Consider the following 288358-nt stretch of genomic DNA (forward strand, 5'->3'; position numbering starts at 1 on the left):
TTCTGTCATTAACATTTACTACCATTATTTCCAAAAGATACCCCTGGGGGATATAAAGCCAGGAATACAATGGCATCACATTTAAAATTGCTTTTAGTTGAATGCAGTGCATAGATTTCATGCCCTCATCTCATTATTTCATTTTATAAAAAAGCATGTATTTCCTCAAACATTTTTATTTTCATGGCTTAAATTAGATCTAATTTTAACTTCAACACTTTCTGTCACTGAGTATTCACTTGTTAACTTACTTAAACTATGTCTAGGCATTACACACAGTCAACATTGGTATCTTATCCTGATTAAATAAATAAAAAGTCATATTTCTGAGTAGGTCAGTATGATTATCCTTCATTTTAAATTTCAACAAAAGCATTTAAAGTACAAAGGAAATGTGCTACGGAAATTTTTATATGCACACAGTAAACTGAGCTCTGAAAATCTGAGATTTATTTTATTTTGGGTCATTTATAATAACCTAACACTGTCTCTACTGCCAATCAAAGTGACAATTGCAAATTCTTTCATGAACTTGATCTGAGAAGAAAAGAAATTTCTACAAATGATTTAGTAAAGAGGGAGTAGAGGAAAAAATAAAATTTGTAGAAACTATGTGTTACTGCTCATTATAGTTGCAAAAATTGCTGCTAGGTCCTTAGAGACATGACTGAAATGGTGCCCAGGTACTGGTTGATAATTGGGAAGGATGTGAATTGAGATTAGAAAGGGAAAGTTTAAGGTCCACCATGACAGATAGATGTGAGCTAGAGGGGCATATTTTCTTATCTAGAAACAAACAAATGAACATCAACAACAAAAAACTCACCTGAAGAGAAACTTTAATAGAAAACCTTAAACTTTTGGGAAATTAGTCTCTCTGTTAAACTTCATAAAATGATTTAGGTAAGAGTTTTTGCTTGCCCCAGGGATTAAGAAGGCTATTGGATTTAACTAATGAGATTTCATGAAAATAGATGAATTCAAAGAAGAGTAATTGCTCCAATATTTTTATCCTTTTCAATGATTAGAATCAAATAAATTACCTATCTATATATACATGTCTCTCAGTGTGGTCCTTTAAAAAATTTAGAGCACTAGAAAATTATATGTGAACTGTATGTTCAAAGAAATATATACATTTTTGAAGCATTGTAGCTGGAGCTCAATGAGAAGTGAGTCAATATATGTTAAAGTGGGGAGCAAGAAGGAAAGGGTGAAGGGATGCAAAGATAAGGAGAAATGGCGAGAGAAAATAAAAAGGAGACTATTATACTGGGAGCCCCGAAGTTGCTAATTAATATATTACTGGGTTTTAGATTAAAGTAGGAGCATTAAAACATCCAAAAATATATAAGGAATATGATCAAATATCCATGTACTTACTACGTAGCTCAAGGAAATACTTTGCTAATACAGTTAAATTTCCTTTGCAAATCTTTGCTGTATGCAGCTTATCTCTCCTCATAAGCAACCATTACCTTCACATTGCTATTTAGTATCACCATGAATTTATAGTTTTCTACATATGTGTATATCCCTAAGTTATACATAGTGTTGTTTTGAATACTTAAGTCTTTTTTTTAATCTTTTAGCTTTTTTTAATTTTTTAAAAGATTTTATTTATTTATTTTTTATTTTTAGAGAGGGAAGGGAGGGAGGGAGAGAGAGACAGAGAGAGAGAGAGAGAGAGAAAGAGAGAGAGAGAGAAATATCAATGTGCGATTGCTGGGGGTTATGGCCTACAAACCAGGAATGTACCCTGGCTGGGAATTGAACCTGGGACACTTTGGTTCCCAGCCCGTGCTCAATCCACTGAGCTACACCAGCCAGTGAATACTTAAGTCTTTTTATAATTGGTTTTAATGGACATCTTCATTTTTTATCCAACATTATGTTTCTGAGATTTATCTATATTCATTCTTTTTTCCTACAGTATAACTATACCAACATTTATTTATCTATTCTCATGCTATAGGCATTTGTATAGTTTTTATTTTATTTTTCCACAAACAATGCTGTTTTTACATTCCCTCAAAGTGATTGTACCAACTCCCAATCTCACCAGCAGTATATAAAGATTTCTGAACTTTCTCTACTTTGCCAACATTTGATACTAAGCAACCTTAAAATATTTTGAGAACTCAATTTTTATGAAATAGTATTTTATTGTGATCCTGATACATTTTTATTAATAACCAGTAAATTAGAACATTGCTTTATACATTTATTGGCCTTTCTTTTGAATTTGTTATGCATTATGTTGGTTTCGTATATAGTATATTACATATAAATATACAGGAATACAAAGACATGAGTCATTGGATTTGGGGTCCACTCTAATCCAGTATGATCTCATCTTAACTTAGCTATATCTGCAAAAATTATTTTAAATAAGTTCACATTCTGAGGTTCTGGGTAGACATGAATTTGGGGAGACACTAGTCAACACACCACCATATATCTGGGAAGCCTGGGTAAAGAGTTAAACACAACTTGAAACCTTCCCTCTGGTAAACCAGGTAAAGGACAATAGTAAGTGAGCCCATTCCCTTTTCTTCTTCCTTCTGGATTTGTTGCTTACATGGACTAGGCTGGTTTCTATTCTCCTTTCCACAGAAAACAGGAAATTAATTTGTTTCAAATCTCCTGTTTTGAAGAAAGTGTTGTAGGATTTAGGGCTGTATGTGTAGCCATAAGAAAACGAATTTCTAAGTTAATTTAGAATTGGGATTACTCTGCTATATATAAACCTTAGACTACTCTAACTTTTAAGAAATAGAGTCACAGAAACTAACTGAGCTTTTGGAAACAGTAATATTGGGGGGTTTGATGAGTTTTTCTTTTCCTGATGAATATTTAAAACTGTAGGTGTTGTTTATAAGGAACCATTGTGCTGTGTTGCCATTGATACTTTTCATTACTGTGGTGGAATAAACACATACATTGCCATGAAAGATAGTTTGTATGTCATTTATTTACTTTAATTGTTTCTGGATATAAGAGCAAAGTACAAGAAAATGACTTGGGAACATTTAAGAACTTAAAAAGGTTTTTAAAAAAATAAAGCTTAGGGGCATAGGGGGGAAATCTGGAATTTATGGACATTGAATTATAGATTTGAACATAATACTTCAAAATATCTGTGCTGATTAATATCTTGAATTTTGGAATGTGGTAAAGACAGAAAAAAGTCACAATGGCAGATCAAGAAAATCTCAAAGAAAAATACAGTAAGTTGTTTTGGGTGGGCAAGGCCATAGGTCCTTCAGTAGATGAAGTTAGGCAGTAGCCTTCTTTGAAAGGCAATTGGTAAAGCTGGGAAACACTTTCTACTGCATGAAGCCATGAAAGTGGAGCACAGGGGATCAATGGTTCCCTTGACTTCTTTTGCCCCACTACAGGTTAACATAAAAATACAGAAAGTCTGATCTACTTCAGTGAACTGAGACAAAGTCAGAATATTAGAAAGAACAAAAGAAGGCTCTAAGAGGAACCCAGTCTGAGGAGTGAATGACTGTGGGACTGGTGGGCAGACAGCAGCATGGCTGGCCCTAGGGGGCTGCTGGTGTGGGGCACGGGAAGCGACTGAGTTGGGAACTTATTCAGATCCAGTGTATTCTCTGGAGAAATGGGCAGACATATGAATGGAAAGTGTGGTGTCACTAGAGAGTGTCATATTTCAGGTCCAGGCAGCTTTGTTGGGGTTAGTCTCTGGATAGAAGTGAGGAAAGTGCCTCCTTCTCTTTGACTATGAATCCATGGAGACAGAAAGGTTTAATCTTGGAGGATTGCTGGCATTTTAGGTGGGCTCTCAGAGACTCTAATTATCTGGCTCCACTGTCAGCAATGACAGGCCACTGGGGATAATGGTAGCAGGCTACAAGGCTGGAGGCAAGTGGAGCTACCTGGGGGAGTGTGGGATGCTATCAACTGTGGAGTTCACCTTGAGTGATGCCATTAGAACAAGAAAACTCTGAAAAGGATTGACTTATGGACAGAGTATAGGCTGTTCTGGGAATTGTATGAATATTTATGTGGAGACTGAATTCTGGAAAAAATAGAAATTACCACAAGTAAGGGTTAGTGGCTTCAAGTTACTATAATCTATGCATAACTATAAATGTCTTTTCACTTTGCCCTAGAACTAGTGAGGCAAGAATAGGTTCTCAGCGACAAAACGACCCATACTAAGGCACGGCTGACATGGCTCATAACAGAGATGCTGGAGACAGCCTTCTTGCATTTAAAGTCTGGCTCTAATTTTTATTAGTTTTGTGAATTTAGAAGGTAGATGAATCTCTGTGCCTCATTTTGTTTACCTGCCAAAAGACCATAGTGCCTACCTCATTGGGTTGTCATGAGTTTCAGAGCCTCAAATTATTTGTTAAGTACTTAAAGCTGTGCCTGGCTCATAGTACATGCTATGCATGTATTTAGATAAAAGTCAACCAAGGAAATGGAGGGCAACAAGGAGAGTTATATTTATGTTTCTAGAAAAATAAAAATAACAGAGTGAGAGGCTAAATTTATTAACATTTTTGAGTCACTATTTATTCATTCAATGAAAGTGATTTGACATCTTCTGTATGTCAAAAAAAATGCCTAATTGCAGCTTTAAACCAATAAGCTCCAATAATGAGTGAGCCAATCATAGATGGACACTAGATAGCTGTTGTCTTCCATTATTCAGAAGAATTGCCACTGAACTTCAGCCTGGCTCACAGTACAGGACAGCCTGATGGACAGCCTGAGTAGTTACCACCTAGGTAAAAACATGCAGTCCTTTGGCCTATGGAAGACCAAAGGGTTCTGCCCCAGACTCTCCTTTGGGGGTACATAGAGCATTGCTAGACACTGAGAAGTAGTATTGTAGTGATATTAAAAATTGGTTTTGCCACCAGACAGAAGAAATGCCTGTGTTATTGGGTTGCTGTGAGTATTAAATAAAGAAATGTGTGTACAAAGCCTGATAATAGATACACTGTAGACTCCTGTTATTAGGAAGTTGCACTTAAGTAATTATGCTCTGCTAGTTCTCCAAAAAATTCAGCACCAGTGAAATATACAGCATCATTGACAAGGGCTTTGGGAGTGAAGCAAAGCATAATGGCTCTGCATTTGTGCTCTGGAGACATACTCCTTGTATTCAAATCCAAGATCCTCCACTTATTAGCTGTGTGACCATGGGGAGAATCTACTCTTCAGGTCCATCATCTGTAAGTGGGAATAATAACAGTTTTTGCTCCATAAGTTTGTTGTGAAGATTCAATGATTTAATTAATACATGTGAAACTCACAAAACATTGTCTGGTGCATAGTAAATGATCTTAATAGATATTAAGCACTATTATGAATATAGTAAGAGTGCAACAAAACACTAGAAAAAGAAATAGCATCAGGAAAATTTTCACAGAAGTAACAAGATAGTGACAGATTTGCATTTTTCATACAAGCTCTGATAGGTCATTTCCCCACTGACATCACTACCAATGCCTCCAGTGGGACCAGAGGCAAGAAAAGGCTAAGTAAGGATAAAGATGGCAGCAGTGATGAACACTAAAATGGGAAGCTCATGGAGGATCTCCAGAAGATAAGCTAGTCTGAGTTTAGAGCAGCTAACTCATTTAGAAACCACCCCACCGCTATGGGTCTGAAACCCAGTCTCCTTACCATGGCATATATCGTCTTCATCTGCTTACCTGCCCAATTCACCAAACTCATTTCTCATTCTCTCCACGGCCACCCCTCACTGCACTCCAGCATCTCTTTTCCTCAAATGTCCCAGATTCTGAACTCATTCCAGTCCCAGCCTTTTGCACTTGAAAGTGCCTCTACCTGACATACTCAGCCTCTTGACCCTCCAGGTTGGGTGCTCAGCACTCAGGTCAGGTTTCCTGACCACTTATTTGAAAGTCCCTAGCAGATCCTAGTCACTTTCAACCTTACTATTCTGTTTATTTTTCTTCTTTGTACTTACCTCTGTATAAATTATGTTGTTTCTTTGCTTGCTTGTGTAATAAAAGCATGGGTTTTGTCTCAACCATTTTTCTTCTGTTCCTAGAACAGTGCAAGGCATACAGTAGGAGATCAATAACTATTTGCTATGGATGAAAAATATTCTGACTGCTGAGCAAAAGGGGGCTAGAATTTATAAGTGGAATATCTTTATAGTGGAATATGTTTATAGCCGGTAGCTGAATGGGGCTGACACAATTAGATACCTTCATTTTCAGGCTTTCTTACTTCCAGGTTGAAGATTTCCGCCTTTGTATGAGGTTGTTTCAGTTTATCTAATTAGGTGGATGTGAACCTATAATCCTCCCTGTATAGTTTGGATGGAACTTGGCAGGTTTATCTCCATCCTTTCTTTGCTTTCTGTTCCTATTTTAAAATACAGAAGTTAAGCATTTTTAGCATTTTATTGATGTAGTCTTTTAAATTCATGGATAAAAGATTGGCTATTCAACAAATGATGCTGAGAAAACTAGTTAGCCTTTGGGGGAAAAATATAATGAAAAATCATACCTCACCCAAATCAATTTCAGGTAGAGCAGTGTATGTAATATTTAAAAGTAAAATTTTGACAACAGTTGAAGAAAATAGAAGTGAATATTTTAGAATTTTTGGTAGAGGACAGTTTTCTATGCCTGATGTAAACCAAAATCTATAAAAGAAATAGTTGACAGAGTTGCCTGCAAAGACATTAAACATTTCTGTGAGGAACAATAGGTCCTATAAACAAAATAGGGACATTTGACAAACTGGAAAAATGTGTTTACAAAATAATTTTAATACATTTATATAGTATTATATTTAATATATATTTAATATATATTTATACACACACTTACATGTACATACTTATCAGTTACAATTCATGAAGAGGGCACCCAACCTTCCTAAGGCAGATAGTGCTGGTGATACATTCATTCATCATTTCTCTTCTTTCTCATTTCCTCTTTGCAATGTAGTCAAGTTCCCATTATAGGGGTTGAATTGTCCCCAGAAACATGATCGTGACTCAGTCATGATCAGTGGAATCTGAGATGAGGTCTGTTGGGCCTTCTAGGATCTGCTTTTCCCTCTGATTAGGAGAGGTTCAGAATAATAAATGCCTTTTTTTGTCTAACTAGATATTGTTATGTCTACCTGGGAGCAGCATTTTGCTCCATTCCGAGGATAAGCTAAATTTTCAACCCTAAAGACCAAGGTTGTATGCTAAATAATTCAATTCTATATTTAATTTAAGAAGCAATTACTCATGTCAAAAGTTGGTACATTTTTATGCTTTATTACTTTTTAAAATTTTCCTATTATCTTTATTTTTCCCTATTATCTTTATTTTCTAATCTTGAAGCTTAGGCAGATTACATTTGTCAATAGTCCTTGAAGTTTTTTGTGTTTGTTTTTAAATCATGAATCTGTCAAATATTTGAATTAACTGTCATTCAGAAGTCTCAGCAAATGAGTTCATCTGCTGCAACCTGCTTATAACAGTGCATATAGTTGGAAATCTCAGAATTTTCTAACATCCAAGCCATTAGTATGCAGTGTTTCGGGCATGTGGGATCTCTGCTAACCAGATCAAATGATAAAATAAATACCCATTAGTGTGAAGTGGTATCTCATTGTGGTTTTGATTTGCATCTCTCTGATGGCTAGTGATGCTGAGCATCCTTTCATATGTCTCTATGGAAAACAGTTGGCAATTTCCTTAGAAAACTAAAAATGGAACTGCCTTTTGACCCAGCAATTCCACTGCTGGAATTATACCTTAAGAATCCTGAAACACTAATTCAAAAGAACCTATGCACCCCAATGTTCATAGCAGCACAATTTACAATAAGCAAGTGTTATAAGCAACCTAGGTGCCCATCAGTAAATGAGTGGATCAAAAAACTATGGTACATTTATACACAATGGAATTCTATGTAGCAGAAAGAAAGAAGGAGCTCCTACTCTTTGCGACAACATGGATAGAACTGGAGAGCATTATGCTAAGTGAAGTAAGCCAGGTGGTAAAAGACGAACACCATATGATCTCACCTATAAGTGGAACCTAATCAATAAAACAAATGAGCATGCATAACAGAACCAGAGACACTGAAATAAAAAACATACTGACAGTAACCAGAGTGGTTGGGGAGAGGGATAATGGGAAAAAGAGGGGAAGTTCCATCAAGGAACATATACAAAGGACACATGGACAAAGCCAAAGGAGGTAGGATCCAGAGTGTGAGGTGGGGATGGCTGGAGGGGGGGGGGGTGGAGGGAGGAAAATGGAAACAACTGTACTTGAACAACAATAAAAAATATCCATCATTCTCAACAAAATTGTATTTAACTCTGCACACTTCCACACTTTTGATTCCTGTTTGAATCAGTTAAAGATCCAGTTGTTTGCTTTTTGGCCCACCTATGACTGGATGTTTCATGTTGTCTATAACACTATGCACAACTTTGTCCTCGGGCTGCATTGTTGCACCTTCTAGACCATTCACAATGTCTTCTGGAGTTGCTCCTGTATGTTTGCCAAGCTCCATTTTATCCCCAGCAGCCATCTCAGTGTTCCCTCCACCTACTTGTCTTAACTGATAACTTCCTCCTCCCTTTGGACACACCTCTGCCCTTTTCTGTTTGCTTTATTTCCCCCAACATAACTCATGACTAGGGATTATGCTTTAGTGTCCCCTACATCTGCATTATTACCTCTAGTGCATCACTCTCCCACTCTTGCAAAAAACTCAAATTCTTTTATCTCAAGTCAGTGTATTACAGACTATGTGGCCTAGTTTCCTGTCATAATGATGTGCATATTCAATGCTTACAGAATGAACTATTCAGTGTCCTGGCTTCTCAGTGTTCTGACCTCTTCCACACCAATGGCTTTCCCTTTACTTAAATAATCCACTCTGGTGGTCATTTAACATCATGTCATCACCTCCAATTTCTTTACTTCTAAAATAAGTAACTCAAACCTCATACTCTACCATGACCTCTTATATGTTCAGCTTATTTATTTAACTATTCTTTTTTTCAACAGTTCAATGGCATTTATGTCACTTGTCCATTCATTCCTTTGTCATTTCTTTCCAGGAATACTATTCTGGTGTCATAACCATGTCCCTTCTTCTATCTAGCAACTACCCCATCCAACACATTTTCCACATAAACCCAATAAGATAACTCACTGTTTTCTCTTACTCTAATTAAACAAGTGGCCTGTAGTTATATTGTGTTTGTCTAATATCTTTTTTTTTTCAGCCTTCTTGTTTATCTATGTTCCCAAAGAGAAACAGAAGAGTTAAGGTGGACCCAAAGATTTGGCCTGAATAAAATTTAGGATAGCATTGACATTTCCTGAGATAGAGAAGAGCACTCACAGAGTAGGGGCTGTTTATTTATATGTTTGGCTGTTGTTATTGTTTGTAGTGGTATAAATATCAAGAGTTTTTTTGGGGGAGGGGGATACCTATTAAACACTCAAATGGAAATGTTAGGTAGGCAATTTGTTAGAGGATTATGGGAATTAATGAAGAAGATGGCACTAGGTATACTAATTTAGGAGTCCTTTTATGAAATTATCTATGAAGTGAATATTAATAGAGAAGAGGCTAAAAGACTGAACTCTCAAGCAGGAAAACAATGAGAAGTCTGAATTATAGAAGGTGTCTGGGAAAGGGGAAAAATAAAGAGTGGTTAGCAAGATAAGAGAAAGAACAAGAGTAATAGTGTCCCAGAAGTTCAGAGAACACAAAGTGAGTGACTGTGCCAAAAGGTATTTAGTCAGGTTCAGGCCTGGTTTTCACAGTATGGAGGTCCCTGGACCTCTGCAAGTGCTGTTTCAGGAGAATGGTGGGGGGAATGTCTGGATTAAATAGGTCAAATGCACTTCCGGCAAGATGGAGGAATAGGTGGGCGCACCGTACCTCCTCGCACAACCAAGAACACAGCAACAATAATTTACAACAATGATTTGCAGTCATAATATCAGAACTGTCAGAGGATTTATCTAAATGGAAGACGGACAGCCTAGAAGTTGAAGTAGACCCATACATCCAGACTGGTAGGGGACTACGAGCCGAGCGAGCAGGCGTGGGGCTGGCGCGGGTCGCAGGCGCGCGGAGGTCACGGGAAATTTGGCGCAGAATCGGCGCGACAGCAATCCTGGACGCAGGAGCGAGCGCAGCGGTGTAGCGGTGATCCCTGAGTACGCAAGCGGCGGCTGGGGGAATCAGTGGGGCAGCGACTGGGGATCAGGGCAGAGTTCACAGCCCAGAAGCCCAGGGAAGTGTCTGACTCCAGGAGAACGGAAGGGTCGCCATTGATCCCTCCTGTCCCTGCTCCCGCCCCTGCCCCCACATATAACGTCACAAGCTAGCGACTGGGGCGCCCAGCACCGGTGAACACCTAAGGCTCCGCCCCCCACCGTAACAAGAGCGACCAGACCGGAGAAAAAATAAATAAATAAGTAAAATAATAGGAGAGACGGGGAAAGACGTAAGATATGTTTCCAGCAGAACAGATCAGACCCCCAGGACTCATCCTTTTGAGTGACCAAGAAATAGCTAATCTATCAGATGCACAGTTCAAAACACTGGTGATCAGGAAGCTCACGGAACTGGTGGATTTTGGATCCAAATTACATGAAAAAATGCAGATTACCATAAAAGGGATGCAGGAAGACACACGGAGAAGAGCCAATTGTGAAAGGAAGGAATCTGAATCTCAAAACAACACAGTGGACCAGAAGGAAGATAGAATCAACCAAGCAGGAGAGCATGATGAAATAAGAATTCAAAAAATCGAAGAAAAGCTTAAGACCATCGAGGACACCTTTAAATGTTCCAACATCCGAATTATAGGGGTACCAGAAGGGGAAGACCAACAAGTGGAAAAGTTATTTGAACAAATAATAAAGGAGAACTTCCCCAAACTGGCAAAGGGAACAGTCTTCCAAGAAATCCAAGGAGCGCAGAGAGCCCCAAAGAAGTTGGACCCAAGAAGAAACACACCAAGGCACATCATAATTACATTAGCCAAGGTAAAAACGAAGGAGAGAATCCTAGAAGCAGCAAGAGATAAGGGGACAGTCACCTACAAAGGAGTTCCCATCAGACTGTCAGCTGATTTCTCCAAAGAGACCTTACAGGCAAGAAGGGGCTGGAAAGAAATATTCCAAGTCATGAAAGACAAGGACCTACATCCCAGATTGCTCTATCCAGCAAAGCTCTCATTTAGAATGGAAGAGAAGATAAAGTGCTTTTCAGATAAGGTCAAGTTAAAGGAGTTCATCATCACCAAACCCTTACTTTATGAAATGCTAAAGGGACTTATCTAAGAAAAGAAGATAAAGAAAAGACATGTATAGTAAAAGGACAGCAAACTCACAATTATTAACAACCACACCTAAAGCAAAACCAAAAGAAACTAAGTAAACAACTAGAATAGGAACAGAACCACAGAAATAGAGGGCACAAGGGGGGGCTAGCAGTAGGGGTGGGAGGAGGAGAGAGGGGGAAAAGGTATACAGAATAAGTAGCATAGAATGTAGGTTGAAAATAGATCGGGGGAGGGCAAGAATAGTACGGGAAATGTAGAAGCTAAAGAACTTATAAATATTACATATGGACATGGACTAAAGGGGGGGAAGGTGGGTGGGAGAGGGGGCACAGGGGGGAGGGGAGTGAAGGGGGAAATGGGACAACTGTAATAGCATAATCAATAAAATATATTAAAAAAAAATAGGTCAAATGCAATGAGAGGGGAGAAAGTATCTACATACCATGCATTTCCGCAGAAAAAGAGAAGTGTCTGACTTTGCTCACCAACTGACATTCCTAATGGTAAGATACAGTAGTCTTTCAATAAACATTTCTTGCCAAAATGAATAAAGTGGATACAATCAATGAATAAAGGTCAGTATACAAAAAATTATATAAATATATTCAATTATTTCATGTCAATGATTTGAGTCATATACTTTTAAGTTCTAGTTTTCTTTATATGATAGTTAATAGCAAGTACCTTCATGTTTTATTTTTTGAATTAACATATAGGGAAATTTACTTTTTATTTTGGTTGACAGTTATAAAAATTATAAGACATATGTATTTTTCACCATTATCATGATACAAATACATCATTCCCAAAGGCTGCATAGTAACATCACTTGATAGCCACACCCTCTCTTTATTCCCATTCCATTGGCAACCGCTACTTTGTTCTTCATTACCATAATTTTATCTCTTTAAGAATGCCATATAAATGAAAACATCCAGTGGGTAATTACTTAAGTCTGGCTTCTCTCATTCTGCCTTTCAGAATCATCTGAGTTGTGTGTAAAAATAGTTTGCTCATACTTATGGCTGAGTAGTATTTTATCGTATGGATGTGCAGTGGTTTGGTTATACATTCATCAGTTGAAGGGCATTTAGGTTATTTCCAGATTTTGATTTGCTAATCAGTAGACAGTTTCTTTTGTATAACTTTTATAGTTTTAAGTTTTAAATGGTATCACTAAGAAATACTGATATAAGAAAATATAATTAAAGGAGAGTTATTTTTGCAACTATTTTAAAGTTATAATATGACTTTTTTTTTCTCTTAAAAGAAAGGCTACTTAAAATTTTGTCAGTTTTCAATGTAACTATTACAATTGTGACATAGGCACAAAATGCTCTTAAGGTTAAGATAGTGTTTTAAGACCAATATAGAATGAAAACTATAAATACTCTGCATTATAAATAATATATAAAATATTGTTTCTCTACTTCCCTTCAAAGCCTTTAAGCATTCTTACATGAGTACATATGAAGTTGTTTTCTCATTATATTATATATGGCTTCAAGAATCATGTTTACAGCCCTGAAAACATGGGTTGTTTCTCCATGAATCTTCCATCTTTTAGTAGTTGAGATCTCATATTTGCCTTTTATATACCCCTGAAAGATGCTTAATATAATTTATTTAAATATAAGTAAAATTCAACATATTTTGAAAAGAATCTTTTAAATGTCACAACACTACTGGAGGTAGAATGTTCTTGCGATATAGCAAAATAAAGTGGAAATCAATCATTCATTTAACTAAATATAATAGTATCCTATTGTGAACTTTTTTATGAGCTGACATGGAGACAAATAGGAGGATATACTTAGGATACTCACACTTTCAGAAATGACTAAGGGAGAATCAGAGATGTATACTGTCACTAGAAGACATGGATGAGGAGTAGAGGTGGAGTTCAGATGTTATTATTTAGGCTTTATATATTAAATACGCCTTCATGTATACCCACTAGATCATAAATCTAGGCAAAATGATACACTCACACTCTTTTATGCACAATAGAGATGTATGATGTATAATGGTGGAGATGTATAATGTAGACACAACCAGTGGGGATTAATCAACTGTTCTTACATTCTCTTAAACCAGTTTGAATTGGTGATGGCTTGAAGCCCATTTCCTTATTCTCCATCCATATAATTTAAAGACAAGCCAATCTGTTTTCATGAGGTACATTAATGTATATATAATCCATTTTAATGCATGGCTAAAGCACATCAAGAAAAGCATATTCCACATTCCTGTGTGTGGAATAAAAGCTGCTCAGGGCCACCGTGTCCTCAGGATGTATGTGTGGAGCCACCATTTGTGTTTAATAGACGCTGTGCATGTGCATCACGAAGATAATATTACAGTGGCTGAGAATGTGGAAAGAGCTGTGTATATAATATTAGGGCTCTTCTTGTGGAATAGATATAAAAATGATTGAAATCCTGGTTTAAAAATGTATTCACTTTAACTTTCTTCTTTGGTGGTATTTATAGAAACAGCTTTTATTCTTTTCTGACAGCTTTCCTAACTGAGAAAAAATGATCTCAATATGATGCAATATCACATATGCCTGCCATTGTTCCAAGTACCATTCAAGAGCAAGTAACCGTTTGCTAGAATTTGGAAGAGAGGTCAAAGCAGCCTACCTAAAATTAGTGGCCACTACCTAATTTAAAGTGAGGACAGAATTAAAAGATTCTTTTGTGTGTCTCATGCATATATTGGTGCATGTATGTGTGAAATGATTCTATAGCACATTACAATATGGAACTAAAACAATCAGTGATCTAACTCAAATAAAAATGTTCCATTTTCTAAGCTTTGGTTTGCTCAAATGAAGTGCCTTTGCAAGGTTGTTGGCTTAAAAAAATAAACCACTATATTTCAACCACTTCTTAAATTTCCTCTTTCTGGTATAAGAGAAAATAACTTTTTTTCTAAAAACATCCTAATAAATTAGTGATTGTTTAAAATAGAGAGATTTAAAAAAATTTGACTTATCTTCCATAGTTATCATTAAGCTCACTGTGACCAGGCATAGTGGCCAACACTACTGCCCCAGATCCTCACATTTGAATTCAATAAGCACTCATTGTTTCAAGTTAACCTGTATTCCCAATAGACCACTTCCTTAAATGTGATCCCTATACAAAATGAGGGTTTTCTCTCTTTTTTCTCTAAGGAGGTCGTGGGTGGGCCAAGGCTGGGAGACCTTATAAGCCATAATGTTCTGGTGCTGAAGTGCTTATTGGATGGCTCCTAGCACTCACCCGCGGTGTGACCTTTCAGAAACCATGTCTTTAGAGACTCCATGCATTTTGTTAGAAGCTGTACTTTTAAATTCAAATAAATTCATACTTGCTTTTACTGGCGATTGTGTCTTTGTGTTTTATTCTATACCCAGTTCAAGGTAATTAAATTTTTAAAATTTAATTTTCTTTCTCAAATACCACACGTGCTGTTTTGATTATGTTGTTGTGAAGGAATAGTGTTTCTCAAAAGTCAGTCTTATTGTTATTTAAATCTATTTAAATTTTGCATGCCCTTTTACTTATGTTGGAGCTGTTTTTAGTCAATCCTAAATAAGTGACCTTGTCCACTAATATTTTAATAATTTTTGAGGTAATTTATCCTGAATATTTTATTCTCATGTATACACAATTGCCTTCAGTTTCTTCTTATTATCTTGGAATTTTACATGTCCATCAAAAATAAGCTGAATTCTCAGTGTAAAAAAATAAAAACAGATTTGCATCAGTTTCAGATCTATTTATTCTTCCCATGGTTGATCTCATCCAATTTTGTTTACCCTTTAAACAAACAAACAAACAAACACCTTTCTTTCTCTCTGATAAGTTCTCCTTTTCATCTTGTTTTTATTTCTTCTTCATTACAAATTATTTATTTTCCTTTGTGAATATTAATAGACTCAGCTAATTGTTTCTTGTCTTGGAATATGTAGGCTCATTCAATTTCTGTATCTCTTACTTTTACAGATTTTCCCAGAAGGTGGCACTAAAGCACTATAAAAAGATCAGGTCACAACTCATTTTTAAAACATCATCTGGAAAAAAGAAATCTGGTGGGTCATGAGGTTGTTACATGTAAAGAAGGCATGTTTGCAAACACAGAACATTTTGCACTTGAAAAACACTCACACATTTAAACTACTACCAATAATTTAGCCAAACCTCCTCTTTACAAAAGAAATCAATAGGTTATAGATATAATAGGAGTTTGTATAAATGCATTTGCTTCTGTTGGGGAGAATTAGTTGAGACAATCTTTGTTTTCAAAGAGTTTGCTAAATGTATAAAATCTTATGTTAAATCTGTATAAAATTAGAATTAAAACTGTACTTATCAGTATCCATATGGTTATGTTCTCATTTAGACACAAAGGGATTGGGGCGCATACCTGAACACCTATTACTGTTAATGGAAATTATATGTGTAAATCCCCAAGTCCTAATACATAGAGATGAAAATCTCCACAAGGATTTTAAAATCTGTATTTGTATTGCTTTTGGTTATGAATAAACTAAAAGTGTAGTAGTTCTTGAATCTTTAAACTTAGTAGGGATATTTTGCACCTGAAACAACAGACCTTGTAGTGTTATTTATTCCAGTTAAACGTTCAGTTTCAGTGTGATGATCAGTTCAGAGCCAAAAACTAGAGAGGTTTCTCAGATTGCCAACCCTGAATTCTGGAACTTAGCCATCCCCAGAGCTACCACAGCTGTTCCCATAGTAGCAGAGGTTGCTCCTGGGTCTAGCTTCCAAGAAGCAATATCTTCCTTTCCATGCCAGTTCAAGCACATTAAAAACAGCGGAGCTTCCTGCTCCCTCCCAACCCTTATCTCTGCAGCTTCTTCTGTCTCACCCACCAAGACTGCTCAGTGTCCCTGGTACTTGCTGCTCCTGGGCTCCTTGGAATACCGTCTGGATTTGAAGCTGGTCCTAGTGACCCTGAACAAGTAGGTTCTTTCCAGAATGCCCCAGGCCCAGGCAGTGAGGGGTAAATGTCAGCTGTGCTGCAGCAACCAGCTCTTCCTGGCTGACACTTCTGGTTTGACACTTAACTAGGAACGTGAAGAGAGGGTTTCGACAACTGAGAGATCTCCTGCCCTACAGACCTAGAAGGTTCTTATGCCAAAAAAGAAACCTTTCCATGGAGGAATGCAAGCAGCCAGCCAGTCTTTTTCTCAGCTTACTGTCTTTCCCAGCTCTGCTTTTCTGCGCATAGATGACTAATAAGTATGATCACTTCAAGAAACTGTGTGGTCTCCATCCAGCTGCATTCTCTGCCTCCCTCAGTCCCAAAGGCTTTCTGGCCTCAGTTAAAAGTCCTTTTGTTCTGGAGACTATACTTCCAGTAGCCAGAGACTTCAGTTTCCTGTCAGTGGATAAGTTGATTAGGCAATATTCATTGAGTACCGATGATGTGGCTAGAGTGTTTTTTTATGCTGATTATATCATGGATGGAGCAAAGGATTTTCATTCTTTTTCAATTTTCTCAACTCTTGATTCTAACTGGTTTTGAAGTAAAGTAGCCTTTTATTTCTTTTCCTTCCGCGTTAGCTTTGCCTACCCTTTCTGTGTGTGCTTGCTGTATTTGCCAAGGTGATAGCTGTCATGTATGCATCGGCCTTCCGTATTTAATGAGCAGGTTTTAAAAGGCCTAATTGGAGACAGTGTATACTGTAGATAGGTAATTCCCTCTGGTTTTAGGAAAAGATGAAAAAGAACCTTTTATGTTAGTCTGAAACTTCACCCTCCTCTATACCTTGTGGGTTTTTAATTCCTAAAGTAAAAGAAAATGTTTGATTTTCTTTTCTTTTCCATTTCATGCTCAAGACAGAATGGAGAACTGCGACGATAGTGCTATGTGTTTAATAACGACTTGCTTCACTGATAGAGCAAATTGGTTGTTGACAATGGCTGACTGCAACTGACACTGCCTAATAAGGGAAAGAGGCACTTTATTGATTATAAGACAAAAGTACCCAAACTGGGTTTTTTCTCTTTAAATTTTATCGACTATAAAACGGAGGCCTTGCACCTTTAAATTTGAATTTAGTCTTATTTTACAATTACTCGTTCTATCACTCTGTTCCTGCTCTCTAACAGGGTATGCACATTTATTCACAAGAAAAAAAGTATTACTTGTTAGCAGGTATGTTGTTTTGGAATATTTACACATACCCACATGCAGAGAAAAAATTCAAAGCAAGAGATAAATATACTCTGATTTTTAAGGGCATTCTGAGGTCATTGCTAGAATTCTTTTATTTGAAATCATTTTCTCCAAGTTGAATATAACAATAATTCTTTAGCACAGGAGACTCAATCCATATGTCATTTACCATATTTAAATCCTTAATCATCTAACACCAATTCCAAAACAGTGTACTTAGTAGCTTGCAGCTTCTGGTCACTATTCAATGAGAAGTGACAGGCAGTGAAATCAGAAAAGCTTATTGGCAAGTAGGTAACAGATGTCAAAGAAAGCCTGCATGACTCACAAACAGCAAGCATTTATAAATTATCTATTAAAAATATTTCAAAGCACTGTGCGAGGCAATGGAGGCAGTGACCGAAATAATCATTCTCAAAAATCGTCACGGTTCCCAAGAGACTCAGGGTCTGGCAAGGCAGGTTGATACAGAGGAAGCTACAGCAGTGAGTAACTGTCATAATCTGAGTGATTCTTAATGTCACATACCTGCTAAGCACCTAATATACACCATCTTGCTAATCTTCACAACCACCTTATAAAATATATATTATTTCCATTTTACCAACGAGACAATTAATGCTCAGAGCGATTATGTTACATGGCTAAAGTGTACCTTATTAAGTGACAAAGATATCATTTGAACCCCGTATTGTCAGGCTCCTGAGACTGAGGCCTTTCTCCACACCATATGAATGCAAATGATCAAGTGAGACTTTCTGCCAGGAACAGTGAGGTGAGCAGGTAAGACTTCACAGAGAAGGCATCTCTTGGGGCTGAGGAACACATTTGCTTGGCATATTTTATTAGCTAATTAAAAAAAGAAGTATTGGAGCGTTGCTAGGTAGTTTATATTTTATTCCATTTCAAGTTGGGAAACACCTTGCTTCAAAGCTTTGTTTTTGTATATATTCTTTTTGGGGTGGATCACATTGTAGGCAATTTGGAAAAAATGTTTATAGTTATACAGGCTGAGAATCTGGTTCTTCCCCAACACATATTTTATAGCATAGCTAAAACACAGCCACAATATAGTCCTGCTGTTCGTGGAGCAAAGCTTGATTCTGGGACGTATAAACAAGAGTGTAACTATAAGAACGGGTGTTAATCCTCTTACACTCCCTAGCGTTTGTGAAGCCTTTATAAGTGCCTCATGTTTAAAAGTGACCAAAGCAATTAAAATAGATAATGTGGAACTTGGAGAGAATCCAGAGGAGAGAATCAGGAATGATAGAAAGATTGCTCAGCCTGCCTCTTGTAAGAAAGAAACACATGTGCGAGGTATCCCAGCGGGAAAGGGACAACCCCAGAGGGCTGGGCCCACAAGAGTTTTATTAATGAAAATGCCTGCAGTTCTTTGCACAGTTCTGGGTACATGGCAGCACCTCAGTCCATACATAATGAATTGAATCAAGGGCCTTATAATGTAGTAGGGATGAAATAAAAGAAGGGCTGGCTGTAACACAAGGAACAAAAGATAAGTGATATAATACATGTACAATAAAAGAGGGAAGAAAGTGATTCATTCTGATTGGATTATTATTGAAGGCTTCGCAGAGGAGTGTAGTATTTGAGATAGGATTTGGACTCTGAGGAACTTTTACAGGATCAAGAGAGAAAGGACATTCCTGGATATAGAGTCAGTCTATGTAAAGACAGAATGATAGGAGAGTTTATGCTGTATTGATGGAATGCAGGGTGGTAGAGATACAATGTAAAGTTTATGGAAGAAAGTGAAACAGAGAAAACAACACCAGAAATGAAGTTGATCTCAAGCTCCAAAAGACTTGACTGTCATGGTAAAAATTTTGAACTTCATTCTTTAGGCAGTGGAGACAGTGAGAGCTAACATTTATTGAACTATGGTAATATCAATTTATATAGTGAGTAAATATGCAATTTATAAGCATTATCTTCCCTAATCCTTAATACTATGCTGAAGCTTAGAGAGTTTAAGTAATATTCCCAAAGTTACATATCCAGCTAATTGCATATCTGTCTGAATCTAAATCAGTCGAATTCCAAAGCCAGTGCTATTAACTATTATACTAAGCTGCCTTTTTTTATCAAAAGCTTCTGGGGGAGGTGTATGATTAGGATCACATATCAGTTTGAAGAATGCATTAAAGATACAAGATACTGGAAGTAATAAAACCACTAGGATTATTGCAACAGTCCAAGCAAAATATCACTTAAAGTATAGATATAGAAATGAAAATAGGGCCTCAATAGGAAAATAATGTCAAAGGTAATATAACAAGAACTCAAATAGTTAGAATTTCGAGGTAGTTGTCCTTAGTGCTATTACTCAAATAATTCCACTTCTTTCTCTTTCCATATGCATTGGAAGCACTTTCCATCCTCCTCTGGTTGGGAGGAGTCATGCACTTAATTTCAGACAATAAATTATACAGGAAAGTAAAGTATGTTAATTTCTTGCCTGAGTATTTCATCACCAGTTTAGGACCTCCAGAGCTCTCTTTTCCTCTGTGGTTATGACGTGCAATCCCTGACCAGACGACTTCTATTTCAGCTTGGTTCCTGAGTGGTGGAGGAGCAGAAAGCCTGTTGACCCAAGAGAGGCATAATCTATGAATGACAAAGAAGTCTTTGTTGTTGTAAACCACTGAAATTGTAGGTTTATTTCTAACAGCAAAAAGCTAGCCTGTCTTGATTAATACAGCAGATGCAGAAACTAGCTAAGATTTATTGAGCACCTACTATGTGATGTGCACTATTTAAGAATTATTTAGTTATCAAAATGAACCAATTGAGTAGATAGCACTATTATTCCTATATATTTAGGTGAGAATCTGAGAGGTATAGTTGTTAAGAAAGTGTGGCTAAAAGTTAGGATTTGAATCTAGGCAATTTCTATCTAGCTACCGCATTTTTGTCACCAAAAATATACTTTTATCATGTTTCCTTTTCAGGATGACCAGAATAATGGTTATACATTAATTGAAGGAGAGGGAGTAGGTTCCTTGAATATGTGCTGAGAATGATTGCATGTAGAATGTTTTTTAGATAGAGTTGATAATTTTGGAACCAGAACACTCATCAATTTTATATAAATATAACACTTGAGAGAAGAGTCAAAGCTAATGTAGTAGGCTGAATAATGTCCCACCCCCAAAGATGTCCATATATTGATTCCCAGAATCTCTGAATATATCATGTTATATAACAAAGGATTTTGCAAGTGTGAGAGGCTTTCCTGGGTTTTCTGAGTGTGCTCAGAGTAATCACAAATGTCTCTGTAAGGGGAGGAAAGAAGGAGATCTGATGGAAGGGAGAAGAGAGCTTTGAGTCACAGACAAACTGGATGATTCTAGGCTGCCAGCTTTCAAGATAGAAGAAGGGACCATGAGCCAAGGAAAGCAGGTAGATTATAGAATTTGAAAAAAGTAAGAAAACAAATTCCTCCCCAGACTCTATAGAAGGAATGCAGCTCTGTTGGCACATTTGGGACTTCTGACTGTAGAACTGTAAGATGTTAAATAACTGTAAATTTGTAGATTTGGAAATCAATCTAAAGTGGCTTAATAGTTGATGCTGGGGAGGTTGTCCAGAGAGGAAATGTAAAGTTAAATGAGAAGGGTTAAATTCTGAAACGAGGGCAATTCTAAATTATCTTTAAGAGGTCATAAGGTAAGAGGAAATAGCCAACAACAATACATAAAGTGGGAAAGCAAGCTTTCTTAACAACACATCTCAAATCTTTACCTAAATATAGAGTATTTATTATGTTCAGGTGCTGTTCTGTAGACTTTATGTATAAATTAATTTATTTAATACTCAGCATCAAATCTCTGAGAATAATACTATTTTTATCCTCATCGTGTAGATGAGGGAAACTAATTTATGGAAAGATATCTTACACAACATCACACAATTAATGAATAGCATAGCCAGATTCAAGCCCTAGTAACTTGGCTTCAAAGTCTGTCTTTACATTTCCATTCTCTCACTTTAGGACTCTGCTCAAATATTACCACCGTGAAGGCCTGACCATCTTTTCTAAAACAACACCCATGGTACTTTCTATCTCTTTTCCATGCTCTATTTTCTTCTAAACATTTTATCAGTAATTGGCATTATATTACATATGTACATATTAGTATTCTCTACAGTTTTGTATTCTCTACAGTTGTGTGAGTGCTACAAGAACAGAGACTTACCTGTTTGATGAACTATCTGGTACATAGACACATTCAAATATTGGTTGGACAAACTGAATACATTGTGTGCTATATGCCACACACTATTCTAGATACTTGGAAAGATCCTTGCTTTCATGCAATTCACATTAGATGAGGTGGAAGAAAACAAGCAAGTATCCTAATATAAAAGTACTTCTTTTAGCATGTTTGAAGGTGATAAATTTTATGAAATGGGAAGGAAATAGAGCAGGTGAAAAGGAGATCATGAATGTTCTCAAGTTATGCAGTTGCTGGATCCAAATGAAAACTTGAAGGTGAGGCATGAACCATGTAGATATGGGAGAGGGAGTGAAAGCATTTCGGGCAGAGAATACAACTAGTGTAAAGGCACTATGGCTGGGGCTTGGCTGGAGAGTTGCTGCAGGTGTGGCTGAGTGGAGTGAACAGGAGGTCAGGAAGGAGGTTGGGTGAAGGAGGTCAGAGGCTGACGAGAAGGAAAGGGGCCAGCTGACTAAGAGGCTTGAGGCTCATTGTCAGTATTTGGTATTTGAACTGAGAAGTGACATGATTTTACTGGATGAATAATTATAAAAAAGGGGAAACTATATCATAGTAGCTCCACTAAAAAAAATCCTTGGAATGATTGAAAGGCTCTGCTTTGGGTTTGTACCTATTTTTGAACAAATGTTATGACCATGACCAGGAACCTAGGTAGCAAAGTTAGCTCAAAGTCAGACAGTTGCCTACTTCTTAAAAAAAAGAACAAAAACAAAAACCTCACTGTGGATAGAAAGGTGAGTTTATGAGAAGGTAGTGATTTAGTTTTGTAATATTTAGTTACACTGGAAGAAAAGAAACAGTGTCCTGAAAGTCAGAGTGGGATCCCTGATACGGCTCAAATCAGTAAATTTTAGCAGGGAAATAACCTGGCAAACAGTAAATTCTAATTCAATTGCAATGCTCTTTTATCCTTTTTTTGTTTATTGGGAAACATTGTTTGCACTTATGGCACCAACTTTAGATTATCTTCCATTAAACTCACTGTTCCAGGCACTGAGGACATAAAATTAATTGACCAAGACATGCCCTTAAGAAGCTCCTTCTCTATCTAGTGGGACATAATATAAACAAATCACATTAATATGATGTGCTCCTTGACATAATGGAGGATGCACTATCTGCTTTGGGGACGCGCTGGATGGAGAACTTAGCTCATTGTTTTTACAAATCAGACTTTTGCAAAGCATTGTCCATGGACTGACTATATCAGAATTGTATTTCTGGGCTCCATTGTAGACCTACTGAGTCAGAACCTCTAGGGATAAGGCTTACTAATCTGCTTTTCTAACAAGGCTCCTAACAACTCCTACCTACACTAAAATTTGAGAAAGACTGCCAATACACACACACACAGACACACACACACACACACACACACACACCCCTACTCCTGCCTGCTCCAGTGCTGCTTGGCAATGGTGCTGAGCACAAAACCAGCTGCAACCAGCTGGTTTATAGCTCAGCAGAGTCACAGGGGAATTTGCAAGGTAGTCACTCTGCCAAAAGGAGCACAGATCTGAAAATTTGAAATTGAAAGTAGGACAGCAAAGAACCCCAAATTATGCTTCAAATTTTAGGGCAATGTTTTGGTATTTAGAACCTAAATATTGCTGTGGATGATATGCTTTGTTATATTTTAATTGTCTATTATGATTTAATTATTTTTTTTACATGAGGCTTTTTAGAAAGCCATTTTTTGATCATTGGTAAGCCAACTGTAGTTTTTTCAGGGTCAAAGAGACATAGTTATTCAAGTTAACCCTATTGCCTAACTGGGGTGGGTGGTTCGAGAAATACATTCTTTGTATTATTTTTTTTTTAAAGAGAGAGAAAAAAAGAAAGGAAGAATGAAAGAAAATCCCTCCCTCTTTATAAAGTTTTGTACACAGGCATTACTTATTTCCTACAAAGAATTTATCCATTTATCAGTGGAAGTCAGTCAGGGGGCAGCTCAGTAATTCAGCCCTTCCAGTCTGGTTTCTTAGGGTCACACATTCATGTTTCTTTATTCTTATGCTCATACTATTACCACAGTCTATATCCACATGTTCCCCAATCAATACATTTCTAGAAGTTCTCTTTGCCTTTTTTTCGTGTCCCCAAGATTCTGCAATACTGCCTGATAAAAATTCCTAAAGCATCTCTGTTGTAGTGCTAGTGAGTGAGTCTCCTTGAACTAAAGAACAGTCTTGCTCTGACTACCTTACATACAAGAAGTTATTGGAAATTATTGTCTACTGTCTGCAGCTGTCTTATGGCCTATGTGGTTTCTTAATATGTTTCTATCTATAAAGGTCTTCTTTTTACCTCTTGTTTTTCCAATGAACAGTTCTTTATGCACTCAGTCTGATTGGTTTAATTAATAATTATCATTAGTCATATTGGGTAGATCCTTTATTTATCCTTAGGTACCCACAGCAGGTACCCACTCTGATTCAGTTTGTCCACTCAGTGCAAAGAACTATCTATCTTTGCCTCCTGAGCAAGAGTCTGTAGGTGAGAATACCTGTAACTTTACAGCTCAGAACTTAAAATGACTCTCAGTTATGGCCATAAACATGTTTAAACTTTCTCTCCCTGAATTTTACTTTCCATAATAACATGGCCCTTCCTTAAATTTTCAACTTTACAGCTGACTACTCTCCAATGTCTGCTCAATGCCTTAATTAGACCAGTTTTCTTTCCATTGCTTTCATGCACTGTACGTGTTCCCACCTCTAAAATCTTGCCCGTAATGCTTATTCCACCACGGTGATGAACCTTATTCATTTCCCACTGTTGACACCTTACTCATGTAGCCAGACCTCACTCATCCTGCAGGAATCAGGTTTTACTACCTATACACAGCTTCTGCAAGGATTTTGTCTCATATTTTGCCTCCTTTTTTCATCCTTTTTGAGTAATATAAGTACCATCTTATTATCTATACCTTATTATCCACGTTCTTTATTTAGTTTTGTGTGTGTGTGTGTGTGTGTGTAATGCTTTACTCTCTGATTGGTTTCTGTGAGTCATATTGGCTCAGCACTGTGCTCTGTGGGCATCAGGACCATATTTGGTAGTGCCTGTGGGAATAGTGCCCAGTTTAGTCAAGACATGTCGTCAGTGCTCAGACAACCATTGTATAGACAATGTGAAACAGAGGATCAATTGTTAAACAGGAAATTCCCCAAATCATTGCTGCAAGGTTGATGATCAGTAATACTTGCCCAAAAAATATCATGTAAGTAGTCAACAGGAAACATTTTCAGTATGCATCCCCATTAATGAATCTTTCTTTTTTACTAAACAAAAAAATATATTTTTTTGTTGCCAGTGTAAAATGATTCAGTTTTCTGAGTGAAGGTTGGAATTTCAGAGAGCTTCTGAATGCTTAATGACTTTTCTGATCAAAATTATGGGAATATTATAAAAGGTATTATGCTAAGTGAAGTAAGTCAGAGAAAGACAAATACCATATGATTTCACTTATCTATGGAATCTAAAAAACAAAATGAACAAACAAACAAAATGGAAACAGAGTCATAGACACAAAGAATAAACTGATGGTTGCCAGAGGGGAGAGGTTTGAGGGCTGGGTGAAAAATATGAAGGAATTAAGAAGTACAATTTGGTAGCTACAAAATAGCCATGAAGATGTAAAGTACAGTATAGGTAATATGTAAGGACTTTCTGTGGTGGCTGGTGGGTATTGGACTTTTGGGGGGATCCTTTCATAAAATATGTGGTTATCTGACCTTGTTTCTGTACACCTAACACTAATATAAAATGATAAGGAGTAGCATCTGAAATTGAAAAAATAAAATTAAAATTTTTATAAAGAGAGAAAAAAGAATTAAGGTAAAATAGAAAGATTTGTAAGCTGGGATGAGGACAGGGTCCTCAGTCATTTTTAATGGGCAGGCAACCCAACTCTCTGATGACTCAATACCCCCCGAGACCATTTTGCCAAACATTTTTGCCAAAACCCACTGAAAGATGGGCATTTTCAATGTATAGGTTTTTAATTTTTATTTGACATTTGAAATTAGGCATAAAAGTATTACATACTTAAAAGTGGAGCCACTGATTTATACAACTCCAGGATGCCCCAGTCACATTTTATTCTGTAGAGTTGGCATCCAGGGGACCAGTCCCACGGTAAGCATTGCAAATGTCATCTGAGAGTTGTATAATGCAGTGGATACTGATATAAACATTGAAAAAAATACAGTCTTTTAAAAGTTAATAATATTTCTCAATCCCAATCATCCTTATTCCTTTATAATTACTATATTATCAATTTGGTTAATATTGCTTCAAATAAAAGGATAATTTGAATCCTTCTACAAACTTTCTCCTTATTCATTTAAATGCATGCAAACCTATATACCTAAACAAGTATTTTAAAATCAAATCATATTGCACATTTTGTTCTCCACTTGCTATTGCTTTTAATAATTTCTAAATAACACATTGGCCAAAGAAGAAATCCCAATTAATGGAATTTAACAGATATTAGTAGAGACAGTCAGATACATTTTATTAAAAAGGTAAGATCCTAATTTTCAGGTCTTAAAGTTAGGGAAGGATATTAATTAATGGAGAGATATGTAAGGTAAAACCCAGGTATAGAGTTCAGTGATTGGCACCTACTTGGGAGTACAGAAAAAAATTAACTCCCTACTTGGAGTACAGAATGAAATATATGAAAGACAACAAAGATGAGTTTCAAAATTGGGTAATTTATAAAGGTCTTAAATGTTCCACAAAGAAGTTTACTTTTATTTTTAATACGGACTAATAAGTGGGTTTAAAATATTTTTTATTTGAAAGTTTTATACTAAATATTGTGAGAAAAATTATTGTTGTAACCTTGTTCAAAAGTACTTAGAGTGGGGAGTAAGAGAAGAAACAAAACTAATAATCTTATCATGCAGCGGCGGGAAAGTCTAGTAGAAAACATGAGGAGCATTGAGTACAATTAGAAATGATAGAAGAAAATAGAATAATTTTATGTTTGTAATTAGAGCTTAATCATAAATTTTGGCTTCCTATAGATGATTAATCTCCATAATAATCCTAGAACATCACTACAGTTGGTAGTGAGGGGCAGCTGGGAAAATCTGTTTATTTTGAGGGAATTTCAAGTGTTAGTGCTTAGTATAGAGATGTAGTTTTAAAAAATAACAGTGGAAACAAAGATGTTTTCACTTGACACACTTGTGATCTTAAGTTTTTTCACACTTGTCAATTATAGTTCTCAAACCAGACTAACAGACTGTGTTGTACTTCATGTAGTGTGCTTTTGGTTCAGGGCTTTGGAATCTGTCACTGGCTGCGGGCTTCAGAGTAAGTAACATTCTTTGAACTAAGTTCTAACAATGGTTAACTATTAGTTGACCACTTTTGTTGACTTTGTAGAAGAATCAGATGAATAAATAGATGTGAATGTGCTTTCACACACTTTCAAATGATATACAGTTAAAAGATTCTTAAAATGAAACTATATAGTTATTTTAGGACTCACAAGAATAGATTAGACTATTTCAGTCATAGCAAAGGAGTACATGTAGAGATAAAGCCTCAGAGATGTATATAAACTGTACTGGTGTCTTGGATTCTGTGTAGGACTATTGAGAGGGGTGGTTAAAGCTAAACTGAAAACTGGGGAACATTGTCGAATATTACATCAGACTCAACACATTATGAGCAGCCAGATATTGATCTGTAGGTAATAACACATAGGTGTAGACCATGTTGAGTGCAAAGGTGAGAAATGAGGAATCAAAGATCAGTCAGAGGACCAGAATAAGATAGACTGGAGGAGAGGAGTTGAACACGTAGCATTAGGGATCAGCAAGAGAATTAGAAACAGTGGTATAACCAGTTTGCTCTTCCCACAGTCCTCTGCGTGGGGCTTTCTCTGCAAGGGTTTAATGGAGGCATCTGTACACATGATTATTATGATCTGTATCCTTTTCATTCTTTCAATTCTCAAAATTGCTACACTTGATACTTTGAATAATAGAGTCCTTGTCTGCACCTTAAACTTAGACTATGAGAGCTAAGGGATAAAAAGGGTCGTTGTCCTAGGTGGCTCAGGCTCAGCATGATCAACAGCACCATGGAACACAAAGGCAGGTGACATCGCGGGCACCATATATAAAGCCTCTGCTTTGTATCATGAATCCCAAATGTAGCTACTGTAGTTTCCTTTTGTCCTTCTGAAATCCCTCAGAAGTTGTTTTACCACCTTGCCTCTCTTCTTTGTATTGTTTATTCTATGAGCTTGAATCTTCACCCCGCTTTTGACTCTAAAAAATGTCCATGTTTTTTGCCCACAGTGTCCACAGTCAGTTTACCTTTGCTCTATTCAAGCATTTAAATTTGGTTCCCAATGTCAGGGTCAACACCTTAAACAGATTAGTCAGTTATGGCGATTACATATACTGCAGGTAGATGTTAATGTGGTCAGTTATATTGCAGGTCAAATATTGAGGTTATCTCCTGTTTTAATATATTGTTTGAGTGATGGAGCAGAATATTATCATTACTGAGTAATGTTGTATATTTAAAAGTAAACAGAGATTGGATGGTGAATACACCTTACAAATAAAAAAATGCAAACCATCTTTTCCACTTGCAAATATTTTTCAGGTTCTGGTGTGAATGTTCAATTACAAGATAAAATTTTTAAAAGTTAATTGAATTGTTAAAATAATCTTTTCTAATTTAGAATGAAAATCCTAGATTTACAGAAAACTAAAACAGCACAGAGTTTCGATATATCCCAAACACAGTGTATTTGTCACAATGAATAAATACTGATACATTATTATCATGTAAAGTCCATATTTGTTCAGCTTTCCTTAGTTTTTATTTAATGTCCTTTTTCTGGCCTTGAATCCCATCAGTGACACCATGCTACGTTTAGTTGCTGTCTTCTTAGGCTCTCTTGACTGTGGAAGTTTTCGGGTTTTCCGTGTTTTCAATGGCTTTGCCAGTTTTGAGGAGCCCTGGCTGGGAGTCCTGTACAATGTACTTCAGTTGGAATGTGTATATGGTTTTATCATTATTAGTGTGGGATTGTGGGCTTTGAGGAGAGATCACGCAGGTAAACTGCCATTCTTATTATATCAAGACCAAAGTCAAACAGTGTGTGTCACTGCACATGTTGACTTAGATTGCCTGGCTGAGGCAGTGTTTTCATGTTTCTTCAGTGTCATGTTCCTCTTTTATTCTTATTGTTCATAGTGTGACCTAGGAAAGAAGTCACTATGCACAGTCCACAGTTAATGGGTGAAAATTTAAGATCTGCTTCCCAGAATGGTGATATTTATATGAATTATTCAGAACTCCACTGCATGGGAGATTTGTCCACTCTCCTGCATTTATTATTAGCCATTTATTTATACTAGTATGTACTCGTGGATATTTATTTATACTTTGGACTATGATCTGATACTTTATTATTAAGTTAATGAACTTTATTTTTTAGAGAAGTTTCAGCTTCATAGAAATATTGAGGGGAATATGCAGAAAGTCCCCAGATACCCTCTGCCCCTATGCATGCACAGCCTGTCCCACTAACATCACACACCCAGGGTAGTACCCATGCTACCATCAATGAAACTGCATTGATATGTGATTATCACCCAAGTACACACTTTTCATTAGAGTTCACTTTTGGTGTTGTACATTTCATGAGCTTTGACAAATATATTCCATACAACATGTATCCACCATTATTGTATCATAGAATGATTTCACTGACCTCAAAATTCCTTTCGTTCTGCCTATTTATTCCTCCCTCTTCCAAGTCCTTGGCAACTACTGATCTTTTTACTGCCTTCAGAGTTTTTCCTTTTCCAGACATCATGTAGTTGGAATCAAACAGTATATAGCCTCCATTTATTTTCATGGCTTGGTAGCTCATTTGTCTTTGGTGATGAATAGTATTTTATTGTTTGGATGTACCACAGTTTATTTAGCCATTCACCTGCCCTGCTGAGGAACATCTTAATTGTTTCCAGGTTTTGGCAAGTATGAATGAAGTTGCTATAAACATCTGTTTATAACTCTTTTTATGTAGGCATAAATTTTCAGCTCTTTTGGGTAAATGGCACGGAGAGGGACCGCTTGATTGCATGATAAGACTATGTTTTGTTTTGTAAGAAACCGTCAAGCTGTCTGATCATGCAGCTGTCCCATTCTGTGTTCTCACCAGCAATGAACGAGAACTGCTGTTGCTGCGCATCTCCATCAGCCCCTGGTGTCGTCACTGTTCCGGACTCAGCCATTCTAGTGTTGCTATCTTGTTTTTATTTTAATTTGCATTTCCCTAATGACTTATGAAGTACAGCATCTTTTTATAAGTTTATTTACCATATGTATATCTTTTTTCTGTGAAGTGTCTAGTTCATTTGCCCATTTTTTAATATCGGGTTGTTAATTTTCTTATTGTTGAATTTTAAGAGTTCTTTCTATATGTTGAAAAACAGTCCTTTATCAAATATGTGTTTTGCAAATGCTTTCTCCCAGTACATGGCTTGTCTTTATATTCTCTTGCCAGTGTATTTCACAGAGGAGAATTTTAAAATTTTAATGAAGCCCAACTTATCAATTATTTCTTTCATGGCATATGTCTCTGGTATTGTACTAAAAAGTCATTGCTATATCCATAATACCCTAGATTTTCTCCTGTGTTATCTTCCAGGAGTGCTATAGTTTAGTGTTTCATATTTATCTCTGTGTTCCATTTTGAAACAGTTTTTGTGAAGGCTGTAAGGTCTTTGTGTACATTAGTTTTTCTTCTGCATGTGGATGTACAGTTCTTCCAATAGTTTATCAAAGATCAGTCATATTCCAGGTTTGGTCATTGGGAACTTCTTCTATCAGCCTAGTGTTCCCTTTGACATATTCCTAATATTTTAAAATAATTTTTAAATATTACCATTACCTTACTTTTTTACCTTAACCATTTACCATTACCTTAAATATGGCCATTACCTTACTTTTTTGTCACTCATCTTGTATATTTCCTGCTCCATCCTAGAAAGGCCATTTCTCTAAGGAATCCTAGCTGCTTTTATTAATGATGGTATTTAAAATCAAGATATGTGTATTAGATGTATTCATTGTTTTTGGGCCATCATTGTTTCAGGATTTCTCAGATGAGAGCTTAAATAGATACATATCCACCAACTCATGTACATACACCTGTGCATGTGAACACACACATGTTTCTATAGTAACTATCTCTATATATGTTAAGCTAATCTATAATTATATAGAATTTAAGTATCATGGTCGAGAATGTTAATATATGTGGTCCTGACAATATTTACCAGTGTGGAAAAACACACAGTTTAAGATTTTTACAGACCTTTTTTCTTCTTTTCTATCAGAAAGTTGGTTGTAAGTTTTCATATGTTTCAATATTTTGTAACATAAACTTCTGAATTAAAAAATTGTTAACTTTTTTCTTCAGACATCTCAGTTGTAGAAGTTTTTCTACATTACTACATGCTAGACTCTATAGGATGTTGTTTATCTCTAACATAGTAGGAAAGAGAAAAATCCCACACATGGTCTTTTCCTCATGGATATAGTCTTTGAAAAAGACAGCAGTTCTTTAAAGTTAGCTATCACTCCTAGCTTATAAAAGAATATTTTTGTGTCTTTTTTTCAGTGATTGGGTTAGTATACAAAGGTAAGAACTCCTCTTTGGTTTTTATCAGCTTACAAATAGTTTTTGAATGTTGGCTCTTGAAAACAAATTAAATTAAAACCAAAAATAGCTGTCTGTGTTCCTTTCAAGCATATTAGTTTGTGTAGTGCCACCAAAAGCAGACACCACTTACTTTGAGATTTAGCATATTAGAGATACAGTGCTAATGGAAGCTGACTAATTTTTTGGTGGTGGTTATTTTCCCCTTAAAAACAAGAAGCATAATATATGGCCAAGGCACATGATGATGTGTGCCGTGCTCACTAGTTGTATTGCTTGGGTGGTTTCAGAGAAACACACTTTTTGAACATAGGATTTTTTACTCCTCCCCTATTATCTCAAGCTACCCCTGCTGGGTCTAAAGGGTGATTATGTCCGATTCAGTAGTCTGTAACACTCTCATCTCACTTGGAAGTGTTGCATACAAATCATCCATTAAAGTGTAGACTAGAAGATATCATTGAATGCTATTTTAAGATTCGGTAGATGCCTTTTCAATTTTGTGTAGCTTCAGGGGAGGCATCCCAGCAAACTGCATTCACTTGAAGTTCCTTTCATTTCCTCACTAATTCAGATATCCATTTTCTCTTAAACACGACTTCATCAATTTCTTTTCTTTTTGGTACACTGTCACCATGAAGCAGGGGCCCAAGAGTTCTTTAATATCATGGGTAGCACCCAATTATTTTTGAAGTAGTCATTTTTTTGCCTTGAAAAAGTGCCACAACCAGATCTGGGCTAGATAAAGTCTAGTCATACTGTAGTACAATCTGTTTTACGTCACATTTAGCTTTTTGACTCAGGTTGTCATGGAAAGAGAAAATATGACATTGATTTCACTAACTATATCAGAACTTTGAAATATATTCTTTAGGTTTATAAACTAGTTTCTCTCTTTTTTATAATATTAAACATGTTTTATATTTTTTCTAGTCAGGATTCTATGTGGAAGTATTATTCTGGAACCACTGCATAGCCTTAAAATGTTTGAGCATCCATGCACATATTTACTAAGTATTAGTCAATTCACATCAGTTTAGAACAAATTACATTATTATTAGTCTTATGATGATTAGATTTAGAATCATAATTATATAAAGAGTAATACACAATATTTTCTATGCTATTTTGTTAAAAGAAAATGTGTTCATTTAAATTTTAGAGTTATAGTTCTTTTTTGAAAACTGAATAATTTGTAAGTACGTTCTAAACTTGAAACTGTTTAGAAAGTAATCAAGTGAGTGAAAGAAGAGTATTTGTACATTTTTACACTGACTTTTGATTTTATACTCATAACATTGAATCCAGAATTAAGATCAATTTATTTGCAAAAGTCGTCTTGCTTGATATTTGTCTGTATATTGACCAGGTATTTATCTGTATATTGACCAGGGAGAATTTTACTAAACTATTTCCACTGTGCTCCATACTGAACTGTAGGCTTTCCATCATCCAATCATTTGTTATGTTCTCTGGAAAAGAATTCCTTGCTTTGTCTCTGAATAATGCTATAGTCTTCCAGTGTTGTTGTTTTTACAAGAGAAAGCCAGCTATTTTCCTGGATTGATTGAATGCAAAGGGATATTATTTCATATGTAACAGGCACTAGGCTTAGAGTTTATTCTCAAATAGAATATCACTCAACATTTTCAAACTACTCAACTGATGGAGTCAATAATTATAGATGTGTGGCAGTAGCAGGATGTAATACTCTGTATTGTATCACATCAGAACTCCCCAATGTATGATCTGTGAGGTGTCTCAGATCTTAATTGGTTTACTTAAGGTGGTGAGAAAGTATTCCAAGTTTAGAAAGGAATCTTAAACTAATATCAACATTTCAAACTGTGTGTTTTTTAAAATGGCAGTAATTCTCAAATTTTTTTCTCTATTAAAAGAATTGATAGGCTCACTCAGAGTTAGTGTGGTGAGTGAAGCAGTGAATATAGGTAAACTAGGCAGAGTTTCTCACAAATTTTTTACTTATGGAATGCCTTTATTACTTCACTTTTTCAAATGGACCCCTATTATCAATAATCAGACTACTGGTGTCAGCATATGAGGATATGGTATGAGAAACCCTGATATAGGCATGAATTTTTAAATCTATCTCTGGATTAAGATATGATAAAAATAGTTACCTAGGATATACAATTTGAGACTTTTATGGCCTTTATTGTTTTTGCTAAATTGTTCTTTGGTGTGATTTCATTGGCTTATACTCATGGACACTTCAGGAAACTGTCCTATGAAGTTCATTGCTTTGTCTATTGTAAGAATGTTATTATGACATGGATATTGACAAGAACAGAAAACTGTGACAAGTTGTCTTTTCCCCAAATAACCTCAATAATATTTCCCTTTTCCATATGCTCTTATGCAATGTGACCACGTCATTTCTTCATTAATAGGTTGTTCTATTTCTTCAACCCTTTAAATCTTGGTGGGTTTTGTGACTGGCTGCTTTGGCAGAAGTAAACACTATGGCTCTAGAGGTTAGGTGGTAAGAAGCCTTTCGATCTCTCTGGGGGCCTCTTGAAATGCTTGGCCCTGCAATGCTCCCTCAAGGAGCCCAGGATCTATGCTGCGTGAATCCCAAATGGCATGGAGAGACCAGGAATGGGTGCTCACCAGCAGCACACACCAAGATGGTACTGGACAACCACTTCAGAAGGCTGCACCCCCCGTGAACTTCTGACCTGAGCTGCCTGAGAAACCCTAAATGATGGTTACCCTACTGAGCTCCAATCAACCAACAAAGATGTGTTTATTACAAATTTATTTGTAATAATTTGTAATTTATTGTTTATTACAAACAATAATAAATCACTTCTTTAAGGCACCAGGTTTTGGAGTGGTGTTGCCTCACAGCAATACCTAACAAGTCCTAACATGAATGAGTGAAGCACTCATGTTTTACTAAAGCTTTTATCTCCATTTCATGACTATACCTTTGTTTTTACTTTGACTCAATTCTCATATGTGCTTCACATTTTTACTATCTAGTTAATACTTTATCTATCATTTTCAAGGGCCTTAAATTCATTTTGTAAGAAGTTTAAATGTGCATAATTCTTTGTGTATAAAATTCATATCATATCCAAGTAAAAAATTGTATATTATCCACCTACTTTTTCTTAATTTTATAAAGAAAATGGAGGGATTCCAGAAACTATGATTCATTTCTGGTCCCAAGAAAATAGAGATTTGGTGAGCAAGAAGGAGCTTCTATTCTGCTTCCCCAACTAATGAAAATAAAAGTGTTCTGCTCTGTATTTAAGCTATGTATACAAATCTACCTGGGGGGAAAAAGAACACAATCCTAAACATGTCCTATACTTTAGCACATAGAATAATAAACTACATTTTTAATCTCTGAGGCATTCTTTATGAGAATGATGAAGTATGCAAGTGAGTGTGACAAATATAACAAAATATCTGAATCTCTAAATTAGCAACTAATAGTATTCTTAGCTCATTTATCTCAGAAATTAGCAATATCTAGCTAACTATATATGGAAACCAGAAATTATCTTTATATAAAGCCATTTTATTGTTCAGGAAACAATGCGGAACATTTCAGAACCATAAATAATGGGTAAAACCAAATGTATTCTCCATAAGAGCAATAGGCATTTATTAAAAAATATTATTTTCTACTGAAGAGCCCCGTGTTATTTTTTCTCAGTATTATAATAGTGCATTTGCTTTTGTGTTTAGAGAAGTAAAGACTGGGTTTTAAAGCAGCATGGTTTCTGTATTTTACATTTGGCAAAGAGCCAATGAAACAACCACAAAGTGTCCTGAACACAGAGTGTGAAGCACTTAAATAATGCCAATGTAAATTTCTTCCTCATTTAGAAGAATATAGGTAAAGCCGAGAATTCCATTTTAAATTTGCTTATATGCACTTTTTAAAGAAGAGATTATATTTTTCACGTTCATGTAAGTGCTAATAGTACTTATATTTAAATAAACTATATTGATGCACCTTTGTAGAGGAAAGCTATTTTAGTCAAGTTGCAGGACATCATCCCTGCAGGAACAAATGTTTTACATGCACAGAACAGTGCGGGGCCTGGGGGCACTCTCTGCAAAGAACATGTCAGGGACGTTGAACATTTGAAGTTCTCTCTGACATCTCACCAGCTTCACAATGGATGGCAGTGAGATTTGAATTAGAGGTTTTTGACTGGGGCAGGGCGAAGGTTGGGAAAGTAGATTGGGAAGTGGTAGAAAATAAACCCACAATTTAACTTCATCATTACTGATAGTGATTTTTACTATGTCTTTGCTTATATCAGAAATGATCTGCTGATAAATCAATAATGTGGAAATTCCTCCCTCTATACCAGGGGTGTCTAAGGGTCCCTGGCTTGTTAGGAACCTGGCCATAAGGGAAGCTAGCTTGAGCTCTGCCTCCTGTCCCTCCTCCACCTGAACTCCTCCTTCTACCCCTCCACCCACACCCCTGCCCCATCATCTGTGGTAAAACTGGTCCCTGGTGCCAGTAAGTTTGGGGACCAATGGTCTATAATACAAATTTATGTCTATTTTTTATTAGTTAGGTAAAATTCAAATAGTGAATGCGAGCACACACCTAGAACAGTTGTTGGCACCTAGTAGGCAACAACAATCAATAGCTTCTAACCCAGGTCACAATAATAATAGCCAATACTTCAATGTCAATTGCTATGTGCTCAGTAAGCATTGTACTAATTTTCTTCTATTCATGAAGTGATTTAGTTTGCACAGCATTATGAGCTAGCTACTGCTGTTATCATATTTAGATGAGAAACTGAGGCACAGGGCCATAACATGCCAGAGATTATATACCTCACTAGAGGTAAAAATGGAATTTTAGCCCAGGCAATCTGACTGCAGAATCTATGCAGTATCTGCAAGAGCCACTGCCTCCCTGAAAGCAAAGCTCTAGTATGTGAGAGGTGGCCATTTATTTACATCTTCCTTTAGGAGAATCTGAGAAATTGACTAGAGGGGGAAATGAAGTTGGGGAGCATTTAGGTGGTTATGCAGAGGAGTTGGCAGCATTTGAAGAAAAGAGAGGCAATGTTGTTTTGAATAATTACTTTCCTCACTCAGACACATAAGGTCTTGCAGAAAAGCCTCCTGCATTAGACTAAGTGAAAGATGTAGTTGTCATGATTGCCAAGTGGGCTTAAGTGACAGAATGAATGACCTCACTGAAGCCAGGATGCACAGAAAACCAGGGGAATTTTAGGGTAACTGAACAATATTTGCAGTGGTGGCAGCACATGGTTCTTTCTTAACAGCAGGAAGCAGTAACAGTGCTTTTTGAGGCTCTGTTCTTAGCACCTAAAACTTTCAAAGGATAATTAACCCCCCTGCATACTGGAGGTTCTTCTAGATACACTTCTGATACATTAAGGAAAAAGAAAGAAAATAACCATTTTCAGGTTGAGCAGCCTGGCCCTTGGGTGCTGATACATGGCAAATTGCAGCCCAATAGGAAATTAAACCACATATCTTAAGGACACATTTGCAAGAAACCTATTATTTTTTCCCTTATCTTTGTGCATACATTGTAATATACTTTGAATATTTTATTATTTATAATGCCTCAAAGTGGGGGGTCAGAATTAGAATCATGGTACACTGGTACCGGAAGAGATCCATTGCAGCTAAACTAACCCTTTCATTTTATATGAATGATAATTGCCATGCAAACCTATGATGCATAACATCTGAATGAATTAGCAAGTAAATGTTCTGTACTTTCAAACTTCCTATTGATTTTAATGCTTGCTCAAGCCTTCAATCTAGCGTGAATAATTCAAACCCTTTGACTTAAATGGAAATGCTCAAGGAGCTTTGTGGTTCTCTAATCCATATATGGCTTTCACTGAATACTGACCAGAGGTAACAAGCCAATCTATATCAATGAAAGGGATCTGGTGTTTTGGCTTATCAGCAGGATCACCCCCATCCATCACAGGGGGAAAAAACCTGTTGGCATTTGCTATTTTCAACAATGAAACCAAACCACTTTGCATGAAGAACATTATTTATGAAAGCTATAGAAATTTTTCAAATGTGTTATTAAATTAATTCAGATTGCATACCAGCTGTGCGATTTATGGTCCATCCTCAATATGGAATATTATTCAGTCACTAAAAAGAATGAATGAGCTATACCTGTGAGCTTCCAAGTGAGAAAAGCAGATAACAGATGTTTTTATAATGTGATCTCATATTAATGATTTGAATATGATGATATGAACAGGAAGAAAAATGTGGAAGAATATATACCATGTAGTTAAAACAAATTGCCTGCTTGATGAGGTGGGTAGGAGTTGAGGGACAGAAATAAATGTGCAGGAAAAGTGCAGCTAAGCAAAAAGAAAAGAAGAAAAAAAACCTTCAGCATAAAGCATATGAAATGTACTTATTTCAAATTGAGTATGTCATGCTTCCTTTATCTCCAACAGACATAATTGCAAATGGGAATATTGTCCTTATGCTAAATGAGTTTATAGCCAGGGAACAGTGGAACATGCATTGAACTTAGAAGCAGAAAACCTGGGTAGGAATCTGGTCACTTTACCTTCCTATCTGAGAGTCTGAACAAATTTCTCAGAGTCACATGGGGGAGCAGAAAAGCTGGGGCTTCCAGTCTGAGTACTAACTTTGCAATTTCCTAGCTGTGTGACACTGAGCACTTTTCACATGAAGAATGAAGATAGAATTGCATATGCTACCACGAACATTGAATGAGATCTGTGTTAACTATCAGGAAGACCTCTTTTTAAAATGCCATCTCTAAGTTATTTTTCTCATATCTGTAATCTAAAACCTACAAGTTTTAAGTTTGAACACTGCACGGTGACTTCATAATTGTTGTTATTTTGTAAGTGCTATACTTACAGTGACTGGGGGACTTAATGAACATCCAATTGATCAGAGAGGCTTCAGAGACAAAGGTCTTGAATGACAGGTAGAATTTGCATGGGGGAAGACATTCTAGGTAGAAGAAAATCTGAACAACGGATACTCTTTCTGGATCCATACTTGATCCATAATTCATGCTTTCCTCAAGATTTCATGTTGGAGAAATTAGAGAATAATATTGATAATTAGAAAAGGCTCATATTTTGTAAGGCATTGAAGCTGGGTACAGTGAGTTAGATTGACTATATAGAAAATTAAGAATGCAGAGTTATTGTTTAATTTTGGGGAGTTAGCATTAAATTAAAAAAGATTGATGCAATATCATCAATTCAGTATTTTTGTTGATTTTGTCTAGCATGCAGATTGTAGAGTATTTGTTTATAGACTTTCTTATACTTTTTCTAATTATTATATTCTATGTAAACATTTTTTACTAACCAGAGTGTAGTCAGTCAGCCAAGAGATGTTTTTATTGGGAAATTATATTGTCTTTAGTTAATAACAAGTTTCATATAGTCAGAGAATTAATTTTATGCTCTTTGGTGTCCATTTATGTCATCATTTGAGGCCAACTTTAATATATTGAGCTCTTTGATTTAACCTCTTGAGATCCGATAGCCCTCCATGCACCCCATTTGTTCATGAGGAAGAGTATGTAAAGATATATTTACCAATGAATTTGTGATGTATTCTATGAACTGAGGAGACCGAGTCTCGAATCCTGATATTTACTCTACTCACTCTCAAATGAGGAAGTGGTCCATGAGGAATAACAGCCAAAGAGATAATGAGACAGTACTTTATTGAGAGTTTGGCAAGCTCCTTACAAATCCCTAAAGAAGTTCTTTCCTGGAAAACTGAGTTGAAGCTGTAGTACGTGTTCAAGGTAGCTTAATTCTTCTGCCTGCTCCACTTCACCCTTTTGAGATTGCTGGGCCATCTCTTTCCACCTAACTGCATGGCAGTTAGAGGCAAGAACAGAAGGCTGTACTTGAGAAAGTCGGTTCACCAAATGGACTCCCATTATGAAATATGTAAAGTGAAAGAGCAAAATACAGACTGTTCAGAGGGTTCATACCCTCTTATCACATCAGTCATGTGGTCACCAGGCAGCAGAAGGCAGTGATACTGTGCCTGAGAAGGTGCCTGCCTTTAAGGAAGAACAAAACTTGGTAAAGGGAATGTCCTGAGCTCAGGCTAAATGATTGCAATACAACATGATAAATGTTAAAATAGGTAAGTTCTAGATGGACCTATGACACAAAGGCAGAAGAGATTAATTCTTTGTGAGAATCAAGGAAGGTTTTGTAAAGGCACATTACGAATGAGTAGATGTTTGTCAGATAACAGCAAGTAAAAAATTCCAAAAACAAGGAAATAAGTAAACCATTGTAAGTTTGGGAAAAAAGAAACAGTTTGGTATGATTGAAGAAATTTGATAGGGAAAAGTGAAAACCAGGGAGGCAAGCTGACATGAGAAGGACTGAAATCTGCTATGGAAAATAGGCTTTATCTTCTGACAGCCTACCTGTTCTGCTTCCCTCTTTTACCTACAAGGAATTCTGTGATTACATTGAGAATCAGATAACCCACGATAACCTTCCCCTGTTGAGGTGAGCTGATTAGCAATCTTAATTTCTCCTCTCAGCGCAACCTAAAATAGTCATATGTTGTAAAGATTAGGGTGTGGGAATTTTGGAGGGCCATTATTCTGCCTACCACACTGAATTTTGTATACAGTGATTAAACAGATTACTTCCCAATATGACATTCCTATAACACTGCCCTATAATGACAATGACAATAGTAGGTCATAGGTTTACTTTATGAGATAAAAAATACAGTAAAAAGTTATTATCATAAATTCTCTGAAAATGCATAAGCCATACTGGCAGGTAGGACAGTTTTCTTGAGAAAACAACTCAGCAAAGCAGTAGCAGGATTCATTTAGATAACATTTTATTTGTTAAAGAAAGATTTGACAGACTGTATTTCAATAGCCGGAGAAATTAAAATCACGACATTTAGTGTATTGGCATACTTTTACAGGTGGGTACAGAACAATGACATATTTTTGAAGTCTAGTCACTGCTTCTTCATTTTAATGAGACGATCTGAAGATAGATAGAAGCCCCACATTTAAGCAGATATGCTTTAATGGATTTCGGGAAACTGTCAGAAAGTAGATCCACTGTGAGAATCTCTACAGTGCTTAGTGATTTCTTTGTTATAAATAACACTTTTTAAGTGTGTACTTTTCTGAACAGAAAATATAGCAATTCACTTTATGAATACTTCCATATTTACAATGCCCTTTTAAAAATAGTAAGTTAAAAGGGAACATTATAATGTGAATTACAATATTTCTAAAATTACAAAAATAAAAAACTCGTACTAGTATGATGAGACACGATATTTTTCACTACACCGAAAGGCTATAGAGTAGAATACTTTGGCTCTATTTACAGGCATGAACAACATTTACAGACATGAACACTATTACATTTTGACACATTTATGCATTACTGATTAGGCAATTGCAGTCACAATCTGTGAAATAAGTATAGCAATAGCATATACTTCATTTCAATGTTAACCTAAAAATAGAGAAGAAACATTTGTTTTTTCTTTTGTGAAGTTGTGTGATTTTTAGAATATCAGAAAAGAAAATGGATATAACACATATAGGTCCAGGTTATTTTAGTAGAAATTTACGTTCAGAACCATTCACAAAATGGTAAGATGTGTTCATTCAATTCTTTATTTTATCCCTATAATTTTTCATCTAGTTTGCAAAAAATACAGGGTTACTCAAAATATGGTCTATTGTTATAACAGCCATTCCCTTTCTACTGTTTTATATGCTGCTCCTTCATTCTCTTATGTTCCACTTTCTGTAACGGAGCTCATTACCAAGGTGATGGGGGACTAGTTTCAAAGGCAACATGAGTCACACGATATCAAGCCAGTGGTTTCCTCGAGGACATTCATCTGTTTTTGTGCTAGAAAGAAAATCTTTCCTTGGGTGCAGTGATATCACTCCTGAAAAACCAATTACTTTTAAAATGTCTGCAATACTATTTTTGACATAACTAAGTCATAGAGGGAAGCATACTATAGCTATACAGTACATACTTTTACCTTGTATTAGATAAAGTTCCTACACTGTAAACAGAAAAACTGATTTAAAATATGATTATCTAGTAATAATAATTGGACAATTCGAGTAATTTTTGTACACTGGCCATCTACCACCTGGCATTTATAATTTTGTGTGGTAGTAATTATCCAGGTTCCCTCTGTTTACCGTAAACACCCAAAACAGCAAGGGACATTTTTGAACAATCTGTAATATTCTTCTTGGATCTAAAACAAAAAGAAAAGGGAAGAGAGAAATATTAAATATAATTGCAGCAATAATATCAAGTTCTTTTCAAATCACATTAAATTGCTATATTTGTTTTTTTAACTACTAAGGCCTCTGATTTCGAGAAAAGGCTCAAGTGAATATAAGCTATATTTATATTCCTAATAGCAAGTTTTTTAAAAGCATATTTTCCTAAGAACAGCTAGGTGTTCTGATTATGTTGATACTAAAATGTACTGCATTTAGGCAATAAAGATTCAAGTCATGAATCTATGAGAATTTTTATCAATTTGGTAACTGATGCTACATGAAGATACTATAGAGTTGACCAAAATAATGAATTGCTTACCTTTCTGGACAAAACACACAGGAATAAGAAAATGAACATCCCCTGGAAGGCATTGCTGATGGTGAAGAGGTAAGCTGTCACAACCGAGGCGTGCACAACATGGAGAACCCCAAAGATCCAGGTGGTGCCCAGGAGGAACAGAAGAGCCAGGGCTCCTCTGGCGCAAGACCTAGAACACATTTGAAATATTCCAGAATGTTACACATACTCAGCACATCCCCACATTTCTCAGATTATGTGGGAAATGAGTTTTGGGTATAACCAAGAAATCTTCTGCAAAGACCAACAACAACTTTGAAACTGACGAACTCTGCACAGTCAGGTGGGGCTGCCCTTAAGGTTAGCTGCTGCACTGTGGCAGAGATGGGTTTCCAAAATCAAGGCAGCACTATTAAAATGTACTATTTTTCAAGGAATTTTCTTAATCTTAACAAAGTTTTTATCTGATGTACTGCAGTGTATATGCTTTGATTTAAAATCTAATGTTGCAGTAATTCCCAAAGGTAAGACATATATCTGTTAGGAAATATTGTCTTTAAGAAACCTTGAGAAGTATAACATGTGAACTGTGGTCAGCATGTATGTCTGACATCAAAGAGAACTTTGGTTTTTTTTTTGTTTGTTTTTTTCAGGTTTAGTAGAGAAGAAAGAGTGGGATATAAAACTAGATTTTTGTTTTGCTTGTGCAATTCTGTTACCTCCCAATAAATTCATGTCAAAATACTGATTTCTTAAAAATTAAAAAATAATACATGCACATACTCTTACCTATTTTCAGTTTATTTTGTGTGACTTTGGTAAAGCTATTCAGTTCTGCTCCCTGAGGATACCACCTTAAGGATGAGGCAACTACTGATTGTTTTTTCATTCATTTTTAGTGTAAACATTCTTTAATGCAGAAGATGGTTTAGCCCTGTACTTCAGAAAATGAGTCATTCGTAACTTTATTAAAACCAGCACACTGCATGAAACTATGAATGGTGAGAAGTAAAAGAAAGTAATTAAGCAAACATTTGCTAAATTCTAACTATAGACCTTGTGCAAGGTATTGAAACTACCAGAGTGCTTCCAAGTAACCCAGCATCAGTGTGTCTAATGCTCCTTATAGTACTTTCAGTTTTTCCTAAACAAACTGTTTTCAAGGTCTCAGTAAATTTGTTCTAAAGACAGGGCATTAAAGGAAAAATCATGGTAGCAAGCAAACTAAGAAACACAAGAAAGAAACATAGTTATGGAACTTTGAGAAATGTTTTGCAAAAGAAAATCACTAAGGCCCACTTTTGCTTAAAATGGTCATCATTTCTTCTTTCAAAGAGGACTATGCTTAAAAAGATTGTTTTACTCACCATTTGATCTGTGGTGATTGTAGGCTTATTAAATATACTAAATAGCACTTAACAATGACTATTTTAATAATGCAAGAAGAAAGTATAAAAATCATTAAAATTGTCTTTTTAAAATTTACTGATACTTTAAGTTACTAAAGCTTTTAATTTCTAAAGAAAGGAGGCATAAGAAACATTTACCTTATGTTTTCATAGCAACTAACTTCTGGCTTCAACCCTGCAGTGTGACGAAAAACTTTGTATATGATAAATCCGAAAGCCAAGAGATTAACCTGGGAAAATAAACTCATTTCAAACAAGAGATAGTTTTTATAGTAGATGATATACATAGAAATAAACAAATAGTAAAGATTTCAAATTAACAGAAACAAGAAAATGATGGCATTTTTATGTATATTTCAAAGCACAAACACTCTGGTACAGTTAGGAAAACAAATCTGTGGTTTATCTTTACAGTATTACTCAATGTTTTGGGTACAACTGGTAATTAATTCAATTTGGCAGATTGTATTAAGCAACCTCTTTAAGAGAATTCTTCAGATTTAATGATCACAACAATAGATTGATATCACCTGCTGCCAATACTATGATCAATATACATATTAAAATAAATTTTGGTTTTAAAATTTTCCAAACACTTGAGAAATCAAATTTTTGTGCTCTAAATGTGTTTCATTTCTTAAAGGAAAAGTGTTAGTGATAATTCTGTCATTCCTTTAAAAATTTAAACTGGAATGGAAAATTTAAAAAGAAAAAACTCAAAACACCCTCAATTTCTATTGCTAGAAAAATTTTGAGTGTACTTTCTTTTATATAGTTCATCTAGCTATCTCTCCTAATATTTATCCTCCTATCCTCCTATATTTATCTCTCCTATTTATATTTATATAAATCTCCTAGATTTAACTATAGAAACTTTAAAATATTTTTTTATTTAAAAATTATTTTATTGTTGTTCAATTACAATTGTCTGCATTTATCCCCCACCACTCCCCTCTCACCGCAGCCATCCCCTCCTCCCTCTCCTGATTCCAAGCCCCCTTGGTTTTGTCCATGTGTCCTTTATAGTTGTTCCTGAAAACCTTTCCCCCTTTTCCCCCATTATTCCTTCCCATCTCCCCTCTGGTTACTGTCAGATTGTTCTTAATTTCAGTGTCTCTGGTTATATTTTGCTAAGTGAAATAAGTCAGGTGGTGAGGGACAAATACCATGTGATCTCACCTTTAACTGGAACCTAATCAACATAACAAACAAGCAAGTAAAATATAGCCAGAAACTTTAAAATATGAATCAATTAAATAAATGTTTATTTGAAAGAGTATGTATACTTTATTGATAAATATTTATCATTATAATATCTATATTTTCTAATATGGGCTAAAAAGAATACACAGAAGTTGCACTTTTTTTTAATCAGCTGAGAATATGCTTAATGATTTTAGAGAGAGGAGACTGGAGTGAGAGAAACATTGACCTCAGAGAGAAACATCAATCAGCTGACAGAGAAACACTGACCAGCTGCCTCTCTTACAATGCCCTGACTGAACCCACAACCTAAGTATGTGCCCTGACTAGGAATCAAACCTGCAACTTTTCGGCTTATGGGACTATGCTCCAACCAACTGAGCTGCACTGGTCAGTGCAGAATTTACACCCATTTTATAGTGATTGTAAGAAAAGTTTCTGCTTCTTTTCTTTCCTTTTTCTATATTTTTGGAAACCTGCAAATCATATTTAAGTGTCAGAAGACTAACTGAGGGGAGAGAAGAGGGAATTTCAGGGGGGAATGGGTAGGGATTACAAGAACAAATTTGGAGGACACATGGACAAAAACTAGGGGTGGGGGGTAATGGGGGGAAGGGGGGAGGGTTGGGTGGATGGGCTGGAATGGGAGTAGGGGGGAGAAAATTGTACTTGAACAATGATTGAAATAAAAAAAAATAAAAAAAATAAAAAATGTTAAAAAAAAAGACTAACAGAGTTATATTTTAAATGAATATCTATATTAATATGAGCATACTAATAATTTAAATATTAATGTAGAAATAATTTGTATATTAATCCTTTACTGAATGTATTTTATTAATCTAAACAGATACTCAAAAGCTATTTTGTAATAACAATAGCAAATTGCAATATTTATATTTTCAGCAAATTCTTATACTAGTATTTCAAAAGCTCATAGTTACAGAAAGATTCTGTTCTATATTTTAAGGAATTTTATATAGTTTCTCAAAATAAATTTAATAATGACTACTTTAAAAAGTGGTATAAAGTAATGGGTCAGATAATTTTATGCTGTTACTTCTCCATGGAGAAGTCCTTGAGAGGAAACATAAGGGTTCAATCCCTTCTTCCCTCTTCCAAGTATTTATTTCTTCTAATTGTATGATTAATTAATTCTAATTATCTTAATGCTTCCATACAAAGAAAAATCTTTAGCAATTGCAGAGAGCAGATACAGTATATTTAAATTTATTTAGTTAACAGTTCCACCTTATATGCTCAAAGAACTAACGAAGTGACAATTTAATATTTAATTTTACAAAAAGTCTTTACGACTTATGAAAAAGGAGGCATAGTATTTTCTAGGTTTCTATAGCTATTGCTTCTTTAAATAAATTTGGAAACAGCCACTGTATTTAGTTTTATAAAGATACCCATTACTTAAATAATAAAATGTGTTAAAAATTGGTTAGTATAAATAATATACTCAAAACATTATTGGCTTGAAAATCTTCAAATAATTTTTATAAGGTGTTTGTGTTGAACTTGTTATCACAACAAAGGAAGAGTTACAAGATAAAACAACCTTAAATGATAATTGTTCTTTGATGTATCATTCATCTACATAAGTAACTTATAATACTTATTAAATAAAGTTTCTGAAAATTCTGCTTTTGACAAAATAGATTTGAAAAGTAGTTACTCATATCTACTTGGTTTGGTTTCTTGGAAGTGCATACACGTTGTCGACATGCTCTTCTATGTCACGTGGTAAAACAGTGATGGGTAGAAATGGAACATTCCCTGTGGGTTATCCTGTTCCAAAAAGTACTTTGTTTTTGTATGAAAGGGAAACTTGTACATATTTATACAAACCAAGTGCTGCTGGACAACTAAGAGACTAATTCCTATTCTATAAACTCATTTTTCCAATTGTAAGAGAAAACAGATTAAACATTTTTATCAATAAGTGTTATGGTTTTATGTAATGAAAATAATCACATGTTGATTAAGTTATCCATGATCATTGATAATAAAAATATATGGAACTTATAATTTGCATTTATAAAGGGTCTATTAGGTGGCTGGTACAGTGGTTAGGCTGGTACATATTAATGAACACAGCATACATCGTCATTTGTTTTCATAAACTTACTAAGAAGATGGATAGTAAACAAATAACCATACAAATACTTATAAAGTTACAAATTGTGATAAATGGTAGTAAGTCACATATTTAGACTATCAGGAGAGACAAAATGGGGGTTGACTAAAAGAAAGGATTGGAAGTACTTCTCTTAAGATTTAGCATCTAAGCCAATACCTGATAAATTATAATGCATTAGCAGATCAACAAAGGGAGAAAGGCACTCTATTAAGGAAAATGGCACAGAAAAAAGTCATGAGGTGCTTGGTGTATAGTAAACATAGGGAAGAGTAGCATGATGTGAAGCAGGGGAGGTAGACAGAGATAGGACTCATTTTATCTTCAATGCAAAGGGTTTCTATTTATTCTTTCAGTCAGCAATCAGGAAAAGTACTATAGGTCTTTCCTCAAGGAACTTACAGTATAATGGAGAACATGACAAGTCCATAGGAAAGTACAATACTATTCAATAAGTGCCATGCAGTTATTTGCATAGTAAAGTAAAATAATAAAGGTGAAAAAAGGCTAGCATATGATTTCTAAGCCAATCTTAAATGACCGGAATCGAATAATGGCAACCCAGTGAAAATAAATGACTACTCTGGATCTTGGTCATTGGACCTACCTATGTATACTGATTTCCTAAGTGACTAGATCTTATAACTCAAAATACTATTCTTAGGTCCTATCTGACCTCTCCACTTGGAAATCTAATAGGCATCCTGAATTAAAAGTGTCAAAACCCTAACTTCTGGTCAAGATGAAGGCATAGATAGACACACTTCACCTCTTCTTACAACCACAGGCAAAATTATAACTGTATCTTAGAACAAATAACAATCAGAACTGTCGGAAAATCGAGCTGTGTGGAAGTCCAACAACCAAGAATTGAAAGACACCACATTCATCCAAATGGGTAGAAGGGGCAGAATCGAAGAGACAGACGGAGAGACACAGAGATGTGGTATAGTGTGGAGAGGCAGTGGTAGTGGCGGTGGTGGTGGAACTAGTGGTCCCACAATCACGTGCGGCGATAAAAATCAGGATGGATACCCTGGGAGCAGTGATCCTAGCCCCAGACCAGACTGCACAGCCTAGGATTCCAGTGCTGGGAAGACAGCTCTCCATAACTTCTGACTATAAAAATCAGTGGGGGTTCAGGAGGTGGAAGAAACTGCCAGATTTTCAGGAGAGTCTGTTTTAAGGGCCTGCATGGGCTTAGAAAAAATGCAAAGTCACCCACTCAGGAATCACCATCAGGGCAACAGTTAGAAGGGTGCCAGTCCCATATGGGAAGTGAGTAAGGTGACTGGAAATGGGGCAAGTGCTGGGCAAACCTCCAGAAGCCAGGCAGCAGCACTGTCCCATCTCTGAGCCCACCCACACACACAGCCACAAAGTAGTGAAGTGGGTGCCCTACCCTGGCAATTACCTAAGGTTCCACCCTACCCAATTTATGGGTGCCTTTTCTGAGACAGGGAGTCAAAACAGCTCTACCCAATACACAGAACAAACACAGGGAGGCTGCTGAATTGAGAAGACAAAGAAATATGGCCCAAATGAAGGAACAGAACAAAACCCCAGACAAACAACTGAATGAAACAGAGATAGCCAACCTAGCAGATGCGGAGTTCAAAACACTGGTGATCAGGGTGCTCAAAGAACTCCTTGAGTATGGCAACAAGATAAAGGAAGAAATGAAGGTTACACTAAGTGAAATAAAGAAAAAGCTACAGGGAACCAACAGTGGAGAGGATGAAGCCAAGAGTCATATAAAAATTGGAACACAAGGAAGGAAAAACAATTCAGTTAGAACAGCAGGAAGAAAAAAAATTCAAAAAAAAAAATGACAATAGGCTTAGGACTCTCTGGGACAAGTTTAAATGTACCAACATCTGAATCAAAGGGATGCCAGAAGAAGAAGAGGAAGAATAAGAAATTGAAAACTTACTTGAAAAAATAATGAAAGAAAGCTATTCTAGTTTGGCAAAGGAAATAGACATGCAAGACCAGGAAGCACAGAGAATCTCAAACAACTTGGACCCAAAGAGGACCAAGACACATCATAATTAAAATGCCAGAGGTTAAAGATAAAGAGACAATCTTAAAAGCAGCAAGAGACAAGGAGACAGTTACCTACAAAGGAGTTCTCATAACACTCTCAGCTGATTTCTCAAAAGAAACCTTGCAGGCTAGAAGGAACTCGCAAGAAGTATTCAAAATGATGAAAAGCAAGGACCTACAACCTAGATTATGCTATCCAGCAAAACTATCATTTAGAATGGAAGGGCAGATAAAGTGTTTCCCAGACATGGTAAAGCTAAAGGAGTTCATCATCACCAAGCCATTATTACATGAAATGTTAAAGGGACTTATTTAAGAAAAAGAAGATCAATACTATGAACATTAAAAGGGCAGCAAATTCACAACTACCAACTAAATCTGAAAAAAACAAACTAAGCAAACAACTAGAACAGGAAAAGCATCATAGTTACGGAGATCATTTGAAGGGTTATCAGCTGGGAGGGGGATAAGGAGAATGGAGGAAAAGGTACAGGGATTAAGCATAATTAGTAGGTACAAAACAGACAGGGGGATATGAAGAACAGTACAGGAAATGGAGAAGCCAAGAGCTTATATGCACAACCCATAGATATAAATAAACTAAGGTGGGGATTGCTGGAGGGAAGGGGATACAGGGAAGAAGGGTACAAAGGGGGAAATACTGAGACAATTGTAATAGTACAATTAATAGAAGATACTTTAAAAATATGTTAAAACCCAAATTACCATTCTGCCTTCAAAGAACATATTTTTGCTGTAGTTTTGCATATCTGAAAATAAAAAGTTATCCTTCTTGCAGATCAGGCATATTTGTCAGCAAACCCTTCACCTCTACCTTCAAAATATATTTAGAATAGCTTTACCACTCACAGTCTTTACAACTCCTATTCTATGCTTCCCCTGGGCTATTAGAAAAGCCTCTTAATCAGTCTTCCTTCTTCTGACTTGGTTTCCTGCAATCCATTCTCATTACAGCAGTCAGATGGGTATCTTTAAAATGTAAGTCACCCTGGCTGGCATAGCTCAGTGGATTGAGCTCAGGCTGCGAACCAAAGCATCACAGGTTCAATTCCCAGTCAGGGCGCAGGCCTGGGTTTTAGGCCACAGCCCCCAGCAACCACACATTGATGTTTCTCTCTCTTTCTCTTTCTGCCTCCCTTCCCTCTCTAAAAATAAATACATTAATTAATTAAAAAAATGTAAGTCAGATCATTTCTCTGTTCAGAACCCTCCAGTGGCTTCCTACCTCACAGAACTGAAGATCTCACAATGGCCTCTATGGTCTGAAATGATGTACATCTTCCTTCACACCTTGCTCTGTTCTCTGATCACTTCATTCTGCTCACATTGGATTCCCTGCCCTCCCTCCCTGACACCAGGCTTCCCTGGAGGGTGATTGTACTCGCTGGACCCTCAGATATTCCCACAGCTCATTCCCTTACCACCTGGGCATAAATGCTGCTTGCCCACATAGCGCCTCCCAGTGTACTTTTATGAAAATCTAAACCCAAATGATAAACAGGCCTAGACAAATTCCATGGAAATGTGGAGAATGGTAGTATTTTTTCTAATGTTGAACAATGCAGATCTATATGCCAATGTGTTCTTCCCTTGCCTTCATCACTGGAAAACTGGCAAAGACTTTCCTTTTCTAACAGTGAGTAAGGTTCCTCTGAGCCTTCTTCTAGGCCTCAGCCTCGGGCTTCAGTGTCCATCCTTGCAGAGTGCGGTTTTAGCAAGAGCCTTGCTAAATCAGTTTAGAGAGAATCCTCCTATTTTTAATATTTAATCAAATTCCTCACCTCCCAGCCTTGCTATTTGATCATCCTGGCCTATCTTTCAGGAAGAATCTTGTTAAAGTAAGTAGAGCAAGAACTCCCACTAACCTTGATGTCTCCTCTTAGTAATTTTCCATCTACCAACCTCCAACTACCCACTCCCAACCCCAACACACAGGCTGTCCCTTGAAGAATCTATATTCCCCAGAAGTTTTTATTGTAGTCAAAGCTGAACTGAATCTCTCTCTCCTATTGTCACAGTATTGACACCCACCACAGAGTCCTGGGTAAAGTCCTCCTCACCATTTTAACAAATGTCAGAGTTTTTTCTTTAAAAAAGCTCAGAGCCAAATTTAACATCAAGTTATAACATTCAGTAAATTTGGAGATAGTTGAAAAAAATCTACATTTGTTTCTTTTACACTGCCTGTCATCTCTCTCTATCCATAAATATATAAGCTAGTTTACATCCCTTTTCTAATAGAGTAAAAAAAAAGACTGTAAGGAAAAAATTAATATCACCCAAATGCACATGATCGTACTTACTTAGAGGTGGAAATTAAGTTGAAATTGCATTTTGCATGGTATGGAATAGTATCTTTTGGGAGGGAATAGTTTATGAAGTAAGTATGAATGGACTGAGATAAAAACAAAAACTCAAAACAAAATTATTTAGAATTAAAAAGTATTTCTGATAATAAAAATAGTTCACAAATATTAAATAATGTCAAGTAATGGCAAGCTAGAGAAATATCTTCAATTTAGGTTAAATAGTTGGAAATTTACAATTAGCACTGTGCTTACAGGCAATGGTTACATTATTGATACATCAATGATAACTGACTTGAATGTGTAATTTTTTAAAATATTGGAAAATCATTAGCATTAACCTTAAGAAAATGGTGCCTTTAAAATTACTCACACTTTTGCTCATTGTGTTTACCTACATGTGTTGGTTTTATTAATTATGATTCCCTCATTATTTATCTCTAGATGTTAGTGCCACAAAAGCACAGGAGCTAATTAATGACTTGGAAATGAACAAAGTCATTCATAATCATTTTTGTCTCAATTTTTGAAAAAGACTTTTAGCTTGTTAACTAGGAGTCTATAAACTTTTCTAGGAATAAACAAGACAAGGGCATTAGATGACAAACAAGAAGTATGAATTCATTGCTGCACTTTTGAATACAGAGGAGAATAAAAATAACTGAACAAAAGTCATTCAATGTCACGAAAACTTAACCCTTGAGAAAAAGTAGTATTTTAAATTTAAAATCATTTCCCTTGCTTCATCTTAAGGGATATTTACCTATACAGAGATTTGTTCCTTAACTTCAGTGACATATATCATTACTTTAAAGTTCGGCATGCAGGTTCTGGTGTTTGACAGTGTGTGGTACAAATTCTTAAGTGCCTTTTTAAAAAAAAAAACAAAAAATCTTAAATAGATGAGCTGGTGACAATGTAGGAGCTAATTCTGAAAGATTTAAACCTACAGGTACATTCAAGGCAAGGGCTTCACATTCAGGCTTCAAAACGAAGCGGCCCAATCAGTCATTTCTCTTTTCTTAGTCTTTTCCTCAATAATTGATGAAGTCATCTATATGCTGATGTCAGATCTCACTGGGAAAAATGAGGAAAGTTCTCTTACAGCACTTTGAGACCCAGGCGTTAATTTTTTATGTGTATCAAACCAAATCTGGTTCATTTCAGAATGTGTCATGATCACAACTACTATGTCTCTTTAAGTAGTTTTACTGCGTTTGAATGAACTGGCCGAGGATAGATCTACTTCTGTGGAGGACGAGAGGTGGGTTTTTTCTGGCCTACTGAGAGACCATGATAAAACATCAACTCATCTCATGCCTCCACCCCTGCAGAGATAACTAAGTAGTTTTCAAATTAAACTTTAAAATAAAATGAAATAATCTTTTAATTTAAAAAAAATTGTCTGCTAGCTAGATTGGAATCAAGTAGTTGGAGTTTTGTCTTCTGTCTTACTTAAAAATTATTTCCCAATTAAAGTCATCTCAGTAAATGCTTAGTATGGTGCTAATCACATAACATTGGAGTATGTGATAAGCAGAATAATGTCTCCCCCCACAATTTTCACACTTTAATGTCTAGAACTTGTGAGTATAGCAAAAGGAATTTTGCAGATAAATTTAAGGTTGTGGATTTTAAGATAAAAAAGTTATTCTGCATTATCCTATTAGGCCCAATATAAACCTGTGAGCCCTTAGAGGAAGGCAGACGAGATTTAGTGAGATGTAGCATAAAAGATGGCAGAAGAGATGAGCCAGAAGTGGAGGGCAGAGACAATTGAAGACAAAATGGGCCATGAGTCAGGAAATGTGGGAGACCTCTACAAATTGAGACTGACCCCTATCCAATAGTCAGCAAGGGAATCAATTGCATGAAACTGAATTTGGCAAATGACCAGAATATGCATGAAAATAAAATTTCCTTCTGCCACCTGAATGGCTGATGCTTTGATTTTACTCAAATGAGACTGCAAGCAGAGGAACCAGCTGAGCTCCACTGTAGCCAGACTTCTGCTCTACAGAATTGTGAGCTAATAGATTTGGGTTATTTGTGTTACAAACAACTAAGTTTGTAGTATTTAATAACAGTAATAGAAAACTAATACAGGTTTAACATATGTGTGAAATACCCTATAATTATAGTGTTTCCTATTTTTTAAATAAAAATGTAAGATTCTTTAAATAAATACTAATTTATCAATAACTCATTTATTATTAATGTTCTTGATATTTGGTAAGTAGTCAATTTTATAAAACACTTCTTTATTATTTGTGGATTCTGCTTCTAGGTTTCTTAAAATAAAAAGACCCAGACAAATTATAATTAGTAAATGACTTCCTTCCCAGGAAGTCATAAATGCAGCTCGTACTTTCAAGCCATCTGTTAATGTTCTTCTCAATAATACATACCTTTTAAGGCCCTTCTCAGAGGGTTGTCAGGTTAGTAAATAAAAATGCATGATGCCCAGTCAAACTGAATTTCAGGTAAACAACAAATTATCTGAGGACACTGGCTTCTTAGTAGAAAATCCCAAGGATGTCACCTTCACCAGGTAGGCTGATCCATAACTATCTGAAAAGAGCTCTCAAAGGCAGAAAGGGCAAGTTTTCAGATGTGGGAACTGTTGTGGAGTGCATGTGTATGTGCTGAGCCTGATCAAATGAAAGTACATATAGCAGGTGAAATCACCTCTAAAAGGTTTGAGTAAGGAATACACCCAGGTTTGACAGAACTCCTCCTCCTTGGTGTGCATGGTGAAGATGTGCCAAGAAGCGATGGCTGGGCTGGCACTTGCTAAAAGCTTTTGTTAATTGAGCAATAATTATAAATACAATTTTTAAGGATTCAATGTGAAATTGTATCAGTATAAATTTAGTGGAAAAATAACAGAAGCTATAATGCTACGGTATTTGTTCTCTTGTCAGAACTGTAGAGCAGAATACTGTTTTTCACTGTGGATATCTACATGACACTATTAGGAAATATTTCTCTCCTAACATCACAAGCCTCATCTTGTTAACATTCCCTACACTCAGGGTTTAGCAGCCTTGGGAACATCTGCAGAGCTAAGAGACACTCTTCTGCTCAGATTATTAACACCAGGCTCAGGGGACAGTAGACAACAAACAAATGGGAGTGAAGTGTACAACTTTCCATAATTATATGAAAAAAATATGTTAAGAGTAATCTATAACATGGAAACATGTGAAATAATCTGAAAATGTAAATCTATTTAAGTAGGTTCTAAATATCATAAGAGAAGACTAACCTTCATAGATTACTCTGGGATATTAACAGTGTTTATGATACTTCACTAATATCTTGAGGCTTATACTTTAGAAGACAACAGTGTACTTCTACCAGACATCGATTGCTGGGTTATACACTGGCTGGATAGTGGTTCTGGAATAAAATAGTGTTTTCTACATGCCAGACTCTATTGCAAGTCTCCTGTATTTTATTAATTCATTTAATCCTCACACCAACTTTATGAGGTAAATATTCCTCTTAACATTATCATGATCAATATATTTATTTAACATTTATGATAGCAGAGTCATAGAGAGATGAAATAACTTGCCCGAGGTGACACGGTTAGGAAATAGCCAAGCCAAGATCACACCTAGTAGACAAGGTCTAGAGTTTACAAAACTAAGAAGTTTACAGAACTACCAAACTAAAAATGAAGGGCCAAGAAAGAGAAGTTAAATTGACATCTAAATTTTCAAAAATTTGTTTATACATTTATATTAACTGCTAACAGTTACTTCATTGTAGACATGGTTAAAAGTAAAAGAACAAAACATTAATGAGTAATGATATGGTTAGTTATTGGCACTAGTGTCCCTTGAACTTGGTGAGGAAGGCCTCGTGGACACCGAACAGGAGTTAGTATGTTATGCCAGCGACCTCAGTGGAGGCACCTGTCCTTACTGTTTTCTGTGGTCAAAGGGTCTAGGAAGGTGGCAGTTCTTCCTGTGCTAGCGAACAATAGCATTCTGTCCCTTAGATTTTGGATTTGGTTACTGGATCCATGTTAGTAGTCTCTAAAGTGCAATGCCAAAGTTATCTATTGGGGCACAGGAAGAATATGTTAAACATTCCACTGATATTTTTCTAAGGAAAACATTAAGGTTTACTACTTAAAGATGACACCATACTCTGGCTTTTAACATGGCAATTAGAGTCACATATGTGATACAAGCCAAAAAGAAGACCCAAGATGCCTCCAAGTGCACTGTGGCTTAAAATTAATGCTGACAAAGAGTATTCAAACAGAAAATGACAGAACTGACATTTTTTCCTAGTCCTAGAGTAAGTTATTTGCTATCCAAGCTACAAGTCCATGCAAAGCAGCCAGGTTAAAATCCATGAAGATCTGATCAGATTTAATAACATGTTATTTAAAAAATTCAAATTATTAAGTGAGTTACTTGAAATATACATTTAGATAAACTTTCAGTCATATTTAAAGGCATATATTTAAAGTAAATGTGTAATTTTTCTAAAGTCTATAACACATATTTCAAAATCTCTTTTAATGTTTTCTACTTAATGGTGAGACCTTAAAAAGTCATGTACCATTGGAGAAAGTTATGTTACTCATGATGAAGTTAACTGAAATAATACATGGAAAATATTCTGGCACAAATGTAAATGCATTCTCTTTATAAGTTTAAATATATAAATCTATGAATAAGTGTATATTTATGTAATTAAAATTAATATTTAAAATTAAATTAAATTTATATTTACATAAGTTTATATGGCAAAAGGGAAGGGGGGCTGGAGGAGGAGGGCAAAGGAGTTGAAATGGGGACATCTGCAATGGTATCAGCGATAAATATAGAGGAAAAAATACTTTTTCAATAACACTATTGGAAAGTGCAATTAGGAAGCCTTCCTGAAGATGTGAATAAACGAGTATCAGAATGGAGCAGTCGATGTGGTATCTGCTACACATCACACCAAAATACAGACTTAGTGTATTTTTGTGAGGTTGCAGCTCTGATAACCATTAGGTATTAAAATAAACTGAACTTAGGGCTAGACTTTGGTATTGCTATATTAAAAGCATAATCAGTATTTTGTTAAAAAATAAAATACTAATATTTTAATGAGGGCTATATTGAACATATTTGAATATTGTCACTACATCTTTTCTTTTAGAGTATATTTTTGAATCTTATAACACACATCATATACAGAGGGGGCAAAAGTAGGTTTATAGTCATTCATATGGAAAATAATAACTAATAATAATACAAAAATAATATCTGTGTTCACATACTGATAAATAGTAACACAAGAATAAAATCTGTGTACTCACAACTGTAAACCTACTTTTGTCCTACTCTGTATAATGAATGTATGATGTAATGTGTACGCAATATTAGTAAACAAGTAAATGTATATTATTATTAAAGATGAAATCATACATTTTTTGAGGTATATAACTTTTACTGATGGGCTCTTTAGTCAAAAAAACTTTGGAGACCATTGTCTTACATGATTTGAAAGTTTCAAAAAGGCAACAGATGTATCTTCAAAACAAAGATAAAATTAAACTTTGGAACCACACTTCCTGGGTTCAAATTCCAGCTCTGACTCTTACTATTTGGGTGATTTGTGTAATTTCTTGTATTTCACTTTCCTTATCTGTAACATATGGATAATATTAGTCCTTATCTCATAGGGTTTTTGGTATATTAAATTACATAATTAATGTAAAGTGCTTAGACTAGTGCTCAATATATGTTTTCAACAAACATCACTAATGATTAGTATATTCATAGAAAAAAATGTTCTTCCAAATTGTCTCAAATATTTGAAGTGCTGAACTATACATATATATATATACAAGTATATATAAAACATGTTTGACAATTGGATAAAAATTACTTTGTTATAGCCTCATTGGACTTGTAAAGAACACTTTAAAATATCAGAACTTCTCTCTTTCAGTCTTCATTTTAGATAATCTGTTCTCAATAGAAACATATTGTCCAAATATGTCTGGAACATTCCTCTAAAATAACATCAGCAAAATAAATACTTATATAGACATAATGCAACAATAGGTCAAGTATTTATCATTCATGTAAACCATTTTTCATTGTTGTTGAAACTCCTCTAGGGTAGAACTGAAATTTCCAGGTCAAAAAATCTGGCTGTCTTCAAAATTTTATAGCAAAGGAAGAAGTAATTTTATATCAAAGGGCAATCCATAGAAAAAATTACCAGATACCAAAATGTAAAAAACATTTTTAATGAATCCAATATATTATACTGGGATATTTCATGGAAGAAATAGTTATCTTTTCTTATTTACTCTAGAACAGGGATCAGTAAAATTTTTCTGAAAAGGGCCAGTTAGTAAATACTTTAGGTTTCATTATCCTAAACCATATGGTCTCTATAACACTACTCAACTCTGACATCCCATTAAAGCAGCCTTAGACAATAAGCAAACAAATAATGTGACTGCGTCTCAATAAAACTTTATTTACAAAACAAGTTGTGGCCACTGCTGACTCCTGTTCTAGAACCCAAGATCCATAAAGGTAGAACTTTTTCTATTTTATTTACTGATGTATTCCCAAGGCCTTCAACAACATCTGCTGTATAAAAAATGTTCAGTATGTATTTACTGAATGAGTAAAAGGATGCAAGATGTTATACCCAAACCCTAGGTATACTTAATGGTCTATGTAAAAGGGCATTCAATCATTAATTTGCTTAATTTTTAAAAATTATACATGCATATAATTTATTTCAGACAGTATGTTCTCAACACAAAATAGAATATCTTTTTCTACTTTCAGGACTTTCCTCTAAAATAATGTCAGCAGAATAAATACTTAAATAGTTATACTCAGTGACCATTCCAACTTTCACATGTGTTCAAATATGAAAGATAATCAGCAATATCTCATCTCTCCTTCCAGACTCTATCCCATCCAATATGGTGTAAGCACCACCTTGCATTCAAATATATAAATGGCCTCACATCTTCCCACATCTGAGGTAAAAGCTAAATAATTTATCTATTTTGTTATGGCTAAAATCCCAATCTAATATTTAGTCATAGGCATTAAAATATTTATAGTTCATATTTTAAAGTGCTTCCACTAGGAATATTTTAATAGTTGATTTTTCATCAGCTATTATTTAGAATAGTATTTAAAAGAAGAATTTACAGAATAAAAACAGTATAAAAAGGTGGAGAGAACTAGAAATATATATTAAGTGAAGGATAAAATGACCTTCATGGATGTAAGTGAATGTCATAGGCTTAATTTTATAGTTGTTTTTAACTCTAGATGGTTATAAGTCATAGAAAAGGAGCAAATGTGAAGGAGAAAAACTGTATGTGAGGAGTATTTATAGCAATTGTTTAATTTAATGTAATAATGAATACTCAGACATAAAATCTCTCTTGATAACATATAAGCCATGAAAAATGTTCCTTGTATATATATATGTTGTACAAAATGAACTAGTTTTATTCAAATACATAAAATATTTGACTTAATCAGAAACTAAGGTAAACATTGCACAAATTTAAATTGTATCTAAAGTTACTACCAATTTTAAAGGTGAAAATACAAGAAGAGGCATGATTGTTTCCTAAATTATTAAAATTTTTCTCCTTTTTGACTTTAAAAGGATGCTTTTATTCTTTAATTTTCATTTCTTTTTAAAAATATAGCTGTGTGTTTAGAGCTGGCACCACTATCTTCATGTGCATATTGGAAATCCAGAGCAGGGGAAGAGCCCAGGGTGCTTTTATTCCCCCAACAGTACTGCTTTGGAAAACCTCTGCCATTATTTGACCAGGACCTTATTTTATTTGGTTAAACATAAAATGCAAATTAAATTCCTAGTGAAAGCTTGCCATAGATAAACAGATGGATAGATAGATAGATAGAGCAGTCATTCCTAAGGAGAAAAGAGATAAGTAAAAGTGATAGGCTATACTGAATGCTTCACATGTTCTCTCTCCTGTGAAGTCTTTAGGAAATAATCTAATTTTCATATCATAGTTTCTTACCTTAAAATTCCTTTTGGGGAAAGGAATTGACACTTTTGACTAACTGCTATGCTTGTATCATTTATTTATTCACCCAACAATATCACTTTCATCATCACTGCCTGATAAATCTTAAGGATAGTATAGTGCGATAAATTCCACAAGGTTTGCTCTCATAGCACTTACAGTCTCCTGGATCAGACAGCTATGAATCAATTATTAATCAGTGATTGACACTGACACATGTCATTTTACACTGAGGAAAGTATTCCAAAGGAAAATAATGGGCTTCTATGAAGGCAAAATGATATTATAGAATCATGAGCCAGCCTCAGGAAGTGTTTGAACTGATATCTGAACTCAAACAGGAGTTAACTGAATAAAAGGGATTGATAGAGAGATGACACAGGGAGGATGTTAGTGCAGAGGTGCTGAGGTGGGAAAGTACACACAACCTTTCAGAAGCTGTGAAGCAACCAATATGATTAAGATGTAAATGTCCATGGGAAGGTCTTGTGAGATGAAGCTGAGTAGTAGTATGGAGGGGCCAGAACATGAGCTGCCTCCAAAGTAGAGTGTCTACTTTACCCTTGTTTGCCAGAGCTGGTATTTCTCAAGTCTGTTGCCTACTGTTCTGTTTAAGTTAGCATTTATCTGAGGGTTTTGGTTTTTTTTTTTCACTTTTTTACATCACAGGTGGCAAACACAAGGCCCAAGGGCCTAATCCGAACTTCCACCTTGGGCACCTTGTTTCTACCCAGTGGTAGTACTGAACTCTCCCTTAACTGTTAAGGAGTAGTTACATTTATACCGCCCTAAAATTGCATTTGGCCCTTTGAAGGCAACTGATGTGGCCCCCTGTGATAATGGGTTTTACACCCTGGTTTACATCATATTAAGATAAGCTCAGATAGGTTTACTAAGCTCTACTTCCACATTCTGCTATGTCTCCTCGGTTACTGTGTGCTAGTTACATGTGCAGAAAAAATTCTCACTTTCACATGTGTTGAAATATGCAAAACCATCAGCAATATCTCACCTCTGTTCCCTGACCCTCTCCACAAGCAGGAACAACCACCTCCCTCATGTTTCAGGGAGCAGTGGAAGAAAGGCTCCAAAGAGTTGTCATTACCAGGTACATGATGCTCTATTCTAAGTAATTTTTACTTTGTAGATAAGAATTACTTTGAAAATAGATTTTTGAATAAAGATTTTTTATAGGTCCACCAATATAATGAAATCAGTTTCATGTACTTTTTAAAAATTATTGTTCTATTACAGTTGTCCCCATTCCCTCCATTACACTCCCCCTGCCCTGCCCACCCCCACCTCTCACATTCAACCCCCACATTGTCTTTGTCCATGATTCCTTTATACATGTTCCTTGATGACCCTTCCCTTTCTTTCCTCTGTTATCTCCCTCATGTACTTTTGTCACCAATTTTAACTCAAAAATTCCAAATTTTGATAATCAATAGATGAATATCACTTTTATCATAAGATTTTTAAATGGTTTTAAACTTGACCCCAAGAGCAATGTAAAGTCAAGAAAGATGTAACACAGGGGTGAAGAAAAATTCAAATTTGCTTTTCTAAAATATTAACTCAAGTTTACTAACATATTTCTTCAAGTTGCTTACACATGGCACCTTGGTATACTTTTTGAGATCAAAAAAGTTCTCCATTTATCTCCCCTTAGTTACTAATGCAGCCTTATCTGGGACTTTAATACTTGATAAAGTTTTGACATATTCTGAAATATTAAAAATGTTGTACCTATTTTTCCCAGTTTTTTCTTTTCATTCTAGCTGTACTTTGTACTTTTAGTTTTATCTAATAGTACCTATATGAATAGGTTAGTATGAATTAAAGAAAATCATAAAGCTTTTTCAAGGAATCCAAAACAACACATTTTTTTCCTAAAGAAAATAAATCTGTTAATTAGAAGTATAAGATTAAGGACAATTTAAATGGATGAAGCTTTTAATGTACCTTCTGACTTTTTTTAATGATAAAAATGAAAAAAAGGAATTTGAACAATTAGATGTCACACAGGGCACTGGAAATTATTTAACGATTAAGAGACAGTAAACATCCAACATAAGTACTACATATATTGATCTATATAGTCAGGATTTTAGGTAGGGTGTTTTGGTTAGTTGTGGATACTCATGACAAATATTTAGATAAAGCATTACAAAATTGGGAGGGAAGAAAAATTGAGAGTAGACACGATTTCCTTCCTTTTCAACAAATGGAAAGTAATTTATTCTGACATATTCACTAAGTAATATGAAGAACCGAAAGTTTATAAATAGTTTTTTAGGTCTGCAATTGCCAGGTCTCTCCAAACTCACCCTGAACCGACTGTGGAACTCAGTAGACAGGAGCGAGCTTTTCACGGACCTAACAGAAACCTACTCACTTCAATCTCCTGTGTGGGGACAGACGAAAGCCCTGTGGTGGTGAACAGTGCAGAGCATGAATTTGAAAAGCATTGAGTTCGCCTCCACCTGTTAATAGCTGGGTGTTCCTGAGTAAATTGCTTAAGCATGTTAAGCCTTAATTTCCACTTACTTAAAATAAAGACAAAATGGTGGCTTCTACCAAAATGAGTGTGAATTAAGCTCTAATGACTAAAGGCTGTGCCCTAATATAAAACAACTTGGGCTTTCTTTTTGATCTCATACCATCAAGGGGCATATTTTTTTCATCAGAAGGAATTTTAAATCTTCCTTTCTTGGGAAGCCCTGAAACTAGACACAATGTTTTCACATGAGAAACAGAAATCAAGACGGAGCCACACAGATAGTCCATTCTCTCAAAATTATTTACTTGTATTTTGCAGAGAATACTGAAGGGGTAGAAGGATATAATGCTTACTTATAGGAAAGGTTAAATATTTTCATGGATATAGAACATGAGCTTTGCAAATGCTAATAAATTCTGATTCAAAGAAGGACTTACTCTTCTTGCAGATCAGCTTGGGCAAGGACACTTATATTCAGAGGATGATCAGAAGTATAAGAATTATCGAATGGGTACTGTGCTCTTGACCAAGTTTAATGATTTTTATAAAATTTTAAGGAGTAGAAGCTTGAAGGTTTTATCTGTTAGCTACAAAAGAGCACACATAATTTGCTTAAGTATAACCAGTCCATCTCAAATAACTGGTACAGTTTTTTAAAAAGCTATAGATAGCAGAATCCCCAATGGTATACATAAATACACTAAGTCAAGATTACAGTCACTAGATCTAGTGAAAGTCTTGTAAAACATTATCTCTTACTAAATAAATTACTATTTTTGGTTTGATATACTACTGAAGTTTGTGAGGATTAACTGAGATGTTAAAGGGTTTTGTAAAGATTAGAAGACTTACACAAAAATAAAGTGAAGAACAATTTTAATGACTGTCTTGCTCTACTAACATCCATAGTTACTCTAAACTTCACCTTGGCCAATTATTTCTACTTAGGTTTGAGAAACCCAAGGAATTTTTTTCAGGTTATTTTGGGATCTCTAATTTCTATGCAGGTATTTGATTTTTATGATTTTTTTTAGTATGATTCCCAAGGAAATTATCTGTGAAGGTATATCCAGTAAGAATATAATTCTAATGTATATAAATATATTGAAAACTACAAATGCATTATTTATATAAAGATGTTTTTAAAGTTCATTTTTTGTTTTTCAATTTCTAGCTACCTATTGTTTTGAGAAGGTCAGAATAATATGAAGAAAGTAGCTAAATGTTATAGGTACTGAAATGCTTATTAATACATAATAATGGAGGAAAGGTTAGAATATTAAAGCACCTTGAACCAGAGGTTGTATCTAACAAATACGATAATATTAAACTAAAACATGTAATTAAAATGTTGATGCTGTTATCCACAACATTTAAAATTTAGAATGGGTGATCTTTCCAAAATAGCTTCAATGGGGTCATCTAAAAGACACTGCCCAAACCATAATTTTAATTCATTTTAAAATAATTATTCCACATAAAGCATGCTGCAAAATGAACTTTTATATAAGACTTAATATCAAAGTCTAAACTGGTGGTTCCCAATGAGTAGAAAAGGGGATATTGTTCCCTGTAGAACATTTGGTTGTGTCTGTAGGCATTTTTGGTTGTCATACATAGGTGATAGTAGTGGTGCTACTGGCATTTGGTGAGTAGAAGGCAGAGATGCTGCTAAACTCCCTCTAGTGCACAGGGCAGCTACCACAACAAAAATTTGGTTTGGAAATTTGGCCAGTGGTGCCACTGTTGCAGAACTCTGGTCTATCATAGTCTTTCCTTTGGGTTTATACATTCTAATTTAGTTATTTATATACCCCACTAGATAATATTTAGTGTTGGCAAAAATGTCAGAAAAAAGACATTCACATATATCATTAGTGAAAGTATCAATGGAAGTAAATGTTTTGGAGGCAATTTGTAAATTTAAAAATATATAACCATATATATATATGGTTATATTGGAACCAGAATTCTCTATTTAGTTTTATGTGCAATAAGAAAATACTGAAAACAAATTAGATGTTATCAATAAGGAAGTGGTTAAATAAATTAGAGCACAGTCATAATTAGCAACCATACAAATGGTAAAATTGGATATTCTAACAAGGAAAAATGAACATGAGATAGTACAGATTATAAGCAACTCATGTTGTTTGAATTTATAAACAAAATTCTTTCTCAAATATGTATGTGTGTGTGTGTGTCTTGAAGGATTAGAGTAACCACTAATTGAAAGAGTAGTTAGTCATAGAGAATATGATTATGGGTGAAATGTTCATCTTTTTACTTTACATATCTTGTGATATTTTCATTTCTTTCAATCTTGGAAAATTTGTAAAATTAAAAAATGTAATAAGAAAGCAAAATAATAAATAGATATAGGTGTGGTCCATCTTTTAAGGGTTATGTGAGGAATTAATTTTGAGTAGGTTTTACCATGTATTTCCTGGTGAAAGGGAATTCAGAGACTGTAGTCATGGAAAGAACAACTCAGCGAGGCAACTACAAAAAAACTGACTGGAATTTTGGGCAGACCTGAAAAGAGTGGGTAAGAGTAGCAATACAGAGATACTCAATTATAAGAGTTGTAATTTAAATTTAAATGAAGGTTCACTTTGTTTTAATGCAAATGCCTTATTTGGATATAGTTTAATTACTATTTGTTTCAATCAAGGAACTCTATTCTTCGATACCGAATGTGTTTATGGAAAACTTCAAGTTCTACTTAAAAGTTAAATTATTTTCAAAAACTTTTTTACATTTTTGTACTTGAACCTAATCACTTGCATAGTTTTATAGTTGAAAGAATTCAGCATTAAAGATTAAGAAAATCGAAGAAAGAAATAAATTTTGGGAATTATCTTCAGTTTGCAGCTTGCTTCACAAAGATTTAGAAGCCTTTCCTCATCGAGTTCAATCTCTGGAAAGCATGGCCAGGACTTTTCATGTATAGTTACAACCTGCACATTCTAAATGTAGTGATTTGTAGATGGGGTCGTTGGGGTCACTGGTTCCTGCTTCAGAATTCTGATTTTTATTGTTAATGAGTCAACACCTGAGGAAGTACTTTAATTTGATCAATGCAGGAAATGTTGGTGCTCAAATTCCTAATCACTCACACTTATCAGGATAAATTAAAAGCTTGAATATTAATTTCAAGCAACATAGCCAAGGGTAGAAAAAGCTACCAGTGCTGAACTAATTCAGTTTTTACTCATTTCCATATTGTTTTAAAGGAATTTTACATTATAATCCCAAACCAGACATGCCCCAGGGCTCCATTCATAAAAACAAGCAAGTATCATTTACAGAACCTAGTCCTTACCCTGTAGAAGCTTAGTTACAAACCTGGAAAGGTTTTTTAGTGACTTGTGTATTAATTAACGATAGGATTTTGCACAAAGTGGTAGGATTATTGATTGAAAAAGCCCAAGGAAAAGTCCAACAGCAAGTATTCTTACGAGGATAAAGTTCTTAAAGAAGTTTTTTTTTTGTGGAGAAAAAAGGCTGGAAATAGGTAAGGTTCAGCTGGATTACTGAGAATTTTATATACCTGCCATACTATGGCATTTGGTGTACAGGCAAAGAAAGTATCACCATTGGGATTAAGAAGGCAGAGCATAGATTCAATTTTATGAATGTGAGTCCAGCTCAGGTACTTACTAATTGTTGGGTACGATGTGTAATCACTCTATATCTTGAGTTCTCCAAATTCAAAATAAAATATATTGCATATTCCTGCATGGTGCACACAGCAATTTTGAATTGTCTAGATGATTAAATTAAATGTGCTAACACATGGAGAATGTATAGATTAATGCCAGAAATATACTAAGACTTTAACATTCTTGTTATTCTTTTTTTAAAGATTTTATTTATTTATTTTTAGAGAAGGGAATGGAGGGAGAAAGAGAGGGAGAGAAACACTACATCAATGTGTGGTTGCCTCTTGTGCGTCCCCCACTGGGAACCTGACCCACAACACATACCTATGCCCTGACTGGGAATCGAACCAGTGACCCTTTGGTTCATGTCTGACACTCAATCCACTGAGCCACACTAGCCAGGGCACATTCTTTTTATTGTTATTAATGGTTCCCATTATCTGAGCTGAGTTTATTACAGATAGATTAAAATGAAATGGGAGAGAATGGCAGCAGAAAGACAGATTAGAAGGCAACTGCAAAAGAGGCAAGGTAAAAGGAAGAGGTGGTCTTTAGAGTAAGGCAGAGAGTTTTAAGTTCTAATATCAGTGTTATCTGTAGACTTAGAATCTTGGGCCAATGACATAACATTTTGAATCAAATCCTATTTTTTGTTGACTATAAAGTGGGATAATAATGCCAGTGACTAAAGCAGTTACTGCTCAAGAAACCATAAATTATTTAAAATTCTATTATTATTAATGCTATAATTGTATCCAAGGATAAGAATGGTTTGACTATGAAAGTAGAGAAGAAATGGGTACATTTATGGAGGCAAAACTTTGATAAATGATGACATCTAGACTAAGGAGTGATGAATCTATAAAAATGAATTTTGAATATTTTAATAATACATATGATACTGATTTTGTTATTTTTGGTACTGCCTTTACTTACAATGACTACTGTTTTGTTTTTGCCATTTATTTTCATTTAAAGAGAAATCTAGCAAGCCTACAAGCAGCTTGGCAGATACTTAAGTCCACATCTAGAATCCAGTGCATCTGAAGCAGAGTCTGCTTCTTGCTCCACCCACAAAGAAGTTCCTCTGTCTGAAGGAAGATTTGTTATATGGTTACCATTTCCTATATTAATCTCTCCCACATTTCATCAGTATCACTTGCATTTTATTATACATTATTTTTGTCATTTGTTTTGTCTTGTTTTCTCCTCACTAATGCTGTAGTAGATATGAGATAATTTATATATTTTCATTTATTTATTTTTTGCTTTGCTTTGCCATCACTTCCACACCTCCCAATTAACATGGAAACTTACTGATAGGGCTTAATCACAGAATGATGATTTCCAATTCAGTAGAACTGTGTGGATGAGTGTGGAGATAGCATAGTTGGTTCTGGGATATTGTTTCTCCATTGACAAAGCTCAACTCCTCTGTTTTTGGGGGCTAGAAGGGTGTGGTCACCTTTTGGTAACGGAGGAAGCTTTATGGCATCACTCTGCAATTAGTTTGGTTCTTACTACTGCTGGTAATCTTGGCTTATGTGATGACTTCCACTTAGATAGTATATATGTTTATCTTGATGTTTATAGTTTTTTCTTTTCACCTTGGCCTGTTCTAATCTTCAGAGAAGGGTGGCCATGTCAACAATTAACCTTACCTCTGTTCAGCCGATTCTCTTAGTTGTGCATAATTTCACTTGCCCTGGCAATCTTCCCTCCACTTCTCTAAATTTTCTGTGCTTATAGAGTAGCTAATAGCTCTGTGTGTTCTCCCATCATTTTATTTTGAGGCAGGCTATATAATAATCCTATCCTTCCCTGCTGTGAAGGGAAACTCCAGTAAACATTCAACTTGCAAGAAACTCCAAACAAATACAGGCCTAGTCTTTGTATTCACTTTTGGTCCAATGTCAAGGGACATATGTCAAGCTCTCATACACACCATGTTCATTGTGAAAATTCCACAGCCACACTAGCATTCACTGTGGGATCAGACTGATCATTTTACTCTACTGTTTCTGATTCTATTTTCTACAGACCTTTAGAGTGCTCCCCACAACTTGTCTTTAGGAGAAAGGGGATCACCTACCTTTTTCCTTATAGGTAGAGTCAAGTTTTTCATGGAGGGTGCTATACTCTCCCAAAGGCCAAGGACTCCTAACTCTGAGCCACTAGCCCCTAGGGCCTCCTTTCCGATTTTCTTACTGGGTAGGTAGTCCTACTGTCTCTTTGTAAGACCCATGTGAAGTGTTAGGCCAAACCCGATGGTGGCTCTTTCTCAAATGTTTGGTACTCAAGATTTCTTTAATTTAATTTTTGAACTAGATACTATTTTGGGACAATGAGAAAAATTTTCAACTAACTTTGTATTATAAAGCAGAATAATAGAAGTACTACTATTACTAATAAATATGAAAAAGTAAATGAAAAAGGAGAATGAAAAGAAGCAAGCATTAGGACAGAAATTCAGAAATAACTACAGTAAATAAATTCACTTCAATTCAATAATTATATGAGAAATTTCTGCAGTTTTTAAAGACTAAAAATGCTGAAAAGTTTTAAAGTAAAACTGAGGTGCCTCCTACATTTCTTAAGTAGCCTGACCTTATCAGGTTAAAAGGAATAAATATCACACTGAAACTGTATGAAAGATAAATTTGTTCAATTCCAGACTAGGACAGTGTGAAGTTGTTCATTTTGGCTTCTAAGGAAGTTTGTAAGACTCGTTTTTACATAAGCCCATCTAAAGCCTATGGACATTACTATATAACAACACAAAGTTATATTTTCTCTACATAAGCAAAAGTTAAAAAAAATCAGGGAACACTTTCCCTTCTTTACATCACATAAATACACTCCTATTTTCCTTGTTTCCAGTATAATTTCTAGCTATCTACTTTTCATCTAAAGTATAAAAATCATCGATCCACACAACTTTCAGTTGTATGAAATGATATCAGCAACAGTCCAGTCTGTGGAAAGTCATCCAGTAAAATTAGAGTATGTACAAAGTGTCTTCACACTAAATACTCATATCAGGGCAACATATGAAAATATGTGAATCAGATGCTATTCAGTCTATTCTCATGTAGGCTGAACATTTTGGAACTATATATAATAAACTAACTTTGAAATAATTTTAGCTAAGAGCTAGTCAATGGTTTTCTTTTTTTAAAAGATTTTATTTATTTATTTTTTAGAGAGGGAAGGGAAGGGAGGGAGAAAGAGAGAGAGAAACATCAATGTACAGTGGCTGGGGGCCATGGCCTGCAACCCAGGCATGTGCCCTGACTGGGAATCGAACCTGTGACACTTTGACTTGCAGCCCACGCTGAATCCACTGAGCTATGTCAGCCAGGGTAGTCAATGGTTTTCTTGTGTTACTGGATTTGTTGTGAAAATTATAAATAATTTTATGTGGCAAAGAAATATATAGTCTTGAATGTAGTTTATTTCACCTACATCATTGAAAAGTAAATCTTGATGAAAATTCTCTGATTTGTATTTCAGCTCTTCCTCCATTAAGTAGCTTCCTCATAACCATAAAAAAATTGGAACGGAGTGACAGAAAAATAATAATTAATAAGAAGATATCCAGTTTATGGTCAAAACATATGGGACAAAGTTGTTCAAAGTATTGTCGTATCTCCTCCACTGATAAGTCATTCCATTCTAAAGCCCTGTCAGAACTCCCAGATTCACTGACGGACTGCTATATTTGGAATGGCTTTGAAAACTTACAGCCCTCAAAGTACTCCTAAGACATATAAACATGTCTTTATTTAGAATGTAACATATAACACCTGCCATAATCGTAGATTTGAAACCACTTTCAATAAGAATTGAAAGGTCCTCTTCCTAGATGAAATAACACTACATGAGTTGTCTGCTCAGGAGAAATAGTGAGTTCTTGTCTCAGATGCCACAATGTAATATAAATGCACTTTAATGATAACAGGGCACACAGGACAGTAAACTATGAAAAAGACAGTCTAATCTTCAAAGGTCACTGATCATCAATAAAATATTAAATAACAAAAACATCTGAAATGCCAGATTATCAAAGTTTGGAACACTCTAGGTATTGTGGTATGCTGAAACACTACTGATAAGTAGAAAATGCTTTTTCATATTATGCAGAAATACATCCTGTCATAGGAATGGTAAATGAACTATAATAGTTTGGAACCTGAAATGTATAGATATAGTTTTTCCCTGGTCAGTGTGGCTCAGTTGGTTGGGTCATCCTGCAAATTGAAAGGTTGCCAGTTTGATTCTTAGTCAGGACACATGCCTGGGTTGTGGGTTTGGTCCCTGGTCGGGATGGGTGCAAGAGGCAACAGATAGATGTTTCTCTCTCACATCAATGATTCTCTCTCCCTCTCATTCTCCCTCCCTTCCCTCTCTCTAGAATAAATACAAGAAAAAAAACTTTAAAAGATGCATTTATATTTTTCTCAATAGTGACAGAATATATTTAAATGTTAATAAATAGTATACTGTAAAGTTCTCATTTACCCCCTCAGAATAATGCCTAATGGCTGAGACTTTTAAACACCTTTTATCACTTTTTTGAATTCTAGCAACAACTTTAAATATACGTACAAGAATGATTAGACAAGCTGGTCCTATAAAACTCCAAATAAAGTTGTTTTCTGTGCTAAGCCAACATCTGAAAAGTAAATAATAGATAAAAAACTATAAATGTGAATGTATGTACTTTAACACAACAAAATTTTCAGTGATATACAAAGCATGTTCAAAATTACATTTCAAATACTTTAAGATCATCTTAACTTACACTTTGGTGGTGCCATAATATCTATATCCTAATGATGCTGAAAATCCAACGACCACAGCTGGGCTGAGATAGCCAAAGATATAAAAATTCTTGTGCAAAAACCCCTTGTTGTAGATGACTCCCACAACAATGAGATAGAGGTGGATGCCTTCAATGCACATCCACGCAAAGGCAGCTAAAAAGAAGTAATGCAGCAGGCCAGCAGTGATTGAACAGAAGAGCTAGAAGTAAATGAATGAAAGACACATAAAAAATGTTTGCTTTAACATTATCATAACATAAAATCTTGACTTTCTTTATAAATCATGCCACTTCATATAAAACTTGACCACATTAAAATATTCCTGTCAAGTGTCAGTTTTTTAAGATGTGCCATTTTCAGCTGATTTGAAAGAACTGTGATTCATCAGTGTAAAACATTTCCCAATCCTGTGATAGAACTAAGTAACTGTTCTTGTCCAGAGAATTTTGTTTTATACATTTATAAGTAAAATGACAAATTATGGATTTACATATAAACCATGATATCTTAGGGAATATATTATGATTTAAGCTAATTCTGTTTTGGAGATGCCTCACTCAGTTTTGTTCATACTCAATAAAAATTATTGCTAATACTACATAAGCAAAACATAGTATCTTGATTAAGTGTCTAACATAAAACAGACAAATAATATATTTTTAAAAATATCCACTGAAGAAATTACTTTATGTTATAAGATTACCAGGTAAATTTGAGATGATTTAAGTTAAATAGTATTTATTAGTATTTACTTTACATTTATAATTGGAGTTAGGCTTATAAGAAATAACAGAAAAAAAGTAGTTACACATTTCTGTATTAATAGAACTAACGTGATCTATTACTGAGAGATAACATAATGCATACTTACATGCCTATTGTGTTTATCAAACAGTATAATTCAAGCATAATGAGATTACGATAGATAAAATATGGTGGGAAGTACTATATAAGGTTGGGAACAGATATCATTGGTGATTACAATTTGGGAACCAATTTTGGAGGACCCGAGATTTGAAATATGGCTTGAAAATGGGAAAAATTTGCTAAGTGAAATAGAATTTAAAGTAAGCACTTTATAAGGAGTAGTTCTGTGGTGAGAATGATGGTGGAATAAGACTGAAGGAGGAAATAGGCATTAAGAATAGTGGTAGACATATAAAATTGAGAGGTGTTTGTCTAATGTATACTGTTTAAAATAGAAGTGTAGTGGCATCTATTTCAGAAGAAAACCTTGAGAGCTGATGGTTAGTTTCAATACTTGAAAGATTTAAAAAACAATGGAGATGCGGAGGCAATTTAACGTTGTGGGCCATGGCCAGCACTTCTGCAGTCTCCAGTGCTAGAAGGGCCGAAGGCCTAGGCCTCCAGCTACTGCACTGGGAAAGCCATTGCCATGCTGTTTGTTTCTCCCAGCTGACCTGCCAATGACCCAGCATGGAAAGCTTTCTTTCTTTCTTTTTTTTCAAAATCTTTATTGTATTTTTCCTATTACCATTCATCCCTTTATATCTTCTTCCACCACTGTTCACCAACCTCCTCTCTCCCCACAATCACCACACTGTTGTCCATGCGCATGGATCCTTTTTCTTTGCCGAACGATCCCTTGACCCCCTAACCTCCTCTCAACACAGCCGACCTGGAGAACATTATGCTAAGTGAAATAAGCCAGTCAGAGAAAGACAAATACCGTATGATCTCACTCATATGTGGAATCTAATGAACAACTGAACTAATAAGCAAAATAGAGAGAGAGTCATAGATAGAGAGCAGGCTGACAGGCTTTGTAAGATGTTCCTGTTATCTGAGAGACCGAGGACTCCTTTGTCATGTGACTCTGGCTTAAGATCTCATAGAACTCCTTGACAACTATGCTGAACTTCCTTTAGAACTGCCCTGTGGGGTAAAATGCTTCCGTCCACTTGTCCTTCCTTTCTTCTCTCCTTCACTCATGTTCAGACCTGTGTCATGGTCTGATGACTTTCCAGGTCTCTCCTCATTTTCTCTCATAGTCATTTCACCTAATAAAAGTATTACATGTTTAAGTCCATTTTAGTGTCTGCTTCTAGGAGGACCCAGACTAAACACAATATGGAGAACTATTTGGTAAGGCCTTCAATGAATAATGCCAAAAAATGGTAGTTATTACAGTGTAGTTATTAAGTAGAGTCAATTTTTCATGTTTCATCCTATGAAGACTCTGGCTGCTTTCATGTTCCTTCCCAGTGTTAAGAGAAACTTTATTTCCACCCCTCTCTCCCTCTTCCTTTGTTTAATGTCCATTTAAATGAAATCAAAACAAAAATTACTTTTTTTATTTTGTTGCAAAGTTTCCATGTGTCCCAATAATGAGGGATATTTTGGTTAATGGAATTGATAAGTACACCGCTCAGATATATTAGCAACATCAAAATAAGAAAAGACATAATGTTTGCTCCATTAAACTGCTAATTACAATTCATGTTTCTATGATATTTGCACTTCAGAAAGTAAAAATTTAGAACATAAAAATAGAGAGTAAGGGAGATCTACGTACCTTATTAGAATTCGTATTGATCCCAACAAGAAAAACAAGTTCAGCAAGGAATAAGTTACAGCAGAGGTTTTTGTGAATTGTTGTCCTGGTGCTTTGAATTTCGCTGAAGAACCAGAAGGTAAAAATGCATATGGCCAGGCAGATCAGTGAAATAATTATTCCTAGTTGAGTGATTCTTGTAAGAATATTATAATCTTTAATACCCTAAGGGAAAATAATAATAAAGCTGCTCAGAGAATAACTCAGTAACTTGTCAAAGGAACTACAACATAAAATGAACTTTCATATTTGGTGAAACATTAATCAAAATGTCCATAAAATGTAAAAATACAAATGTGCATTTAGATGATTTTTGAAAATGCTCAATATTCAGAGATATGTGATATAAATCATGTAACACTTGAACAGTTCTGTAATTAGTGATTTTTTTCCTAGGCACAGTATATATATTAGTATATAGTTTAATACTGTTATCATCACCAGTTTCATGGTATTAGAATAGTAATTCATTATTATAATGGAAAATGGTTAATTAAAACAGATTCATCAGTGGTAAGATCAAATCTTATTTCTATGCAGCAATTCATCTAAAACACATTAACAAATGTATTAGAAATGTTGAATATATAGTATAGGTGAGAGGTTTTTGAAATGAGAAAGATTGGTTTTATTCTAACTAGATGAGTGTTTATATTTTATATAAAGAACAGAGGCTTCTTTACTTACTTAATATATAGGAAAAAACCATCTTTATGACTGATATTATGGTTAGCCTGATTTATCTCTGTGTGAGTGTGTATATATACATGTGTATGAAAATTAAACTATAACTTAATTAAGATTGCTATGCAGAGGTATAAAATAAGGTATTACATAATATAAAAGCAAGATATTACCAATGTAAAATACATATTCTGAAGCTATTTACCTTAGGGTGATTTTTCATGTTTAAAAATCTTATGAGATTCTACATTATTAAAATATGATATTAGTTATGAATGTGCTAATGCTTATTGATCAGATGTCAGGTATTTTTAACTAAGTTTTTATTGGTAAAAAATAAACTTCATATACAAAGCCAAGACCCTTAATATACAAGTAGTTTTTAAAAGCACCACTAGAAACAGAGTCAATGGATGGATACTTAACACAATCTACCACATATTACAGTCTAGATAAGTTCTAGACTAAAAATAACTAAAATCTAGTCTAGATTTGTCATAGAAGACAGGGAAGAAAAGCAAAGACTGAAAAAAGATACAGTTCCATCAATTAATGAAATATGCTATCTATGTTAGCAGCTAGAAATGAGTGTCCCAGAGGGGAAATAAAGGCAGGGCCCTCGCCATTAGAATCTAACAAAGAACTTAACACAGGAGACTAGAAACAAAACGGAGACACCTCTCACCAATTAACTCAGCAGTCCTGAGCTTGATTTGATAAGACTGCCAGGTCTCCGAGCATTGCAAGCAAAAATAGTGTAGGAGAAAGGGACTGTGACTGTGCTGAGAAGAAGCGGTGGGGTTCTGTAAGCTTCTGTAACAATCCCACTAAGATTGTCAAGTATCTTGAATATTACAAGCAGGAATAGTACAGGAAAGGGGATTAGTCCTTGAGATTCTATGTTTGCAAAGGGAACTTTTATAACAATTCAGTAAGACAAAGAGCCTTTACTAACTGAGAAAGAAAGCCTTTGTAGGTGTATGTTATTTTAAAGGGGGAGAAGGAGAGGAACCTAGAAGCCAGCTGAGTTATATAACCGCCAAACCCCAGTAGTTGGCGTACTTAGATTATAGCTAAGTACCCACTCATAACCTTTTTCAAGTGTTAGAACAAACTAACTTCCTAACAAACTTCCTAACAACTTTCTTTCCTATGTGGGTTATTTAAACTTGTTGGGTGCCTGCTTTGCAGCTCATTGCTTGTATGTATATTTCACAAATAAACTCACTATCTCATTTCCACTCTACATTTTTGTCTCTCACTTGAATTATTCTCTTGCAGAAAGACAAGAACCAAGGCGGAGGAGAAAGACCTCCTGACTTGGGTCTCTCTCTCTCTCCAACCATAATATTTATACCCCAAAGAACATATAAAAATTAATTATTCTCTTGAATGACATAGAAAGAACACATGTAGATTTATAAATATGAAGTAGAAAATTGCCTTACAATGGAAGTTCCAGAAGACATCAAAATGGCAAAGTGTGTCAGGTGATTACAGGTGCATGAGGTGTGGGTCTCATTTGTGAACATTAGCTCACAGCCCTCTGAAGACCAGCTTCCATTCATGGTATCAGGGGAGTAGTTCCAAAATGCACAGTGACTCCTATACTTCTCTGTGGTCTGAAAAAGAGAGATTTTACTGATGGGAAAGAGAGAAAAAGTTACACATGTGGTATTACTTTGTCATATTTATAATACTATTTCCAATATAATTATATGCCTAAAAAGTAAAGCATAAAATCAATGCTAACAAATGAATGCTGCTGTTATATGAAAGAGTTGAAAATATTGCAACAAGGCTATATTTTATCAATGCTGTGTCACAAAATTGTTGTGAAAATTATTTATTGTCAAATATGATCATATATGTATCAGAGCAGTGCATGATACTCATAGTTATATGAAATTTATGCAGTAAGTGTTTATTGAGTATATACTAAATATTAGTTTAATCTGGGTACTAAAAATGCAATGCTAAACAGAACAAAAGAAGTGTTTGTATTTTTAACTATACATTCTCAGGTAGAGATGAGCAATTATTAAAGAAAAATAAAGTAGAGAAAGAGGATAGAAAGCATGGAGTTTCATCGGAATGGGACTTTCCCAGGAAAGTCTAAGTGAGTATCTCAAGGAGGTGAGAGTGTGAGCTCTGGAGACTTGGGAACAGCAGGTTCCAGAAAGTTGGAATAGAAAATGGAAAAGCTATGAGGTGAACCTGGACAAGGATCTTCCAGAAACATCTAGAAACAAGTGTAGCCAGAACACAGTTAATGAGATGAAGAGCAGTGAAGACAAGAACAGAGACAGGCAGGGGCTGATCACACGGAGTACAAGATGATTGTTCAATAAATAGTAGTTCTCTTTATTATATTTATACTAAACAATCATAACAAAATACCTCATGTACTGTAAGTTTTAATAAGAATTTATTCATACAATGATGAATATCCTACTTTTGTATCTTATAGAAATAAAAATTATTTATAATTATATACAGTTTACAGTATAAGTAGGTGCTTTCTCACCTGCTTTGTTTAATTTTATTCTCAAAAGAGCCTTATGAGGTAGGTATGTTAAGAGGCTCAGAGATGTTGAGATGTACACAAGACAACCATTAGTAAGTAGAATAACACAGAATCAAACACAAAGTTTCAGAAATATTAACAAAAATATTAGTCAAGTATCAAATATCTGATAAGTTTCTTGTGAGAAGCCAGAAATTCTCAGTCAAAAAGATAAAGCATCTTCCCTCAGGATGATAAAAACCCAGATGATTTCAACAAAATCACTACTGCTTTAATGAGTTCTATGCTAAATCCAACACGTGGGTCAACAACAGTTGGAGCACTGGGGGAGACAAACTGAATTTGAGTGAGTGAGTGAGTGTGGGAAGATGGTGATTGAGCTATGACTGGGTAGATGACAGGAAGTTTTATCCAAAGAGGTCAAGCTATGTGAATAATATTGCCTCTGCATCTAATTTCTCCGAAACATACAGGAAAATTATCAACCATGCTCTGTGGGAAACCAGATAAGCCAGAAAAAAAAATGGTGGGACTCAAGAACTGGGAAACCACAGTCAGCTGTGAGTGAGGGTGCCATTCAGAAAACAGGTTAAGTGAGAGTCTCTCCACACACTGAGTTCCCATCTGCACTCACCATATTCTCTTCATTCTCCTAATCCTTGCGAAAAGCTTCTGTCTTTAGGCATGACACTAACAGAATTTCTTCTGTCAAACTCATAGGCCCAGAGAAATGACTATTGGGTAGTGATGTTCAGGAAAGAGTATCAACCTGCCTGATGATGGCTCTCCAGTGCAGCACACCATGGCCACAGGCACCTGAGCATGTGGGCATCTCTCAAATGCCTCATTCTTAGATATGAGTGCAGAGTCTCGAACCACGAGAACTCCAAGGACAAGCTCTAACACGGAAGACAGACAGCAAAGAAAATAAGCCAAACAAGGGAAATCAGGAGCAACACAATATAGAAAGGAGAAAAAATTATTTTCAAGTATAGAAATAATATCTGAGAGAAAGAAAGAGATACTGTACCATTAAATAGAAGCACAGCAAAAATCATAAGGTTTTCAGTGGTAAGTATAAAAGTTGAAATAAAAATGTTAACAGGAAAAAAATTAAATATGGAAAATATATTTTTTAAAAAATAAACACTTTAGTGGCTTGGCTGGGAAGTCTAAGACTTAAATAATAAAAGTAACAGGACAACAGAATGGAGACACTGGAGAAAAGAAATTACCAAAGATGTAATATTAGAAAATTCCCTGGAAAGACTTACATATGCCTAATACAATTCATGAAGAAAGATCCATACCTGGATTTATCTTAGATCAGAGCTCTGAGAATTAAAATACAATCCCAAAAGCTTCAGAGAGAGAAAAAGAGGCTGACCACACATAAAAGGCTTCGCATTTTAAGTAAAATATTAATCTCAATGAGCTTCTCTAGGTTAACTTAAAAGTGAGAAGACAATTGAGCAAGGTCTAGAAAAATCTGGATTGACTTTTTTTTAATTAATAATTGTACATCATGGAATTTATCTAAGTGTAAGGATAATCTACCTCAAAAAGTTGACCTTCCTTATACCTCTTCTCAAGAACTACTGAAAAATATGTGGAAATAAAGTAAGGAAAAGGAAACACCAGCTCAAGGAAACCTTGAATCTGACACAGGAGACAGGTGAGCAGCATGTCTCAAATGATGGTGAAAGTCATGTCCAAGCCAAAGAGTAAAGCATTCATATAGGACTAAGTTTTCAGAGGCCTGGGAAGAATGTCCCTAGGACAACAAATTAGCTAATAGTTTATGTATTTCAGTTTTTTGAAGATATACAGAAAGTTCGGGTACAAATTAACAATAGATAAATAGAAATCTAAGCCAACTAAATTAAAGGAATGTACTAACACCAGGAAAATGGTTCAGCTTCATGATTCAGTTGTGAATAATACAAATTAAATATAATAATATGCATGTTGAAAAGTGATTTAACCTAAAATTTGATGTAAGCTTGGGAGTATGGATAGTTGTGAAAGTGTATGTATCACAGGAAAAGATGTGTGCAGGAAAACGAAATATGAATTTCTCACAGGTGGAAGTCAATTGAATATGCCTATTTTACAAGCTTAATATATAAATAACTCACATGACTCCACTCCAGGAAGACTAACAACCCAATGAAAAAAATGGGCAAAGTTTCTGAACAGACACTTATCCAAGGAGGACAAACACAGGGCCCAGAGACATATGAAAGGATGCTCGGAATCACTAGCCATCAGAGGGATACAAAATAAAAACATAATGAGATACTACTTCACACTGGTGAGAATGGCCATCATAAACAAATCAACAAACAAGCGTTGGGGAGGATGTGGAGAAAAGGGAACCCTAGTGCACTGTTGGTGGGAATGCAGACTGGTACAGCTGCTATGGAAAACAGTATGGAATTTCCTCAGAAAATAAAAAATGGAACTGCTTTTGCCCTGGCAATTCCATTGCTGGGATTATACCCTAAGAATCCTGAAACACCAATTCAAAAGAATCTCTGCATCCCAACATTCATAGCAGCACAATTTACAATAGCCAAGTGCTGGAAACAACGTAAGTGCCCATCAGTAAATGAATGGATCAAAAATCTATGGTACATTTACACAATGAAATATTAGGAAGCAGAAAGGAAAAAAGAGCTCCTACCTTTCACAACATCATGGATGGATCTGGAGAGCATTATGCTAAGTGAAATAAGCCAGGCAGTGAAAGACAAATACCATGTGATCTCACCTATAAGTGGAATCTAATCACCAACACAAACAAGCAAGCAAAATATAACCAGAGACATTGAAATAAAGAACAAACAGACAGTAACCAGAGGGTAGGGGAGAGGAGATAATGGGGGGAAAAAGGGGAAGCATTGTCAGGAACGTGTATAAAAGACACATGGACAAAGCCAAAAGGAGGTAGGATCAGGGGTTGGAGGTGGGGATGGTTGGGGTGGAGAGGTCTGGTGGGGGGAAATGGAGACAACTGTACTTGAACAACAATAAAAAAAAAGAAAAAAGAAAAAACAGAGGTGCTTTGAGTTTGGGTGAAGGAGATACAGTATTAATGAGAATATGGTTCTTTTTGTATAGTAAGCCAGAAATGTGAGCCTATTTCTTGGTGGAGACACTGGCACTAATGTGGAGATATCCAGGAAAGATCAGATAATAAATGAAGCATAGGGATGGGTTTCAGAGCACAGCATTGGGCAGGGCATCATTACAGCGGCTGAAAGCATGGATTCTGGAGGAAGACTTTCTGGTAATAAAACCCTGTTTTACCAGTTGGTTACTGAGGCAAGTTACCTAATCTCTCAGAGTCTCAGTTTTCTTATCTGTACATTGAGGATAATACTACCGTATTTTCAGACCATAAGACACACCTAGGTTTTAGAGGAGGAAAATAGGAAAAAAATTTTGAAGCAAAAATGTGGTAAAATATTTAATAACATAAGTAACATAATATTTTACCAATGTAAATGTAAACAGAACTCAACAGCAGCATTAACAACCACTATTCCTCCCAAATTTGGGGGGGTGCGTCTTATAGTCCGAAAATACAGTATATCCTTCATAGGTCTCTTGTGAAATTAAATGAATTCTTTAAAAAGTAAATAACAGCCCTGGCTGGCGTAGCTCAGTGGATTGAGCGCGGACTGGGAACCAAAGTGTCCCAGGTTCGATTCCCAGCCAGGGTACATTCCTGGGTTGTAGGCCATAACCCCCAGCAACTGCACATTGATGTCTGTCTGTCTGTCTGTCTGTCTCTCTCTCTCTCTGCCCCTCCCTCCCTTCCCTCTCTAAAAATAAATTTAAAAAATCTTAAAAAAAAAAGTAAATAACTTAGAACAAGGCTTGATCCCATGTAAACATTACTAAAGTACTGGTTGTCATTATTATTATTATTATTAACAATATTATTATGACAACTGTTAATATTCCCCTGGGGTGATAGAGACATCTATACTAATTGGTAAAGTTGTAAATAAGTTAGCAGAGAATCAGAAAACTGGTGTTATATATGAGATAACTTCTATTTTCTTAGAAAAAATAGGATCCAAGTTTTATTTTGAGAGAGAGGAAACCATGGATTAGCTAGATGTGTTGTCATAGGAAAGTGATGAAATTTCACAGTGATCATTACTTCAAATGGGAAAAAGATTTGACCAGAGAGGCAGATAGGACAATAAAAAATTTCCACTAGTTATAATAAAGAATTTTGGTTTAATATGTGATTTGTTTTCTTGCTGTGTCAAACAGATTGAAGTAAGTTGTCCTTGACATCTCTTTACTTGCCAAACATTCAACCAACAAATACTAGGAAAACCATCAGAGTATGTAAAATAGCCGTTTGGTTTCTAGTGTCAAACAAGTCATTTTCATTTAGCATCTGAAAATAAGTTTAGTTTCCATTCTTACAACATTTCACACCTTCTATTTCTCTCAACAGAATGCTTCCAATGTTTAGATTTGAGCTATTTTCCTGCACTTCTCTACATTTAGTTTCTCTCTACATTAGGTGTTATTATTTATAGTGACACATTTGTATAGTGGGTAATCATATATGTCATTTTAGTTCCCTCTCTCCCCCATAAGTGTGTCAATGTAATTGGCCAGCTGCAAGATTCTCCAAATGGAGCATCATGTCCAGGGCTGAAATTCTACTAAAAGCCCAAGAAAACATTAACTGTAAAAAAGCAGCAAACACTATGACTGAGTTTCCCTATTCATTTTTAAATATATAAAAAGTAAAATACTTGGTTATTGCTAATCATTTTTTATTGCATTATTTTAATGAGTATGAGTTTGAAAAAAGATTTAGAATAACAATAAAAGAGTGAAATGGTCTCAGCTAATTTCATTATGAAATATTATAACTTCCCTGTGATTGTGTTTTAATCAGCACCAAATCTGTACAAACATTATTTTAAGTGACAGTTACCAACCAAACACCGCCTTAATTACACTGGTAACATTTACTTATTTGACACTGATACATTTTTATAACTCATTCTGTAAAGGTACAAAGATTTCCAAAATGAACAATGTATGTACTTAAAAATAAAACTAAAATGTAGCTTCATTTTAGAGAATCAAATACTAAATTCTTTAGTATTTGTTAGATAGTTTAAACAATATTGAACAAATAAAAATATTTTATAGAAAATTAGTTGTAGCCACTTTATTTTTTTATGTTGAATCTGTTTTTTTTTTAAACTCAAGAACTCATATATAGTTAGCAACATAACAAAGATGTCCACTTTTCTTAATATTTCACAATCCTAACCAATAGTCACCAGAAAAACAACTTACCTTTATGTGGCTTAAGGTAAATGTTATTTTTTCAAGTTCATACAATGTAGGTGGATTTGAGCTAATTGAGACTGAAATTATTGAAGAGATGACTCTTTTATCTTCTTCAGAATTATCATAACTTTGAGGTTCCAATAAGATGGTGTCAGATGATGAGAACAAGGGACCAATGCTCTTATAATATAAAAATGCAACTGCAACACTGCCTATAAATCAAATAAGTGTACTTGGTGAAATTTTAGAACAAAATATTTTTAAGCTCTTAAAATAATCATAATTGAACAGACTAAATTTTTACTCTCAAGGAGTCACACCCAGGTACTTATTTTTAAGATCCAACCTTAAGGAAAACAAAGTTTCTCCCCCTGCTTTCTTGAGATCTGATATTATCACTGTCCCTTTCAAATGTCAGAGTTCACTTGCATGATCAATACATGTAACAACACTACCATACACTCAGATAGGATCTCTTTGAGATATTACATGACAATTTCATCATTCATCACTATAAGTACCCTTAATGTTTCTTTAACTTCTAAACACTACTCGAATCTTTGAAAATATGACAGTTTAACAAGTTTTTTGACTTTGCCCCTAAATAATTTATGTGTTCTTCATTAATTAGAATATGATGTTATAGGGTAAGAGCCATGAGTTCAGTGACAGGAAGACTTAGTTACTTTTGCTTTGTTTAGTTGCCATCTGTTTCTTATTTTTGCATAAACACTAATGAGAATAAATAGAGAGGATGCTATTGATGGATTAGAAAAAATAGTTCACATTAGTGATGTGGAAAATTTTTTGAAAAGATATTCTTCTGTGATTGAATGCACAACATGCTTTTTGATCATAAAGACAACATATCTTTTTATTAAATGATGATTATGAGAACTTACATGTATTATTGCATATATTTTCCTTTGCATTTATGAACACCCATATATTCTTTAGAAAAATATAATCATGCTGTTCCTAGGTAATATATTTTAAACTATATGAAGAGAACAATCACAATTATTCTACTATCAGCAGAGATTTGCACTAAGAGCATTGCACTGAGAGAGGAGATAAATGGTTAAATTAAAATAGCAGCTGCTAGCTTGCTTGTGACAGGGAAAAGCTGGCCTGACTGTTTTCTTTGTCAGTTCCCTCCCTCCTGGTGCTGGTTCTGTACTATCTGCTGATATGCATAGTGACAAATCTTTTAAATTCTGTGTGAGTTTAATAATGATACTATGCAGCTTTTAACTAATGCATACATTTATTAATGGATATTGTCAATAAATGAATAATAAATGAGGGAATTAAGTTAGATAATCATTAAGTTACCTGCTAGTCTAGCATTCTGTGTTTCCATTTCCTAAGAAATCTCGCTGTTAGTTGAAGACTATGAAATGACAAGTGGAAAAAAACTCCAAGCCTAAACAATAACTTTCTGTCTTTTTGAATATTATCTCTGTCTACCTTACAGACTCACAAATTCAGTCTCACAATGAAAAATACAAGGGTTACTGAAGAAGAAATATTAAAAACTCTTTGCAAATTGCAACATCCATTGACTGCTGCAAACCAAGTAGTAAAGCTACATATTTTTTGTATGTTTTCATTAGAATCTGAAAAATCAGATTACAAAGTTTGGAGGTAAGACAAAAAACGTGTAGAGATTATCAACTAAAATTCCCCAGGTATTTATACCTTAGTAATACTCAAGTACAAATTTAGAAAATCTGTATATAAGTATCAAACAATTTTCTATAGGAAACCAAGCATATTATATGTTAATACAATACAATCAAGTGCATAATAAATATTTATTGCAAATTAATGTCATTGTATGTAAGATTGTCAGTGTCCTACCGTGTGAATCATCTGGAGCTTTTCTCTTTGGAAATATCTTGATATAATCTCCATCCACATCCATATGGGGATGAATATGTTTCATGTGATGTGAATCAAAAAAGAATGCTCTGAGAGCTGAAACAAAACCACAAAAATTATAAATTCCCTGAAATTACTTTAATCAATGTATTTATTGAGTTAGACACAACTTTATCCACCGCTATTTTATCTTAACTTTTTATTTATGGCAGGTAGAATAAACCTATTCTGAACATGTTTAGAAATTATAACTTATATAATAAAAACTGGTTCAAGTTTAATTATTTTTATTTTATTATAATACTCATTGTTTATATTTATCTTTATTAAATTAAATAAAAGAGAAAACATATATGAACACAAGGAGGCTATATAGCATAATTACCAAAACAAAGAGTAAGAACTATAATATCTTAGAGGATAATACCTATAATTACTATATGGAGAGGGATTGAATTTAGTTCTTATAGGATAATTTCCTTATCTGGTGTATTTTCGTCTTTTTCATGCAGGAATCCCATGGAAATGTATGCTCCTATATGTTAGTCACAATGTTTGCTACTTTAATTTTGAGTAAGTAGTGAACCTTGATAAGATATTTTTTGCTGTGTATCTACTGTTGCATAGCAGTATGCTACCCAGAAAATACAAGAGATATATAAATGAGTATTTCAGAAAATTTGCTTTTGTTTCTTCTGAACAACTTGATCAGCAACTTCAATTTGATCCAAGATTCTTAGTGTTTTAAGTATAAGATTGTATGAAGCAGGAAACATTCTAATCTACTATATTGATTGCTTTATATTACCAAAAGGCAAAGGGTTCCTAAAGGGAAATTTAAATATACTACATCCAGAAAATCTGTCAGTCGCTATCACTGGTCAAGGTAGATCCTAACAAGTCATGAGATGGCTAACTCAGAATGGAAAGGTGGAGCAATTAAATGATCTGCAGTTTAGGAATAGGAAAAGGTGGAGACTGCAGGAACAAGGTGGCGCTCATGTATGCATCCTTTACTCATGCCACTCCTGTAGTATGCATAACCTTTCATTTCTACATGATTAAAACAGCTGCCTTTTTAACCAACAGTATTTTAAATACTCCCCATCCCTTTGGAGAATGGAGTGTTTAGAAAATAGTATTGTTTTGAAATTGACCTTCATTTCTTACCTACATCACTTGAATTGGTATCAAACTGAGTGGTCTTGTGGAAGTTCTTAGAAATACTTAAGGTAGCTTGTTCAGCTGCATGCATCAATTTTGTAAGATGAATTCTTCTACGAGTCGCAGGTAACTTGTCCCAGACTATAAATGTATCTTTTTGAATAAAATTATTCACAGTTTTTACAAATTCCTGTTGGAAAAAAGTATATCCTTTATACATGTTGGAATCTTTCATTAATCACAGACGTAAGGGGAATTTTGAAGCTCAATAACATTGAGTTAAAGTTTAACATACTTACAGCAAGAGTTGAATTAGAAATGGTGTCCTTGTCTGAGTTAGTGCTATTGATGACTCCCAGTAATGGTGATGATTTTGCTAATATTTCTATATATGTAATTATAGCCATTGGGGAAAGATCTTTCACAGAATTTTTATAGACTTCTTGTAGTAAAGCCACAGGTTGGTCTATGTGTCCAATCTGACCAAAAATGAGTTCAGAGAAATGAAAACAGTTTAGAGTACTGCTGGATCCTTTTAAGAATAAAGGTTGTATGTTAAATTTTTTCCAAGTTTGGCTTTTGTCTTAATAAGCCAATAACATTAATAAGATGAAACCATAACACGGAGTACTAAAACCCCAAATTACATACCAAAGCTTAGCAAATAATTTAAAAAGCATAGACATTACTTCAGAAAAGGAAAAGCATGTTTGAATTGATAATTTAAAAAATAGCTTTAAATCAACAAAACAAAGAAACAAGCAAAATATAACCAAAGATACAGAAATAGAGAACAGGCCGACAGTGTTCAGAGGGGAGAGGGGAGGGAATTTCAGGAGAAAAGGGGAAGGGTTTACAGGAACAAGTATAAAGGACATACGGACAAAAACTAGGGGAGGGTGAAAATAGGAGGGAGGTGGGGAGGGCTGGGTGGGTGGTCTGGGATGGGAGTAAAAGATAGAAAATTGTATTTGAACAACAATTAAAATAAAATTAAAAAAAGACAAAATAGCTTTTAAAGGTATACTAATTATAACTTAAATTGAATTAGCTTTTAATCAACCAGAGAAATTTCTTTACAATGTGGTAAAATGGCAATTGCTTTAGCTGATTGTTAATTAGTTCTGTTGAGATTCACACTTTCAATCACATGACAATAGTTTTATAGGTGCCCTACTTTTTATTTACTCTTCGAAATGTTTACTATAGAGAATGAAATTTAGATTCATTCAACTGTGGCTCTTTAAAATGTGGGAATGGGACCGAGATCAAAGTGTGGTTTGGATATTTTATTCATCTACTTTATATATTAAAAGGAATTTTCTTGTATATTGAACAGTGATAAGTAGCATAAGTTAATTATGTGTAAGTCTTCCTCAAAACTTTGGGGATTTTCAAATTAATCCTATCTATGACTCAAATAAATTACTTAGATCTTTGTATGTAAATAGTTTCTACTCTTCATGATAATTAACTGCTTGTTACACTTTTTAAAATGTGACATTGAAAAAAGTTAACTAAATCAAACTATCAAAGTAAAATAATTTTAGTTTAACTAGTCCATTTACCTTTCTTAAAACTTTATCAATATTTGCAGCACTACAGACATTATCTAAATGGCAGTCTGAATTCACATTTTCTGCAGAAGAAGAAAACAGATCATATAGTAAGTTTTAAAAATATTTTTCCTAAGGTGATTATTGATTCCAATGATTTTGTTACTTATTTAAACATTAAAAACACATTTTAAAAAAAATAAAAACACATTCTTAATATGAATTGTATTTTCATTCTTTATTCAAATAAAATTTAATTTTTCATTGTTCATTATTTTAAGAATTTTATTCATTATAAAAGTTATTCATTAAATACACAATTATAGAAAATGGAAAAATATGAGTATGTTAACTACATCAAACATATAGTCTACATCTTCTGTTAAGAAAACAATACTTTTTTACAAGATTTTATTTATTTATTTTTACAGAAAGGGAAAGGGAGGGAGAAAGAGAGAAACATTAATGTGTGGTTGCCTTTCACACTCCTCCCACTGGGGACCTGGCCTGCAACTCAGGCATATGCTTTGACTGGGAATCGAACCAGCAGCCCTTTGGTTCTCAGTTTGCCACTCAATCTACTGAGCCATACCAGCCGGGGGGATTTTTCTAATTTCATTTTATAGACAATAAAGGAATACTGGGACATTTCTTGGGGGCGTAGCTCTTTGACACTTCACCACCGTGAAGTACATATTTTACATAGTTGTTTGATAATTTACCTTGGCAGTAAGTGCCATCAGTAGGCATGAATTGTGCTTTTCCTGTGGATGTCTGATAACCTTCCTTGCAGGAGCAGCTGAACCCACCATCCACATTTAAACATACTGCATGATCACCACAGGCAGCTGATTCACTGCACTCATCTATATCTGGAAATATTAGAAAAAGTGACTTTTTAATTTAGTACTCATATAGATGTTATATTACTGATAATATTACTAAGTACAGTAAGTGATTTCATAACAAATTTTATAAGAATGCAAGAAAATATATCATTTGGAAAAATGACAGAGCTAACTTAGCTTCATATATTTGTTTGACGCTAATTGGTTTGATCTATTTTGACAGTGGTGGATTGAAAGGGTTATTCATGGGTCAAACTCTTGAATTGTTTTCTGAATAGCATGATTCATCAACAAAGACATTAAAGTAATTTTTGCCATTGACTATGTAATATTTAGTCCTAATCTAATAAAAACCCAATTTGTAAAATGATTTGTTTTTTAGTATGAAACATAATTAATTATAGTAACTTAGCTTAGATAAATCTGAAGGGTAAAAACGAATAGCCCAGTTTCTTTCCAAAGCTTCATTTTTGTAGGTAAGTTAACCTAAAAATTAAGATTGAGCAGAATGTGTGATTCAATCCCCTTAAAAATTTACCCCAATTTTTGCTTTCATTCATGTTATTATATTATATAATGATTCTTAAAACACACCTGACATAGATAAAGTAACAAATTGTATGGAATTAAGTCTTAGATTTTTCAGTAGCTATATATCAAAGCAACAATAAAAATAATAGGTTTTAAGCTCACATAATTTATGTTCTTAATTTAAAGTTTTACATACTATAGTGAAATATATCTTAAAGTAATAAATACAGTATAAATACTCTGCCATTAGGCAGAATTCCAAAGGGAATGATTCCAAGAAACTGAAGTCCAGTTTGTTACCTTAAACTAATGCAAAGATTTTTTGTTTCCAGACTGGCTCTGATATCTTAGAGCTACTCTATACTAGATAAATGAATAAATCTGTACTCTTAAGTATACAATTTTATTTTTAAAAATGAAGTGGTACAATGCTGTTTGTCATAAAAAGGAAAGTAATCAAAGTTAATTAAAATGTCACCTAGTTAGTGATCTTAAAGGTACTGATACTAATTTTTTAATTTAAAAATGCAATAAAGACACATAAAAATATTAAAACTCACACCACACAAAATTGAAACTGACAATAAATGTCTTGCCAGGTTCTTGAAGACATTTCTCTTAGCTAGAAAAGTGATGATACTAGATTTAAGAAGACAATTAACAGTGTGGGATAAAAGGTAGAAAATCCCCTGTTCTTCTGCCAAGTCTATACATTTGTGATCTGTGCTGCCCAGAAATCTGAGTATGTTACTTTTGAAGAAACAGAACTGTTGCTCTAGCATCTTCACCCCCTTCCTCTCATTTTTATACATGAAATGATAGAAACATGAGGTTCAGAAACTGTCACTCCAAAAAAAAAGAAAGTAGTGTATAAGTAATAATAGCAGATTAACTCTTAAAATATGGAGAACCACCAGAGAAAGCATCCAAGGTTGAGCCAAAGAAAAGAACCCAGGTAGGAGTGCAGACTAGGGTTATTATTTTTCATGAAATCAATGGAGTGAGAAAAAAAGTATGAGAACGCAAAAGATGAGTCCTTTTTGATGTAAAGCTGAAGAAGTAACAAGACTGTAACCAATGGGGAAATACCCCAAAGAAAGGGTAAACACATCCATGAACAGAAAAATTTCTTTCATGGATACAAAAGCTTTGTTTTTGAATGCCCGTGTTTCATATCTCTAGGTACATTCTACAGCTTAACAGACATGTTTTTTTTTTCTCAATTTCAAAATCATTTTAAAGGTGCAACATTTCTTGGGAATGTCGTCTCACACCCAGTCTCTGAGCAACACACAAATCTTGCTCTGTAAACTCAATTTCCATCTTTCCTCTTGTACTGTGGACACATGTGTATACAATCTTGGTGCTCATAACTGACTGGGTTTCAGCTTTCCCCTCCGCCTTCTCTTCACCCTGCAGTGGTTATGTTGGGATCTCCGTTCTAGTTCAAGCCCTCTCTACTCACTAAGCTAGTTGGTATCCCAGAATGTCATCTTTGGACCAAGGAGGGTATTTCAACTTCTGAATTCACCAGTTGACAAGATGGTAATCTGTCAACTTTATCAGGTAGTATTCTGAGAGGCTAGTATTAAAGATTAGCATTATGTAAACTTTTATATTCTGACTCTAAATGTTATAAAAGAATATAAATATCTGACCAATGTTTCTTTAAACCTTAATCATCTCATCGAAATAATGCTTTCCAAACTGTTTATTCTTTTCTTATTTATATTTTTTCCCATTACTTTTGTAAAATGTGGATGTGAAGCTTGTTGAATTTGATATCCTTTTCACTCAGGGTCTGAGTAGTCAAGTTTACTGAGTTTAACCTAATAACCAGTGTGACTAGCACAGCTGGCTGTGCGGCAGGGGAGTCAAAGAATGTCTGCTAGTCTCAGCTTATCATTCTATATGCCCCTTTGCTACCCAGTAAAACAGAGAAAATTATAAAATATTGATAGAATATCCCATACCCAACTGGGGTGAACCTGGATTAGCTAAAACAAATGTGACTGCCATTTGACAGCAAGATCCACACTAACTTCCCTTCCAATTGCAGTGCTTAGTTGGTTTGGAGTTAATAAAACAACTCTGGATGCCCCCTAACTTTATATTATTCATTAATTTGGGGGTTCTGGGTAATGCTATAAAAATACTTTTTAATGCCAAAGAGTTCTTTTTCATAACACATGAGGAAATGTGTGCGACACTAATTGGAGTACTGCTTAAGATGCAGTAGGAACCTGATATTGTAACTAGGAATTGGGCCCAGTGATTTTGTTTATACTATGCTTTTTCTTAATAGCAGGAGCCCTGTGAATGTGTGGGTTTGAGGAAAACAGATTGATAATGAGTGTCTCAGGTTTCTATGTCTTGGAACTTCCCAAAGCTGTGAAAGAGAGAAAAATAATCCCCCCACCCTTCTTAATGAAGGCAAAGTAGCTACAGTGTAATTATTTCAGTGGAGCTAGAATTGACATACCCTATTTAAGAATTGATCCACTTTTTCCACTACGACTCTAACTCTCGGCTTAATTATGCTAACTTGATTTCTCTAAATGTAGAAACATCATAAAAATCATTTGCTTGTTTTGCACATCAAAAATTTCACTTGCTGCTTTTTCATTAATAAGTTTTTACTGGTTTTCATATCTACAAAGAGCCAACCCAGAAGAATATTATCAGAATTTTCTTTCAAAACATGATCATATGATTGATTCTTACAATTTTCATCAATAGCTGAATTTTCAAAAGTTGTTTAACTCACAGACTTGAAAGAAAAGAGAAAATGTTTAATTATTGGAAGTAATTTGCAGATACAAAATTGTATGTTAATATTATTCAAAGCCAGGGGAAAAATCTGAAACTATGAGAGTTCCCAGGGAAACAAGATAAAAAAGATTACAAGCAGTAAACACAACTCTTAAGCCCAGTGGGAAACATGAAGGCATTCTTGAGTTCTGCTCATGTGGTGATGGGACAGTCACTTTACTGTTGAATGCCATTTGAGAAACAGAAGTCTGGAACTAGGTCTCTGTGAAGTGGGGCATCTGAGGTTTTGTTTCACTGTGATTCCAAGAAGAAAATTATTCATGATGCTAAATCTTACTTGAAGCCTTCTGTGACAAAATGATGTTATCTGTGTTAAATTGTATTTGAATAGAGATTAAAGGTAAAGAATTTCACTTGAGTCATTTCTTGACCTGACCTGGAGTTTTTCATTATCTATTTATAAAGATTCTTAATGACTATAACTATGAGACACGTCAACTTTAAGTATCAGCTAAACATTCAAGAGCAATACATGACAGGGTGATGCACTGATGTTTAAAGAGAATAGAATTATGGTACTCTGTTCCAGTTCCCTGAGGATCATCACAGAGTGCAACAGAAATTACTACAAGTCTAGAAAAAATAAATAGCTACTCTGCTTCTCAAAAAGGCTTAATCCTTAAGGACAACAAAATTGGTGAGAAATAACAATTTTCCAGAGAATGAGTTTTTCACAGAATAATCCATCAAACAAAACAGGTAGAAACTGAAGGACTCCGTATTGGATGCTGAATTTTAATATAGTTATTGTGTTCACTGATTACTTAAAATAGCTAAAAAGGGAATTAGCAAGAAATTAGGGCCATTCTCAATAATAAAGGAACATTGGGAGAAAGAATTCTAAATTACAAATGTATTGCACCCCCATAAAATGTTGGCATTAAATCATCTTTGTGTGTGTGTTTTCTCTGTATCTGTGATTTAGGTTTTCTCTAATATAGGAATTCTGTACTTGTAAGGAACACAGAGAAATATGGCTCTTTGTGAATTGAGGCATATTAGAAGTAAACATAATCAGATAAAATGCAAGGTATCTTCTAGAGACAAGGAGGAATGGAGAGCACAATTAAAACTGCATCAAATTCTAGGGATTAAGATGTTGCAGTTAGATTTTTTTTTCCACTTACTGGGACCTTTCTAGTAAATCTTACACAGCTACACAATTAGAACTTAACTACCAAAGGTAAGATACTCACATTAACATAATATTATAAGAAGACTAGTAATAAGTATATATAGGCTTAAGAAAAACCAAGAGCGAGGTACTGTAAGAACTTCATGTTTATCCTTTGTCCTTAACTGTAAATCTATATTCTGATAAAAATGTTTGCTGCAAACACTAAAAATAAAATTATTATTTAACCAAATAGTATTATCCTTTCATAGCTTATAGCTTTTATGCCCCTACAAAATTTGATCCATGGAATTTGCATGATTCAGATCCATGTGTGAGGTTTTAATGCCCACCCGCTTCAGTCTCCTGTGGAAATAACAATGGCTTTTTAGATGCAAGGCTGTGATCTAATGCTCCCTTTATCCTAAATGAATGGGGAGTGGTCGTGCACTTCCCCGTTGGCTATAAAATGAGTAGAATAAAATCTTTCCTGTTTACATAGCAGAGTAAATGGTATGAACCACAGGTACATGATAATTTCTTTGATACAGACATTTCACTGATAAATTTTCTTTGAACGTTATCTGCTGGCTCATCATGTTGTTAATAATAACATTGCCAGATTTCTGCTCAGTTCACTGATGAGCATCTCACTAGGGACCTAATTAAAGGCCTTAGTGTGATCTAGATTGACTAAGACCTCTCTCTTTTTTATCTAACTATGTAAAGGAGAAGCAGTATATTATTTCTTTTTATTTTATTTTTTTAATTTTAATTGTTGTTCACATACAGTTTTTTGCCTTTTGCCCCCATCCCAGCACCCCCCCCAGCCCTCCCTACCTCCCTCCCATTTCTGATCATGTTCCATAGAAAGTCCTGAGTTCTAGTCCCATATCTACCCCTGGCTATATGGTTCAACTCTTAGGTCTCAGCTCATCTATTAATCTTATAGATAATTATTAATCATAATTGATTGTACTAGTTGTTGATAAACTGGACTATTATTTTAGAAATCACAAGTAAAATGATTTATGATTTATTTTCAAAAGTGAAGTCTTTTACTTCTGAGAATTTGCTTCTGAAAATTGTTCACCATTTGAAATTTCTAATCTTTTCATCTCAGAATATAATCCAAACTCTATAGGATCTGATAAACCAAATGGATGACCACATTACAATAGAAGGACATTTAAAAACATCTAGATTCTCTCTTCATATTCAGTTTATTTCACTTAAGGATTGAATTGAAATTACTATCCATCCCAGAGGATATTTAAACAAAAATATTGTTGTTTAATTGCAAATGTTTCCCCCATGACTTTCCCCTGTCTTACCCACATCCCCAACTCCTAAAGGGTATTTTAGTGAAACTGAAATGATTTTCTAAATAGGATTCTAGTGTTCAGAAAACCTTAATGCATATCTTAAGTGTGACTAACTTTTTGAAGGAAGAAGGAAAGTGCTAGTACAATTCTTTTATAAGTAATTCCTATCTAAACATATCAAAGAAAATATGGAACTCATTTTAGCATGTGTAGTTGTGAAAGCATCAATATCTTGTGTTGCAAATCATAATTTTCTTAAATTAGTATTTTAAAGTTTAAATATTTCTTCTATTGTTGGTCATCATGGTTCATGGATTTTGTTTTGTAAACTATTTGATTTTTCTCAAAAAAATCTTTTTCTTATATCCTGGGATAAATATTTCATAGAAACTGATTAGACAACATTGGAGAAATGAAGGAATTAGTGAAGTTTCTGAAAGCATTTAAGATATAGGGTATAATCAAGGACTGGTAGAATTTGGTTTAAATATTATTTAACCTATGGGGGCAATAAGCATTAAGAGGTAGGTCCAGATTTCAAGTGAGATGGGTGACTTACCGATGCAGATGGTCCCATCATTAGTGATAAATCTGTCTTGGTTACTGCTGGATCTGAAGCCACGTTCACACATACAATAGTAACTCCCCTCTGTGTTAGTGCAGTTGGCATTTTCACCACAGGCCTGGGTTAAGTTTCCACATTCATTATCATCTGCAGAAATATAAATTAAAAACATTATTTTTGTATCACTTACATGAGTGTTAGTATTTTCCATCAGTATTTGGGAATTTTGGCTGTTGAATAGTTTAAAGCAATATTATGTTTTTCCCTAAGTTAATGCTTTTCTTAGGGAAAGCATTAAAGAATTCACATTCTATACTTGTTTTATTCTTGTTTATAATGTAAACATTTCTTTGTAGTTGCAAAACAAAATAGAATCCTTTACTTCAAAATCAGTGAATATAGTTGTTGAATCTATAATGAAATATTTTTCACATTTTATATGTAGTTTTATTATGTCAATTTGTGAATTTATAATGCTCACTATAATCAGTCAAAAGCATTGCATAAGTTAAAAATGAAAAACTGGAAATTACAAATTAATATGCTCCAATTATATACATTTATTTTTATCACTTTTTCCCTCCACGGATTTTGAATTGGCTCTACAACCCTTCACTTATTCACTAATGCATTAATTCATTACTATATGCATTATATTTTCCTAGAGAAGAGTACACAAACACACAAAAATTATATCATGGCCCATGGTCCTTACTCTTAGATTTTTTTTTGATTAATGCTTTTCTTTTTAAAAATTTTTATTAGATTTATTAGGGTGATAGTCATCAATAAAATTATGTAGGTTTTAATTCTACAATTCAAGAATACATCGACTATATATCTCATTGTATATTTACCAGTCAAAATCAAATCTCCTTCTGTCACCATATATTTGGCCCATTTTCCTCTTTACTACTTCCACACCTCTTCCCTCTGGCAACCACCACACTATTCTCGGTGTCTATGGGTTTTTATTTATTTGTGTGTTTTGTTTGTTCACTTGTTCCTTTTGGTTTTATATCCCACATTTGAATGAAATTATAGTTCACGGTGGGCAAGACACGGAATCAACCAAAGTGTCCCTTAATCGATGATTGGATAAAGAAGATGTGGTACATATACACAATGGAATACCTCTCAGTGAGAAGAAAAGATGAAATACTGTCAGCTGTGACAACACTTAGATTCTTATAATTTGTCAGAAAATACATAGGTTCATAAACCCTTTATAAAATCAGAAAGCAGGTTTATATTATTTGTCGAATAAGTAGAAATCAAGTGCTGCTCAGAAGTGATCATGATGGGCTGGAGGAGAAAGATAATATTTTCAGGTGACATTATATCCTGTTGTGGGTTGAATTGTATCTCCCCCAAGGTATGTTTATGTCCTGATCCCATGTCTGTGAATGCAACTTTGTTTCCAAATAGGACCTTTGCAGATGTAATCAAGTTACCACACAGTCATAGTAGATTAGCTGGGCCCCAATCCAATACTGGTGTCTTTATAATATGCAGGCAATTTGGATGCAGAGACACAGAGAAGGCAGCTACATGCAGACAGAGGCAGAGTTTGAAGTGATGCAGTTGAAAGTCAGGGAATGACATGTAGAGCTGGCAACCAGTAGAAGACAGTAAGAGAGAGGTAGGATTCTTCCCCAGACCCATCAAAGGAAGCATGACTCTTTCAATAATTTGATTTCAGACTTGTAGCCTCTAGAGCTGTGAGAAAATACATTTGTGTTGTTTTGAGCCACCAAGCTAGTTTCTAGGGAAGCCCTGGAAAACTAACTGATCCAAACTGGTCAATCTAGGATTGGTAAGTATTGTTTAGACAGAGAGACAGAAGGTCAATAAAGTAAAAAATATTGGGCAAAGCTGCAAGCGTAAGGGTGACTGAATCATTTCTGAAGGCAGAGGGAAGCCTAATTGAGGAGTAGACAGAGAAATTATAGGGAAATAGGTATAAAAACAAATCAAGCTTGAAAAATGTCCTGCATTTCTATTCTCCATTTTGATCAAACCCAGTTTAATTTAATTTTAAAGAATGAATTATATAATATTGAATACATACACAGGCTATTGCACATATATTATGGGAACTAAGGGTAGAGATTTTTTCATGTTTTATAAATATTAATCTGACAGTAGAAGATTATTTAATGTTGTAGTCAGAAGCTGGTGTTCAGGTTGATGGCGTGCGTCCTCCTCAGTGTTTCAGGGTCCCAGACTTGTTTCATCCAATGGCTCCACCACCCCACAGGGCCTGCACGTTGTCTGCATTCATCCAGGTGGGCATTTAGGATGAAACAGAGCATCTGAGAACAAGGTCTTTGCCTACAAATGACACCCAACACATTCTGTTCACCAGAATTTATTCAAATGGCTGCACCTAACTACAAGGCAGGCTGACAGTTGTAGTCCAGCTGTGTGCCCAGGAGAAAGAAGGAGATTTGGAACAGCCAGAAGTCTCTGACATGCTTTTTTCACAAGTATAGTGATACTTGTATAATGAAACCAGATACATATAGTAGTACTGAAAAAATGACCACATGTAAGAAAATCTATTATAAATTAATTTATTGGCACACAAAAAGAAGATAACAGTATACTTTTAAAACTATTATAATTTCCTTAATCAATAGATATCATTTTAATTAGGCATATCTATTGCATTAATAACTTTTACTCTTCCCTTGGCCAACTGTTTATTTTGTATGCTATGTTTATTTGTTTTGATACTTTGGTATTGTGCCTTTAAAGGGTAACAAAAGAACTACAGCACTGTCTCTGCTTTCTAGAACCTGGGCATCGACAGGCAGTTGAAGACTTAATGTAAAGAAGAGCAGGACGTCTGGATGTGGTAAAAGAAGACTGAAAGGGTAAATAATGGACTCATTCATTTTACTCGAGTGGGGAAAGAGGTCAGAAAAGATTACACTGAGTCTTGAAAGATGAGTTTTTCTTACATTACATTTTTATATTATTCTGCTTTGATATAATTTTACGTGTTATGAAAGAGTTAAAAGATGTCATGAACAGAAAAAGAAATAATATATTTGATGTATTTTTGCCTCTATCTGACCATAGGGCAGTTTCATAACTTGTGGCTTCCATGGAAACTCCTTTCAGACATGAGCGACATGGTGACCAGCATTCAAGTTTCCTGATGGACCAGGCACCATGCTAAGAACTTCATCACATACATGACCTGACTTGTATCTTTAATCCTCATATAAATCCTATGAGATATACATTATCTTCGTTTTACAAATAAGAAAATTGAAACATAAAAAGTTGGATTTCCTTGCTTCAAGGAACACAGCTAATAAGTGGCAAAATTGGGTTCAAGCCTAGGGTATTGTGAATGTCAAAGTGATCTTATTTTTCATATATACTACACTGTTAAAAGGGTTTATAGTAGTAATCACTATCATCTGTTGAGTGTTTATTATATGGTACTCATTGTGATCAGAAGGTTACTGTAAAATGGAAAATATGTTGTGCTTACCTCAAATGGTTGTCAAGAGGATTAAAAGAGTCGATGTGCAGATGATGCTTAGATGTGTACTTAGCATGTAGTAAGTGCTATACACAGGTATCCGATATCATTTAAAATACTATTATTGCTGTATAAGTACAAGAAATCAGCTCTTATTAAACCTTATTTAAGATTTTTAACAGCTATCTGATTTTTAGTGTGTAATGTAAAGTCCTTCATAAGAAAATGAGACTTATCTCTTCTTTATGTAGACATGAGCTTCCAAAGCCTGGGAATCAGTTTAAGTCACTCATCTTTATATATATGTAATAATAGAGATATTTGTAAAAATTTACAATGTAAGATCTCAAAGTGCTCAGGGATTCCATTAGCATGGGTAGGATATTTCAATATAAAATACAAAAACATCAAATGAGTTTCCTCATAGTTCAGTTTAAAAAGTTCCCATAATTTAATATTCCTCATCTACCTACTGTAATTTTTGAAAGAATGATGAAAGGAGACAAAGAAAATAAAAATAATTTGTAATGTTATTATAATAATCTTTTGAGTCATCTCCATTTTAAAGTTAATTCAGATGATGCAGAATATCTACTTTTGTGTATGACTTAGACAGTACCATTATAAGAACATTTTTGTAGGAATTATTTTATGTTATTAAAAGTTATACAAAACAATGAAATGATGGTATTTCATTTTATGTCATGCAAAAAAAATACAATTTACTTCACAAAAGTTCTCTGGAAAGACTATCAAATATTTAAGACCTGTCCCTGACTCTTTTGTATCAATGAGATCCAAAGCTCAACGAATGTAAAGTCTTCATTATTATGAGATTTTACATGTTCAGTTCAGATCTGTCTTATGGTAAGACCAGTAGGACCCTATGTTAGACTGCCTTCCTAGCCTGGAGCTGGCCTGTCCCTAAACCAAAGGAACCAAGCATCACCTGGAGTGTCTTTTGCTCTGAGCTCACACCCAAATCTCTACTTTTGGCATACTAGTATCTCAGTTGCTTAGAAAAACCAGCTGAAATGAAAAACTAGTCAGCCCATGAGAAGCAAGACAATTATCTCCAATGGTCTTGCAGCAATGGTAGGCCTGGCCTCACACCTAAGATAATTTTTGTTTGTCTCTTTGTTGGGTATCAGGCCTCTTTTTACCTTGCCACAGGCACACTCGGACGTTTTGAGTTCTAATCTCTTGTACCCTTGAAAATTCTAATTTCCAGCATGTGGCCTGATTTATTATTCTTGGGTGAAAAGAAATAACAGAGCAATAGAAGAGTTTTGAGCTCCCCCTAGAGGCCACATACGTGGAGACATATGAACAAAGATTGAGTTCTCAAAACCTTGTGCAGGCCAGGCAGGTATTAATTAACGTTTGATTCCTCCAGGTGCCAGAAAATAGAACGCTGGTGTGACTTGTGGTACTGGGAAGTTCTTGCTTCTTCTAAAGAATTTAAACTTAAAAAAATTTAAAAAGCATATTTAAAATACTTAGCTAAGATTTAACATTTGTCTAGGCATTTGTCACTCCTGAGATAAGACACTTGGAGGTTGGAGGAATGGAGTAAAATTGCTGAAAATATAATAATAATGAAGTAAGATCAATTGTGATTGACCTTATATAAAATGCTGATGTTAATACTTTATTAACATAAGTATATTTAAATATTAATTTGTCCATTCTGTATACAGAAATATATCACGCCATTAGTCCCAATCTTTTTGGCACTAGGGACCGGTTTTTCCATGGACTGGCGGGGTTGGAGGGACAGGAAATGGAGCTCAGGTGAGTTTCACTTGCCCCCATTCATCTCCTGCTCTGGATTTTGTGCAAGGTGGAGCTGGGGGAGCGGAGACTAGAAGCGGAGTTCAGGAGAGCTTCGGTTGGGGCCCAGCTGGTTCCTAACAGGCGACAGACCAGTACTGGTCCGTGGCAGGGGGTTGGGGACCTGTGTTAATCATGCAACTCTGTATAACTCTGTATGCATATATTCTCAGCAAGCAAACATATATGCCTATGCATGCATAGTCCACAAATTGAACACAAGCATTTAAATCTCAAGTTAAATAAAAATATTTCACCCACATTAGTTTTGATTCAATTATTCAGTTACTTAAATATTTATGGAGTTTCCCAGTTCCCAGATGTGAATTTGTCTATAATGGGAAATAAGTAAAAATTAATCAAAAAGTCAGAATCAGTACCCTGCTGTCAGAGGTCACATTTTAAAGCAAGTTAACACAGGAGCATATAATTGAGGTTTTATTAAAATAAAAAGTTTCCATTTTTATCTCAAAATTTGCCCGCCTTCACAGCATACTGGGAAAAGTTTATATTAACTTTAAAAGGATTGTGCTCTCAGATCAGTTATTGGTAATACAGAGAATGATGAAGATTTTATCCCCTGTGGTCTATAGCTGTAAAAATGGTATGCAAAAATACAGTGGGAAGGACTCAGTAGGTCTTCAGTATTGGCCAGAGTCCAAGAAAATGAGCCACTTTACATCACCTGATTGTGTTACTAAAACAAATTATTATGCCGGTATGTTATTTGAAATCCAACACATTTTTATGTCTTGAGCAACATATTAATAGGCAAAAAATAATAAAAGATTGACAATGACTTTTGTGTGCTTCTCTCTATTGTATGGTTTTGAGCATCTGACCTCTTAGTTTCCTTATCAAGAATTTGGAAATAAAAATATTTTGTTAACTACCTTCCAATTTTCTGCAGTGAATATATAATATGAGTGTATTCTCTAACGGTCAGGCTCAAATCTTGTTCCATAAAATACCACTTACCTGGAAGTAACTCAAAGTAATATATAAATTTGAATTATTTAAATTGCCTTACACTTTCCAGTGTCCAGCTTCATAATAATTAATTTTCAAGGAGATAGTTTCTTTGGTTGGGGGTAATATAGGAAAATAGAAGCACAGTTCTTTTGTGCTATTATTTCCACTGTTAAAATCAATTTGTCAATAATACTACCAAATCTCCTATCTTTACATTTAGTCCTTCCTATGGGATTATAAAATAAATATTTAGATTAGGATACCACTAGAACAATTCATTGATACATTTAAAATGGAAATAAATTTTTAAAATTTATCAAAATCAGTTAATAAATATTTGACATTTCTTCAGAAAAATTCTTTCTGGGTTATATCTAAACACTGAGCTGAGGATGGCAAAATCAAAAGCATGTACAGGGTAACAGGATCTATGGCTACTGGAGAAGATGGACAAAGATCCAAATTATTAGAATGTGGTATGTGTAATGAATAAAAAAGTCTTTTATTAGAACAGTGGTAACTCATAAAAGAGAATGGTTACCTCAACAAATTTTCAGGATAAAGGGGTGCAGGTGATGTACAGAAAAGGTTTAGAAGAGGAAGAAATACTTGAACCAGGCAGTGAAGTATAGTATAAGAAGTTAGACAAAAAAAGGGGGTTCCCAATAATCCATTCACACAAAGGAAAAATTTGACCAAAATGCTTGGAAGCCTGCAGGAGCAACATACTTTAGAGAACTTTATTGTTGAACACTGGGTATGAGGGTAAAGATTATAAGAATCTGAGCATAGGCATGGTCTAAACTGGGAAAACACTCGCTAAGTTTAGGACTATATTCATTGGATAATAGATGACCATCATCAAGTTGCATATAGTGAATAAGTCAGATGTGGTCTGAATTTCAAAACAGTTTTTGAAATATAAGGAAAAGTAGCTAAGACCCAGGTAGACCTGGTAGAACACTGTAAGCCCCAAAGAACTAGACAGCAGGGTGGACTATATTTCAGAAATACTTAGTTGTTAATTATCAGTGATCTGGCGAGACAAAGGAAAGTGGGTATGATTAAACTAAACTGGGCATGAATTGAAAATTGTGTCATCTAGCTAATGGCCACATGTGAATTTTCATAATATTATTTTTACTTTTATGTGTTTGAAAGTTTTCATAATAAAATATTTTTTAAAATATCAGTGGTGATTAGAGACTAATTAGATAGGAGTTACTTGGAGAGGGAGGAAGCAAGGACGACTTCCAGTTTCTGGCCAGTGGGTAAATTGATCCACTGATGGCAGTGAGAAGAAGCAGAAGAGGAACCTTCTGGGCTGAGAGAGTGAGTTCACTTTTGAGCATGGAAAATTTGAGGTGACTATAGGACATTTAGATAGAATGATCAACTGTTGGATAGTCGACCTTATTCCATAAATTGTTTAAGCACAAGGTGGAGCTCAAGACTCCCTTCTTTTCTTTGAGAGGAAGCATCAGAATCAAGAGCCTGGCATTTACTAGGCTCCCCTGCAAGGAGCAAGCCTGTTGTCTTCCTTTGCAGTTCTCTCTGCATGGACCCTCTCCACCTGCTCTGATCTCAGTAGTATAAATGAGCTTTGCCATAGACATCACTGCATCTTTGCCCCACCCCCCCCGCCTTTTTTTTTTTTTTTTTTGGTTACTTGGGTTTGCCTGTTCCTACCAACTGAGTGATAACATCCAGAGTTTAGAATGTGAGAATAAAGAAAAAGAAGCAAGGAAGCCCCTTAATATGTTTCATTTGTTTGTTTTCAGTGTTGGCCAGAAAAATTCTTGGAGTTCCACACAGTTCAGTCCAGTTTACTGCAAAACCACACAGGGGGTTAAACTAATAAAAGATGCATATGCCAGAAATAACTTTCTCATTATAGGGTGCCAAAATCTGCTTGAGTATAGCAAGTAGACTGCAAGATTGTATAAATAATGAAGGTTACCAATTTGAGCACTTATGAGATTGTAAATGCTTTAGTTAATATATCTATTGTTATCATCATAACCTGCATGTTCTTTTTCATAAGAACAGCTGTAAACCCACTTTTGCCAACCTCTGTACAGTATTTTTGGGCAGCTTGAATCTACTTTTGGTGGTTGGTTACTCAGTTATTGTGGGCCTATATTAAAAACTGGGTCAGTATGATTTATACCCCATAATCATAAAAAGAGAGAAAACATTTTTTTCAAGCATTCTGCTAGAGGGCTCATTTTATTTTATTTTCTACAATAACAAGATGATTGATGTTGTTCCATTTTACTTAAGAGGAAACTAATGCTCAGATAGGTTAAATCATGCCAGTTTAGAGAGAGATTATATAGGACACAGTTTTTACAGGTAAGACTGCCTGGCTCCAGCCCTGGCTGGTGTGGGTCAAGTGGTTGGAGCATCATCTTCTCCTAGACCAAAAGGTTGTGGGTTCTACTCTAGTCAGGACACATATCAACATCGTGGGGTCGATCCCTAGCTGGGGTGCATACAAGAGGGCAACCAATCAATGTTTCTCTGTCACATTGATGCCTGTCTGTCTATCTGTCTCTCTCTCCCCCAAACCTCTTCCTTTCTCTCTAAAAAGCAATGAAAAAAAATCTTTCGGTGAGCATAAAAAAATAAAAGAAAAATAAAAGACTGCCTGGCTCCAAAGACAAAGATACATCTTTGCATTGTAGAGTTAGATGTACATCATCATAGAGTATGATTCTAAAGAAAGCACAAGTTGTGAGCATCTAATTCTCAAACTCAAGAGTAATATCGAGTGCCTTAGTAATGAAATATTTTTGGCAAGCCATGTAATTATATTACTTCCTGTATAATAAATTAGAATTTTACTGGTTTTATAAGACACTAATATTTCAGAATCTGAATAAGATTTTAGTTTGTATTCATTTTTTCAGCATATGGACCACAGATGGGTAAAGTAAAAAGAAAAAATAGTTTTTTTTTCTTTTCTTAGCACTTGAGATAGTATTGATGGTGCTCAAATTAATTGTAACAACTTGAAAGCTAAGGAACTTTAACTGCAGCATCATTCTTCCACACATTTTCCCTCTGGACATGATTCCAATATTGCTCCGTAAATTTGAACACTAAAATGACTATAACAATTATGTGATTCCTTGTGAAATGGACCTTGCATGTCAAAGGTGGAGCCAGGCAGACACTTTTTTCCCTCCCTTTCTACTCAGGGAAGCCTGCTGGGCTCATTTGTTTTCAGTAGCAGTTGCAATTCTCTTCTCATACCCAGTACTCTAATGCACTTAGAAAACTCATCATTATGAGCCTCCTCAATTGTGGACTTTCCATGGCTTACATTTTTTGGAGGAATATCAAGCTAAACATATAGGGCAGAAAGTAGAAAAGGTCAGATGAAGGAAAAGGAAAAAAAAGAGAACTTCAATGAAACTAGAACACGTTCTGTCAGTCAAGAAAAGTAACGGAGTTATTGTTTCCTCACTGGAACTGTAACCACCACCCTCTATATAAGACAAAGAAAGAGACCAAAGGGAACACATAGCATTATGTGCTCTCCCCATCCCGGAATTTCTTCAGCACCTGAATCTTTAAGTACAGTCCAGACTATGAGTATGATATACACATAAGCCACCTCACCATGTCCACATACTTACATATGCAAGGTTACTGATTAAGAAGACATAAAAAATCCAATATTGATAAATACTTTCTACTTTCTCATTGTTGCTTATAAAATACACAATATAACTCCATGTTTCCCATGACCATAGAATTAATAAATCCAACTTAGTAAAGGGAAAATCAGACACAACAAATACAAAATGTTAGAATTCTCATGGTAAATAAAGCAGAATTACACAAGAATAAAGTGTTTATGCCGGGTATTTTTTTAAATTTATAAGTGAAAATGTGTTTTTTAAACTGTTCGAAGCAACAAGTATTATTTCAATGGTTTTTTTTTTAGATAAAAAATTTGTCTTCAACTACGGATAAGATATTGCAAAGGATGTATAAGTCTGGGAAGGTGGGGATAAAGCATGTACAGAAATGTCTCTGTTGCTATTTTTGCATTTACTTATTTTCTGAGAGAAATGTAGCACTGAAAAAAAAGTTTCCATTTTATATTACTTTTTTTGGTCCTTTCTTTGTCAGAACTATTAAAGCACACATTTTAGAGCAAAGAATTAAACTGAACATAAATAGAGTAGGCAAATAGAAGAAAAAGAAACCACTTCATATCTCTAAACACTGGAAACCACTTTTCTTGTTCACTGGATACAGAGGGCAGGAGAAAATTTCTCATACATTTGATTCAAATTATAAGTCAATGATCCTGAAATATTTTCATTCCATTTTATCTATCAACTGTATTGGTACAGATGAATAATACAGTCTTTCTGGTACTTAAGTGATGGTTATGAAATAGTTTTTGAAAAAAGTTTTATTGATTTTTGTTTCTAATCATTAAAGTAACTCATATTCAAGGGGAGAATCAAGTCAAAGATTGAGAAAAAACCTTAGAAGATCTCAGTTGCAAAAATAGCTGCCAGTTTACAAAGGAAAAAATTTGTTAGAATAGTATCAGATTCTCACTAACATGATTGAGAGTATTTGCGTGTGTAAATCATTGAGATAAAATGCCCATGATTCTATAATTCCCTAACCAGATAAAGAACTATTACACTCATCAGGGATAAAGACATTTGTAGAAATATGTGGATTCAGAGAGTGGCTCACCCATACTCTCTCTGTAAATATAATATTCAAGACAGTGTTCTAATCAAATAATAATAAATTTATGAAACAGACCTCCATATGAGCAAACTGGGTGAAGAGGTTCTGGGCAGTAAACCCTGCAGTACACAGATTCTGTTCAACGGAATGGAATTGTGACTATGTGATTATGAATGTATAATACAAGAATGTATAATTACATCTGTTTACGTATGGACATAGTAGGGTTCATAAGGTTCATATTCTTGGTAGGGGTGAGAACAGAGTAAAGTAGGCAAGTAAAGCACACTCTAAACAGGGAGTGTAACAACCTGATTTTAGTAAAGTACCAAAATGTGGATTAGATTTTGAATATCAAGAAAGAGAAATGAGCCCTGGCTGGCGTAGCTCAGTGGATTGAGCGCGGGCTGGGAACCAAAGTGTCCCAGGTTCAATTCCCAGCCAGGGTACATTCCTGGGTTGCAGGCCATAACCCCCAGCAACCGCACATTGATGTTTCTCTCTCTCTCTCTTTCTCCCTCCCTTCCCTCTCTAAAAAAAATAAATGAATAAAGAAAGAGAAATGGACTGAAAATTTACAACTAAATTTTCAAAAAAAGGGAAAGGAATAAAAAGTAAAGTGACAAAATCAAAACCGAGACAAAAACGAAACTATAAAAATAAAATATCTAATATGAAATAATTTTGGTGGGATAAAAATATCAATCACTAATTCAAAAGAACCTATGCACCTCAATGTTCATAGCAGCACAATTTACAATAGCCAAGTACTAGAAGCAACCTAAGTTCTCACCAGTAAATGGATGGGTAAACAAACTATGATACATTTACACAATGAATACTATGCAGCTGAAAGAAAGAAGGAGCTCCTACCCTTCATAACAGCATGGATGGAACTGAAGAGCATTATGCTAAGTGAAATAAGCCAGGCGGTGAAAGACAAATACTATATGATCTCACTGGTAAGTGAAAACTAATCAACAAAACAAACAAGCAAACAAAATATAACCAGAGATATTGACAGTTACCAGAGGGGAGGCAGGAGAGGGATAATGGGGGAAAATAGGGGAAGTTCTATGAAGGAACATGTATAAAGGACCCATGCATAAACACAAAGGGGGTAGGTTCGATGGTGGGAGGCAGCAATGGGTGGGGCAGGGGGTCATTGGGGAGAGAAAATGGAGACAACTGTACTTGAACAGCAATAAAAAAATCAAATATATCAACTGTTACACTAAAAGGAAAAGACCCATAGTTCCTCATTATAAGACACAATTTACTAGATTACAAATGAAATTCAGCTGTACTTTGTTAATAATAAACCTAAAAGTTTAAATTAAAGCAAGCTTGAAAATAAATCAATGGACAAAGAAAACAGAGATAGCACATTTAATATAAAAGTACGGGGTGAGGCAAAAGTAGGTTTACAGTTGTGAGTACAGAAAACAGAATTTATTCTTGTATTATTTACTAATGTTTGTATTATTTTCCATATGAACGGTAAACCTACTTTTATCCCACCCTGTATATACCTACATCACTGCCAGCCTGATTTAAATATTAATGAGACCTTGTTTCCTTCATTTAAGGGGCCATAAATTTTGACACATCATCAATGTAATACAATTTTTTGAAAAAAAAAACGGTATCCAATTTATATTTACTGAAAGTTTAAATATATACCCATGTAATTACATAGTACTTTCTTTATGGTACAGTAAAATTGACTATAGTCCTTCTTCACATTATATTCTAATATTACTTGGAATTAACTTTGGCATCTAACAGTACATAGTATACCATGATATGTCACTTTCCATACTCGTGATTATAACTTTGACCTTTGTACTTATTACATTTGGATGTGCAAATGTTACTGAAACACAAAACTATCAGAGTTTGTCAGCATTTTCTCTTAATCTTAACTGGGATTTTGCTTCTTTCCTTTTTGTTGCATTGTGTAACACTGAAAATTCACATAACTTTCCCAGCACTCAGCTTTAAGCTCTGACAGATAGATAGCTCCTCCCTGAGTGACAGTCTTTCCTGATGCCTGCATTTGTTATGCCAACTTCACGTAGCATTGCAAATCTTCCCATTTTCCAGAGGTAAAATTGGGTTAATATCTGTGCAAGAAATGGCAACATAGTCACAAGTTATTTCTCTATCATCCAACAATTTCATCTTGATATCAGACTGATTAATATTGAAAAACAGTATTTGTGTAATATTCAAATTGGTTATTTTATTTTTGTAAGGCAAGAGTCTACCACCCATTTTTCAACTCCCTATTTTGTTTGCACTTCCATTATGCTAAATTAGGTAGCCCCACTATTTTTGTTTGTGATACATAATTAAGAACAGCACTCTTTATGACAATGAATTAAATTAGGTATCAACAACAAAAAAAGTTAACAAAAGTTCTGGATTCCAATTATTCAATATTCTAGAAAAATGAAGAACTGCTAAATATGCATAGAATACAGAGGGCATCAAAATCATAATGGAAATTTTATAGCCTTTGGAAAATAGAAGTGAATATAGTCACAAAAGAAACGAGAGATACCTCATTGCTCTGTAAATAATTTTCCATCCTTACTAATAAACAAAAAAAAAAATGAAAATAGCAAGTGCAAAGCCAATTGTCATCTATAAAATCTATAAAAGGTATTTAAAAACTACCACCTTTTTTTAGAGCTAGAGATTTGCTGTTATTTTGTGGTTAATAAGTAGTCACATTGGTTATGACACTATCCCACACTGCATTCCACCACTTGCCAGCAAAAACAGTTTTTAACGAGAGTGAGGCATAGGGCAGAAAGAGCAAAGACACAAGGATATCTTCCTTAACATCTCACTCCATTCCTGCCTCGTCCCTGGCCCTGGGACATGCGTTTCTCCCACGGAAAGTGTCAGGGCAGTGTCTAGACTGGTGGGCCACCTGGCCTCATGACCTCTTTTTTTTTTCAATAGCAATTAACAGAAGTCATGAAATTCAACTTGTATTTCCTTTGTAGTTTACTGGTCTGGACTCATTTTATGTTACTCTAACATTTTAATTTCCTGTAACTATATAAAATGGTCATATCCTTTTTCTTAGGATCTCCTTTCTATGTAATAAGTTGAAGGTTCAGAGATCTGGTAAAAGTTATGTAGAAGAACATTCACTGAAGTAATATAATGGTAAGAATAAACAAGAGCCTCAATATCCAAGGACAATTTTTAAAATTATCTGGTAATTTACAGCCATTCAAAATAACATTTTGAAGAATATTGGCTAACTTCAGGCAATTTCCATAGTTTAATACATGAAATATCCTGAAAGCACAAAGATGAATTCTACCTCTCATTGTTTACTAATTGGTTGAAATATCTCTGGCATCTTTTAGAAAAGATGCTTAGTTAGAGGCATATCTTGTTTCCTTTATTAAAGTGTTTTATTAAAAATATTGGGAAAAAGTAACTTTATGGATGAGTAAAAAGAACTGTATTTACAGCAAAATTGCACCAAAAGATTGAAAATGATATGTGAATCAAATGCTAATGAAACATAAACAGTTTTGACAATGTTACAATCAAGAACAGATAAAATTCATAGTTATACAGTGGAAAAGATTACACTTTTGATATTGATAAAATATACACTTTGTCTCTTTCTAACTCTTGCTAATGTCCCTTTTCAGCAAAGAGCCAGCCTGTTAGAAGCTTCTGCAGGCATCGATATCATTTGAGCGTATCTTCCTATGAACTATTTCTGTGAAATAGAAATGTAGCCTTACTAAAATGCATCTGCTTGCAGCATGATTTTTAAAAAAAACTATGAAATTTTGCAAAAGCAATTCAGATGTTTTTTGAAGTGTATCTGTATCAATGGCAGTTTATAGTTTTATACATTTATGTGGTAAATAATATCTAGTATTTTAAATTATCACTCAAATACCATAATAAACATTTAAGCATATTTCTGATAACCACAAGCCTTTGAAATACACCATAACTCTGACAATAAACATGATTACTTGCTCTTGATACCATAATTACAGCCCCTATGCTGTAATTCACTATGTGACCTAACATAATTAGTGTGACCTAACATAATTATCCTATATCCTAGACCATATAAATTTCATAGTCAACTGTGATTTGAATGAGGAATTAGAAAATTTGAGATATTATGCAAACTCTTCCATTTTATTGTGCATTTCCCAGAGTAAGTTTTTGCAAACCTTTTTTCAAGTCAAGTATAGTGAAAAGGGTTTTCCATACTCATGTATGGATATATTAATAAATAAATGGAAACTTTAAAAAAATACCCTCTATAATGTACTGTGCTCTGATATTTTGAATTCTATCTTATTTCATATCTTATATGTTTTAAAATGCTAGCCATGATCTACTACATTAACTGCATAGCCTCCTAATGGGTCATGAACTACAGTTTGAACAAGCACAGGTGGCTCAAGTCACTTGATTCTGTTTAGTCTAAGGTCCATCATCTAAGACACCATTTGTTGATGACCTACTGTATACTAGAGGCCAAACCACCATTTTTACCAGGAATTACAACCCTGAAGCAGACATTGGGGTTACATGTATGGCCTTGGTGTCCTTCATATGGGACCATTGTACTTATTAGATAAATGTGCCATCTCTGGGTGGACACAGCTTTCTAGGCACAGGAATAGGTAAGCAGTCTTGCATCATGGTACAAGCCCTGGAGAGCACAGCATGGGCTGGATTCCAGACTATACTGTAATTGAGATCTAATGCATCCATAACATCCCTCAGTTAGCAGCTCTTTGTCCTGCTTGGATGTAACATTTACTCTCTGTGTTCACCTGGGGACACTTCTACATTTTTTCCCTTTATCTCTCACTGAATTTTAATTCAATACCTACTTGATATTCTCACTTTGCTCTCCCAACATGTCCTTATATTAAATATGTTGTTTTAATGTTTTACCATATGCTTCAATGGTGACAACCATTTCTCTTTCCTCAAGTTCTTTTCATCCACACCATTATTTTTCACAAATCCTCCTGCAGACCCAATGGATATATCTTTGATTTCTTTCTCTCCCATCTTCTCCATTCAAGCATAAGCTTTATCTTGATTATGTCAGAATGACATCTTTTTCTTTAGATATTTTTCATCAAACATATCAATCTTCAAAAATCAGTGAAATTTCATCTGTACTTTAATTTATATACATATGTGTATATATATGGGTGTATACATAATACATGATTTTTATTGAAAGAAAATAATAAAGAAATTAAACTTCATGATTTTCCCATCATCTTATAAGATATCTTTTCAATATAAAACATATCTCACCACATACAAAATAAAGTACAATAATTGTGAGGCCATAGTTAAATCAATGGCAACATGAAACTAATCAAGAAGCACATTTTAATTAATACAAAAAAAGGGTGCCAACATTCTTGAGAAAAATGGCCATATAAAATTACTTTTTCCTAAGAAAACTTGATATGCAAAACTATGGTGTTCATAAAAGCATATTTTCTTTCACATTTTACTATTTTTAGAGTTTTTTCCCCATATTTTAAGTTACTGATACAAATCTGTCCTTCTTTTTAAATTCTGAGATTCTCAACAAAGAACTGATATTTGTATTTTTAGATATGTGTTTATACCTGGCACATAGTAGATGTACAATAAGTGCTTGTTCATTGAGAAGCCCACAATATTGAGTCTTCATGCTGGTGCCCACATGAGTATGTCATACACCTTCATGGACAAACTGTTTAAAACTTGGTACAGGATTTGAAAGAGGTATAAATCATACTAGTGTTCCTTCTGCAGTACAGAGTGTATGCTACTCAATAGGAAATTCATACTCCATATTTCCTTTGCTCCTTTGTACCTGCCTGATTTCCCTACCTGATCCTAAACTCCTCTGAGCTCAGAAAGGAGCTAAGGAGACCCTGCTTGTTAGGCATGTTCTCACTCCCATGCTGCTGCCAAGATAATTTTTCTCTTCCTTTTGAGGTCTTTTTTTTATTGTTGTTCAAGTACAGTTGTCTCTATTTTCTCCCCACCACTCCCCTCCACCCCACCCATCCCCACCTCTTACCCTTGATCCTACCTCCTTTGGTTTTGTCCATTGGTCCTTTATACATGTTACTTGACTAGACCCTTCCCCTTCTTTCCCTCATTATCCCCCTCCCAGCTCACCTCTGGTTACTATCAGTTTTTTTTTATTTCGCTGTCTCTGGTTATATTTTGCTTGCTTGTTTGTTTTGGTGGTTAGATTCCACTTAAAGGTGAGATCATATGGTATTTGTCTTTCACCACCTGGCTTATCTCACTTATAAGACTCTCCAATTCCATCTATGCTGTCCCAAAGGTTAGGAGCTCCTTCCTTCTTTCTGCTGCGTAGCATTCCATCGTGTAAATGTAACATTCTGATCCACTCATTTACTGATGGGCACTTAAGTTGCTTCTAGCACTTGGCTATTGTAAATTGTGCTGCTATGAACATGGGGTGCATAGGTTCTTTTGAATTGGTGCTTCAAGATTTTTGGGGTGTAATCCCAGCAATGGAATTGCCAGGTCAAAGGACAGTTCATGTTCTGTTTTGTGAGGAAATTCCACACTGTTTTCCATAGTGGCTGCACCAGTCTGCATTTCCACCGATACTGCACTAGGGTTCCCTTTTCTCCACAACCTCACCAGCACTTGTTTTTGATTTGTTTATGATGGCCATTCTCACTGGTATGAAGCAGTATCTCATTGTAGTTTTATTTTGCATCCCTCTGATGGCTAGTGATACTGAGCATCCTTTCATATGTCTCTGGGCCCTGTGTGTGTCCTCCTTTGAGAAGTGTCTGCTCAAGTCTTTTGCCCATTTTTTAATTGCGTTGTTTGTCTTCCTGGAATGGAGTCATGTGAGTTCTTTATATATTTTGGAGGTCAAACCCTTGTCTGAGGTATCATTTGAAAATACATTTTCCCACATGTTTGAAATGAAAAGGGAACCTTTTGAGGTATTTTTAGTGAGATGGAAACCTCTGATTTGATGTACATATTGGAGGTCTATGTTGGGACTGTGGAAAATGAATCTTTTATTACTAGTTTTTATACTAGCAGGATTAAATATGAAATTTGTTTATATTTCTTTTTTTGCTTTCATTTATTTTTATTTATTTTTTTAAATATATTTTATTGATTATGCTATTACAGTTGTCCCATTTCCCCCCTTCTCTCCCCTCCACCCTGTACCCCCCTCCCACCCACATTTCCCCCCTTTAGTTCATGTACATGTGTCAAACTTATGAGTTCTTTAGTTTCTACATTTCCCGTACTATTCTTGCCCTCCCCCTATCTATTTTCAACCTACATTCTATGCTACTTATTCTCTATACCTTTTCCCCCTCTCTCCTCCTCCCACCCCCCTGCTGCTAACCCTCCATGTGCCCTCCATTTCTGTGGTTCTGTTCCTGTTCTAATTGTTTACTTAGTTTCTTTTGGTTTTGCTTTAGGTGTGGTTGTTAATATTTGTGAGTTTGCTGTCCTTTTACAATACATGTCTTTTCTTTCTCTTCTTTTCTTAGATAAGTCCCTTTAGCATTTCATAAAATAAGGGCTTGGTGATGATGAACTCCTTTAACTTGACCTTATCTGAGAAGCACTTTATCTGCCCTTCCATTCTAAATGAGAGCTTTGCTGGATAGAGCAATCTGGGATGTAGGTCCTTGCCTTTCATGACTTGGAATATTTCTTTCCAGCCCCTTCTTGCCTGTAAGGTCTCTTTGGAGAAATCAGCTGACAGTCTGATAGGAACTCCTTTGTAGGTTACTGTCCCCTTATCTCTTGCTGCTTCTAGGATTCTCTCCTTCGTTTTTACCTTGGCTAATGTAATTACGATGTGCCTTGGTGTGTTTCTTCTTGGGTCCAACTTCTTTGGGGCTCTCTGAGCTTCTTGGATTTCTTGGAAGACTGTTCCCTTTGCCAGAATGGGGAAGTTCTCCTTTATTATTTGTTCAAATATGTGCTCAATCTGTTGCTTTTCCCCTTCCGATTCTGGTACCCTTATAATTTGGATATTGGAACGTTTAAAGGTGTCTTGGATGCTCTTAATCTTTTCCTCAATTTTTTGAATTCTTATTTCATCATGCTTTCCTGCTTGGTTGATTCTATCTTCCTTCTGGTCCACTGTATTGTTTTGAGACTCATATTCCTTCCTTTCACTATTGGCTCTCCTCCGCATATCTTCCTGCATCTCTTTTATGGTAACCTACATCCTTTCATCTAAATTGCGTCCAAAATCAACCAGTTCCGTGAGCTTTCTGATCACCAGTGTTTTGAACTGCGCATCTGATAGATTGGCTAATTCTTGGTTGCTCAAAAGGATGAGTCCTGGGGGACTGATCTGCTCTGTTGAAAACATATTTTTTCCCCTATCTCTCTCTTTTTTTTTTTTTTTCCGGTACGGATGCTCTTGTTACAGCGGGGGGCGGAGCCTTAGGTGTTCACCGGGGCTGGGCACCCCAGTCGCTAGATAGTGATGTTATATGTGGGGGTGGGGCAGGAGCAGGAGCAGGGCGGGAGAAAACAATGGCGATAGTTCCGTTCTCCTGGACTCAGACCCTTGTCTGGGCTTCCAGGCTGCGAGTTCCGCCCAGGTCCACAATCACTGCCCCTCTGGGTCTGCCAGCCGCAGCTTGCGTACTCAGGGATCACCGCTGTGTTCTTGTGCCCCGGCTGGCTGTTGCGCCGATTTCGCGCCAAACTTTCCCCGACCTCCGTGCGCCGCCGACCTGAGCCAGCCCTGCGCCCGCCGGGCTGGTCTTGTCCTACCAGTCCGGATGAACGCGTCTACTTCAACTTCTTGGCTGCCCGACTTCCATTCAGGTAAATCCTCTGCCGGGTCTGGGTGTTATTCTGATAGTAAATTATTGTTGTAAATTATTGTTTTTCTAATCTTGGTTGTATGAGGAAGTACAGTGCGTCCACCTATTCCTCCATCTTGCCGGAAATCAAAATTTGTTTATATTTCATTAAAAATCTACTTTTATCCCAAAACATACCACAAAACTATTATTCTACCATTTATGTCTGGCTACTCTCAAAACATCAGACACTTGAGTGTTTTATGTGATTTCTTAGTAAAAAAGATAAAAATAAATTTATACATAATAAAATCAAGGCTCCAAGAAATAATTAGAGCACATAAAGAACACTGTTTTATGGGGCATATAATAAACATATGGTCATTTCTTCGATTTGTAGAAGAGTTCATTGATTTAAAAAGTGTTGCTATTCAAAAAAGTCTGATGATTTATAGCTATTTGAATAAAAAATGATACTATGTGTATTCAGATATCACATTGCCAGCCCTAAAATAATTGCCTTAAGGGTCAGATAAAAATTGCTTTCCTCCATCAGTTTTGTAGTCTTACACTACCAGCTGGGTACACTGGGCTGTGTGAAGATGATTTAGCTACTAGTACAGTCTCTGGGAAAAGACATGATGCCTTATTTTCTGGACCAGTGGTCTGACCCAATATGAGATGGTTAAACTGATTATATAACTTGAGCTATGAATACTTAAGAGTAAAGGAAATGGATTCAAAATCTTTGTCACACTTAAAAATGAAAGTTCAAGATCAGACTGATCCTGATATTACTGTGTAATATTCATTTCTTTGGCACTCTACTGCTTTTCTAGCTCAGAGTACGCAGTTACTGAATGTTTTTTATGCTTAATAATATCTTTTATGACAAGCTACTTAAATCTTAGAGGTATCTCACATTTATTTCAGACACTATTTCTGATCAAAGTGCAAAGCAGAAAAGGTTGCAACAATAACCTTAGAATTAAGTTGTTTACATCCCAGATATGATGTGAAAGGAAGTGAAAACAGCAAGGACATTCCAGGCAGTTTGGGTTAGGCTGCACTCGTACTATCTACTTAAAATGTTTTCATGTTTATTTTCCCCCTAGCACTATTGTTAGCAATGTCATTTCAAAATAAAATTCTTCCATTTAAGTTTTTTTTTTTCTAAAATGTTTTATCCATCATAGTAAAACTGTGCTCTCTCATGGGGTAACTGCAAATTGGGATGCCAAAAGGGCATCTACATATCTTCATCCTTCTTATCTCCACACTGGGCAAGGATGACAGCCAATTTATTAGTTGAGATATTATTAAACTCATCAAATAAAATACCGTTTTCTGCTTCTGTGATGTTTTCTGTTACAGTATCAAAGTAGTTTCTCTCAAAGCCCATTTAAAGATGCCTGCAATCACAGTTAGTTATGCCTAATTAAGCCTTTGTTGTGCAGGCTTATCGAAAATAGCAACTTTTTGGTTACTGCCAAATGACTCATACTTCCTATTTGGAAGAGGAAAGATGTATAATCTGAATACAATTCTGCTTATCGGTGTGTTAGAAAGTACGGAGTCTTTAAGTTAGGAAGGTAAATCCCATTCTGGAATTACTTACAACCAGTTTTCTTGTTGTTATTTTTACTTCAGCGAAGTCACTTAGTTTTATTTTGCATCTGTTTTCTCACCTACAAAATGGTGACATTAGTACTGCATCTTTCTAAATTTCTGTAGAATTGTCTTCAGTAATAAATGAGACAGTGATTGTAAATTAACTTGAATAAAGCTGTGAAGCTATTTTATTTTTAGTATTTTAATCTTTAAAAATAGGAATTTGCCTAACTCATAATACAGAAATCTAGTTAATGCTTACAGTTATTTAGTCCAGAGTTCTTATAAAATGCAAATGAATATTTTAGGGGAGTCTTTTTTAATGTAAAAGTTAAATTGTTTGATTTTTTTAATTTTCAAAGTAATCTTACTTAAAAAAGAAAAACCTATAATCTATACAGTATTTTGTTATAAGAATAAAATTTGAGTAAAAAAATTAGTTGATGATTTTAATTTAACTGTTCAAGAAGGAGAGATATTTGGAGAGATATTTGGAGGAGTACTCTTCGTACTTGCTTGTTTATAGCAGGCAAACCTTTCAGGCTAACTTAAAATAAACAATAGAGAACCATGCTGCATTTCAGCTTTTACAGTATTCCTGAAGACACCCAGACAATAAAGTGTTTATTTAAGAAAAATGGAATATCTCCTTATCTCATAATCCAATAATTTTATAGCAAACAATAAAATGATATACCAAGAACAAATATAAGTAGAATCTCTTAAATAAGCTATTCCAAAGACCAATATCTGGTGAACAAGAGACCAGAAATATTAAAACTATGGTACCCACTTCCACCTATCTCTAATAAAAAAAACACTAATCACTAATATTGATTGAGCACTTACTATGTACTAGGCAGTTACATTTAACTGTTCCTTAAATGTTAGAATAATCCTTTGAAATAATATTGCCAGCATTTTACAGATGAAAATATTGAAAGCCCAGAGATGTTAAGCAGCACACGGGAGGACATAGCATTAGAGCGTGAGAGCTAGGTTTTTAATCTGACAGCTGAACTGACCCTCGAAAACATTAGCCAATAGTTTAACAGTGTTGATAGCAAAGGGTCAAAAACAAAAAACAATGAAGCTGTTGTTTGGAATCTTGGTTGAAAAGAGCCATCGTGAATGAGACTAGGAAGAAACACAGACTGAAGAGTCCCATAGCACATGTTTTGAATCTTATGTGACTTGTCTAAATTTTAATTCTTTCCATCAGCAGAATAAAGTTAATGATGCCCATTGTAGGGTTACTGTGAAAATTAAAAATCCATTAAAGATGGAAGGGAATGATGAAGAGGCAGAGAACAGCGGATTTTTAGTGAATTGAAAGTAGTCTGCATAATATAGTAGTAGATAATTTCATTACACATTTTGAAAACCATAGAACGTACACCACCGAAGTTAACCTAGTGTAAACTATGGACCTGGAGTGATAATGATGTGTTCAGTAGGTTTATCACTTGCAACAAATGTACCACTTTCGTAGAGATGTTGAAAATGGAGAAGCCTGTGCAAATGTGAGGTTTGGGGTGTGGGGAGCATCTCTGTGCCTTCTTCTCAAATTACTATACACCTAAAACTGCTCTTAAAATGAGACTGAAAAAATTAAATATCCCCAGCTAATACTTGGCACACTGGAGGTGCAGTACAAATACTATAAATAAAGCAAGCTACTTTTTCAATAAATAAGTAGGAAAGTAAATAGTTATCTTTAATCCACTGCTCAGGTTATGGAATTCAACCACTGTTCATGCAAAGCATGCATTTATCACTACACCTTATCATCATGATGAACAAGTCTGACTGGGGTTTATGTGAGTATAACTGCTTAGGTCTAGTATTTACAGTCAAATCTCTATTAAGACAGCAATAGAAACACGTTGCCGCATGATTTTAAGATCAGAATTAGATTTCATTGAATATGTTACTAACATAAGTTTTCTAGTGTAGCATTATTTAGAACAAATAGAAATTACAAACACATTAAAAAGAATAAAATCGAAAACATGAGGAACTTATGTAGAAAAAATAGCTTCACCCCTATAGCAAACATTTATGATTTAAGGACTGTATGCATTCACCACTAATACAGTGATAGGAGTTCATTGAATTAGAAAAGTAACATACTGAGAAATAAAATTTATTATTTGAAAGATGAGGACTATGTTGTCTATTTGGTTTCACAAAGTGATCTGTTCATTAGCAAAACATTCTCAAATTCCATGACACGTTTCTGTTTTCTGATTAAATTTTCAAATCATCGGATTTTGCACACAGGTCATGGTCAATGTACACCTGGGCGTGTTTCTCACACGAATATGCTTTGTGTCCCAGTGTAACTCTATCTGCTGTTGCCTCCTCTCCCTTCTGCACCAAAAGTGCGGGGTGTCTGACTGAGGAATAAGATTGCCAGTGGCCCTGCTCCCACCAGGGGTAGGCTGGTCCGCTATGAACATCAGACTGAACTCAGATGCAAAGCACTTATTTCTGTGGTTTTAATGGAAACCAGATTGGTGACACACTTAGGTTGTTAACATTTGCAATTTCTCTCAAACACTAAGTTTTCTTCATTTTATACCTTTGTTTTACTTCCAGATTTAGTCTCTTTTCTTTCCTTATGAGCTAGTTTTAAAACATTTTTAAAAACAAGTTATTAATTTTGGTTCAGATTTGAGAATCAAACCAAGAACTCCTTTCATCACCTAATTCATATAACCATTTCAAGTGAGTTCCTTCTTGCACTGTGTAACAGAACAAGTATCTAGCAACTTCCTTTAGTTCTAAATAAATAAAAGATTCTGGCTGTCCTGCATAACAATTAAAAATAATATTTTTAAAACTTTTACATAAATATACATGGTTTTAAAGGATATTCTTATGACTATGTTTAAAGTTTCAAATAGGGGCTATTTTATGAGCAAGTTCGGTATATTGAAAACATAATTTTAATAAAATGTAACATGAATTTCTTCTAAGTGATATGAGATATATCAAATATAAAAATAGTTAAATGTCAATAGAAATAAGTAAAAAAGGAAGTCTATTCATACAATTTTAGTTTAAACACATAAACACATTTTTCAACAATTTTCACTATCTAAAATCTTGATGATAAATTGCCCTGCTGGCAATTTTGCTTCACTTATAAAATTTGCTAAAATACCCATTAGTACTAATGGGAATTTGTTCCATATTTTCTTTTATATATCCATTTATATTCTATAAATCCCCTTTTTAACAACTAAGGAGACTTGACTAATTGAATAAACAAGTTAAGGTTATAGAAACCTAGAAAAAGTTTTGCGTAGTTAATCATGAGCCTTACCTTGAATTTAATTATTTAATTGTTGAGAATATATTGATAATAATCTTTAGATAAAAACATACTATCACTTCTTAATCCATATACTGAAGAGCACACCGACCCCTCCTTCTGGCACCCACCCTGGCAGTCACAGCCGCAGTTACCCTCTGCTCGTGGGGCTGTCTGCCCTACTCTTCCCCCAGATACACGCATAAACAACATGTTTATTATTTTGCAGTTTGCCTTTACTCTAAAATCTCCTACTTTTGGGGTAACTATTCTGATTTTTCAATTATTATTTAATAATTACCTACAGAATTTGGGGGGAAATTGGAAAAAAATCACAACCTTGCGATTTGTCTCCCTATGGATACAGGTGAATTTTAGACCATAAAATTGAGGACACGCCTATGGATGCAGGTGAATTTCAGTTCCATGAACTATTTTCTTCCAGGCATTTGGGCAACCCAACTGTGCCATTTTGCTTGAAAAAAATTGATAGTCTCTTTAAAAAACATGACTTTCAAATCCTATGTGGTTAAAAAAAATAAAAGGATGAAAATGCATCCAGTGGTGCTTTTCACTTTCAAACAATGTTATACCCAAGGAAACATTCTTGGTCACTGTATGAATTTGTGATTGCTGTGAGGACAAATAACTACACACTTGGTGGCTATAAACAGCACACATTTATTTTCCTACAGTTTTAGAGGTGGAGTCTGAAATTGGCCTCACTGGGCTCAGTGTGTTGCTGTGGCTCAGTTCCCTTCGGGAATCTCAAGGGGAGACTCCATTATCCTGTCTTTTCTGGCTTCTGAAGCTGCCAGCATCCCTTGGCTCATGGCCTCCCTTCCATTATCAAAGCCAGAAATGACACTGCCTTACACTGACATTTCTGCCTTCTCCTTCATATATTTGAGGACACTTGTGAGGTCACATTGGGCCCACTGAGCTAATCTAGGATAACTGCCCTACTTCAAGGCAGTGATTTTCAACTAGTGAGCTGCAGCACAGTGCTGTGCTACAAACATTTTCGAACATGAGATACCTGACTATTTAGTGAGGGGCACTGACCTCTTTTCCTTTAGACTGTCAAATAAAAAAATGACAGCAGCCAACACAACAATCAGTGTCTGGTATGAATGAATACAAATTGTGCTAATATTTTTGTCAGATTGGCAAAATTGTATTATCAGTGTGCCGCAGAACTTTAGTAATTAGTTTATGTGTGCTATGAGATTAAAAACATAAAAATCACTGACCTAGTCTATAGTGATAGAATTTCAAGCCTGGTTTGGGAGTGGGGACAATATTGACTAAAGTAGATTATATAGATATTTTGGGAGGTGATGTTTTACATGTTGATTTTGGCATTAGTTATATGGTATTATAAATTTATAGAAAAGCCATCAAATGTATTTAAAATGAGTGAATATTATTTTATGGAAATTACGCCAATATAAATAAAGTATATTTTTTAAAATGCATAAGGCTAAATATTCTTAAGAGACTTCTGGAGACTAGAAAATAAGGTGGGGTCTGTTTGTTAGTAGAGACCAATTTTACATTGCAGTAAGACCACATGGTGCTGATGCAAGGATACAAAAAGGGACCTATAAAATAGAATAGAGAACCTAGCAACCCTCTTCTGGGCATCCTCAAAAAATTTGAGAACATTTATTCATAAAGATATATGTACTCCTAAGTTCACTGCAGCACTACTTATGGTGCCTAAGATGTGGAAACACCCAAAGTGTCCTTGATAGATGATTGAATAAAGATGTGGCATGAATATACAATGGAATACTACTCATCCATAAGAAAGGAAGCAATACTCTCATTTGCCATGACATGGATGGATCTTGAGATTATTATGTAAGCGAAATAAGTCAGATGAAAGTAGTCAATAACCATATACTATCACTCATATGAGGCATATAAAACTGAAAACAACAAATGAACAAATAAGACAAACAAAAACTCATGGGTACAGACAACAGTACGGTGATTACCAGAGGGAAAAAGAGGTGGTGGTACAAAATGGTAGAGAGGTCAAGTATATGGTGATGAAAGGAGATTTGGCTTTGGGTAGTAAACACACAATGCAATATACAGATGGTATATCATAGAATTGTACGTTTGAAACCTATGACTTGATTAATCAGTCTCACTACAACAAATATAATAAAAACATAGACTAGAGAACCCAGAAACAGATCCATGTTCAAATGTGTGTATGTAGTAGTAGTGGTAAGAACAGTAGTAGTACATGTGTGTATTGGTGAGTAGTTTGGAGGATAGGTACTATATTTCATCTAGCACTTAGAAACTAGCTATAGATTATTTATGCAAGTAAGTACAATAACTTTCACCTAGAATTTATTAGCAAAGTCTAACATGATTAAAATACCAGACAGCCACCATTATCATGTATTTGTGGTAGCAAATACTAGCAAATAAATATAGGTCACAGGACCGGAAAAGAATTTCATCGAATAAACAAAAAATTCACAAATAATCTTTATGATTTAATAACAAAATTAATCCTCCCCACAAAATTTTGCAGGCATTTAATTTCCGTAACCATTCCATCTTCTGTTGTATCTCCTCATTTACCTTGTCTGTGTGAAAAAGCTTTAGAGGTCAGCTTCTTTGACATCCATAACAGGACTTCCATTTAGCTCTTGGATCCTAAATCATGAATCAAATCACCAGTTCTCTTCTAGTTCAAAAGTACCCACTGGTATCTATATTCCTGGCTGTAACCTCTGTGTCTATTATCAAGTCCCAGATTTCTGGAGCTTGTAGGATTCTTGGGGGAATTTTATTGCCCTCTGCAAAGGATGGACTTAGATTATATATTGGTATAACTGATCATTTTACCCACACAACTATTTTTGTGTTAAAATGCATTACCTACCCTATCGCTGGCACTGTAAAAGTGAAAGGCACTGTCTTTGCTCACAAGAACATGGAAGATAAAAAGCTATGATTTTCAAGTAGAAAATTGCCTGTAATAATCAATGCTTCAATTCCTCTCCTGTGTAATTCCTCAGGCTATTGTTGCAAGATATTTCTGTTTTTATTATCATCTTTTTCTCATAATGTTACTCTTCAGCGTGTGTGATCTATATTTCCCTTTGTGAAGAATTCCCTAAGAAATCTTACTGTATTTTACAAATATGCACAAGAGCAGGTGCTAAAATCTGTGTTTTACATGTGTTGTTTCAATTGATCCTTAAAAAAATTCCTGAGGGTTAGATTTTATTAGTTCTACCCCAGCAGTTAAGAATTAGATAAACAGAGATTGACTTTTTTTTTTACAAAGCTGGAAATATTGGCATTAGGATTAAAATTTAAAATTAATCTAATGTCAAAGACTTTATCCATTTTTCCTCTCTTCTAATATTTATAATATAGTATTATATAGTAGAATATGTATAGTATAATATAGTATAGATACTAAATTTTAAATAATGTTGATATTCTATATTTTAATATTTCGTACTATCAATACTTATCATTGGTTACTAGAAGTAGCAATTTTTTACAATCAGTTATGAATTAAATTTAATAACACATTTCCAAATGTGCCCAACTTAAACTTTAAAAATATTAATCTTCTCTAGACCTGCATAATTATTTTATGCAGGGTCTAGCCTTCCTAAGAAAGTAAAAACAAACTTTTATAATAATTTGTAAATGGGTAACCTGACTCTCAAATATAAACATTGTTCACACAGTCTTGAGAGTTATAGCCCCACACCTACATGTCATTGTATACTTTCACCTTTTAAAAAGTCTTTATTTTAAAAAATTAACTTCAAATCCCATGTATTTCAGTCCATCTCGCATAGCTTGATACTGAAATTCTTTCATGATCCAACCCTTAGATACATCTCTCTTCTCACCCCTCCCTTGCAGCCAACATTTCAGAACTATGAAGTACATAAAGATTTTCAAAAAACTCACGTCTCTCATTTCTGGAACCATGCTGCTTTTGACATTATTTTTTTAACTTCATTTTAATGAAAACTACTAATGTTTCAGCACAAGTTCCAATTTCATCTTTTTTTCCAGCAGCCTTCCTAATTTCTCATCTGCACGTGGGCATGAGAACACACGCACCAGCTGGAAGGCGTTCCCTGCTCCTTTGTGCTATCTCTTCTCATCGTGGTTATTCACACTGAGTTCCAACACTTTTTATTTACTATAAGACATTTTCACTTGGTCTTTCTTCTGAAGACTAAGGGCATTGTCTTTAATTCTTTCTGGACCTTAATACCTTTTCATGTAAGAACAGACATAATAAATATTCAGTTAAAGGAACAGGCTTCTTACAACATAATATTGTTTCCAATAGACATCTATAAATCAAGTCCATTTGAATACCTCATGGAAAAAATGTTGACTTCTATAATTAAGAGAGTTTTACTTAATATTCTTAAAACACAAAATTTTACAGCCACTGAGGAGTTAAAGTTTTATTTATAAAGTCATAAAATTTAGCAGAAGTCTTTAGCAATTAGTTTCCAGTTGAGAGTGCTAAACTATAGCCTAACGGAATTTATGAATGGTTGTGAAGAAATATTTTGTTTCTTTACAGGATTACAAGGCTGGAAATAAACTACAAAGGTCACTTAGTTCATTGCTCAAGTTTAAATACTCTCAGAGAAATGAGAAGGTATATTATTTCTAAAAACCTTCAGGAAAGTAGATATGTAGCAACTTCTCTCTGTACTCATTCCAGTAGTTAACACCTTTCACCCTACAAATTTCTCCCTAAATGTAACCTAAATTTCTATCGCTACAGGTTAAACCATTTCCTTTTGTACCATCACAGTTTAAGCCTGAGAAGAGCACATTAATCTCTTCTGTGTGGGCAGCTTGTACAGTGTAGTTATTACTGGAGCCCTGAGTACTTCTTTTATATTAAGTTTAATCGTCATTTTCCAAGTTTCTATTACTCTTTGCGACACCTCTTGGAATTCTTGCCAAAGGCACCAGCTACTCTCTACAATGGCATTCTAATTTTCACTCCTGTCCCTCAATAAGCTGTCCTACGAAACACAGTCATATTATCATGCAAACTACAAATAGTACAAAATAAGTTATTGAAAAAATGAATAATTAATATGAAATGACTAATAGAGCAAGGATCAGGTGAAGAACAAAGCTGTGGTTATATCATGTCCATTCCCCTTATGGTGTATCAGATTATTCTGTGTCAATTTATTGCACCACTGACTTATGTGTAAAAACTAAATTGTAACAATTTATTTTTACCCATAAAATGGTTACAGTAAAAACACCTACCTCAGAAGATTGATAAGAATAATATGATTCAATGAAAAGGTTTATTTCATTGAATAGTGGTCAGCAAATGTTAGTTATTGTTAGTAGTGTTTGTAGTAGTATTGATGACCAATTACTCTCCTTAAACATATTAACCATATTATATAACTTCAATTCTCAGAAAAGCTTTAAAATGACTAGAGATATGGTTTTACAGAAACAGAAGTGTATTTAATATCCTGGGTTTCCTCAGTTTTATAAAAGTGGCAGCTAAGCACCATTTCATTTTATGTTCCATACGTATTATAATTCATTTATTCATTTTTACTTTTTACTTTTTACTTCTATTTTTAGTTTTCTTTGCAATTTGCCCCACCTATCTATTTCACTTTCTTTGAGTCCAACTCTTAGGACTTTCTAAGAAATATGATGCTATAACATTCTTCTTTGAGCTTTACATAATTTTCATGTTTATATTGTTATATTAAAGACTGTTTTCTGACATCCTGAACTTAACCTTGAGAACTTTATAACTTGTAAATGCCACTTATTTCCCACATTTGCAAATACCATTCCAAAACATGTGTGGCGTTTTTGTTAGAGACAGACAACCCCTGTCAGTAACATTCGCCCATGAAAGGTAGGCCAAAAGCTGACATCCATACGGCCTTACGATCAAGGCACAAGTGGCGACATTTGAGGAATGAAAACAAACAAACAGATTCTAAGTCATGAAAGGTGCTTTGACTTTTAGTAAAAAAAATTTCAAAGTGACTTAAACCATAAGACAATTACCTCACAAAAGAACAAAGCATGTCAGTTGAGTAACTATAGGGGCGATTAGTAGCACAGCTGTGTCATCAAGGTTATTTCCACTTTCTGCAAAAGAAGGTTAATGTACAAGACAGATATAAAAAATGACCTAACATGTAGTATATATAAAAGATGAGGTGGCAAATAAAAATAAGTTTAGGAGACATGAAGCCTAGAGAGATAAAACACTCAACTGGAATTCCAATTGGAGTAAAAGGAGAGTCATTGTTTTATGAACTAAAATAAATCTTTTATAGAATTGAAGAGAAGAGTGTTTAAATTTAGGAAAAATCAGTTGCAAGCAAGAAAATAACTATCAGCTGAAGCCTGAGCACATCACAATGAAATGCATAGATCTTATAAACATTATTTTGGACATATTTGGACAAAGTGAGGAGGTGACCATTTCCAAGCCAAGAGGAGTCCTCACCAGAACCCAAAGCTGCTGGTATCTGGCCTCAAGTTTCTTGCCTACAGAACCGTGAATAAAGAAATTTTTGTTTTTAAAGCCACTCAGTCTACAATATTTTGTTATGACAACCCAAGCTGATATACACCAAGATAGAGAAAAGATAGATGATGGCAGGCTTTTTAAACAGTGACACCTAGAAAATAACATACCATGCACCTTCACAAATTTTAGGGAAAATTCAGAATGTTATATTAAATTAAAGGAGAACAAAAAATACAGAAATATTCAGATAAACAAACATTGCAAAATTTACTGCCAATAGTGAACTTCAGGGCAAAGGATATTGAACACAGAAGAAGGAATGGTAAACACGAGGAAGTGGTGAGAAAGAAATGGATAAACAACAATGTAAATCTAAACCAACCTTACTGTATAAGCAGTAGATTCAAAGAACAGTAGAGTAGTGGTTCAGAACATGCTTTTCTGGAGTTAGCATGCCTGTGTTTTAAATCCCATTCAGTCACTAGCTAGTTGTATGATCCCTGGCAACATGTCAGTTTCCATATTTGAGGGATAGGTATTATGAGGATTATGAGTTAACACAAGCCAAGATCTTAAAATAGTTCCTGCCATAAAGTAAATACACTATATCTCTTACTATTTCTATTAAAATTGTTACTATTACTTTGAAATAGTAATGACTAATTTGAGAGACAAAAAATGCCAAAATGAAATACTGGACAATAATACCAAGTTAGATAAAAGATGGGTGACCAGTGCTGAAATATTTAAATTCCTATATTATGAGTGGTATGTGGAGATAATGATTGTCTCTGGCTTGTTTAGTTAATTATGCAAGCTAAAAATTAAGGACACTATCAAAGGAAAAGAACCAGAAAGGAAAAATATCTACTAGGACACAGGTAGGGTACATTTTGAATGTAGCCATCTAGGTAGAAAAGCATGTTCTATATAAGAAGTAAAAGACAGGCTAGCCTGAATCTCTGGTATGACAGTCAGTGCCAGAACCCACAACATGCGGTGCATGAAGTTCTAATGAGAAGACAACTTGACTTAAAAACAGTATGTCCAGAAAAGGTTTCAAATATGAAAGAAGCTGTCAGACATTTTCAAATATAGTGGAACACAGAGAACACAATGGTCAGAAATCCTTCTTTAAAAAGAAAACAGATTCAAGGATGTAATTTAACTAATTAGAAAAGATATTTTTAATCCCTAAAAATGAAGAATCAATATTGAAAATTGCTCAACCAAAGTATTAAAATGTTTAAAAACATAAAATCAAGACTAAGCTTCTATGAGAATTGAGAAAGAAGAAGATATCAATAGTATAAGCCTTGACAAAGTGAAAGAATATAAGCAACAAAACCAGGTAAAAAGAGAAAAGAAGGGAGAAGAAAGTGATACTATATAGTTGATTCATATTTTGTAGCAGCAGGCAACCAGTACTGTCTGAAATTAAAACAACTGGTAAAAAATTATCTCAGCACTCTAATACATAATCTCATATATACATAATATATATGAGATATACTTATATAATATATAATAATCTATATAATCTCTGTTATATAATAAGATATAATAGATAATATATATTACCTCAGCACTCTAATATATATATATTAGAAAAAATATATATATATATATTCTGTCCAGAGGTATCCAGCCATGTAATATGAGAAATGGAGACATTTACTGAAGAAAAGATAAAAGAAACATTGTACATAGGACAATGACACCTCAGTCCCCTTCAAAGTAGGCACTTTGGGACCTCACACAATTCTTCCAATTATCATCAGCTACTCTGTTGTATTTTTCTGAATCTCATTAACAGAGTGAAATCTCTTTCCTTTCAAAGGTGATTTTAGTTTTGGGAAAATCCAGAAGTTGCAGGGCACCAAATCTGGGCTGTAGAGGGGCTGAGTCCCCTGGGTGGTTTGAAGTTTCACCAAAAAACTTTGCATGAGATGTGATGCATGAGTGGGCACATTATCCTGATGAAGCTGCCAATCAACAGTTTCCCATACCTGCACCCTTCTGAATCATCCCAATAGTTTCAACAGAGGAATGTTCAAGCTTAACACAAAATTTGTGCAGATTTGTTGCTCTACTCACTCAGTCATTTTAAATGCAATGTGCACACTCAACAGCATCTACTGTCCCCACTGACTAGGACAGTGAAGTCATAATTGTTCACACATGTGCACTCTAGTCCACTCTCCTTGGCTGCCAGGTTACATCAATGTCCTGCAAACTGTTCTCCTTATATTAACAATGGCTGGAATTTTTCTGAACAGATCAATTGATCTCTCTCTCTCTCTCTCTCTCTCTCTCTCTCTCTCTCTCTCTCTATATATATATATATATATATTTATTTATTTATTTGTGGTGGGAAAATGTGTATATATACACAGGGTTCTTTTAAAATTCATTTCTCTAGTGATTAAAAATGAAAATCTGAAACCACCAATTCTTTCAGGTTCATTTCAGTTTCTTTTTTTGTTAACTTCTAGTAAAATGAGAGTGAACATCTTTCAGTATATAGCATATCATGCATTTTGTTGTAATAGTATTTTCTTTTTCTTCTGTTAACTTTTAGTACAGTGAGAGTGGGCACCTTTCATTAAAATAATAATTCAACTGTTATAATTATTTATCTATCAGTCATCTATTTATCATTTCCCTGATCTATAGTATCCTTTAATTGGGGTCCATAGAAAGATCCTCAGGAAATTGTTCATTAATCACATAAAAGTTGGCCTGGGGGGCTGGTAGAGATTTGAGTGATATTTTGCTTTTTTTCTTTCTATCATTTAAACAACTTAAGTTTTTATAATGCATATATATCACTTTTATAAAAACAAAAAATGTAATTCTAAAATAGTTGTATACAAAAGAATAGAGTTAATTTCTTAGTTGATGAATTTAGGTTAGCAACAGGACCTTAATTTTGACTTTTGGATGTTTCCTTCAATGGTAACTTCAGGTTGCTTGAGAGCTGTTATGTAATGTCTCATTTCCTGTCTAAATAAAGATGAAAGACAAAATTGCATGTAAAAGTATCCTCTTAGATGGTGGAAAATGAGTGTCTAAACTTAAGCAACATATAAAATATAACTAATTTGTAAGCCTTCTATACCAGAACTATGACTAATTGTCTTTCTGGGAATAAAATCTGCAATAAAATATAAATTTTCTTTTAAATAGCAGTATGCATTATTTTTCTTCTTTCATTCAAACTCTCAAAAAGTGGATATGAAATAATATTTTGCAACAAATAGAACTGAAATCCAAGTGAAAACTATGTTTCTACTCAAATTCAAATATTTTCAAAATTGTTGACTCATCATAACTAAAAGCAGCTGGTGTCCTATGCAACATGACTGTAAACAATCTAAGTTAATGTCTCAAAAGATTATCAAAATAGAAAAAAATGTATCTTGAAAAAGAGGCTGGAATCTAAAAATGAATTTGACCATACGGGAGGTGTTTTGTAGCAACATGATGCTTTGAAAGCACTTCCATCTCCACACATGTGTCGTGGAACAAAAATAGATAAATCATGGCACGTTGATATCATTTTAAAGGGATATTTTGGAAGGAGCTGTCAGTGCTATTTTTAACAGTAAATTTTCAATCACAGATGACTTTTTCTCTACCACCAAGAACATTAGTTAAAAGTAGCTGCAAATCTCGATGTCTAAATCAATTACTAACAGAAAGTACAATAATTGCAATTTTCATGCATGACTTCAGACAGTCACACAGTATACAGATGACAATCTAGCACGGTATACGTATCAAAGAGAACCTCATCAGTTCCAGTAGTTTCCAAATCACATGGAGAAGATGCACCCCAAAGTACATGCAAAATTAGATATATAGGAAAAAGCGTTAACATTCCTCTGTTTACTGATACATTTTCCTTTTTACATCTCCATTCTGGGATGTTTCATAATGTAGACTTGTATAAATATAAGTAAATATATTTGTATATATTATGTTTAGACTAAGAAATCTAATTATAGCATTAATTCAGGATCAAAAATTTTTACCATCATTAATTAGAATGGGATTAATCCCATGCTAATTCTAAATATTCAGTAGTTACTGCTCAGTACATTGTTCCGAGAAAATTCTAAGGCAGCGTCCAGCCAGTGTTGGTAAGGGCTACTCTTATGAATTGAGTATTTGTGACCCACCCCCCAGATTTCTGTGTTGAAACGGTAATCCCCAATGTGATGGTATTTGGAGGCTGGGCCTTTGAGAGATAATCAGGTCCTTAAGGTAGAGACCTCATTAATGAGATTAATGTCCTTTTAAGTAGATGAAGAGACCACAGTGTCCTGTGAAGATACAAAGAAGGGCCATCTGTAAACCAGGAAGAGTGTTCTCACCAGACACCTATTCTGCCTGCACCTTGATCTTGGACTTTCTAGTCCAGAACTGTGTGACATAAGTGTTTGTTTACACGACACAGTCTACAGTATTTGCTATAGCAGCCCAAGCTCAGTAACTAAGAATTCATCGTGGTTACCTATGGGTAAGGACAGGTAGTTTGGCATCATTGGAACCATCATCTGGGATCCTGTACTATGTGCTAGCAAATACTGCTTGGTTGTTTTATGTGGAGAATTTCTTTGTTGCTATCTTCCCTTTTCAATATTGCAGACTACTGTAATTTTCCTAGGAGGGCAATATTTAGTCCCTGTTTATTTTTGAAACAGTACATGAAGGTGCTCTAGCTGCCAAACCTGAATGTGTGCTTATCTGTAAGACAGAATCTTCTGCTCTAAACCCTCAAGGGTGGTCCTTTGCCAGTGCTTGAGAGCCCATCCATTTTGTCTTTATCGAACCTACACATCCTTCTAGTCTTTTCTGTCTCATTTTCTACTCTTTTTCTACTCAATTCTTCCTAACAGCCTTTACATTTGGTCAGCTTCCTCATGGGCTTTTCTATTTACCTTCATAGCCATATTACGTAAAATGATTTCTTTGCCTCTCAGACACTACTTGGCCCATTCTAGGTTAGATTCAGTCACTGAAACTTTACCAAAGTAGTTCTTGCTAATGTCACCATTGATTTCTATATTAAAAGAGTTACTGGGTGTTTTGCGATTCTCCCTGAGCCTTTCAGTAGCATTTGAAACAGGAAATGCTCCCTTTCTCTTGATACACCCATTCTTTTACCTTTAATGACAACACACAAGGTCTCCCTGCTTTTAAGTCCACATCCCTAAATCTCCTATGCCTACTTTATTTTGTCTACTGATTAGAGATTGGCATCTCTTAGGACTTGAACTTTATTCCCCTCTATTTTCATTATATGATCTCCTATGTGGCCCCTATAGGAAATTGTACTTGCTTACATGGTTTCCATTAATGCCAACATTCTGGACTTCAAAAATTTTCTGCTTACAAAAGTCTTTTCTAAGTTTCAGACCAGTGTGTGCAATTGTCTCTTATGCATATCATCAACAAGTCAGGAATATCCTGTCCAAAACAGAAATAATCATCTTTCTTCATATGTATTTTCTCATCAAATGCATAGGCATTTGCCTAATTGTTCTTACTACAAACCCAACAGACATTCTTCTTATTTTTCTGCTTTTCAGTTGGAATATCCAATTCATCATCCTCACCCATAGATCTCTACATTTTACATATTATTCTTGTCTGTTTTCCTCCATCCTTCTGGTCACTAATGTTCGTGAAGCCAAAATTCTCTCTTCCTGACCAATCCAACAAAACAGCCTCCACCTGATGAGCCTGAATTCACCTTTATCGGCCTCTAATTCAGTTCCTTTGCGGAAGAAAATTTGATATTCAGAATGCAAATATCTGAAACTAGAATCCAGTTTTTCTATAAAAAACATCATGACCCTATATAATATGACCACTGACCAACTTTTTAGACATGTTCTACAAGTGCATTACTTTACTAACTAGACTTCAACTTATTTTGGGTTTTGGAATTTGCATTTCTTCAGCATTCTTTAGCACTTTTATAAGTACATGTTATGATCATTTTACCTCTCATTTCTATCCTTAAGAACATGCTGCATCAAACTAATTCCCAGCTCAACCCTCAGCTTAACTGTTGTTTCCTTAAGATGCTTCCATGACCACTCAGACCACTTAAATAATTCATTCATAAATTGTATTTTCAATGTTGTTCTCTCCTTCTAGAATCCATGAGGGCCACGTATGCCTGTTTATAGCTTTATACTTATTTCTACAAAATGCCTAATATATCATAGGTGCTCAAAAAGTATTTTCTGAGTGAATGAACTCATTAATGAACAGTTAGACAAAAGAACTTCCAATTGATTCAACTTGACTGCTCTATTTTAAAAAAGTGACCTGCAATAATTATAAAATTATATAAGAAGGAATTATTTCTCATATCACCCAAACATATCTTTAAATGTCAACTACATTTACGTGTCAACAATTTGGAATATTGATAAATTATAATTGACAAATTGCAAACTGTATTAGAATTTATAATTTAAAAACCTTTAAAGTGAAGATCTTCAGTCATAACCTAATGCTTTCCTACCATATTACATAAAGAAAATGATACAAAACAAATGTTGCTATAAGGAAGGTCTGAAAAATTTATTTGAGGATTTTCCCTAAAAGTTAACTTGATCATCAGCTCCTTAATAATAATGTTGAAATGAGAAGTTCAAAAATGTTAAAGTGTGGTAAAGTCCAAGCTAGGTGAACCTGATAGGATTTTCCACCACTGGCCAAATGCTAAGAGGTCTGTTTTGAATTTTTAAGAATAAATTGAATTTAGTTTCAGAAGGGTTCCTTTTCATTTTAATCAATTGAATTTTTATTTAGCCTTTCTACTTTTCGTTTATTGGAAAGGTTTCCAAGAAATTACAGAGAATTCAAAAGCAAGGAGTAAATATTTGATCATATTGAGTTGATATAAAGCATAACTCAGACATATTGTTAAACTAAAGAAAGGTGTCTTGAAATATTTTTATTCAAATCTAACATTATTCATGATAAGATAGTACACTGATAAATACTTGAACAGCCACGGAACAGCAGAATCATGATAGGGTAATTCCAAGTATCCCTCTCAACTGGTTCCCATCAATGAACACCTGTCATTTCTCCCAAGCACTGAAAATCCTGATAAGTACTTTTCATGAGGTTATTCTCTATGTCTATGGTTTCTCTCAGTGTTTAAAAATATACCTGGAGATTATACTGAGAGGTAGGACACTAAATTTCTATCTTTGAAACAAAGTTGTGCAAAATAGTCAACCCTTCTCCTTTGGAAAATTATGTTATCTTTTTCTCAGAATAATATTATGAAAAGTAAATCTTATTATATATAATGATAGTATATGTAGTGATGCTATTACATATGATATATACACATAAACATGCATCTGTAAATATGTATTTCTCTATTCACAGAAGCGTATGCCAAAGTATTATACAAGTCCTTTTTTGAAATTGCATAATAATAATGAAAAGAAACTTCATATATAGAAATATCTATCACCTATCCATTTCTTTTTGTGTCTGTCTTTGTACACTTCAAAATAGCAAATTTCAGTGACAGACTTGTTTAGCCAAACAAAAATATGTAGAATTTTATAATACAGAGTTTTTTTTCAAAGTTTCATGTAAATCCTATTGTTTACAAGCAATAAAATTCTTATGAATATTATTGTGCTTGTTGATAAATTATGATAAATATTCATAATAAATAAAAAATATTTTCTGGTATCTATTTCTACAAAGTGCCTAATATATTATAGGTGCCCAACAAGTATTTTTTTGAGATTTTTGTTGTAAAATCTGTTTCTAGTTTAAATTCAGTCTTACATGATGCTGACCAGGTGATAGGTACAAAGGAAATGTAAAGAACTCACTCTTTAAAGAAAGCTTACTAATAAGTAAATGATTTAATTCACTTTTTTTCTTTCAGACACGGTCAGCCTAAAATTTATGTTAAAATTAATAAACTGTTAACAAATAGGGAATCATATGCCCTTATTCTAGGTATATACTGAAGTGCACATAAGTGTTGCCATTTGTAGAGCTTTGAGAAAGCAGAAGTGCATCTGGTTATTCTATGTGTAACATTAACCTCAGAACCTACATGTCTAGATTGTCTGGTTTCTGGATGGTTTGGAAAAGTAAAAACAGAATGAACTTACCAAAACCAATTTGGCAGGAAGTGATTGACAGATTTATTTAACAACAGTTATTTATTGAAACCTTTCTATATGGCTAGTATCATAACTAAGTGCTTTAATTTGCATCATCTGCTGTAATCCTCAAAAATATTTTGATGTTGATAAAACTATCTATATCCAAATATGTAGAAAATGGTCCAAATATGACAGTTAGTAAATGGCAGAACCAGGATTTGATCCCAAAGGTGACTTACTTAAAGACTCTGCTTCTATTATGCCTCCCACAACAAACTGGAATTCTACTTTTGATAAGTATTGGTTGAAATAGTCAATAGTGTCTGAATCTAAAAGGCTGAGGCTCAGATTTTAATAGTGGGTTTCCCTCATGATACTTCATCTTCTGAAACCAACTTTGAAATAAACAATAACTATTTTGTTTTTGTCTCTATTTTTAAGTGTGTTTGATATCCTAGTTTTGACTACTTATTATACTTAAAATTTTTATTTTAAATTCTTCTAAGTATACCATATTTCTATTACATTTTAAAATGTTATAAAGACAATTACTTTTGAATTAAAAATGAATTGATCTACAAATATTAGGACATTAGCAATGTATGAATCACCAGAATCTTTTATTAAAACTATTGCCAATAATTCATAAGACTTGGAGTTTGCTTCCTCAACATAATAATGAAATTTGACTATGGGTTATAAACTAAAGCCTTGCTTACATTCAGATGAACTCTTTACATATTTATTCTTAAAGCAACCATCTGATTTTTTTTCAAAGGATAAGTATAAAGTGATTATTGGATCTAAAACAACAATTAATGTTCCTGCTAAAATTTTTCTGACACATTCGTCTGCTAATAAACTGAAATTTCAAGTCCAAAGCACATTAAAAAAACACATTTTTCCCCACATGAAATTCCGTTGTGGAACTGCTGCAATGAACATAACATTAGTTGAACAAACATAACACTATAATCAAGCATCTGCTTGCCTTCCTGCTTTGCATATACAACAGAGATTTGTTGTACTTTCTTTAGTATTCTCAATAGAGTTTTGTGTTTACAAAGGTCCAGAAATTATCTTTAGAACTTATTCTCCATATGGTACCAGGAAACCTGGCACAACAACCTTTCTAACACAAAGGATTATACAACTCTCTTATTTCAAAATTAAAAAAAAAACGCCACAAATGCAAAACTTTCAATCAAGTGTTAGAACCACCTAACATTCTGTGCAATCTCATCAAAATTGAATTGTCTATAACATGTTGACTTTAATTATAAAAAATGCACCGAAAACAGCACATTCCTTCCCAATTTAAGTTGTAAATGTTAAACATGCCTTCAATTATGCATTTCATAACTAAATTCTATAAGGCTTGGGATGTTCTTATTCAGCAGAAGTCCAATCTCATGGTCACTAAATAAACATTTCCCGAATTTCGGTTCTGATGCTATATATTTATAAGAGAGAAATGAAGTGGAGATATCCACTTGGCAGGATAATTATTATACATTGAGATAACTGATCTGGTTTGTCAAGACCAAAGAAGCTTAAGGAAATTATATATTTTGTCTTTGGGACAATTTTACTAATTTTACCACTGGTTTTAACTCTCCTCTGCAGTCCTTCTTTTTCTGTATAAACGCAACCTGTTAAGCTAACATGTAAGATGTACAGAGAACACAGACAACTTAACTACCTTCATTCTGTTGTAACTTAAAAACTACATCCTAGAATGTACTGAATGATTTAAATAACAAACTTTATATGTAAATGAGCTCATGTGCACATCTTCTTCTTTTTACTTTATAAATATAACCTTTAAATATTAGAAAATAGAAAGTATTATATTAATCTATAAGTAAATCGCTGAAATAAATTAAAGGCCTCCACTGTCAATATAGTGAGCCAACTAAATGTAATAATATAATGTCAATTACATTAAATAAAATACACTGGTTATACAGTAGAAAGAGATTATTTAGACCCCACAGTACCAAAAAGTAGTTTCCTTTCTTATAGTGGTAACGAAATGATTGACCTATGAGTTTCATGTGAGGGAATGATAGGCTTCCCAATGTGTTCAGTTCCTTAAATCTAGCCAACACATATTGCCAGATATTTCAATTAATGTGTAGCAAGGCCACAAAATCAATTTCTTATCAGCCAAAAACACTCATACAGTAAATTTTATTTTCAAACTATAACTTTTAAATTAAATCTGTGAACCTGAAAAATATAGCATAGAAATTCGGTCATTGGATTTTTTCCTGATAGCATTTTCACCAATGGCATGAGGCTTTGTATGCTATATATAGCTTACAATGTTTGCTTAGATTCTAATCTTCCTAGAAAACATCATTATTTTTTTCCATACCAAATAAGAGACCAAAGTGTTAATTTCCTTATTAAAATAAGTACAAGGTTTCAATAATTCTGACATTCTATATTCCTGCAATTTATTTGGGAACTTTTAAATACTTATAAAGAGAATTCATAAACCTATATACTAATCCTGATTTCTTGGTAATATAAGTATCTGAACATGAAATTGTGGGAAATATTGTGTTAATATGGAGAATAACATTACCTTGCAAAGGAACTTGGCAGGAATTAAGCTTGCCTTACCAATGACACATAAGATAATCACATTTTTAATGAAAACTCTTCGATTTGAGCATTAACTATCATTATCTATTACATTCACGTGAAGCTCTTTTTCTGTGTTCCAATTTCTTTAAACATATTTGTTTCTTCTAATATCCTTGTTTTCACCCTACTCACAACTGCACAAGAGATTACAGTAACATAAGGACTGGTACCTTTTGTTTTAGTGGCAATGAATCAAAATAGTTAAAACAGCTGAACTGTTTCAATAATCTTGCCTTGATGTTTTGATACTCAGAAAGTCAGAATTTTCATGCCAGACAAATATGCTTTGTTCTATGTTTTTCAACATTCCAAATGTTTGATGCATTTATACAAATTCTGTATAACACACACTATACAGTGGTATTTCCTCATACAGCTGACTAACAAATGATAAAAATATGTTGTAAATTCAGAACTTTGGGAACAGTTTGATGGTTGACAAATACAATACATAAAATCATATCTCAAAAAGACAGGAAGAAGAAATTATCTGAAATAATACATTAAAGGTTTTAAAACCATTTTCCCTACATTCCCCTAAACATGTTATCTTTTTGATGATTTCAGCACAGCTAAATGGAGTGAAAAGAATTTGTCCTAGAGCAAGGGAGTGAATAACTTTTGGGTAGAGTTAAAACACATTTTAAAACATTAAACAAAATACCCTTAAAAATTCTAAGCATAATATTTTTAAATCCTCACCAAGGATATGTTTATTTTAGAGAGAGGATGAGAGAGGAGAGAGAGAAATATAGCATCAATGTGAGAGAGAAACATTAATCAGTTGCCTCCCATACATGCCCTGATTGAGAATTAATCCCACAACCTAGGTATGTGCCCTGATCAGGGATCAAACACACAACCTTTTGGCGTAATGTATCATGCTGACACTCCAACCAACTGAGCCACCAGGCCAGGCCGAGATTTTGAATTTTCTTTTTTATTTATGTAGCATTTCTCCAGTTTGTTTTATGACAGAAGCTTTTTCCCCCTCCAACATAAGCATTTTCCAGTACTGCATGGAATCTTTCTTCCAATTACACATTTTTAGAAATGTTGTAGATTTTCCCCTGTGCATGTTAAATTAGTGATATTAGCAACCATGGTTTTCCAAATTTATTTGATGATGAAACCCTTTTCCATCTGTATGGTAAGAGGGGTGCTCAGTGAAATGCACTTCGGTAACCACTCTTCTACAGAATTTTGAGAGATCACACAGCTTAACCTAAGATTTCAATAATCCGCAGGGGCATTCAGGCATGAAGACAACAGAAAGACTTCCCTGATGCCAGAACTTAGGATGCATGCCATGTGTGACTCTGCTTTTCATGGGGGAAAATGCTCAGATGTACTTTCAGCAAGCAGGAAAGAACCAAAACAAGCAAAATCATAGTACACAAAAATCAGTATGGAAAATTTGTTGTAATAAAAGACTTAGAAGTGAATGAGAAAAACCTATTAGACACTACACCAGAAATGACACCCTTCCCTGCCTTCTCCCTGCCCCAGGAGGCTATCCCCACAGACCACACTCACTCCCAGGCTCCCTGGTGGAGTTCTGGGCAGGAGACTGAAGGCCGGAAGGACAGAAAAGTTGGTGTACCCTTCCTGCTCCCTCCCTGCATCAGTGCCCTCTCTCAGGCAGTGGCAGTGTCCTTAAACTTGGCTCTCACGTGGACCTATTCTCCAAGGTTCCAGCTCTCTCTGGGCTCCAGTCACATTGGTTTCTCCCTTGTCCCTGCAGGAAAGGATAATGGCTCCCGGTTATGCCTCCCCATCACCCTTCAAATTATCCGCACTTCTATAAGTAGACCTTTACTATAGACTCTTTACTTAACAAAACCCTTTGGTGGATGAAGACAATATTTTCTTTATAATCTTTATATCTGGAAGTATCAAAATTCCAATGAATAATTTCAAGTTATAGAGAGTAAACATATTTTGTTTCTTCCCAATTCATTCACATGATCATTTATTAATTGAGAGATATATAAAAAACAAATTTTGTTTCAATAACAATATTCACTTTGTGTGTATTAATTCAAAAAAGATGAAACCCCATTTTAAATAGGTAACTGAACATTATATACAGCTTCATGTAAATTGTACTTAAAAAGGTCAGTTCATTAGAAGGAGTGAAAGACAGATATTTTCAATAACACATGGACTAATTTTTTCATTAGAAACTGTCAAAATATTTAGAAATAAAAATATTTTTCTAAGTGCCAATATTTTCACACTTCCTAGGATTTTTACAAAAAGGCATATTTGATACATAAGATGCACAAGTAAATAGTATAGTCAGCACGGCTCTGAGACTTTGAAGATTATGGCTAGAGTGCAACAAAAACAGAAGGCCATCATCAAAAGCATTAGCGGCAATATTGAAACTGATCCTGACTTCAGACATACCATTTCCTAACTCATGAAAATGTTCCAAAGAGGAATAGTTAGGTTAATGAGACTTCAGTCTTGCATAATAGACCACTGAAAATAAGGTAGAAAAAGAGATAGTTTGGAGAAAACCATTATGATGCTAACTGGTCATTCATGCAAATTTTCCATCTGTCTATAATGGATACACTTTATTTACAACAAAATATTTGGGATGGGATCATACTGAAGGTAAACTTGCTGCATTAGCCTTTGACAATGTATAACACTGAATCAAATCTGAGTGCTGATACACCCAAGCAGGTATATCATCCACAATGTATTAATAAAATCAGAATAGGCAAGGTAAAATAAGAATGGGGTACCAACCAATCAGGATAACCACTCAAAAACAATCCATGAGCCCTGGCTGGCGTAGCTCAGTGGATTGAGCACGGGCTGCGAACCAAAGTGTCGCAGGTTCGATTTCCAGCCAGGGTACATGCCTGGGTTGCAGGCCATGACCCCCAGCAACCGCACATTGATGTTTCTCTCTCTCTCTCTATCTCCCTCCCTTCCCTCTCTAAAAATAAATAAATAAAATATATAAAAAAACAATCCATGGTATTTACATTATTGGACCTCCAAAACTTTGGTAGGTCCCAAGGATATAATGGATAAGAATCTGTCACTGTCCTCAAACAGTAATCATTGATAGGATTCCCCAGGCACTACTAGAAAGCAGGCAGACCCCATCAAAACTTACTCCAAAAAATTAAAGGGAATTATGAAAAAAACAAACCTCCTTTCTTAATAGATAGAAATCAGAAAGGCCTTAGACAATGGTATGTGTATTGGATCTTAGACAATAAGCCTTGGCTTATACTTCTAACATTGAAAGTGCTCAATTTCTCCTCTGAACACACATTCTTGATTATCCTGGTTCATTTATTGTGTCTGACAAAGAAGTTTGCTGCCTGGAACTATATGTAATTTTCAGAATGAAGAAATTTAGCTACAGATTTCTACGGGAACCGTTCCTCCGATCAATTCCCCTCTCCATCTTTGGCTCATCATGCACTCATCAACAAATAATCATCCAAGTCCTTTCAGAATTGCAACATGAAGAGAAATTCCATGTTGTAGCATTTTGTTCCAGATGTTAGTTAAATGGTAATTATAAAATCACACAAATCGCAATCTTCCTCCCCCCAAATAGCTATGTATAGCATCCTATTTAAAAGGGGTACTCTCAATCACATGTAAGGGACTAAACCTCCCCGAGAACATGTGTAAAAATATCAAGGTTTTTATAGCCTTCTGGTTTGTTTTTAATAGTTCAAGTGTCTCAGATATAGTAGTACTTCTCGTGCTGATCATATTCTATTTAACACCTTATTTTCAGCACTATAATTCAGGAGGGTTCACTGATGATTGGTCCAGAAATTCCTTCCAAAGGAGGAAGCCACCAGAGAAAACATGGAAAAAAGGTTTCATTGATGTGTCAGTCCCTACTGATTTGTAGCATCGGCCAGGAGAAGAATGTTGAGGTCACATCCTGGCTCAGCAGGGAAGAATATCATGATGCACTATGGTCTTCACTAGGAGGAGGGAAGCAGGACTAAATGAAAACATTGTCTGCATTGGCCATGTCAGCTCCAGAGGTCAGAGTCCGAAAGAACAGAGTACATTGGAAAGTACTGAGTTTAGAGGCAAGAGACCAACATTCACATGTTTCACGTTCATGTTTCAAATTAAGCCCCAAGTCCAGGCTAGTTACCCCCAAAAAATAGATGAACGAGAAGTTGATTATTATCTCACAATAGCAGAATGAGAGATTTTAAAGCTAAGAGAGACATTAATAATGGTCCTAGTCCAATAAGCTCATTTTACTGAGAAACTGAGGCTCAAATATTATTTGGGATTTACTATGAGAATCCCAGTTTAAAGGTCCAGAATACAGATAACAAACTTGGAGACTTTGCCACAGTAAAATTAGGATTTATTATCAGAGATTCTAGTTTCTAGGGCATAACACACTAGGGAGGTTTTCAGTTAGAACGCAGTGTCTCAGGTACGGGGAGAGAAGGATATAAAGGAGGGGATCCAATAATGGGAAGCTGGGGGGTAACACTTTGCTCTAGAAATTATTTTATTTTTGAGATGGTGAGGTTGTATCACAGGATTTCTAAAATGTAACCCCTTTCCTTAAGCTAAATAGGTCTCGAGAAAGGGATTAAATGAAGTAGATGAAAGTAGATGAATACAGAAATGAAGGCTCAAAAGATTCATAGAAACTCTTTTTGTAGTGATTTTTTCAGCTGCTTGGCATATATTCACTCCTGACAGTAACAGTGACCCAAATGTCCTTTTGAAAAACACTTTCTCTCACTCTCTCCTATGATTCGAGCCTAGGTTTTGACCTAGGCTCCAGGAATGGATCAATCTGTACGCTCCACTGGAATACACAAATAAAAACGACAGGTTATGAAATCAACTGTATTCCTTTCTTATAGCAAGATATCAGTAGGTATTCCTTAAACATAAGCTAAGAATTAAGGCTCAAACATTTTGTAGAAGACAGGTGGGCATTAAAGTGCTCTTTTAATTGAAGGCTCATGTTTCTTTTAAGCTTTGAGAAATTGTTTTCTGTTGTTGTTTTTTTTTTTTTACTTTCTCTGCCCTTCATAAGACTTCCATTTGATGGATATTAGCTTCTCTATGTCTGGTTCTCTGTTTTTCAGTTTTGTTCACTTATTTTTCATCTTTGCTTCTTGTTTAGGCAATTCTATGGCTATTATATTTTAGCCCTTTTATTGTACATTGTCACCTCAATTTGAGAGTAACATTTATCAGATGATAAACACATTTCATTGCAGGAGAAAAATCTATTAGCTTTGTTTGGTAGGAATGATCAAAAGCATTAGCGAGTGGGCGGCTCCGTCTATTGAGCACACCTGTGCCTTTCCCACTCCCCACAGGTATGTTTTCCTTGCCTCTCCCTTTTTCCTAAGCCCCAAGGGACCTTCTTTTGCTTCTGTAACTTGTTTCCTGGGCCCTTTTCTGCTGAAGCTGCTTCTGCTACCTCTGTGACTTTCTAAATAAACTTTATCCCATAGTTTAAGGGGGAAAAGTATTAGCAAATGAAGTCATAACATCAGTTGGGTAAAACAAACAACATAAGGAGAAGACTAGATAATTACAATATTGCAACTACAAAAGTTGTGCATCAAAAAACAAAACAAAGTTCTAGTTCAATCAAATGGGGAAGAATTTCTTCAAAAACAACGTGCTAGTCCTGGTTACTACATTCAGGCTCCGTCTCATTTAATGGCATTACAGTGTGAAAAATTATACACAAATCATGTAATTAAGGTCAGAAAACACATTGTCTACCATATTTCACCTTTGAGATAAAACAGGAGAGGAATTTGGAAGAGATCTGGACCCAGGTTAAAAAAAATCACAAAGGAGTGAAAGCAGATTATTGTAAAATGGAGTATTAAATTCCCTTGTTTAGTTCAAGAATATTTGGACTAAAGTGTCCTGGTGTACCTTCCATGAATGTGTAAAAATTACTTGTTCTTTGTAACTTCCCTGTTTATGTGTGAGTTATCCCGGTAGGAGGGGAATCCCCAAATGGAGACTTCTGTTGGTGTTTAAGCACTAGTTTGTTTACTGGCAATTTATCAGGCTACTGTCTTGATGACTCTTGCTACAAAAGGAGAGGAGCAGAGGACAGAGGAGGTACCAGGAATTGAGCAACCCAGATGTTTTAGGGATTATCAAAGAAGAGAGTATGTTTTGTGGCATGTTAGTTCTTTTGTATATAGAAGACTATTCTATTTTTTTTGTTTGGATGAAAAATTTTCCAGAATCCCTGTAAGGGTAATTGGACTTTTTCTCTCAACCTCTGTTTTCCTCCTAGAGTATCATTTTCCAGGCCATTGTTTTATTTATTCATCTTTGTGTTTGTATTATTGGCTTTTCTCCAATGATTAGTTATCCTTAAGTGACTCATGTGTTTATAATTAAATAACAATGTTGATTATTACAGGTATTTGACCAAGGTTTTGCCTGCCAACCGTTACAACCTCTTTAGTGCAAGACAATTCAGATTTTCCTGTATGCATGGGTGGCGCACAGCAATTTCCAGACATCATTCCAAATGGCATACATAGGTGGGGAGTGTGAAGAAAGGTGGCATTAATTTTCATACTCAAGAAGTCCCTCCAAGCAGATGACATTTCCTTTAGGAGTATTTTCTTGGCTTTAACTAGAAGCAAACACCAGTGGCAAATGGGTAGCCTGATCTGTGTGGCCTTTGGAAAACAATGTCTCAACTGATCACCTAGATTTCCGTGCCCTCTGGGAAGGGAACAGGATATCATCACCACAAGGAGAAGCCGCCATTCTCACTGCAGCCTTCTCTGTGTACTGTGAGATGCTCCCTCCTGTGGCAACAGATGCTGCTTTGAGAAATTCTCTCAGTTTACAGACTCTTCATGGCCCCACTCTGATTTCACTGACCTTATTGTCAGTACCCGATTAAGAAACTGAAACTCATAAATAGTTTTAACTTTCCTGAGCTTATTTCTACAGTATCAGAAATATGCACACAATATATATATTTTTTCATTGTATCAATTGTTTTCATAATGTATTAGGAAAAAAAGAGATCGAGATGGGAGGGGTAGAACGAAAATAATTCATTTTTATCTCAGCAAGATTCAGTTTCCTTATTTATAGACATCCCTCATGTTATAGAATAAAGATCATATTAGGTAATTGTTTGAATGTGATTTCTCTGGGAAAATTATTTGATCTATAAATTGCAGATAATACTAGCCCTTATTGCAGAGACTTATTATAAGTATTAAATTCATAAATTCATGTAAAGTGCTTAGAATAGAGTCTAGCCCACAAAAAGCACTAAAATTAACATTAATATACTTAATACTATTACTCTGTTTTGTGAATGTTATAAATCTGAAAGTTACTTATTTGAGCATAAAGAGACTAAATAAGGAAGAAGAGAAACAATGAGAAAATGGATAATCATAAGACTGGCTCATTTGCTTCTAAAACAACCAGGTAAGCTGCTTGGTGGTATCGAAGGTATAATTTCCATTATTCCTTTGCTCTTTCTGTCAGGATTTTTCTTGAGTATTAAAATGTGTGAAAATTCCACATGTAGAGCACAATTTTCATTTAATTTAAATATTCTAGCCGCTCCTAAAGAAATTGCTGAGCAGAAAATATAAGATGGTACAACTGCCATGTTAATTTCACATGCAAAATGAAAACTAAGTCTAGAAAAATGACCTCCAATTTTTATGATTGATACTTTATCATCTGCAGTGCACATAATGAGTTAATGTTTTAGCCTAAAGTAAAAAAGAAAAGATATACTTCACTTGAAAAAAAGTCAGTACTCTGACAATGTCAAATCTGATGGTAAGTCTTATTTAGAGTTGATTTGACACAGAATTTTGAGTAACTCTTTTTGATTGTTGAAATCCAGACTCAGAAGCTATGTGTTTATTTTTGTTATTTTGGTTGAATTTTCTGTGCTATTAATTATTTGATGTTACTTCTCCGATTCTCAATATGCAATGAATCTACTTGGATAATACTAATTTAAAATAATTAAAAATGTATGAAACTTCTGACCAAAGAAATATTTTCTTGATGTTTCATCATTGATTTTTTGGCAAAATCCAATGTTAAATGTTCATATTAACCTTTCATCAGTATCTCAAGAAATTTCTTAGTTTGTATCTCATTAACTCTCATAATTGTTTTGTGAGATAAATGTGAAACATAAATGACTTAGAAAAATGACTCCTGAAACTTAGTCTGCAAGAACGACGTTGTCAAGTCAGATCAGAGACATTCCTAGTTTTAAAACTGTGAAGGTGATGAGCAAAAGTCAAATGACACAGGTCTTTTTTAATTCTCCTTTTAAAAATAAAATATTAGCTTAAAGGAAGTTTTATCATCACTTAATGTTTTATTTTTTCCTTTTGTATATGTTGAAGGAATTTGTAATTTTATGGAGTGGCTGTTTTTGAGGAAGTTCTACTTAATTATTCCATTAGATTTTGTTCTCTCTATTGTGTAACCTTCTTGTCAACAGATTAAAAAGGTCATATTTCTATTACAAGGAAAAGGATCTCTGAAATTGGCAAAGGTGTTTTATTTATTTGGATAAAGTTCACAGAAATCATGCATCCTGAAACATAAGGTTAATTTAGACAATGATTTCTTAATAAGTCACGCTTTTCCACTCAGCACAAGAAATCCAAGGAAATACACACCTCTCTTTAAACAAATTGGACACACAACGATGTAGAAGCACATCAAAGTAATTATTTCTTTTAAGTTTGTCTTAGTATTTCTCTATCTAAAAGTTCCCCTGGTGTATGTAAAAATACATTTGTTCTACAAAGAACATGTGCTTTCTCAAAATTTTAAATATCACATATGAAGGAAGATGCATATGTAATGATATTGAGATATGTATTTCCAATACTTCAAATATTCTTTAAATATTACTTAAAAATCAGGACCTATGTCATTTTGAGGATTGGAATAAGAGCAAAACAGAAAAGAAAGGAAGGAAGAAAGAAAAAGGAAGGAAGGAAGGAAGGAAGGAAGGGAGGAAGGAAGGAAGGAAGGAAGGAAGGAAGGAAGGAAGGAAGGAAGGGAAGGGAGGAAAGGACCAACTATAAAAGAAAAGAAAATTCTGACCCAGGTTGCTGCTGCTCAACCCTCTCCTCCCAAATTCTATGCCACAAAAATACAGTAAACATGAAAGGACAAAGAGAGTTACACATGAAATACCAGGAAAGCTGACAGTGACTGGTGAGAAATGAAAACAAATATTCAAAAGATGGTCATTTCAAATTTTTTGACAAGATTTAGAAGATGTTGTGAAAAACAGCTTTTCAAGAGGGACTTGATCCAGGCACTTTTGTCCCACTCTACATTCTGGGTGGGCAACTTCAAAGAGTTATATATAGATACAATTTAAGGTAATTTATGAACCTCGACTTTTCTTGGTTTTTTGTTCCAAACTCTTTCACTTATGAAATAGGCTAACTTTGGTAATCAGACTATTTAATTTGCTAGGACATGACAAAACTAAGTTGAAACACCATCTTTTTTTGGTAAAAGAAATACACTGTTGTTATTTTGAGTAATTAGGGTATTATTTTTCTAAATTTTCAAAACTATAATAGATTTTCACCATGAAATGGACAGAATAAATATTCCAATTGTTAAAGTATGTAAATGATGTTGCCTCTTTCTCACTCATTTTTTAGAAGGCAATTATGATTTTTTTCTCATATAAGAAAATGTTTGGTCTGTTTCCCAAAATGCACTGATACGTTTTTATGACATTTTTTAAAACTGTAATGGTTGTTTTGTAAGATATTTGCATTAGTAACTGTGTGATATGTTTCTGAATAAGTTGGTATATACTTAGAACCTAATTCAACAATAAACTAGGTTCATGTTTGTTACTTTTAAAAGCTAAAGATATTAAATATGTTTGGGGGTGTGGATTCATGAAGAACAGTGCTTATAGGATGAAAGCACTTGTCTTTAAACAAATAAAAGAATGTGTGCATCCAAGTGAGAAGTAACAATTTGAAAGTCAATACATTTAATCCAGTTATCTTACTATTGTAAACAAGATATTATAAATAATATCAAGACATTTCAAAAGTGTTAATAGTATCTTTGTTGTATGTTATTCATGCAGCATATTTCACTTCAGATTACTTTATAATCACATACCATTTTCTGAAAATCACTTTGACAATTAATTGTCCATACTACCCATCAGATTTGGCTAAAAGTTCCTTTTAACTGTTTCTGAAAATTAAAAATTAAATCTACTCTCAAAAATCTCTCTGAGATTGGGGATAGGAAACAATTATATATGTAATTCATTATATAACTTTATATATTATCTACTTTAAATTATATAATAACATAATGTTATGTAGCATACATCATATATAATATGGCACATCTATATAATATACAGCATTTATTATATACCATATACTGTATAGTACATGTAGCATACCATCATATATATAATATAGTATATAACATATAATATCAATAGCATAATACATATAATACATATTATATGTAATTATGTATAGTTATACAATATATATGTAATTATAATTTATATATGTAAAACATAAAGTTGGGTTTGGATAAAATTTTGAGTACCGCTTATACTTATTTGAGTGAGAAATGAGAGCTACTCACCAGCACATATGATTCTGGCATGCTCATTTTCAAAAGTCATTCACATACATGATGTGACTACACCTTACAAAAGTCAAAGGTGTATATATCATTTTATCCATCATATGGGTGTAAAATATTATATGTAAATATGAAATATGATGGAAATATGATGCAAAGAATTAGAGTTATTTTTCTGTTCACATTTCTGTTTGGAGAATTATCCCTTTATTAAATATTTAAAGCTGCAGCTATTATTTGTAGCACATTGTTTAGATAGCATATCGAATTATGGTAACTGGTGTGTATATACATGACATAGCACACAGACACACATCTCGTAGGCTTTGCATCCATTCTGATGACTGTTGGTTTGCCCATTTTGATGAGCAATCTCTTTATTACTAAAGAACCAGCTTCTGTGGAAACAATTACATGTCCTCAACACTTCTGTTTTAGCCCAGGCAGAATCATGCTAGTGGATTATTTTAATTAATATTTCTCCCCCATTCTGAACCCACAGGCACTTTCTTCCTTTTACTCTTAGATAGCTGTTGTGCCATTATTGTCTCTACCTCTAACAGTGTCATACTGTTCTCTAGTCCATTAGAATATTCTTCCTGTTGAATTTTACAAGCATATATATGGTTACTACATAGTAACAAAAAACCACTTTTTAAATGTAGAGTATGTTTCCCTGAGTGTGGGCACCAAGACTTCATTATTTTCTGTAAAATACTTGTGATGTTGTTTGTAATAGGCATGTCCCAAGCTAAGAGAAAACTTTTTATACATACATAAAAGCTGGCAAACACATCTTTTTTGGCCCTTTCTGTCCTTACCTGGGACAATTGTTTTTTCCCTCCACATTCTGATTCCATGAAACTTCCAAGACTGTAACCTCACTTAATCAGTTTATATGAGAATAAGGATACTGTCTCTTCCACCTATTCTCACTCTCAAAGAGCACTGTACTCAATCCTTCCCATGCTCCAGCTTCTCACTTCTCCTTGCTCAGTTTATTCCAATTCAAGCAATTTCATGTTTTAGATGTACACATTCTTTTTTTAATTAATTAATTTATTTATTTTTTATTATTGTTCAAGTACAGTTGTCTCTATTTTCATCCCACCCCACCCATCCCTGCCTCCTAACCTTGATCCTACCTCCATTGTCCATATGTCCTTTATAGATGTTCCTTGACAGCCCTTATTCTATTTTACCCCATTATCTCTCTCTTCCCTCCCCTCTGGTTGCTGTCAGTTTGTTTTTCATTTCAGTGTTTCTGGTTATATTTTGCTTGCTTGTCTGTTTTGTTGATTGGGTTTCACCTATAGATGAGATAATATTGTATTTGTCTTTCACCCCCTGGCTTATTTCACTTAGCGTAATGCTCTCCAGTTCCATCCACAAAAGGAAAAGTTGGAAGGGTTGAAAGAATGTCTGTACATCTATATTTTTTCAACCCTTCCAACTTTTCCTTTCAACACTTTCTTAATTACCTGGGATAAAAGGAATCAATTTCAAAAGTTTTTAAACATACCCCAAAATTTCTACACACACTTCTCCATCTTGTGTCTTATCCTCATGTATCAACATAAAGATGAGAGCGTAAATAAATTACCACCAATACTTCAATGAAGTTGTTAACAAAAATGAATACCCATTAAAATGATACAGTTCTACCAAGTTGGTTTAAAAACCTGTATTATAAAATTCTGTCAGGTGACTAGTAATATTTTGACACTCTTGGTAATCTGGAAAAGACTGAGATCCTTGTGTTTGGGGCTTAGCTCCACCACTGTAGGCTGAGGCAATGCAAAACTCACTCCCTCTGAGTCCTGCTTCTCTCACGTGGGAAGCAGGTAGCAGCAGCTTGCAGCAGAAAAAGGACAGCCAGTCATATGGGTGTTTTTAAAGAAAACCAGCATCTGTACTTTTTATTTCAGAGAGTTGGTATAAAAAAATAAAAATATATTTGATACAAGTGACATGAAATATAATGGACTATACAAAGTAATATTGATTTTATAGGTTGAGAGAAAAACAGCCTTTTGTGGATTGACTGACCTTTGCCAAACCATTCTTACTCTACCTCAGGGTCATCTTCTTAATACACACAATTTATCATGTGACTCAGCTACTTACTACCTGTCAATGACTCTTCTTCGTTAACAGAATAAAGTTGGTACTCTTGATAGCCTCATAATTCCCACTGACCCCTCAATTAATACACCCTGTGATACATATCCAGCAAGAAATACTTGGAACTCCTTAAGTCATACCACACATGTTCAACTTCTAGGCCTTTGCTAAATCTGATTCCTTCTGCCTGCTTTTCTTTTGACACTGTCAATCTTGATAAATCCTATTTATTCTTATTCTCAGCTTAAGTGTTATCACTATTTAAAAAGCTTTCCTAAAGTTGTTTGCACATCTCAAATGTACTTCTATTTATAGCTTTTATAACATTGTGTCAATCATAAATACAGTTTGATAACTGTCCCCAGATACTAGAAATCAATGCTAATTTCTTATTTATTATTTTAACCCAAGGGCATAACAGTATATATTAAGTAGAGGCCTTATGGTCAGTCATGATAAGTAAGAGTACAGGCTCTGGAATCAGACAGTCTTGGTTTCCAATCTTGGCTTCATCACTTATTCTTTGTACTACTTCAGATGTTCACTTAACCTCTCTAAGACTCTATTTCCTTGCAGACAAAGTGGGAGTAATTCTAGATAAAAGTGCTGTGATAATTAATATCTTGGACTAGGTGCACAGAGATATTAGCTGTCCTAATGATGATGGTAATAGTCCTAATGATGATGGTAATAATCACAATGATGAGGATGATGAGGGTACTCAATAAATATTTGTTTAGTAAAAAGATGATTAATGAAATCAATTCACTACTAATAAAAATTGTTTTTGTGGAAACAAATTCTAAATGATTTGTTCTGAACCAACTCTTGGAACATAGTACATTTAGTGAGAAATGGTTATTGCCATATTTATTTGGCAGGTCTCTGAGGGAGCTGATTTTATGAAGATAATGAAGATGATAGTAATGATGACAAAAAGAAAACAACTTTTATTCCTCTAGCAGTAGGCATCCTCTGTAATGAATGTCCTGATCAATTATTTCTTATTGATTTAATACTAACCTTAAAGAAAGATAGGAAAAGTAAGGAACCTCTCTGGGGAACTAAAAAATCAATAAAAGTTGAAAATACAATATTTTAAGTTTAATTCAATTCTAAAAAGTCATATTTAATATACTTACTGAAAAAACATCAAAAATCTAACAGTAAATTAATAAAATGTGAAAATGATGAAAATCAATGTTTGAACAGCTTTAAGGGGGCATCATAAACTTCTGCTAGTGAATATCAGAACAAGTGAATATATAACTTCCTATAAATGAAAATGGATTTAAGTTAAAAAGAAGAGGATTTAAGTTAAAAAGGGAGAGATTTAAGTTATAAAGAACTTGAAAAAATATTTCAATTACAAACTGTGTTTTTTGTGAAAAGAAATTTCAGGCTAAAGGGTCCTGAAGCATTTTTTCCAGTGGAAAACATTTTCTGCCTTTCAGCTGGCTATTGACTTAGGCAGCAAGAGAAAAGATGTGTTTTTAACCAAAATCATTAAATACATGATAAAAGCTGTTTCACTGCTAAAGATATAATTGGGAAAATTATTGATGTTAATGATGGCAATCACAACAGTTGAGAAATACCCAACAAAAAACAACCCTACTTACGAAGTGCCATGGGACAATTTGTAATGATTAGCAGAGAAGCACGCTAATATGTTTAATGCAATATTTTGAAGGTCACTCAGCTTTCAGCTTGCCATAATGCCATTCAATTACATATACAATAAAAATCCAAGATTACTTGCGGAAAAAATTTTGTAGTGCTTGTCGAACAGTATATTACTAACTCTGGCTGTGTGTATAAGCAGAAAGGACTGATTTAATGCAACATTAAGCAACTGTAGCTTTGTTCTACTTTTTTATTTTTGTTCTACATTTTTTAAACATTACACTAATTATAATGAGATGTGGTCTTACAACCTATTGCATATTTAATCTTTCTAAAGAGCTTATCTAATTGATTCACAAGATACAACTTATCTATACTATTAGCAAAAACACATGATATATATACATATATATATATAATCAGTGTATAATATCCTGGCTTAATTAGAAAATGTCCATGTTATCTTAAATACATTGAAGAATAAAAAAACACACGAGTTCAAATGGCATTTGAAATTTCCATTTAATTATATTTTAAAACTAATTTATATGACTTGAATGTTTTTTCTTTTCTTCTCTTCTACACAGAATGTTGTTCTACTAACCAAGTTTAAACTAGATTCTTTTAAAAAGGAAAATCGGATAAAGATTGAGTGATGTTGAAGAAAGGGGGAATGGTGGTGGTGGTGGTGTTGAAGGCCACAGACAGGAAATCACTTAAATTTGATTATCAGATGGTGTTATGTTCACCAAGTCAATGGCTAAATTGCACCCTAGAAAGACTTTTTCTAGCATTCTTGTTCTGGGCCCTAGCCTAAAGTTCTATAAGTAAGATCTACGTTCCCACAAAAGAGTGCATTTTCAAAATCCTCCCCTCTCTCTCAGCCCCCAAGGTATGCAACAGTGAACCTCAAATATCTTAATATTATTCTCAAATTTAGTAATCATGTACTAAAGAAAGCATCTAAGCACAACATTTAGCAGTGGAGCCTGGATGCCCTGAACTCTTGGTTCTTTGTGATTCTGCTCTTTGCAACTTGGTTTTTCAGCTTAAGTTCAAGGGCAGTCTTTAATATTCATAAAAAAAGACAAATAGAATCATCAAAACTACATCATCAAGGCCTTGACCAGGTAGAACTGTTGGTTAGAACGTTGTCCTGATACTCAAAAGTTGTGGGTTTGATCCCCAGTCAGGGCACATAGAAGCAACCAATGAATGTATAAATAAGTGGAACAAGAAATAGATGTCTCTTGCTCTCTCTCTTACCCAGATCAGTATACACACACACACACACACACACACACACACACATTCAAGCATAGTTTTCACATGGGAAATTCAAACTTATTATTTAATTAACTGAGCTTTTTTATCAATATAATGGAATCAAACAGTATAATGTAAAACAACTAAATTTCTGGACAAGAAAAGAACAATCACATTAAAATTTAATCTTACAATAAAAATCCAAGAGAAATAATAAAGATTGTTTACCTTCACAAATTGTGATGCCATTTCCTGAAAATCCCATGTTGCAGTAACAGGCTTCAACTCCATTCCGTATTTCACATTTTGCATTTGCAAGACAAAGTGTCTTGGTGCAATTTTGAGAGTAAGAAGAATTCAACAAAGTGGAAAAACCCACTAAAGAAAATAGAAAAATACATCTTTTCAGAAAGAAAAAGTTTCCCCACTGCTGAGTCAGATCACAGTAAATACAAATAGATTTATTTCTTTTTATGTAGATTACAAGAATTTTCCAAGGGGTCATTTAGTTACAAACATCGGAAAATCAAGTGGCAAAAAGGCACTATTGAGTCTCAATGTTTATCAGGTAAATTTCAACAAAGTCAAAATGTAACAATCCAGCTTTACAAAGAAAACAGCATTCCTAGTTCATTGGGCCATAGTATCACCCCTTATCCAGAAGTGAAATACTTTCAAAGGTAATTGATGATTGTAAAGCAATATTCCACTCTAGGAATGATTTAGTGCTGGAATCACAGTAAATTAAGTCTTTTAAAATTCAAATCTGTGTTATTTTAAGATGAAAAGCAGCACATCATAACAACCAGAAGGACAAATGCAATTACAATTTTTTTGTGTGTTTTTAAATTCTGCCTTTTCTATGAAAAATTGTTTTATATTTTCTCCCATTAGGGGAAATCAAAATAAAACTCAACATACTGGTTAAAGATTCATCTTCCAGAAATGGAACAGCACACAAACATGAACAATAAAATGCAGCAAGACCTATTTCAGAGTCATTAAAAACAAAGTTGGAAATGTGGGCTTTTTGGAAAAAATAAGGAAAAGGAAAGGACTTTTTTTTATTGTTATCTAAGGTGTTCTCAAGACAAGCCCTCCTGGGAATGAACAGTCATGGACCATGCAAGGTCTCTGAATATTTATAATCATCTCTGATAAATAGTCCTTACTAGTAACAAGAGATTCTTAAACATTTGCTTCTAAATCCCACCTAGCACAGGGCTGTATATACTGTCTAAACCATAATTAATTTACCTTCAAGGTGTGATTTATTTTCTTTCTGCATAGCATCATCAAAATGGTATTTTAAAAGAACCCAAAGTCTGGGCTGGCAGTCCTTTTATAATGCCAAGAAACCTCCCACAAGTGTTAATGGTTTGGATTTTCTCAAATTTCTTGAGTAGGGGAGGACTCAGAAGAAAGGTCAAAGTCTGAGACTTTGGGGATTCAGGGCATTTTGTCAGCAGGAAAAAAAAGGTGACAGTCCCTAGGCCCTGAATATCGAACTCTGTAGAGTTGAAAGGCCAAGGAGAAAAACATCCTGAGAAGCTGCGTCAAAGCTCCTTGGAGACTTGGCGATTTGCACTTGGCGAGTGAGTGAGTTCCACCTTGGAAAAATCCCATTCCCTGCAAGTAATCAGCTCCCCAAAAACTTCGGTGACCAGGAGCTCTGGGCACTCACCTAGGAGCAGGAGGAGTTTCATTGGCGGCGGCGCGGTGCTGGCAAGGCGGGAGTGGAACTAGGTGTTCGACGGTGTCCGGGGGACGCGACGCGGCCTGGCGGGTTTGGGAGAGTCTGGGCTCCGTCCCCAGTGACGCGCAGGCTTCCTCCGGACACTTTCCGGTCTCTTTTGTGTGAGTGTGTGTGTCAAGCCCTGAGTCTGCCTGCCACGTCCGGCCCTGACCCCTTCCCCCACGCTGACCTGACTTATTCCCTGTCTCTTGGCTGTCATGGTCAGCACTTTTGCAGACCCTATTCCGGATCATTTTGCCCCTAGGTGCAGTGACCAGAGAGCCCTCACCCCAACCCAAGGCCTGTGATCAACAACCAAAGCGGTTTGGAGACCCATGCAGTGTTCACCTGAGAAAGCATCCAGAACTGAACAGGTCTTAGGTGTCCTTTTTACAGCCTAAGTTTCAGGATACTGCATTATTTTATCCACTAATGAATTTCCGTAAAAACTGTGGGCTAAGAAGAAGTCAGGAGCCCTGACTCCAAACAGTGGGGCACTCATTGCCAGTATTCAGTCCTCACCTTGTGGAGGCTCAGGGTTCCAGAGTATAAAATAAGGATATCCTCAGACATGCCTAGAGATTAGGATTGTACCCAAAATGGCTGGGTAAAACAAGCAGAAAAGCCAACTTTCAAGAATTAAAAGGCTTTGGCATTACAAAATGTTGTTTTTTCATTTTCAATTAAAATTTACATTAACTTGCGTCTCCCACCCCCAGAACAAATCTTCCTTTTGTGTATCACTATATATCACATAGAAACTGATGATTCAGATGGAAACATTGATTCTAGCTTAAAAATTTAAAATAACTGGCAGATAAGGCTAATTTATAATGACAGAAAGCAGATCAGTGGTTGCCCCAGCTTGGGGTGGGAAGTGGGGATTGACTAAAAGAGGCAGAATGGAAAATTTGAGGTGAGTGAAAATATTCTACATTTTTTAAAAGATTTAATTTATTTTTAGAGAGAGGGAAAGAGAAGGAGAGAGAGAAGGGGACATCAATTGGTTGCTTCTTGAATACCCCCAGCCGGGGACCTGACCTGCAACCCCAGGCATATGGCCTGACCTGGAATTGAACTGGGGACCCTATGCTCTGTAGTTCATCCCACTGAGCCACATGGGTCAGGGCTGAAATATTCAACATCTTGATTGGAATGGAGGTTGCATGTATGTGTGAATTTATCTGAAATCATTGAACTCTAGTGTTAAAATCGGTGCATTGGAAGTAGGTTATACCTCAGTAAAATTTATTTAAAGAAAAGAAATGACTATTTTTGTCATCAAAATAAGTCATTTTACCTTTAAATTACTTGGCACCCATCTGTCATATTTCATATGCATTCTGTTTAGTTTAACAAACATATACTGATAATCTATTTTGTATAGTGTGTACCCTCACAAAGATGAACAAGACACGGCCCTTGGGATCCAAAAAGGGTATAAACTAGCCAGGCAGCAACTAAAACTAGTTACAATAACAGAACTTATAATGAGATAAATACTTATGTACAGACACATTTTCTCAGCTCTTTATTGTGTTTTTCTATACCCATTCTAGCTTTTTTCAATTCCTGCAACAAGCTCTGAAAGTGGTTCGCAGTAGATAAGGAAAATGAGGAACAGAAATGGGCTGTGACTTGCTCAGAGTCACACAGTTAGCCTAAAAGAGTGGCTTTAATTCAAACCCAGGTTATTTGCCCCCGTTTTGGTGCTCAGTCACTTACTATGTTCCTTCTACAGCTCACCCTCAGGGGGGTGCTGCAAAAATGAGAAGTCTACTTATTGCTATTCAGAGGGTCTGAAAGGTGATATAAAGGCCCCAAACGACACACACACACACACACACACACACACACAGGTATGGATTTTATTCTGCCAATAATTGGTTTCCTTTTAGTAATTTTCTATTTAAAAAATACTTGGACAGTGATTCAGTGAAAAAACTCTGGCAGGAATCTGAAGGAGGGATGTTAAGGAGACATCAAAGACAAGGAAGTCAGAATAGTCTAGGAAATAGACTAAAAATTCCTGAACAAGGGTAGAAATATTTGGATGGGGAGATAGTGACAGATTATAGAAAGGATTAGATAAAGACTAATTAGATAAATTGATGTCAGGTTGCCTTACTAAGGTTAAGGGATCTGTTTGAGACAGAGTATGGGGGTTTTCTAGTTGTGTGAGTAGAAGATAGTCCGAGCCATTCACAAAAATACAAAAGATAGATCAGGAGTAGCTTTGAAGGGAAAAAAAAGTAATGTAATGTAATGTAATGTAATGTACCCAGTTTTAAAATATAAAATTCAAGGTGTTCTAGTATCTTGATTTCATTTATATGAAGCTAATTTTTCCAAAGTCAGTGAATAAAGTCATTATTCGAAGGGCACAAATATAGAAATATATTATTTTCTGAGACTCCTATAAACTGAAACATAATATGTATAGTTAAAATCTTTATTTTAAAATAGTTTACACATCAGTCACAAATTCTTACTTTTTATTTTTATCCTAAAGATAACAGAAGTAGAAAATTAAAAACTATTATTCTCTATAATTGCTTAAAAATTAGCAGTTAAAATTCAATTTTTTTAAAAAAAATTCAAACTTCGTTTTTGCATGTGTGTAATTAAAAAGCAAAAGTTTATCCATATATTTTTATCAAGAAAATACAAGATAGCACATAGGCCAGCCTGAGTGTTTAGTGATGCTTATAGTTTTAAGACTGTTCTTTATAAAAATTAAAATTAATTAAAAACATACTACTTATAGAAGATTACCTTTTCAGGAATAGGTATTAAGATAATAACTGTATAATTCTGGATCCTTGTTTTTATATAAAAGAAACATTTAAAATTTTCAATTTCTACAAATATTTCAATTACAAGTGAAAAATCATATTTTTAAAAAGTATTCTCAAAGATTATATAATGGCAAGTTTAAACTTTATTAATAATATTCACTTGTGTAGCACTGAGACATGTCTGACTTTTGAATTTTAAACTAAGTATAACACATGGAAATGAAGTCATTTTAAGCTGCCCACCCAATTGTAGTTTTAATACACTATTATGAACACTCATCCTGTAAGGTGAGATCTTATCAAATCCATGATTAGTTCTATCTTGGGTCTGTCTATCAGATGCCAAATTAGACAGGATTTCCTTGAAAGGTTCCTGGTCAGGTTGTAGTTTGTTATGGAAAGTATTCACTGTGAAGACCTGGGTTTAGCTCTAGTTTTAATTTTGAATAATTCTTTAACCTCTTTGGGGACCATTTCACCTGCTGTAACATGAAAATAACAGTTCCTGCCTGCCTTACTACGTCACAATGGACTACTAAATTTATTAATATACATGTCAGATCTATGGGGTATTCCATCTCTTTCATATTCAACACATCTAAGTATAAAGACCTGTTCAACTGATATCAAGATGGTCTCCAAAGATGTATTTAGGTTTCCGCAGAGACTGACACAGAAACACATGCTGTGTCTGGACCCCCTTCAGGACCTTGCCTGTGAGAGTGTCTAATTCCTCACCTGAGAGCTAATAATAAGATTGGATTCTAAGTGTTCAGCCAGCTCTGTTACTATACCTCTAAATAGTGTTACTACTCACAAGTCATTTGACTTTTCTCAACTTATGGAAACTTTGTCACCAATTTTTTACTTTAAGTAGTTACTCATTCATGTTGTTCCTATTCCAATAGCACCATCAATAGTATTACAATTTTTCCACCACAGGTTAATTTTAGTCAAACATAGCATTAATGCTATGCATTTGGCAAAAGAGTTATAAAAAGGTAAAAAAGGGAAGTTGAGTTATATGTAAGGTTGGGAAAAGTAATCTGATTGCAACATATTCAATGTTGAAATCAAAGAAAACTTTATTAAAGTAGATCAGCCCCCACTGCCCCATGTAAGGGAATTGCCACCAATGGGTAAAGACCGAGGTTGCACAAGGGAATTGTTTGTCAATGGTTCTGAACCTGGTCTCTTAGAACTGGAAAGTAATAAACAAAAAACAAAAACCATAGCTTTTATTTTTCCTCCATGACACCTCACTGTGCCTCCAGAATGATAGGCATGTAATAAAAATTTATCAAAAATTTACATCTTTATTTTGGGAGATTAACAGGATATTGTATGTCTCAGAGGTCTTTTAAGTTTCAAGATACATTTTATGTTAATAGGATATAGAAAATATCAGTCTTTTACACTTAATTTTTTAAAAAGCCAGATGTACACTTAGTTATTTGTAAAGTCATTCATGGTTCCCAGACAATGGAGAATTGTTTTTTTCTTTTTCTTCTCAGTGTTAAGCTTATGATTTAAAATAATCAGTATAAAGATGCTATAATTTTCAGACCGGCTATCTAGAAATTTGTGTCTCTCTAATCTATATTGAGCCTATTTAATGTCTGTCAACATTTACATCAAATATAATGCTTTTTTTTACTGTTGATGCTATCACAGATGTCCCCCATTTTCCCTCCTCTTGCCCCCAGCCACCCAGTCCCCATCTGGCCCCAGCCTTCTCCACATCATTGTCTGTGTCTATGGTCTATGCATATATGCACATATCTGAGATCTGTCAGTCTGTACCCTGTATCTAAGCCTCTGGTCCTATCTTGTTCCTCAGTTTATTTTTTAAAATTAGATTCCACATATAAGTGAGATCTATGGTATTTGTCTTTCTGACTGGCTTATTTTGCTTAACATTTCTACTTAGGCACTTTTAACAACTTCATACTCTAATTAAAAAAACACTTAGTATTTAAAAATCATTTAAAATTGAGCTTTCAGAACTATGAAAAGAAACACTTGACTAGCTTTTATGCTACTAATTTTTTCAGTAAAAGGGGGTACAAAAAGCATCTGGTAATTTTCAAAGTTGACTGGAAGGGAGGAGATTTGAGTTCCTTCCCAGTCTGGTCATTCAATTGTTTTGTGACCTTAAGAAAACCCACTAAATCTTTCCATTATTCTGTTTAACATTTGCAAATGTTCCTGTTTTATATGATTTTGTTTCTCCTATGGATTCTGTTCATAAAGATTTATAAATTAGCATCCACACAGGAACTGATATTTTTGATCCAGGCATTGATTTTTGAAAAAAAGCATGTGCATTATGCTAATGTTTGCATTGTAACTGACTTCTAAATTATTTTATTAATATATTTCCTTTTGTTTGGACAATTTCCATGTTACAAAAATATTAAACTGACCTCATCTTTCTAAAGGGTAGCACTTTTAAAATATAAACCATGCTAAAGTCACCTTTTATTTAATATTGTTAAACTTTTTTGCTATGCTTTTAACAGGTTGGGGTATTGATTTATTCATAGTTAATTACTCTTCTTGAGTTGTCTGAAATAGTATCCTGAGAGGTTACAGAACCCATCAGGATGTACAAGTAATTTAAATAGTTTCTTTAGCTATATTATATTCATGTACTTTTGCGTTCTGTAATCCCTAGTTTATTTTACCTTCTTACAATTTCCACAATTGATGGATTTCTCTTTAGAAAAATTAAATATTGTAAGTATATGCTGTCAGCATAGTTTAGTTGCTTGTTCTTCATAATCATTACTATTACTAATATGCTTATTGAAAATAGAAGTTTCTGGTTCAGCTCTCCAGAACACATTACTAACTTCATCTCACTTAGAGAATATGTCCTCTTATTCTTTTTTTAATAAAGACTTTATTTACTTATTTTTTAGAGAGAAGGGAAGGGAGAGAGAAAGAGAGGGAGAGAAACATCAATGTGTGGTTGCCTCATATGTGCCCCCCCACTGGGGGCCTGGCCCAAAATCCAGGCATGTGCCCTGACTGGGAACTGAACCAGTCAGCCTTTGGTTTGCAGGCCAGCACTCAGTCCACTGAACCACACCAGCCAGGGCTATCCTTTTATTCTAACTCTTTAATTTCTATTTTGCCACAAGCCTTTAATCTCAGTCAAGATTTAATTTTTTCATTATAATCTGTTTTATTAATATCCTTCAGTGAGAAGTAATTGGCTTAAAGATAGAAGGCTATTTGGAAGTGTAAATAGAACACATTAGCTTATAATCATTTGTAGTTTATCTCATTTTAAAAAAATTATGAAAGGTGGACATCAGGCCATGAGTTTTCTCTATGTCTTCATCTATAACCACAAATGGTATGAACAGTGCTGTTTCCAAACAATTGCTAATATAATTTTGCCAACACAGAAATAAACAGCTTTAAAGAGAACCATGTTTTCTTCTAAAAGTCATGGTGACATAAAGGCATCATGTGCAATAACTTATAAATTAACATTTTAAACCAAAGGCTAAAATATAGAATTAAGTTTTCATATGTCATAAAAAGTATTTAAAAAACCAGTTGTATTAGTTTGTCATCCAAAGTTCTTAAACATTGATTTTGCAAATTTTAATTATACCAAATACTACTATTTTTAGTGACATAGTATAATGTTATTTTTTAAATCCATTAGTAAAAACAGGTATTTTTGTCATATCAAATAAGTAAAACACATTTGTTTTATTTGATCACTTACAAGAAAGTGATTGAAATCTGGAATAATGATCAATTTCGATAATTCTAAGAACATGTCTTTCTATGAGTGGAATTCTATAGAGAGAAAAGGTATTTCAAATGATGTGTTTTGTGAGTGAATCTTAGCTGTAAAATGTAAACAAAATATTTAAGGTGTGAAGAGTAATGGTATAGAAAAACTCTATTTTATTTTTGTGACAAATGAGATTGCTGGTGCAAGAACATAGGAAGCATGAAGAGTTGTTTGTTGTGGTTGTTTTTTATTAGTTGATATTCAGGTATCTACTAAACTATACTTACTTTTTAAGTATATTTTCTAATAATATACTTATGTTTAAAATAAAAAGAAATCTAAATTATAATTATAACAATGTTGGGTATATGTGAAATTGTTTACCTGTGAAAGATAAAAGTTGCAGTTAAATTATTTTCAGCATAGTTGGCATTTAATCCTGAGGTTGAGATACTAAAATTTTTTTAAAAATTTGTCTTATTAAATTATAAGGTAAAAATAAAATTCTAACATAAGTAGTTAATATTTATAGTAATTTAGGCACATACTCTTCTTAAAAAATTGGGCTGCTGATTAAACCTTTCATAAGTAGTTTTTATTTGATTTCTACTAGATTATTGTTTACTATTGGCCATAATTTTTTTAAGTTTTCTTCATTTTTTAAAAATAATTTCAGTATTCTGTTATTAGCAATGTATCTTCTAAATATGTCCCTTATTGCCACTATATTTGTGAAAATATACTATTTTTATTTATACTTGTAAAAAAGTACTTTTGAAAACTTTATAATAATGTATATTACTTCAAAATCTTAATCCTCTGTTGACTTTCTTCTTTTTGTTTTGGAAGGCTGAAATTAATCATATGTATTGTTATACTTTCAGTACTATGATTGTTAAGGTTGTCTGTATAAATTTTAATTGACATCTTATTTCCAGTGTTCTGTGTTCCATTACCACAACATTTGAGAGGGTCCAAATAATTATTGTCTTAGAATTTGTCCTATAAATATACTAATTGTCTTCCACTTCTTACTATCCTTTTCAATAGAATGGCTAAATCTCATCTTTTCTTTTTCTTGTTTTTTTTTTCCCCCTCTAAAGAACTTACAAGGCTGTCAACAAAATGGATTGATTTTGTACTTCTGTCATTATAAAATGTTTGAACCCAGCAACATTTACCCTCGAATTAAAAGTATACCTAATAATTTCACAGTGCAAAAAAGTTACTGAGAGATAACATGCCAAAAGAATTCATCATTTTATTAGACTCTTTAATGATAACTTCCTGGTTCATGTTGAGGGCAGGTATGTATATAGTAAAATAACTTGTGCAGATATAATTTTTAATGTATATTATCTAACTCTCAACATAATCATCTGTTTATTAGAGTAACAAGTTTACTTTAGCACTGAGTTATTTCCAAATATTATTATCCAAAAAAGCAATATTCTGCATAACTTATCTAATAGTTACCTAAGACATTAGAACAATAGAATATAAAATATTTGTATGTACCCTGTTTTATTTGGAGAATTTTGCTTTAGTTCATATTCATCACTGCTATGATCACTTCCTCAGTGGCTTCCAGTGACTGTATTTGCCTGAGGGAGGTCAAACTTCTTTATCTTCTGAAGCCAAAAGCAGTGCTTTATCTACCTGGCCTGGTTTCTCTATCAGAACAGGAAACACGGCACTGTCTCTGCTTGGCCTTACAGTGCTTCCTCGAGCTTCGAACCAGTTGAAATGACCTGTATTCTACAAAGAATTATTTAAACATTGATGATTAATGGAAATGATGCCAATTAGGTGATTGGAATTAGATTGCAAGAAATAAAATCAATTAAAAAAGCAGCACAGAATCTTGATTCTTGATTCCATCTAATGAATAATTCCTAAAGACAAAGGCTCTTAGCATTATTCCAGTAAAGCCCATTCACTATTCCCCTTGGTAGTCATAAAAGTTTGATCTTTCATGAGAAAACACAATGATAGGTTAGTAAAACTACATATGGGTGACTTTCTTTTTATTTAAAGAACAAAGCAAATAATTCAAGTTTTAATATATTTCTCAAAGTTGCTTTCAGAAGTGGCATCAGATATTCTCTATGAGTCATTAATTCTTTAGCCAACTTACTGAGTGTCTACTTCATGGCATGCTCTATATGACAGTCTGGAGACTGAAAACTACAGTACAACAAAATGGTCTTAGGGTCTGACACTGTGTTTCCTGGACAATGAGCCAGCTGGAAATTGGAGATGCCCCTCTACTTTCTTCAGTGGGGGTGGCGGTGCCAAACCTGACTTACCCTGGTAGCCCAAAGTACCTGGGTACTTTCCCAGACAACTCTTGTTAATAGCTGGCTTCAAAATTCAGACCTCCTGGGTCCCCAATTAACTGAAAATTTCCTCCTCTGCAAATGACAAGATTGATCTCCTACTCATCCCACCATCAGGGAAACCAGGCCCTCTCCACTGAAAGGCACATCTGTACTTCATGGGCAAGAGAGAGGCCCCAGCAGCAGCCTTCCCCTGGGGATTATGGGAAGACTGGAGGGCCTCTGCCTTCTCTTCTATTGCTGACCTTGGGCTTGAAAATGTATCTGGATAGATGCTTTACTAGACATACCTTGAGGGTTTGAAGTCCAGTGAATGGGTCTCAGCCCTCTGTTCTCCCTTCTTACTGCAAAAGCCTAAAAAGGCTTTTTTTTTCCAGAAGGTAGCAGGCTCCTGGGAGTCAAAAATTTTGGCTTTATATTCCAGCTGCTTAAAATCAGTTTTGACTATAAGGACCTTGTGAGGTTATGTCTTCCTGTGGGTGATTAGCGTACAAAAGATAACTTCCTCCTGATGGAAAGAGACTCCCTAATTCAAGCTATTTTGGGAATTCCAGAATGAATCCTCAGGGTAACTTTCAGGCAGTCATGTTCCTTGTACCATAAAGTTGACATTGCATGTTTTTGATGTCAGTAATTCGAGAGTTAAGCAACAATAAACAAAAAAATCAATACAAAGAAGTAATTGTTAATAATGCTGCAAAGAATATAGCCTGCTATGAGGGCGTGGCAGGGATTGCTGGATGCTTCCCTAACAAACACTCTTTTCCATCTTTCATAATAGTGGTACCCTGTACTTGAAGATGGGAACTTGGCTTACAAAAATAAAAATTACATTTTCTAGTTTGCCTTGTAGTTGGGACTGCTACGACCAAGTTCTTGCCTTGGAGGTGTAAGCACAAACCTTTGGTTTCACTTTTGGAAACCTCCTTTAAATAGACTAATTGTTTCTCCCTGTTTTTCCATCCTGCTACTTGTAACATGGTGAGAAAAATTAGAACTTCAACAGTTATTTTGGTCTAGGAGAAAGAGCCACAGCCTCCTTTCGTGAGGTGATAAACCAGTGTTGCTTCCCAGAATGGACAGAATGGGTTGCCTCTAATTTTCTTTAATGTAAAAATATATACATACAATACATACATACATGCATACATAACCTCTAGTCTTGTTTCAGCCATTGTTACTTGGAGACTTACTCTTAACCACAGGTAAACCTAATCCTAACTGGTGATGTTTTCCAAACAACCAATGATATAGCTTTGAGAGAGCCGGAGTCATGGACAAAGTTGTGAGACACAGGACAAAGCCATGCCTACTATGGCAATCTGCAAATGGACTCTTTGTACCAACATAATGCCTTGCCCCAATTTTTCTTGACTTTGAGTAGGTAATGAGCAGAGACTGTCAGCAAAGGAAGGCAGAAGCTTAGGAAGGAAGGAAGAACATTAAGATAAGACAGGGCTACCACATGGCTCTAGACCTCAGTTTAGGAGATTAAATACACATATACACATATTCACATATGAATATATATATATATATATATATATATATATATGAGGGGGAACCCCTAAGAACAGAAATTAATTATAAAAAATTGTGTATTTATTCTTACATGTCTAAATTTCAGTCACCTTCAAAGTGCTCTTCATTTGATGCAATACACCTATTGAGACGTTATTGCCACTCCTCAAGCAGTTTTTAAACTTGTTGATTTGGATACATTTTAGTGCTTCTGCCATTTGTTTTATGTGCACGTGCGTGTGCCTGTTTGACCTCTTTCACATTGGCAAAATGTTTTCTTTTGAAGGCTTTTTTCATCTGGGGAAACAAAAAATGTTGCACAGGGCCAGATCAGGTGAGTAGGGAAGGTGGGATGCAAGGGTCATGCCATTTTTGGTCGAAAACACCTGAGCACTCAATGGTGTGGGCAGGTGTGCTCGCAAATTGCTCACCATGAAATGTGCGAATGCACTGAAAGAGTCTTCCAAAAAATTCGCTGAAGCCAAACTCAGCCTCTCAAAATAACACCAGGTAACACACTGACACAGCTATGTTCCTAGAACACTCACCCTGTGTGAGAAGCCTGTCCTGCAAAGGGCCCACACTCAAAAAGATAATTTTGTTTTGGGAGGGTGTTCCCTAGTATGTGTATGTGTATATATATATGTACAGCAGGTCCTTGAATAATATCATTTTATTCAATGTCCTTTTGTTATAACACTGATGAGGAAAAAATCAACTTTGGCCAGGGCCACTGTGTGTATGTGGTGTGTGTGTGTTCTCTCCATGCCTCTGTGGATTTTCTCTGGGACTTTGCTTTTTTTCCCACATCCCAGTAATGTGCACCTGAGGTGAATTGGCATGTCTACCTTGTCCCTGTCTGTGTGCGTGTGGGTGTGTGTGAGTGTGTCTTGCAATGAAGAGGGTCCTGTCCAGGGTGGGGCCCACCTGGCAACCTGAACTACCTGGACAGGCTGTGCCCACCTGTGACCCTGAACTGGAATAAAGGTTGGAAAAAATTATCTTTCTTGTTTTTATTCATCTTTCTTAAATGCATGTATAGCTCACATTGGCCTAGAGTAAAACTGATTTTGTTATATGTTGTATTGCTTAAAGTCAGTTTCCAAGAACTTATCAATTAATTGACATAAATAAGAGTTAAGTTCCTATGGAATATTTCTGGTTACCAAAACATCATCAGATTTCTACATTTCTAATATATACACAGACTGGCACAAATAACACCCTTTTTTATTACAAACTTCTTTATTATAAAATCATAAGTGTATAATTCTGTAACATTACAATATCATACTCAAGCACACTATATGACATTTTAGGTGAAATACTCAATTAAAACTATAAATATTACACCCACATTATTATCTTACCAACTACCTTCAAGCAGGCATTACTTCTGCTGGACCCTGTGTATACATGTATACTTTGATATAGGAGCAGGTATGGTAAATTTTTGAAACTTAACTTTTCTTCAAACTAAGTACAATAGAATATCAAAATTAGAATCTTTACTTTTTTCACTTATTTTGTTACTCCAGGGGTTAAAACAAAATTAGGGCATTGAAGGGTTTTCTCAAAATTTATTATGAGATAATAGCTTTTATGTTGAGTGTCTGTCCAAAGTCTTTGAGCATATTGAACTTATTATAATAGATTCTCAAGTTGTAAATTAAGTTAAAGAGATCATCCTTGATTAAAATATAAAGCTACACAAAAGTACCTCTCTGTGGCAAGTCCAAATCCAAGTGATTTAACCACTCATGACTCCATCCTCTGAGTGCTTTGCTTAGTATATTAAAAATAACGACAAAATTCCAAGATTTCAAAGAAATCCATAAGTACTTCATTCAATCAAAGGGTTACTGAAACATTTCTAAATAATTAATATGGTGACTTTTATAGATTTTGATGATAGTCATTAAAAATAAGATAGTATTTATCAGCATAACATAAAAAAACATTCTAACATGCTGGAAGTTAGAGTGGGAATTTTTTATTAATTTATAGCTATGACACAGTGTTTATGTAACATAATCCGAGACTTTGAGTTAAGTAAATATGGCTTATTGATAAAGTCTTTTGGTTTCTAAGTAGTTGATATGTTAAGTGAAATATTTAGAGGTAATAACTTTATTAGTAAAATTGTCAGTTCTAGTTTTACTTTTAAATGTGATTATTAGATAACATTAGCTTACTGATATTGATGGATTTTCATACGAGTAAAAAGAAGATAATATTTTCATCTTTACAAAAAGTCTCTGTAGTTTAATACATGAATTTTGGCAATGTATCAAAATTTATTTTGTATAACCATAAATAAACCTTTTAAAAGCAATTTATATTATCTTAGAATGTTATGGTATTGATAAGATTGATAAAAAATAAATTTAGGAAGAAATGAAGAAAAATTTAATGTACATTTTTCAGTTATAAATAAAATAGAGATTCAATATAATGGTCTATTAATGAACAAAAAAGGAATAGTCTAAAAGTCTTTTCACATCTTGAGTGCACATCAGTGATGAGAAAAACCATTTGCTTTGTGATTTATAATTGTTTATAGAATTTAATTTCTTTGTTCTCTGTGCTCCTTTGACTTTATCTGTTTTGACTCTTCATCAGTGATGTATTTATGTAGAATGCCCCACATTAGACAGTAAGTTTCCTCAAAGACAAGCCCTGTCTTGTGCAGTTATTAATACATAATTTTTAGTCATATTATATGTTTACTCATTGCTGGCCATTGTAAGAATGTCATGTGGGTATATTTAGAACAATAATGCCTGAGAATGCCTTGAGATTTCCAGTCAAGATGGCAGCATAGGTAAACATAGCTTGCCTCCTTGCACAACCACATCAAAATTACAACTAAACTATAGAACAACCACCACACAGAACCATCAGAGATCCAGTGGAATGGAAGTATCACAACTACGGATTAAAGAAACCACATCTATCCAGACTGGTAGGAGGGATGGAGGCTCAGAAAAGGATGGTCCCTCATCCATGTGTGGTGGAAAAATTTGGGAAGGATATCTTGGGAGTTAGGAGTCCCAGCCCCACACCAGGCCCCCTCAGCCCAGGGTTCCAGTCCCAAGAAGATAAGTCCCCATATCTTCTGGATGTAAAAACTAGAGGGGAATGAGTCAGTGGAAGAAACTTCTAGAGTCACAAGATGTTCCTCTTAAAGGACCCACACACAGACTTACTCAGATTCATTCCCTTTGAGATCCAGCACCAGAGTAGCAGCTTGAAAAGCACCAGTGACATACAACGAGAAACTGAAGTGTCTGGCATCAAGGCAAGAGCTGGGGGACAGCTTTCTCCCAGACAGAAAAGTAAGCAGAGGCCATCAGTCCTTTCCTGAACCTTCCCCACACAGATCAGCAGGCAGGTGCCATACTTCAGACTTGGCTAAACCTGTTTCCCCATTCTGGATATTGACCCTCTGAGATGCCATCTCACCTAATTTATAGGCCACCCAAGCTGTTAACAGTGACTTTTCTATATGGATGCCTGGTCTTGACTCATGCGTCTCATGCTTCACAGCTTCTTAAGTCCTCTCCAGCAAGAAACAGCTAGCCTCAGTGTACCTGGAGCCCCCATACCTCTGGCTAAGTGGCCCCAGGCCCTGCACTAACAGTAGCCAGTCTAGATTCACAACTTGACTTTGCCTGGGAATCTCCAAGCCCAGCACAACTAGCAACAATCTCAGATTGCTTTGTAGCTCAGGTAGGGTGGCTCAGGGCAGAACACAGGTGGGGGAAGACTTTGGCTTGTGCCAATGGGAAACCCCAAAGCCTGCATACCCAGTGTACAGCTACAGACCACATTGGAACACCACCACCTGCTCCTGCATAACTGATGGGCAGAGGGTAGAGGTTGGTGGTCAGTGGTCACAGCCAGTCCTTGCAACTGACTGGCCTGGGTAAATACCTCTTATTGACTTGCCAACAGCAACCAGGAATTTACTACAAGAAGAGGGTATACTCAGACCACACACAAAAGGTATACCTTGAGTACCCAGCTTGGGTGATAGGGGAGGCTGTGCCCCTGGACCCTATAGGACAACTACTACATTAGGCCATGCTACCAAGACACGGAGTCATATCAGCTCTACCCACTACATAGAATCAAACACAGGGAGGCTGCCAAAATGAGGAGACAAAGAAACATAGCCCAGATAAAAGAACAGATCAAAACTCTAGAAGAAGAACTAAACAAAGTGGGGATAAGCAATCTATCAGATGCAGAGTTAAAAACACTGGTTATAAGGATGCTCAAGGAACTTAGTAAGGGCCTCAACAGTATAAAAAAGATCCAATCAGAACCAAAGGATACACTAATTGGAATAGAGAACAATATACAGAAAAAATAACAGTAGAGTGAATGAAGCCAAGAATCAAATCAATGATTTGGAACATAAGGAAGCAAAAAACAATCAATCAGAACAACACAGAGAGAAAGGAGTCAAAAACAAAATAAGGATCATGTTCCAACATTCACATCACAGGGGTGCCAGAAAGAGAAGAAAAAGAGCAAGAAATTAGAAATCTATGAAAAATATAATGAAAGAAAACTCCCTTAATTTGGTGAAGGAAATAGACATGCAAGTCCAAGAAGCGCAGAGTCCTAAATAAGATGGATGCAAAAAGGCCCACTCCAAGACACATCTTACTTAAAATGCCAAAGGTTAAAGAAAGAATCTTTAGGTTAAAGATAAAGAAAGAATCTTAAATGCTCTAAGAGAAAAGCAGTTAGTTACCTACAGGGGAGTTCCCAAAAAACTGTCAGCTGATTTCTCAAAAGAAATTTTGCAGGTTAGGGGGGATTGGCAAGAAATAGTCAAAGTCATAAAAACAGGGACCTACAGCCAAGATTGCTCTACCCAGAAAAAATGTCACTTAGAATGAAAGGGCAGAAAAAGAGATTCCCAGACAAGAAAAATCTCAAGAAGTTCACACCACCAAACCATTATTATATGAAAAGTTAAAGGGACTTATTTAAGAAAAAGAAGATCAAAGCTATGACAATAAAATGGCAATAAATGCACATCCATCAACAATTGCATCTAAAAAAACCAAACTAAACAAAAAACAACAAACAAACAAACAAACAAACAAACAAAAAGCCCTGGCTGGTGTGGCTCAATGGACTGAGTGCCGGCCTGCAAACCAAAGATTTGCCAGTTCCATTCCCAGTCAGGGCACGTGCCTGGGTTGTGAGCCAGGTCCCTAGTGCAGGGCACCTAAGAGGCAACCACACATTGATGCTTTTCTCCCACTCTGTCTTTCTCCCTTCCCCCCTTTCTGAAAATAAATTAATTTAAAAAATTAAAAAAACTAAACAACCACTAAGAATGGAGACAGAGTCAGAGATACCAAGCATGTTTTGATGGTTGCCAGATAGAAAGCAGTTGTGGGGGAATAGGTGAAGCAGTGAAGGGATTAAGAAGTACAAATTGGTAGTCACAGAATAGCCATGGGGATGTAGAGTACAGTACAGAAAACAGAGTACCCAAAAAACTTATATGCATGACCCATGGACATGAACAATGGTGTGGGGATTGCCTGAGGGGGTGCGGGGTGCTGGGTTGAAGAGGCAAAGGGTGAAAAATTGGGACAACTGTAATATCAATAAAATATAATTTTAAAAAAGAATGCCTTGACAAAAGTGGTCTTATAATGCAAATTCTACTAAGTTGTTAGTTGATTAATCAATTAAACAAACAAAACAAAATCAAACACTTAAACTGATTTAAAGTACATATTTTCAGCACTTATTGTATCCATTGCTTTAAAAGTATTATCATCTTTTGACTCAGTAGTTCACATTCTTTACATATAACATTAAAAATAACAAAAGCATCCCTAATTTTAACAAGTTTTATGCACAAAATTAATTAAAGCCACTTTAATCATGGCAATCAAGTGTTGAAAACAATTTAAGAGCTCAACAAACAGGATATAATTAAGGAAACTACACCACAACTAGTCAATGTTAACTGATCATATAAAATTAGGGATCGAGCCCACAACCTCGGTATGTGCCCTGACTCTGGATCGAACCTGCAACCTTTTGTGTACAGGACAATACTCCAACTAACTGAACTACCCAGCCATGGCTCAGCAAACTTTTAAATGTTATTTATAGAGACTATTTAATGACATGGAAAATTAGTATAGCATCATTTTAAGTAATGAACAGAAAAAACAAATTGCATATACAACATTATTAATACTAATAACTACTATGTAGTAAATATTTGTTATTTTCCAGCTACTATAAAGCATTTGCTATATATAAATTTACATACAATTTGAGGTAACTATAAGCTAAATGTGTATTACCATTTAAAAAATGAAGATCTGAGGCTTAACAATAATAAAATGTGTCCAATATCATCTATTGGTTAGTGGCAATGTCTGGCTCCCATTTCATAGCCCGCGGTTTCACCTGTCTCATCGGGGTTTAAAATTGGTTTGCCCACAACCCATAATAAAAGGTTTTTTAGCACTGCAAACTCAGCATGTGAACAAACACACATGTAACTGTCTATATAGATGCATAACTTTAAAGAGCACTATATAGTAACTTACTCATCCTTTTTAGCTTGTGTCCTAACAATTTAGTGCCTCATTCTGACAGAGTAGATCCACCTCTTCCTGTCAGAGCAACAGGAAAACAAACTTCCTCTTTCCAGGAGCAGTCTCTAGAGGTAGCCAGATATCTTGGCCAGTTTGTCAGAAAAACATCTGAATGTCAATTGTTGAAAAATCAGAGTTATTGTTTTGCACAAAAGTGACCTGGTATTGTAATAGATAAGACTAAACTCCTTTACTTATCTAGAGGTTTATTTTCTGACTAACAACCTAGCTGACTCACATGGATATCAGTGTTCAAATCAAACAAGTTACAGGAAGCAAGTTGCTTGATGGATAGAGGTCAAAAACGAATAGATTTGGAGTTGCAAACTAAGGAAATTCCTGGCCCTAACCTTAAGTCCTCTTACTATACGGCTCCCATAGAGGCAAACCCTGGCTGAGTTTTATATGTTTACAATAAAACATTTGTTCCTTCATGTCTCTAATATTTATTGAGCACTTAAGTGCAATGCACTATGCTAGGTAATGGAGATGTAACAGTAAACAAGATGAAGCCTTATGAACCTTATCGTCTGTGTTGTTTTCACTTGCTGTATTTAAACTATATCCCTAACACTTAGAACTACTTACTTGGATATGCCATTTGAATGTCTAAACATTTTCCAAAATTAAACTTCCTTTCTTCTTCTCTACCACCCTAAACATCTGTAACTGTGTCTACTTCCACATTTAAGTTAAGGATAATTTCATTGTGTCTGCTACTTAAGACCCAAGCCTTGGAATCAGTGTTGAATAGCTGTGGCTTCCTGAATCATCCAAATAGTTTCTGTGGAGGAATGTTTAAGCTCAATGAAAAATTTGATGCAGATTTGTTGTTCTAGTCACTTAGTCATTTTGAATGCAATGGCCACACAGTACACATGCTCAGCCATCAGCATCTATCACCCCCCCACTGACTGGTACAGTGAAGTCATCATTGTTCATGCATGTGCATTCCAGTCCACTCTCCTGGGATGCCAGGTTATATTTATGTTACAGAAACAGTTCTCGTTTTATTAACAATGGTTAGACTTTTTCCAGACAGACTTCATATATTAAGTATACAGAAATATAAATTGGATATACTGTAGGAAATTAAACATGTTAGTTGCCTTGATGGAGCAGTTGGTCATGCATTTCTTCGTATTAGGGACCAAGACACTTTCTAAAGGAACACCTATCCTAAGAGCACAGGGCATGAGGCAGAAAAATGTGTGTCATCACCAAAGTTATGGGAAAATCCACAAGACGACTCTCATTTCTCCAGATTTCAGGGGTTTTCTATATTACACTATCAGCAAAACATAAAATGCACCTTGGAATATATAATACCATTTGGAAGGCCTATACATATAATGTGAAATTTTAATGGATTTTTTAAGTAGAATATTTAAAGAAGTAAGGAAATACCGGCTTGTCATTTTTGTACAAACTAATCTATATATTCAATTAAATTGAAAACTGAATCTGAATAGTTTTGAAAAACAAAATATAATTGTCTCAACTTTGTTTGGACAAGCATAGGCAGGCAGCAAGTAAAAAGCCTGACAATATCAGGTGTTGGTTTGGATGTAGATCAAGTGCAATTTTATATTTTGCTATATTCACTTAGGGGAAAAAACTAATAGCTACCCCTGGGCAATTCTGTTGCTAGACATATAATCAGAAAAACTGTTGCACATGAGCCCTGAGAGACAAATACAAACATGTTCATAGCAGCTCTGGCTGGTGTGACTCAGTTGGTTGGAACATTGTCCAGTAAACTGGAAGGTAGCAGGTTTACTTCCTGATCAGGGCACATGTCTAGGTTGTGGGATCAGTCCCCAGTCAAGGTGTGTGTAAGAGGCAACAGATCAAGATCAATGTTTCTCTCTTCTCTCTCACATTGATGTTGTTCTCCCGCCTTTCCCCTTTCTCTAAAATCAATGAATATGTCCTCTGGTGAGGATAAAAACAAAAAATATTCACTATTGTTCTGTTTGTAATACCAAGCACAAAAAACCCACAAAGAATAGAAACAACCTTTCTGAATACAGGAAGGAGAACTGATAAATAACTGAAGTATATTCATGTAATGAAATATTTTTCAGTAATGAAAATAAATGAAACAAAAATTAAAACAAATGGTTAAGTCTTAGAAACATAACAAGGAGAGAGGAAAAACAAGTCATAGAAGCTGACATAAAGTATTATGACATTTTTATGAATCTCAAAAACAAATTTATTTATTATTCAGGGATAGATATAAGCATGCTAAAACCATAAAAATCAAGGGAATCATATTTAAAAAATTGAAGGTAGAGGGACACTTCTGGGAGAGAGACAAAAAGAAAAGACACAGGAGTTGTAGACAGTGTGTACTGTGGTATTTAGTTTAATATTAACACAAAAAATAATTAATGAAATATAAACAAAATAATGCAGTTGTGAGTGAATAATGCTTGCTATAAATGAAAGAGGACTAAATTTAGAACTATTAAAATTAGGACAGCATGGATGGAACTGGAGAGCATTAAGCTAAGTGAAATAAGCCAAGTGGTGAAAGACAAATACCATATGATCTCACCTTTAACTGGAACATAATGCAACAAAAGAAAAAAAAACAAGCAAAATATAACCAGAGACATAGAAATTAAGAACAATTTGACAGTAACCAGAGGGGAGTTGGGAGGGGGTAATGAGGGGCAGGGTTTTCAGGAACTACAATGAGGGACACATGGACAAAACCTGGGGGGGGGAGGATGGGAGCAAGGAGGGGAGGCGGCTTTTGCTGGGATAGGGGGAGTGGCTGGGGGAAAATGCAGACAACTGAATAACAATAAAATAATTATTAAAAAAATTATATTGTGTGACTCTTTTTCTATACTGTTTACCCTGTCTTTAAAACTCTTAAAGCATTTGTCATAGCTATATCAACACATCAGGCAGCCAGTAAATTAAATGATGGAAATTATGACATTTATGCTTATATAAGTTCTATTGTGTCCCTTAGTGTGATCTGTAGACAATTTCACTTAACTACCCTAGTGAGGTTGAATTGCCATGAGTCTGTATCTCAGTTGGTGTAAATATAAATTCCTGATTAATTCCACATACAAAATAACGTTTTTTAGTTCAATAAATTTCACATGGCCTTTCATTAGCATCCATATAGTCTTTATGTACATTTAAGATTTACAGTGTACCTTATAAATATTAATTTATTGCTCCTTATAAAATTTTAAGAGAAAATATTAATATTGCTATCCTAACATAACTTTTAAAATATGCACTTTTCTAAGAGTATGATTGGAAGGAAATTAGTGATCAGCTGTTATAGAATTGTCTTTAGGTATTTTAAAAATATTTATTAATCTTTGCAAATTCTTAGTCTGTACTCAGTGAGAAATAAAGCAGCTTTAACATATCTTCAAAAGAAAATTTGATGTGATTTTATGATGAGGAAATTTAGAAACACTATCATAGATTATTTCAACACTCAAAACACTGAAACAATGATCTCTATAGCAAAGAGGTGCCACACTCTGTGGCTAATTACTGACATGTTCTCTCTAGGAGCTATTCATAATACCTAGTAGCTAAGAACACCTGCATTCAGAAAGCCTGGGTATGAACTTTCCTTTTGCTTCTTACAAGTCCTGTCATTTGACCAACTGAGTCTTGGTTTTTATCAAAGAGTGTAAAGACTATATCAGCTTCACAATTTTGCTTTAAGCATTAAATGAGATAATACATACTAGACACAATTCTTGCTTTTCTTAATTTTCAATACTGGCAGCAATTTGTAATCATTATTTCATAATAAACCTGCAAATTCTATTGTGGAATACTTCTAATTTTCAACCCAGTTGACAGTAGGTTTGATTAATAAGGAACCAAATTCCTTATCAGATTTTAGGTCAAAAATTGTGCTCATGGCCAGAGTTAGACAAAATTATGAAGTAAGCAAATAGATCTCATTCTAACTTTACTTCCACTTTTGTCATTCCTTTGGTTCATACCCTTGACTACATCCCCTGTTTCCAGCCTCTCCCAAATAACAACTACCTTTTCCTACATCCAATTCACTACATCATTACATCGTGTAATATGTGCATACTATGCATTATTATATTAGATAATAATAACCGAGCCTATGTAAGAATATTTAAGCTTTTATATTAAGCCATAAGGGAGAGAATCATTTAAGGTGAAATTTGGGATTAAATAGATCAGTAGAAGATAGATTCTCACTTCAAGTTACATGTTCTCTCTCTTGCTTTGGTGGAGTTAAATTGTGTTGATGGTGAAGTAATTTATAGATTAATATATAAGACATAATACATATATAATGCATTATATATAATATATATCTCAAAGTATGTCTGGAAAAAATCCAGCATTGTTAATATAATGAGAATGGTTTGCACAAATCGATGTAACCTGGCAACCAAGGAGAGTGGACTAGAATGTGCATGTGTGAACAATGATGATTTCACTGTACTAGTCAGTGGAGGCAGTAAACGCCACTGAGTGAGCATGTGCACTGTGTGGTTGTAACATTCAAAATGACTGAATGAGTAGAGAAACAAACCTGCATCCTATTTTTCATTAAGCTTGAACATTGCTGTGCAGAAACTATTCAGATCATTCAGAAGGCTTTCAGGAACAATGCAATTAATGCAACACAAATAAAAGTGTTGCACAAATGCTTCAAAGATGGAGAAGAATCTGTTGAAAATAATCCATGTTCTAGAAGCCCTGCAATAAACAAAGCACCTGAAAATGTTGAACATGTACAGGATGCAATCAACAAAGATTGGTGTCTGACACTGTGGGAACTTGAAGCTGATTTGGGGATTCCAGAAATTACTGTGTCCAAGATTTTAAAGCAGGGTCTTGGCATGACACGTGTTGTGGCAAAATTCATTCTGTGGCTTCTGCTACCAGGGCAGAAGCAACATTGTGCTGCAGTTACTAATGACTTGATTCAAACAGCTACCAATGAACCAGACTTTCTCAAGAAAACTTTCTCAGACTTTCTCATAACCAGAGATGAATCATGGGTCTATGGCTATGATCCAGAAATGGAGGCCCAGTCATTCCAATGAAAGTTGCCTGGTTCTCCATGACTGAAGATGGCACGACAAAGTTGCAGTAAGATAGAAACCATGTTAACCGTATTTTTTGATTGGGAAGGTGTTGTCTATCATGAGTATTCCTCACCAGGCCAAATGATTAATAAGAAGTACTACCTCAATGTTCTTCATAGGTTCAGAGATGCAATATGGTGAAAATGGCTACAGCTATGGGCAACCGGTGATTGGCAGCTTCATCATGACAATGTTCCTGTTCATGCATCACGTCTGGTGCAGAGTTTTTGGCAAAACATCAAATCAACTAGGTGACTCAGGCCCCTCCAGCCCAGGTTTGGTGCCCTGTAACTTCTGTTTTTTTTTCCCCAAAACTAAAATCACTTTTGAAAAGGAAGAGATTTCAGACAATAAATGAGATTCAGGAAAATACAATGGGGCAGTTGATGGCTATTCCAACGAAGAATTTTGCAGAGTTTTGAACAGTGGAAGAGATGCTGGAAGAACTATATCCCAAGGTGCCTACTTTGAAGGGGACAGAGGTGTCACTGTTCTATGTACCATGTTTTTTGTATCTTATATCTTCAATAAATATCTCTATTTTTCATAGCACATGGCTCGGTACTTTCTGGACAGACTTTATACATGCATATATGTACATGTATCTACATATAAACATATATGTATATTTGACTTTTTGAATTCTCTTGACAAGTTAGTAAAGCTAAGTTATTGTGCTTGCAAGTGCATAATATAACAGAATAAGCTGTGTTCAGTTTAATCAACCTCTCCCAATTATTCTTTCTTATTTCTTCTTACAGTGGTAACAAAACTGTGGCAGCTGTTAGCATTGTATCTTCTCACAGTAACACCCAAAGGCTGGAAGAGGAAATGTCTGTCTTCGCATGGCCATTTCTAAATTTTTCTTAAACTTTCTAGAAGCCCACTGCCTACAGATTATCCCACATGTTGTCCAGTATCACTTCTTGCAGCCATTCCTGAGTTGATGACTGCTCAGAAGAAAGGAAGCATCCTGACTGGCTAGACTCATACCTCCAGCTTGCGCAGGGGCTGAGCTGGCTTCCACTATGGGAATGCTTTTCTGTTTCACCACCCTCTGGTCTCCAGATCACCTGCTCTGGGCAACATTCAGGATCTCTCACACACAGAGGCCCTTTGGTCATGTTTCTCTGATAGCATATTAAACATACTCCTATTACATCATGTCTACACAGTACTTACATTAAATATTAACTCTCTTGTCAATAAAGTGTGATCTCCAAAGGGTCTGGACTGTGTCTTCCTCATGTTTGTACCCTCAATCCTGGCAGAGGAGGTTCTTCATATCTGAAGAAGTGAGTAAGAAAGTGAGGATGGAATGCTTTCCCCCACTTCAAAGCATATTTTTATTCTGGAACTTTGTCATTTTTCAGTATTTATTATACATATTTATCTCTGGAGCTTTCCTTGGACACACCTGCCCTTAAAGTAAGTCTTCCTGATTGCCAGTGGCTATTAATAAGAATAATGAAACAAAACCATATAGAATGAATAAAAAATTCTTTGCTATTTAAGCATTTGGATTTTAAATTATACTTGCATTAGTTTCTAAAATGTTATAGCAGAAACAATGAATTGTAATCTGATTCAGGCAGTGGGAAGAATTAAAACTTCCCACAAAATCAACCAACCAGTCCTCCAAAATGCGCAGTGAAAAATGCAAGCAACCACTGGCTAAATCAGGGTTAAACTTCTCTCCCCTCTGACTTACCTGAAGTATTCTGACAACTGTGTATTTTTTATTTCTTCACTTTTTTAAGTGATGCAGTTTAATTTCAAAATATAAAATCAATAATGAAAATGCTACTACTTTTGTAGTCATAATTTCAAATTTGCTAACTTTCTTTGTGATATATTCTGTAGTTCAAGCACTTCTTCTTAAATCATGATCTAGTTAATGATAAACTGTGATGATAAAAGTGCTTCATCTGGTGGAAAGAAGTGACTATTCATTTCATTAATGCAGCCCATATCTGTCATTTTCAATTCAAAATACTTAGTTACAGCACAGAATATAAAACTTACAGAGTAAGTCTATGAAATATGTTTTTACTTAAGACTCACTATCTATGATGTAACTTGAAATAGTGAACTGATTAGATCAGACTTTTTTCCATTTCTGTCACCACTAAAAAATAGCACACTACTATAGAAATGTCAACTTTTATAGTGCCTGAAAAAATGAACACTATTTCCAGGATTTATTCTAAAGTCCGATTGTGAGGGTGGGGACTGATTTCCATGTCCTCATTCATACACAGTGAAGTAATTCTCTGGGTTTGATAAGCACTACCTATTTTCTACTTTAAAAAAAAAGTGCAATTGCAGTAGAAAAAACAACTGTCAGGGGAAATTTAGGTGATGCCCTGTTAATTCAAATAATTTAAAACAGAGTTATTATATAAAGAAAGGAAACATTTTAACTGTTGAAGTCTACAGTATATAGCGTGGTGCTCATAAATAATATGCATTTAGATATACTTTTATTGAGTGAATGTTGAGAACTAGGTGACACAATTCACAAAGGAAAATTTTGTTTATCATATTAAAAGAAATTTTGGCAGAAAAAATCCAAGAGAGATCTCTGTTAATGAAGTACACTCTCATTCAATATTTCTATCAAGTGAAACAGCCACAGAAAATGATCTAAATATGTCCTGTGAACATAGAAACAGATGACCAGTAAATCATCTTAAATATTATCAGTAAAGCACACATTTGAATTACATAATTTATGGATACTTAAATATTACAATTTAAAACAGAATCATTTGGAAAATTATTTAAGCTGGCTATGACTAAATCAATTGAAATATATGTAAAATGAAACATACATGTAAGGATACTTTGATTTTAAGCATCCCACTAGGTAATTCCTATTTAGGCAAGATTCTACCCAGTCACAAGTTTGATTGGCTATTATGTACCTCATCATCATGAGGTACATAATAATAACCCTGTATGTATGTATGTATAACCCATTTTATATATATTTATAGAAATAATTGTGGTAATATATAGACTACTGCTTTTGAAAATGGTATATTAAAACTTGTATGATGTGTCATTTTAGGAAGAAAAAACAGTAACTATTAATCATATATGATAAAAATTTAACCAAAAAACAAAAGAAATTGAAGAACTTTTTTGAAACAAATTTTTACATATTATCATTAATTATAAATCACATCCAAAAATATAGGTGATGATACTCTGAAGCCCTATCAATAAAGAAGTATTATTTATTGCATGTTTATTTCATCTTTTAACAACCTACTTTTTATATATTTATGCTACATTTAAAAAAGGTTAATACTGGATAGTACTATATTTACATGTATATATGTAGGTGGCAGGATAGTAAAAAGAAAAGAAGTAATGAATGTTGAGAATCTAATGATAGAATTTGGGAGGCAACTGATGTACTATAGAGGTTTGATGACACTTCACAGCCTGGGAAGTGTTTGTGAAGCGGTGTCAGGAAGCCGCAAATCTTCCTGAAATTGTATGCAAATCTAACCACATGTGCTGACCTATGTGTTTGTGAAGAGAGCCTGCAGAATTGTCATGATATTATCATAGAAACAGTGGTTCATTTTAACTTTAAAACAGCCACATGTTATCAATCCTTTATAAAATGTGGAAACATTATTTTATGGATTTTATACTGGATTTAAACGTGGATTTATATTTAAATATTGTTTCCAATATTTAGTATGTGTTAGAATGTTTAATACATTTTAAATAATTGGATTTAGTACAAAATAAATAAATCTTCATAGAATTATGTAGGTTGCAAAAATATGTGATCATGTAAATTGACTGAAGCACATCTAATAGCAGGTTTGGCAATTGATAGCTAAAAAGATATTTAATAGAAATTTGTATGGTAGAATTTTATTTTTATTTCTGTTTAGTTATCAAAAATACATGATAGACAGTATAAAATAAGAACAGCTGAAATGAATTTCCACATGAGTTAAGCCATATTCCCTCTTCTCAGTGAGTTCTTAGGAAGTCCAGAATCCATTCCTGTGAATATGGCTGGTATCTGCAGAATCTGTGAATTACTTCATTCTGCCACTGACAAACTGCTTAGTATGTTGGGATGCAAGGCGAGGGAAGGCACGTTTGTTTATTAGGGCCTCAGGGTTACTTTTCCTCCTCACTTTTCCCCTCTCCTCCCCTCCCTTACTTTCCTCTCTCCTTTCATTTCCCTTTCCCTTCCCTGACTCCTTCCAAGCCTTCTTCCCACCCTTTTAGTTCAAAAGGTTACAATGCTCTAAAAAGTAATTATCATAATTTATTTTCATAAATTTAAAAAACGTAGATATTAAAATGTAATAAATATGTTGAGGGTTAGCAGACAATTTCAGTTTACTAAAATGAAGAATATAGTCCACTCAAGAATAAGTTTTAAAGTTGCACTAGAAAATTCATTTATTCTTTTGCAAATCAAAACTAATCTTTTCTCAGTCTATATGCTAATAGTCTTTTAGCACTTTATATACTGTTACTTCCCATCACTCAACCAAACAAGAAATAAAATAAATAAGTAACAAGTTTTCACAAACTTTCTAAGCCGAGTTTACTGAAAGAAGTAAATATATTTTATTGTGTATTAATTTGTGGTACCCATTCAGCTACCTGCAATTTATATCAATGCATTAGTTCTCCCCAGGAAATCAATACTAGGCATGAAAGAAAATTTTCAAGTGTTAGTATTCAAATGTCTTTGACAGATCACTCTATCACTGTATTTCAAATTTTATGAATGACATCAAAACTGATGGCAATGATATAATATGGACCTTTAGAAATAGATCTGTAGATCAAGTTTCTAAAATATTTTTACATGGTATCTTAAAGCAATCTCAAGAAATTATTCTTTTGAAACAAAAATATCAATACATCTAAAAGCAATCGGCATTAATAGCATATGTACATATCTATTAAGTAAATTAGTTGGCTTTAAAATAAAATAGGAAAATGATAAAACTTGATTTTAATCAACTCTAGAGGTTATATGGTTAGAATATGACTTATTTATTCAAATTTGGACTCAGAGAAAAATGAATACTTTTAAGTATAATAATTGTACTTTTCCATTCTGATATACTGTTTGAAATGCAAACACACAACTTTCTAAGGAGAAGTGTCTAAAATCTAAAAACTTAAATAATCCTTTTCCCACTTCTTGTTAAAATATTTAACAAAAGATAGACAAATCGAGTTATTATTCTGGTTTTTAGGTACTAATATGTGGAATAAAATATTTTAATATTTTTATATTTTAATCTCTTAACTCATAAACATTTTATTTTTAATAGAAGTCAGAATGCTTTCTGATCAATGATTCCTTTAAAAATTTTTGAGAGAATGTTTCATAAGAACTCTGAAAACTTTCATTCCCTTGGAATGGAAAGAATCTGGACTGCAACCCCAGATGGGCCTGTTACAGGTCTCTCATGGTGCCTCTGCTGTCCACTCAGCATTGGTGCGTGGGAGAGTAGTCATGTCTGCCCTGGCTTCCTGATCCCTATATACATATTTTTTTTCTTTTGGAGGTGGGTGTGGATCAATTGAGATAGTAGATATGAAATAATATTTGAATCAAAAAGTCTATTTTACCATCAGTATTGGTAAGAACGAGCTATAAAAGTATTAACTTCCAATTCTGACCATTAACAAGGAAATTTACTGCTGGACAGATATCTGGGGAACCTGTAATGCAACTCGTATATTTTACAGACCAAGAGAAATAGGATCCTAGATTTGCTGAGTGACTAGATCTCAAAACTCCTGACCTACTCCAATGTTCCCTCACTCCATCATGATGCATCAACTTGTATATTAATTCATTACTTTATTTATTATTAACAGATTTCCATTAATATTCAATTCTCTGATAAATCTAGGCATTTTACCTGGTTTATGCAGGGTAATTGAACCTTCAAAAACCCATTAAGATTGAATGAATATATATCTGGTTAAATTGGCTACAAATATTAATCATCATCAGCACAGTAATCCATTATAGTGTTATAAAGCTTTGACAATGTACTTTATATATATAATTTGGTCAATCAGCAAAAATAGTACAAGATATAAATTTCATTGCATTTTAGAATATTATGCTTTGTCAAAAATCCTTCATCCCAGAAAATTTTTTTATGTTAAATTTATGGTCTTCAAAAATGTTATAAATTAGAAGCTGTGTAAGTCCAAATAAATTAATTTAACATGTTGTTTTAAAATGCGGAAACATTATTTTATAGGTACACTCTAATCTAATTAAAGTATGGCTCATTCCTGCCCAGAATCAAGTAGCATCTTGTCCATGTTAATTTCTTAGAAGCTGTTCTTAATTCCTACTGTTTCCCAGTTTCATCATGCCATGTTGGCCCTTTAGGTCAGCATTATGGATAGTTTCTTTAAAAATGTTCACATATGTAATATGGAATGAAGATATTCTTTGGAGCCCCCAGAGATTTAATTTTTAGAAAAGCCTGGGATTTCAATACTTTCCACTTTTATTTTTTATTACATCTAATAATATCTGAGCAAATAGTTTGGTTATATTTTTCTACTGTTGTACTTGAATCAGATTTTATACAGTGTTGGCTTTAGAGCAAGTGGAGTGACATTAGAATGTTATTGGTTATTCTCATGATTTATGAGGAAAATTGAAAAATTCTGCTGCCCATGTTAAGAAACACACCATTTGTGGTTTTCTGCTACAAGAAATCATTTTGACTGTGTAATAAGAGATACACAGTTGTTTTTGTCCATCCATGTGGAAAAAGCCGAACAAATGACAGGTGTGGCACTAATATTCACAGCATTTGAATCATAAATGCTTTACTTTTGAGTGGCAATCAAGTTATGTTGCTAGAAGTGTCGTTCTGAAATGATGAATTCTGAATCATTGATTCTCTATTACATTCTTTCCTTTCAACCTAAAGGTTTTGAATGTGAATAAGAATGTGTTCAAATTTCTTATCAAGGCATTAAGTTTTACACACGGTTTTCTGAGGCTAATTTATTATTAAAGTTTAAAATGATGGTAAAATAATTTTGTTGTTGCAGTCAAGTAAAAATAAAATCCTAGCAGTATAACCTAATAACATCACATTATATTTCATTGTTTTGCTCTACAGCAAATATGTTTTGGGGTTGTGGATTAATAATTGCTTAATTAAGTTTTTTAAAAATAAAAACAAAACCAAAATAACTATCGTTCTTTATAAAAACTGCCTTTTTAATAATTTTATGAGTTTGATCACTACTTTAATCACTTCATAAAAATATTTCATAGGGGACACTTTTAAAATTATTTGGATATAATAACTTTGTAAGAAACTATTCAATATGTACCTACTGGATGAACCAGATATGCTTATAATAATGATTAAGAGGTTTACTATAGTTGATTTTCAGAGTGTGCATAGTGAAAACAAAATACATTTTTATCAGATGAGTACAGTATAGATTGGAATTTTATTTTGTTTTTATAATACAACTTACTATCAGCTACTAAAAGAGAAGAAAGTATTAATATTTTATGTGAAATTGAGGAGTTCTTTATTAAGACACTAGTTGGACTCAAAATTTCTATACTTTTAGAAGAAACCAATACGATATTTTTTTGTAGAGATGAAATAAAATCTCTACAAAAAGTTGCATATGGCAGTGTCTTAAAAGGGAAAGTCTTGTTTTGGATATGTTTCTAAAAAGGAGTCACAGCTTGTATGTAAGTCTCTTCAGACACAGCTAAGAATATCTTTAGAAATAGATCATTCTTACAGTTCTGAGAAAGCGCTGTTATTAGTTCTTTGGGAGAGGTACCACCCCAATTCTAAATAGAATTAAATTTGTCGAAATATTCTTGTAGAGAACACACATACACACAATTTAAAGAACTTTAAATGCATATGTTAAGGGAAAAACATTGCTGGGTATTACAAAAACTCATGATAATTTTTTTTTCTGAAATGGTCTAGAAAGATGAAAACAATCTGAAAATTTTAAAACATTGTGAGAAACAGCAGAGACAATGTTAAAAAAGTTTAAATTTTATAGCAAGAACAAATAACAGATGGTATAATTTACTATATAATTCTAATAACTTAGGTTTATACATTCCCTTATCATTTTGAATGCCTTGTTTCTAAATGTGGGGTCTCATGGCAGTATTGTAAAGCATCCTGTTTTGGATGAAGGAACTGAAAATGTAACTAAGGGTTAAGATGGAACTCCAACCTAAATCAGAGCTGTCTTTTTTTCCCTCATGGTACACTCTGTCACACACGCACTATTTCATTTCAGTTTTGCTTTCAAGTTCTTTTCACGGACAATAAGCACCAGGAGCGGCCCCAGGTCCAGCAGGCCACTGTAAATGGGGCACACCTGTGCTTGATGTCAAGGTCCTGATCTATAAAGGAGAGGACTGGCATTCGAGTTCTTCTTTAGACACTCCTCATTGTGCTGCCTAAGATATGCAAATGATTTTTAAACTTGAAGGCATAGAACATACATGATGAGGGGTATAATAGATACAATGTGGAGAAAAGATTCTGAAATCTCCTCCAGGGGTTTATGTAAAACTTAAGGAGTCTTGGTCTTGAAGAACCACACTGATCAAGCTTAAAAAAATAAGAGTGGCATAAAATTTCATGAAAACACTTGGAAAACGAGGGTTGCAAAACACTGAGGACAAGTGTTAAAATGAGATTAAAAAAACTCTTTAAAATGAAATAAAATAAAAAAGAGATTTAGAAAACTCTAAATTGTTTGATTCTGAGAAAAATTGTTGGAGAAGTTAATGGTGTGTGAGCATTTAGTAAAGAAGACAGTGATAACCAGGGGCGAGCATGGATCCTTCACCAGCAAGCTGTGTTAAATTAACATTTAAAAAAATTACAATGCAAGACTGGTAGATTGGTTTATGTGTGTCTGTTACTATCGAATAAGTTTCTTGATAGTCTTGTGGTCAAGACGAAGAAATCAGTGCAGGCTAGATTATACACAGAGTAGGTGGGTTTTTAGGAGAATAAACAACCCTAAAGAGTGTTTCCTGACAGTTTAAATTAGACTAGTAAGTGATCTCTAATGATTGTCCGCATGCTATGTATGATGATTAACCATTTTTTAGTGTATATTTTATATATTACTTAGAGATCTGCTTGGAATATTGCTATTATGTCTTTCAAAAATTGGGGCTTCTGTTAGACTTTCTGTTTAATTAAAAGTATTCTTTTAAAATGTTAAAATCAATATTTTATCTTTAAAATAACCAATAAATTGTGCTGCCTACCTCATTGCTTCCACTATGGCTCGGTGTCACCACACAAAGTGAGAACTCTGAGAGACCTTTGCTTAGTGTTGCTGAATATTTCTTTGTTATAAATGTGTTGTCACTAACCGTGCCTTCAGTTTGGTAGTAAATTTACTGCCCCCATCACAAGCAAACAAATAAAATATTCTATTTGAGTATAATTTCCCTTTCTTTCTCAACAAAATACATTTTTTCAACAAATAATTTTATTTTATTTTAGGAGCCTTTTCAAATGGAGTCATATTTTACATATTTTAATTACTTAGCTGAAAACTTAACATTTGGACTTGTAGAAGAGATGCAGCATACAGCAGACTATCGGGAGTGTTTCAGGAGAGTAGCAGAGCGTACAGATGTATCCAAAACCAAAAAAATTTTCAACCAGACCAAGAATTTCTGTCTTGCAACACTGTACCTTAGATTGGAAACTTTATTTCTCGCAAAGCCAGTGTATATTACTTTTAAGGATATTTGTATGAATGTTTCATTGATATATCTTATAGGGAAAATTCAATAGCTACATTAGTAATGTTAAACTCATGTAAATGTTTCATTTTCTATACTATATTGTCATTGGTGGTATGGAATCAAAACAGCAATAATCCATAGCAAAAACAGACATTTAAAATATTTAAAATGTAATAAATAACAATTAATGAGACGAATTAATAAAATAAAATGTGAAGTTCATTGGTTTAGCAAAACTTGTCCAATCCAATGATTTAAATCTAACATCAATTTTGTCATGTTGATTAACTTGAATTCTTAACACAATAAATATGTTTTTTCAGAACTGCTCTTAATGTACAGATGTATAAAAGTATAAAACTAGTATTATTTTATTTTAGATGAAAAGATTTCAGCCAGGCTATGCATGTTTTGTGTAGCTTGAGTTTTCTCAAACACGAACTTGATAACCATCTGCTATTTCAATATTAGGGTTTGCCAACACAGCACCTCAACATTAGCCTGGATTTTATTACCGTATCTTTTGTTGCATAACCTTCTATTTTAAGTTGCTGATCAAAATTAATGTGGTTCTTCTACCCAATGGCATTTATTTTGGTTATAAGATTAGAAATGTAAATTTGCAATAAAAGAGGAAAATAAGAAGCTGGTTTTAATGAATATTTTACACATGACTAATTAACAGAATCCCCTACAGGAATTTGGAAGTAATAAGAAATTGACTCAAAATAAATTAAAAATTAATAAAGGAGTCTCCAAACAACTTTGTTTACGAACATTTAACAGTTGCTTTCTTAGTTATGAATATTTCAAGCTGTTTTGTTATTCAGCATGCATTATTCTTGTAAAGTTCATAATTCTAGAGGTGATTAGACAAAAAGGGAGTACCACACAAAACAAAATGTCTTAGAATGATAAAAACCCACCTTGGGAAAACTTGCTAATGTAAAAATAATGGCTTAATATTCATGTTTTTTGTCTAATGTAGGGGAGGAAAGTTTTTTCCTACCTTTCTAGGTTTTTTGCCTGGCTTAATAATCAAGTTGATATAAGCCAAGTTAACAGGAGCAAAACAAATTTAATCATGTATGTGTGCCCCCCCCAAAATCTTGCAATTGAAGCTTCTATTCTATCTTGAGGTAAGGCATGAGAGAGAGACCCTGAGCTTCAAAAGGGAGGAGAGTAATTCCAATAGAGATATGAAGAGCAGGTGTTTGTAACTAGATGTTTGACCTGGCATACAAGTAGGTCATTCAGCTAAAAGATATTTCTGGTAATAGTTCTCTTTCTGAGCCAGGCCCTCTATCTAAATTCTTTTAGGTAATTAAGGGAGAAGTAAAAGTTCTTTGAGATTCTGCTGAGTTTTCAGTGCCTTCAGCTCAAAATAATCCACATACCAAAGTGGCACATTTGGGGAGGCTTGTCCTGAACCCCCTCACTATGATATGCAGGTGAAAAAACTTCATTAGCATATCAGCAACACATAAATAAAATTTGTAACAGCATTAATAAAATTTGCTTTAAGAATCTAAATGGTGCCCTGGCCAGTGTGACTCATTTGGTTAGAGCATCATCCCATAAACCGAAAGGTTGCTGGTTTGATTCCCTGTCAGAACACATACCTGACGTGCAGGTTCAATTGATGTTTCTCTCTCACATAGATGTGTCTCTCCTTCTCTCTCTCTCTCTCCTCTCTAAAAGCTATGACAAAAAAATGTCCTCATGTGAGGATAAAACAAAATCTAAATGGTTATAGTTGAATCATTTAAATAATGGTATTAAATTTGTTTCAGATATTCATTTTTACTTTAAAAAACAGTGATGACTCAACCAGAGACATGGAAATAAAGAACAAACTGACGGTGACCAGAGGGGAGGGGTGAGGGAGATAACAGGGGAGAAAATAAGAAGGGGCAAGTCAAGGAACATGTAAAAAGGATCTATGGGCAAAGATAATGGGGGGTGGGATTGAATGTGGGAGGTGACTGGTAGACAGGGCAGGGGAGAGTAATGAGGGGAAATGGGGAAGACTGTAATGAAACAACAATGAAAAACAGTAATGAACAAGAATATATTTAACTATCAACTTTGTATTATCTATACTAACAGGCATTTTGATTTTTTCATTTATGGAGAAGTTTTTAATATCGAGAGAAACTTAGCCTTTATTAATAGATATATAAAAAGCCTTGAAACTCTGGAACTGTTATTTTATCTGTCATTAGTATCACTTTAATCTTTTTCTTTCCTTCATATAGAGAAGGAGAAGAGTGAATGTCACGGGGAAGGGAAATAATGATTTGCCTGGACTCCCAAGCAAACAACAAGCAACAAACACTTAAACTCAGTCAAAGCTAAATTTATTTTTAAAGATGAAAGTTAAAGATAACTGTTGATTCTAGACTGAGCAGGGTCTGAAAATAATTCGTGGGTGTAAACTTCATTCTTTTAACTGTTTCAGGGAGTCAGTGCACCAGTTGGCAAGTTATTTCTTCCTGAGTATTTGAATGATACTCTGGTGCCCTGGAGAATTAATGATTCCTTTCAGTTACCCGTCTATTAGGCACTCTCGTGAAAGAATACTCCAAACAGAGGCTCTGGAGTTGGGATATCCAGACTTTAAGTTTAATACCATTTCTAAGGTGGTTCTGTAATTCTGAGTAAGTTATTTAAGTAATAGTAAGTCAGCTCCTTCAGTCCTCTCACTGGAAAAGCAATTGCTTGGATAATTAAAATAATATCCTTCAATAACTATTGTGTAGTAATGAGAATATAAAAAAGGATTACATCAGTTTTCTATGACTTTCCTGTAAAGAAACTATTGAAGAATTCCCTAGGAACCAATGGAAACTGCTTTGTATTTATTATCTTGAGATTTCCTTTTCAAGTGATGAGAATTGGGTAAATGGCTTTTAGCAGTCTCAAGCGAACTGAAAACAAGTAGAACAAGTAATGATTTTTCCTTTGCTTCCAACAGTATCAAAGGCCAGGGAGTACAAAAGTGGCTATTTTCTGGGCAGCCTGCTTTTGGGAAAGACCAATTTACCGATAGGTGCTGCATATGCAGAAACTTTCTCACTCTGCCTACAGGTGCTTATATTCTGAAAGAGTATAATTGAGTTTTCAGCTACATTTATTTAAAATAGAGTCTTTTTTAAAGTACTTGAACATTTTCCAACTAAACTATTTATTATGTACGTACTACATTTAGCAGATATTTACATGCCTATTTCACTTTAAAGCTAAATAAGAAAGTAGTCTAGTTGTCTTAATTTACATATAACAAGTCGCCATTTATGAAATGCTGCATTTTAAAAATAAAATGATTAGATATTATAAAACCAATAATTATACTCTTTCATTCATTTTGAATATTATAAAACTTGAATAAACGGCTTTCTTAGTCTGAAATATTTATGCATATGATATCTAGTAAAGTTTTTAGCATATAGTACTTGTTCAAAATTATGTTGCTTCCTACATTTTTGTTATTGGTGGGAGTTTGTGGGTTGTAAAGCAGTAAGAATTATTAGCTCTACAGAAAAAAAAAACAGTGTTGGACTTTAAGCATTAGAATTTTTTCAAATCAAAACAAAGTCATGATTGAGGAAATCCTAGCAATCTCTGATTCTATACGGTAATCCTTTGGAACAAAAATTTAAATGATCATTGGTACAATCAACTGAAAATAGTGAAGACATTTTCTGTGACAATTTAAGACAAAAAGCATTTGTTTAACAAGTTTGGATTACATAAACCAAAGTTGCTATTTACTTGCATTTCAATTAGCTCAATATTTATAACACATATAAGGGCCCAAAGAGTTTTCTAGATTGTGGGCATGCAGGAGTGAAAAACACAGATACGGCTTTTTCTTTCCTGAAGCTCTTTGCTAGCAAGAGTGACGTAGGACGTTATATACTTAAAAAATAAACAAGTAAATCAATGAATAAGGGCAGCAAAGAATATATATGACAAAAGATATGTATGAAAGTTTGACAGATTTTTCTAGTTGTCTGTTCACTAGCCATTCTTTATTGCCAACAGAATATCACTGTTGTTCAAAGTGGCAAGTATTTTGCATATTTACACATTCTTTGCAGCTAATGATGGTCATGTGACAGAGTTCTGAATAATAAAATATAGGAAGACTTCTGAAATTGCTGGCACACTTGAAGTTTCCTTATTCAGATGTGTCCCCTTCTTTGCCATTTACTTTTTCTCCTTGGCTGGAATGTATAAGTGGTGACTGATGCAAGAAAAGCCATACGGTTATCATGTAAAAAGACAGGATGATGCCCTGAGTTCATTTCATCAATTGCCTATGTATTTCTTATGAATGAGAAAAATAAAGTCCCAATTCATTTAAGCTACTCTTTGAGTTTTCTGTTAATTGTAGATCAATATAATTTTTCCCTTACACAGGAATTATTGGGAATAATTAATATATACTGGATAATTAGGGAAGGTGTTTCTGATATGTTAATATAACAAGAAGTAGCATGAACATGAATGTATAGAGAAAAAGGCATTTTAGGCTTTTAACCCAGAATAAGATCATGTGTTAGTCATGAGTTTGACCAGTGTGGTTAAAGTGTCATAAACTAAGGAGAGAATCTCTGTGACTATGAGGATGTGAACACTAAGTGCTTTGATAAAGATTGGGTTTGAGAAGAAGGTATGTAAAGCAGAGATGTGGAAGGGATAACAAATAGCAAAAAAGAGTGCTTATATCTTCAGAGAAATGCTGCTAAATGTGGGTAACTGGGCCACAGATTGGAGTCTGATCTTTACCACCTGTGTACACAAATGTATTATCAATTACTCTTCTACTTATGAGTTGGTAATGTGTTTCTCTAATGTAAGCAAGCAGAAGGTATTTGATTTATTGCCTTTCTTCTAGTAGAGACCAAGTACATTCTTCCCATTTCAAAGTGGCTGATATACCAGGAATCTTATTTTAAGAAGTACATTATATTTATCCCCATTCATAAATACAATAAATCTAATGTCTAAATTTTAAAAATAAAGGTCAGTATCTGAAATCTCATGATGGAATCTAGAGGTCTACACAAAACTGTATTGATGTAGCTGCATTATAAGTGCTGTAATCTCAGATTTAACTGATTACACTTTACACTCATGTGACTGTGTTCTTACAAAACTGAATTCTTTACCTCCAAAAAAGCATAAATCAAGGGAAAAACAAACATTGGGTTCTGGAAAGAATACTCAATTTTATGTCAAAAACTCTAGGTCTGCTGATGTGGAAGAACTGGCAAACTGCTGCTGAGAGGGTCTGGGTATTACAACAGTTAGCATAATCTCATTAAAATTTTGGAGCCATAAAACAAAATATAATCATCCAGATATCTGGACTTTAAAACAAGCCATTGCATGTGTTCCTAATGGAAGTGTTTGCAAAAGTTGGTTGAATTACTAAATCTTGTAATTATTTATGTACCATAATTATTAATTGGTATTTAAGTTCAAATACATATTCTTTTTGAAATTAAACAGTATCTATTAATTCTCACTTTTAATATAAAAGTCTTCTCCTTTTCCTCCTGAAGTAAAGCTGTTAAAAACCCTTTACAAAATGATTTATAAATGCAATTTGTTTTCAAATAAAAGTACAGTGGTACAATGATACAAAATTATTATCACTAAAGCTTTTAATTAAAACCTAAAATGTGCGTGTAACTGTTAAAGAAATTAAAATTTCCAGAGCCTTAAAGAGAAAAGCTATTTGTTAAGGGGTCCCGAAGCAATTGTGCTTTTGAAGATAAGGCCTAAACAACTTCAGTGTAGCGTTTTTTATTCTATTCAGGTTTCGAATCTTTTCTTTCATAGAAATGTTCTCTGTCCTTTGTGTGGGAAAGCACGGAGGCTGTATAAGCCTGGACGGGAGGACCATGCGCCGAAACTTCGGAAACAAAAAGTGTTCAGATGAAAATGTTCAGTTGCCCCAGAAACTCTGGCGCTGGTTCCAAGAAGACATGATTTCTTTTAAAGAATCTTAAGGGATTTATCTTGAGGGATTTCATGCATTAAACTGTAGTATAAGAGGAACAGTTTTGTACAGACTCATCAGGGGTGCAGTATAACCAGCAGTATTAATAGGGACTTTATGCTATAAGAACCGGCAGGTAGTAGATGAACAGCTGGGGAACAGTTTGACTCACAGATGCTTCCACGTTGGTGGAAGGCCTGTGGTGAAATTCATGGATGTTTTACAAATAGCAAATCCATTGCCAATCCAGCTGTGCATTCTCAAGCTGCAGATAGTAGTGGAGGGTTTTTCTGCCAAGTGCCCCAGAACCAAAAAAGAATTGCTTGTATAACATAGAGCCCTTACTGGATAATAATTCTTCCTCAAAAATCAAATCTTTCATCTGTCAATATTGAAAGCCAAGGTTCTTATTTAACACTACAGTGAACTGGCAAACTACCTGGGATGCAAATGGGAACATTTTTTTTCACTTAACTTCTGCCTACCCTCCATATTTATCAAGGATTGGCTCTTGAATATTTAAATACGCAGTGAGCCCCAGTCATCTCTAGCCTCCTCCCTTGGCAATTTGTTAAGGCTTAGGGTCTCACTATAGATTATCTTCACTGAATAAAGCTGTGGAAATGTAGACTATGCCACTTAAGTGAGTCCAGCAAAAAATAACCAAGCAGTATGAAAACCATTATGATGTTAAGGTTCTGGCGGCAATTCTGAATTATTCATTATCCTTCCCCCGTTTACCCAGTCAACATATGGTGCTGTCTGAGTGTTTCTTTTATTGAAAACTGGAAAATTCTACTATAATACAGGTTGGCTTTTGTTTTTAATCTTTTAAAAGTATCTATGCTAATTTTTAAAAATATGCTCAGTTCGTAATCAGAAGTTTAAGATATCTCATTGTTATTTTTCTTTAAAAATCTTTGGATGACTTCTTCCTTGTGAAGGCAACAAAAAGATATTAGGGATCAGGATAAGATGGGTTTTGCAAAATGTCCTTAATTTTAAAAGAAGATGGTAAAGCATACTAATGCTTGTGTTTATTTTCATAAAGCATATTAAAATGTGACAAAATTATGAAGATGATAATGGTGTTTAAATGTCTTGAATAATTCTAAGAGCACATCTTATTGTTTCCTGCAGTTGAACTTGCAAACAATTGATTCCTGTTCAAAAGATTTATTCTTTAGCTGGATTAATTGGTGAACGTAATTACGTGTATCCAGGAAGGCAATTCAATCACTGACTTAAGTGACTGTAAGTAAAGTGACTTACTTGACTTGGGGTTAATTTGTAGACAGCTCTAGAGCTGCATACCTTTAAGAAGTTACTGAAGGTGACAAAATAAAAAATAACAGCTTTAGCTCTGTACATGGCTGAAATTGAACAAAACAGAAATAAGAGGCCATTGCCATCCCCAGGTAGACTTGGCTTGATCCATGTCAATGTGCTTTGGGTTTTTGTGTCACCACTGGAGGCTATTTTTATGCAAGCAGAATACAGGAAGCCTACGAACCTAAAACAGATGAGTAGAATGATTTTCCCAGAAGCAAGTGTTTATGATTGGCTGTACCTAGCAAGTAATTATGCATTACCACTTTAAAATGCCAGTGTTTTGTTGATAAAGATTGTGTGTCTGTGTATATATGTGTGTATATATATATAATTTGTATATATGCATAATTTGTATATATACATATACACACACACATAATTTGTGTCTTGTCACTTTGTAATTATTCCCATTTTGCAGTTGAGGACATTGTGGTCTAGAAGAGGTAAGTGGTTACCAAATGGTGGTGATGTGAATTATTTGCAGCCAATTCACAGAGGGACCCACTTAAGCTAGCTTGTCCTTCTTAGGAATAGAAATAAGAAAATTACGATGGAGCCATTATAATGATCCCAGCTAGACCTAATGGGAACTTGAGCAAAGCGTGGGTTGCAGAAGACAAGTAAAATAGTGCAGGGGTAAAAATGGCAAGTTTGGGTGACTGTTAGGAGTGGAATTAAGGATGAAAATGACTCTGACAGTTTGAAATGGTTGAGAACCTCCCCTAAATGTGTCACTTTGTCATGTGGGCTATTTTGCACTAATGGCACTCAAAATCCAGCAGGTTCAAGAAAAACTTTTATTTTTCCCTAACTACCTAAAAGAATTTAGATGTTGGGTCTGGCCCAGAAATGAAGCTATTATCAGAAATGACTTACCTGAATGTCCTACTTGTATGGCAGGGCAGACATCTCATTACCAAACAACTGCTCTTCTTAATTCCTTGTGAACTGTCCTCCTCCCTTGTGAAGCCCCAGAACCTACCCCATTTCTTAGTTCAGGAGGGCTTGTAAGCCTAAAGTGTCTGACTTGGCCTTGAGTCTCATATTCAGAGGGCTCTCTCTCATATATATAATTATATATAGTTAATATACAATCAAACATAATTATACATAATTATATATAAAATTATATATAATTAATATATATAATTAAATTGGTTTTCCTCCTGTTAATCTGTCTATGTTAGTTTAATTATTAAACTAACCAAAGACCTCAAAGGGTAGAAGTAAATTTTTTTTCTGGCCAACAATTTCAAGTCATTGCTCATGTAATAAAAATGTAACAAAATTTTTGTAATTAACTGTTCATTCTGAGATGAATTTAGACTTACAGAGGAGTTGCAAAAATAGTACAGTTTCTGTATTCCCTTCACCTTACATGTAACATCTTACATAACCATGGAGCAATTATCAAAATTGAGAAATTTATGTTGTTGCAGTACTAACTAAACTATACAATTAAAATTGTACATAAGAGATACTCAATTTCATTTAATTATTTGAATAAGTATGTCTCTGTTCCCATTTATTATTATTTTTTTTGCTTTTAAATAAAACATTAAGGAATGCTTAACAAACTTTAGACATAAGATATGTTTGCTATTGATTGAATCTTAGCGAAGAATACTTCATTTAAAATATTAGAAGCCAAGGAGAGGATGTCATAGTGATTGTTTTTGTGTTTTTCTCTATAATTTAATGTATTCCAGATTATTACATTTGATTGCCTGTGAACAATGTTGGATATTGTGACCTAATTTCCATTCAACTCTAGTCCATCTTTTCCAAAGTTTGAAAGTTAGTTTAAAAGATTTATTTCAAACTTCTGTTTCCAGCCAAGGCAGAGTAACAGCGACCAGGTTTCTGCCTGGATTAAGCCAAAACTGGATAAGAATATAAAAAATATTGGTAAATCAAAGCACTGTACTCCAGGGGAAGGGGCACTGATCCTGCACCTTTACTCGCTGCCCACAGAAACCAATTCCAGTATAGGCAGGCAGAGCAGGGAGGTGATCTTCCATCACTTGCCTGGCAGATGCAGGTGGTATTAACATCTCTCAGCCAGGATTGTGTCAGTGGGGGCCAGTGGCTGCTAGCCTGCATGCCACACCCAGAAACAAATAGATTAAAGGAGGCAGTGCAGATATGGCTGATCATCACTAGAATTCACATCCCCCTCTTTCATGTTAGTTGAGGAGATACACTTTTACCCCACCTGGCATTAATAAAATGAAACAAGGCAGTGAAAGTAAATACTAATAAGTACTTCATTTTCTCCCCACTTTGGTAACAATGAAGCCCAGTTGGTGTGGGGCTGAATTTCCATATCCACCAGGTAGCAACGTGACTGAGAAAAGCGATTTGAAGCAGACTTAGCTGCATTCCTGTTCTGCACACAACTCCCCTATCCCAGCATGGGTTTCAGATTTAGTGGGTTGCTGAGCATGCACCCCAGAAGACACAGGGAGGTAGAGCAGGCAGGTTAATTGACACTCTGCTTGCCCCACCTTCCTTTGCCTGGAGTCTGGGGGGCCCAGTGAAGAGTTGAGCTTCTGCCTCCCAAATGCAGCAATAAAGCAATATGGGCTTGAGCTCTTCACTTCCCACCTTCTCAGTGGAAAGCTGATCTTACCCCTCAGCTGAGAGTTAATGAGGTGGTGAGAATAGGTGCCCTATTTTTAATAGGAAACTGTCAGCAGGGTCAAGGGAAGCTCACCTTTCATCCCAGCTGTTTGCAATGAAGCTGTGTGAGCCAGAACCCCCTGGGGTGCTGTAGTGTCAGCAGGGCACGATGGAAAGGTGAACACACGCATCTAACTGTCCTAGCATTACACCTCACTGGGGACTGCCTACTTGAAAAAGTTAAATAAGATTGAGAATTTCATAGTATAAAGTCAAAGATATTTAGAATACAGTAAAAATTATTCCTCATACTAAGAACTGGGAAAATTACAAAATGAGAAAATGTAATCAACAGACAACAACATTGAGAGGATTCAGACATTGATGTTACCCAATCAGATTTTTAAGGCAGCATTAAAAAAATGCTTCAACAATTACAAATTCTTTTGAGCAAATAACAAATTCAATATATCATACAAGAAATAGAAGTTATAAAAACATGCCAAAAAGGAATTATAGAACTGAAAAATCCAGTAACTGAAAAATGTCGCTACATGGGTTCAATATGAGAAGGAAGATGAGAGGGGGTTGGAGCCAGTGAATGTTCGTTCAGACAGGTCAATAGAATGTACGCAGGATGAATAACAGAAAGAAAATAGACTGGAAAAAATGGAACCTGTGGGACAATAAGAAAAGAGATAACATTCATGTTATTGTAGACCCAGAAGAGAAGAGAGTTGTTGAAGTGTTTCAAAAACTACTTGAAGTGACAATAGCAGAAAACTTTTCAAATTTGAGGATAGATATAAACTTAAAGTTTTAAAAGGCTAAGCAAACACTGACATTTGTCTGCTAGAATAAAGTATGCATGTATATTATAATACCTGGAGCAACCACTAAGAAAACTTCAAAAGTGACATATTCTAATACTTTATAAATAAATCAAGATATAATACTAAGAAATGTTCAAATTACCTACAGAAAGCAAAGGAAAGACAAAAAAAGAAATGGGAAACAAATAGAAAGCAATAAAATGGAGGTAGATGTGGGTATAAAGGGGAGACAGGACCGGCCCTTTTAGTGATGGAAATATTATGTAGCTTGACTGTATGCATGTCAGTATCTTGACTGCGATACTGTTCTATAGTTTTGTGAGATGTTATCATTGGAAAATATGAGTATGCAGCATCTCTCTGTATGATTTCTTAAAATTGCATTGAATTAGTAATTTCAAAAAAATTAATGAAAAAATACACAACTGTAGTGAGGTAACACTATATACCCATTAGAATGGCTAAAGTTTTAAAAAGTGATCATGTCAAATGCTGGCAATGATTTGAAGTAACCAGAAATCTCACAGTGCTGGTCAGAATGTAAACTTATGCAACCGCGTTGGGAAATGGTTTGTTCATTTCCTAAAAACATTTAACCATACACCTGCCATACTACCTAGCCACCCCATACCTACTTATTTACTCAAGTACACAACCATGTGAAGGTTTTTTCAAGAACATTTATAGCAGTTTCGTTGTTATAAAACTCAGAGCCACCTAGACGTCCTTCAACAGGTAAAAGGATAGACATATTTTGGGATATTCACACAATGGAATATTTCTTAGCAGTAAAGGAATGAACTAACAATATATGACATAAAATAGATGAATCAAAACATTTAAGTAAGTGAATAAAAAGAGTATGTATTGCATGATACCATTTATATAAAACCTTAGAAAATGCAAAACAGTCTGTAGTGACAAAGAACAGATTAATATTGCCTGGGGAAGGGGAGGAGCAGGATATAAGGAAGAGGTATTATAACAAAGGAGCATGGAGAAACTTTGGTGGTGAAGATATTGATAAATATGTTCACTATCTTGATTGTGCTGGTGGCTTCTCAGGGGCACATCGAATGGACCAAAAGTAAGCTTACAGTTGTTCACATGGAAAATGATATAATAATTAATAGGTAATAATACAAGAACAAACTCTATGTTTCATATACTCATAACCATAAACCTACTTTTGCCCCACCTTATGTGTCAAAAATTTTAAATTATAAATTTAAGTATTTTTACCTTATTTTAAATTTACCTCAATAAACTGTTTAAAAATTCCTGCAAATTCCTTGCTTTGAGTAATCTCCCTACTTATGAATAAAAAAACAGGGTGGGGAGGGGGAAAGAAAGAAATATGAACAGGTTATATGTCATTATCTTCAGTGCAGAGTTGAGGAACTTGGACTAATTCTGCAGGGGAAAACTGCATACCAATGTTTCAAAGGCCACAAGAAATGCTCTCAGATGAGAAACCAGAATTCCTCATCCTCTTTCTGTCTACCACAATGAGTTTTATACTCTGAGCTCAAGATGACATATCTGTAACATTAAAATATAAAGACATTAATTTTACATTATGTTACCATTTATGATGCTACTGAGTATATTACATTAAAAGATAAACTCACAACATCTAAAACATTGTATCTAAACAAAAACATGACTTTAGTTGGAGCCACATGTTATTTCCTGATAATTAAAATATTACCTAACCATGACTGAAAACATAAACAACAATTAAATATTTAGAACTATTATGATTTCAGAGTCTGACGGGACAACGCTTACATTTTCTGAGGATTTTCCATATGCTAGCTGTTGGCTAGACACTTTATGTACACTATTTTATTTGACCCACACAGATCTGAGGTATGTTTTATACCTCAGACTTTATAGAGCCAAGAACAAGACAGATTAAGAAATTCAGTCAAGTTAATTGAAGCTAGACAATTTTTGAGGCATTTTTTTCACAATTTATCTATACAGCCAATAGATTTCTATCATATCAATAGTTTTTTGTTATGCATATACTGTAAATAAATATTTCATAGAATATATATTCCACAGTCAATTTAAATATTTATTTTGCAATAATATATGTGACTTTTCTTAATTTAACCTGCAAAAATTAATTAAGGGAAAACATTAAAATGAAGTCAGGAAGCCAGAAGGGAGCTCTCATACAGTACCACTCAATGTCAATTATAGGAATGATTATCAGTTGCAGTCCCCAACAGCAGAAACATCAACAGGAAAAAATCATCAATTATAGACTACAAGAAAAGATGCATGTACATTGTGTTTTCTACAAGAAATCCATTACCCCAGAAACTCATCCAATGAGAAATCATCATCTCCATGAATTTTCACCTTTCTCCAATGGACTTTTGTTCAGAACAACCCATCCATACTTCCTCCTTTTCCCCCACAAAATAATATGTCTTTCCTTTGTTATTTTGGATTTGCCTATTGCTTTTGCTATATAGCTTGCTTGGCGGGAACTACAATTTTTTACTATACTTAAATAAACCCATTTTTTACTGGTACAATTTTCACCTATTTTATTTTTAAGGTCAACAAACAACATTTAATACATACTCAAAGTTATTTAACCATCTCACATAAAGTGAAGTAATGGGTTCAATAGTAATTTTGGCCATAAGATACATGAAAACATTGAAAAGGCCACAGAGGTTGAGCTAAAAAAAAAAAAACCCATGTCTTCCTTTTACATTTTAAACATTTAACTTTATAAATCCCCAAAATATAGAGAATAAATAGAAAATCATGCAGATGAAAGCATGCATCAAACTCTGACCGACTCTCTCCTTCCTCTGTCTCTCTTTCTCTTTCTCTCTCTCTCTCACACACACACAGAGATATGATGGGAAAGAAGAGAAAACCAATTCCTTGAAATCATCACATGATTTTTGTGAAAGAATGAGAGGTCAGGGTTTGTGCCTCTCACACACCACAGCTCAATTCTGTGGAGATTCCTTTGAGGTTCCCTTAATGCAGGAAAACACTCCTTTGGTTGGAATATTGTCTTTGTAGTTATAAAAAAGTAGGAAATACCCCAAAATCATTTTTAAAGCTTTTACAGCTTTTATCTCAAAGGTCAACAATTTATACCTACAAAAGTATAGCACTGGGGAGCTGTGTGTTTTTACAGTTCCCATAGGCTTTATGGTACCATTAGAAAGATTTTATTACAAATATTTCATTATGAAATCAAAACAAAACCAAAACCCTCAGTGGGTTCCTGTGATGCCTGGATTTTCTCTCAGATTGAAATGGGAACAAGAGTGATGTAGTGAATACCAAATGAAACTGCAAATAATGGAAAATTGCATTCTTTCTAACAAATATGAATTTTGAAATTACTCTAACCAAATCTGATCTTTCTATTTCAGTATTAGTTGTCAATGAATACACAATACCAAACTTTTATATTTGATTATGGGTTGCTGTGGAAGTATAAAACTCTAGAGAACAGAAGAAGGCATGAGAATGAATAAGAAGAATGTTCCTAGAGGAATTGACAGATGATTCTTAAAAATAGGTATGAATAGCTACATTCCCAAAGGAAGAACAGTAATCCAAGTGGGAGGGGAAAGCACACAAAATGTCAGTTATCTGTAGGGACTTGGAGGTGCGATAAGGAGTGGAGGGGTGGATGAATGTGGGGGATAGGTAAGGACAACAGGAAACGTGTGGCATGATATTTTGAAGATAGTTAAATTATTCATTGAAAGTCTTTCAGCAGAAAATTAACTTGACTAGCTGTGTGTTTGGAAAAAAATTTTTTTGATGCACAGATTGGAGACAAAGAGGACAAACACGTTCTGAAAATATCTCATGACAGATTGAGTGTTGGGTTTTGTAAAAGGAGAGGAGAAAAAGAGTTTAAGAAGCAGAATCCACACCACTTGATGACTAAGAAAGAGCAGAGGGGGAGAAGCAGGCAGTGAAGGAGACTTCCTTGGGTGATAAATTAAATAGATAATCACTGCTTAGATAGAAACAAATTCTCAAGAAGTTTTTGGGGAGATATTAAGGAACGGAGTCTTGGCATTTTGAGATTTCTGTGCCTGTGTGAATATAAGAAAATGTCTGGTAGATACAGGATACCACTTATGGTATCATAAGAAATGGGATAAAAATGTGAAAATAAGAACAACAAAACAAAGCAGACATACTCTTGCTTTTGTAGACTCTTCCTATTTATGGGAAAAATAGAGAAAACAGTTGCAAAAATTGGTATGAATTAGAGCCATGTTAGTGTTGCATTGGGTGGTAGAGTGTGTGCAGAAAGTTTCTGTGAGGTGTATTTAACCCAGCCTGAAGCATGCATAGGGTCTCAGAACTCTTTACAGTAAGAGTTATACTTAAATTGGTCTTGGAGTTGAGTGGAAGTTGGCAACGTCAGGAGGGATGTGGGTCTACATTGCATGTAGCAGAAGAGTAGCAGAATGTTTGTTATGTGTGCAAAATAAAGATGGAGAGGCTAGTTATCGTGGCCTTATAGAAACATGGACTAAGTTCTGTGAGCTATAGAAAAACTGGGAGGGATTTTAAAATGGAAGTGACCTGCTCTTGAGATCTAGATCTCTAATATATATTAATTAACAGTTCAAACTCATAAGTAAATGGGTAGGATTAGGTTGTTAGAAGATATTTTCATGAGAGTAGGGTGAAATTCTCTTTTTTTATTTCAGAAAGTAACAACATTATCTAAATTGCCTTGAGATGGACTGTTATGAGATGATATCCATCCAATGAAGCAATAATAAATGAATTATCAACATAAATATTATTATTAATAACTGTAAGTATTAATAGTAATATCTAGTATTTATTAAATATTAAAATTATGTTAAATCTTAGTTTTACTATTTAATGGTGATGAGTTACTTAGCTAAATTGTTTAACCTATAAAATTTAGTTATTTTTATTTTCAAAATGGGTATATTAAAAGCAGGTTTGCCATATGGTTGTATGAAGTTAAATGCTATATAAAAAAAACACAAAGAGTGCTTAGAAAATGGCCTGTTAACACTGGAAGTGCTCTGGATATGTTAACTGTTATTATTTTTAACATGTATTTATCCCTCAGAAAAGTTGACAGACTCATGTAATATCACTGTAATGAAAACTAGTTTATCAGGTCACTTTCCCTATCATGGTGAAATGGGAAGCAGAGTCTCAAATATGGCTGAGGATGAAAAGACATTCAACATTTATTTCCTGTGCTGTCACACAGTCGGGTCGATGTAGTTACACCCAGTTCACTGTTGCACTGACACCCAACAGGCATGGTGAGCCTACATGTGGAAAGAGTACACACACAACATGGACTCAAGGTTACCACCTGGTACTCTACAGCCATGTCCTTACCTTTTATTCCAGGAAATACCCTTATTAATACTGTAGATAGTCAATGAGGTAGGGGTAGTTTTAACATTTGTTTAACCTGTAAAAAGACAGAAAGGCTTAAGAGGACTAGAGTGCATTGAGTATATCCATACAACCTATAGTTGATCATATGATATTGTTAAATGTTTAACCTAGACAACGATCTCTCAAGATAAAAATTATCATCACCAATAGCTACTTCTGATGTGTCAGTGTCTCAGAAAGGAAGAAAAGACTTTCCCAAGGTCACACCATTATAATTGCTAAATATTAGATTTTAATCTGGTTTCTAAGACCTCCTAGAGATGTACACAGGCATACCAAGCTGTTCAGTTGGGATTTCTGTTGGTCCCCATCCTGCTTGTCTAGTTTACTTTTCTGACCACAGTACCACATATCCGACACTATCTTGATTGTTAATCGCTCCCATGGTAGCACTACCACAAGAATGTGTATGTGAATGCGTGAGGGGGGACTAAAGTTCAAAAGTTTGTAGATATTTCAATAAAATATTCTGTAATTATACCAATTAAAAAGTTTCTCATCCATTTCCCAAACCAGAAACTTGTCACTAACTTGCCTTGACTCAAAACCTAATTGACTTTTGTCTCTTTTCAGTCTCACTGTCAAGCACCTCCCCTGTTCCCCAGTTCCCAAAACGTTTACCAACAGGGCATTAAGCCTTGATTTTTCCTTTTTCCCCCCCAGAATACTGAAGTCACACCCACTGTGGCTTTAAAAGTTTCATTTCCAGAAGGAATGTGTCACTTTCTCTTTGAGGCATGTATAAAGCATTGAACTTTTCCTGCCCTGATTCTTGGTAATTCTTTCAAAACTGTAGGGAAGAAGCATGAAGATGTTGACCACACTAATAATGTATACTTCCAATCCTTCTATCCCCACTTTAACCTTTTTTTTCCTCCAATATAAGAAAACATAAAGAAGTGATAGTGGCCTTGTTATAGGGACAAGTTTTAAGTGGCTCTATTTTACATTTTAAAGAGTTAATTATGTAAAATATCAAAGGTAGTCTTTTGTGCACATTTACAAGAGATTCTGATACCTGATATTTGAATAGCAGTTTGAAATGTAGAGATACTTTTCACATCTATCCCCAAATGGGTACTTTGTCCATTATTATCTCCAGTTGACCTTAATACCAAGGTTTAAAACAGCAGAAGGATGCCATGATTGAACTTCTGGTAAGCAATGGGGAGGGGTCAAGACCCAGGACTACTGCCTTCAGGTTAGGTGGTGTTTCTCCCACATAACATGGACCCAGCTTGTGTTGGAGAAAGTAGATTGCTGCAAATTTTTAAATGACATAAGTTGTAAAAGTATCTAGCATGGGCTTTACTTGGGAAGAGTTTAGTACATGAGATTTTAATCCCATCTTTGTGAGACTTCTTATTTAAACAGTGAGCTCAGCGTTGCTTGAATGTTGTTAGAAAACTGATGCTAACCAATGAGTCATAAGTTGGACACAATATTTTAAATGTTAAAAAGATTATCAAGAGCAAAGTCTGAAAAGAAAGAGTGTAATCCCTCAACACAAATTTAGAGCACTGCTAGTAGTACAACAGTAGAGAAAAAAGAGGAAAGGGAAAGGAGAAAGATGGCAGGGAGACAGGAAGTGGCTAGGAAAATCTGTGGAATGGCGTAGAGTGGGGAGAGTGATCTCTCAGCTGAATCCTTGGTAATGGGTGGACACGGTAGACACTCAACATTCTAGCAGATGAGAGGAGTAAGATTGAGGACATGAGTGCTGGAGGGCACATGGGCACTCAGGAAGTAGTATAGAGCCATTGTGAAGATGCTTGATCCATGCTTACTTTGTTCCTGTTATATACAGTAACCCACCATAGCTCCATGGATAATAAGGCTTCATTATTATAAATAATTCCTTATCCCTACTTGCATATCTTCTTAGATAGTTTTGTATATCTTCTAAGATAGTGACCTTGTCAGTGAAACTAATTCTATATCGATCTAAATAAAGATCTAAATAGGAGTATTGATCTAAATAGGAGTATTTTCAGATTTTCAGCAGTCATTGAGTACTGGAGATTTCATCTGTTATTCTATTAATTCATTGCTACCCAACCTTTCCCTTCCAAGAGAATTTCTAAACACTGAAACTGTGGAATAATGAACATCAATGGAATTCAGAATGAGAGATACAATGGTCATATGCATACTTTCTGCTAACTGCATTTCAGCATATTTAAAATGCTTCTATTTATTCTGTCTACTTAACCAGATATATTCACATGGGTCCTAGAAAGGCTGTAGCTAAAAGAACACCTAGATTTGGACTCTGCTATTAATAAAATATATCAAGAATATCCCAGAAAGACTCACATTACAGAAGTGTAAAATGTAGGTTTTTCTAATACAATGACCTAATATGTTCCTATTACAAGTCTTCCTATTATTTAAACAGCTGAACTCCCAGCTTTAAGATCCTTTAAAAGTTAATAGTGAAGTTTCAGTGAGACTTTTAAGTCCATATGTGTTTTAATGGATGTTTTAATTAAAGCATTTTATACTTGTTCCTATATATGTCTAGAATTATATGTTTATAACTATCCATGTAAGTTAATTATTGTAAATCTTTATGTTAACTTTGATTGAACTAGTGTTGTATTTCACTTTTGTTATTTTTCAGGATGTCTGTAATGTTTTCAGTTGTATACTACACAATATTTTCACAGCTTTCTAAGATCACATAAAGAGTCTTCTCAAACACTTTGAGGAAAGAGACTTGCCAAAATCATTTTAAATAAAATGCTCATGTCCCTCCTTTTTCTTTTATGGACTTGTGCTTTCCTTTTGGCTTGAAGGAGAAAAAATGAATCTATTTTTAAAATGTTTCAACCATTTTATCTGAGTTTCTGTACAAATATTTATTCGGTATCTACTGCATATAAAGCTATGTTTTCATATTTTATTACTTTAACAAGAGTTGTTTTAGACTAAGGACAGTTTTTATATTTCTAAAATAGTTTTTAGAAACAGATTTAGTTACCATATATAATTATACTACTAAAAGTGTATGGGAAATTTGCAAGTACTTCTTATTTTCTTTCTCCCTTCCTCTCTTCTTTCCTTCCTTTTCTTCCTTTCCTTCTTTTCTTTCTGCTCTCTTCCTTACTTCTCCCTTTCTTTTCTCCTTTTCTTTCTCCAGCCATTCCTTCCTTCCTTCTTAGCCTAACATAACAGTTAACAAAATTAACACTATATTTTAAGGTGAAATTATTAATATATTTGGAGATGAAATCAGGCACTTAATGGCAGCATCTCTGATTCAACCTTCAGAAAATTTGAACCCTACTATCACCATAGTATAATACATAAGATGATAGAGTTCTAGCATCAAGGCTTGTAAAATAATATATATTTTAATAAGATCAGACTATGAATTCTGATTATGATGCTCATTATCAAATAGATTTCATAAGTGATGATCTGATGTTAATATAATCTTTGAACTCATGAATTGGAAAAGTGGTAAAAATCATTTTCAAGTATTTTAGCTACATATAAGAAAGTAATGTAAGTATATCTAATCAGTTACTGAAATTGTGTGAAATGTTTTAACATTTGTATCAAATATGAATTAAGTCTTTTTAACAATCTTTCCTATAGGAAAAAAAAAACAAAAGCTGTGACGATGGAGAGAGTGAAACCTGTTCATTGTATGTTGAAAAAACTTAACATACCTATACAACCCCTTAGAGTATGAAGAAGTGAAAAAGTATTAATGTGTTCAAACTACCTTAAGTGAGCTTGAAATATAGTGATTAATATTGAAATTATGATATAATTGAAACCAGAGATGCATCTAGTTGAATTTAACATTGGGTAGAAGAAATTTTTTACAAAGAACACCCAAGACTTCTTAAAACAAAAATAATAACTATAATTCTACAGAGAGCATCAGGCTCTGGGCTCCATTTCCTGAGAAGCAGAGTGTGCCAAGGGAAAGGAGTCATTGGAGCGGGCTGGAAGATGTTGATGAAGAAGGTGCTGACATAAACCTTATCAGCTTCTCAGGATTGTTTGCCCTGTTTTTCTGGTTCCTTCCTCAGGAAGCCGAGGTGTGCATGGCTGCCTTTTAGAGGAATGAATCATCACCAAACTCTGCTGTGACATGGTAGGAAAGGAGTCTTTGTCAGGAAACCTGGGGTACTTTATCACATTTCTGCATGTATATGGCTGGTAAGCACAGTTGATTTGGATCAACACATACCGAGGGAGAGGTCAGGGGTTTGATCCATGTGTATGTCAATTACCTGTTTTTTTTTTTCTGTATAGTGATCCCAGAATGTGTTAGCCAGGTGTCTTGCACATATAAATCACTCTTGAGTGAATGGGCAAGTTTATATGTATATGTAGAACCAAATATGTCTCTTTGTCCTGGAGAAACAACTCAAGCATATTGTTATCACTTTGGCAGCAGTAATTTCATTTGTTAGGTAAACCTGATCAGATTCTTTAGAAAATTATTTTTTCAGATGGAAATTTCATTTTTATTATATTGTATTGTTTATTCTATTACAGTTGTCCCCATTTATCCCCCTTTGCCCACCTCCACCCAGCCCCACCACTCACACAATCCCCACACCATTGTCCATGCTTTGGGTGTATATATGTTGTTTGCTACTCTCTTCACCTTCTTTTATCTAATGATCCCCTCCCATGTCTCCTCTGACAGCTGCCAGTCTGTTCCATGTTCCTAAGTCTCTGTTTCTATTTTGTTCATTAGTTTATTTTGTTCACTAGATTGCACATAGTGAGATCACATGGCATTTGTCTTTCACTGGCTGACTTAGTTCACTTAGCATGTATTCTCCAGGTCCATCCATGTTGTCATAAGAGGTAAGAGTTCCTTCTTTTGTACTGCTGTCTAGTATCACATTATGTAAGTGTATTATGTTCTCATTTACTGATGGGCATTTAGCATTTTGCAGATCTTGGCTATTGTTAATAATGGTGCTATGAACATGTGGTTTCATAAATTCTTTTGAATTGGTGTTTCAGGATTCTTAGGGTATATTCCCAGCAGTGGAATAGCTGGCTCAAAAGGCAGTTCCATTTTCAGTTTTTTGAGGAAATTCCATATTGTTTCTACAGTGTCTGCACTAGTCTGCATCACCTCCAAAAGTGTTTTAGGGTTCCCTTTTCTCCACATCCTCACTGGAATTTGTTATTTTTTGGTTTATTGATGGTAGCCATTCTGGCAATCATGAGGGGATATTTCATTATGGTTTTAATTGGCATGTCTCTGATGATTAGTGACATTGAACATTTTTCATATGTCAATTGACCATCTGTATGCCCTCTTTGGAGAAGTGTCTACTCAGGTTCTTTGCCCATTTTTTAATTGGATAGTCTCCCCTTCTGGTGTTGAGTCATATAAGTTCTTTATATATTTTGCAAATTAACACCTTATTAGATGGATCCTTGGCAAATGTGTTCCCCATATAGTGGGTTTCATTTTCATTTTGATGATGGATTTTTTTTAGCTGAGAAGAAACTTTATAATTTGATGTAGTCTCATTTTTAATTTTTCCTTTATTTCCTTTGCCCTAGGAGATATATCATGAATGTTTCTACATGAGATATCTGAAATTTTATTACCTATGTTTTCTCCTAAGATTTTTATGGTTTTGTGACTTAAGTTTAAGTCTTTTATCCATTTTCAGTTTATTCTTGTGTGTGGTATAAGTTGGTTGTCTAATTCCACTTTTTTTGCATGTACCAGCCCTGTTTTTCTAACACCATTTATTGAAGAGGCTGTCTTTACTCCATTGTAAGCTCTTACTTCCTTTGTCAAATATTAATTGATGTAAAGATATGGGCTTTTTCTTGGTTTTCTGTTCTTTTCCATTGATCTATATGGCTGTTCTTATGCCAGAACCAGAGTGTTTTGATTACAGTGACATTACATTATAGTTTGATATCAGGTATTGTGATACCTCCAACTTTGTTCTTCTTTCTCAAGATTGCTGAGCCTATTTGGGGTCTTTTTTTGTTTCATATAAATTTTTCAAATATTCGTTCTATATCTGTGAAATATGTCATTGGTATTTTAATAGGAATAGCATGAATCTATAGATTGCTTTGGGTAGTATGGACATTTTAATCATGGTAATTCCCCCTGTTCATGAACACAATATGTGCTTCCACTTATTTGTATCTTCTTCAATTTATTTCTTCAGTGTCCTATCAAATTCTGATTACAGATTTTTTATCTCCTTCGTTAAATTTATTCTTTGGTACCTTATTTTTTTCTTGCAATAGTAAATGGGATTGTTTTCTTAATTTCCCTTTCTGATAGTTCATTATTGGTGTATAAAAATGCCATCAATTTCTGAGCATTAATTTTTTTATCCTGTTACTTCATTAAAGTGATTTATTGGGTCTAGTAGATTTTGGTGGAGTCTTTAGGGTTTTTTATGTACACTCTCATGTAGTCTGTGAATAATGACAGTTTTACGTCCTCCTTTCCAATTTGGATGCCTTTTATTTCTCTTCTTGCCTGATTACTGTGGCTAGGACTCCCAGTACTATGTTGAATTAAGAATGGTGAAAGTGGACATCCTGTCTTTTTTCCTGGTCTTAAGGGGAATGCTTTTAGTTTTTGTCCATTGAGTATGATGTTGACTGTAGGTTTTTCATATATGGTTTTTATTATGTTGAGGTATGATTCCACTATTTCCAATTTCATGAGAGTTTTTACCATAAATGGGTGCTGAATTTTCTCAAGTGCTTTTTCTGTATTTATTGATATGATCATATGATTTTATCTTTCATTTTGTTTATGTGATGTACCACATTTTTAATTTGCAAACTTTGTACCAATCTTGCATCCCAAAGATAAATCCCACTTTATCATGGTATGATCATTTTAATGTATTGCTTGATCTGATTTGATAATATTTTATTGAGTATTTTGGCATCTATATTCATCAGTGATATTGGCTTATTATTTTCTTTTACCATTGTGTCTTTATCTGGTTTTGAAATTAGGATAACACTGACCTTGTAAAAAGTGCTTGACAGTCTTCACTCCTCTTGAATGTTTTGGAATTGTTTAAGAAGGAGAGGTGTTAGTCCTTCTTTTAATAGTTGGTAAAATGCACCTATGTAACCATCAAGTCCAAGACCTTTGTTTAGTTGGAGCATTTTGATTATTACTTCAATTTCATTAGTTGCTATCAGACCATTCAGGTTTTCTGATTCCTCCTGATACAGTATTAGAAGATTATATATTTTTACAGAGGACCCAGAGACATATGAAAAGATGCACAGCTTCAGTAACCATCAGAGAGATGCAAATTAAAACCACAATGAGATACTACTTTACACCAGTGAGAATGACCATCATAAACAATCAACAAACAACAAGTGTTGGAAAGGATGTGGAGAAAAGGGAACCCTGGTGTACTATTGGTGGGAATGCAGATTGGTGCAGCCACTGTGGAAAACTATGGAATTTCCTCAGAAAACTAAAAATGGAACTGCCTTTTTACCCAAAATTCCCCTGCTGGGATTATATCCTAAGGACCCTGAAACACCAATCCAAAAGAACCTATGCACCCCAATGTTCATAGCAGCACAAGTTATAATAGCCAAGTGCTGGAAGCAACCTAAGTGCCCATCGGTAAATGAATGGATCAAAAAGCTATGGTACATTTACACAATGGAATTCTATGCAGCAGAGAGAAAGAAGGAGCTCCTACCCTTTGTGACAGTATGGATGGAACTGGAGAGCATTATGCTAAGTGAAATAAGCCAGAGGATGAGGGACAAATACCATATGATCTCACCTTTAACTGGAACCTAATCAACAAAACAAACAAGCAAGCAAAATATAATCAGAGGCACTGAAATTAAGAACAATCTGACAGTAACCAGAGAGGAGGTGGGAGGGGATAATGGAGAGGAAGAAAGGAAGGGATTTCAGGAACAATTATAAAGGACTCGTGAACAAAACCAAGGGGGTGTGAAAGCAGGGAGGGAGGTGGGGATGGCTGGTGTGTGTGTTGGGAGGAAGTAAATGCAGACAACTGTACTTGAGCAACAATAAAATAATTAAAAAATATTTTAAAATTTTTAGTAGAAAAGTCAGTCTCTGTTAAGAAAATTACTCAACAAATGTTAGAAAGTTTCAAGAAAAAAAGATTACATATTTCTACAAATGTATCCATTTTCCCTAAGGTGTTCAATTTCTTGGTATATGATTGTTCATAGTATTTTATTACAATCTTATGTATTTCTGTGATATCAGTTCTTACTTCTTCTTTTTCATTTTTTATTTTGTTTTTTTGAGTCCTCTCTTGTTTCCTTGATGGGTCAGGCTAAAGATCTGTTGGTCTTGTTTCTCCTTTCAAAGAACCAGCTCCTGGTTTCATTAATCTTTTGATTTTATGTTTTTAGTCTCTATGTCATTTATTTCCACTCTGATCTTTATTATATCCTGTCTTTTACTCACTCTGATCTTTGTTTGTTGTTACTTTTCTAGTTCTTTTAGGTGTAGGCTTTGGAATTATCATTTTCAATAAAATAAATATTCTTAAAATCATGTTGTTAAACTTGCTTTCAAAATCGTGGTTTGTGATCTTAATCTCATTGGAATTACAATAATAACTAATATTTGCTTTACATAAACTGCTCCTTTAATTAGATAAAATTACAGCAGTAAATGGTAAAATAATAGCCTGCAAAAGTACAGAATACCATTAGAAATGATTCAGACACTCTTTCCAGAATTGTAATATTGGTTAAATTCCATTACTGAAACATACTAAAATGTTGGTTTTATTTCAATTGAGATTATATAGTAGAAACATCTTGTGTAAATAATGCTTGTTTTTTCCTTTGGGATATTACTGGTACTTCAATCTTAATCTACATCTTTATGTAAAATGGCCTCATTTCTCAAATCTAGGAGAAGCCACAGGATTTATACCTGGCCAATAAAATTTAACTTGTGACTTCTTTTGAGAATTATTAGAAAACAGAAACTTTCCTCTGCCTTGATTACTTAGGTAGAAGGATATATTTTGGGAACTGTCAGGGCAGCTGGAAAGAGAGGATCTACCTGAAAAGAAAGCTACATGAAGAAAAGTAGAACTGTGGAGTTGGGGTGGCAGTGGGGTAGTGCAAAAATAAAAACAGAACAGAGTCCTGATGTCTTTTGAGCCTCCAGATATACCCATACCTGAAAGTAAAGTTTCAGTCTTGAGTTTTATGAAATTAATCAATCCTACTCCTTTTTTTATACTTGAATCTGTGTGATTGCTTTCTTTAATTTGCAAACTTAAATGGATAGTTAGTAGAAATAAGAATAAGATATTTTTATTAATCTAACAAATATTTATGGAATACTTATCTTGATATTTAATCACTCAACTCTAATTATTATAGAATCTCATAGAATAATATTTTCTTATGTATGATGTAAATTATGGCAATGTTTGTTCAGAAAAAGGAACAAAATTTTGTATTCATTTAAATAACATAACAGTAATGTTTCCAAGCAAAATGAAAATGCAGATTCATTTTTCCTCCAGTTCTCACAATAATACGTATGCCATTTTTGTTTCAAAGACCCTAAATATGCTAACAAATTCAATAAGGTATTTTAAAATTGAAATGTAAAATTATACAATAAGTATTGAAGCAATGAGGCTGGAGAGCTGAGTGCTTTTTTAAAAAATGTCCTTTTGTATCTTTGAATTTGCCACATCATCCAAACTTGAAAGAAGCAGCAAAACTCAGTGTGCTCCATCAAATGGAATGTAACATCCATTGCATGCATATTACATACAAGGGGTGACCCCAAAAAGACTGGAATTTATTTATAAAATGTGTATTTATTCTTACATATTTAAACTTCAGTCACCCTCAATGTACTCTCCATTTGATGCACTATACTTTTTGAAAGATTTTTTCCACTGCTCAAAAAAAATTTGAACTCATGGATTTTGATGGCTTTTAGCGCTTCTGCCATTTTTTGTTTCACCCCTTCCACACAGGCATATTTCCCTTTGAGGACTTTTTCATCAATGGAAATATGAAGAAAAAGTTACTTGGGGCATGATAGGGTGGATAGGAAGGGTAGGGCATGAGGATCATGTTGTGTTGGGTCAAAAACTTCTGAACACTCAGTGCTGTATGGGCAGGTGTGCTCAAAAGTGACCCACCCTGAAATGGGCAAATGCATTGAAAGAGTCTTTAATAAAATTTCATTGAAGTCTAATGCAGCCCCTTACAACAATACCAACTAGTACACTGATACAGATGGGCTCCTAGAACACTCACCTAGTGGAGGAAGTCTGTACTACTACTACTTCCAAAAGATAATGCTGGTGTTTTGGGGGTCCCCCCCTTGTGTCATTACCGGTACTTTCATATTCTATTGATGTCTCTATCTGGCACAAACTGGTAGGACGTTTCATAGAGTCATAGGTCACACTATAGAAAATGACACTTTTATTTAAGAAATAAATAATGTAATATCTTTGGTATTTCCAATTTTACACTAGATCATTATCTGTAAATTATAATTGGTTAATAATATTGAAGATATTAGAATAAAATAGCAAAATTACCTTAAATTTGAGTAGAAAATACAACTATTTCCTCTATGAGGCATTATTATCCAAATAACTGTTAAGAAATATTAAGATTCAATATAGTTCCCCCCTCCTTTTTTTACACTATAGTCATGGCATGTAAAGTACAGCATAGGGAATATAGTCAATAATATTGTAGTAACTATGTATGGTATTAGGTGGGTAATAGACTTATTGGAGGATCACGTAGTAAATTATATACATGTCTAACAGAAAATCTATACACTTGAAATTAATGTAAATAATATTAAATGTCAGCTATAATACAAATATTTTTTAAAAGAGAAAAATTGTAAACAGAAAAAAATATATCAAATTTGTTATGAAAACCACAAGTTTTTGAGATGAGGTGCAGAGCAAAAGGGTAAATGGCTAGAATAAAACTCAGAATTGAATGCACTTTTGATACTGCTTTTACATTGTTATTCTTTCCTTATTGCATTATTTCAAATTTCTTTTGAAACTTTCCCTGTCAACATAAATAGTAATGCAGAAGGTTCTCTTGTGTGGCTCCTTGTGACGTGAGTGGTGTCTTAACTCATGTTACTTTTTCCTCTGGGTCAGTTGACACCTTTATTTCCTATCTGACAAACAAATGGCAACTCTAGAACAGGACGACTGAGATCAAACTCAAACACCCTAAATGGCTGGGTTTCTATTTCCCTCTTACAAAAGACAAAACTACATGACCTGTTCCTTTCTTCCTGTCTGACCCCGTTGCTTTATACATTTACAGTGACATGCTTCTTCTTTTTCAATTGTACTTTTTGGCATTACTATTTAACACCTTTATACCTCCCCCACTGGGATCACCACACTGTTATTCATATCCATGAGTCCTTAGTTCTTTCTGCTCTATCCCTCCACCCCCTAACCTCCCGCCCTTAGCCATAGCTGTCATCCTGCACTCTATGTATGAGTCTGTCTCTATTTTGCTGTTAGTTCAGTTTGTTCATTAGATTCTACATATGAGTGAAATATGGTATTTGTCTTTCTCTGACTGTCTTATTTCACTTAGCATAATATCCTCTAGGTCCATTCATGCTGTTGCAAAAGGAAGGATTTTGTTCTTTTTTAAGGCCGAGTAGCATTCCAGTGTGTAAATGTCCCATAGTTGTGTTAACAGCTCACCTACTGATGACACAGGGGTGCTTATGTTATTTCAAATTAGAGTTCATCAGGTATATTCTCAAAAGTGGGATCACTATGTCAAAAGGCAGATGCATTTTTAATTATTTTTGGTATCTTCATACTGCTTTCCACAGTTGTTGTGCCAGTCTGCATCCTACCAACAGTGTACAAGTGTTCGCCTTTCTCCACATCCTCACCAGCACTTGTTATTTGTTGATTTATTGATGATAGCCATTCTGAGAGGTGTGAGATGGTACATTGTTGTGGTTTTAATTTATAATTTTCTGATGACTAGTGATGTTGAACATCTTTTCATATGTCTATTGGCCATCCATATGTTATCTTTGGAGAAGTGTCTGTTCAAGTCTTTTGCCCATTTTTAAATTGTGCTGTTTTTTATCGTGTGTGTAGAGTTTTGAAAGTTTTTTATAAATTTTGAATATCAACCCCTTATCAGATATATCGGCGAATATGTTCTCCCATTCTGTGTGTTATCTTTTTTTGTTTTGTTGATGGTTTCCTTTGCTCTGCAAAAACTTTTTAGTTTAATGTAGGTCCATTTGTTTATATTTTCTTTTGTTTCCCTTGCCCAAGGAGATATATCAGATAAAATATGCTATCAGTAATGTCTGAGATTTTACTGCTTATGTTTACTTCTAGGATTTTTATGGTTTCAGGTCTAACATTTAAGTCTTTAATCCATTTTGAATTTATTCTTTTGTGTAGTGTAAGAAGGTGGTCTAGTTTCATTTTTCTGCAAGAATCTGTCCAGTTTTCCCAACACTGCTTATCGAAACAACTATCTTTAGCTCATTGTATGTGCTTGCTTGGTCTGTCAGATATTAATTGACTATAAATTTATGGGTTTATTTCTGGAGTCTCTATTCTATTCCATTGATCTATGTGTCTGTTTTTATGCCAATATCAGGCTGTTTTGATTACTATGGTCTTGTAGTATAATTAGGGAGCATGATTCCCCTGACTTTGTTCTTCTTTCTCAAGATTGCTGTTGCTGTGCAGAGCCTCTTATACTTCCACATAATTTTTTGAAGTATTTGTTCTAGTTCTGTGAAATATATCATTGGAATCTTGGTAGGAATTGCATTGAATCTATAGATTGCTTTGGGTAGTATAGACATTTTAATAATGTTTATCTTTCCAATCTATGAACATGGTATGTGTTTCCACTTATTTATATCTTCCTCAATCTCTTCTGTGTCTTGTAGTTTTCTGAGTACAAGTTTTTTACAACCTTGGTTAGGTTTATTCCCAAGTATTTTATTCTTTTGAAAGCAATTGTGAATGGGATTGTTTTCTTAATTTCTCTTTCTGTAAGTTCATTATTGGCATGTAAGAATGCAACTGATTTCTGGTTATTAATTTTATATCCTGCTACTTTGCTGAATTCATTTATCAGTTCTAGTAGTTTCTTAGTGGACACTTTGGGGTTCTCTATGTACACTATCATATCTTCTAAAAACAATGACAGCTTTACTTCTTCCTTTCCAATGTAGATGCATTTTTTTTTTCTTATCTGATTGCTATGGCTAGGACTTCTAGGATGTTGAATAAGAGAGGTGTTAGCAGACATCCTTGTCTTGTTCCTGATCTTAAGGGGAAAGCTTGTAGTTTTTGCACATTGAGTATAATGTTGGCAGTGAGTTTGTCATATATGGCCTTTATTATGTTTTGGTATGTTCCCTCTATTCCAACTTTGCTGAGTTTTTATCATAAATCCCTGTTGGATTTAATCAAGTGTTTTCTATGCATCTATTGATATGATCGTGTGGTTTTTATACTTCATTTTGTTTATGTGGTATACCACATTTATTGGTTTGTAAATGTTGTGCCAACTCTGCATTACTGGAATCAACTCCACTTGATCATTGTGTATGATCTTTTGGATGTATTCCTTTATTTGATTTGCTAATATATTATTGAGTATTTTTCCATCAATGTTCATTAGGGATATTGGCTCATACATTTTTTCCTCTGTAGTGTTTTTATCTGGCTTTGGAATTAGGATAATGTTGGCCTCGTAAAATGAGCTTGGGAATGTTTCTTCATCTTGAATTTTCTGAAATAGTTTGAGGAGAGGCATTAGTTCTTCCCACAGTGTTTGGTAAAATTCACCTGTGAAGCTGTCCACTCAAGGGCATTATTTGTTGGGAGTTTTTTGATTACTGCTTTATTTTCATATGAGGTATAATCTATCTATTCAGATTCTGATTCTTCCTGATTTAGTTTTGGAAGAATGTGTGTTTCTAGAAATTTATCCATTTTGTCCATGTTGTCCAATTTGGTGGTATATAGTTGTTCATAATTACTTACAACTCTTTGTGTTTCTTTGGTGTCTGTTGTTATTTCTCTTCTTTCATTTCTGATTTTATTTATGGGTCTTCTCTTTTTTTATCTTGATGAGTATGGTTAAAGGTTCATCAATATTGTTTATCTTTTGAAAGAATCATTTCTTGGATTCACTGGTCTCTTGCGTCATATCTTTTTAGACTCTAGTTTGTTTCTGCTTTGAGCTTTATTATTTCCTTCTTTATACTTACTTTGTGTTTTGCTGGTTTTCAAGTTCCTTTAAGTGTAAAGTTGATTGTTAATTTGAGTTTTTTCTTTTTTCTTTTTGATAAGCCTGTAATGCTATGAATTTTCCTCTAAGGATTGTTTTCCCTGAGTTCCACAGATATGGGGTTGTTGTATTTACATTTTCATTTGTTTCAAGTTATCTTTTGAGTTCTTCCTTGATCTTGTTGTTGACCTATTCCTTGTGTTTAACATATGATTTAGCTTCCGTATCTTTGTGAATTATTTAGTATCTTCTTGTGATTGATATCTAGTTTCATAACATTGTGGTCAGAGAAAATGCTTGATATGATTTAAATTTTTTAAAATTTATTGAGACTCATTTTGTGTCCTAAGATGTGTTCTACCCTAAAAACCTTCCATGTGCAGTTGAAGAGCGTGTATATTCTGTTGTTTTGGGCTGAAATGCTTTGTAGGTATCAACTAAATTCATTTGAGCTAGTGTGTTGTTTAAGGCCACTTTCTTCCTTTTGATTTTCTGTCTAGAAGATCTATCCATTGAATCAATGTGGTGTTAAAATCCACTGCTATGACTGTATTTCTGTTGAACTCTTCTTTTATGTCTATCAAGATTTGCTTCACATATTCAGGTGTTCCTGTGTTGGATACATAAATATTTACTAGGGTTATATCCTCTTGTTGGTTTGTCCCTTTATCATTATGTAGTGTCCTTTTTTGTCTCTTACCATAGCCTTGCTTTAAAAGTCTATTTTGTTTGATATAAGTACTGTTACTCAGCTTTTTGTTTCTTGTTCATTTGCATGACTATATTTTTCCATCTCTTTTCTTTTGATCTATGTGTATCTTTTGATTTGAAGAAGGTCTCTTGGAGATAGCATACACATGGGTCTAGTATTTTTCTTACCCATTCAGCTACCCTGTGTCTTTTGGTTATAGCGTTTGAGCCATTTGCATTTTTAAAAATATTTTATTTATTTATTTTTAGAGACAGGGGAAGGGAGGGAGAAAGAGAGAGAAACATCAATGTGTGGTTGCCTCTCATGTGCCCCCTGCTGGGGACCTGGTCTACAACCTAGGCAAGTGCACTGATTGTGTATCCAACTGGCAATCCTTTGGTTTGCAGGCCATCACTCAATCCACTGAGCCACACAAGCCAGGGCTTAAGCCATTTACATTTAAGGTGATTATTGTTAAATACATGTTTATTGCCATTTTATTTTTAAATATTTTCTTCTGTTTTTTTTTTTCTTCTTCTTAAAGCAAGCCCTTTGACATAATTGCAGTACTGGTTAGGTGTTAACAAACTCCCTTAGCTTTTTTTTTGTCTGGGGAGCTCTTTATTTCTTCTTCAATTTTAAATGATAGACTTTCCAGTAAAGAAGCCTTGGTTATAGGTCCTTACTTTTCACCACTTTGGATATTTTATGCCAATCCCTTCTGACCTGAAATATTTCTGTTGAGAAATCAGATGAGTCTAGTTGGAGCTTCATTGTAGGTAACTACCTACTTTTCTCTTGCTCCTTTTAGGATTGTGTCCTTGTCTTTAAGCTTTGTCATTTTAGTTATGATGTTTCTTGGTGTAAGCTTCTTGGGCCTCTTGTTTGGGACTCCCTGCACTTCTGGGATTTGTGTGTTTTATTCCTTCACCAGACTAGGGAATTTTCGGTCATTAATTCTTCAAATGGGTCCTTGAATCCTTGCTCATTGTCTTCTCATTCTGGTATACCTATGATGTTTCATGTTCTAAAAGTTTCTTAAGCCATCCTCATTCTTTTTAATTCCTTTTTCTTTTTGCTGCTCTGCCAGGATGTATTTTTCTACCTTGTTTTCCAAATCACTGATGTGATCCTCTGCTTCATCTAACCTACTGTTTATTCATTCCAGTGCATTATTTATTTAAGATATTGCATTCTTTATTTCTGACTGGTCCTTTTTATAGTTTCTATGTCTTTGTTCATGTTGTTGAATATCTGTATAATCATTACCCTAAACTGTATATCTGATAAGATGTTTGACTCCATTTCATTTAGTTCTTCTTTGGAAGTTTTTCTTGTGTTTTTATTTGGGTTTTGTAGTTCGTTTTCCCATTTTGGCTGCTTCTTTGTGTTTATTTCTATGGGTTAGGTAGATATGCAAATACTCTGCGGCAGACCTGTGTTGGAGGCTGCCTGTGACTCCCCCTGGGCAACTTATTTGGCGTTATCAGTGATCCACAGCTTTTGCCTCCCTCTGCTGCGCCTCAGTGTGTGCAGAAGGAGCAAATCTGCATACCAAATTCAGCATTAACTAGCACCAGGCCTGGGGAAAGGTCAACCTGAGTCTCATAGCTCCCAGAGATCTGCCTTAATTGTTAAAGTTAATCATTGAGATAACCTCCCATTGTACTCAGCAGCCTGGCTTAAGCTTCACCTGGTGGGGTAATTATTTCCCCTCAGGCTTCTGCCACTTGGAAGGGACTTCTCTGCCTTAGAGAGATGGCCTGTGCAATATGGAGAATGACTCAGAACAGGGATCTTGGCAGCTGACCTCTCAGCTCTCTTGCCAGAGCGACCAGCCCTAGAATCTCCATACACATCTCTTATCCATTCTGTCCTCCCTCTGCTGAGGCCCAGGGTAAGTGGCTGCAAACTAAATTTTGTGCATTGGTCCTTTAAGAGGCTCTCTGAGTCTCCAGCCATCTCACCACTGCAGACAGAACCCTCCACCCCATTGCTTTTCATAGCTGGATATTATCTGGATTCATTTCTTGGCTCTGGTGCTATACTGGGAGCCAGCTTGGGGACTGACTCCACACTTCTCATGGGGAACCCCACTGCCACTGAAATATCCCTCTGGAACTTCAGCTGCCACTTGTGAGAGCCCAGCCAGTCTTCTCATGCCTCCTGTGCACTTCCTATCAGTTGCATTGTTGTGAAGTGGTTTCTTCCATTTGTCCTTGGTTAAAAGGCTTCTCTAGCTAGTGTTCAGTGTGTTATTCATGACAGTTTCTCTTCAATTTCATTGTAATTCCAATTTGGTACTGGGAGGAAGTTAGTGTAGCTTTCACTTACTCTTCCACTGTCATGGATCTTCTAATAACATATTTATTGACCTCACTGAAAACCATTAAAAGAAAATTTAAATCCATTTCCTCATGGTCCAAATTAGGAGATTTTTGTTTAGAATATACCTCCAAGTCCTAAATGACAGAAAGGAAGCTTTTCGTACAAAAACATAGAAATCAAATAAACTTTTGTCCAATTATCAATACAAAAAAATGATGCATGTGTGCCTGCATGTGTGTTAATCTTGTGTCTTTCCATCTATTGATAGATGGATGATGTTTACCTAGGACAACTAACTGTAGTATTACTACAAAACTATCTCAACAATCTCATATATTGCTAACTACTTGGTTCATTTTATTTAAAAGAAACAATAATTAATTAGCTTAAGCACAAATATTAGTTACCATATTGCTTTTTCTTTACATAAATTTTGTTTCATGACGGTGTAAGTATGATTGTAAGAGAAGCAGCCCATTTCTTCACACCAAACCTTCTGGTTCTGTAAACAATGACCATCACAATCACAATAGAAACTAAACTACATGAACAATAATTTAATGAACAAAAGGCAGATGTCTCCTATACAACATTTAGAAAATGAAATTTAATTTGGGCCTAGATAAATATGACACTGAGTCTTAGTTTCCCCATTTATTGAATATGTGAGGTTCTTTATTTCTATAAAAGAGAAAGAAACATGAGTAATCAATGAGGAGGAGTTATAAAAACCTATGCCTGTACATATACAGAAAGTATTCATACTTTCCAATTTAATTTGAAGAGATGTTCAAACATCCCCTATGTTCTAGGCACAAAGCTTTGCAGTTAGTGTTGTACAGGAGAGGAGAGAAGTTCAAAGTCCACTTAGAACAACTGGTCTCTGCCAAAGGGTATCACAAAGTCTTAGAAATCACTACCTATTGTTTCTCTGAGGCCTGTTCTCTTCTAAATGAAAGCTTTCCTCAACGTTTTATTCTTTACTCTTTTCTCCCTTACTCTTGACCTTTCTGTGAGAAACATATATTCCAACCTCAACTCTATGAAGCTGATTTCAAAATTAAAATTAGAGTTTTCTCCAACTCTCTAAACCAATTCCATGAATATCATATCAGATCCAGTAATTTGAAATATAGAAATATGAACTCATTTTCTTCTCTGCCCAGAGCAGTTCCTTCCTCTGACATTTAGGGTTTTTTTAATGACCATACCATTCATGCCGTTTTACCAGTTAGATGTTTTACAATAAGTGAGAGAAGTGTGGTGCAGTGTTTAAGGGTAAACCATATGTGGTAAGGATGCTGAAGTCCAACCCAGCTCTGTCATTGAAATAAAAATGTATCTTAACATCTTAACCTCTTGTTGTTGTATGGATTAAATTTTACAGTTAATAATAGCATATTTTGTAATTGAAAGCTGCTAGGAGAGTAAATCTTAAAAGTTCTAATTCCAAGAAGAAAAATTGTGGTGATGTGTGGTGATGGATGTTAAATACACTTCTTGTGGTGATCATTTCACAATATATGCAAATGTTGAATTATTACATTGTACAACTGAAATTAATCTAATGCTATATGTCAATTATACCTCAATAAAAGTAACACATTTTATAATATAATACAGTCCTCATTTATTCCAGCTAATATATGTATTTGTTGTTTTATAAATACAAACTAAGTATTTGCACTAGGATGGAATTAGACTCCCCTGTGTCTCTGCTTACCTGTGCAATTTCTAATCATCACTCAAAAACATCTAACAATTGCTAAAGTATATATAAGAGTTTTCTCCTTTCAATCATGTGATATTCAATACTTCCTTTCTGAAATGTATTTCCTACTTCATATTAATACTATTTGCATGTTAATCTTGTCCCTCATTTAATTAGCAAGATCTTAAGGTCAAGAAGTATTTCACAACCATTTCTGAATCCTCAGAACAAAAGCTTGTTCATTGTAAGGACTAGATTGTGAAATCACTTTAATTGAATTATAAACATTACTCTACAAAATATTGGAATTGTTAGTACTGTATATGTACTGCTCACATTGCTAGGTTTGTTGGAGCTGTTTGATTTTCTCATTTCCAAGTTTCTGTCTGTCTATAGGCTTAATCTAGGAAAAGAACACCCTGGGCCAATCACACATCAATAAATTGTGTCACTAATGTGTAAGTTGGATGTTCTGTAGCTTCCTTTAGTTTTTGCTGCATAATTTATTTAGAAACTATGTGGGGATTTTAAGTGGTAAATGAATACCACTTATCTGAGAATATATAATAAATTGACAGAATGAGTTATTGAGATAGGATTCTAGGACGTTCATGTGGAGGAGCTGATGAATTACTTAATCAATCAGTCTTACAGACCCCTGTCTGTTCTGAATAAGACTACTTAATGACAAGTGCTAGCCTGAATTTATTGATTAAGGAATTTAAGCAAATATTAGGTGGGAAATCCTAAGACGATTAATGTTCTTTATCTTGGTGTGAACTTTATAAGGTTAAATTTGTTTCTTTTTTCTTTTTAAAAGTTAATTCAAAATTATTAGGGCAGGGGAATTTAGGCATATTTCATTGTATGCTTTGCACTCAGTGTGATACTCAGAAGAATGGGAAAGTGACCAACCAGAGGAAGACAGAAAACATGGACCACCATCTGGCAGGGAGATATCTTTTCTGAGGTTGGACCATAAACAATGAGCATAACAAAGCTTTCACAAATACCTTCACTTGGGTTTGTGTATCACCAAAGACAACAGTAGGCAAAATTTTAAAAAAGCTACTTATTTTCTGGTATACTCATCTTTATTCTAAGCTTCTGCCACAGTTTTTTATCCTACATTGGAATCATGTGATGTTTTATGCCTATGGCTACTATCAAGTTATCCATTTGTTATTTTGCTAGTTCCATTTCCCAGTATATTTTAAGCACCTACATCATTCATATATAACAGCAGGTACTTGGGGTAGAATGATTAATGAGATGAAGTCCCTGTCCTCATAGACTCAGACAGGATTAATTTTAATTAATTAATTAAAGATAAGATTAATTTTAATACTCTGAGTCTCCCTCTTATTTCTAAAGTAATTATACTTTTCATTCATCCAGAAATGTGAGAACTGATGACTCTTGCTTTATGAGTGAGCTTCATGGTTCTGTAGATGTTGTGTTAGTTTTTAGCTCTAGACTTCGCAAATATTGTCCAGAGAATCTTAGATTTTGGATTATGTCTCATATATCTATTCAATTTTCCATTAATAGTTTTTAAACAATAAAGTTTAAAAACCAATAGTATTGTTTTCAGCATTCAAACATCTGCTAAAAATTAAATTTAAAAAAGAGTACTGAATAGTTTGAATTGTTTATTTTTCTTTTCTCTACTTTTTGTAGAAAATAATTTTATTGTGGTTCAATTTTAGTTGTCTGTACTTACCCACCACCATTCCTGCCACCCCAGCCAAACCCACCTCCCTTCCTTGCTTTTTCTTCTTATAAAATGTTTCAAGATCTACCTGTGGGAATGAGGACTTTATAAATGCATTGGCAAGTTTTGAAAGTAGCCCATGTCTTCAACTCTGGAAGTGTTCCTCCTTTGACAAGAGGCAGCTATTTGGGTATAGTGACTGATTATTCTTGAAATGGCTCTTAATGTCCTCCTGGTTATTTTGCTAAAAACTCTCAAAAGCAAAAGAAGTTGTCTTTCTTAGAATAGGGGTGAAAAAAGTGACCCAATAGTACTTTTATTTCTTAAAAGTTCCAAAGAAGTTATTTTGATGCTATAATCGGCACTTGGTACTCGCAGATCTGGTTAAAGTCTGTTGTGCTTATGTATCTTTACTCAGGTAATTTAATCAGTATCTTCACTTAAGTGGTGACATTGCTTAATTCAGAAGATGAAAGAGAGAAATGGTACTTCGGTAAAAAGGAAGAAAGAAAAATATCACAAGTAGATTGTTGAGTTACTTACAGAAAGATGAGAAAACACTGAACCTTATTTACCAAACTGCCAAAAGCACCACTTAAAATAAGTAAATAATCTACCCTAAACAGTCATGTCAGGTAAAACAACCGCAAGTGTAATAATGTAAGCTGGAGTGAAACAGATCAGGTTGAAATCCCTTCTTTGCCACCAATACTACTTAAGGAGATGTTACGACAAAACTTCAGTTTCCTAAACTGTAAAGTTAGACAATATAGTCCTACTTGTTTGTTATAAACTTTTTAAAAAGATTTTATTTAATTATTTTTAGACGGGGGAAGGGAGGAAGGAAGAGAGGGACAGAAACAGCAATGCGTGGTTGCCTCTCTCACACCCCTCACTGGAGACCTGATTGGGAATTGAACTGGTGACCCTTTCATTTGCAGGCCAGTGCTTAATCCTCTGAGCCACACCAGCTTATGTTATAAGCTTTTAATAATGATGTGTATCTAATATATTATACTTATCACAGCACCAAATGCCTTTGATCAACAAATGTAGTCCTCACCCTCATATATATATATGATGAATCTTTATGATATATCATGTTTTTTCTGCTGAGATAAATAAAATTGTTGTTTGTGGAAAAATAGATTTTAAAGACTCCACCAAATAATTAAATGAGGAAAATGCCCATTCTTGTTCATTTTTAACACTTTTCAAGACTGGGCTCTTGAGCATCAATGTGGCATTTATTCAATTCTTATTCCCACTGGAATAAGCATATCTTTAAATGTATTTTGTTGATTAGGAATTGTGTCTTGACTCTCACCAGCAATCTTTTCTCAGGGGTGTCTGTATAAGCAGAAACCAAAGGATTATGGAATTCCTTCAGTTATTAGGCCATATCCAAGAGCTCTCTGACTTCCATTTTCAACTGATATGTATCTCTGGTGGACACAAGAGGAACACCCAGGTTAAATATAGCTGTCTCTTTAAAGAGCTCACCTGAAAAATTGAACACATTGTGGTTAATGGTAACCCTCTGTGCACTTTGCTATTGGGTGTGAGTTTCAGTGAAACTTCATAACCACTAAGACCTCTCGGGGGAAATCAGTTCTGGACATTGGAACTCTGCCCTCAACTAGATGAAGCCATTTACAGATACACTTTATCAAGGCTCTCCCAATGGTGACCCCTATTTGATAAAGTTGAAGAGATATGTCCTCAGATTGTTCACTCTAGAGAGCAAAAGGAGACTATAATAGTAGATATCTGTTATATTGGGAAAAACTATACCTATGTGCCCCATGTCATGTATTCTTCACAAGAAAACTTTTTAAGAGGTTTCATTAGATATAGATATATAAGTATATATGTATTCACATCTGTCATGTATGGTAGTTTTGAAATTACATCATTTATTTCTGGGTTGCAGAATCATTATTATCATCTTCACAATAGTAAGTAATTATATAGCCCTTTCTATCTGCCAGACACTAAATACATAAAGCACTTTACACATATTAATTCATTTAATTCTCTCTAACCCTGTTAAATGGGTATTATTAGTTGTGCCATTTTATGAGTGAAGAGTCAATGACACACGAGAAACAGCTGTTTCCATATGATCTCACCTATTAGTGGAACCTAATCAACACAACAAAGGGGGGAGGGGGAGGGAAATAACTGGGAATGAAGGGGAAGGGTCCTCAAGGAACAAAGAGGTCACTACCAGAGGGGAGGGGGAGGGAAATAACTGGGAATGAAGGGGAAGGGTCCTCAAGGAACAAAGAGGTCACTACCAGAGGGGAGGGGGAGGGAAATAACTGGGAATGAAGGGGAAGGGTCCTCAAGGAACATGTATAAAGGACCCATGGACTAAGCCAAAGGGGGGAAGGATTGAGGGTTGGAGGTAGTGGTGGGTGGGGTGGGGGAGGGTGGTGAGGGGAAAGTGGAGGTAATTGTGCCTGAACAAAAATTTTTAAAAAAGAATCAGCTGTTTCAAGGTTTTTGGACTAGTGTGGTTCCCGGTCCCTATCTTTAATCAATCTTCTGCTTCACACCATCCTCTAAAAAAGGTTGCTTAATTCTAAAGTTGAAAACAAAACAAAACAAAACAAAACAAGAACTAAATGAAGCACTGTTCTAATTTACCAGAAATAATGTTGTACTCAGGAAATTCTTTCTGTATTCATTCACCTGTTTTCTGAAAGTTTTGAATGACCAGATAGCCGTTACTTTAGGAGAATTGGAAAAAGTGTGTAACTATCAACTTTCTGGTTAGATGCAGTTTGTAGATTGCTTGACAAAATTTTTAATCCGCACAAGAAACCTGAAAATAGTTAAAGAAATAATTTTATTGAATATTAGATCACTGAAGCATCTGTAGACACAGTACCTTCTTTCTTCAACTCATATGATTTATTTTCCATATATACAGAAAATAATTTATTAACTGGGTAGGAGTTGGTTAAGCAAGAAGTGCTATGAGAAAATACATGGTCAAGTAATTAAAAAAGTGTTTGTGATCCTTAAGGCATATGATGAAACACTGGAAGCAGTTCTGTGGACATAGCATCAGCTATCTAGTTTATCCTAATAATGAAGGGGGTTACAAACAGGAGTTTTGGCTTAGTGTACACTTTAAGAGGTAAGGAAGGAAAATAAATTGGAAAGAAAACAGATGTAAATGCTTTCAGAGAAAACTGTTAAAGGGGAAATTATTTATACTATAACAAAACAGGTATGGGAGAATTTTAGACAGTTTAACATGCTAAGTCTTCCTACCAGGACACAGATCTGTACATACTTTAGGCTGTGATTTTGAGCTTGACAAAGGTCAACTATAAGAACTATAATCTAGTCATGGTCTTACAATGCAAAAATTACATTCCTTTTTTATTGTCATCTTTTTTCCTTTTAAAAATATTCCTTTAAATATCTAAAAATCTAAAATATTAATCTTATTCATTGCTAAATACTTATTTTTCTCTAAAATTTTACCATTCTGATCTCCTGTTTCATATGTAATTCTGATACTTCTTACAACAGAGCTGATTTTTGGTTTTATTTCCTCAAATGGGAATATTTTTATGTTGGAAATTGTAGTTCATTTTTACTTCCATTAACTATTTTTGGAGAATTAATTTAGTATCTGTTGCTAGGTGGGACTTTCAATTGATCTTTGTGTTATTTAGCTTGAGTTATTTCTTTTTCTTGTAGTTTGCATTTTCCTTTAAAATGATGAAATATAATTAACAATCAGAACTGGGGGAAATTCTTTTTTGAGTTTCACTAAATGGTGTATTCCAGTTTGTGAATATACTGCAGGACAGTATTTAAAATAATGCATTTCTAAGCTTGTTTCATATTTTTGAGGAATCGTTATTTGCAATAAATGTAAGGTTAATTCACTGCATTTTATGTTCACATGTACATATTTTATGTTTAGATTGTTTTGTCACTTTAAATCTTCATGCTCTTTAAGGAAATCATGCTATGGAGAACACTCTCTGTTGCATCTGCATGCCACATTATCGCACATTGATGTATCACTGCAATGAAGATAAACCTTTCAATAGGCATGCCAATGTAATGATGCGATGAATGTATTATAGAGTATTAAGTGTTTTTTGTTCTGGTTTTCATATAAAATTATATAAATGAAGGAAATAGTTTTTGAAAACTTAATGTACAATTTTGACCTTTATGCATATAAATGTTACCTTCTTTTTTTATTTTTCTTTCAGTGCTTAGAGAATAATGTCTGTAAATGCAGAACTTGATTATAGCAGGAAAATATGCTTAAAATACAATGTGATTATTATATGGTTTAATTTCTATGATAGATATGTATCAAATGGTGATTTAAGGAAATGAAAAAAAAGATTTTGGAGTTTTTTTTTTAAAGGGATTATTTCCACACAAAGTTGATGCTCTGTTTAATTCAAGGAGCTGTAGACCATGATAAGTGGGATCATCTCTGAGTGAGGATGATGGAATGTGGGTCATTTTGGATGATAATAATCATAAAAGGTGAAAGGACTCGGAGAGAGTGGTCATGGCAATAGTATCAGAATGAGTAAATTCAAACCAAGTTTTTTAAAATCTTATATATGTTATTTATTAATTCATTTACTTAGTAGTCATTATTCTACATGTGCTATGTTTTAGGCATTGTACTAGAAGACAGAGAAAAAGTATTAACTGGAACAAACACATTGTCTACCCTCATAGAACTCATAAACCAGATTATATAATTTCTGATTCATATTATTTCTGGACACCCTAAATAGCTATAATTTCACTGTGCTAGAGTACATTAAGAGAATAAAAATGTTCATTAGACAATTTAATTAAAGCTGGAAGACTGGAGAGCCAAGATTTATAAATGAAGACACAATGTGCCAATGCATATTCTGGAAGCCCCCTAAATCTAAAATCAGAGCCACCCCAAGAACCAGAAATCTGAGGGTGACTTCCATGGGACCTAAACAATAGAGGCTTCAGATACTGTATTTGAACAAGAGTAATTTGAGGAGGCCAGGAAATCACTGATAGAGAAGAAGGAAATGACTGATAGAGAAGGAAATAACTACACCATGTACCATTTCTAAAAAAAGAAGATAAGAACAATACAACTCTAAAACTTTTAGACCAGCAACAACTTCATAACTTTATTTTCACTTCTTTTTCCCACATGCATCAGAGAGTACAACCTAAGTAATTAAGCACATGGGCACGGACACCAGGCAGCCAGGCCATCAGACTGTCAAGTTTTCAATTTTGCTCTACCATTCTCCATTTTTAGGCTGTGCCTCACTCTCCTCATCTGTAAAATGGGACTGATAGCACATTTCTCAAAAAGGTTTTGATGATTAAATGCATTCAATATTTATAAGACCACGTAGAGTAGTACCTGGCACAATTGTCAGCAGGCCCTGTAAGTTTTGGCTTTTGTTTTTGAAGTCCTGCAGTTAATGGGGTAAGTTTATCTCTATGCTCTTGTTTTATGATTACACATAAACCACTTCTTCCATGGTTAGTTGCCCTCTGAAAAAAATGAAAAAAAATCCAAGGCATGATTCACCTCTCTGAATGCAAAGAAAGTAGAATATAAATACAGAAGTTGCTGTTTTCCTTTGTAGTCAAGTTTCTTATTAGGCTAAAAGCAAGAGAAAAACAGGAAAGTACAGCAATTCTCTCTCTTTTTTAAAAGATTGTATTTATTTATTTTTAAACAGAAGGAAAGGGAGAAAGAGGGAGAGAAACATCAATGTGTGGTTGCCTCTCACATGCTGCCTATTGGGGACCTAGCCAGAAACCCAGGCATGTGCCCTAACTTGGAATCAGGTCTGTGACCTTTTGGTTCACAGGCTGGTGCTCAATCTACTCAGCCACACCAGCCAGGGCAGGAATTCTCTTGTACAATAATTTAACTTCATTGTAGTGATTGTTTAGAGCAGTGATTTGGCCATAGTAGCAAATAGATATAGTGTGATTTATTTAGAACAGTGGTTCTTGGCTGGATGTACAATCCCCTAGAAGTCCTTTGGGAAATGTCTTGGGGCATTTGGTTGTCATGTGAAGTGGAGATGTGCTGCTGTCATCTAGTGAACAATTGCCAAGGATACTTGATGTGGAGACTGTGTATGAGGAAGTCTTCTATAGTGACTGATTCTACAGCTCTGCATGACTTTCTAATGCTCTGCTGAGTGAAAGAGCTGTGTATAAGCAACCCAGTCTAGTAAAATCAAATGTTTGTGAATAGTTTTAGTATGCAGAGTTTTACAGTAATGTAAGTACTGTGTAAATTGAGGAAAGATCATATACTTTGCTCTTTTAAGACCTTTATACCAAGAGTGGCTCACCATTTCTCAAAACCACATCAACATTGGCACTGTTTTTCTGGTTTTGAGGCAACAATACAACAGCGTGAGCCCAAATGCATTTTTGTCTGTAGTATTCACAAAGATGACGCTTGTGGCAGTGAGCATCTATCTGTTTCATTAGGGTTACTGACATTGTCATATCTAAATTTTGCATATTGAATTATAGTATTTTCTTAAAAATAATTTCTATATTTTTCTCTTTCATATTAAAGTTAATGATTTATTTTTTAATTTGTTTTGATATATATTACCTGTTAATTTTATGTTGGGAGAATAAAAGTGGCATTATAAAAATATATGTAATATAAAGAAGGTATTGAGTTAGATGGGGTTGAGGACCAATGGCCTGGACCTTTGTGACCAAAGAGGTAATTCTGGATACTAGACATTTCTAGGGATATTTCTACCTGAAACATAATTTTTTTGCAGCATAATGTATTCCAGAATTTTCTTGTCACTAATTCTCACTTGTGTTTGTGGGTGTGAGGTTTCCAATGATGAAATGTAGGAGACCATTCTGTGTGGCGTGGGCCCCCCTCCCACTCAGAGATGCACAGGACCCACACCCACAGATAGGTTCTCCCATGGGGAATCAGGCCTGCTATGTACCTAGGCGGCTTTGAGACTTGCTTTTGCTAAAACTCCCTCACCCTGAATTGAGACAGTAAGTGCTTACTGTAACTTCCTAAAATCCATGCTAAAACTCCCCAGTATGGAGTGTAACTGGTTCAACTCCTTTTCCCTTTTCATTTGCAAATATCCCTCTTCTGTGATGTGATTAGCAGCATTGGCTCCTTTGTTTTCTGTAACAGGTAACCACCAAAATCCAGCCTGTGCATAGTAGAGGAGGACCATCATGTAAAGGGCTGAGAAAAAAGAAATAAAGGACTGTCCTGGGAGAGGGCTTGGCTTTTGGCTCCCCTTGAGAGAAAAAGGCATGCTGTCCCTTTTCCTCCACAGGACCGGGTAGTCCCTGTGAATGTCTCTCCTTCCTCCACAGGTGGCAGACTCCATGAGCCGGGGTCTGCATCAATGAAAAATCAGAGAGGCAAATACTAAAAGATTTCAATTATTGACTTATTGTATGCATCCCTTGCTTTGTCTTTATTGTCTTTTAGAAAAATGTAAATTAATTAAAATATCAAATGCCAGAGTAATCTGTTGATTGCTATTTCCTTAATTTTTAGATAACCTAAGAATACTATTACTTAGACACTGGGGTGTTGACTATTTCCACTGGTCAGTGGTGATGGTGGGAAATCAGATCCTGCTTATTAAGTAGAAATATTATTACTCAGGTCATTCAGTATCCATTTATATGTTTTCTTTACAAAAAATAATACTTCATCAGAAAAAATCACCATCCTTTAACTCTCTGATTATATTGCCATGTTTTTATGAACTGCTCTGCAAAAATTCTGAATTTAAATCTCTGCAGTGATATGGAAGACTCTACACATGCATTTATATTTTACATTCTTATAATAGTTTTCATTTTAAATGAAAACAAAGGCAATAAAACCAGCCATAGGATGTTATAAAACAATCATTACAGAACAATGGAAAATTGATTATATAGAACATCAAAACATTTAAAAATTGACTTTACAAGAAAAATCTTATTAAAAAACACTACTGGCAATGAAGAAATAGGAAAGTAATAGGAATATACATGACAACTATTGAAATAGAAAATGAAATATAAATGTCATATTAAAATGTGAACTAGTAAAATGCAATAGTATTTGTTTGTATTACTATACGAATATCTTAATGGAGAGAAAAAATTCAAAATGGCAAGGAGATGAACTGGATGCCTCAGATTCATTTTCTGTAATTATTAATGAATAATTATATTCCATTTCAAAACCATATCTTCCCAAATACATGAGTGTGACATGTACTTTCTCAGGTAAGGTATTTCCCAGCAGCACTGTGTGTGCATAAGTGACCTTGTGCATGAGTGGTGGCGGATGGAGGAAAAGGGACTGAAGTCTTTTGGAATTAGAAGACAAAATAAGGTAGAAAATTAGGTGTGCATTATATAGTAAAATGAAAAACACACATCAACTTAATTTAAGAACTTGGGATATTTTTATTTTTTTGTAATTATGTTACAGAATGGATCTGTGTGTGTGTGGGGTGGGGGCAAGATACTGTTACGTAATGGACCCTTCCTTCTTCCAAGGTCCCTCTGTACCAGCTTCACATTGCCTGTTGCCCTTAGGATTTGGAATCATGGTTCTCAATGTGAGTTTGGTGAAAAGGAAAGGAACTATTGATTCAAAAGTTATACAGGTTTAAGCCCTGGCTGGCGTAACTCAGTGGATTGAGCACGGGCTGGGAACCAAAGTGTCCCAGGTTCGATTCCCAGCCAGGGTACATTCCTGGGTTGCAGGCCATAACCCCCAGCAACCGCACATTGATGTTTCTCTCTCTCTCTCCTCTCCCTCCCTCCCTCCCTTCCCTCTCTAAAAATAAATAAATAAAATCTAAAAAAAAAAGTTATACAGGTTTAGAGTAATGACTTCATGTTGTCATTAAATAAATACTCACAGTCCCTTAAAACACCTGCAAACACACCCAGTCCTTTCTTCCATCTTTACCGTGGCAGAACAGTCTTGCGTACTGTATCTCAGGAAAAAAAATAGAATTCCTCAGCTCACTTCTCCTGGTTCCTGCTCATCTGTGCTTGGCTGGCAGGCCTCCGGTGGTTCCCAGCACCATTAGCTGTGTCTCGAGGATCTCCAATTTTTAATCCAAAACTACATGGCACCTTCTCAAGGCCCACCAGCAAGTCCTTTCATGCCTTTCCTTCCCACAATGTCTCTTCTGCATTCTTCCAGACTGCTAAAAGAGAGCTCTGCATGGCTGTTACATTTTGCTTTCCTGCTTCCTAAGCCAGGTGGTTAAGGGAGCACCCTCTCTACCGCCAAAACTGCGTGGTTCCAACTTGCATGGCTGCCACACCTGGGTTTAAAACTGAGTGCAAATCTTCCTCTGCAACCCCATTTCCGACTCCTCCCACAATTGGCTACACCTGCCAGCATTCCCGAATTTTTCCAGCCTTTCTTGGCTGCCATAGTTAGTCTGGGAAGGCGTGGCCCTGTGGCATGGAGTGAACCATCTCCAAGCTCTCAAGCAAGTGCTGTAACCAGGGGGAGCTTCCTTTCAGTTACTTCATGGGTCGAAGGTCACTCCCATGTCCCTGCCTCAAAGCATGGCTACAGCTACTTAACATACCTATGAAGCTAGCCAGCAATTATAGATATATAAGATAACCATTTTTGCATATCAGGTATGAAGGTGGCTAGCTGCTGGTATGCAAAATAACTCTCTGAGACCCAGCTCCATGTGTCCCATCCCCCAGTTCAGACTTGTGGGGGTGAGGATATCCTATATTTTTATGTTTCCTGGACACCCCAAGTTCTAGGCCCTGTTACAAATCCCTACTTGACGGGTACTGGCTACACCCCATAACAATTATACTTTTATAGATTTAGATAGAGATAAACAACAGAGGTTACATTTGTTTCCTGAACTCCTAGCTTGCCTTGTAAGGCAATTTGGATTTTGTGGAAATCATGAAAACAATGGGAGCGAACCTGGTTGTCAAGAGAGAAATCCTATTCAAAGAAGGTATACTGTCCCTTGCATCTCTTGAGTCTAGTTCATCATTCTCCATTTTTCACAGGCTGAGGGGATCCAGGGAGAGAAACTAAGGTGTAATTTTGATTTCCTCTACTCTTTTCCTTTCTTAGAAATTTGGGCCTTGCTTCAAGCTCTTTCTCCTTAACTTTTCTATATTTTCATTTTCTTCTTATCCTTTCCATGTTTTTTACAATATTTTATTTTATTTTTATTACTTTTGTGTTAGATAATATGATAATAGTTATCAATGATTCATCAGTAATATGAAAATTCATCTCTTTTAATTAGTTAAGACAAGCTGTAAGCTTACAGTCATCTCAATGCCTGCCTAGTTGGTGCAATGTCCACTTCATTGAAAAACTATTACTAATACTGTTTGTTAAAGGATTTCAAGTTGCTCTCATGGAAAAATAGGTTTAAAAAAATGCCTGAACTATTTTTACATAAAAGTGGTTTTGAGAATTTTTTTGCTGGGTTTTTTTGTAATGCTCTTGGATTTTTTTCTGTAGTTTGTGACAAACCTCTATATATTCAAGAACATACTGACACACAAAAACAATCAAACAAAAAACCTATATCAGGAAATTATTGATTTATAAGGAGAATATACTCCTTACAAGATCTCTTTTTAGTTTCTGAATATATAGGGTTGGTCAAAAAATTCATTTAGTTTTTTTTCTGTTTGATGGCTCTAGTACTGCTTAGTTGTCTTTAACTTCATTTGAAACAATTTTGTTAGATTGTATTATGAGAGCTGTCATATCAGCATGCATCAAAAAAAATTATCAAAATTGATGAATTTTTGTGCAGCCACTTTAGTATTGAAGATGGAAGAAAATACACAACATTTTTTGCAATAATGTGTTATTATTTCAAGAAAGGTAAAAACACAGCTGAAATGAAAAGAATCATGCAGTGCGTGGAGAAGGTTCTGTGACTGATTGTATGTGTTCAAAAGTGGTTTGCAAGTTTCTTGGTACTATTGACATTTGGCCAAATAACTCCTATGAGGCTGTATTATGCATTGGAAGATGGTTACCAGCATCCTTGATCTCTACCCACTAAAAGTCAGTAGTGGGCAATAGCAGACACACTCAAAATATATAAATCAATAAAGTTATTGGTGAAAATAAAAAATGTGTCTTTTATTTTACAGAAAAAAGTAAAGGAAACTTTTGGCCAATCCAATAAAATAGTGACTATTCAGTATTCTTAAAGTGGCTTCTTCTGTAAATCTTTGGTATAAGACTTCTCTTCAGCTAGTCCTCAATTGGTTATTCAGGATGATTGTTATTTTATTGAATTTTAAAAATATGTTTATTGAAGAGACACACACACACAAGTGTGAGAGAGAAACATCAATTGGTTGTCTCCCATATTCTCCCGACCACGGATCAAGCCCGCAATCTAGGTATGTGCCCTGACTGGTAATTGAACTCCCACCATTTTGGTATGTGAGATGAAGTTCCGATCAACTGGGCCAATGAGCCAAGGCTGGTTGTTCTATATTTTAGTTGTAATTCCAGCTTGGTGCTGGGAGGAGGCATGTGTAACAGCCACCTACCCTGTCACCATCTTGGATTTATTCAAATTCTACAGTATTACACCAAGATATAATTTATTTAGAATAAAATTCACAAATCATAAGTAATACTACATGGTGATTTTTAACCTATACAACCACATGAACACTATGAGATCAAGATATTGTACATATCCTTCACCAAGTTTCCTAGTCCGCCTTTGCCTCTGTTCTCATCCTCCTGATGCACCCTCCAGCAACTACTCTTCTGAGTCATTACGTATTAGTTTTACATCTTCTTATACTTTCTATAAATTACACCATAGATTATATATTCTTTGTGTCTGGTTTCTTTCACTAATATGTGCTTTTGATATTCATCCATGTTGTTGTACACTGATAGTAAGTTGCGTGTGGATAGAGGAATGGTTTAAACAATCTCTCTTCCAACCCAGAGTGCCCCAGATCCTTTAGCTAGTAAGTGAACAAGCTAACTTTTAAGTTGAGGACGTCTGGTTTCAAATTCAGTACAGACTTTTTTGTACCACAGTTGCCTTCATGCTGAGTATCCAGCAGAACTGGAAGGCATATGAAATGCAGATAAAATGTTAGTTCTAGAATTAGGTTTTCAGTCAGTGGGTGTCTTTGTGTTGATTTTCATCACATGTTTCATAAGTCTCAAGAACAACAGATTTCAAATCCATAGACCTGTGAAATAAGCCAGTTACTAAAGGACAAATGCTGAATGATTCCAATTATATGAAATATCTGAAATAGTCAAACTCACAGAAGCAAAGAATTGAAATGTAATTTGTCAAGGGCTGGAATAAGGGCAAAATGTGGAGATACTAATCAACAGGTATAAAATTTCAGTTATGTGAGATGAATAAATTCTAGAGATTTTCTACTCAATATTGTGCCTATAGATAACAGTGCTGTAATGCACAATTAAAAATCTGTTAAAAGGGTAGAACTCATGTTAAGTGTTATTACCACAATAAAAAAGTGCCATTGAAATTTCAATAGAAATTTATTAAAAATGTAACTTTGAGCATGTTTGTTTAGCCAAAGATTAAACCTTAGAGGAAAATGTCAATAGAAAATTTTGTAGATAAATAATAATTTCTGTAATGCATAGTGAATAAATTATAATCAACCACATATGTGTGTATATATACACTAAATATGTGTGTTTAAATATATATATAAAACAATTAGAAAATATAATTTCTATCTTAGAATACTTTATAATCTAGTTGCTCCAGACTGGGCTTTTACATTACTAAAGTGAAATAATTGAAGCAATACTTCAGAAATTATATTGAAACATTTTGTATTCTAGGAAATATTTTATAATAACATTTGATAGGGAAAAGCCCAAATTATTTAGTCTTATTATCTTAGGAAATATTAAAATTCTTTGGTTAAAGAATTAAAGCATAATTTGCTAGGTTATATTGTTGTAGTTCCTTTATTGTATTAATTATAGTAACTATGGATCCTATGAAGAAGTATTCATAAGGAAGTTATTTCCTGTCTTTCAGCTTAATTTCTCATCTGGTCAAAAGCTCATTATCCCCCTCCCTTCTCTGCTTCCAATCAATTCCAATCATCTCTACTCGTACTCTCTCATATCCAGTCACATTTCTGAATTTAATCTTCATGATAAGATTGGCAGAAATCATGAGAAATAAAAAATGACTTCAGTAATATAATGTTAAAAAGGGCAATGAGATTTTTCCAAGAGAGGCTTTTTCCTGATGCTCTGCTGCCTAATTTTAAGATCACCGTCCCAGAGGGAATTAAGGGACTCAAATGCTCCTAACTGTGTTTGAGCAATCGATGATGACCAAACAGAGGCTGTGTTTGCCCACACTGTCTTCTGCACTGGGATACAATTGCACTCTTCTTAGGTCAGGGGACAGCTCTGCTTGATCTCCTTAGGAGCTTTTCCAGTGTGAGGACAATAATGCTGGGATCCTGACAGCACATTAATTTTTCACAAGATTGCAAAGAGTCACATTACATCTTCAGCTGTATACTAGAGACTTGGGAGAGAATAAAAACAAGGTGGATGCACATTTAAGAGGAATAATTTTCTATGCAATTATTAAATTGTTGTGAAGAATTTACTTCTACATCACCCTGAGGTAAATGTGTTAAGAAAGTGAAAAGTTATGTCAATCAAGTAATACTTTATAAAACTTGTATTTAAAGAAACCATTAGGATTTTTGAGACTTTTATCTAGAGAGGAAAGATGTGTGTGTTTGTGTGTGTGTATCCAGGGCATGGTTAGAAACTTTCACTTTTCACATTTTTACTATGGATATACGAACATCTTCATGGTTTATCTCTACAAAGAAAGAGTCCCCCACCCCCACTGCTGCTGACTGTTACTTGATAGAGTTAGTTTCACCACAAAAAGCATCTTGCTCAGAGCCCTGATGCATCACATTGTGCTGTTGCTCTTATGATGTGTTAAGAGGAGTAATGAAGAAGGAGGCTGTTGGGCCTTAGAGTTTGAACAATGCCTGATGTTAAGTTGCCTCAGTAAATGTATCATAACTGAAAGTTCAGATACTTTCTTGTTCAGAAATTACATGAAAACATATAGAAGCAGCTTTTATTCTTTTAAGAATCAATGTTTCAGTCTACATAAGATTCTTTAAATTTTGCCATTACATATACATGTAAACATAATCATATAAGTGCAGCATTTAAGTTGAATGATATGTTTGTAACTTTTTAAAAGGAGTGTTTTTTGTCTGATTTTGTTTTTTGTTTCGTCTCTTCCTCTCTCTTCCCTTTTCTATCGCACCTCTGATCTACTACCACAACTCATGTTCACAAGTTTATTTTCCTCAAGGCTTACATAATTAGGAAAAAAAGGATCTATTATCTACCTACTATCTATCTATCATCTATCATCTATCTATCTGTCTATCTATCTATCTATCTATCTATCATCTATCATTTACCTATCACATACCTGCAGTCACATACAGAATTTATTTTTGTCATTATTTTACAAAAAAGGGATCTTGTTACTCAGCTTTTCAGCATCATATTCTCTCTCAGTGCTAGTGTGAAACTTCCTATTTCAAACAACACCATCTACTCAGGGGAGAGGGCTGGATATAAATGCAGGAGCCCTGCCGAGGAAAGCACTCTACTCTTTTTTTGCTGATGTCCTTGGCAGGAGATGCAGGGTCATTGAAGACTATTCTAATTAGTAAATTTGTCTCCAAGGTATTTACTACTCACAATGCCTTTTTGGGGACTAAACTCATGGTTTCATTTGCAAGTATACAAACCAGTTCATCTTTTTTTGTGTATGCCTGTCCCCAACAAAAATCAGACCAAAAAAACCCAAAACACATACATCCCAGTATTTGAGCTTCCCCTTTTATATTGGCAGAGCCCTGTCCTCTCTTCCTGGGCTTCCACACTATGCTGGACAGGAAGGGGTGTAATTAACATAATGCAGCCTGGCAGTACTAAGTAAAATGGAAAGTTGCAAATCCCCACAAAGCCCAGCCTGTAACTTGTCCTCAGCCTCATTCAGGATCAGCACAGGGGCAGGGAAGGAATCCTTTCTGGGTCTATGGGGTGCCCTGTCTCATGTCTGCTTTCATTGTTGTGAGATCCACACTTCTAGCAATCTGGCCTCTCCCGGAGTTCTTCACCTTCATCATGCAATGGGTTTTCTTCATTTGGTGCACTCTCAGCCAAATGATCCAGTCCCTGCATCACCCTGAAGTTGGAAATAGACATCACTGCTCTCCATTCCTCTTTCATTGTCTTTCTCAAGTGGAAAAACTGCAGTAACAACAAAAACCTTGAGCTTTTCTTGTGAGTTAACGTGAAACCTGCAATTCTCAGTTACTAAACTTTTCTACTCCTTTCTAGTAATAATAAGTCCATCCAAGTTTTCTACAATGATTGGCTTGTAACAATATATGTCAATTTTCTTTCTATTAAACAAATGGCTTGACCTTGTACAAATAAGAGACAGGAAGCGATTATAAAGGCTAAAAACAGCTATTCTCCTGGATGATTTTAGGCATTGAAAAGGAAGGTGATGCAAATTTAGAATCAGAATATAGAGCAGCTATAATAGAATGTCACTGAAACATCAGAATTCATAGGATTAGGACCCATGTCCTTTACAGGTAAGATTGCTTTTTTAAAAAAAGTTAATAAAATCAGACAATAATGAATTGAATCTCTCGAACATAAAAGAACCTTTCATTGCAGATTGCAGCAGAGTGGCCTTAGCACTGTGACTCTAAGGGCATGGGTGGCCCACAGTGAAATGACAGTACCCGGATTTTTCCCTTTCTTCCTTAGATTAAGAGACTTTGGTTTACAAAGTTTTTCTTTGTTCTTTCTAAAGCAAACTTGTCCCTTTTAACTACAGGTCATAAATGTGTACTCATAGCCTGGTCTGTTTTGCACACTAGGATGATAATTTTCTTTTGAGCTGGAGTACACTATGCTGGTGCTTTGTGGGGGCTTACACCAGATCTGGGGATTACAGGATTCTGTCTTGTTAAAATGGAATAGCTCCATACATACCCACCCTAATGTATTGGCCTGTAGTGAATTATCTGGTATGTATCTCTATATAATCCAATAAATAACCTGAAAGTCCCTTAATATTACTTTTTTCTTTCTAAATATGTTTTTCTTTCGATCCATAAAATTTTAAATAATTTTATTTATTCATTTTAAATATTTCCTTCCTAATTAATCATATTCTGCAAACTAAGTAAACATGTTTGGAAATAATAGAGTGTAATTGATTTTATTAAATAATTTAAAGTTTTTAACAATTAATTTTTTAAATAAACAAATGCTGAGGGTAACTAGATGATGTAAGAAGTGGCAGAATTAAAGCATCTCTGAGGTAGATTTTACAAAATATACACAAATTCTTCCTATCCTGATTCACCCTTTGGAATATGTTCTGGCCTTGTGACTGTGTCAACCCATGTAATTTGGCAGGTGTAAAATTTGTGCCTTGAGAAGATACAGGACTGCAATAAATTTTGTAGTTTCTATTGGTGCTCTTTTCCAGAGCTGACTTCTTAGACATGAGGCTATGCTGCCGTACACAGCCCCATACTTAGTAGGGTCTACATTGGTTTAACACTCTGCTATTAACATATTTAAACACTAAACAATTGTTAAACAAGAGTGCCCTATACTTCCACATTCAGTAGACCCCACAAATTATGTAGCCAGACTAGCCCTTTTGAAACTCTGAGATTACCATGAGCTAAAGAAATCAACAGAGTCTCTTCAAGAATGAAAGACCACCTGGAATAAATACATAAATAAGTGTAACTACAAACCCACGTTTCCCTCTCTCTCTCTCTCTCTCTCTCTCTCTCTCTTCCTCTCTTTTTCTCTCTCTTTGTCTCTAATATCAATAAATAAAAATGGAAAAAAATGAAAGACCACTGGAGAAGAAAAACTCAACTGTCTCAACCATCCAGGCTGAGCTTAGTTAGCCATGATCTGACTGAAAGTTGAACTCAGCTGCTTGCCTGAGTTCAGGTGAGGCCAATAGAAAAATTGCTCAAGCTACCCATAGGATTGTGAGAAATAATAAATTGAGTTTGTGTTGAGCCAGTATGTTTTGGAGTAGTTTGTTGCATAGCAATATATAACTGAAAGAGCCTCAAGTACCATAAAATATCTATAACTTCAGAAGAAGAGATTCGAATTAAAATATGAAGAAAATTGTTCACAACATTCAACCCTTAGGTTCTGTTTTGCTAATAAATATTAATACATTGATTATGAGAGCAAAACAAGTGGTTGCTTTAAATTTAGTTTTTAAATGAAACATTTTGCTTGAAAATATGTAAAGACTTCCATTTGAGGATTTTGGTCTGACAATGCTTAGTTATTTACAATATGATTCAGAAACATTAATATATTGAAAGTTCAGAATCAACACTATATATTACAATGAAGGTGGGTGACACCTACTTATGATGATGTTCATATGGAATTTTTAACATAACATTCATAAGCATAGGAATTTAAGATGAAATTAGGAAAAATCTTTATAAACATTATTTAATACCTAATGAGATACAGAAAATGATATTGTTCTAAAATTGTGATAATTTTAAAAGGACTAAAGGCAAAATTTAAATAGATGGGCCTAGATAGCTCTAAGATTAAGACAGAAAGTAGCAAATTGATACAATTAAACATTATTCAAGCAGTATAATAAATAAATATTTGCAAATAATTTTCATCAAAGATTGAATAAATTGCTGTCATTTAAAAATGTTTACTAAAGAAATTCTTGATAATTACTTAATGTAAACTCTTTTCTCAGTTTTTATGGACCTTCAAGTCCATAAATGATATTATGATGATGGAAATAGAAACAGTTGTTACAATTGAAAATAAGGACAGTAAAGTAGGTCAATCTTCACTCTATTAAGAATAGTTGCAATTATGAATCCTTTCTAACAGTATTATTTTGAGACATAAAGGTTATTTATATGATTTTTTAATATGGGTTTGTCTAGACATTTAGATTTCACATTTGAAAATTACACTTCATTTAACAGTGAATTAAGGAGTGCAAATATTTTTAACATAAGTATTTTGATATTAATATAAGTCAATATTTTGCAGCCAGACACCCTGGGAGGGAGCTCATGAAATTTCATTTCATTATATTGCCTTTTCTGTTTCTGAGTTCATTAAAGAATAGTTTCCTTCACGTAGCTAACAGACATGAATTGCTTTGTAAAAATAGCATATATATATCTAGATAGAAGAAGCAAGCATATGTAGAATCACTAAACTGTATTCTAAATAATGAAATGTTTACTTTTATGTATAAATCTTCATGATTATTAAGAGGCTTTTTGAACACTGAAACTCTCAATAATCTTCTTAGTACATGATGTTAACCAATTCACATAAAATGTTTCTCTATATTCTAATTCACACCTAGAACAAAGATCCTAGGCCAAAACTAAAAAGTGAAGTGCTAAGGAGTCTGTTTTGATTTTTCTAAATTTTGAGAAAATAATTAAAATTATTTTCTAGCATTTACAGCATTTTGAATAAGTCTATATGAAATAGTTATATATATATATGGGATAAATAGTAATGGACAAATACGATAAAATAAACTATTAAAAATAAAGCAATGCTGATTTTGAAAAGTTTTCTTAATGTTTTTAATAGTTGAAGTTAATCTTTATGTGAACTTTGCTAGTTTTGCAGAGTTGTGGAGTACAGAGTATGTCAGCATGAATAGTATTACCTTTGGTGTTTGTTAGCTGAATATATGAAACAAATCCTGAAGCATAAATAAAATATATTCTGGTACAAGGAATTTTCATTGCTTTTATAACTCAGAACAGTAGGATATAAAATTTGAAACCAAATTTCTATATACAGTCAGTATGCAAAACAGTGTCTGGTGGCCTAAGATGTTACCATAATGCCCATATAGAGGGAAATGCTTTAATAAATTGTAACATAGACATATAAAGTAATGCAACACAAGAGTAAAAATGATTGAACTGAAACAATGTGTTTTAAAATGGTAAAAATTAAAAATACGTAATATTGAGTATAACAAGTCATTGCAGATGATAAAGAATATACACAATGTCTTTTTAAAAATGAAAAGCCATGCTATGTTTTGTTTACAGAAAAAGATACATATTAGAGTTATGAAAATGCTTGAGGATAACACAAATTAAGATTGTTATTATCTCTAGAACATAGGAAAGCAGGATAATTAAATGGAAAGTTACACAAAGAGCTCCCAAATGCATTTGGGATGTTTATTACTCATGGCTACATACACAGTGCTTAATTTTAGGATTTCCATTACTTTTATGTTTGCTTGAAACATTTTATAAAACCTTTAAAAGTAACATAAATATCCATGGTCATAAAACACTAGATAACCAAGCTAAACTTCAATGTCTTAAGACAATTAGCATTTACTAAGTGCACAAGCACATTGAGGTCATTTTCAGTGGGTTCATGTAGGTAATTTTCAGATCTTGGCTGGGCTCATGCAGGTGTCAGGGGCTGAGCTTGATATCAGCTGGTGTGGGCTAGTGTCAGTTTGGAAGGGGAAAACTTTCCCAAATTTAATTCTAAACAAAACCATTACACCTAACTCCTACATAACATTTTATCTTCCCAAAGAAATATTTATACTTCAGAACATAATGCTAACTGTACTCACTTGAAACATTTAGGTATTTATTATTTTATACATGTATTTGCAGACTAGTCACAGGTCAAAGAATTTCCTCATAAAATTGATACGAGTCTTAAACACAGCATAATTATTTATTGGGGGATTAACAGCTAGTTTTAAAACCTCTTTTATATAGAAGAACCAAAAAAGCCCATGTCAAAATATGCTTTTTATGAAATTATTCTACATAGTAGAAATGTGGGGTAGATTAAAAATGGCTAAAGGTTATTGCTACTCCTCTTGTTAAAAGGTTGAGTATCTTTTCCTCACCTTGTAGTTTTCCTCACATATATCTCAGTTATAATGACCTGTGGGGCCAATTGAATAAAGTGTAAGTGACACCTTGCGATTTCTAAAGTTAGGTCATTAGAAGCTGTCCATGTCCACTGAGATCTTATATAACACTCCTTTCGGAGCCCTAAGACACTATGTAAGATGTCCTCCATCCTAAGACTCCTAAGTTAGGCCACTTGTATGCACCCTAGCCCACAGTCTCAGAAGAGGCAAGTCTTTCAGATACGCTTCTAAAGGCTCCTGAAAACTGAGTAGCCATATTTGACCATCTCTACCAGCCTCTACCAGCCAAATACCAAGTACCTTTAGGCAATGTAATAGAAGAATTATCTGACTTCTGATCTGTTTCCTAGCCCACAAAACCATGAGATGTAATAAAATATTTTTAAGTTGATAATTTTGGAGTGATTTGTTCTTCAGTAATAGAAAAACCAGAACAGAATTTAGCATCAGGAAATGGGAACCTGCCTTTACCCTAACCTAAAATACATGACACTGGTTTTGAGCACAGGTGATAGGTAGTGGCAAAAATTTAGCAGCTCTGTTACCTGCAATAATGTGAAAAATAGAAAGGCCACCAAATGAACTCATCAATCTCACTGGAGAGTTTTCTAGGCAGAATATAGAACGTGCTAACTTCTATAAAACAAAATATGAAAATAGAAGTAATCTAAACATAAAATAGTTTAGCCTTCAAGCAGAATTTAGAGAAAACATAAGGGAGTCAGGACATGCTAGAGCTGAAATTAAAACTGTTTCTCATGATAAATCTATTGTACTGAAATAACCTTAAAGTAAGGCATGATTTCAAGGAAAACATCAATTCTAAGACTGTAAAATGTGGTCTTTGGGTAAAGAAGAAACTAAGAAAGGGAATGAAAGCCTCTTTTTAAGTCCTCAAAAGATTTAAGAACCTCTTTTCTAGATAAAAGGATTTCTAATAAACTTAAAGACATATTTTCACAACAGTATCCCAGTTGGCCAATGATGGAGAGAGTCTTGTCTCAAGTGAATTCTAATGTGGCTTATAGAAACTCACAAAGATTTTAAGAGAATTGTACCCCAGCTTTGCTTACAAGGGATAGGAATAGTACAACAAAAAAGGTGGCTTTAGGACTCCAAATATCCCTGAACAGGAAATAGAATGAAAAGGGTACATGGTGTCAAACAATAGTCATTTCTTATGGAAAAGAAAGAGTGAATTCAAGAATATAACAACACCGACAACACTACAACAAAATAAATCAGAGTGGAGGGAAGGAGTAACCTCCAAGGATCAGAAGAGGTCCCTAATGGATAGATTGTCAACATGTGCACAGCTGTTTTTCAGAATTTGTGTGGACCCTAATGACTTCTATGTATCTCTCGTTCTCCCTGAACCTCCATGAAAGGGAGTGTCTACTCTGGTGATCCTATGCCTATCTCATCAATGTTTGTTGAACATGTGAGGGAGCGTCTGATAACTTGTCATCTTAGTATCCAAGACTTCCGATTGAGTGGAACTCTACTAGAGGATGTACTAGGGAAACCATATCCAGGGAAACTCATCCATACTTGAAATGGGAACTCATTCATACTTGAAGTTCATTTATGTGGAAAGACACTAAACCTTCAGCCTGAACTTGATACAATAATTGGGTAAGACTGGGAAGTTTCTGGATGACATGAATATGTATTTTGGAATGTAAATGACTTGTGGCCAAAGCTAGGACTGGAGCAGATTACATATGATTACAAATTATTTGACACTTCTCTCATGGGTAATGGATGTGTGCCCCTTCCATTGAAAGTAGGAAGTTTCCCAACAGCAGATCATGGTAGAAGTGACATCGTGCCAGTTCTGAGTTATAAAGGATCGCCAACTTCCTTTCACTGTCTTTTGGAATACTCACTCTGAGGGATGTTGACAATTATGTAAGAAGTTCAACTATTCTGTCTTGAGGAAAGCAAGGTAAGCTATTTTCAGAGGCTATGGGGGATATGGGTGACCATATTGCAGTCTTTCAAAACCTCCCAGTCCAGGCACTGGGTGCTAAGTAAGTAAGTCTTTCAGTAACTGGAGTCCCATGTCCTGCCTAAAATGTAATAGCATGAAAGATATTGAATGGAAATATACATCTGGGCCCAATAAATCCACAAAATTATGAAAACTATTAATATGTTTTAAAATAATTATATTTGGGGATAGATTTTATGCAGGAATACACAGCTGGAATAGAATTTGGACTTTTTTTAAAGTTGAACCTAATTTAGATGTCAAAATCCTAGAATTTCAACTTGAGGCTACTGTTGTAATGAGACGATGCTATTGGGGACTTTGAGAGGACATTGAGTTTATTTTGCAAATGGCAGAAATATAAGTAGTTGCTGACCAAACATCAAACTGTGGTAGACTAGAAATGGCTGCAAAGTCTTTGCTGTTCCTCCCCTTGAAAGGTGAATTCTAATTTCCTAATTGAATATGGCAGAATTGACAATCCTTGATTTTCAAGGCTGGGTTATCAAAAGACTTTAGCTTCCATCACCTCACATGGAATAGTTTCTTTGGGAGTCCAGAGCCATACAGAAGTTTGACTATCCTGAGAATATGCAGGTGAGGCCCTGTGTGGTCAGTCTCAGCTGCCAGAGCACAGCCTCCCAGCCATGTCAGCAAAGGCTCCAGGTATGTGAATAAAGCTGTCTTGGGCTCTCAAGGTCAGCTCTTCTTTCAGCTGAATAATGTCAAGTTACCTCATTCAACACTACATGGAGCAGAAGAATCATAATCGGGCCTTTTCCAAATCACTGAACCATCAAAAATATAATAAAATTTATTTTTTAAATCTGTAAATGTTGCAGTTATTTTTAGGTAAGTAATAAGTAACTGGTACAGAATGCAAATAGTACAGAAGATTGGGTAAATTCAAACCAGAATACATGTTTAAATATGAAATAAAAGAAAAAAACAAATTAAAGAAATAAATTTTTCAACAGATTCTTGTGGATATTTCTGTGTTATAGAAAGAAAAAGGACACAGAATCACCTCCTTGGCAGTAAAGTCTCTCCTATTTGAGAAAGAAAATACTGTATTATATTTCACAGCCATTTTGGCCTGAAGCTTTTCACTCTACAAGTTTTCTTTAACATAAATCAGTTAAACTTAATTCCCTAGGCAGTGGCTCTCCACAGGACCCCTGGATTATAAAATTAGCACATTCAGAACTCTAAATTCACATTCTATTACATTAAATCTTCATGCCCAGTATAACCAAGAGCAAGAATACTGTACTCAAAATCCTTCAGAATTAAACTGTTCATACTTCTCTGAAATGAAAATTACCATTTAAATGCTTTTGCACTTTGGGTTCTTCACTCTCAGTTCTTTATTTTACAGGTTACAAAATCTTACACAGTTGAGAAAACAGGGACATTACCTGCATTCAGAGTGATATCACTTACAAATTTCTCCAGGAGGGATCGCTTGCTCCCTCTGTCTCCCCTGGAGATGCCCACATTCCAAATCTCTATCATTATAGCACTTGTTACATGATGCTACAGTTACTGGTTTTTGTGCCCTTCTTAAAATATGTATTTTGGGAGTACATGTGCAGATGCTTGCAATAAAAGGGGAGATCATTACCTAAAGTAATCTGTGAGCATATTTTTCTCTTTCCAACATTAAGAAATATTTAAATTAGGAGAGCACCTTATTTATTTTTATATAGCCTAGAATGTGAGGATTTGGGCACATAGAAAGCATGGGAAAGGAACTGAAAGAAGAAATTTCTTAATAGACATTAAAATACAAGAGAAAAACAATGAGACATTTATAAGTAAAGAATTTTGAGTTTCCTGAGTCACCTGAGATGGAGTAGGGGACTAAGAAATTATGGCTGGAGATGAGAGGGCACACTTCCTCAGGTTGCTTTGGCAGAACTGGTTATTGGTACCTCTGAGAGCACTTCAGGATCATCATAAGTTTTGTTTGCAAAGGAATTCTATAGGCATTCATTTTCTATCTTAAATCAGTAAGCAATGTTAGAGTAGTTGAACGTGTCTTTTCTGAATTGCTATTTTCAAGTAGCCTGGCTTGTTTAATCACCACATTCACAAACACCCATTTGAAAAGAAAAAAAATATTCTATTGTTTAACAAACTAAAGATAAAATCAACTTCTATATTCTATCCTGAAAAGAAGCAATAAAGGTTGTCCTTCTGTCTGTCAGAAAGTTGGATATATCAACTAGATGGCTATAATATTATCATTGAAACTCCTAAGAGTAATTTGGAATGATGCTTTCCTCGATGGAATGTATGGGAATAAATACATAAATTTGAGATATTAAATATTCAAAGAAGCATCAAAACAATGCTTAATAAAATTTCAGGAGCCAAGACTGGATTATAAGGAATGACTTCTGGAATACATATGAAGCTAAAATCAGTCTCTGCTATCAGATTACTGCTGTGCAGATGGAATACTGACGGGTTTAGTTAGTTTGTGTTAATTATTTCTTTCAGCCCTTGGTAACAACAATGTGATATTGTACCATTCCACATTTTTATTTTGTGTGAAAACTGAAGGCATGTGGATTCATCCACTATATCTTCCAAGTCTACAGCACATGGCATGTTATGTTAAAAAGGCCAACAGTGACTGAGAATTCAAAGGCAGTTCTGTTCCACATGCTACTCGGGCTTTGCCTTTGAATGGAAAGAAAGTATAATCCCTTAACTACTTGTAGACATCTAACATATGAGCCATCAAGAGCATGCTTACAAATACTTAAATAAACTCAGGAGAAATAGCTGTCCCTTTGAAGCAAATGCTTGAAAATCAAAGGGCCCTTCGGAAAACCCTCTGTAAAACTGAAATTTCAAAAACCTCTGTCTGGCTGCCATTTAATGTTCCAAAATACTGAGCAGGGACAAATTTTTTCCCATCCAGGTGCAAAACTTTTTATGAACTCAGCGCATCAATGTTCACATTGACCTTAATACATCTAATTTTCATAGTCCTATGCTTGGATTCTCTTATAAAAGTGAGGAAGGAATTCCATTGAAAAAACTCTTTGTAGGGGAAATTTAGTAGGATAACTTCTGGTGATGGAAGCATTTGAGGTGGTTATAATAGATTTTGACATTTAGAAGTTGCAGGTATGACTTAGCAGATCATGATTCTTCCATAGCAACTAACTCTACCATCCATCACTCACCACCTTTTATTCTTTTTGGGATTTCTATTATATTAACTCTATTTTAGGATTTTTATAACTTAAAACATTATATAAATATAACCGAATGTAACAGAATATCTTGATTTTATGTATTTGCAATGGAAAATGTTCTTTTAAAAAGTCCATTAACATAGATTATAGGAAAAAAATGTGTTCCTGAATACATGAAAAGCAAGATAACTTGAAAAGGAGCCAAGAGATCTTAAAGAGTGAAGTATTGGTTTAAAATAACTGATTATTTTACAAATTTACTGAAATTGAGTTGAACTCGAGACATTTCCCTTTTCAATTTATAGGAGTCCAGACTCCAAGATATAGCTTTTGAATTTAATTATTAGACATTTCCTCTCCAATTATTTGTCATTTTTAGTATATTGAAATATGCTGTCTTGAGAATTCACCTTGATTTAAGCAAAGCCAGTATAAAACTCTGGATAATTCTTTGGTAGGAGATTCATAATATCCCTTAATAAAAAGCTTTAGTACATGATTTGATTAGACAAATTCAATTTGCATAAAACTTTCCAGGACACATATATTGCATGAAAGAAAAATAGACTTTATTTTATTAATGAATCTAATCCAAAACCGTAATAATAGTTTGATATGTTATTTGTGTTTCTATTCAAATTTCAATAATTTAAAGGATCTAGGCATTTTAGAAATAGAATCTTTGGCATTGTTACAATTTTGCTCTTTAATTGGGCAGTTAGCTACTTGTTCTCTTTATTTTTTATAGCCTATAATTATCAGGTGAACCTGACTAGTCAATGAAGCTTAGTGATTTAAAATGAAAGTTATTTCATGTCATAAGAAATAAGGTAACACTCTGTTAATTCACAATTATGGTCAAGACAATGGGAGAACAGGAGATATTTTTTCTGAATTCTAAAGAACAAAAAATTGAAATGTTTTAATTAAATCTTAAATTTATAATGTCATGGTTGCTCTTAAGACAGTCATATGGGTACTAATGGTTCTCAAATATTTGTTGAGTAAATGAATATTCAGCAGATTTCAAATCTATCCCAATTAATGTCTTGGTGCTTTATATTTTAACAGTCTCAAATAAGAACCAGTGTTTATTGTCAGTTTGGGTCCTTCAGGAAGCAGAAACCAAATATAATTAAAAGTAAAAGAAATTTTGGGGGGATGAGAAGGGGATTGCTCTAAAGGACATAGGGGAGATGAAACAGAAGTAGGCAGAGATTGTCTTTAAATCCCACATTATAAAATGTGGGTCTGATACCTGAGAAGTAGTGTGAGAAGAAAGAAGGACTGGGTATAAGCCCCAAACCACAATGAGTTCTGAGAAAATCTTGAACAATCTGTTCAGGGGTCCCAGAGCAATGGTCTCTCATTAAAGTTTAGCAGCACTGGGGAAGAATGACTTAACTCTGGTACCCACATTGTGGTCAGTTAATTTATGGAAGTAGCCCTGCAAGGATGTGCCTCAACCCAAACACTGGTAGGTCCCATATGTGTATGGCCTGTGGAAGCTGTCAGCAGACTATATTTGTCATCACTGGTTCTCTCTTTAAGAAAGACTTAGTGAGATAATTCCATAGCTGTCACTGTTGTGCTGTTGTGTCCTCTAAAATGTTTAATTACTCAAAAGAAGTTTCTTGACTCTGTGAACTTTTGTCTAGTCTGTTCTCTAATGTTCTGAAGAATTTCTAAATATCTGATAATACTAAGTGATGGAGGTATGGATCCACAGACTTACTTGTATATTACTGATGGGAATGGAAATTAAGATAACCCTTTTGAAAACTAGACAGTCTTATAAAAGTGTATGTTCTTATACCCTAAAATCCTAGGTTTGTGTTGGGTCAAATTTCTCAGAAGGGAGGCAGGGATTCCTGAGTAATGATTTGTTAAGAACGGTGCGCTCAGGAGAACCTTACAACTATGAGAGTTAGGAAGCAAGGGAGGGAAAGCAGGAGAGCTAAGCAAGAAAGTGATTTTGGCTGATCGCTTTGCCATTTTCCTTGCCTTGAGGTGAAAGAACAGCTTTTGTATAATTTCATTGAACCCCAGCTGACTCAGAAAGGGTGGGTGGAGAGGTTGGGGCATAATCCTGGCAACTGAGGTGAGGCTGCATATATTTCCCAAGAGTGATCCTTCAGAAAAGGTTGTAGGTATAAGATTTTAGCAGCAGCACCAGAAGCAATCAGTAAAAAAATCCCTGAGAATTAGTGTAAGGTGCTAAGAGCATTTTCTAAAACTTGAGAGAAACTTTGTACATGCATGTGATAGTTCACTGATGCACCCTTCAGTGTTGCCAAAACCTAGAAGTGATATTTGGGTTCAATGACAGGGGAGTAGATAACTCAGTTGTGGAAAATTCACATAATGGAATATTATGCAGAAGTTAGAATGAATTAACCTCAATCCCAATAATCTGGATGATTCTGAGCAATATAGTATTAAGTAATAAGTACACACCTCATGAAAGCCTTTCTATGAAGTCAAAAATAATTAAAATATATAGTAATACATATAGATGTGTTTAAAATATATAAAACTATAGAAAGGAAATGACGAATCATTGATCTTGATGGTTGTTACTCTGGTTTAGGAGTGGTGGGGGATGGAGTAAAGGAGAAGTATTTATGTTGAATGATAAGTTCATGAGTACTTTTTTACATTATTAAAAAATGCCCAGCTGAATAAAAAGCAAGTTTGTGTGGACAAATTAGTGTGTAATACACCAATAAGTAGGATTAATAAAAATCTGTGCATTGATAATATAATATTAAAGAAATAAGGTTTTCTAATTATAGAATAAAGCTTCTATTCAACAGATGAATTAGAGTTGGTGTTAAAATTGGCTTGAACCACTGGAAAAATGTGACTGTCTTTACTTGGGTGGGAATATTAGAAGGTAGAAAACAAGACATAGGTGCTTGGTGAAAATCAAGATACCGATTTTGGAAAAAATTAAATCTGAAAAGCCTATTCAATACACAAATAAAGACATGAAGTAGGTGACTGGATTTTGGCATTATAATGAAACAGATAGCCCCTGACTAGCAATACTATAATAAGTAGCTCCTGCATCTGTTAAGCCATAGAACTGGATGAGATCACTTAGGAAGTGAGTACAGATGAAGAAGTGATGAGATCTGAGAACTTTAAGAATTTCAGCCATAATGATTGAGAAAAAAAGATTAAGCAAAAGAGGTTTAGGAGTAGCATATTGATGTTGGAAGAGATGTAAGAAAGATGGTCTTCCAGGAACCAGATGAAAGAAAAAGGGGAAGGGACTAGACAAAGAACCTGCATGAATGACCCATGGACACAGACAACACTGTGGGAATTGAATGTGGGGGTGGGGGGTGGGATAGGAGGAGTAGGGCAAAGGGGGCAAATCGGTACAACTGTAATAGAATAACAATAAAATGATTTAATTTACAAGGGAACAAACACATAGAAATTCTAAAATTAGAAGTAAAATAATAAACAAAAATCACTACAGGGCAACGATAGGCTTGAACTGGCAGAAGAATCAGTGAATCTATACATATACATTAAAAATGACAATAGGGCTTATAGAATTCAAAAAACAGAGAGGGCAAAAAAACGAAGGAAAAAAAATAAACAGAGCCTGAGGGAAATGTGTGATACCATTAAATTCACCAGAAGAAGAGAGGAAAGAGAGAAAGAAACAAAGAAAACACTAGCTAAAAACAATGATTGATAATTCCCCATATTTACTGAGAAACATTAATCTATACATCCAAGAGGCCCAAAAAACTCCAAATAGGAAAACTACAAAGAGAGCTATACCAAGAAATAGCATAATGAAAATGTTCAAAGACATTTTTGTCTAAAGACATCTTTGTCTAAATTGAAAATTTGAGAGCAGTAAAATAAAACTGAAATAAAGACAATATCAGATAAACAAAAACTGAAAAAAATTCACTGCAGACTAAGCCAGCTAACAAGAAATTCTATGAGAATTTCTTTAGGTACAAAGAAGATTGTTGAGAACAAAGCTGAACTGGATTAAAAATATGGCACCAGATGGTAACTTAAATCTACAGGATAAATGAAGGGACACAGATAAATTAAAAGGTTGCTATAATGCTAAAAAAAGTGTTTCAAGAAAAAACACAGGTAATTCATTGTGTCAAATGCTGCTGAAAGACTGAAATAATGGCAAATAACTAATTATTAGATTGTCAACACGGAAGTCATTGATGTCTTTCGATGGCATTTTTAGTGGACTAATGGGTAGGCATAAGAAAGAATGAAGGAAATAAAGGTGGGGGCTAAGTAGCCATGGCTGTAGGTCCTTGCTTTTCATCACGTTGAATATCTCAACCACTTTCTTCAGGCCTGAAATATTTCTGAGGAGTAATCGACTGACAATCTAATTGGTGCTCTCTTATAGGTAACTACCTGTTTTCTCTTACAGCTATTAGGATTCTCTCCTTATCTTTAAGCCTTGTCATTTTAACTATGATGTGTTGATTTAGGCCTCTTTGGGTCCAACTTGTTTGGGACTCTGAACTTCCTGGACTTGTGTGGCTTTTTCCTTCACCAGATTAGGGAAGTTTTCAGTTATTATTTCTTCAAATAGGATCTCAACCCTGGTTCATTTTATTCTTCTGGTATTCCCATGATGAGGATGTTGTTATGCTTCATGTTGTCCAAGATGTTTCTTAAGCTCTCCTCATTTTTTTATTATTTTTTTTTGCTGCTCTGCCTGATTGTTTTTACTACCTTGTCTTCCAAAACACTGATTCAATCCTCTGCTTTATCTAACCTGTTTATTCCTTCCAGTGTATTATTTGTCTTATATATTGCATTCTTTATTTCTGACTGACCTTTTTATGATTTCTATGCCTTTTTTCATGATGTTGAGTATTCTTATCATCAATACTCTAAACTCTCTATCTAATAAATTCCTTACTTCCATTTCATCTAGTTCTTCTGGAAAATTCTCTAGACCACTTTCTTACACCACACACAAGAATAAATTCAAAAAGAATCAAAGACTTAAATGTTAGAACCAAAACCATAAAAATCCTACAAGAAAGTATAGGCAGCAAAATCTCGGACATTGCTCATAGAAAAAATTTTTATCAGATATATCTGATAAAGGCAAGGGAAACAAAAGAAAAAAATAAGCAAATGGGACTGAAGGACCAATTGCACCAAGCTAAAAAGTTTTTGCATAGCAAAGGAAATCATCAACAAAATAAGAAGAGAGTCCACAAAATAGGAGAACAATACATCTGATAAGGGGTTAATATCCAAAATTTATAAGGTACTTACAAATCTCACCACCAAAATACCCCCAAACCACCCAATTAAAAAATTAGCAAAGGACCTCAATAGACACTTCTCCAAAGAGCACATACAGATGGCCAATAGACATGTGAAAAGATGCTGAATGTCACTAATCAGAAAAACACAAATTAAAACCACAATGAGATATCATCTCACACCTGTCAGAATGGCTAACATCAATAAATCAACAAACAACAAATGCTGATTAGACTGTGGAGAAAGGGGAACCCTTTTGCACTGCTGGTGGGAACCAGCAGGTGTACGCTGGTGCAGCCACTGTGGAAAGCAGTGGAGATACCTCAAAAAATTAGAAATGGATCTGCCTTTTGATTCAGCTGTCACACTTCTGAGAATATATCTGAAGGAACACAAAACACTAATTCAAAAGAGCTTAAGCACCACTATATTCACTGCAGTGTTACAATCACCAAGATATAGAAGCAGCCCAAATGTCCATCAGTAGATGAAAGGGTAAAACAATTATGGGACATTTACACAATGGAATTCTACTCGGCCATAAAAAAAAGAGAAAATATTCCATTGTAACAGTATGGGTGGACCTGGAGAACATTATGCTAAGTGAAAAAGTTAGTCAGAGAAAGTCAAATGCCAAATGAATTCACTCATATGTGGAATCTGATGGACAAACTGAACTAACAAGCAAAATAGAGACAGACTCATAGATGAACAGGTGATAGCTAATAGGGAAGAGGCGAAATTAGGGAATGGAAGGATAGAGCAAAAACAAAAAAGGACTCATGGACATGGACAACAGGGTGTTGATGACTGGGGAGAGTTCATTATAAATGAACTAAATGGTAGTGGAAAAACATATAAAGATTATATTTTTAAAAAAGAAAAAGAAAGGCAGGGGCAACAACAAAAAAATCTCATTGTTTAATGTGTGTCTAGTGGAAACAAGTTTAACAACTAGTGCTAAGTGCCCATTTTCCTTCCCTGAGAGAGTCAGCTTCAGTGTTAGACGTAATTACAAATACACTGATTTTAAAATCTGGAAAGTACCCTTGAGATTGCTTATACAATTGTAACATTATACACATGAAATACTGGAGGTATAGAAAGCTAATATTAGTTGCATGAAAACATAAAGCTTAGGAGTTAATGAGACAGCCAGGACCAAAATTGAAATTTTCTGAATCTTAATTCAGGGTTACTTATATCCCAGGGAAAAAGTCAGCTAGCTTATAATTCTAATCTTTCATGGAAGCAGAAGTGAAATGTATTTTATTTAGCTATCAACATAACAGAAAGCTTTGCTGTTGTACTTTGTACAAGAATTATGAAACTACTTCATTTCCAGGTTGTACCATGTGTCCCCATTTTAACTTGCTCAAGTCCTACTCATCATTCTGGTTGCATCTTATATGTCAGAAAGGTAAATTCTCTGCCTCCCAAGTTAGGTAGCACAAAGCCAAATATAATGCAACTTGTTATTATTCATGCTTTTGAATTATGCATGAATTTAACTCTTCTATTTGCAGAAATAATTGAGACTTTATATGAGAACAAATGACTCCTAGCTTCTCTGAGAACCAAGAAGAGCCTTTTCCTCATACCAGTATTTTTTCTTTAGTTATAAAAATGCAAATACACATTGAAGAACTTAGAAATGTATTATTGATTACTTATACATTTAACCTGAAAGCTGATTCAGTGCTTGTCAAGAGGCTTTTGCAATGAAAAATATATTCCAAACAAATAACAGATAAGATATACATTTGGGGAAATATTAATTTATATGTATGTTCAGGTTGGGATACATATTCACTTAGGAGGAATTATAAGATAACTTCTCAGTCATGTCAATCGAAGGCGTTTGCCTTTTGAAAAGCTTCTTTGAAGAAATAACATGTCACACTCCTTGGGCACTTTTATTCAGGAAAATATAATACGACAGTAAAATTAAAAGCCCTTAGAGTGTGTGATATGGCTAATGTCATCTTTTTTCCCTTTCTCTCTCTCTCTGACTCTGTTAAAGTCATCCAATAAGAAAAGTATAGATTTGTTCCTTTCAGTTCTAGGGAGAGACAACTAAAGCTTATCTATTATTGAATTGGAAGTTAATGCAGTGCTCCTTAATAATACTGAAGGCTAGAAATCAGTCAGGTCCTAGATTAGTCTTTTCTCTGAAGAATGACTATATTGATTCCATTGGCATAATACTCAAAGGTGTGGCTATTTGCTAACTTTCTTCACTAGTTTTGGTATTACTTTGGAGCTTTAGCGTGTATTTTAAAAACCTCCTTTGTCTTTAATAATTAATGTTAGCTCTAAATGTTTGTTGCATTTCAAGTGAAATTTAGTATGATCACTTCTAATTAATTTATATTGAATTCTTAAACTTGTTAAGTTTTGATATTCAAGAAGACTGAAAAAACATTTTAAAACCTCTAGGTAGTGAATAAAAAATACTGTATTTTCCCTAAGAAAATATTTGAATGTTCTTAATATAAAAATAATTCCATAAATAAATCATGCATTTTATTTTAGAAATTTCCTCCTCTAGATGGCCCTGGAATCAAAAGGAAAGAAAAAGAAAAATTAACATTTTGGGGACAGCTGTATGCATCTTGGTGCCAGGTACTTTTAGTATATTTTTCTATTTAATTCTTACTTCAAATTTTGACAATAATATTATTGAACCCATTTACCAGATGAGAAGACCACATTTAGAAAATTTAAGTAATTTGTCTAACATTGTCCCCAAATCAAGTAATTTTCCCACCAAAGATTTCTGACTCTGAAGATCAAACTTGCTACTCTAGAGCTATGCCCATGGTAAATTTATATCAGTGACTAAATTAGCAAAAATGTTCACATTGAGTATAGATCTTGTTTTAGTATCATTATCTAGTTAGTTTTCTCTCTTGTAACATACCATTATGTTTACATAGAATTTAGACTAGAAAAATCATATATATGTATATATGTATATGTACATATACATATATTAATATAAATAATTGACCAAGAATCAGTGTTTACTCTCTCCTCTTTTCCCTCTCATGTGGAACTCAATCAAGCTTCAAATACTGTGTTCTTTTTCAATGTTTTACAAATTTTAACTTTCGGGATTGGCCATTCTGTTAATTTACTTCAAAGGAAGCTTTGCACACTAAATTTTTGAAAAATCTACATGTGCAATGCCATTGAAAATTAAAAGTTTGTCTGTATGTTTCATTCTTATGATTCATACCTATAATAGTTACTTCTCAAATTTTTGTCTAGCCATATTTCATACTGCCAGATAGTCTATTATAGTTTATATTGCTATGAACAATCCCACTAAGTAAATGCATCATGCTTTAATTACATATTTTCTGTTACTAGGCAAAAATGTTGCATATAACTCTCTTTTATAGGTCTTTTCTTCAGGGTAAATTCCTAGAAATGGATACTTGAGTTCAAAGCCTGTGAACATTTCATAATATTTTTGATAAATATTGCCAAACTGGCTTTCTAAGTTGATTTACCCTTAAAAATATTCAAATATGTCTCTTTTTTTGTAATCTTCCCCAAATAGAGTTATTATTGGAATGTAATAAAAAATAAAGTAATAGGATTTTTCACAATGTGTTTGCCACCAGAACACAGGTATCACGAAAACCAGCACTAAATCAAAGCCATGATGGGAAGAGACTCATATCAACATCAACACATAGGCTCTGGAAAGTCTACCACTATTGAACATCTGATGTACAAATGTGGTAGCGTTGACAAAAGAACCACCAAAATTTGTGAGAAGGAGGCTGCTGAGGCAAGGAAAAGCTTCTTTAAGTGTGCCTGAGTTTTAGATAAACCGAAAGCTGAACATGAGTGTGGTGTCACTATTGATATCTCCCTGTGGAAACTTGAGACCAGCAAGTATTATGTGACCATCATTGATATCCAAGGACATAGAGATTTTATCAAAAACATGTTCACAGGCAATTCTCAGGCTGACTGTGCTGTCCTTATTGTTGCTGCTGGTGTTGGTGAGTTTGAAGCAGGGATCTCCGAGAATGGGCAGACTCCTGAGCATGCCCTTCCGGCTTCCACATCGGTGTGAAACAGCTGATTGTTGGTGTTAACAAAATGGATCCCACTGAGCCACACTACAACCAGAAGAGATACAAGGAAATTGTTAAAGGAGTCACCTCTTACAGTAAGAAAATTGGCTACAACCCTGACACAGTAGCATTTGTGCCAATTTCTGGTTGGAATGGCAACAACGTGCCTTGGTTCATGGGATGGAAAGTCACATATAAAGACAGCAATGCCAGTGGGATCTTGCTGCTTAAAGCTCTGGATTGCATCTTGTCACCAACTTGTCCTTGACAATAGCTTCATCTGCCCCTCCATGATGTCTACAAAATTGGTGGTATTGTTACTGTCCCTGTGGGCTGACGGGAGCATAGGGGCCACCTTTGCTCCAGTCAACGTTTCAACTGAAGTAAAGTCTGTTGAAATGCATGTTGAAGCTTCAGTGAAGCTCTTCTTGGGGACAGTGTAGGCTTCAATATCAAGAACATATCTGACAACAATGTTTATCATGGCCATGTGGCTGGTGACAGCAAAAATGACCCACCAATGAAAGTAGATGGCCTCACAGGTCAAGTGATCATCCCAAATCATCCAGGCTAAGTCAATGCTAGATATGCACCTGTGCTGGGTGGTCAGACAGCTGAGGTTGCTTGCACATTTGCTGAGCTGAAGGGGATTGATTAATCATTGTTGTGGGACAAAACTGGAAGAGGCCCCAAATTTTTTGAAATATGGTGATGGTCCCATTATTGATACGGTCCCTGGCAAGCTCATGTGTGTTGACAGTGTCTCTGATTATCCTCCTCTGGGCTGTTTTGCTGTTCGTGACATGAGACAGTTGTTGTGGGTTTCATTAAAGCTGGGGACAAGAAGGCAGCTGGAACTAACAGTCACCAAGTCTTCCCAGAGATCTCAGAGGCTAAATGAGTATTATTTCTAATACCTCATACTCCAGTCTTAATGAGTTGTGGAAGAATGGTCACAATAAAAGTATTAATGTTAAGGAATTTGTAGATACAGTCAATTTGATGATGAATTGAAAGTTATATCTGAGGAAAAATGAAAAAGAGACTCCTAGGTGTGTGGGCATCAAATGTGTGAATAATGGTACCATTAAAAGAGGCAGAGAAGTGTGGAGAAGAAGCAGTAGAGAACTGGTGAAGGGGTGTGTGGAAGTCAGGTGTCACTCTTTGAGCATGTTATTCTTTGAAATTCTTCTGCTTTCTCATTTCTACTCTTCCTGCTCAGTATATAAAGCTTTAAAGGAGGTGGAAAATCATGGAGGAACGTCAGGCTCATGGGGAGAGACACTAGGAAATGTTATTAAGGGTAATGTTTGTTTTGAGCCAGGTATGATGTTTAGGGTTCAGGCTTGTTCTGTAGTTATAAATTTGTCATTGTTAGCATATAGATGGCATTTAAAGCCAAATGACTGAATAAGATCACCTACAAAGACAGCATGTGTCTATTCCCTAAAATCTGCCAGTTCTGCACAAACATATCTGTTTTCTTGGTCTATTGACATTTAAAAAAAATCTCTTATGTACTCTATATACTTCAGGGACTTCAGAACTGCACACCTCTGACAATGATAAAGTATCAAGTTATTTCTATTTTTAATAATTTTTGCTTCCTTCCCTGAGACTATTATTAACAGGCTTTCTTCCTGCAGCCTTGCTTACCTTAGCTCTCAAATTTTATGGGAGTTACTATATTTCCCTCACTTTTTCCTTGTGTGTTTCTCACCTTCTCTATCTCTATCACCTGTGTCTGTATCTCTGTCATCTCTCTGTTATTGCTAAAAGGCTTTCTTCTTTCAGCAAATATTCCCAGTGCTCTGAAAAAATGCACAGTGTTTCTGTACTGCCTTCTCTCACTGAATTCAACCTTCACACTTTTTTTCTTATTATTTTAATGCTTTATCCCATTATGTTTCTGTTTTCTATACCAACCAACTGCATCATAATGGGTATGTTGGCTCTAGATTCCCTTTAATTCATTCTCTTCATACAGAGAAAGAGTACTATTTTTCTTCACAAAGCCTGTCATTATGAAAGGATAATAATAATTTTTTTAAATGGAGTACCACCAAGAATGCCACTCAGTAAAAACAACACAAAATAAAACACAACAAATACTTTCATTAAAGTAGCTCCCATTTTTTAAATAGTTAATAATTCTCATTCTAGTTAACCTGAGAGACAAGATAGAAAGGGATCATCAATTCGTGGCTTTCAGGTACTGAAAGAGTCATTAATTCTTTTTCTACCACTCATACAGATGGGTGACATCTGGACACTTTATGTTTTACATGTTTTCATCCTATTAGTTTTCTTTTCTACAACTCTAGCAAAATAAATTATTTCCATATTTTACACTGGATTCATCTCCTATAGAAAGAAAACTTCCATTTTTCTTATCTCTATTAAACTATTATTTTTGCTTATGCTCTGCCCCTAAGATTTACTTGATTAAATGATTACATGTATTTTAGGAGTGTGTGGAAACGACTAGGTTTGAGAGAATTAGCTTCCCTCTTCTACCCATTACAAACCAGAAAACATAAGTTCTCTTAAAAATATGTAATATACCTATTTTTTGTTACCCATACTTGACAGAGCAATACGTAGGTCTTACCACGTTCCTTACTTACTATCCCCTTCCTCCTAACTTAAAGTGCAGAGGGAACATTTTAGCCAGGAATGTGTCAGAATTTGTCTTTTTTCTTAACATAGCATAGACTTGTGTATGAAAAGCTAAAAAATGCATGACTCGACAAAATTTTTAATGAACCTTCTGATTGTTTTTCCTACATTGTTCAAACAATCAGAATTTTGAGTCAGAGGAAGTGAGGTTTACTCATGTCTTCTCAGTTTAATCAACATTAAAATGATGTGGTTGAACTAAATTCTAAATTCCTATCTTCTTTTTTAAACAATCCACTGGAACTTTCCTGGTTAATAACTATACTCATAAAGCATCAGGTATTTAAAGACAAAAATATAGTCATGAGGATCAAATTATCCTTGAGGTGATTGGATTTAAAATAATAAATGTTTGTTTTTTCTTTAGCACAGCACAGTGATGCAGTAATACAAGACTATTGAAATCTATGCATTGTTTTCTCCTTTTTTAAATTCTCTCTCCTCCTCACAAATCAATTTACTGCTTGGAAAATAAACATATATAAAGTCAACTTACAGATTGATATAATTGAAGAGAACATTAGTTTATTGGCGAGGAACTACATTTTGCCTCCAGGGAGCTCTGGTGGTAGAAAGCTGTTTACAATGTTTGATATATGACCCATTATATCTGCTACACTGAGAGGAAATGCAGATATGGTCAAAAGAGAAACCAAATGAGAGAGCAGAGATCCAAATCCTTATGCATCTTTTTTTTCTACATGCCTACGATTTTTTTCAGAGTTGTCAAACTTAAGAATTGATATGTTCTGATAAAAGTAATTTCAGTACTTAAAGACATTGCAATTAGTTTATCAGGATGTTATTGAAATTCTGATTTGTTAAGGGTTTTTAATAATATTTGTGTGAACAATTGAAGTGGTTAAACTTCAACATCAAAATAACATTTCACGTGATTATAGGGATTTTAACAGTCTGTTGTAAGGTATTTTGTTGTGGTTTATAGCTTTGGAAGACCTTCCTGTGAAGTGAAGGCAAAACAGGTGTTGCCTTAATATTAGCAAATCCTTCTACAACAGCATTTTTTCTAATATAGAATATTTCCTAATGAAGTTATAAATTTCCTGTCCAGGTAAATGTTTGCACAAATGCTGGAAGATCCTCTGACAGGACTACCTTTGAGGAAATTTCCACATTGCCTTCCAGATCAAATCAGGTGTCCTCAAAAGTCTCCCCCACAAAATCTAACATGCTAACATTCTCCATAAGGATTCTCTATAGTTGCATATTGTATATAGTACCCTGTAAAACATAACTTTAAAATTTAAAAGTGATTTTTGTTGTTTCTGTGGATGTAGATATAAGGATGTTAACCTCTTTTAAATATAGTGAATGCTATGCTTTTTCTTAAACCTTGTCTTTTCTATTATATATATGTGTGTGTGCCTATATATATGTATATACATACACACATACATACATACATATACACATATATGTATAGAAAACCTATCTCAAACTTTTAAATAATTTATGTTCTTTGCATTACAAAACCAAAAAGTCAATTTAAAAAGTTGGTGAAATTTTTATGAAAGCTGGAGATTATAACTCTTTTTAAGGAGGGAAGACAAAAACATTGCTTCTTTATAGACCTCTTTGCAATAAAAACCAATTTAAAAATTTACATTTTTCAAGGAGGGATAATTTCCACAAACAAACATAAGTATGCATTGCCCTATGTCAAGGTGGACGCCTGTCACTCAAATCACTGTCATGCCGCAAGCTACCCTGATACAATCAGAGAGGAAAATATAGTTAGTTAGATGGCTTTACAGAATGATGTCTGCATGAGTGGCAGATGTTTGTGTTATAACCACATTATGTGCACTCAATTTTTATTATAGAACAATTGCTTCTAATAACTTTTATGTTCATGATCAATGTGTCATAAATTCACCTGAATTTCAAAAGTGGCCTATGAAATTAAAGAATTGATTTTCAGTTGTTTTCTCCTGATATATTCAATAATAACAATAAAAAGTAACTGATTTGAGCAGGTATTGAATTGTGGATTCCAACAATTTGTGAGTTCTCAAATACATGGACCAAATCTTCCTGGTTCATGGAAGACCTGACATTCATTATGTCTAAGATCATTATCAATCACCAGTAGCCCAGTATTGTCTGCTGTAACTGGGTAGTCTTCTCATGCTGTTTGTAGTCAATTTGTGCTGCTTGCAGTTATTAATATAGTCTATTACTATTTCAGTTATGGTATCATTCCAAATTACATGAAATCAATAACAAAATGTCACATGAAACCAGAAACATGTTCAGTTATCCTGTAGAAATACTTTCAGATTATTTGTATCATATTCAATTTTATTCAGTAATAATAAATAACACTCATGGAAATAATTTATGTTTGATTAGCAATTAATTTGTATACATAACAGGTTTTTACTTTCATATTTATAAATATTTCTTTCAACTTTACCACAGACTCTAGGTTTTTTCCTTCCCAATTCCTTAACATTAATACTTATTGTGACCATCTTTCAACTGAATGGAAACAAAAGACAGACAAAATATTATTACAGGAGAGTGTATATTTGTTGGCTGTCTTGGAAATCAACTACTACTTCAAATTTTGTCCTGAGAATATATCTATATAATCTTTAAATATAAGTTGTATATTCATATACAAACACACATACATGTGGCATTGGTTCATACTAGAAAACAATTTAAGCCTCTTGCTGTATTTAGTATGAAATGCCAGCTGTTAATTAGTCAGAAGAAATATAGTACATTCAGTAAGAGTATAGGCAGGTAGATCCAGACAGTTTAGGTTAAATTTAGTTAAATCATTTACTAGCTACATGATATTAAGAACTGAATTAATCACTCTGCAGTTCAATGTCATCATTTATAAAATTGGTGGTTAGAAGATCAAATATATGAACTCATGTTTTAACTGTCCTTGGAACAGTTTCTGGCTCATAAAAAGTACTCAATTACTGTTAGTTGTTATTAGTTGTTATTCTAATGAAGACATTAAACATAGGCAGCTGGTTACATGGGTTTGGAGCACATTATCATACACATGGCCTTTAGACACAGAATTGGAAGAGTTCACCTAGTGAAGAGAAGTGGGTTAAGAGCAGTGAGCTAAGGCTCTATATAATTGGCCATACCAGTGTTTAGAGTTTAGTCAGAAAGTGAAACTAAGACAGAAACAAGGACAGTAGTCTGATAGTCCAGTGAAGAAAGTATTTCAAAAAGAAACTTATGATCAACTATTTCTAATAAGAAGGTGAGGTAATGGTAGGGCTAAAAATTGTCCATTAGTCTTGGTAAAGGGGTGGCCTTGATAATGGCAGTTTCATAGTGTGATGGAGTAAAAAGACATAGAAAGTGGGCAAGCAATGAAAGTGAGTAGAGACAACAGATTCTAGGAGTTTTGCTCTAAAGGGGGGCAGAGAAATGTGCCAGTAGATAAAGGGAAACAATACAGTCTAAGAACTTTTGTTCTAAGTTGGGGTATAACATAGAGAGTTCATTTGCTAACAGAGATGACTCAGTAGGTAATGAGGTTGATAATATAAGAGATGAGGGAATTGGTTGCTGGAGCAACATCTTTTTAAAGGTGGGTAAAACTGGAGTTATAAATTTCTAATTTACTATCAAACATAATTTTAATTGTCTTCTCAGCCCCTCAAATAGACTCTATGAGGCAGATATATATTTTTATATTTGTTGTCCCAACTATAACAGAGCTAGGTGGTAAGCATATAATAAATACACAATAAATATTTGTTAAACAAATATATGTACATATAAATGAATGCAAACATGAATAAATAAATGAAGTAATGGTGTTGCCTGAGATGGGAGCACATATAATTCTTTCCTTGTAAGGGCAAGGAAGAAAAGTATATAACAACAGATGAATGTAAGTCAGTGGAGCTGCCAATCATTAACACATGGATGTCCTTATCGATTAACTGTCATATCACTGAAATAAACTATACAAAGTTTACTTTGTAGGGAAAGAATGAGAGATAAAAGTTAAGAAGATCTTAACAAAAAGATCCAGAGTTAGAAAATAGGACACGGTTATTTTGTTTTAAAATGATTAGTAAGTTGATTCAACAGAAAAAGAAAATAGAGGAAAGAGATTGAAGAAAGTTTTCAAATATGTATTACACTGAATGTGTTAAAATAGTGATTAAAATGCATAATTGTCATTAAATTTTCACAATGAAACAGATTAAGGGAAAACCACTAACCTTGAAGAGAAGAAAAATAAGATAGTTCTCATACAAAGAGTTAAAGCCAGGAGACTTTCAAAAGAAATACTGACAGAAAACAAAAAGAGTAATGATTTCAAAATTTTGAGGGAAACTTAGGTTTATCATAGAATCCAATAATAAAAAATTATTAATCCAATGTTAAGATGCAAATATATATATTTATACATATAATTTCCTAAAAAAAGTCCATCTTTGAACACCTGATTAGTAACTGACCAAAATGAGAAAGTTAAGGAAGAAAGGACAAGACATGAGATCAAAGAAACTGGAAATTGAAAACAATAAAAAAAGGCAAGAGATGATTGGGCAGGGAATTCCAGGACTAAAGCTATGTGGTAGACCAGAAGAATAACCAAAACACATTGGATCAGAAACATATAATGAGAGTTCTGCAAAAAAAAATCAAAGTGATGAATTCCATCAGATATCTGAACAATATGATAAATTGTACTTAATAGGCACTGAAAAATTATAGACATATTGATTAGTACAGAAATAAGTATGAAAACAAAAGCAATGTAATTTTTAATAATAGAAACTACTTTTTTCATACCAGAAAGAAAAATAAACATAAGACATTTTACTTAGTAGTATATTATTGTTATGTATTCAAAATAGTATGAGCCTTGAACAATTATTAAATGTAAAGACTACATTAGAATGATGGGTCGCAAAATTCCAGGATGGGAATACTGGTATAAGGGGACTAAATCTGATTCACCATAATAGAAATTTGTTAAATAATATTTAAAATGTGGAACAATTATTAGCAACATATGCACATTATAAGCAAATTTTAAGGCATATATAAGAATAAATGGATGGAAATACTTTCCTTTGGGGATAAGAATAGTAGGTGTGGAAAAATGCAACAAAGTCATTCTTTTATACTGCACCTTAAGCTTGTATTATTTCACTATAACAACTTGAGTATGGAGTCAATTTGAATGCTTGCACACATGTGTGATCACCCATTGAGACCTCAAAATGAGTTTTTTAAAATGTTTGCTCTGTAGACATACTTGAACTTATTTTAAAATGTGCAAATAAGTATTAACGTGGACCTGGACATGTCTATATATATATATATATATATATATATATATATATATATATATACAGTTACACAAGAGTACTCACCTAGAAAATACAAACACATACAAATTCACACACACACACACAGCTCATGATCAGTTGTGTCAAACCAGATTCAATGGCCTGTGTTCCAACCCAGTTATTTGAACAGTTACTAATCAGTTGACAGCTGCAAATGAGGAAAGAATGATAGGTAATATCGATAGCTACTTTAAGTTGTGTGCTTACATTTTTTTGTATTCATAGCAAGAAAAAGACATAGTGATTAAATATAGTGATGCTTATAATTGAAGTAAAATTTATGGCTCTAAGTGTACAACTGGATGACTTTTGACAAATGTAGTGATAAGTCCAACACCCTAATTATGATGTGAGAAATGTTACCACCCTAGAATGTTCTCTCATGCCCTGTTCTAGTCAATTTTCATTCTCTTTAAGAAAAACTCTGTTCTGATTTCTGTGTACATAGTTATGCCTGATTTTGAATGTCATGTAAAAGGAATCATATGGTTTATCCTGATTTGTGTTTAATTATATTTACTCAAATAATGAGGTTCAGATTCATCCATATTCCTTTCTCTTCAGTGTTTTGGAATAATTTAAGCATAAGTATTATATATTCTTTAAATGTTTGACAGAATTCTCCCATGAAGCAATCTGGTCCTGGACTTTTGTTTGTTAGAAGTTTTTTGGTCACTGCTTCAGTTTTGTTTCTATTAATTTGTCTGTTCATACTATCTGTTTCTTCCTGGTTTAGTCTTGGAAAGTTGTATGCCAGTCCATATAATTCATATGTAATTTTAGATTGAATATTTGTTTCTGCACTAGATTCAGCTACTTGGGGATAGAAATTATGTTGCCTTTTAATATTTATATTCCCTAAACTAAGCATAGGCCTAACATGCGGTAAATGAACAATACTATGTGTGGAATAAGTGAATAAGTTCACTTATCATTATTGTATGGGTTATAACCACAATGTGTATTTTTTCCATCAAGATAGTGTTATATAATTGAAAGAATACAATCTTTCAAATAAACAAAATGTATGTTGTGTTCAAACTTTAGTTCTGTTCCTCCTCTATCTATGTGATCCAGGGCGAGTGACATACCCTCTAAAATCCAGATTCCTCTTCTTAAAGAAAGAGATGATCCTGTTTCCTAGAAATATGATTACAGGCACACACACACAAAGACAGAATGTCTAGTGAGATGTTTGGATTAACCCAGTTACCAAGAGACCCAAGAAGCTGCTAATTCTGAATGAGGCCCAGAGCATGAGAGGGCTCTGCAATGAGGCCAGTCTGCTGTGCAAGCTGCTCTGCTACTTGGACCATGTGATTGAGCAGAACCAAAGGTGCCTTAAGTGTCAGTGGGAGGTAGAGATGCTGGGCCCTGTAGGGGAATCACAATGCAGATTCTTACGGCTTTGGAACAAAGCCCTGCCCTGCTCAGTAGATGACTACAGGTTTTCCTGGCTATATGAATGTAGGGCATTCCTAAGAATGCCTAAGTGGTATAAAAGCAAAGAAACAGTTATTGTAGGACACTTCTTGTTAAAGGAAGCATAAAATCAAGATAAAGCACACTGTTCAAAGCTATTGTGGCTTGATACTGAGATGCTGAGTATGGTTCCTATAGAAGGAGTTTGGCCACTCTTTCTGCTGTGGGTGTGAGCTTCCTCTATAATGGCTGGCTGCAAAACAAACACTGAGCATTATTTTCAATCTTTTGCCTTTTCCCTTAAAAGCAAAAGTCCTCCTTGAATTTCTTTTGAGTGGCAGAAATGGGCACTAATGTAGGTTTCTCATAAAAGCAAGGTGGTGTAAAGCAAACTTTTAAAAAGCAAGGGATTTCTGTAGCCCACTTTTGATAAACAGCTCTTGTCCTTCTACTGGGATTTATTAGAAACTCAACAATTAGCCACTGGGCACCAAGTTACCGTGCAACCTGAGGTGTCCAGCATAAAATGAGTATTATTCATCCCCACAAGCCATATACCCGAGTGTGCACATCAGCACTCCATCATTAAATCAAACCAGTATACGAATATGTTAATATGTGATTGGCCCTGAGCAAGCCTTAGGCAGAAGCACATAACATAAAGAATTGGCCCAAATGCCCATGTACCCCATCCTGCTACATTGCCTTCTCTGTTCTTTAAATTATATATTACAGATAATATCTATATTATATATGGTTTTGTATATTATAGGCATAAATATTAGTTCTCTTATATTTTATAAATTTATAGGGGTGGGAATTCCAGGGACGTGAAGTAAGTATAGTTGATGGGACTGACTTTGGAAGTCAATGAATACACTTTTCTCACTTGTAGCTTAAAGTTAAAGTGGTCTCTATAGACTGAAAGGGTCTTGATATCAAATCAAAAGTTGAATGAAATGCAAGTTAGATTTTTTTGTATTGTAGATCTGAGCATATCTATTCTGAAGAAACAAGGAGAGAGAAAATAGCAAATCTGATAAGATGACATGCTACTGAAGTTCTCTTATTTGTCAGAAATTTTACAGATAACAACAATTAATTAAACTTTAAAACAGAATTATTTTCATATGGCCCTGAAAATTATTTATGGGTAGTGCATTTCATATTGTAGAATCAAGTAGGAGATATTGGTGATGAATAAGTTGTCAGGGAATAGAGTCATGTGATTTGGAAATTGTTGATTCCTTATAAAATGAAAACAAGTCAAAACCATCTGGCTAAAGATATCAGTCCTCTGAAATACAATGCACTGGATAATATTTTATTACACTAGGAAATTTTTTCTTCTGCATTTAGATGATGTGATCCTCCATCAAAGACTTCCTTTCCCTTTCCTGTACTTTTGATAAGGGAGGGCATTTTCTAGGGCAGGGATATAAAATCAGATATTTCTTGTAGCATACTCTTGGTAAACTAAACTGTTGGTCTTTAAAAATAAAATATAATCTTTATGGTCAATGAACTGTTTTGAGAAGTCCTTTGATGATTTTCTTGTAAGACACTAAATATTTCACTGAAAAAGTGAGTTTCTTTAGGATATGATTGCTGATAACACTTTATTTTCTCTTTTGAAATGGGTATAGAAAATGCAAACTTGAATTTATTCAAACAAATCCTGAAGATTTACTGTATTTCTATAAGTTTTGATAATTAGCCATGTGGTAAAACTATAAAGTTACTCTTAGTTGTTATTATTATTAGGGCAATGTTTGTCTTATCTGTAGGAAAAAAGAAAATCACAAGTATGTTTTAATTCTTCATAATTGCTTTATAATAATTATATGGCTAATAATTCAATGAAAGCTTATAAATGAGATAATTATTAGATTATTGGATATAAGAAAATTATAAAATTTATTTTATTTCAATGTCTTCACATTTTAGCATGATCAAATAAAACATAGCTCAGAATTGTTTTGAATTTTACATGTTTAAACTACAACAATGATAAAAACTCATTTTTCTTTTCTCCTGTTTTCCTTTTTGCTTCCTCCTTCTCCACTCAAGGAAACTGTCACTGTGTAGAGACTTCTCTGTAGGTGTCAAGTGCATTGTTCCTTTTCAGCGATATGTTGCCACTTCTTCTATGTTATCCTCTAATAGCTATATTCAGTGAGCTTTGATTAACAAAACATAGGTAGTAAAAAGAAAAAAGGCAATAGTTATAACATTGAAATGAATATCTCACTGTGTGCTGCCTCTTCTCTTTTGAACACATTTTCCCATATGTGTTCTTCAGAGTGTTTCCGAAGTGGAAGTCAAACAAGTTCTAAAGTTATTGTTATGCATCACTGATGTATACATGAAGTTACCGACACAGGAATCTTTGACAGAGCAAACTTGTAATAACTTCCCTGAAGCTGTTATCTTGATCTGTCTCTGAATTTTCCTTTCCTTTTGTTGAACAGACCTTTTTAGGAAAAGAGCATAACACATATAGAGTCAAAACACATTTAGATTTTGCCCCTTTGTAGGTTCATATCAGCTAAAGTATTTCATTTAAACAGTGTGGAAAAAATAATGCTCCTAGGCTAAGAATATATGCCAAGTTTATGCCAATATCACATTTTTTATGGTTGATTTATAAACCTCTCAGAAAGGATGGAAATGCTGACACACTAATAACTCTAGCAAAATAGAGTTCTACATAGTTTAAGAAAAAATATATAAAAGAAATAAAATGGACAATGACAGTCTAAAGGAAAGTTTCCTGAAAAGTGTAAGATATATTTTATGTTTTGCACAAAGATTGTCACTTTCTATACTTGTTTTAGTAAGAAATCAGTAATCATAGATTATCTTAACAGGTAGTATCTACTCTCATTTTGTCTTATTCATTCAAAATTATCCAATATTAAAATGATGTTCAAGCAAATAGGTGATATTTTTTGTACCATTAACATATTTTTTTGTTTGAAGTTGTTTATGTGTTACATTTGGGTACTGTAAATCTTAAATTATTTTTAAAAAGACAAAAGTTTTAAATATAAACACATTAGTTCCTTCATTTTAAAAGTTTGGTAAGATTATCAAGTGTATTTGAAAATGATATACCCTATGTTCCTACCGGTACAGAAAAAAAAGTAATGATCTACCGTTTACTAAAAAGCAAATTTAAAGATATGTACCAAAAACCTTAAAATTCATGCATGTAGACTCAATCATTACACTTCCAAGTGTCTATCCTTAGTTTTAAATTAGGGATTTGGTTAAATACTTATGGGTTAGTATTATTCACATATTATTTTACAGATTATAAACAACTCATATGAACAATAGAGGAGAAATTAAATTAATTATAATGTATAAGCAAATATAACACTGTGTAAATTCAAAGTACAGTTTTTGAAACATAATAAGCTTACAAAACCGGTACAGTGTTTACTAGAAAATATAAATATAGATAATGATATAGATATAGCAGTATATAAAAAATTGAAATTTTGACCAGTCACTGATATAAAATATGATGAAGTGTTTGCCAAATCACCATATGCATGCATATTTACAATGTATATTCTGTATAAACGGTTCTAAGAAATTTGAGTTTCCTCAGTCCCTTTAAGACTTCAAGGGGGTGAATAAGGGCTAATTCTTACTTGGATGCAATATTTGTAAAGGCTTTGTTCTGAGTCTTATCCTCTCCTTTATCCAAGTGTTAAGATCATTTCTTACCCTCTTTTATCACACCTATTGGTAGAGGTCTTCTATGGTGATCCACACAGAGCTTGTATGTGACCCTCTACAGTTAGAAGGCATGATGAACTATGGTCTATTTCCCACCATAGAACATCTAGGATAAAGTTATCTTGACTCACTAGCTTGGTAGCTGATCAGATCAAGTGCTGTTTTGTTGAGAAGTGCTTACAAACTTGGACTTTGGTGAAGTGAAAATAAATGAATGGTGGTCAAGTTGATGGCCATCAGGAATGGAACATGTACATGATCTTCTTAGGTCTTGTTTCATTGGGCTGCCCAGAGGAGAGGCTCCAGTAAGAAAAAACTGGGAATTAACCACCTAGGAGCTGAGGAATAAGTACCCTTATCATTTACCTGAGACAAGGGAACTGCTGAGGGAACAGTGAGCAGTTAGTTATCTTTCCCAGGGTCTATGAAAGCAAGTTCACATGCAATCAGACAACATGGGCTTATTACTGTTTTTGAAGTAATTTTTGAAGGCTAATGTTCTACAATTGTAATTAATAGACATTAAAATGATCAGTTTGGAAAGCAGTCCATATACTTTGCCTTGAGAGGTCTTATATAACTTGATTGTCAGAGAAGTCAAATTGCGAGTCTAGCTGTACCAATGATTAGAATGCATAATCTCAGAGAAATTAATTACCCTCTTCAAACTATAGCTTAATCATCCATTTTTAAAGGGGATAAAATAATACTACCTAACTCCCAGAGTTAGAGTGAGGATTAAGTGAGATAATGAATGTAAAACATTTAATCCAGTGCCTTGTAAGTAGTAAATGCTCAGTAAATCTTACTTGCGTTATTATCATTATATTCCTCATCATGCAGAGCAACCCCCCCTGGGAGTATCAGTGTGGCTGTGAGAAGACCACCAGGCAAGTACTGCTGAAGCTCCTTCTTCAGTTACCTCTGGGAGACACAGATGAACTCATATTTATAAGAGCCTTGTGAACCAAGGCCATTGAAACACTGAACTCACATTTTAAAACTGTTAAAATGCATCTTTTAGTTAAAACTCTCAAGCTTTCTGCAAATTGCCAACTAGGAAAAAAAAAACTCTGCCATTTCTTGGAATACCAGCAATAAATGGAAATTCCACAAAAAGATCTATGTCCCCACTGGGAGTATGCCACCAAAAACAACATCCGTTATTTATTCTCAGGACGATTTGTACCTTCCTAGAAATGACACAGAGATTCCCTTGCTCTCTTCTGTTTTATTTAACTGGGAGAGAATATCAAGTTCATCAGCGCTCCAGTCTGAACTCTGTTCCTGCAAGGGTCACAAATGGCATCATCAGGAGGAAGCTTGGAAATGTTTGTAATGAAAAACACAACTTTACTCTCAGGCACATATATATATCCACACTGTATATGTTGTATGTATAGTGTTCAACAAATGAACATTTAGGCCATAGCACAAGGTTTGAAAATATGTGCATAGTTGCTGTGAAGGACAGTTAGCGGCTTGCAGTGAGTCCTCATGCTTGTGTTGTAGACCCACAGCTTTGAGTCCCTGATCTATAATTTACTGAGCACTCGTGCGCTTTTCATATATAAATATTCGCTTGGCAAATCTGATTTCCTTTACCACCAATCTCTGTGATTCATTTTCTACAACTATATGGTGTGGGCCCCCTGTGGGAAGCCTGATATTGCCCTCCTGCTGCTCTGTCCACCTGTTTAGAATTTACATCCAAAATTCATCTAAAACATACCATTTTCCCCCTGGAGAATCGCAAGTTAATATATTTACAAATTCCAGATGAACTGGATATGTTCTGAGGGCTCTGCAGTTTCATATTTTGCAAACGATACTTTGATGGAGCTAGCAATATCCACTTTTCCAAATAAAATCAAAACAGTCCCTCCCAAAATAAAACCAAAACAACATACATAAGAATTCTTCCTAGGTGCAATTCATGATGATTTCCCCCCTTTAACCATGGCATGCAACATGCCAGAACCAGACACAAATGATTATATGCATTTTAGGTTAGATTTTTCTTAATAAACAGAGACAAAATTTATTTCCCTGAGAATTATGCCTTTTTTTTCCCCCGAAGTTCTGGGCTACCTGACTCCTCCAGTAACTCTCCATACATCACAGCTCAGGGCTCAACATCCTTCTTTTTTTCTTACTAGCAAATTACATTAGCATAGATTACTTTGGAGTGAATATTGCATGGACTTACTCAATCCACATGAGGAATGACTTCATGCTTATAAGCTTATTCATAAATTTCTCTTTTCTGTTTCTTAAAATATTTTGGGTTTCAGGTCATAAGTAGAGGGCAAGATTGTAGAGTTTCTTTAGTTTAGTATGTTCCTGCTAGAAAACTCCAGCTTCTGGAGAAAATTCCAAAAAACAGATGTCTGTCTTCCAAAGAGAAAAACATGTATATGTTTCTTAAGTGTCAAAACAATAACAGTAAAGTTAATGCACACACATGGAAAAGTTTGAGTGGGTGTTCTAAAACCATGTAGCTGGGCCTTATTTTCATGTAGCTCAGAAATCCACCAAGAAACCACACGCATCTTTCCTGTGTACACATACGGTTCAGGGAAGAGGTAAGAAAAAAGAACCGGGAAAAACTCAGAAGGGCAGAGATTACAGTTCCTGGAATAGGAATTTCGTTGTCGGTTTGCATAATAGAGGCTTATGATGCAGTTATTACTGTTTCTTTCAATATTACACCAGGTTTTGTTTCCATTATGGTGTTTTAGGCTTACATGGAACTCTTTAGTCACAGTTTTCTATCTCGCTATCATTACATAATTTGATTTCTGTTACCTGTGCTTTCTTCCAAATGCCTTCATTTATGGAATGTGGTTAGGAACTGATAGGGTCCATAGTAAACTAGGTTGATTATTTCTTCCTGTTCAGGACACAAGCTAGCAGGAGGGATATCCCATCTTTTTTTCTCTCTCTTCAAAAACAGTGTTTTCACTGTTATATAAGAAAGCAAATAAAAAGGAGGTTAGCTAGAGTGTCAATATTTTCTATACAGAATGGGAAATATTTTAATGTAATTAAGTGTTAGGATTCATTTGTTAATCCTTGTATTTTTCTTTTCCCATCCAAGAGGGGCATCTCTAATTAAGTTTCCCTCTGGCCACACTAATGAAAAGAATATCACCTAGAACTCCAGCTATAGTCAGCATGTGTGGACAGTGGTGATAAGCCTGGGTAATTGTCGGATTAATGGTCGGCTTTTTATTAAGGCTGAAAGCTATGCACTGTATAGAAACTCCCTGAATTACTTGAAATTGCATCTATAGCCTCTCTGCTTTGTGCTGCTTGCTTTGTTCTGCTTCCTCTAATAATCCTCTGTTCTTTTTGTGTGTGTGTTCCTTTGATTTTTGCAGCAGGGTAACAATCACGCTACGGCTATTCAATTGTTTCCAGGTCATTTTCTCATTATTGGTTTTACATACTCTCCATAAGTAAGAAGTGCAGCTTAAACTGAAACAGTAGTTCTATGATTGAGAATACTGCCTTTTAATGTCTACAACTCAGACTCCTTATTTACAATGCAGACCACAGGGTAAGTGTTCATGGGGCAGGTAGGCAGGTATCCCTCTCAACTCTTGCAGGGATAAAAAAATAGTTTTATAAAAATGTTCAGAGCTTGCTATTGTACTACTACTATACACAGTTGTATAATTTTGTGTCTTTTCCTTGATGAAACTGAGGAGGAGTTTGGGAAGGAGCAATTTGATGAGGAACTTGAGCATGTATCTAGTATCCAAGTAAGATTACCATCATTTGCTCTCTTTGCCTTCTTTAATGCCGAAACAAAGCATCTATGGCTTGGTACAAATTCTTACAAAACCCTACTGACCCGGTCATCCATCTGGTCACTTTGGAGCAATATTAGAGTATATTGGAAACAATCTAGATGCAGGGCAAAGGAGAGAATGCCCTCTTGAATTGAAGCAATCTGTTATGTCTTGGGCATGATATTTTTCAAATACTTGAACCAATAAAAAATAAATAAAAAGCTGGCTCTATGATGCTGTCTTGCACTAGGGAATTAAAGAACTTGCCACTCATTTTGTGTTTTGCTGGGTGAACTTGCAAAGATATAAGGCACTTTAGTGAACTTCACTTCTGCTTTGGGTGACAAAGGATTCTATACCCTGCATAACACCAGTCCATTCCCTTTTCTCCAGTATTCATTATCCAATTATCTGAAGAATGAAAAATAGGTAATGTGGTTTGGGTAGAAGCAAATTCTCCAGAGGCTCCTAAAACTTACAAAATCCTTTAAAAAAAGACAGAAAAGCTGGAGTGTGCTAACTTCTATAGGGAAAAAAACCACTGCTTATTGAAATATGAAAAAGTAGGCTATATCTATTAGAATTTATTACCAGCTCTAACCAACTGAGTCAATTTTACCTGTTTAGCTATAGCCATTGCCCATTCCTCATCTCAGGGTGATGTAAGTCATAAAGCTTTAGGGCATACAATTGTCTTCAGGCTCTGCTTTTGTTAATATTTGTAGAACCTTAAAATACAGAATGACTGCCTTGAGAACTTTAGATATATAATTATTCTTATTTTGAGCCGCTTAATTATTTAATATTCCTTTGTTATCTTCACATATTAATATTTATTAGCATTATCTAGTTAGAGCTTTATTTCATACTTGGGGGATACATTTCCTAACATCATTTACATAGTTAGTACTCATGATTTCCAATGCAGTTAGCAAAAGAGAAGATTAATCTTTGTAAGTAAAATGTAAACTAAGTTCGGTTAAAAATGAGGTGCTAAAATTCAAGGGCAAGTGAAGTGCATGTGGTTCTTTCAAACTGCAGATGAACAAAGTGTGTTTTTCTGCATTGTACTTTAAATACAGATTCACTTTTAAAAACCCTGTCTGGACCCTTCATTTAAACATAAGACAGAAGTTTCTTTTGTTTTTATAATCTCCTCTCATGGTTTAACCTCATAAAAGTGAATGGTCTTAAAAGATTATTTGCTACAAATTTCCATAAAGAATGTAATTTATGCTGTACTATATGTCTATTAACCATTATTGTTTTCAATCTGTCAGCTCTTCAACATCTTTTCCTTAAATTTATATGCAAAGCTTGTAAAAATATCTTATTGACTCTTTTATTATTCAGCATGTTAATTTAATATTTTTTGAAAAACTCATAAAATCTAAATGCTGAAGGACAATGGAACTGCTTCTAATTCAATGAGACCAAAATATATCAAATTTCAATAATTTTCAAAGAGAAAAATATAGGAGATTGTTTATTAAGATAAATGTTTAAAGAATATCCATGTAAGGGGAAGGAAAATACATTTTGCACTAATAATTCATTTTTGTGACAGTAGGAAATGATTGGCAATAACCAAGTTATCAAAGGAGGTCGTTAAAAAAACAAAGTGGACATATAGCTGCATTTCTAACAAATTAAATATAAACTGGAAGAACAAAAAATGGATTTCAGCAGGGACATAGTTGAACGCATTTGAAGGAAATATATAGTTGGTTGGTTCAAAAGAATTTTGTTATGTTTGGAGATGAAGTTGTGGAGGGGTTGTCAATGACTAGAGGCACTATGGAAGTTGGGTGAAAATGAGTGGTTATTTAGAGAGCAATTGAATGCTAGTCCTTAGATACGTGGTCAGGTTTGTTTTAGAGGTGATTGTGATACTTTTAAAGATACAAAATCAAGGCATACAAAAAATAGGTTAATTGTACTTCTGAGTAGCATGCAATAGAGGAAATACTGTAAAACATTCTACAAATAGCAAAACAATAATTTTAATTTGTGATAATTATTTTATAAGCATATTACTTTTTCTTTAGGTGAGAGAGCCCATTGAAGAATGCATGTTGTATAGATGTTTCTCTCCTCCTTCCTCCTTCTCTAAAAACAATAAAGGTATCATATCCTTGGGGGAGAAAAAAATGTAGGTGAGTTAAGTACAGTAGGTGAGTTAAATACAGTAGATGAGTTAAGTACAGTTATCTGCTGTTTCACTTTCTGTGATTTCAGTTACCCATAATCTGAAAATAAAAAATGGAAAATTCAAAAAATAAACAATACACATTTTAAATTGTGCAGTGTTTTGAGTCAGATGAAATCTCATGCCATCCAGCTTTGTCCTGCCGGGGACATGAATCCTTTGTTGTCCAGAGAATCCATACTGTATATATTTACTCTTGATCACTTAGTAGCTTTCTAGGTTATCAGATGTACTGTCACGGCATTGTAATGCTGTATTTAAATAACCATCTTATTACATAATAATGGTCCCAAAGACAAGAATAGTGATGCTGACCTTTTAGATATGCTGAAGAGAAGCCATAAAGTGTTTCCTTGAAGTGAAAAGGTGAAAGTTCTTAATCAGGAAAGAGAAAGGTTATATACTGAAGTTGGTAAGGTCTAAGGTAAGATTCTTCTTTCCATAAAATTCTTAAGTAGGAAAAAAAATCATGCTATTTTCTGTCACACCTCAAACTGCAAAAGTCACGTCTACAATGCTTAGTTTTAAGTGCTTAATTAAGGTGGAAAAGGCATTAAATTTGTGGTTGGAAGACATGAACATAAAATGAGTTGATTGATGGCAACACGTTGCCCCAGGGAGCATACATCTATATGTAGACTTCAGCAAGGAGTCCCCTGAAATGATTGACTTCATTCACACAAATGTTATACAGTATATTATTATAATAAATTTTATTTTATTGTTTATTGTGTTAATTTTTAATATGCCTAATTTATAAATTAAACTTTATCATAGATATACATTCATAGGAAAAAAATCAGTATATGAGTATATATGGGTTTGGTAATATCCAGAGTTTCAAGCAACCACTAGGGGACTTGGACTCTATCCTCCACAGATAAGAACAAAATAACCTACAGAACTGTTACAGAAATCACATTCCTTGCAGAAGTTGACTAATAGTTTTTTTTTTCTTTTTTAAGAGCTTACTTCTTTAGTATCAGTGACAATGTTTATCCTAATGAAGTTGGTAGGCATTTTATTTTCTGTTGATAACACCTATGCTGACCTAAATGTTTTGTATATCAGCAGTATCTCAAAGAAACAAACATACTGAATTAATTGCCATTGTTCTGGCAATTGGCTTGATGCCCTGGCAAATAGAAGTGTGTGTGTGTGTGTGTGTGTGTGTGTGTGTGTTTCTTTATGCATTCCTTCATCTTATCCTAGACAAAAGTGAAACCTCTAATTCAGGGCATTTGTTCCACAGAAGTCTTTCCCCAGACATACTTTTATATATATAAACACATAGAGAACCCCAAATCTAGTAAATATCAACCATGCACACTCTCAGGCCCTGCATATATTTTCTGGAGTCTGCTTTGATTTTTTGCCATATTTCTTAACATATGTACCAAGGATTCAATCCAGGACAACCTTCACTCCAGGAAGATATAAAATTTTTTTTTATCTCTACCTTCTACGCTACCCCTAAAACCTCTCCTTCCTTCTAGCTTAGTTTAGCATGCATTCCATGTATGTTCTTTTTTTTTTTTTTTTAGCATTTAGCACCTGTACTGTAATTACGAATTTCCGTTTTGTCTTTAGACTAAAATGTCATTGCATTAATAACTCCTTTGATTGCAATTAACAGAAAACTATGCAAGGTGGAGAATGCCTCTGAACTCACTCTCTTGATTGGCTGGGCAGAGTGTTTGATGATTCTAGCTTGGACAGAAAACTCACCACTGTTCAACTGGCCGAAGTCAGGGAACAGAGTCCAGATATGAATATAACTGCTAAGAGAACACCCTTATATGTAAAGTGGGCAGAATCTTTTTATTAGAGTTTAGAGAGAACCCCCAGCTGGCACAATCTTGGAATACAGTTTTCAAAATATGTTTGAGTAAATAAATTAGAAAAATCCACTCTCTCTTACATTCACTATTTGTATTCCTGAATTAGAATATCTCAGGATTTCTTTTTCTTTTGTCATCATCAGAAAGGAAAATTGGCTTGCCAGTGCAATGATCACATTTTGATGAATTTGTTTAAAAAGTTTGCTAAACTAAACAATATGCAGGAGTCACAATAAAAAAGTCAACAGAGGAAAAATATGTGGTTGTTGCTATATGTTAATCTTATAACTGGGGTAAATGTGTTATTATTTCTTTCTAGCTAGGTAAAGGAATGGCTCAATTTTTTTTCTTTCAGATGCTCAGCCTCTTTTGCACTTTGTTACTGAGATATGTTTACCTGAAAATGTATGTGGCTTTCTGGGGTTTCCTACTTTGAAGTGCCAACTGCCCCTGAAAGGACCATAGCTGTCATTTGAGTGCTTTGGGCATTTTTTTGGTGAGGGGTTCTTTTTTTTCCCAGTAAAGAGCAACAACATTATTTTCATGGACATGGATCCATCACCATTACCAACATTTCCTTAGACAAGTTATCCTCTGGTTTGGACATTTTTACATGCCTCTCAACTAGTCCTTGCAACTGATATATTTATGCAGCAAATACATAGGTTTGGAATGTAATCCTGAGATATAAAATATAAGGGCTTCTAAAAATTTTAATAAGAAGAATCTGGTAAAGATAAAGAATCATTATAAATAACAGCAGTGCCTCTTTAACTGCGGATTTGTTTTTCATGATTTCAGTTAATCACAGGCAACTTCAGCTCAAAACTATTCAATGGAAAATTCCAGAAATAAACAGTTCATAAGTTATAAATTGCACACCATTCTTAGCAGCATAATAAAATCTCACGCTGTCCTGCTCTGTCCAGCCCAGAATATAAATCATCTTTTTGTCCATTGTATCCATCCTGTATATGCTACCTGCTCTTTAGTCACTTAGTAGCCACCTCAGTTATCAAGTCACCTGTCGTGGTATCTCACAGCGCTTGTGTTCAACTAACACAATAGTTTCACGCTGCATCACAATGCCTGCCTCTGTCATCCTTCTCACTTAATCTCATCACATAGGCATTGTACCAGAATCTCACATCATTAGAAGAAGGGTGAGTATGGTACAATAAGACTTTTTTTTTTTGAGAGAAAGACTTCATTCATGCAACTCTTATTACAGTATATTTTTATAATTATTCTACTTTTTATTATTTACTATTGTAATCTTATTGTGCCTAATTTATAAAGTAAACTTTATTAAAGGCATATATATAGGAGAAAGCATAGTGTACATAGGGTTTGGTACTATCTTCATTTTCAGGCATCTACTGGGAACATATCTCCCATGAATAAAGGTGGATACACTGTACCATTGTAAAAAATCACACTATAAGTTTATTATATGGAATTTGGGCTCTGATCTACATTACTAGATTGTAATTATTTTAAAATATTCTTTACAACTTTAAGTTTGCAAGATATGCATAAATATATTGTGAGAATTTGAAGCAAATCTTGTTGCTAAGACTAACAACTCCAAAATTGCTAAGCTTTGTTTACTAAGACCAGGAAAGATGTAGATTCCTGATATTAAAGGGCAGTTTCTGCTACCATTTTTTTTCATCTGGAACTTAATATCATGTGAATATATTTAAAGGTCACATTAGCTTGTATTCTCTTGTTCTCCACTGTATTGAATCACATAGGAAATTAGGGCAGAGTTGATTTCCTGTAGCTTATGAACAGTCAAAAACACAGGCTGTGCAGATGGTGTTGCTTGCTATTTACAGAATGTGCTACTTACTTAGACTGAGTAATCAACTCGGGAACCACACCCGATCACAGCATCTACTGTAGGGAGACACATTCAAGGACATTAGCAATCCAACTATTGTTTTGCAGAAGCATATTTTAAAGTCTTAAGGTTAAGACATCATAATTAACAAGGAATGTGGAAAGTATGTCTCAGTATTAATATCTCATGTTCTAGGGAATTAAGCTTCTTAATTCTCACTTAAAAAGCAATAAGCAAATTTCTCCCACATATATCTACATATAAAAAATAGAAATTTGAGATAATTATACATTTTATGTACTTTCCAACTCCAAAATGTGTTTTATCCTCTGAAATAAATTAGGTGTCAGCCTTGGTGTTTTCTTTTTAAATTGTCTGAAAGTTTTGGAATTTTGAGTTTTCTAGGCACTTAGTGGGAGGGTTCTAGATATCTGAGAGATAATATAACTAGACAAAGCAATGATTTTACAAATTTTATATTATTTAATTGAGAATTAATGCTGGTCTTTTCTTCCCTCTGTCCAAATGCTCTTTTTTTGTCTTTTTCAATTTTTTAATTATTTTTTAAAATTTTATTTTAGTCATTGTTCAAGTATAGTTCTCTGCCTTTTATTCCCATTCCAGCCCCCCCACCCAACCCTCCCCACCTGCCTCCCATTTCCACCCCCTGTAGTTTTTGTCCATGTGTCCTTTTTATTTGTTCCTGTAAACCCTTCCCATTCTCCCCTGAAATTCCCTCTTCTCTCCCCTCTGGTCACTATCAGCCTGCCCTTTATTTCAGTGTCTTTGACTATATTTTGCTTATTTCTTTGTTTTGTTGTTTAGGTTCCTGTTAAAGGTGAGAGATCATATGGTATTTGTCTTTCACCAAATGCTCTTGGAATGCCTGCCGTTACTATAGAGTAGCTAAAGAGAAAGCAGACAGAGGGAATAGTAAGTTCAAAAGCTCTGAAGTAGGAGTGAGATCAGAGTGTCAGAAACAAAAGCATGAAGGATCTTGAAGACTGTGGTTAAACATTGGTACTTTGTTAGCAATGGATAGTCACTGGAGGTATTTAAGCAGGGGAGGAATATAATCTGATTTATGTGTTTAAATGATCTTTGTGTCTAAAGTTAAGTTTAGCCTAATGCTTTTCAGTTCCATCCCTGCTGTCGCAAAGGGTAGGAGCTCCTTCTTTCTTTCTTTCTGCTGAGTTGTATTCCATTGTGTAAATGTACCATGGTTTCTTTATCCATTCATTTACTGATGAGCACTTAGGTTGCTTCCAGCACTTGGCTATTGTAAAGTGTGGTGCTATGAACATTGGGGTGCATGGATGGAAATGGAGAGATTTATGCTAAGTGAAATAAACCAAGCAATGAAAGACAAATCTATATGATCTCACCTATAAGTGGAACCTAATCAATAAAACAAACAAGAAAGCAAAATATAACCAAAGGCATTGAATGAAGAATAATCTGACAGTAACCAGAGGGGAGCTAGGAGGTAGGAGGAGATAATGGGGGGAAAGGGGAGAATAGTGTTCAGGAACAACTATAAAGGACACATGTACAAAACCAAGGAGGTGTGGAACCAGGGCAGGGAGGTGGGGATAGCTGGGGAAGGGTGGAGAGATAGGGGGAAATGCAGACAACTGTATAAAATAAATAAGTAATAATAAATAAAAATTAAGATAATAATAATCAGTGGTTATTTTCTATGTAATAAAATAATTAAATGTTTTGCTTTAAAAATTTAGATCACCATGGGGGAAAAAAAAGTTAAGGTTAGAAATTGTGGGTGGTGATAAGTGGTAACAAAGCAGTTAGCAGGTAGTTGATACAATACAGTTGAGAAAAGATGGGTGGCGGCTTAGACCAGGTGGTAACAATACACATAGAGAGAAGCAAATACATTCACAATATGCCTTGGAGGCAGAGTGAATATGGCCTGTGTTATTAAAGCAGGTCATGGGGTAAGTGACAACTACTCTTTATATAATGGATAATTGTTATAAGCATACATTTTCTAAAAACTCTTTTATTGGCTAATTAGACTTAGGATACAATTCAAAATCCTTAAAATTTCACTAAGTCTCTGAACACATGAAGTTCATTGGGCTCACCCTCTGGCAGTATCTTTTCATTCTTTCTAATCTAGCTGTACTAAGCTTTTCATAATTACCTAAATCTACCATTTTCTTTAGTGCCTCAGCAACTTTGCACATGATGTATTTTACTCTGGAATATCTTCTCTTCAGCTAAAGAATTCATTATTCTATGACTTCATTCCAGAAACCTTAAGTGTCATTTCCTCCAAACACCATGAGATTGCTTTGTATATGATTAAATTATACCTTGCATTTCTTTCTGGCTCTTCTTATACATGACTTCTCCAGCAGTCAATACTATGTATGTGTCCCTGTCATGTTTGCATGTGTAGTTCCTGGTTCAGTGCCTAGAACATAGTGGGAATTCAATAGATATTTTGACTAAATAAGTGTTTATACCCTCTTTCTGATAAATCATAAAATACATTAGCTTATTAAACACTAAAGTCTTCATGCACCCACACACACACACACCATATATATGTTATATAAATATAAATTATATACGTATAGCTAGATAAATATCATATATATATCACATGACCACCATTGTTTAAACCTACATCTCCTGAAATTTTGTGTTCATAATGGGAAAGTGAAACCTATTTGGAGAAATGCCATATTAAGTTATGAGTGTTGTGGGAAATCTTATTTTCTACATATTTAACCGATTAATAATAAGGAATGTTATTTCAATTTTATATGAATGTGGAGAGGTCATTTTAACCTTTCTATGCCAGTTTCCTCTGGCAAAATGCAGATAATATCAGTAATATTTTTATTCAACTGTGAGCATTAAGTGAGCTCACATATATACAAACAGTTTAAAATGGTACCCTACACATAAAAAACGCTCATTAGATATGAAGTATTTTTGTAATAAGAAATTTTCTACAATGTAATTGTATCTATGGGGGAATAAGATCTTAAATTATAAATAGACCTGTAATGTAGTTTTCCTTGAAATGCGTTTTCTAAAAAAACACAGTTTAAAAATGAAGTTTAGGAAACCTTGACTACTGCTTAAATTCCAATTCTTTTTTTCTTATAAAATATTTTAATCAAACAATCTTTGATTTGCTTAAATTTCTGTAGAAACTAGGACAAATATATAACAATGTGCCAAAAGGCATATTTTTGGTTATCTGGGTTATGCTTATATAAATTATGAGACTAATACCATATCTGATGTAAGAAAACATCAAAAATGTATCCATTAAAAAAAAGCCTATTACTATGAATTTTAATAACCTAGAACTGCTGAGGTTTTCATATAATGAACTTGGAAGTTTTACTTATTCATTTACTCTGGTAGCACTTTGCCTAGTTTAATTAAGCTTTACAATTACCATATATTTTCTAAGTTTGCAGGGATTCATAAATTAATAACATTAATGATAGCAAAAGGAAAGTAATGAAAACATATTCACATTTATTAAGTGCCTGTATTATGTGGTGTAAAATACAGTCTCTATTCTGCTTTGTCTTCTATTTGTTCCAGCAACTTCCCTGAGGTAGGCTTTTATCTTTCTAAAACTTTCTAGTATTCTCACAAGTTTCTTTGTCATCTATTTTGTTACTTATTTGTTCTGCTAACTTTTCATTCTACATTAAAACTTTGCAATTCTGGGTCCCCAACATTTTGGATGGGGGAGAGACATTCACATGCACTACCGAGTCCTGTGGAAGAAAATGGCAAGTGGCTTCTCTCTCAGGAGGTGCTAAAAGCCGTGTCCTCCACCACCACAGGCCTTTATTTATTTATTTTTTTGGTCACATTACATGATGGTCCTCATTTACTATGCACAGGTTCACTTTAGGTGGTTACCTTTTACAGAAAACAAAGGAGCCAATGCTGCTAATCACATCACAGAAGAGGGATATTTGCAAATGAAAAGGCCAAAGTGGTTGAACAGGTTACACTCGTCCTTGGAAGGTTTAGCATGGATTTTAGGAAGTTACTTTGCAGTAAAAGTCCTTAATTCAGGGTGAGGGAGTTTTTTAGCAAAAGCAAGACTCAAAGTGTTTCAGGTACATTGCAGACCTGATTCCCCACGGGAGAACCTATCCTCGGGCATGGGTCCTGTGCATCTCCGAGTGGGAACTGGGCCCACTCCATGCAGAACAGTCGGTCTCCTACACAATTCCAGTAAAATGCAATTGAGAACATGGGATCCAGCTCTTGTCAGAAGAGGCAATATAATTTAAAATCTTAAACTATCAGATTATCTGTAGAAAGCAAATAAAACAATCTCTTCTCATTTCATACACAAAATTATATAATGAACATTGAAGGCACCTCACTTTATGCTTATTTCTACAATGTTCACAAAAAAGAATATGCCCAATGCACCCTTTTAAAATCTTATATTAACCCATCACAACCGAAATTGCATTCAATGTTTCTCATATAAAAGACAATGCAGCCACTACACTAAGTCACCTGAGAAACCAAGTGATTTTAAATGTTTTTTGTGCTTCTTTCCTTATGATGTAAATACTTTGTTCAGAAAAAAAAATGTGATTCAGTTGATTCAGGAATGTATTCTCTGGCAGTCTGGAGGTGAGAAGTCTGAAACCAAGGTGTTGGCAGGGCTACGTTCTCTCTAAAGTTTCTTGGTAAGAATCTGTTCCATCTATGCCTTTCTCAGCTTCTGGTCCAGTGATCCTTGGTGTTACTTGGATGTAGGCACATCATTCAGTTTCTGCCTGTGTCTTCCTGTGGTGTTTTTGCTCTGTGTCTGCTCTCTGTGTGTCCTCAACCCTCACCTTATACTGACAGCACTACTGACCACCAAATGTGTTTGTGTGGAGGTAGGGTGGGTTTCCCAAATAAACACTTCTCAGATTCTCCAAACACCAGCTGGCTGTACTACAGTTTAAGTGAATTCTGACACTATCCCATAGAGACAGAATCAGATCCCATAGGTTAAAGGGCTCAGTCCCACAAGCCTGCCTCCAAACCCCCCATCTTCACCATTTAGATGCCAATAGCAAGCACAGGTTATCACCTGAGCTTCTCACTGACTGGATATAAACAAGAGGTTCCTGCAAGGCCTTCCTCATGTTCAAATAATTTGTTATAACAGCTCCCTGAACTCAGTAAAAATAGTTCAGTGGTTTATTATAAAGGGAAATAACCAGGAATAGCCATATACAAGAAACGGATACAATTTGGTTATACAAATAGGTAGGGCAAGGTATATGGGAAGGGGTATATATTTCCATGCCCTTTCTGGAAGTGAAACTCCACTCTCCCAGTACCTCCACTTGTTCACCAATCTGAATCTGGTCCTTTGTAGTTGTTTATGGAAGATTCATTACTTAAGCATGCCTGATTAAGTTATTGATCATTGGTAATCAAGTCAGCCTCCAGCTGCACTCCCCATCTCCAAGGGTGGAGCTAAAAGTTCCAAACCTCCATTTACCCTATTGCTTCTCCCAGGCAACCAGCTGCCATCCTTAGATGCTTTCCAAAAGTCTCCTCATTAACATAAACTCAGGTGTGATTAAAAGGGCCTTGTTTTCTGAATTAATAAAGATACTCATTTTACCTTTCTTGCTGTGGGGCTACTTCAAAGGCAGGAAACAAAACATCTAATGATGTTTCTAAGGCTGTTATATAGAAAACTATATAGGAAAAGCTGTTATATAGGACATTACATAGGAAAGAGTTTCAGGAGTTATGTGCCAGAAACAGTGGATGAAGATTATACACATAGTCCTTATGCTATATTATAATATCGCAGTTTCTGTGTCCAAATCCCCGCCTTTTATAAAGATGCCACTCAGATTTAGGGCCTGCTCTAATCTGGTGTGATCTCTATTTAATTAATTATTAATTACATATGAACTAAAATAAGGTCACATTCTGAGGTCCTGGGTGGGGGCATGATTTTGGAAGGTATAATATTCAACTCAGTAAACAAATCCAAATTCAGAATAATTTAAGTGACTGTTCTAATAAGGGCAAATTTTTGCCTCCTCCAATTAACCAACCCAATAAATTATTCTGAAAGATATTAAAAAATAAGAAACTTGAAATTGGTTTCTACTTTTAGAAAATCAAAAGATTGGCATTGTGAGTACCCAGGTCAGTGATGAAGGAAAATACATGTATTTAAGTCTCTGCATTATCTTTTTTGCATGGCTGCTTTGTGATGTGCCCATTAAACAATTTGTTGGTCCTCTGGTTCAGTGAAGAGGATAACAACATGCTGAAATGCTTTGCCTGCCACCTGACAACCAAAAGCCTTTTCTTTAATGGGAACTGGGGTGGTGGTGAAAGGGATTTGATGAGTGATTACATCAGACTTTTTTTCTCAAGCTTCAGACTTATTCTAAGAGGTCCAATTTCCCTTCCCCAAATTTCCTTGTCATTAATCCTCCAATGTTTTTTCTCCAAAAAAACTTAACATGTAATTAAACATGGTCATCTCACTTTTCAGGCAAAGTAGAAAACAGATAAACACACACATTTACATCCACTGGAAACATATTACTTTTCATAATTTTAAAAATCATTCCTTGGTGAAATTAAAAGATAGAAGTTCACTTCCAACTGTAGTTGGTGCAGCTTATTAGCCTTTTTGTAAATGAGGCTAGAGATTTCTCCCTCCCAGTCATGCAGCCTCTGGAAACTCTTCACGGACTGCAGTTGTAGGATGTGGGAGAAGTGGCAATATGAAAACAGTAGCACATATTTGGAGAATAACTTTCTCATTCACATTGCTGCCTTTAGGCTTATTTGGGTCTAACTCATTTATTGTTTGGTGCTGTTGAATTCGTCTGATAGTACTTCATTTATGATAAGGATTTTTTGTGACCTTGATTACCTCAAAATAGAGCATAAATTAAAGAGCTTAAACTAAAGGAATCTTTTAAAAATGACAGAAGTAAGAATGTCAATCTGACATCCTGCCTCCCCTTCTTTCCGGAAATAGGTCATAAACTCCCATGTGAAAGGTATAGTCCCTGTACAGACGGAAAAAACACTCTTATCACCAGGGACAGGGAGTTTGGGTCCAATAAATCCATACAAACAAGCCTTATTAAACTAACTCCTATTTTCCTAGTTGCTTCTTAGCATTTATTACTTCCAGCCCCAAACCCTCCTCCATCTTGTCAATTCTTCACAAATTTATTGTCTTTTTGTCCAAAAGTTACAAAAGCTTCATCATGTGGTCTCTTCTTCTGATCTTTCTTTCTTGTGAAGGCTCCCACATAGATGTAAAACTTTACTAAAATTTGTATGTTTTTCTTGTGTTAATCTGTGCTTGTTGGCTTAATTTTCACACTTACCTAGGGAACCTAAGAAGGTCAAGGAAAGCTGTCTCTTCTCTTACATTCTGCATCCTTACACTCAGATTCCAAAAATGTCCAGTAAGCCAAGAGGTAGATATCAAAAGAGAATGATTACTTGGTGAAGGCAACATGCTAATTCCTGTCTTGTCTCTGATCTACTTGGTAAAATTTCCCCCCTTTAATTCTATGAATTATTACCAATAAATTATAATATAAAATAGTTTATTTCTATTAACAGCAAATGAAGGATTCTAATACACATACAAAAAATCATACCAGGATTTAACATTTAGCAGGCGTATGCCTTCAGGCCAACAAAGGAAGTAATAAAATATGAACCAAAAATTCAGTTTTTTGATTCTTCTCAACTCAATAATCAATTCCAAACATTGCACATTTCCAAGGTCATGTTGCCCATAACCTACTCTTGCTACTAACTTTGATATCCATTATAGTTGTTTGGTAGCAATCAAAACCAAATTCTGGCTAACTTAAACAAAATTTTAAAAACTTAAGGAAAAAGAGTAATTTATTGGAAAGAAATTGCATAGCTCACAGAATTTAAGGAGGAACTGAAAAATCATACACGTTTTTAGGCAAGACACCCAGGGACAGAATAAATTTAGCATAGAGCATACATCTAAAATATCACTGGGCAATTTTGCAGAACATATGTGTCTTTAGGACCTGAATCAACTGTATTGTATAAGCCTCTCATTAATTTATTTTCAGATTAAATCACAGTCTCATGAACTCTGTGACAGTTTTGATTATCCATATGTGATTAAGCTCAGAGGGGTTTCATGGCATGTATGTGAATATATTTTTTAGAATCACATCTGTTATTCAGCAGGTGAATTTATGAATATCTCTACTTCCTATTTTTGGACTATGTGCCTACAAAATAAAGGTGACATTTAACTACACCCAGTGTCATTTTACCTGTTATGTTGACATCTTACTTTATTATTATCATATTACATTTATTCCTAATTGTGATTATTTTGGAGATTTGTTGATTTTTAGTGTTATATTTTGTTATTTGACCATTGAAAATGGAAATGAGATGGACAGTTACATGAAATTGACATATTTAAATGGACCCATAGAGAAAATATTCTCATAGCCATATTAATTCAACAAGATTTAAGAAATCTATAAATTTGCATTTCTATATAAAAGCTATGCTATAGATAAATCTAAGCCCTAATTTAAAATATATTACTTATGAAAAAGTTCAAGTTCTTATCAGTCAACTGATTCACCTTTGAGAAAGATTTTTTTAAAGTAGTCAGTGTCTGCAATAAAATTTATAAATCATTTCTGTATTTTGAATATGAGGAAGAGATAATAAAAATCTTGCCCCCTTATGATTTAATTCTGTGGAAACTTCTGATAAAAATTGTGCTGATTTTTCCATAAAAGGGATTAGTGATTTATAAACTGAAGATTTAA

At 34.6% G+C, this 288358-nt stretch overlaps 1 protein-coding gene and 1 pseudogene across 1 annotated transcript; one reads left to right on the forward strand and one right to left on the reverse strand.

Annotated features, from left to right (window-relative positions):
- Window positions 1-40384: 40384 nt before the first annotated feature.
- Window positions 40385-153032, reverse strand: ADGRL4 (adhesion G protein-coupled receptor L4). The gene is made up of 16 exons (XM_036026339.1): window positions 152825-153032; window positions 151369-151518; window positions 93258-93410; window positions 86771-86920; window positions 86061-86131; window positions 84792-84971; window positions 84499-84682; window positions 83308-83424; window positions 81451-81656; window positions 75029-75202; window positions 72858-73061; window positions 70300-70520; window positions 70104-70170; window positions 43685-43776; window positions 42159-42327; window positions 40385-41808 (listed from the first exon to the last, which is right to left on the reverse strand). Exons 1-16 carry the CDS (start codon window positions 152844-152846, stop codon window positions 41746-41748), a joined length of 2223 nt encoding a protein of 740 aa, XP_035882232.1. The 5' UTR covers window positions 152847-153032; the 3' UTR covers window positions 40385-41745.
- A 103140-nt stretch (window positions 153033-256172) lies between these two features.
- On the forward strand, window positions 256173-256861 carry LOC114496290 (annotated as a pseudogene).
- The last annotated feature ends 31497 nt before the right edge of the window (window positions 256862-288358 follow it).

Source organism: Phyllostomus discolor, chromosome 5 (genome assembly GCF_004126475.2).
Source record: "Phyllostomus discolor isolate MPI-MPIP mPhyDis1 chromosome 5, mPhyDis1.pri.v3, whole genome shotgun sequence".
NCBI lineage: Eukaryota > Metazoa > Chordata > Mammalia > Chiroptera > Phyllostomidae > Phyllostomus > Phyllostomus discolor.

Coding starts and splice junctions, on each gene's coding strand:
- ADGRL4 (XM_036026339.1), bottom strand. CDS start 152,846: ATGAAACTCCTCCTGCTCCTAG. Junction 151,519..152,824: donor GAAACTCCTCCTGCTCCTAG/GTGAGTGCCCAG, acceptor TATTTTCTTTAG/TGGGTTTTTCCACTTTGTTG. Junction 43,777..70,103: donor CAGCTTGTCTAATCATTCTT/GTACGTATATTT, acceptor TTATTTTCCCAG/GTTAATCTCTTGGCTTTCGG.